The following is a 288,358-nucleotide window of genomic DNA, read 5'->3' as shown; positions in this document are numbered from 1 at the left end:
ATCTGGTTGGGCCAGCTCTTTCAAGGTCTTGCCCCGAGTGACGTCATCAGCCAGGTTGTTTGCGATATCCATATACCTGCAGTTGGCTACATCCTTAAGGTTCTGAATCTCTGCAACACAGATGCATAACAGAATATGTGGAGGTCTCTGGTCGACTTTGGATTGTCAGCATATTGTGGTGTATAAGTTCTGGGGAGTTCCATCTGGACAAGGTCAGGAATGTCTTGTTCCCAGACAAGCCATCTGTCCAGCAGGCTCTGAGGTTGAATGGGGTCATCCCAACCTATCCCTTCCTTCCACAGGTCCTGGATGAGTACCTTGCCTCAGGTTGTGAAAGGCCTAGTGGGTCGTATTGATGGGCGAGCATGCTTTTGATATTACTCATTGTAGGTTTGGAGCTCTCCACAGTGCAGTGCTTGTATCCCAAGGAGTCTCTGAGGCAGTTCCAACATAGCCCCAGGGTTGGTTCCTGGAGATCCGTGCTACTTTGGGAAAGCCACAGTTCGCTTCTTTCATATCTTGCCTCGGGCAGTAGGTGCTCGATGACAGCTGGTACATTGCTAGCCCACTGGTGTATCTCAAAGCCTCCAGTATGGAGCAACTGCCGCAGTCCATTAACAATGTTTCTTGCTTCATCGGCAGAGGGGATGCTTCAAAGGCAGTTGTCCACATAGAATGACTCCTCGGCGGACTTCACAAGCTCTTGGTTGACTCCTATGTTGTCCTGAATGTGTCGTTGCAGAGCGTAGATGGCGCAACAGGGACTACAAGTCGTGCCAAATGGCAAGACCTGCCACTCATAGATGCTTAGTTCTTCAGTTCTATTCATGTTCCGATGTGATCTGGGGGATGTCTTTCTCTCTGTGAATGGGGCCGCACGGATGGGTCAGGTGCGTTCGTATGTGTTGGATCCATATCTTCGGGTGGTTAACTCAATCCGGCTTGAAGGACCATGAACTAGAGCATGATGGCTCTGGAATTTTTACACTGATTGAGTAGTAAGTTATGGAGATTGTACTCTTATTAGAGAGACGGTGAGAGAGACAGTTCCTCAGTATATGGTTCTTTAATGTTGATTGGAGATTTACAATGTATGTTTTCTGATATGACCTTAAAAAATCTATGCTTGTTTTCTCATGCACCCAGGAAGATGTGCCCTAGTGGGTGTCAATCCCCTGGACATTCGTGTGGCAGAGTTAAAACACTATGTCCAGATAGAGACAGAGGTGGTGAAGGTGGCTAGGGATGTGGTGAAGGAGCTTGAGGAGCTGCCATCTCACGGCCAACTGGCCCTGGCTGAGGTGGGCTAGCTTGGTTATATCTAGAAACACTTCTATTAGAAAACAGTACAAAATTAGTATCAATTCACAGGCACTAAGGAACCGTTCGTAAAATTAGTTTAAGATTGGAAAAACAGCATCAGGTTCTTGGTTTTTACACTGGAACATTTGTTTTCGTTTTTATGCTATGTGTGTTTGAGGAATTGCATACAGGCTCCCTACAGGATCCCCTCCCCCGAGGGACAATGACAAAGTTGTTTACTCTTCTCCCTTTCCTCCTCAACCTCCTCATCCTTACTTAAGCCGGCCTCCCTAACAGGTAACCACTCTCTTCAAATCTTACAGATATTTTATGTATGTTTATGGATCTGAGGTAAAAGCAGAATGATAATATTTATTTTAAGGTCTGTTCCCCTGATAAATGTAACATTTTACAGGCACATTTGAGGTCAGGCTTCTGGGATGTGAGGACTTGGGATGTGAGGACTTGCCAGGACGAGGCCAAATAACCAGTGCATCTTCTGCTCCGGATAGCCCAACAGATTCCAAAGTTGACAGCCAACCTGATCACACTGAAGACCTCTTCTGTAAGTTCCTGTATAAAGGACCTTAGCCCTACTCATCCTTAGTCCTATATTGAACATCCACTACCTCCTCCTCTCCTGCGGGGAGTGTACTGTGTATGTATGTTATTAAGTGCCCAGAGGGCTTGTGACTTCTTTGTTGAAGCTGTAGTTGTCGTGTTTGAATATCCCAAGTACTGTACCTGTAGAACCAGCTCTTCTACATGTTATTGTAGTCAAGGAAATTTAGGACAGTAATATCTGACTTTGTGTCTGGCAGTGGAGATGAGTGCAGTGTTGAAACTGGATAACAGAGTGGTGGGTTGTACCCACTGCAAACGCCTGAACAAGCAGTCCTGGAGACAAGGCTTCAGCATCCAACTGGAGCGGGCAAGTAGTGTCAATAGAGTGGGCGATTGATATTCTCATTGAAGTGGAAAGGGTGACTAGTAGAGCTAGTTCTTTTACAGAACACCAGGAGGAGCCATTGTACTTCCCCTACCTGGTTGAATGGGAACTCAATGGAATGTGTTGTACATAGTCTGAACATGTCTATATTGGTAAAAGGTCATATTAATTCTCAGTTGGGAGATTATACATATATTTCATATTTGGACCCCCACAGTCTCGGGAGCTGGGGATTGGGGTCTTCTGGCAAGAATGGAGGGTGACGTGTGCAGTCAAGTACCTGCGCCTGGAAGAGTTCCTGGACAACCAACAACATTTTCTGTGTTTGTGCCTGGAGCCCCAGGGTACACTGTTCACTGAGGTGTGATTTGTTTATAGTTCCGAATATGAGATGGAATAGCCACAGTGCGGCCTATCAATCAGATATCCATATGTAACACACTACTTGTTATTTTTCTGGTGGCTTTGCAGATGAATTTAGTCAAACCTGTGATTGAGCGCCAACCCAATCAAAGGTGCATTTTCTCAAAAGAGAAAGTTACTCTATGTCACCTGCCTTGGCCCTTTAGTCACAGATCGAATAGGCCTACTCATGTTACTGTTGATGATAGGTACAGTATATTGGGTTGATGGATTGAACTCAGTGTTCTTTTCCCTCCACTCAGGGAAGAACTTCCTACGTGTTGCCCAGATGAACAGGAACTTTGCCACATGGGGCCATCTGATGATGAGTGTCCTGCCTCAATGCAGTTCCATCACCACTTTGAGTCTGCCTACTTCCTCTGATGTTGTGGTCAACCCGCCACTTTCCACCAATAAGGCCACTCTCAACCCCCTTACTGCCAGGGTGAGAGAAAGCACAGTGCTGCCCATGCAAACACAATACAGACGTGTGCATTAAGAACATCAACTCTAAAACAGGTATTGTGTGTTGTGTATTTATAAGAATATTTGGTTATGGGAGTATATGTAATATCACTATCACTGCATGATTTCCCTGACTATATACATGACCATCACTGTGTTTCTCTTGATCTGCAGTGACGTGCCGGTGATTAGGCTTAACATAAGTGAAGAGCAGTCATCTAAAACGTCTACCACTGACCAGGGAAGATGCATCCCCAACATGATCTCAACAGCACCGAAAACACCACATATTCCTACTCTGACAGAAAAAGTGGTGAACACCTCTACCAGCTCCACAGAACAAAAAACTGTGGTAGTCAAATGCCATTTTGGTAGAGTCATGCGCAAAGAGTTTTTTTTAGAAGACTTTGATGAAATATTATTCAAATGGATGACTGGTTTTGTGGAAATTCTTACATAGGGACACTCAGTCAATCTTAAACCAATTGTTTATTGATTTAAGATTGTTTATTGTCAGTGCGCTGGAGAGGTTCCAACAAACTTAATGCACCATAGTGAATGTCTGTCAGGAGTTCTGCTGGGGCAGACCCAGCAGTTGTCTTATATATGGCTATACACAGACAAGTCATATTTGCATAATTTAGCTTAATTAACTCATCATTACTGTTTTGTTTCATTCATGTGACCGACCAATACTGGTTCATAACATGTGACAGACCAATACCTCACGAGGCTTCTTCTCTCTAAGCTGAGACCTTGAAACTGAGATATCTTTCGTTCTGAAAACAAGGTCTGGGTGTACTGCCAAATTGCAGCTGCTGTAAGGATTTGTTCAGTCAGTCACTTGCATGAACACAAAAATTGGTTTATAGAAAAGCACAAACATAGAACTTAGAAAGAGCTAAATAGAAAAGCACAAGTATGACATTTCCATCGCACTGGCCTTGGTGTCCATGGTTCTAGCTTTGTAACATATCTGTCTGCCCCTTTTCAGTCCTCCATTGAAAACTACACAACAGAGAGAGCAAGGATGCAGATGGAAGATTTCAAATGTATCTCTGTCCTGGGAAGAGGACACTTTGGAAAGGTCCAGTGTTTTTTGCCAACACAACATGTTACAATATTATATGATTTTGCATAGCCCACTGCATCATGTACTCCAATATTCACCCTATCCAGGTACTTCTAGCTGACTTTAAGAAGACAGGAAAACTCTACGTCATCAAAGCCTTGAAGAAGAGGCACATTGTGACCCGTGATGAAGAAGACAGGTTAGTGTTCTTTAAGAATAGGAGACATAATGATATAGTATACCATACAATGGATAGGCTTGCTCACTTAACACACATACAGTAGTACTGTAGTGATACCCACAGATAATAACTTATTTACAGTAAGAAATTCTCTCTCTGATGGCTTGACAGCCTTATGTGTGAGAGGAGGATCTTCGAGATAATCAACGCGTCGAGGCACCCTTTTCTGGTCAACCTGCACGGCTGCTTCCAGACCAGTGAGCATGCGTGTTTTGTCATGGAGTAGTCACCAGGGGGCGACCTCCTGATCCATATCCACAATAACGCCTTCTCTGAGGTGCAGACCAGGTGAGTTGTACCTTACAAACACACACTTATCAGTGCAAATTTGGATTGCCCTGATTTCTCTTAGATTTTCTTGACTTTTCTTTAGGTTACAGGTTATACTTAGCGTGTGTTTTTCTGGGTCTAGAGTTCCTGCATCTGAATAAGATAGTTTATTGGTAAGTCGCGTCTGCGTCATTTGACTTACGGGTATTATAAACCAGCGCTAAATACAGCTATAGCTTGCATCTGCAGCTTATTTAAATTGGATGTGTTTTACACAGGAATTTGAAGTTGGACAACTTGCTGATAGACGCAGACGGATTTGTTAAAATCACAGACTTTGGACTTTGTAAAGAAGGTAAATTATGGTTTATCGTATCTCAGACAGAGTATGTGGGTATGTGTGGAAATTACATATTACAAACTGTGTGTGTGTGTGTGTGTGTGTGTGTGTGTGTGTGTGTGTGTGTGTGTGTGTGTGTGTGTGTGTGTGTGTGTAGTTAAACACTGCTCTATCTGCTGTTGACCTGGCAGGGATGGGGCATGGCGACCGGACGTCAACATTCTGTGGAATTCCAGAGTTCCTGGGCCCAGATTCACAAAACCTTCTTCAGAAGAAATGTCTTCTTAACTGCCATTTTAGACTTATGAAGAAAGTTAAGCAAAGTTGCTATTCCTCAAAAAGCTTGTTCTTGGAAATGTTCTTGCGCTATTTCTTATGTTTCTCCTTAAGCAAAAAGTTAAGAATAAATTAGATTATTGAAAATAAGGTTTTTGGATTTGTTCTTAGCTGAACCCTTGTCTTAAACTCAGGGTAGTGAGAGAATACACTCATGAAAGCAATTGAACATGTTTAATTCAGTCACAAACTTCATCTGAAAGTTTTAGTATTGATTATTTGAAACCCAATAACATGTTTTAGAACTGTAATCTCAGTAGGAAATATGCTAACATGATTGCCATTGATAGCTAGCTAAATCGGTTGCCTAGTAACACACATCTTAAGAAGATTCGGAATAAGATATTTGAGAACTTTGTAAGAAAATCATTGAATCTTAAGATATTGTTGAGGAGATGCACTTACGAACTATCTTATGAACTATTTCGTTTTTTCTTAAGAAGCTTCTTAACTAATTACGTAAGAAGTGTTTTGTGAATCTGGGCCCTGGCGCCTGAGGTGCTTAACTGAAGATAACTACACACAAGCTGTGGACTGGTGGGGAATGGATGTCCTTATCTTTGAGATGCTTGTGGGAGAGGTAAGTGATAAACACACCAAAAACGCACTCCCTAAAACACAGACAGACTAAACACTTTGTCACGAACAAGCAACACAAACAGACATATGCATACAAACACACAATAACACACACACTATACACACATGTACACATGGATTTTGTGTTATAGATATGTGGTAGTAGAGTAGAGGCATGAGGGCACACACTTAATATGTTGTGAAATCTGTTGTGAATGTATTGTAATGTTTTTAAAATGCATAACTACCTTAATTTTGCTGGACCCCAGGAAGAGCAGCTAATGGGGATCCATAATAAATACAAATACAAATACACAGATATGTAATGTTTTATAGTTTCTATGACTGGCCATAAAACAGAATAAAGCCTTCCCTCTATCAATCTTTTGCCAGTCTCCATTCCCAGGAGAAGATGAACTGGGAAGGCTGGGATTCTCTGCCTCTAACCCTATTACAGGGGCTGAGTCACTGGCTTACTGGTGTTCTTCCATGCCGTCCCTAGGAGGGGTGCATCACTTGAATGGGTTGAGTCACTGACGTGGTCTTCCTGTCTGGGTTGGCGCCCCCCCTTGGGTTGTGCCGTAGCGGAGATCTTTGTGGGCTATACTCGGCCTTGTCTCAGGATGGTAAGTTGGTGGTTGAAGATATCCCTCTAGTGAGGGGGGCTGTGCTTTGGCAAAGTGGGTGGGGTTATATCCTGCCTGTTTGGCCCTGTCCGGGGGTATCATCAGATGGGGCCACAGTGTCTCCTGACCCCTCCTGTCTCAGCCTCCAGTATTTACACTGCATTAGTTTATGTGTTGGGGGACTAGGGTCAGTCTGTTATATCTGGAGTATTTCTCCTGTCTTATCCGGTGTCCTGTGTGAATTTAAGTATGCTCTCTCTAATTCTCTCTTTCTTTCTTTCTCTCTCTCGGAGGACCTGAGCCCTAGGACCATGCCTCAGGACTACCTGGCATGATGACTCCTTTCTGTCCCCAGTCCACCTGGCCGTGCTGCTACTCCAGTTTCAACTGTTCTGCCTGCGGCTATGGAACCCTGACCTGTTCACCGGACGTGCTACCTGTCCCAGACCTGCTGTTTTCAACTCTCTAGAGACAGCAGGAGCGGTAGAGATACTCTCAATGATCGGCTATGAAAAGCCAACTGACATTTACTCTTGAGGTGCTGACTTGTTGCACCCTCGACAGCTACTGTGATTATTATTATTTGACCATGCTGGTCATTTATGAACATTTGAACATCTTGGCCATGTTCTGTTATAATCTCCACCCGGCACAGCCAGAAGAGGTCTGGCCACCCCTCATAGCCTGGTTCCTCTCTAGGTTTCTTCCTAGGTTTTGGCCTTTCTAGGGAGTTTTTCCTAGCCACTGTGCTTCTACACCTGCATTACTTGCTGTTTGGGGTTTTAGGCTGGGTTTCTGTACAGCACTTTGAGATATCAGCTGATGTAAGAAGGGCTATATAAGTACATTTGATTTGATGAAGAGGAGGTGCTTGACAGCATAGTTAATGATGATGTTCATTATCCTGGATGCCTCTCTCCAGACTCCATCTCCATCAATCAAAAGGTAACCACCCCTCTTTCTCTTCTCATTTTGTCTCTCATATTTGTATATATTTGGAAACCGTTCAGAAAGAGTTTTGTTATGAAGATACCAGTGTTTGTTTTGAACCCTCACCCTGTCTGTACATGCAGCTTCTTAAGAGGAATACAGAGAAAAGACTGGGAGCTGGAGAGGGGGACGGAAATGAAGTCAAGGGCGAGCAATTTTTCAAGCTAGTTTAGTTCAAGTCATTTTCAATCAATGCTTTTAGATATACATTACTGTTCAAAATGGTTTATCATATCTCAGACAGAGCATCCCGGAGTTGCCTCTTCACTGTTGAGGCTGGTGTTTTGCGGGTACTATTTAATGAAGTTGCCAGTTGAGGACTTGTGAGGCATCTGTTTCTCAAACTATACACTCTAATGTACTTGTCCTTTTGCTCAGTTGTGCACCGACGCCTCCCACTCCTCTTTCTATTCTGGTTAGAGCCAGTTTGTGCTGTTCTGTGAAGGGAGTAGTACACAGCGTTGTACGAGATCTTTAGTTTCTTGGCAATTTCTCGCATGGAATAGCCTTCATTTCTCAGAACAAGAACAGACTGACGAGTTTCAGAAGAAAGCTCTTTGTTTCTGGCCATTCTGTAATCAAACCCACAAATGCTGATGCTCCAAATACGCAACTAGTCTAAAGAAGGCCACTTTATTGCTTCTTTAATCAGGACAACAGTTTTCAGCTGTGCTAACATAATTGCAAAAGGGTTTTCTAATGATCAATTAGCCTTTTAAAATGATAAACTTGGATTAGCTAACACAACGTGCCATTGGAACACAGGAGTGATGGTTGCTGATAATGGGCCTCTGTACGCCAATGTAGATATTCCATTAAAAATCTGCCGTTTCCAGCTACAATAGTCATTTACAACATTAACAATGTCTACACTGTATTCCTGATCAATTTTATGTTATTTTAATGGACAGAAAATGTGCTTTTCTTTGAAAAACAAGGACATTTCTAAGTGACCCCAAACTTTTGAACGGTAGTGTAGATGCATCAACCGTATCTTTGAGATGCTTGTGGGAGAATAACTTATATTTTGTAACTTAACCCATATGTACTGTATCTATTTGACCAACAGACTATAGACTGGGATGCACTGCTAGCAAAAAAAATTAAACCTCCGTTCCTGCCAAAAATCAAGGAGTCTGTGGACGTCAGTAACTTTTGCAGCGAGTTCACGACTCTCCAGCCAACCCTGCCACTTCCTCCCGTGTCCTGCAGCCTCTCACCTGAGCAGCAGGATGCCTTCACAGACTGACTTCTCAGCTCTGCATGGATGAAGCAGTCAGAGACAGAGGGTTGCATCCAGGTCATGAAACGGTTGAATGAACAGTTCCCTAGCACAACCTTGACTGAATGTATGACACCCCAATGGTACATAGATGAGGCAGACTGTCATCAAAGTCAACATCAACAAACCCAAATAAGCAGGATAAATGAATGCAACCTTGGTATTGTTGTGCCATGAATGAGTCTGACGTCCTGGTTCTATGACTGTTTCATTGTTTATAGTACCCAGTGACATCCAAAAATGAACACTACTGTGTAATGCTCTCTTGAATGGATTTCACTCAAATGAAAATGGCTGCCATCTACAAAACATAAAGGAATTTGATGAGAGGTCTATGGGGACATAATTTGGCATGCTTTGTGGCCTTTGCTTATTTTGCTATTATCATGGGGACCACTCTGTCCCCATCAGAAAGATACACGCTGCTGTTTCTATGCTTCACTGTGAGAGTCTTTGCCCACTGCCTTGACTGAGCAAATGAAAAAGGCTGTTTATTCTTGTTACAATACGTCCTTTTCAAAAAAGAAATTGCGTCTTTAGATGAAAAATGCCATGTTCTCATACAGTGGCAAGAAAAAGTATGTGAACCCTTTGGAATTTTCTGGATTTCTGCATACATTTTACATACAATTTCATCTGATCTTCATCTAAGTCACAACAATAGACAAACACAGTCTGCTTAAACTAATAACACACAAACAATTATAATTTTTCATGTCTATATTGAATACACCATTTAAACATTCAGTGTAGGTTGGAAAAAGTATGTGAACTCCTAGGCTAATGACTTCTCCAAAAGATAATTGGAGTCAGGAGTCAACTAACCTTGAGTCGAATCAATGAGACGAGATTGGAGATTTTGGTTAGAGCTGCCCTGCCCCATAAAAAACACTCACAAAATTTGAGTTTGCTATTCACAAGAAGCATTGCCTGATGTGAACCATGCCTCGAACAAAAGAGATCTCAGAAGACCTAAGATTAAGAATTGTTGCCTTGCATAAAGCTGGAAAGGGTTTCAAAAGTATCTCTAAAAGTCAGTCCACTGTAAGACAAATTGCTATAAATGGAGAAATTTCAGCACTGTTGCTACTCTCCCTAGGACTGGCCGTCCTGCAAAGATGACTGCAAGAACACAGCGCAGAATGCTCAATGAGGCTAAGAAGGATCCTAGTGTCAGCTAAAGACTTACAGAAATCTCTGGAAGATGCTAACGTCTCTGTTGACGAGTCTACAATACGTAAAACACTAAATAAGAATGGTGTTCATGGGAAGACACCATTGAAGAAGCCCCTGTCCAAAAAACATTGCTGCACGTCTGAAGCACCTCGATGTTCCACTGCGCTGCTGGCAAAATATTCTGTGGACAGATGAAACTAAAGTTGTGTTGTTTGGAAGGAACACACAACACTATGTCTGGAGAAAAAAAGGCACAGCACACAACATCAAAACCTCATGCCAACTGTAAACTATGGTGGAGGGAGGGAGCATCATGGTTTGGGGCTGCTTTGCGGCCTTAGGGTCTGGACAGCTTGCTATCAGACGGGAAAATGAATTCCCAAGTTTATCAAGACATTTTGCAGGAGAATGTAAGGCTATCTGTCTGACAATTGAACCTCAACAGAAGTTAGGTGATGCAGCAGGACAACAACAAAGACAGATGTAAATCAACAACAGAATGCCTTAAATAGAAGAAAATACACTTTCTGGAGTGGCCCAGTCAGTCCTGACCTCCACCCAATTGAGATGCTGTGGCATGACCTCAACTGAGCGGTTCACACCAGACATCCCAAGAATATTGTGGAATTGAAACAGTTTTGTAAAGAGGAATAGTCCAAAATTCCTCCTGACCGTTGTGCAGGTCTGATACGCAACTACAGAAAACATTTGGTTGAGGTTACTGCTGCCAAAGGAGGGTCAACCTGTTATTAAATCCAAGGGTTCACATACTTTTCCCAACCTGCACTGTGAATGTTTACATAGTGTTCAATATAGACATGAAAAATGATAATTGTGTGTTATTAGTTTAAGCAGACGGTGTTTGTCTATTGTTGTGACTTAGATGAAGATCAGATAAAATGTTATGACCAATTTGTGCAGAAATCCAGGTAATTCTAAGGGTTCACATACTTTTTCTTCCCAATGTACCTGGGTCCAGTCATTCCCTATCAGCAAGGTGTGCTACTAACATATCTACCTACCAGCCAATGTATTTTTAGTGTGACTTAAATGTGCATGGCACCCTTGTTGTGAACTTAGTTTTATGTAAACATTTGAATTTTGAGAGAAGCCATTAAATAACGTAGCCATATGAATGAATAAACCAATACTGTGGGTTTGAGCACTTATAATGCAATGAGTGAGATTGAAAAGTGAAAGGCTGACAGTTGATTATGATGGTACAATATTTATTTTGCTATTAAAATGGTTCAATAGTTGCTGCTAATAATTATGCATTACCATATGAATGTCTGTGGATTACCACAGCAATTAATGTAAATGAGATAAAATTAATGCATATTCATGTGATCACTAGTGTTTCCAATTGAGTGTAAAACATTTTATCAAAGAATACAGGTACTAATTCATCAAGCGTTTCAACATAAAAAACTGAGTACATAATTTGTTCACTATGACACACTCAATGTCTCAGTTAAACAAAAGCAATTGCAGAGCCTTCAGAGGCATGCAGAGGCCAATTCGAGCTCCGTACCGCATCGCCATGTGCCTCCCACAATGTGTAACAATGCAGAGGGCTCTGTATAGCTCCACATTGACATGATTGGTTGGTGGTAGAAAACACAAACTCACTTCCTATGCAACAGCTCTGCACTGCTCCGGGAAGCGCAAGAAGTATGAATGCCCTGACTTCTGCTGAGGCCATATCACTGTGAATGCTGCATGGCCAATGCAGACGTCAGATAGACCATGCGCTCAGATGCACAATGCACTTCTCTCTCCAGAATGCGCTCTCTCCTGACAATTTGTGCACGTTCATTGTTTCATTACTTCATTGTGTGAGTTGTTTGGGTTTGATTGTTAGTGTATATCAATTCCCCATTACATATATCACCAGCAGTACATTTACCGTTAATTCCTAATCTACAATGTTTGTTACTTTGGTTATGGTAATTTCTGTTAATGCATTCAATATTATTATTCCAGGCTTCCAGTTATTGTCGGAATAGAAACATTGTTTGCAGAGTGCACAACCTATGCTACACTTGTGAGAAACAAGTTTTGTCAATTTAGTTGGTGTGCTCCTGTCAATGTTGAGTAAGGACACGCACACATAGAAGTAGGTTTATAGGCTACCTGGCCTGTGTGCAAATGTAGGCATATAAATGTGCTCATTTGGGGATCTGATAATATTTCTGATTGGCTTAACGCACACGACTCATAATGACCTGTGGAGCTTCCAAAGTAATGTTTTCTTCACCTCAAACAACAAGCAAACAAAGTCTGTTTTTACATCCATTGAGAATTACAATAGTTCCTCGTTAACCACTCAGCATGATTGGGAAAAATGTCATGCTCTGATTCAGTGAAAACGTCACAAAATAGGCCTACCTGATTACTTCTTATCAGTGCTTGACCTGGACTGAAATAGGTTCCGGTATTCATTTTGGGTGCTGGTACTGTTTATTTTTAGGTACAAAGGAGCACCACAATACTTTTGAGCTAATATTCTATAAGAGGAACAGGAGCTCAAGCAGTAGAACATTTTAGTTGCTGGTACTCAGCTCCAGTGAGCTCCTGCCCAAGTCAAGCAAATGCTTGTCCCTTGTGCAAATAGCCTACAGCTGTGTCTGTTCGAAGTTCACTGGTGCTGGAAACCCTGAGGGCCCAGAATATTTTATACAATGTTGCAAGTTCGCTAGTGCAAGCTTTACTGAAGCATATATCACTTGTTGGCCAATCATTCTGTGCTGGCACAGATCTACTACTCATGAGAATCCTCTCAGGATCCTTCCCCCTTGACCCATCTTCCTCTAATTTCTTCACTGTCTCAGCATATGACACCATATGCACTGCTCTAACCCTGGTAACCTCAAGCTGCCTCTCTCTCACCGGACACTTCTGACCCCCAGCCCCATGGGCACTCCTACAATGAACACATACCGCTTCTTTCCCAAATACTACACAATCTTTTGTCTCATGCCCCTTCTGCACACTTCTCACACCTAGGAACCTCTGTGCTCCTGTAACAGACGTTAATTGCACTCTCCTTGCATTGTGTTTAGTTCAAATAAATCACCCCAGCCAGTGGTTCTAGTTGAGCGTTATTTATTATGTGATTAAATAGGAAACAGCACGTTAGTTGTGCAGGGATTAATGATGTTGATGGCTGTCGATGGTAAAATCCTTTGCATCACATTTTCATACGTGACATTCACGATCTTCCCCATCTGCAAGCCGGTCCAATAACAACACGCCTTATTGTCATCAGAATTGAACCAATCAGTAAGAGTGCTTGAACATTAAATACACATTTCTTCAGAGGCAAGTGGAAACATAACGAACCCTGTTACATTCTCCCCTGCTGAATTCCACTTGCATACTATAAAGAAATAATAAAAATAAAATCAGGTATGCAATACACATATAACTCAGCAAAAAAAGAAACTTAATTAACATGTGTAAATATTTGTATGAACATAACAAGATTCAACAACTGAGACATAAACTGAACAAGTTCCACAGACATGTGACTAACAGAAATGGAATAATGTGTCCCTGAACAAAGGGGGGGTTAAAATCAAAAGTAACAGTCAGTATCTGGTGTGGCCACCAGCTGCATTAAGTACTGCAGTGCATCTCCTCCTCATGGACTGCACCAGATTTGCCAGTTCTTGCTGTGAGATGTTACCCCACTCTTCCACCAAAGCACCTGTAAGTTCCCGGACATTTCTGGAGAGAATGGCCCTAGCCCTCACCCTCCGATCCAAAAGGTCCCAGACATGCTCAATGGGATTGAGATCCGGGCTCTTCGCTGGCCATGGCAGAACACTAACATTCCTGTCTTGCAGGAAATCACGCACAGAACGAGCAGTATGGCTGGTGGCATTGTCATGCTGGAGGGTCATGTCAGGATGAGCCTGCAGGAAGGGTACCACATGAGGGTGGAGGATGTCTTCCCTGTAACGCACAGCGTTGAGAAGGCCTGCAATGACAACAAGCTCAGTCCGATGATGCTGTGACACACCGCCCTAGACCATGACGGACCCTCCACCTCCAAATCGATACCGCTCCAGAGTACAGGCCTCGGTGTAACGCTCATTCTTTCGACGATAAACGCGAATCCGACCATCACCCCTGGTGAGACAAAACCGCGACTCGTCAGTGAAGAGCAATTTTTGCCAGTCCTGTCTGGTCCAGCGACGGTGGGATTGTGCCCATAGGCGACGTTGTTGCCGGTGATGTCTGATGAGGACCTGCATTACAACGAGGTACAGGCCCTCAGTCCAGCCTCTCTCAGCCTATTGCGGACGGTCTGAGCACTGATGGGGGGATTGTGCGTTCCTGGTGTAACTCGGGCAGTTGTTTTTGCCATCCTGTACCTGTCCCGCGGGTGTGATGTTCGGATGTACCGATCCTGTGCAGGTGTTGTTACACGTGGTCTGCCACTGTGAGGACGATCACCTGTCCATCCTGTCTCCCTGTAGCGCTGTCTTAGGCTTCTCACAGTACGGACATTGCAATTTATTGCCCTGGCCACATCTGCAGTCCTCATGCCTCCTTGCAGCATGCCTAAGGCACATTCACACAGATGAGCAGGGACCCTGGGCATATTTCTTTTGGTATTTTTCAGTAGAAAGGCCTCTTTAGTGTCCTAAGTTTTCATAACTGTGACTTTAATTGCCTACCTTCTGTAAGCTGTTAGTGTCTTAACGACCGTTCCACAGGTGCATGTTCATTAATTGTTTATGGTTCAATGAAAAAGCATGGGAAACAGTGTTTAAACCCTTTACAATGAAGATCTGTGAAGTTATTTGGATTTTTACGAATTATCTTTGAAAGACAGGGTCCTGAAAAAGGGACGTTTCTTTTTTTGCTGAGATATATGTATAAAACCAAATATTCCAGTGCAAAGACTATTCTCTAAAGAGAATTAGGGGAATTTAAAGACCCTGTAGGAAAACATGCCTGTTACATGTTCAGTACACTCAGTGTCAATAAGAACTTCAGACAGAAAAACCTTGGCCTACTTGACCTCTGACCCATTACCTCCATGGGGCTTCTTGAAGGTAAAACAAAGAAAATGGGCTGAAGATCTGGAAATCTACAGGCCAACTTGGATTCTAATCCTACACCCACACAGGTATTCCAATGAACTCTGTATGAAAACCCTCTGTCAGCATAGTCTCTATGAGTCTCACTGGGTGATTCCTAACCCAACCAGCCCCTGACCTGACAGGCCTAACTGAGTTATCATTACGGTTAAGCTGTTTAACTACAACCCCCATTGGTGGGTCACTGTCCACAGTCAGTGGATAGTCAAGGTCAAAGGTTATGTGACTGTTGCTGGAGCTTGTGCTACCAGTGGCATCTTCAGAATGCCTTTCTTCTTCAGAGGGTTTGGACATTTCTTCTCTAAAGGTTAGCTCTGACACGCTTGTGCCACCAGTGGCACCCTCAGAATGTGGTGAATTCTGAGGGTCCCTCGCCAGTGGCCCATCTTCCAGCACATCTGGGGTCTCTTCTTCAGAGGGGTCTGACTGTGTTTCACCAGAGGTCTGCTCGGATACCCACACACTAGTTCTCTCACCAATGTCCATTTCTGGTATATCATTCATGGATGAGGCCTCCATCTCTTCACTCTGATCTTCACTGTCTCTCGTATTAGGTGTCTCCAAGGAAGTGTCAGGGAGAGGCAAGAGGTTTACAGGCATTATCAGATTACGGTGGACTGTTTTCTCCTGGCTAGTCGACATGTTCTGCATCTTGAACATGTGGATGTCATTATTCTTCTCCGTAACAATATAGAGGTTGTTCTCCCAATGATCAGCCAGCTTCCTCTTTCCAAGTTCAACCTTATTCGCCCGCAGCACCCGATCACCGACCTCCAAAGGAGCTCCTCTGATCTTCCTGTTGTTGAGGCCTGCATGCCTCTTCAGCCGTTTGGTTGCCGACACCTGTACCGTCTCCATGGCCTCCCTCAGGTCCCTCGTCAGGGACTTGACGTACTCGTCATAGTCTACAACCTCTGAGTCTTGCAGCATGGTACCAAACAGCATGTTGACAGGCAGACATGAGGTTCTCCCAAACATCAACTGGAATGGGGCGTGGCCCGTAGTTTCATGGACTGTACAGTTGTAGGCAAAGGTCAACGACTTCTGGGGTCACCTGTGCTTCGCTCTCGTAGGTAAGGCCCTGATCATTTTCCCAGCGTTCTGTTGAACCTTTCGACTCCCCCGTTCCCCATCGGATAGTAGGGAGTCATGTGTGACTTCTGGACTCCTGCAGCACTCACAAACTCAGCAATCAATTTGCTTTCAAAGTTGATCCCTTAGTTGGAGTGGATACAAGGAAAATCAAACACACAGAAGATGTTGTTCCATAGCTGAAGGGCCACTGCTTTAGCTGATCGGTTCGGACACAAGAAGGCATGGGCCATCTTAGTAAAATGTCAGTAACGGCCAGAACATCCAAGGACTTGATGTTGGAGTCTTCAACAGAACAGAAGTCCACACACACCAACTCGAGGGGCTCAGTCGTGATGATGTTCTACAATGGAGCTCTGGTCTCTTGCTTGGGGGCCTTACTGAACACACACCCCTTGCAGCTCTTGACGTACTCTCTCACGTCAGACTCCAGACCATGCCAGAAGAACCTCTGTCTCGTCAAGTACAACGTCCGCTGTTGCCCCTGATGACTGGCTTCATCGTGGAAACCCTTCAAGACTGTCGCCCTTATGGGGGTGGGTACTACATACTGGTACGTCTTCTTCTTTGACAGTGAACTTTTGGTAACACGATATAGTACACACATTTTCAGAGTGAGCTTCTCCCAGGTCTTCAGAATCTGCAAAGCCTCGATTGGTTCATGGCCATTTTCCCTCCTAGAAGGTCTCCAGCCCCGGTCCACGTAGAAGACAACTCTGGCTAGTGCGTCATCTTGACGCTGCTTTGATATCAGGTCATCACAGGATAGCACTCTCACATCTGACATCTCAGATGGCACCAGTGACTGAGTGAGCTGAGGCAGTAGCAGCGCACAGTCTTCCCTTGCGACTTCAGGACTGCTGACACCGCTTCCTTTGACAGAGAACCAGGAGAGGGATAGGAGGTAGTTTGGCAGTTCATTACAATTTCACAAGAATCTGCCTCAATTGACGGAGAGCAGCTCTCAAGGTCAAATGGGTAGCTCGACCAGTGGAACACATCTTGCACCTTCTCAGCATGTACTCCCGCAGCTTCTTCCAGCAACGCCTTGCATGGAACCCTTGTGATGCGGTGGAGAGCGCTCGGCTGCACAAATGGCTGTTTACTGAGTGCATCAGCAATGACATTCTTGGAACCAGGGATGTTCTTGATGTCCAACCCGAATGGAACGAGCTTAGCAACCCATCTCTGTTTAGACGTCCAATTTGGGCTGGGACAGGATGTACGTTAATGGGTTGTTGTCTGTCCATACAGTAAACGGCTTGCCCCTTAGCCAATGGCTAAACCTCTCACATACAGCCCAGCGTAAAGCAAAAAACTCTAACCTATGGGCAGGATACTTTGACTGTGCACAAGTAAGTGATTTGCTAGCGAATACTACCGGTCTGGCTGCAGACCCTTCCTCTGGCACCTGGGAGAGGACAGCCATGTAACGGCCGTCATCAGAATTAGACCAAGGTGCAGCAGAGGATGTGTTCATCATTAGAATTTTAATTAAAAAAGAGAACACTTTACAAAAACAAAACAAAAACAACCAGAAACAGTCCTGTCAGGAAACACACTGAACAGAAACAATTACCCACAAAACCCAAAGGAAAAACATGCCCCTTATGTGTGACTCCCAATCAGCAACAACGAACTTCAGCTGTGCCTGATTGGGAGCCACACACGGCCCATAACAAAGAAATACAAAAACATAGAAAAAGGAACATAGAACGCCCACCCAATGTAACACCCTGGCCTAACCAAAATGAAGAACAAAAACCCCTCTCTATGGCCAGGGCGTTACAAGCCATTACCAGATGCATCTACAGACAGCAAAGAAAGGTCTACTAAAGTCAGGGTGGGCTAGCATGACCTGATCGAGGAGAGCTTGTTTTAACTGACTGAAGGCCTGTTTGCACTCACCAGTCCAGTCTGCTGCGAGTTTCCTATGTATTCCTTGTTTTTTCTTGCCTTTTCCATAGTGTGGCGCCTTCGTTCCAGTTGTCAGCCCATGCAGCAGCTTAGCGATGGTGGAGCACCCCTCAATGAACTGCTGGAAATAGACTATCATTCCGAGAAAGGACCGAATCTTTCCCTGGGAGGGCACGTCTGTGTTGTCCTCAGTGAGATCCTCCTCTGTCATCCCTGGATTGGCTTCACCTTTTCTGGGTCTGTGGCGACACCTCCTTCACTGATGACATGCCCCAAGAACCGCACTGAGCTCTTCATGAAATGGAATTTCTTTGGAGCCAATTTCAGATCATGGGCTTTGAGACGCTCAAAAATGGACTCCAAGCGTTTCAATCAAAGTTCTTCAGTTGGGGCAAAAACCAGCACATCGTCCAGGTAACAGAGAAGGTTAGAAACATGTTGATCCCCAAAAGTGCTCAACATCATCATCACGAATGTAGCTGGACTATTGGAAGATGGCTATATTCATATAACCCAGAAGGAGAAGTGAAGGGTGTAAACTTCTTGTCATCTTCATGCACCTCCACATTGTAGTAGCCAAGAGGTCAAATCCATCGTAGAAAAGAAGGCATTGCCACCCAGGGCCGCCAGAGCATCAACTTGGTGAGGTCGAGGGTGAGCATCCTTTACGGTGCGAGCATTGAGCCATTGGAAATCTGTACACAGTCTCAGATCGCCAGACTTCTTCCAGACCAACACGAGCGGGGAGGCATACTCACTGCTGGATTTCCTGATTATCTCTCGCTCTTCTATCTCATCCAAGGCCTGCCTGAGCTTGTCATAATGGTTAGGGGAGAGCCTACGGTAAGGTAGGCTAAAAGGCTTGGTGTCACTGAGTCTGATGTGATGGACATAACCAGTAGCCATCCCACAATCTAGTTTGTGCCAGGACAAGATAGACTCGTAGCGGGCTAAAAGATGAACTAGCTTGGCCTTACACTATTGTGACACCTGAATGGACTCAATGTCACCTAGCCCTAACTCGCTTGTCACTCTGTGCGGTTTGAAGTCAGTCAACGGTCAAGCTATCTGCACTACCAGTGAGGGATTGAGGGATTGATAACTTTGACAGGAACCCAGCCATTGCTCCACAATGTCGCTACTGTTCTCCCCACTAGAATTTTTTTCGGTCTTCATCGTTCCCTCGTAGGCTCAGCAAACACAGGACTACCCGCGGATACATTTTGAGGCGTACACAGCCGGCCCCAGACCAAATGCTCCTGCATAGGCTACAATGTGACTGCCCCCTTCAGCCTTACTGTGCCCACTCTGGCACTTCGGTTCCTTTCCATCTCTCTACATTAGCCAGCAGACAGAACAGTTTGTCATCTCCATTGTGTTCAGATGATGACATCTTCTCCCAGAAGTCACTGGTTGTCTTCAGCTCCCTGATGAGGTGTTTTATGAAGTTGCTGCCTAGGATGAGCTCATCACATTGGCCATCTACTACTAGAACAGGGACAGAGACACTGCTGCCATACACAGACAGATTCAATTCGCCCACACCTACAGGGTTGGTCTTCAATCCCGCCGCAGCCAACCAACACCACTTCGGTCATACTGAGGGTGCAACTCTTAAGCACACCTGCCTTCTTAAGGTGTGGCACCACCGTTGAGCTCAAGGTGCATAGCACTCACCTCTATAACATCTTCCAGTAACACATTAGTATAGAAAAGTTCATTGTTGTGGAGCGCTCTGTGTATTCTGCATAATGTCTTTTTCGTTCAACTTAATTTCATCACAAACACATGAATATATTGACTAAATCTACACCACTATCTGATTGGGGCACCTCACAAGGCCCAGCACTTCCCCCCACCCCATGCGGGCCTGCTAGTTTTCCTGCCGCTGAGCAGTGTTGCCGTTTGATGGAACGACGGGAGTTACTGATGAAGCGCGTGGACATTCTTGACATGTGTGCCCAGCTGCATAACAGAGGAAGCAGAGGTGGTGTGAATAACAATGTATTGTGCTGTGATTTGCATCCCCACACACTTTTCATTGCAAAGATGGGTTCGCCCTTCTCTGGAAACAGTTATCATAGGTTGCTGTGGCCTCTGCTCCAAAACCCGTTCAAGCATGGCAATCAAACAATCCAATGCCTTGGATGAGCCATTTGTGGGCTGCGGCAAGGGCTTCGGACAGTTTGCAACAGCCGACACTGGCCTACTTACTTCCTGTGTCAGTGTGGTGACGAGTGGGGGCAGGTGCAAGGGACATGGAGCCTTGCACTTCCTCTGGTACTCTTCCAGCCTGCCATGGACCTCCGCAGCCGTCCACTCATGCAATGGTTTGCACATGAATATCAATGACAGCTCTGGGTTCAGACAGTGCTTGATGAACATGACACTCAGAACACGTGATGGATTGTCTAGCTCCTTGTTCTGCCTCTTCAAACAGTCCTCTGCCACCTCTCTGTCCTGTTCAGTCTAATCCAGTAGTCAAATGGAGTCTTCACTTCCATTGGCAACAAAGAATAAACATGAGCTGGGGGCATGTCAGAGTTATGATGCTTCAGAATGTCAAAAACCAGTCTAGGGCCCTGGCTTAAGTCAACTGGGTTACTGTGTAGGATTACTCTTACCACATCCCGTGGTCACCCTGTCAACTTGCACAAAACTTAATCTGACCTCTCCTGCCCAACATAGCCCTTCATCTGCATGTACAGTAATGTGATCTCCTCCCACTCATGTACTGTGCATTTCTCTGAACCATGCCCCCTAAAACACACTGGTTCCCTGATAATTTTTCACCACAACATTTAGGGTAGAGCTGGCCCAAACCTTGGTACCACCAACATTATCCTTCTGAAGTCCCACCCCATCTCCCATAGCCTTTGATTCCCAACAAGAGGTAATATTTTCACCTATGGAGTGACCTATCTGCTTAACAATGCCTGCAAAGAAATCCATAGACACATCCCCATTTCTAGGACTAGGTCAATTAGCTTGAATGCACTGAGTTGAGATAGCTCTAAATCATGTGGAAGGTGCACACTTGCCTGTGCAGTTGGCCTGGCCAGAGGTGTGGAAGTGGAGAAATAGCTGCCCCTCTACCCACTGACGGTGAAGGGTTAAACATGAGAACTCCCCTAGCTCTCCCAAAACCAAAACTCTGTTTTTGATGGAAATAAAAATCACAATCAATATCAACACAAAATAATGCAATCAAAATAAAAGTTAAATGGTAGTTGCACCCGTCTCTAACAAGACCAAGAATCGACACAAAAGTATAAAAAGAAACGCCCTCATAAACAGCTCTGTCGCCACCGTTTGAAAAAAAAAGTGGCGTCGCACTCACGTTCATTGGCGTGGGAAAGTTACTAGCATAACAGCGTCACTAAATAATCATACTATCACCACATACAAGTAATGAACATTATATATTTCCCCCACTCACTCATGCTACCAGGAGCCTCCGGAAAATTCGGCTCGTGCAGAATGGGAAACAGTTCATATGTACACGTATGTAGACCTCCGGTGTGCATCAGCAACCACCGTACTTCTTGAAGCCGGCTCGCGGATCCCTCCACGCAACGTCCAGCGAAGACAAGACGAGTCTCGGCACCAGTGTAGCAGATGTTAATGTGCTCTCCTTGCGTTGTGTTTAGTTCAAATAAATCACCCCCAGCAGTGGTCCCAGTTGAGCGTTATGTGATTAAATAGGAAACAGCACTTTATTTGTGCAGGGTTTAATGATGTTGATGGCTGTCGATCCCTTGCGTCACATGCCCATAAACTCAACACCTGTAAAATAATGGATTCGGCGCAAGCTCTTTTAGAATAACTGAAATATCCTATCACTTTAGTCAGGCCAAGACTCAACATCAAAACTCAGAACAGACAATGAATCTTGTTTCGCCACAGTACCAAACATCGGGAATCTCCCCCTTCAGGTGGTCCATTTTCAGCTACCCCGGTAATTATGCCTTGCAATGGCACCCTTTTCTTGATAAATCAATAACTATAGGCCAATACAATGCATGTTCACACAAAGAAACTCAAGGTTAATACATTGTTTTTTAAAACACTCTGAATCTTTGAAATATCCTTATTGAACAGCCACGTCCAAGTGAAGGGACACACTCCAGGAGTCAAGAAATACTTCCAAGTCGTGAATTACATATCCTTTTAATGCATTTGCTCAAAGAACACTGTACCAAATGGTCCATTAAAAAAAAGGTTTAACCAAAGTTTAAGTGGTTTCCAACTTTGTATCTAAAGTTAATGGGAAACCTTCAAATGTGTCTCCAGCATTAAAGTGCATTAGTGTTACTCAATCTACTCAAAGCTCTAAAATCAAGTTTTGGTTTTAGGTACAAAGACATTGATTAAGTGACCTGAGAACCAAAACAGAAGCAATTCATTCATTTCGATAATAAAACAACCAATGTAAACTAACAAACTATTAAAATATATATAGAGGACAAATATAGGCAAAATTGACTCAAGCAATAATTTAAAGCTCATGTGATCTTTTTTTGCAAACATACCCACTTCTTAATACATAATTGTAAATATGGCTCTCCAGTTAGTTTTCCATAACAAATCAAACGTATGAGCATAAAGCCAGTTACTGCCGTGTTCTGAACAAACACTTAATGCTGTCATCTTCAGACAAAAAAAAATAAAAAATATTAGATCGATATGGACATCAATAAATACTTCCCTCAATCAGAAATACAGCATAATTCAGTCAGAAAAGGCAGTGCGAATAAATTGTTCATCTGTAACGATTGAGAAGGGAAAATATTCACCACATGCGCTTTTGTCCAATTGCCTACATACAGGGAAGGGAAACAATAAATAATATAAATGTTCATATCAGGCAAAGACAAAAGCTGGTGTGGGGAAAGAACCAATAACTACTCAGAAAACCTGTTAACGCTAAGGAAAATGTCTGAATACATCATGTTAGATTGGGCATAACTGAAGTAGTTTGAACTGCTGCCTAACCTGATTTACTGAGTGAAGCCATAGAAACAGGAACATTTTCAGAGGCACTATACCACAAACTGGCAACAAGAATTGGTCCCCAATTATGGAGTTACTCACTCGGGTAGACATTTATTAACCAACATTCATTATAGAATTCTGGTCCTAACTCAACAATTGAGCTTCTAAATAAACAATTAAATAATAGCAGCAATGGCAATATTGAGAGAAGCTGCCCCTTCCCTCCGTTTCAGCTCACAGAGTTGATACCATTTCATTCTGTTATCCTTGTTCTCCTCCGTCTTCTGGCATTCACAGAATGAGATGGCGCCATAAACCTGAAGTACCAAGAGTCTCAGATTCCTTAGCCTCAACTGAGGGGTTGATGATCCATTCAGATGTTGTGAGTCACCTCATCGCGACTTAACTCCCAGCGACGTCTTCAGGTTCTCGTACACCACATAGCTGATGCTGACAGCTGGAATGACCTTCAGGAAGTTAGGGGCCAGGCCCCTGTAGAGGCCAGTGGCTCCTTCCGTCTGGATGATTTGTTTGAAGAGCCCTGACATTGTCATCTGTGGGCTGCCCTCCAGCATGGCTATAGGAGATAAATGACAGTCAGCATTAGAGCCAAGGAACAGCAAAACTTGTAGTTATTTATAACCTCATCTAAATTAAATGAGGAAAATAATAAATATATTCCAATAAGCAGTGTAAATTAGGTGTGCATTGTTGAAGGTCTCACCTTGTGCCTGCATGCGGGTCCTGACAAGGGCCAGGGGGTAGCTGGCCAGCTGACCACAGGTGCTGGAGACTGTGCCACATCCAAGCAGAACTAACACTCCCGGGTCAGTACTGTTGGTGCCATACTTCTCTAACCAAGAGTTCTTCAATGTCTGTGGAAAAAGGAACATATTCAGAGACTATGCCAAATGGAGCCTCCAATGCAGTGAAAACATGTAACTAGAGATTTGTAAAGCCTTCTCTGGGTCTCTTACCTCATACACAGCCAGGTCCATTCCAGCGTAGGGGATGATGCCCATCATGTTGGGGATGAAGCCCTTGTAAAAGGCACCTAGTCCCTCTCTCCTGAAGATGCTCTTTGCACAGTCAGAGATACCAGAGTACTGACCAGTCTTTCGCAGGGCAAGCCGTGTTTTCAGAACCTGGTGAGCAGAAATAAAAAGCTGAAAATCTAGCAGGTGGCATGTAATCGAAACGAAAACATTGGCATTACGAACTTTAAAATCATAAGTGTTTGTCCTCATCCTGATAACAATCACAGATGTAATCGTCCCAGATCTAATCGTAATGCTAGAGGGTGATGACTGACGGCTGCTCACCTCCATGGGGTAGATGGTGCTCTGAGCGATGACTCCAGCCATAGAGCCAGCTACAAAACGCTCCAGGATGCCAAGTGTCTCCTTATCACTGCCAATCAAACGCTTGATCTACACCAGAGTGTCCGTTGAAAGAAGAGTGAGGGGAGGAGATAAGACAGGACACACACTGTTAGAACATAAACTTGGTCGTCACATACAGAATTTAGATGGAGTTACAATAAACGGTATATGAGTCCAAACTTTCTCTAAATTAAGAAAAATGATATAGGAGTAAGTGTTGCACTGCATGTAGTACCTGCTCATAGGCCATGAACTTGATGGCGGATTCAGGGGCGATTTTGATAATGTTGATTCCATTCCCTCTCCACAGCGACCTCATCCCACCTTCTTTGATCATCTGGGTGAGCCCACTCATGATGCACATGTTGTTGCTACGGGAACCATGGACCTAACAAATCAAGAACATAAAATGTTTATCATACAGAAGTCAAATGACCAATTAGATAATTAGGGCCTTATTCCGACTTGATCTGTGCGCTTAACTGAAATGTTCAGCCAAGTCTCCAATTGACGTCAATTAATGATTTAGACGAATGTTAACGCTGTGCAAGCTTATTATAACTCTGAATCGGGCCCTTTCTTCTCAAAACATTTATTCAGTTATTTAAGTAATGAGGCATTAGCTCTGACAATGTGAGTACAATGTGGAACAAGTCAAAGTGTACTGGGGTCAGTTGCACCAACCCACAGATGACTCGTTCAAACAGACCCACTGACGTCAATCGGGTGTCCACACTTTGCTATCACGTAAAATCCTATCTACTCACTCCTGACTTATCTGCCACTGCAGCCAATCACATCTCAACAGAGAAGGTGTGCTGGCTCTCAGCCACAGTCATTGGTCGGCTGGATGAGCCAAGGGGGAACAAACAGCCCTTAGGACTCTTGACCCCATGATTTGGCACATTTACGTACACATTAACCCATGTATGACTCTTAGGTAATCGCTCTTGCAACAGTTCTGTTATTTGCCTATAAGTTATGCAAGATGCCCACTTTCACACAACAATGAATAGGTAATTGAGGGCAAGCTGTACCATTCCTAGGACTTCAAGTGTTGTTTGGAATACAGGGCTGTGGTGGTATCTAAGACAGTAGATCAAGGGCTTCTTACCTGCATGAGTACTTTGAGTCGGTCTAAGGGGGCGGTGAACGTTCGGGACACTGCTCCTGCACCTCCGCCTGCTACCAGATGCCTCCACCACATCCCGGTCAGTTTCTCCTCTGTTGTGAAGTCATCAGGCACCATCAGATTGTCGCCTACGTCAAACAGCTAGAGAGCAGACAGATTGAACATTAGTATAACTACCCATTTATTTTGTCCCAAAATACATTAGTTATCCAAGAGCAGCTGCAACGAGAAGTTTAGTCAAGCTATAAGGGGTGAGCTGACATTTTCAGTGTGTGGGATTTCTAAGGCCTCATGTTTACACAAACCATTCACCTAGAGGTGACTAGGGACAAACAGTACTGACAGCTAAATGTGCGTCAGAGAAGACTCTGCCCTCATCTCTTTAGAGAATAGGTCACAGGTTATGAGGCTTTAGGTCAGTTGACTTAATGTTCCGAGTTAGGAAGCAAGTTGGATTCTATACGTTTCCTGTTCTGTTATTTCTGGGACACTGCTGTGTAATCGGACATTAAACCAGTTAAAACACAAGGGTGCTTCTGCTTTAATGCCGTGGTTCGGACTTGACATGCACTCCTGATATTATAAGGGTACAGACTGATGGGAATGTTCCCTCCTTGTAACACTGTTTGTTGTACAATGACCATCTAGGTCAGCCAGGGAGACACCCCAGACATAGTTTAAGTCCCTAGAGAGGTGCCTTTGCAAAATCCATACCAGAGTACAGGCTCTATCCCTCTTTACCATGCCAGCACCAAATCACTAACGGAAAACTATTTAATGATATGCAAGAACCTAGAAAATCTGAAATTGGCAGCACCTGTTATGTAAGTGTAATTAATACTACTGCCACATGTTAGTCAGGCCAAAGTGACTCACGAGTGAATGCTGCTTGACATTTTGCCTGGCCTTTGTGTTAGGTGGTCATCTCATCTCCAAGGGAGTACTTCGGAATATTTTTAGCCCCAGCTCAACCTGTAAAGGCTGTTCTGTAGCTTTTGGCACATTGGAGGTAAGCAGGCTAAGATTTAGAAGCAGCTTCGCTCATTAAGGCGTACAGTATTTCAATACCCCACCCACATGCTGCCCAAGATCACACTGTCCCGTGAAGGTGGTTCGAAGAAGGCAGGGGATAACATTATTCTCCTCCTACCACTTTACAAACGTGATCTTACATAAGGGATAATTAAACCTGTATCGACATTTTATATAAGGGGGTAATTAATTCAACCCGTAAATCTTTTAATCATAATCTAGTATTCAGAGCTTTCCTGTCCTACACCAATTAGTCACGAATAAGATTCATTGGTGACACACGTCCAGTCGGTGTTGATCTACCGTATGTAATAGGATTAACATCCCCATTCACAATATTGAACTTTAAAGGCTTATGTCAGTGGATACAGAGTGTATGCAAATTCGTGTTAAATATAATAAAATTCTCTGCTTTGTGGATAGCTATTTCACACCCTCCCTCCCTCCTCACCGTGGAGTGTTTCCAGTAGAGGGTGATCTCAGGGATGTTGTTCTCTTTGGGCTGTAGCAGAGGGTAGTTGCTCCACTCATTCCTGTCGATGGTCATTGTTCCATTCTTATCCATGCTATTTAAAAAAAAAAAAAGATGAAATCAAAACCATAAACTCCTGAGAATATGAATCAAACTGGTAATAATAGCTATACAGACAACATTGACCAAAATCATAAGGAAACACTTTCATCCTAATATCTTACCTCTGTAGGACCTTCTCTGCATGCTGCTGGGATATGTGAACACCAAGGTCCTGGAGAGACTGCATGATCTCCTTAGAATCCATTTTATCTGAATCACAATGGAAGACAATTCATCACAATTCCACCTGAATCCAAACAAAAATGTGTAATTTACAGTAGCTTAGGCATGTTCTGAAACTAAGTTCAGATTTGTGCATAATAGCATACCAGCTCTCCTTCTGTCTAGGTTCTTGAAGACGAGTTTCAGATCTTTCTCCTGATCTTGCAAATAGTGAACAAACTCCTCAAAGACCATCTGCCCATCCAGGTCATTGTCTGCACTTTTCACCGCTTTCTGCAGAGGCAAAAAAAACTAAATGATCAACAAAATAGCTTTCTTATAACAGACAGCATGGAGGACAATAGAAAATAAATCAACAAAAGTAAACCCAAGACTGGGGCTTATCTGGAGGGGGACAATACTAATTAAATATATGTAAGCACCTGACAGGAGGGTGAGGTGACTGTTATGTGTGTATAATGTCAAACAGTGCATTTCTCAATGGTGTCACCACCTCAATATCCAGCCAAGACAAAGCATTTCAACAATGTTTCTGAAAGGGCCTTGGTGTTCTTTGCCTCCATGTTGAAAGCCATTGACTCAAATCTAGGCTAACCTGTCCTTCATTTAAAACTATTTTGTCCCATGTGAGAGAACAACGCATATTGACTTTCAAAATGTGACATTAGGCCAGTAACATGGACAGAAAGAATACACTCAATGGGAGCGTTGTCACACAGGGAACTGCCAAAATAAAGGGAACATTTGAGTAAATGAGGGACACAAAGCACATTGAAAGCAGGAGCTTCCATACAGGTGTGGTTCCTGAGTTAATTAATCCGTTAACATCCCATCATGAATTGGGTCATGTATAAAAATACTCAGTTGCCCATTTTTTGGCCACCATGGCTAAGAGATCTCAGTGACTTTGAAAGAGCGGTCTCAAAGGAGCATAGGGGGGTTAAAGGATGTGTGTGTCAGTCACCAGATCTCAACCCAATTGAACATTCATGGGAGATTCTGGAGCGGTGCCTGAGACAGCGTTTTCCACCACAATCAACAACTCTCCAATAGAGTTACAGACACTTCTATGCCAAGGCGCATTGAAGCTGTTCTGGCCCAGCGCCTTATTAAGACACTATGTCGGGGTTTCCTTTATTTTGGTAGATGCCTGTAGTTCAAGACAGTAGAGCAAATATCAACACTAGGCCAGCAACTCAACTGCTGATGCCTTAGTCTATTTTAGACCAGGTAGGTCGACGGGCTTAGCACAAGTTGGCAGGTCAACTTGTCATTAAGGATATAGATACATGTCCACGACACTAATACCACGCCTGAAGACACGAGGGCTCGAATCACGATGTCAACCTCTGCCAAGAACATCATGTCTTGCCTCTGAGGGTCACGCAGTCTTGAGGGTCAAGAAACTCTAGTCTTGCATGCATGGGGCGGCAGGTAGCCTAGTGGTTAGAGCGTTGGACTAGTAACCGAAAGGTTGCAAGATCAAATCTGTCGTTCTGTCCCTGAACAAGGCAGTTAACCCACTGTTCCTAGGCCATCATTGAAAATAAGATACAATAAAATAAGTGATTTAACAGCTCCAGTGATTTCTTAATGTGCCTAATTGACAACCCTGAATCTGCTGGTTTAGTGCTTAGGGTCACTGATATGCAATTAGACTAATAAGAGGCACATTTAAACTAAAACTAGAAGCAGTTGCAGGCCAATAGTTTGAATGTGCAAAAGCCCAATGCACCATCAATGTAGAGAACAATAATACATTGTCTATGCCTTCAGTGTGAGATTGTTTTATAATTCATAAACTGTAGAGTCATTCAAAGAATTCTAAGACTGATGAAGCAAAAGCAATTCATTTTTCAAATATATTAATGAATATCAGGGGCCACATTTATCCCTCGGGGAATTCCTTGAGTAGGGGCTTAGAGTTTTTAATAAAGCCTGTCTACATAATGTTATATGAAATGATGCGTTCTATCTTGATTTCCATGGGTCTGAATCATTGTTGCATTCAATTCCTGCTGAAACTTTTAAACATTATGGTCTGATGTGGTGGATTACATGCAACACTATGCAGTAGGTGAGATTTAGACAAAGCCTGACTACAGGAAGGATGGGGGGGTTGTATTTACAGGAAAGTACGATAGAATTGTTAATAAACGTGTAGTTCAGGAAAAGTCAAATTAAATACATATGTAAAAGAATAGAGTGCAAGTCTTACCTTTCGCCATTTCCGATAAATTGAACATTCTTGGGACGGTAGAAACACACTCAATTTGAAGAGCGATTTCAGCTCCGATGGTAGTCCATTGGACTCATAATACTCGAATTCAATAGCATCCGAATTCGGAACAGGCACATAAAGGCACAGGCCAAGCATGTTTAAATTTAAGATAAAGCCACTCCACAATAAATAAATAAATAGTACAGCAAAAATGGATCAATTCCCTAGGCGTGTTAATACTAAAACGCCGGTAAAGAAGTGCCTAGTGTTATAGAAATCTATGAAACCACACCCTTCTGAAAATAGACCAATTTTATTGGCTCCTATGATGATTTCTTTTGCCCCCTCTCCCAGTAACGTCATTTGCTATCGACCAATCACTGCATCATTAAATTGACAAGCCTTGATCTTGCGTAAAAGCTGCTCAATGACCCCCACCGCCTCCCTCAGACTATTGTGTTACGTTCATGTCCTAGTCAGGAACTAAGAAACTCGGAAATTTCAGACTTGCTAACTGGTTGAAGTTACACGCGTACTGCGTTCTACCAGTTAGCAAGTCGGATATTGCCGAGTTTCCTAGTTCTGACTAGTTGCTGAACGCAGCATTAACCCTCTCTTATCCCAAGCTACCGTTTGTTAGCCTACCCCTATGTGACTTACACCATATTATTGTGAGACTCGGTAGGCTATATTTTGGGAAAATAAACGTTTCCTGTTTGGAGATTCATCATGCCTTAATTGGAATTTGTGATATGTCAGTACTATAAGTTTTATAAGCAGAGTTTTACAAGATGAAGGCCTATATGCTGCTTTGCAGTCTACTTCTACAATACATCATATACATGAGGTTATTAGATTGAAATTCATTAAATTCTTTATTTTCATCAATGTTTGTCATTCTATATTGTCATTTTAAGCTGATTGATTCTACCAGCAAGATGGTCTGAGTTCAGCCAACACATCATAATAGCAACTTTCTGAGAATTTCCGGCTAAGACAGAACAAGCAGATCCTTAGATTGTTAATTAGATTGTTATTTAGCCTGGTAGTAACAATGTTAACAACTGCAGGAATTATGAGATAACAAACTGTGTCTTTTATCAAATCAAATTGTATATGTCACATGCACAGAATACAACCTTACAATGAAACGCTTACTTACAAGCTCTTAACCAACAATGCAGTTTTAAGAAAAATAAGTGTTAAGTAAAAAATGGATAAGTAAAAAATAAAGGTCCAATGCAGCTGTTTTTTTCTATCAACATAAAATCATTTCTGAGTAACAATGAAGTGCCTTACTCTGATTGTTCAAGAAAAAAAATTAATAATAATAAAAAAAAAATATATATATATATATATATATACTTTTTAACAAAGAGAAATTTCTCAAGCAAGAGTTTTGCTAGGACAGTCTGGGAGTGGTCTGAGTGGGGAGGGGAAAACTGAAAACTATCTGCTATTGGCAGAAAGGTTCAGAAATCTACTTCTTATTGGTCTATTAACTAATTTACCATCTGGTGATGTCATCAGGCAGGCCAAAGCTCCATCTCACCAAAACAGGCAGACATTTCAGGCAGTCTTTTCAAACAGCCTTTGCACTAAAATGGCATTATCATAATTTTCACAATTTCACAGTATTATTCAAGCTCATAGTGTGGAAATACAGTATATATAAAACACAGGACAATTTGATTACACTGGGGCATTTAATATCAAAATTCCAGAATGGCTCCATAGCAGAATTGATACAGTAGATGGGCTGTATTATAAAAGGCTTAATAGTGTGGGTGATCGATGGCTTTCTCCAGAGAATTAAAAGTAATCAGATTGAAACTTTTATATTAGTTTAAAAAAAAAATCTTTACATGGGGTTTGTATGTCCTGCATTTGTCCCACCAGACACTATAGAACACCATGAGGTTGTATGTAATGAAATGACAACATGCCTAGATTTAAATGCCAGGTGACGGTTATGCTGGAACAACATCAAGGTTTTGGGCTAAACCACGTGGTGGACAGACAGCTGAGTCCAGGGGCGGACTTGGGCAATAATTTGGCCCTGGCATTTTCTCCACACCAGCCCACATCACTGCTCACTCCCCCAACTCACTTTTGGGTTGACAATTAAACTATAGTTGCTATATTTTACTGTGAAAATAGGAATCAGAATTGTTTTTGGTTCAGTAGAGATTTCCAACGACAACCGTGACAGCATACTCGGACCAAAGCGCAGCGTGATCTGGGATCCACATGTTTATTAAATGAAACTCTCAAAAAAACAAAGAATAAACGAACACGTGAAGCTATGGAGTGCTCACAGGCAACTACACAAAAACTAAACAAGATCCCACAAAACACAGTGGGGAAATGGCTGCCTAAATATGATCCCCAATCAGAGACAAGGCTAAACAGCTGCCTCTGATTGGGAACCATACCAAGCACACCAACATAGAAATAATAAACCTAGAACACCCCCTAGTCACGCCCTGACCTACTATACCATAGAGAACCCAGGGCTCTCCATGGTCAGGGCGTGACAGAGATGAATTACATACATTTTTATGTGCACTAACTAATATCATAGGCTAATATTATTTGCGGTTCAACACATGAGGAAGTGGAAACTCAAAACACATTAACTATAATACCCACTGCTAGTAGCCATTTCTCATCCAACAGCAAATGTAATGTCCTAAAAAAACATTGCAGTTGTAGGCTACTACCCATGAGACATTTTGTGCGCCGCTCCATATCTCAAAGCCATATCAAATATCTTGGTTGTAAAATAGTTGCTACTGAGCTGTATATTGAAATAAAGAGTTGAAATATATAGAGTTGAGAAATAAAAAAAATCTACAGAAAGCTGATACCCTCCCCTCTTCGACTCTCTTCGACAGGGACAAGGGGACGAAGCTTCCTAAGCTGTGTGTTTCACATAACTGCATTTTGAAATGTTATACAATCAGAATGCATTTCTCTCGAGCAGGCCCCGGCAAGGGCACCAGCACAGGGGCAGACACATTCATTACAGGAATCATGAGGATAACATAATTTGCTGTTTGACCAAATAATGCTCTTAGCTACCCCCAAAAAATTGAAGTTTTGAGTTTGTTTTTTTAAAAGTATTTTATTAGGATCCCCATTAGCTGTTGCTGAAGCAGAAGCTATGTATCCTGAGATCCACACAAATCATAAAATGACATAATACAGAACATCAATAGACAAGAACACCTCAAGGACTGAACTACACAAATGTAAAACAAGAACAATAGAACCAAAAAAGGTCCTACGGACAGTTACACACATACACTAGTATATATATATATATATATATATATATATATATAAAGTACTAGTGTCCAAACTTTTGACACACCAACTCATTCAAGGGTTTTTCTTTATGTTTTACTATTTTCTAAATTGAAGAATAATAGTGAAGACGTAAAAACTATCAAATAACACATATGGAATCATGTAGTAACCAAAAAAGTGTTAAACAAATCAAAATATATGTTATATATTCTTCAAAGTAGCCACCCTTTGCCTTGATGACAGCTTTGCACACTCTTGGCATTCTCTCAACCAGCTTCATGAGGTAGTTGTTAAGTTCATGTTTTAAGTATCCCTATATTGTAACGACTGTCGTGGTGAATGGATGACCAAAACGCAGATGGGATGTGAATGCTCATCTTACTATTTAATTAGAATAAAATGAACACCAAAAACAAGAAACAATATACCGACAGGAACAGTTAGCAGGCTAACAAAGCAGTGCTAAAACAACAACCCACAAACCCCAGGTGAAAAACACACTCCTAATATATGACTCCCAATCAGGAACAACGATATCCAGCTGTTCCTGATCAGGAGTCACAAGACTAACATAGAAACAGACATACTAGAAAACACATACAGACTTCTTCTGCCACGTCCTGACCAAAATACTACACAACTACTCCCTCTGCTGGTCAGGACGTGACATATATTTCTGTTATTACGGGGCTATCACTCAATCAAGAGTGCATCTGCGCAGGGAGTCTTGTGGTTGATGGACCTAGCCTAGAGTGGCATGGCTACCTTGTAGTGTGTTCATACGGTATAGTAAACTTTGTTAAACTGGAACCTTGTCGTTGTGTCATTTTGAGTTAACATTGGTAGCAGAGGATGGCTAATAACTACAATATGCCACCTCGCTTTGACGAGAAGAGGTCGTACGAAAGTTGGAAAAATGAACTTGGAATCTGGACACGGGTTACTAATCTGGACGAGAAAAAGAAAGCACTTGCGGTGGTATTATCGCTCGAGGGAAGAGGGAGAGATACAGCACTAGAAATATCCGTTGAGGATTTGAACTAGGATGATGGTATGGGAACTTTGATCAGAGCACTGGATTCTGTATTTCTTAAAGAAGAGAAAGACCGCGCCTTCGAGGCATATTCAAACTTTGACAGTGTTACGAGAGATATTTCGGTTGCAATGACGGACTACATCATTGATTTCGAACAGAGGTACAATAGGATGTGCAAGTACGACATGGTTCTCCCGGATGCAGTATTAGCTTTCAAGTTGCTAGATACTGCCTGTCTAGATGGTAGGGAGAAACAGTTGGCTTTGACTGCTTGTACTGTGCTGACTTTTGCATCAATGAAGTCGGCACTAAAAATAAGTTTTGGTGAAAAGACGTCTGTCGCGCCAATAACAGATGGAATGCAAGTGAGTGACGCAGCATATTGCACTGAGCAGCAGAGAAAAGGCGCCAACAAGTCTTGCTCTCAAGACAACCAGAAGAGGGTGCCATTTCCCGGCACAAATCCACTGGACAAATATGGAAGGAGATCAAAATGTGCTATTTGTCAAAGCACTTACCATTGGGTTAAAGACTGTCCTCATAAAAATGAACAAGTTTAACTAACAGAGGAAAATGTAAACACAGAGATAGAGCAGTGTAAGATTACACTGTTTTCAAATGAATCTGCTTCTGATACTGATATTTTTATAGTTGAATCCTTAGGATCTGCTGTGATTGATACTGCATGTTCACGGACAGTGTGTGGTGCAAAATGGCTTGATAGCTATGTCAGTGAACTAAATATGAAAGAAGTACAAAATATGATTGACACACCAAGCAACAGAGCTTTCAAATTTGAAGATGGGAGAATTGTCCATTCTACCAAGAGAGTTAAGATACCAGCAAAAATTGGTCAGACTAAGTGTCACATTGAAACAGAGGTGGTCCCTGCAGATATCCCCTTACTATTAAGCAAAGCTTCCCTCAAGAAGGCAGGGGCTGTACTAGACATAACAAAATGACAAGGCAGTGATGTTTAAACAACCAGTGACTCTTGAACTTACTACCTCAGGCCACTATTGTGTAAACATTTTAGACAAAGACATCACACAGAGTCCATGCAAAAATGAGATTCTGACGGATACAGAGCACATGGAGATTCTGACAGTCACAGAGAACATGAACACAAAAGAAAAACACAAAGTATTGTTAAAGCTTCACAAACAGTTTGGACATGCTACAGTTGACAGATTTCAGAAGTTACTCAGCAGTTCAGGGAATAATGATGATGAGAAGTACGAAACAGGAAACAAAGTGTACTACAAACGAGTTGACTGTCAAGAGTGGAAAGGACCGGGAGTAGTCATTGGCCAAGAGGGTGTGGTGATATTTGTGAGGCACGGAGGCATCATTGTCAGGGTGCATCACTCAAGATTGTGGAAAGTAAATGATCAACAAGATAGAGGGGCTGTTGCTGAGAATCAGTCTCCTAATGAAAATGACAAAAAGGACACAGTAACAGACACAAACCTACCAGATGTCGCATCCAATGATATGGACACTGAAACTGACACAGGAAATGAAGCAGAGACCTTCAACCATGCCACAGATAATACTGTTGAGCTTTCAAATGAGGAAAACATTCAACAACAGCCACATGTGTTCAGAGAACATGGTTGTTCCCATCTGAAAACTGGACAAACTGTTAAATACATGGACCGAGAAAGTGGAAAGTTTTCCCAAGGAAAACACCAGAACTGGTACAACTTGCAGTACTCTGAACCAGCTACACTTTCTGGTACAACAGGGTCAGCTGACCTGTCACTTGTAGATAATCTCAGAATTGAACCAATGGAAAATCGAGAAAAACAGAATGACATTCAAAATGATGATGTACTTGAATCAAAGGACGTGTCATTTGACTCAGCTAAGCTAGATGAGCTCAGTAATTGGAGGAAAAATTGAGTGTTTGAGGAAGTCAAAGACATTGGCCAAAAATGTGTCTCAACAAGGTGGGTGTGTACCCTTAAAGAATCCTTAACTGGAATAGTGACTAAAGCATGTCTAGTGGCTAGAGGTTTTGAGGAGCTGGCTGCTAAAGAACTCCCAAAAGACTCACCGACATGCGCCTCAGTCACTCAGATTGCTGATGTCAGTGATCTGCCAGAAAAAATTGAAACTTAATTCCATAGACATCAAATCTGCATTTTTGCAGGGAACAGAGCTGTCAAGGGACATTCACATCTGACCTCCGCCTGAAGCTAAAAGCGAAGGAACACTGTGGAAACTAAAAAAGTGTGTGTATGGATTGGCAGATGCATCACTCCACTGGTACAACAAAGTCAAGGCATCAATGCTGAATACAGGTGGAAAAATGTCACAAGTGGATCCTGCAGTCTTCTATTGGCTTGATCAAGACTGCAATGTGACTGGAGTACTTGCCTGTCATGTTGATGACTTTATCTGGGGTGGCTCACAGACCTTTGCTACAACTGTGATTCCACACCTTAAAGCTGTTTTCCAGGTCGGCCGTGAGGAGCATGATAATTGTTATGTTGGCATAGAGTTTATTACAGTTGATGGAACAATACTGATGCAACAGGAGAGCTATATCAAGAATCTTCAACCCATTCACATGGATTCTTCAAGTACCGTACAAAGGAATTCCCCTCTATGTGGAATTGAAGCTGATCAATTGAGGTCCAAGATAGGACAAATTTTATGGGTTGCTAGACAGAGTAGACCTGATGTAATGTTTGATGGTTGCAACTTGGCATCTAACACAAAACACGCCGCTGTACAAACCATTCATGAGGCAAAGAAAGTTGATCGTAAACTGAAATCACAACAAGTGACTTTAAAGTTTCAGCATGTTGGAAAAGATGACTCTTTGAAAACAGTTGTCTTCAGTGATGCTTCGCTGAGGAACCTTACAGATGGAGGCACACAAGATGGACATCTAATCGTGTTAATGGGTGAAGGAGGAAGATTCTCACCTATCTGTTGGCAGACAAAAAGGATCAGAAGGGTTGTCCGAAGCACACTTGCTGGAGAAACACTTGCTCTTGTGGATGGAATTGACAATGCGACCTTTCTTGCAACTCTGTTCTCAGAGCTTACCACTGGTGAGACAAAACGGCACATTCTACCTGTAGTTTGTGTCACTGACAACTACTCATTAGTTGATGCTGTGAAGTCAACCAAGTCTGTCACAGAGAAAATACTTTGTCTTGAGATTAGCAGCATCAAGGAATTTATTCAAGAACAGAGAATCCAGTGGATTCTGTGGTCGACCACAAAGGAACAGCTTGCTGACTGTCTGACTGAAAAAGGAGCATCCGGTCTTGTGCTCCTACAGGCTCTCAGTAATGGAAAGTGGCAGCTTGAGTAATACAAATAAAAACTGTCACACAACCCATTTGCAATGGGGAACTTGAATAATACTTGGACATTTAATTATGTTGTTGATGTTTTATTTGTCTTTAAAGAAAAGGGGGAGATTGTTAAGTTCATGTTTTAAGTATCCCTATATTTCTGTTATTACGGGGCTATCACTCAGTCAAGAGTGCACCTGCGCAGGGAGTCTTGTGGTTGATGGACCTAGCCTAGAGTGGCATGGCTACCTTGTAGTGTGTTCATACGTTATAGTAAACTTTGTTAAACTAGAACCTTGTCGTTGTGTCATTTCGAGTTAACAGTAGTCACCTGGAATGTATTTCAATTAACAGGTGTGCCTTGTTAAAAGTTAATTTGTGGAATTGATTTCCTTCTTAATGTGTTAGAACCAATCTGTTGTGTTGTGACAAGGTAGAGGTGGTATATAGAAGATAGCCCTATTTGGTAAAATACCAAGTCCATATTCTGGCAAGAACAGCTCAAATAAACAAAAAGAATATGACAGTCCTTCAATACTTTAAGACATGAAGGTCAGTCAATACGGAAAATTTCAAGAACTTTGAACGTTTCTTCAAGTGCAGTTGCAAAAACCATCAAGCGCTATGATGGCTCTCATGAGGACTGCCACAGGAAAGAAAGATGCAGAGTTACCTCTGCTGCAGAGGATACGTTCATTAGAGTTAATTGCACCTCAGATTGCAGCCCAAATCAATGATTCACAGACTTCAAGTAACAGACACATCTCAACATCAACTGTTCAGAAGAGACTGCGTGAATCAGGCCTTCATGGTCGAATTGCTGCAAAGAGACTTGCTTGGGCCAAGAAACACGAGCAATGGACATTAGACCGGAGGACATCTGTCCTTTGGTCTGATGAGTCCAAATTTGAGATTTTTGGATCCAACCGCCGTGTCTTTGTGAGACACAGAGTAGGTGAACGGATGATTTCCGCATGTATGTTTCGCACCATGAAGCATGGAGGAGGAGGTGTGATGGTGTGGGGGTGCTTTGCTGGTGACACTGTCAGTGATTTATTTAGAATTCAAGGCACACTTAACAAGCATGGCTACCACAGCATTCTGCAGCGATACGCCATCCCATCTGGTTTGCGCTTAGTGGGACTATCATTTGTTTTTCAACAGGACAATGACCCAACACACTGTCAGGTTGTGTAAGGGCTATTTGACCAATAAGGAGCGTGATGGACAGCTGCATCAGATGACCTGGCCTGCACAATCACTCGACCTCAACCTACTTGAGATGGTTTGGGATGAGTTGGACCGCAGAGGGAAGAAAAAGCAGCCAACAATGCTCAGCATATGTGGGAACTCCTTCAAGACTGTTGGAAAAGCATTCCTGATGAAGCTGGTTGAGAGAATAACAAAGTGTGCAAAGCTGTCATCAAGGTAATGGGTAGCTACTTTGAAGAATATAAAATCTAAAATACACTTTAATTTGTTGAATACTTTTTTGGTTACTACATGATTCCATATGTGTTATTTCATGGTTTTGATGTTTTCACAATTTTTTCTACAATGTAGAAAATAGTAAAAGAAAGAAAAACCCTTGAATGAGTAGGTGAGTCCAAACTTTTGACTGGTATTGTACATACAGTGCATTTGAAAAATATTCAGACCCTTCACTTTTTCCACATTTTGTTACGTTACGGTCACGCTCTGACCCAGGAGAGCTGGTTTTTCTCTGTTTAGTTAGGTCAGGGTGTGATAGGGGGTGGGCATTCTAGGTTTTTGCTTTCTATGTTTTGGCCGGGTATGGTTTCCAATCAGAGGCAGCTGTCTATCGTTGTCTCTGATTGGAAGCCATACTTAGGCAGCCTTTTTCCCTTGGTTTGTGTGGGTAGTTGTTTTGTTAGATTAACCTGACAGAACTGTCGGCTGTCAGTTTTTGTTTATTTGTATTCAGTGTTCATTTTCATTAAAAATTATGATGAGCACTCAACACGCTGCGCCTTGGTCCCCTTCATATGACGCCCGTTACAGTTACAGCCTTATTCTAAAATGTATTCCATTGTTTTTTTTCTCCTTATCAACCTACACACAATACCCCATAATGACAAAGCAAAAACAGGTTTTTAGAAATGTAATTAAAATAAAAAACTGAAATATCACATTTACATAAGTATTCATACCCTTTACTCAGTACTTTGTTGAAGCACCTTTGGCAGCGATTACAGGCTTGGGTCTTCTTGGGTATGATGCTACAAGCTTGGCACACCTGTATTTGGAGAGTTTTTCCCATTCTTCTCTGCAGATCCTCTGAAGCTCTGTCAGGTTGGATGGGGAGCGTTGCTGCACAGCTATTTTCAGGTCTCTCCAGAGATGTTTGATCGGGTTCAAGTCCGGGCTCTGGCTGGGCCACTCAAGTACATTCAGAGACTTGTCCCGAAGCCACTCCTGTGTTGTCTTGGCTGTGTGCTTAAGGTTGTTGTCCGGTGGGAAGGTGAACCTTCATCCCAGTCTGAGGTCCTGAACGCTCTGGGGCAGGTTTTCATCAAGGATCTCTCTGTACTTTGTTCTGTTCATCTTTGCCTCGATCCTAACTAGTCTCCCAGTCCCTGCCGCTGAAAAACATCCCCACAGCATGATGCTGCCACCACCATGCTTCAAGGTAGGGATGGTGCCAGATTTCCTCTAGACGTGACGCTTGGTATTCAGGCCAACGAGGTCAATCTTGGTTTCATCAGCCCAGAGAATTATGTTTTTCATGGTCTGAGAGTCTTTAGGTGCCTTTAGGAAACTCCAAGTGGGCTGTCATGTGTCTTTTACTGAGGAGTGGCTTCGGTCTGGCCACTTCACCATAAAGGCCTGATTGGTGGAGTGCTGCAAAGATTGTTGTCCTTCTGGAAGGTTCTCCCATCTCCACAGAGGAACTCTAGAGCTCTGTCAGAGTGACCATTGGGTTCTTGGTCACCCACCTGACCAAGGCCCTTCTCCTCCGATTGCTCTGTTTGGCCGGGCGACCAGCTCTAGGAAGAGTCTTGGTGGTTCCAAACTTCTTCAATTTTAGAATGATGGAGGCCACTGTTCTTGGGGACCTTCAATGATGCAGACATTTTTTGGTACCCTTCCCCAGATCTGCGCCTCGACACAATCTTGTCTCTGAGCTCTACGGACAATTCCTTCAACCTCATGGCTTGGTTTTTGCTCTGACGTGCATTGTCAACTGTAGGACCTTATACTGAATACCATCCGAGGACCCTGTATATGTCATACATTACCATAACTGTTCCTGTATACTGCTGCATAAACTTACCTCAGTCTCCAGAGCAAATAAACTTTGTCTTGAAGACAAGTCTACATATTAGCTATATTGACAGACTAATCTACTTTCCTTGCCAACAATTCAAGTTTAAATGATACACCAACTCCCTGCATCATTTGTTTGAGCTAGTTTATCTAAATGTATTTCATGAAAATCACTATGAATTGATCCAGGAGTTGAAGTGAACACTATATTAGTTTCTGATGCAGCTGGAATCATTTAGTCACTTGTCAGTACACTTGTAAAAAACAAGATGATATAAAACACTACTATATGCATATGTACAACAGCTAGCAATATCTATACCACAATGCAGTTGTGAGCATACAAGGTATTATATATTATAGAAAATCATCTAACTGAACATGGATGTTGTGTTAGTGTAATGTTCCAGGCAGGTTCCAGTATGTTCTTCAGCTGGTGAACCTCTTCTTGTGTTGGGCAGCTGGTTTTGCAGCCTTTGGTGCTATGGCAACGTTGGCAGTGATGTTGGGTTTGGGGAGCTGTGACTCAGGCTCCTTGTAGACAACCGTCTGGTCTTTTCTGCCCTCCACAGCAAAATGAACAAGCGTCTCATATACTTTCTTCACTACCCACTGCTTCGACCTCTTGCAGAAGATTTGTCTGTACTGCAAGTCTCATAGAAAGACATGAAAACTGATCATGAGGATGTGTAAAACATAAAAACTGATCATGAGGATGTCTAACCATACAATAAACCATGTTCATCTGTAAACAAAAATGGTACAGTAGACTGGTATGTGTTTTGTTAGACTCAGTCAATTAAAATGGGCTGTTAGCAAAGATGTGAACAGTTTGACGGAGGCTTGACTTGTAGACAGTCTAGTTGTGTATGAAAAACACTGCCAACAATAGAGTGAAAAGGCTAGAACAGTATAGAAACAGCCCTTCTCCCCCATGCCAAAGAACTGATGCAAGGGCATGAAAAATGTGAGGAGAAAGTTTAGTGTATTGGTAATTCTGTTTTCTCAAGAGGGTATTGTGCTTTCATAAATACCTTTGGCTGTCCTGGCTTGTTTCAAAGTAAGATGAGGTTGAGCTTGAGCTTATTCCAGGCTGAAAGCTTTCATCCAATGGGTCTACAGGCTCTGTATTACTAAAGCTGGTGTCAAGATCACCGTCATCAGCAGCCGCAGCAGGATTAGTCTGTAGGACACACAGTAGTCAGTGATTAGCCAACATTTTACTACTTTGTCTCCATCAATACACACTCAAACAAGGTACTATACCCTCATATCAATAGATCATGCATTCTAACCTCCTCACACAATACCCACCCCCAAAAGATACCAGTCAGTCACCCACACCATCCTCTCCTTACTAATACCTCCTTGTAACTTACTTGTAAACACACCAACTATAACAACAAGATACGGACCATGTTTATGCCTAGCTCCAGTATATTTATTTGCTCATTGTGGAGTCATGGAAAGATTTAGTTGATTTTAGTTAGATTTTAGAAGGTGACTTACTCTAGTTCCTAAGGTTGATGTTGCTGTCTCTGGAGATGTTGATGGGTTGGACTCTTCATAAGAATAATGTATCTCATTATGCTAGTTATACCACTTTGAGGATAGAGAAATGTATGTCAAGTGATTCAAATATTAGTGCAACCATTCAGTGTACAGGGCACTTAAACGATGACGACACTGCCTGATAGACTCTGTGCAGAAGATATTTTATTTTATCTCAATATTTTGCTTCCCCACCAGAACTGTAGCAGAAAATCTTTGAAATGGAACCACTCAGTTTCTAACTTTGTAACATGCCAATAGGGGCTGGAGGAAACACAACCAAAGGTCTGTCACAAAAAGTAACTGTAGCCCTTTGATTATCATTGAATATTGTAATAGCTTTCATTGTTTGCTTATATGTCCCCTTTTTTATCCTACGGTTCTGATTTGGTGTACAGGAAGAACACTGTAAGAATGGCCCATGTTCTGAATTCTGTCAGGATCGGACCTTCTTTTCAAAATGGTTGACGAAGTCATCCGCAGAGAGGGAGGAGGGGGGGGGGAGGATTCAGGAGGGAGGAGAAGGTGGCAAAGAGCTTCCTAGGGTTAGAGGCAGATGCTTGGAATTTAGAGTGGTAGAAAGTGGCTTTAGCAGCAGAGACAGAAGAGGAAAATGTAGAGAGGACGGAGTGAAAGGATGCCAGGTCCGCAGGGAGGCGAGTTTTCCTCCATTTCCGCTCGGCTGCCCGGAGCCCTGTTCTGTGAGCTCGCAATGAGTCGTCGAGCCACGGAGCAGGAGGGGAGGACCGAGCCGGCCTGGAGGATAGGGGACATAGAGAGTCAAAGGATGCAGAAAGGGAGGAGAGGAGGGTTTAGGAGGCAGAATCAGGAGATACGTTGGAGAAGGTTTGAGCAGAGGGAAGAGATGATAGGATGGAAGAGGAGAGAGTAGCGGGAGAGAGAGAGCGAAGGTTGCAACGGCGCAATACCATTCGAGTAGGGGCAGAGTGAGAAGTGTTGGATGAGAGCGAGAGGGAAAAGGATACAAGGTAGTGGTCGGAGACTTGGAGGGGAGTTGCAATGAGATTAGTGGAAGAACAGCATCTAGTAAAGATGAGGTCAAGCGTATTGCCTGCCTTGTGAGTAGGGGGGGAAGGTGAGAGGGTGAGGTCAAAAGAGTAGAGGAGTGGTAAGAAGGAGGCAGAGAGGAATGAGTCAAAGGTAGACGTGGGGAGGTTAAAGTCACCCAGAACTGTGAGAGGTGAGCCATCCTCAGGAAAGGAACTTATCAAGGCGTCAAGCTCATTGATGAACTCTCCAAGGGAACCAGGAGGGCGATAAATGATAAGGATGTTAAGCTTGAAAGGGCTGGTAACTGTGACAGCATGGAATTCAAAGGAGGCGATAGACAGATGGGTCAGGGGAGAAAGAGAGAATGTTCACTTGGGAGAGATGAGGATTCCAGTGCCACCACCCCACTGGCCAGATGCTCTCGGGGTATGCGAGAACACGTGGGCAGACGAGGAGAGAGCAGTAGGAGTAGCAGTGTTATCTGTGGTAATCCATGTTTCCGTCAGCACCAAGAAGTCGAGGGACTGGAGGGTAGCATAGGCTGAGATGAACTCTGCCTTGTTGGCCGCAGACCGGCAGTTCCAGAGGCTGCCGGAGACCTGGAACTCCACGTGGGTCATGTTAGAGTGGCAGCGGCCACGCGATGTGAAGTGTTTGTATGGCCTGTGCAGAGGGGAGAGAACAGGGATAGACAGACACATAGTTGACAGGCTACAGAAGAGGCTACGCTAATGCAAAGGAGATTGGAATGACAAGTGGACTACACGTCTCAAATGTTCAGAAAGTTAAGCTTACGTTGCAAAAATCTTATTGACTAAAATGATTAAAATGATACAGTACTGCTGGCTGGTGAAGTAGGCTACCTAGCAGTGGCTGCGTTGTTGACTTTGTTTGAAAGTGTAGCTGGCTAGGTAACCTCGATAGTTTCAGTACTACACCTTATCATGATACAAAGGCAACTATGTAGCTAGCTAACATAACACTAATCAAGACGTTCCTTTGTAATGTATTTAGTTTCTACAATGCTGCTCGTCGGTAATAGTTGGCTAGGTTTGGAAATGGCGTCGCGGGGGACGAAAATAGCTGGCTAGCTAACCTCGATAATTACTCTAAACTACACAATTATCAAACTATGACAAAGACAACTTATTGACTAAAATGACTAAAATGATACAGTACTGCTGGCTGGTGAAGTAGGCTAGCTAGCAGTGGCTGCGTTGTTGACTTTGTTTGAAAGTGTAGCTGGCTAGGTAACCTCGATAGTTTCAGTGCTACACCTTATCATGATACAAAGGCAACTATGTAGCTAGCTAACACTAGCTAACCTGGCTAGCTAACCTCGATAATTACTCTAACCTACACAATTATTTTAGATACAAAGACAGCAAAGACAACTATGTAGCTAGCTAACACTACACTAATCAAATCATTCCGTTGTAATGTATTAGTTTCTACAGTGCTGCTAGTCGGTAGAAGTTGGCTAGCTAGCAGTGTTGACTAAGTAGGAGAACGGTGGTGCGGCGGACGAAAATAGCTGGCTAGCTAACCTCGATAATTACTCTAAACTACACAATGCAGCTTTATTAACTCAATGATATATGTATTTATATTTGACATTGTTTGCAAACTGATATGTGACATGTATTAATGCAAAAATAACATGCAAAACAGGCAAGCCTGTTTTTTGGGGAGTTAAAATGTGGGGCTCAAAACAGGTGGGGCTCAAAACAGGTGGGCTCTGCCCCACCTGCCCTGAAAGACTGGTCGCCACTGATTGCAACCATAGCACATATTTAGAATAAAGAAACATGTGAACCATAGAAGTTATATATCTAGAACCTGAGCATAATGTGGAAAATATGTGTTTTTAGTAACAAATGAAAAGCAGTACTGAAGTCATACCTCTATTGTGCTGGTATGGCCGCCCCAAGTTGTGACATTAGTTTTGATTCTGTACACGGTGTTATGGAAGCCTGAAAGGATTTTGGTCAAATCTAATTTTGGGTGAAAAGGTCATCATCACTTTTCGGGAACTTAGATACAGATAGCATAGAGTAGGATACTGAGCGGATGTGTCACGAGTGCTATCTTCGTATTCCCTGTCATAAATTAGCCAAGGCGCAGCGTGCCAGTAGTTCCACATATTTTATTTGTGAACTTGAACAAAACAATAAACAGGTGAAACTGAAACAAACGTGACATTCTGGGGCTGCTCACACACAGCTGCACAAAAACAAGATCCCACGAAAACACAGGAAAAAACAGGCTGCCTAAGTATGTCTTCCTATCAGAGACAACGATAGACAGCTGCCTCTGATTGGAAACCCTACCCGGCCAAAACATAGAAAACAAAACATAGAATGCCCACCCGCCTATCACACCCTGACCTAACTAAACAGAGAAAACACAGCTCTCCTAGGTCAGAGCGTGACAGGATGGTCCTGAGTCTTACATGAGTCCCCTCTCTTTGAGTTTTTCACCATTTGTTGCATTACAAAGTTGGATTGAAATAGATTTAATTGTGATTTCTTGTCATTGATCTATACAAAATACTCCAAAATGTCAAAGTGAAAAGAGAATTCTACAATTTCTTTCAAATTAATAAATACTGTTGCATAAGTATTCACCCCCTTTGTTTAGGTAAGCCTAAATTAGTTTGGGAGTCAAATTTGACTTAACCAATCACATAATCACATGTACTCACTGTGTGAAATAATAGGGGTTGACATTATTTTTTTAATGACTACCCCTTCCTCTGTTCCCATACATACAACATCTGTAGGGTCAAGTATTACATTTCAAGCACAGATTCAACTACAAAAACATAGATGGGTAACAATAACAAATCAGACATTGACTATCTCTTTAAGCATGGTCAAGTTAATAATTATGCTGTGGATGATGTATTAAACCACCCAGACACATCAAAGATACAGTCGTCCTTCTGGACTGAGCTGCAGGACAGGAAGGAAACTGTTTAGGCCATTGGTGATTTTAAGACAGCTACAATTGTTGTGATGGGATAAAACTGAGGATGGATCAACCTTGTAGTGACTCCGCAATAATGAACTAAATGACAGACTGAAAAGAAGAATACAATTATACAGAATTAAAATATTCCATCCTGTATGCAACAAGGCGCTAAAGCAATACTGCAACAAAAAAGGCAAAGGAATTCACTTTTTGGCCTAAATGCAGAACCTTATTCTTGGAGCAAATCCAACATCCATCCAACATCACTGAGTAACTGCCTCCTTATTTTCAAGCATGGTGGTGGCTGCATCATGGTATGCTTGACATCGGCAAAGACTGGAGAGTTTTTCAGGATAAAAAGAAACGGGATGGAACTAAACTCAAGCAAAATCCTAGAGGAAAACCTGCTTCAGTCTGCTTTACACCATACACTGGGAGAGGAATTTTACTTTCAGCAGGACAATAACCTACAACACAAGGCCAAATCTATCAAGAAGACAGTTCATGTTATTGAGCGGCAAAGTTACAGTTTTGAGTAAAATCTGCTTGAAAATCTATGCATGACTTGAAAATTGCTGTCTAGCCATGACCCCCCAACACCTTCACAGTGCTTAAAGAATTTTGAAAAGAATAATGGGCAGATATTGCACAATCCAGATGTGCAAAGTTCTTAGAGATTTACCTGATACGATTCACAACTGTAATCGCTGCTAAATATGTTTTTTAACATGTATTACCTGAGGGGGGTACACTGTTGATATACACTACCGGTCAAAAGTTGTATAAAACCTAGGGTTTTTCTTATAATTGTTATATTTTGTACATTGTAGAATAATAGTGAAGACACTAAAACTATGAAATAACACATATGGAATCATGTAGTAACCAAAAAAAGTGTTAAACAAATCAAAATATATTTTTATTACCACAGCATTCTGCAGCGATACGCCATCCCATCTGGTTTGGGCTTAGTGGGACTATCATTTCTTTTTCAACAGGACAATGACCCAACACACCTCCAGGCTGTGTAAGAAGGAGAGTGATGGAGTGCTACATCAGATGACCTGGCCTCCACAATCCCCCGACCTCAACCAAATTGAGATGGTTTGGGATGAGTCAGACCGCAGAGTGAAGGAAAAGCAGCCAACAAGTGCTCAGCATATGTGGGAACTCCTTCAAGACTGTTGGAAAAGCATTCCAGGTCAAATCAAATCAAATCAAATTTTATTGGTCACATACACGTGTTTAGCAGATGTTATTGCAGGTGTATCGAAATGCTTGTGATTCTAGCTCTGACAGTGCAGTAATATCTAACAAGTAATATCTAACAGTTTCACAACATATACCCAAAATACACGTACATCTAAGTAAGGAATGGATTAAGAATATATATACATATTTCTTTAGCCTCCTGAGGTTGAAAAGGCACTGTTGCGCCTTCTTCACCACACTGTCTGTGTGGGTGGACCATTTCAGTTTGTCAGTGAAATGTACGCCGAGGAACTTGATGCTTTCCACCTTCTCCACTGTTGTCCCAAAAATTTGGATAGGGGGGTGCTCCCTATGCTGTTTCCTGAAGTCCACGATTATCTCCTTAGTTTTGTTGATGTTGAGTGAGAGGTTATTTTCCTAGCACCACACTCTAGAGCCCTCACCTCCTCCCTGTAGGCTGTCTCATCGTTGTTGGTAGTTAAGCCTGCTACTGCGTCGTCTGCAAACTTGATGATTGAGTTGGAGACGTGCTTGGCCACGCAGTCATGGGTGAACAGGGAGTACAGGAGGGGACTGAGCACGCACCCTTGTGGGGCCCCAGTGTTGAGGATCAGCGAAGAGGAGGTGTTGTTTCCTACCTTCACCACCCGTCAAAAAGTCCAGGACCAAGTTGCACGGGGCGGGGTTCAGACCCAGGGCCTCAAGCTTGATGATGAGCTTGGAGGGTACTATGGTGTTGAATGCTGAGCTATGGTCGATGAACAGCATTCTTACATAGGTATGCCTCTTGTCCAGATGGGACAGGGCAGTGTGCAGTGTGGTGGCTATTGCATCGTCTGTGGATCTATTGAGCGGTAAGCAAGTGGGTCTAGGGTGGCAGCTAAGTTGGAGGTGATATGATCCTTGACTAGTCTCTCAAAGCACTTCATGATGACAGAGATAAGTGCTATGGGGTGATAGTAATTTACTTCAATTACCTTTGCTTTCTTAGGTACAGGGACAATGGTGGTCATCTTGAAGCATGTGGGGACAACAGACTGGGATAGGGAGAAATTGAATATATCTGTGAACACACCAGCCAGCTGGTCTGCGCTTTGCTCTGAGGACGTGGCTAGGGATACCATCTGGGCCGGCAGCCTTGTGTCAGGAATCTCGCTTCCTGAGTCAGTTTTCTGCCTGAGCTTTGTTTTGGAGTCTTTTGTCTGAGGTTCCTGAACGCACCCTGTCTGGTTGCCAGGTGCCGAAGCTAGGCAGGAGAACTTTTGATTACCCGCACCTGCATCTCATCAACCATCTGCACACCTGGTCCTGATCATCACCTCTTCATAAGCCCTGACCTGACATCCATTCCCTGCCGGATTGTTAGCAACGAACAGTATGTTGTGCCAGCGTATCAGCCTCATGTTTCCTGAGTTTGTTTTGTTATTCTGTACTTGTTGCCGGTTACTCACTCCTGTTTACTCTGTCTACAGTCATTCTCCCGGAACATTCAACTCCCTTACCTGGCCGTTGGTGGATTCAGTGACTTCATTGGATCAACCCATTCACTCATCAACTCACCTCCGCTGCCGTTCCGTCTCCTGGATTATTCAACTTACACATCAAGACTACCAATAAATATTCACCTTCACTTTACTCACCTTGTCCTGGTCTGCTTCTGGGTTCTGTCTTAGAAAATCGTGACACCTTGAGAGGGTTAACACACTTAAATGTCTTACTCACTTTGGCCACAGAGAAGGAGAGCCCACAGTCCTTGATAGCGAGCCACGTCGATGGCACTGTATTATCCTCAAAGTGGTATTCAGCCTGTCCGGAAGCAAGACGTCGGTGTCCGTGACGTGGCTGGTTTTCCTTTTATAATCCGTGATTGTCTGTAGACCCTGCCACATACGTCTCATGTCTGAGCCGTTGAACTGGGACTCAACTTTGTCCCTATACCGACGTTTAGCCTGCTTGATTGCTTTGTGGAGGGAATAACTACACTGTTTGTATTCTTCCATATTCCCAGTCTTCTTGCCCTCGTTAAATGCGGTGGTTCACACTTTCAATTTTGCGCGAATGCTCCCATCTATCCATGGTTTCTTGTTGGTAGGTTTTAATAGCCACAGTGGGTACAACATATCCTATGCACTTTCTGATAAACTCATTCACCGTATCGGTATGTGTTATTATTTTCTGAAGCTACTCTGAACATATATCCAGTCCTCGTGATCAAAACAAACATTGAGTGCCAAGAGTGTGCAAAGCTGTCATCAAGGAAAAGGGTGGTTATTTGAAGAATCTCAAATATAAAATATATTTTGATTTGTTTAACACTTTTTTGGTTACTACATGATTCCATATGTGTAATTTCATAGTTTGGATGTCTTCACCATTATTCTACAATGTAGAAAATAGTCAAAATAAAGAAACCCTTAGGTGTTCTAAAACTTTTGACTGGTAGTGTACAGAAGTATGTGGACTCCACTTCAAATTAGTCGATTCGTCTATTTCAGCCACACCCGTTGCTGACAGGTGTATAAAATCGAGCACACAGCAATGCAATCTCCATAGATACACATTGGCAGTAGACTGGCCTTACTGAAGAGCTTAGTGACTTTCAACGAGGCACCGTCATAGGATGCCACCCTTCCAGCAACTCAGTTAATCAATTTCCTGCACTGCTAGAGCTGCCCGGTCAACTGTAAGTGCTGTTATTGTGAACTGGAAAGTCTAGGAGCAACAAAGGCTCAACTGTGAAGTGGTAGGCCAAACAAGCTCACAGAATGGGACCGCCGAGTTGCAACACTCATTACTGAGTTCCAAAATGCCTCTGGAAGCACGTCAGCACAAGAACTGTTTGTCGGGAGCTTCATGAAATGGGTTTCCCTGGCCGATCAGCTGCACACAAGCCTAAGCTCACCATGCGCAATGCCAAGTGTTGGCTAGAGTGGTGTAAAGCTCACCGCCATTGGACTCTGGAGCAGTGGAAACGCGTTCTCCGAAGTGATGAATCATGCTTCACCATCTGGCAATCTGATTGACAAATCTGAGTTTGGCTGATGCCAAGAGAATGCTACCTGCCCGAATGCATAGTGCCAACTGTAAAGTTTGGTGGAGGAGGAATAATAGTCTGAGGCTGTTTTTCATGGTTCAGGCTAGGTCCCTTAGTTCCAGTGAAGGGAAATCTTAATGCTGCAGAATAGACGATTCTGTGCTTCCAACTTTGTGGCAACAGTTTGAGGAAGGCCCTTTCCTGTTTCAGCATGACAATGCCCCCGTGCACAAAGCAAGGTCCATACAGAAATGGTTTGTCGAGATCGGTGTGGAAGAACTTGACTGGCCTGCACAGAGCCCTGACCTCAACCCCATCGAACACCTTCTGGATGAATTGGAACACCGACTACGGGCCAGGCCTAATCGCTCAAAATCAGTGCCCGACTCACAAATGTTCTTGTTGCTGAAAGGAAGCAAATCCCTGCAGCAATGTTCCAACATGTAGTGGAAAGCCTTCCCAGAAGTGTGGAGGCTGTTATAGCAGCAAAGTGGGGACCAACTCCATATTAATGCCCATGATTTTGGAATGAGATGTTCGATGAGCAGGTGTCCACATACTTTTGGTCATGTAGTGTATATTAGTGATTTATTTTTCATTCATCTTAAAGAATTGTTAGAATGTTTCTTACACTTTGACTTTACAGAGTATTTTGTGTAGATCATTGACCATTTTTTGTTAATTATATGCATTTTAATCCCACTTTGTAACATAATAAAATATGAAGATATCCAAGGGGGTGAATACTTATGATAGGCAGTGTTCGTACTAATGACTGTATATATGAGGAACATACCCACCTCTGCATCGTGGTCTCAGAGCATTTCATATTATTTTGTACGTAAATCTGAGACACTTCATTTAGTATGATATGCTCATTTTCGTATGGTATGTATTAAATTGTTTATGTCTATCATCCATTTCATTTGTACAATATGTTTCAAATTTGCATAATGTACAATATGCTACAAATTTGCAAAACATATATGTTGCGAATTCCAATTTGATATGGCTAACACTAGCTAGGTGGCTAGGTAGCTAACGCTAATTTTAGCTATCACTAGCGGTTAGAGTTTTAGGTTTTAGGTTAAAGGGTTAAGGTTAGGGTTAGGGGAAGGTTTAGCTAACATGCTAAGTTGTTGCAAAGTAGCTAAAAAAGTAGTAAGTTGTTGCAAAGTTGCTAATAGCTAAAATGCTAAAGTTGTCTGTGATGAAATTCAAACATGCGACCTTTGGGTTGCTAGACGTTCGTGTTATACACCCACCACGCAACCTTTTGGTTGCTGACGTTTGCATTATACTCCCACCCATCCACCCCCTTAAGTAACCTTCTATCAAATCAAATCAAATTTTATTGGTCACATGCACATATTTAGCAGATGTTATTGCGGGTGTAGCAAAATGCTTGTGATCGTATGTAACCCAGTGGAGGCTGCTGAGGGGAGGACGGCTCATAATATTAACCTGGAAACCATGTGTTTGATGTATTTGATACCATTCCACTGATTCCACTCAAGCCACGAGCCTGTCCTCCCAAATTAGTGTGCCACCAACCTCCTGTGATGTAACCATACCAAACGTAACATATTATACTAATTTGCATGTCTCGGATTTACATTTACTAAATTAAGTCTAGTCTATGACACCAGTCCGACGTCTATGCATAGCCACAAGGGGTCGTATTCAGGTCGTTCGATGGGAGCACGAGCCAACACTCTCAATGACGCCTGACCATACAGGGGCGGAGCTAATTAAACAATAAAGGGATTCGATTATTGGGCTGGGTTATCCCAGTGAGAGGAGTTTGCTTCGGGTAAAAAGTGATCGCATTCGTTTTGGAACTGGGCAGCCAGATTCCCCGTTCAAAGCCCACGGCTAAATCTGTTCAAAACAAAAGTTATGTAGCCTAGGCACCTGGAGAAATGAGTAGGATTGTGTGTTTTCACTTGCAAAAGTGATTGTTTTTAAAAACGCGTAAATGCCTTGCCAATGAAAACTTGTTAGAAAATTCCAAAATATATTTTCTGGAAAAGAAATGTAGGTTTCTGTATGATGCACCGTATTGCCTTCTTGACAACATTGACGCAGATTACTGTTTGTTTTGAGAAGGGCGCTCCTCTCTCACCGTTTTTTCCCGTCACCGGCCATAGACCGGTACACCGTGGCTCAGGTATTAGAACTCCATCAACGGTATTGTTTCGGGGTAATAATACTATCCATTAGGGTTGTCTTTCTTTATGAGTGTGGGTCACCAATGGCATGTGAATTGTCTCTTTCCTAGCTTTAGCTGGCGATATGTGAAAAAGAGATTGTCCGAATATGTATTTCATATAGCATCAGAGACTGGTTTGAACAGAAAAGTTTCAGACAAATGTGTTGCTTGTTCTATTATGGTTTGTTCTCCAAGCTGGCGGCTCGTTAGCCCAACAGCATTTGAGCCAGCATTGCATCAAGCGCACAAGAAAAAGTTGTGAGGTGACAATCTAAACTGTGGTTCGGTCTCAAGGTATGTAATCAATGTTTTGGGATGATCATTTTTGTCTGTTTGCAAGTTTGTTTCAATGTGTTATATTCACCACATCGGTTTAGAATTTAATATGAATTAATATTTTATGTAGGCTGTCGAGTTTTTATCTATGAACGAGGCTTATCAGCACCTTAATCATGTGTTTTATCATTGTTTATAGGTTCATTAAAATATCCTTCATCAATGGCTTTTTTTGTGAAAAAGAAGAAATTCAAGTTTCAGACACATTTGACATTGGAGGAGCTGACCGCTGTGCCTTTTGTCAACGGAGTATTGTTCTGCAAGCTGAGATTGTTGGACGGTGGAGACTTTGTTGCAACTTCGTCAAGGTAAAATGTTATTTTGTGCTCGCTGTGGCATGAATTGTGCGCATGTCGCATGGGCAATACAGTAGCCGACATAATAACCAAACTTCTGTCATAATGTTATAACTTGTTAAATGCCTCAAACCACTCTTACTCTATCATAACCCAAAACGCAAGGTTGTTTTACTGCATTGTTTGTAAGCAATGTCTTCGTAAACAAATCATGTTTAGATTCAAAGTAGCCTAGGCCTGACTATCATTGGCATGTTGGTCTTATGCACTGTCAGTCTTTGCATCCATCGCTTCATCTATACATTTTAGTTGTTAACCAATCATCCTTCAGCTTTATATCAGTGATTCCTCACGAAACAGCAGAAAAGAATACCATGGTTTTGGGGATTTTCACGAAATGTAATCCATAGACTAGTGCTTTGGAGAAAGTATTTTTGACATAGACATTTGTATCTAAAAGCATAAATGAAAAATAATTAATAAAAGTTGGCATATGTATTACATTTTGGCCATACCTAGGCCTCCTTTAAGACGCCATAATGTTTCAACATAATATACTGTACTGGCATATCAACGTTCCAGAGTGCGATCTCTGCTAGTTTTAAAGTTATGGTCCATTTTATACAGAGCAATTGGCATAGTAGGCAATGTAACCAATCACAGCCCTCCTTTTAACTATATCATTGCACATCCTACAGAAGGCCATCATTTTGACTCAATTTAACCAATTGGTATTCAAAGTCGGGCTCGTGACCGGAACTGCAGTGGGGTTGCTAAAATGTAAACCAAACAATCTTCTTTTTTTTTTTTTGGAGTGGCGACTACAAATTAAGAGTACAGGTCATTGGACAATATGCACACGTTTTTGAGAAAGATAATTTGATAGATAAAATTTTTATTGAGTAAATATATTTATTGGTTTCTTTTCATTTTGATGAGATGAAAATGCAATGAATTGAAGGTTATTTGTTGATGTAAAAATCTAAATTGATTGATTTTTAAGGTTTTGTAATAAAATTTGGGGTGGGGTCGCAAGAAATCCGTAACAAAAAATGGGGTCCCCAGAAATTCTGGAAAAAATGGGCTCCCTGCTGAAAATGTTTAAATGCCACTGATTTAAACATTCACTCTGTTGGTAATGCTTACAAATTAGACAATAACTGTAAAAGTAACAGAGAATATACTCTGGAACTTTGATATGCCCGTAGAGTATATTATGTTCAACAATATATAGAAAAATTATCAAAATCCCAAATATTATATTTTCAATATTCATGTTTTATCTTTCTATATTCATAAATTAATGTAAAAAACACGTTTTTGAAATCAAAGTATTACTCATATTACAGAGCAAGCGGTACAGCTTCATATGACACCAATGTTTGCTTTGTAGCACAGATGAAACACTATGGAGTATTAAAGGAGGAGGCCAAAATGTCCAAAATTTGCCAACTTTGATAAATTATTTCTCAATTATGCTTTTGGATAAAAATGTCAAATATATGTCAACAATCCTTCCTCCAAATGACAATTCTATGGACAAAATGTTGTGAAAATCACCAAAATCATGGTCTCGTGTGCGTGTAGGGGGGTCGTGAGGAATCACTCAACAAACCAAATGTCTAAAAAAACAAATAAACCTCTACAGGATCGGTAGGTCCCCCGCGGGACGAGTGAGCTAACGTAGGCTAATGCGATTAGCATAAGGTTGTATGTAACAATAACATTTCCCAGAACATAGACATATCTGATGTTGGCACAAAGTGTAAATTCTTGTTAATCTAAATGCACTGTCCAATTTACAGTAGCTATTACAGTGAAAGAATACCATGCTATTGTTTGAGGAGAGTGCACAGTTATGAACTTAAAGTTATTAATAAACCAATTAGGCACATTTGGGAAGTCTTGATACATTTTCAACAGCTATGCAATGGCTCATTGGATCAGTCTAAAACTTTGCACATACACTGCTGCCATCTAGTGGCCAAAATCTAAATTGCGCTTGGGCTGGAATAGTACATTATGGCCTTTCTCTTGCATTTCAAAGATGATGGTACAAAAAACATGTGTTTTTTTTTGCAATTTTTGATCTTTTACCAGACCTAATGTGTTACATTCTGCTACATTCATTTCACATTTCCACAAACGTCAGTGTTTCCTTTGAAATGGTATCAAGAATATGCATATCCTTGCTTCAGGTTCTGAGCTACAGGCAGATAGATTTGGGTATGTCATTTTAGGCAAAAATTGAAAAAAGGGGGCAGATCCTTAAGATGAAGGGTTTGCGGCTTGAATATGGCAGGCCACTGATACAGCATTAACCTCCAAGCTCTGGTTTAGAACCAAGCCAAGTGGGTCAGACTGGTAACTGGGTCATAAGAAAGAATTGAGTTGGAGAAAAGCCCTCTGCAGACATTTGTCTAAGCTCTCTGTCCTCCAAGTTGTACATTTCCATTCAAGTCACATACAATCCTTCCCCTCCCCAACCTCAACACATCAACAGCTTTTGTGTCTTTTCCATGTTGCCCCAGACAGAGCGGAGTGTAGTGGTTGGAGTTAGAGGACATTTTACCAGGAGGAATTAGCTCACTTTGGGCAAACAGGGTGACTTGTAATGGTCTGTATCTGACACCCTTTGTGAGAACTGACACCGATACTGACTCCTTCCCTAAAGTACACACAATTAATTGTACAGAGATGGGAGAGCTTTTAGGAAAAATGATGGAAGTAGAGATTGTAGAATGTTGTTGCTGTTCCTCTCTTTCAGCTACACACCCAAACACTGGCATACTAACACCTGGTGAAATAAAACACATGTTTATGTGAGGGGGCATTGTTTACTTTAGTAATATAAATGGGAACACAAAAGGAGTCCGCTATTTGATCTGGGAGTGTTTGTTGAAAAGTAGGCTAGAGAAGAAAGTGATGCTTCTCTGGGGCTTTCACAGTGTTAGGTAGAGGGTTGTGTGACTTCAGATGAAGGGTAGCTGTGCAAAAACATGATTAAGTGAACCTGAGTTATGTCTCAAAGAACTGTTTGGATCTGAGTTCATTAGCATTTGTCATGCCACATTTTTACTTTTTGTCATGTGGACACCTGCTTGTCAAACATCTCATTCCAAAATCATGGGAATTAATATTCAGTTGGCCCACCTTTGCTGCTATAACAGCTGTCACTCTTCTGGGAAGGCTTTCCACTAGATGTTGAAACATTGCTGCAGGGACTTGCTTCTATTCAGCCACAAGAGCATTTAGTGAGGTTGGGCACTGATGTTGGGCGATTAGGCCTGGCTCGCAGTCGGCTTTCCAATTCATCCCAAAGGTGATCGATGGGGTTAAAATCAGGGCTCTGTGCAGGCCAGTCAAGTTCCTCCACACCGATCTTGACAAACTATGTATTTCTGTATGGACCTCGCTTTGTGCACAGGGGCATTGTCATGCTGAAACAAAAAAGGGCCTTCCCCAAACTGTTGCCAGAAAGTTGGAAGCACAGACTCATCTAGAATGTCATTGTATGCTGTAGCGTTAAGATTGCCCTTCACTGGAACTAAGGGACCTAGCCAGAACCATGAAAAACAGCCGCAGACCATTATTCTTCCTCCACAAAACTTTACAATTGGCACTATGCATTCAGCAGGTAGCGTTCTCTTGGCATCTGCCAAACCCCGATTCATCTGTCGGACTGCCAGATGGTGAAGCGTGATTCATCATTCCAGAGAACATGTTTCCACTGCTCCAGAGTCCAATGGCGGCACGCTTTACGCCACTCAAGCTGATGCTTGGCATTGCACATGGTGATCTTGGGCTTGTGTGCGGCTGCTCGGCCATGGAAACTCATTTCATGAAGCTCCCAACGAACAGTTCTTGTGCTGACATTGCTTCCAGAGGCAGTTTGGAACTCGGTAGTGAGTGTTGCAACTGAGGAGAGAATTATTTTTTTTACTCTGTGGTCCTGTTCTGTGAGCTTGTGCGGCCTATAACTTCGCAGCTGAGCCATTGCTGCTCCTAGACGTTTCCACTTCACAATAACAGCACTTAGAGTTTGCCGGGGCAGCTCTAGCAGGACAGAAGTTTGACGAAGGTTGCATCAGTAAGGCCATTCTACTGCCGATGTTTGTCTATGGAGATTGCATGGCGGTGTGCTCGAGTTTAAATCTATATCAGCAACGGTTGTGGCGGAAATAGCCGAATACACTAATTTGAAGGGGTGTCCACATACGTTTGTGTATATATAGGGAACATTAACTGTTCATGTCAGCCTCATTTCACACTACCAGCAGGACTGCACACAGTCTTCCAGGACATTTCCAAGATCTATATTTTATTAATATACAGCTGAGTTTCCTTTCAAACTTTGAATTTGTTATTGATTCCATATTACCAGTCAGGTTCTTCCACATCAGAATAGCTGGAGCATGTCCCGTCTGGTTGACCTGTGAGGAAACCATTTTTCTGGGCTTTCAGATAAGAGCTCGTCTTTCTCCCCACTATAGAGAACCTTATGATGCAGTATGTCCTAACTGAACTTCTGAACTGTGGCCACCCTGTGTCCCAGGACTGTGTATGGCTTTTGTTTCTCTCCTATGCCTGTCATCATTGATTAACACACTTTTTTAACTCTATGTTGCCCTCCACTTCCTTTACCATGCAATGATACAAGACCCTGGTGTGCTGTGCACCCATGAAACCTGTTTTTGAGCATTATATAACAGGTTGTCTCCATCCAATCTGCTTGAGTTATCTGGCAACTCTGTCTCTGATCATCTCTGTTACCCGAGTGCAGAAAACAAGGGCTTCTTAGAAAAATAGACTAATTTGGGGGGGGTCCCACTGTCTCTGCTAGAGATGTCGTGTTATGTCACAGGGCCTGGGGAGTGTAGTATACACAACTCCCTTTGTTCTGTTGTTGTGTCTGAAATAGTTCTGAAATCCATTGAGTTTGACCAATGGGCCATGCTCCTTAGTGTGAAAATGCTTCAGTCCTAATGGTTGTAACACAAGCCGTAAGCAAGGGGGATCACATGCTGTTAATGTGACTGTGGAAGCTCATTTTTGGGTCTTCTGATGTAGGTCTTGCTAAGAGCTACACTACATACTGTATATTGCTTTCTGTGCTGAATTACCACTGTTCTTCATGCAAAATGTAGAAGGGAAAACAGCCCAGTGGCTTCCAGCGAGCCATACATTCCCCTGTAGGGTTTTGGCAGAGGAAGAGCCATTTGTACTCCCTGCATGAGTTTGAGTTTTAGCACCCATATCTGTTTTGTTTGAGTCTAGCTTTAAGAGCCAGCAGTGAGCAGAGCGTGTTGTTTGATGTGGCAGTGGGGCCTGATTAGATCCATTTCCTGAACTGGATAAGATTTGGCCTGGGCTGCATGGTACAGACATGATGGGGAATGTTCAGGTTCTCTCTTCCCTGCCTGGATGCCTGCTGCACACAGACTGCTCTCCTTCCTGATTAACAGAGGACACATCTGATCATGGAGGGGGTTATAGGAACAACTGGATGGAAGTAGCAACACTCATGCCCCGCCCACACGAGTGGCATAGCGGTCTAAGGCACTGCATCTCAGTGCTAGAGGTGTCACTACAGACCCTGGTTCAATTCCAGGCTGTATCACAACTGGCCGTGATTGGGAGTCCCATAGGGCGTGGCACAATCGGCCCAGCGTCGTCTGGGTTAGGGTTTGGCCGGGTTAGGCCGTCATTGTAAATAAGAATTGGTTCCTAACTGACTTGCCTAGTTAAAAAAGGTTAAATAAATCAATAAAAATAAATAGCTGAAAAATATATCTATTTCCTGTGTTTTGAGGGGTGCAAAATCAACTTGTCACTTAAATCATGCTGGATTGATTACTTTCATTTTCCTCCTGCGACTCTTTCATACTCTTGCTTGTACCTATCGTTTTTTCCCATCAACGTTACGACAAGGGAAATGTTTGTAATAACGTGTCAAACACCCCCCAGTAATGCCTGAAATGGGCTCAATGGAATACTGTCTTTCCGTTGCATCTATAAGAACGCTAAGGCTTCGTCTGGGATTTAACGTATCATCTCAACAATTACATCACAAGAAAGATCACTTTATTTTGATGGGTGTTCATTTTTTGTGTAATTGGAAAAAGTAATTTATTACAGTTGAAATATTTGCAAATGCGCTGTAATGAAAGCAACTTCCGAAAATGGACACTTGGATTATAGTGATATTAGATCTCGCAAACAATGTAAATTATGCATACAGTAGGTGTAATCTAGAGCCAAGCCTGTTGATTTTTAATCAGAGGGTTTCCTGCAATTGACACACTTGTTGAATAATGCAACGGAACGTTACACCAACAGTAATTAACGAGGCAGTCTAGACAGGGCAGGGGAATGCAGGTAGGGTGGACGGGGCAGGGGAATGCAGGTAGGGTGGACGGGGCAGGGGAATGCAGGTAGGGTGGACGGGGCAGGGGAATGCAGGTAGGGTGGACGGGGCAGGGGAATGCAGCCCTGTTCCCCCCCTTTGTTAATTGTTTCATACATGCAAATATAACCAGTGCATTTATGCAAATGAGGCACATCAACATTTTCTCCCCCACAATATTAAATACCTGATACCATAAAAAAAATATATTAGTTCATTCTAAGAAAAATAAAGTAAATAATAAATTGAATACCTGAATTCCCACAAATCCCTGAACTCCATTCATTAGTTGTCTGTGCCAGTAAAATGTTTTATGTGCTATAATTCAGTCAGTATCTGATGGATTGACAGGTTTGGAGTATCTTCATACATTGTCCAACTGTTGCATTTATTACAAATGTTTTATAAACCTTTTTTTTTTAAATTTTGAATACCGTTGTTAATGGAAGAATGAGTGAAGTGGAGAGTGGGGGAATTGGAAGAAGAGTCAAATGAGCGGACGTGGAGGTTGACTCACTGGGACGGGCTGCTGTCCAGCTGTTTCCTGTTTTCCCATCACCTCTTTTACCCCATCCATAGAACAGAGACGAGGGTCTGCCACACCTCTTCTGGTCTTTGACCAGGTAATCAAGAGGAGCATCCTGTTTTAAAATGGCCCTCACTTTCAATGAATTTACAGTGTACATGCTAATGTAGGATTAGTGCAGGCTACTGACTGTATTGAAGTGCCACATTGCCTACATTTGATAACTGCATTAATGGCCTGGACTGGAGCCTCGTACACCTTGATTAGACAAGGGCATTTCTATGTAAAAGGACCCGTAAGCACCAACATGTAAAGTTCAAAGGAGCATGTCATCATATCAGCTAGGATTGTATTTATATATTTTTTTTTATACACAAGGTTTATACATTTTTCAAACATTTTCTATCCAAAATATTAAGAATAAGCAAAGGATTTGATTTCTCATCACACAGATGGAAAAGGGATATTGGAAAGCATTTACCAGAACACGTTTTAAAGGGTGTTTAATAAATGCATCGAAACACAATCCTGTTGAAGTAAAGGCCCCTGCCAACTGATATCAACACTTATACTTAGTTTTGGATAAATTATTTGCCTTGTTTAAGAATTGGTAACAGAATTTCCCGAAAAATCAGTAACTGATTTACTGCATTTGAATTGGCTACAATGGGAAATCATATTAGTCACTAACCACAGTTGTCACCTGCAAAGCAAGTGTTAAAACAGTCTGGACAACCCCTCCCTCCACCTTTCTGCTTCTCTCTCCAGATAATGTCATCTCTCCCAGCTCTTACTGACACCTACCCATGAGCCCCCTCTGTGCATTTACTGTAACCAGCATCCTTAACCACTGTGCACCGACCGATACCGGACTTCCATGGATGTTGAAAAGTAGTTGATATTTGGTCAGTCCGCCCTGCCTTGTTTTCAACATCCACAGATGTAGTTTTTGGTCTGGACTGGCCTTGATTTGGCCCAAACATAGACGTAGACGAGTACGGTTACATTCACACAATGTAATTTATTGTGGATAGATTAATATAATAGTTCCATTTAAAATGTTTACATGCTTTGCAAGAACGATTCCCCTAATAATCCTGTTTACATGGACACATCTGAAATCAGACTACCTGATGGCACTTATAAATGCAGAAAATTGCCAATCAAGATCGCGTTCTACCACAGCGAACATGTTATTTTTGGGGAGCATATTTGATTGAGTTCATGCATGTTAAGTTTGTATGTGAAAACTAATTCTACTACGCATACATTCATTTGTTCCGAACACACTTCACTCGCGCTAAAGAGGGAGGCTCGATCGGATGGTGCAAGCACATGCCCAGATCAAATACACCTATTTATTTATTTAAAAACAATGTTTTTAAGGTGTTTACATGTCATAATCATTTGAAAGATTGCTCAGAAAACCAGGTGTTTTAACTGGCTTATGATTTGATGTTGACCTTATGACAATAGAGTATTGCATAATCTGCCTACTGCCATAATCCATTTAATATCAAACTATTAGTGTGCTTGTAAACTTACTCAAAGATTGGTTGAGATTTGGACCGGACAAAATCTGAACCAATGACAGAATGTTTCACAAGTTTTTGAGTACACTAACTTATTGAACTGTACTGTACTGAACTCTACTCTGCTGAACTGTACTCTAGTTTGATGTCCAAACCTGTGTTAATTACACTGAACAAAAATATAAACGCAACATGTATAGTGTTAGTCCTATGTTTCATGAGTTGAAATAAAACAAATCCCAAAAATGTTCCATACGCACAAAATCATTTTTCTCTGTTTGTGCACAAATGTGTTTACATCCCTGTTAGTGAGCATTTCTCCTTTGCAAAGATAATCCATCCACCTGACAAGGGTGGCATATCAAGATGATTAAACATCTTAAGCTAAATTCATTACACAGGTGTACTTTGTGCTGGGGACAATAAGTATTTTTTTAATGTGCAGTTTTGTCACAACACTATCACAGATGCCTCAAGCTTTGAGGTAGCGTGCAATTGGCATGCTACCTGCAGGAATCTCCACCAGAGCTGTTGTCAGAGAATTTAATGTTAATTTCTCTACCATAAGCTGCCTCCATCATTATTTTTGAGAATTTGGCAGTACGTCTAACCGGCCTCCAACCGCAGACCACGTGTAACCACGCCAGCCCAGAACCTCCACGTCTGGCTTCTTCACCTGCGGTATGGTCTGAGACCAACCAACCAGACATCGGATGAAACTGAGGAGTATTTCTGTCTGTAATAAAGCCCTTTTGTGGGGAAAAACTAATTCTGATTGGCTGGGCCCCAGTGGCTGGGCCCAATGGGTGGGCCTATGTCTTCCCAGGGCTGCACCCCTGCCCAGTCAGGAAATCTGTAGGTTAGGGCCTAATGCATTTATTTCAATTGACTGATTTCCTTATATGAACTGTAATTCAGTAAAATTGTTGCATGTTGTGTTTATATTTTTGTTCAGTATATATATCGTATTTAGTCCGGACCAAACAATTTTTTTTTTTTTTTTTGTGGGGCGGAGTTCATTAAAATAATAACCAGTGTGTAGAATGATACCCTATATGCAACGGAGGATATTGCAAATTTCTAACTTTGTGTACATATTTAGAATACATCACCATGAAGAGAATGATATTCATATCAATAACACATTTCTGTGTAGTACCGATCAGGGACCCATGATGCAATTCTGTTACTGCGACTCTGTTACCGGGTGTAAATCCACTTCATTTACTGTAGTTCAATAACCAAAATAGATTTTTCAAAGTGAAGTGTAGGCTCAGTGTACTGTTCCTACCATCGTGCACGGCAGCTTCCTCAGCTGTCCAGACTGCTCTCACCCAGCTCTCCACACTGCTCTCTCCCAGGGCTAGGCTGTTTATCCGAGTCCTGTCAGGGGCCAGTGGCTGACACAGGCCTGCTGCTATTTTGTGTTGCTGCTGGAGAGGGCCTGAGGACAGCACCCAGCCTCTGGGACAGGATGGGAGATAAGAATCCCATAGTAAAGCATGCCTGACTGAGTGAGTCATCCTAAACTGGGGTACAGTAGGGGGTGACGGTGTATTGTAGCTCTCAAATAAACAAATCCCTTTTGATATAGCTACTAGTGGATATGACTGTGATTTCAATGTGGTGAACAACTTTTTGTTCCACTGACTTATTTCCTTTTGTGACAACATCTGCTCGTTGTGTAAACTTTCAATCCGTTTCAGTCAATAGTCATAGTTCTCACCCTTTTTTTCTTTTCCTGTGTGGTTTTATTGCCACAACTCCTGCATTTTCCTTTTTGAGTTTTGTGATCTGATGTTTGTGTTGTTTTGTGATCACTTTAACTCGCTCTGGGTCTGGATGTAACAGGTCATGCTGGTGTTGAGAACTGGGCTGGCCTCAATGAGGATTGTCTTTCAACATTGTTCAGATATTGTAGATCTCCCCTTGTTTTCTCAGTGCGGTGTGTTGCATTGCGTTTCCTTGGTGAGATCCCTGTTGATTACTCCCTGTGACATTGTGGCCTTGTGTATCTGTGAACTGACTCCGAGAATGTCTCAGATACCGCTGTTACAATGAGTTTGGTTGTTAAGTGTTGTCTCCAGACCCCTCCCCCCGTCTCTCTCCTCAGTGCTCTAGCTCTTTCCCTCTCGTTTTGAATGAACGCTGTAGTCGGGGATTTGAGGCGTGTGGTTGCCATGGTGGTTGAATAAAGCCATCTGGTATGTGGAATGTGGCTGAGAACGTTTTCAGAGACAGACCAAAGGGGGGCAGTGATTAGTGTGGCGCTCCTGATAAGAGCTAAACAAGTGTGTGTGGCACAGCATTATGAACCAAGGCAAAACATGAAGGGACGACTATATAAAGAACCTATTAGAGAAGAAAAATCGAAAATGGTAGTGAACAAGAATACTTGCATAAAAAGTGTTTTAAAACATTTATTGAATGTACAAGATGAATCATTGAGAGAGGAAATGGGGAACTCGTGTATGTTAGACATTTAAGTATGACCGAAGGTTTATAGTCAGTCATGCAATTTGTTGGAGTTTGTGTAGTCCTATTATTACTAAAGATTTGTAGCCAATCAAATAGCTGGAATCTGTTTGTAATACAAAGCAGCAGTAGGGGAGTTATGACTTGTTTTTTTTAATAGTTTCTCTAGGAAACAACTATTTTATTTGGCCAATTGGCTTAACACACCATAGCTGGGTTTCAATCATTCCTGACCTAAAGTGTGAGATGCATAAAAAGAGAGACTGGGAAGGGAGGAAAAAGTGTTACTGGACGTGCAGTGTTGGTGAGCGTTGCGAAAATATAATGGGTGAAGGGGAGGGGAGTGTTAGTAGCAGCTGCCACCAGTTTGCACTGATCCATAACTGGCCGTTAACGCTGTGCAAGTGGCACTCGCCTAGCAACGCTAGCCTCGCCATTGTCAGCCAATCCAGTAGGAGCTTCGATTGGTCACTCCCGTCGCAATATCGCAGATGATTTACAGTTGAAGTCGAAAGTTTACACACCTTAGCCAAATACATTTAAACTCAGTTTTTCACAATTCCTGACATTTTAATCCTAGGAAAAATTCCCTGTCTGAGGTCAGTTAGGATCACCACTTTATTTTAAGAATGTGAAATGTCAGAATAATAGTAGAGAATTATTTATTTCAGCTTTTATTTCTTTCATCACATTCCCAGTGGGTCAGAAGTTTACATGCACTCAATTAGTATTTGGTAGCATTGCCTTTTAATTTGTTTAACTTGGGTCAAACGTTTCGGGTAGCCTTCCACAAGCTTCCCACAACAAGTTGGGTGAATTTTGGCCCATTCCTCCTGACAGAGCTTGTGTAACTGAGTCAGGTTTGTAGGCCTCCTTGCTCGCACACGCTTTTTCATTTCTGCCCACATATTTTCTATAGGTTTGAGGTCAGCTCTTTGTGATGGCCACTCCAATACCTTGACTTTGTTGTCCTTAAGCCATTTTGCCTCAACTTTGGAAGTATGCTTGGGGTCATTGTCCATTTGGAAGATCCATTTACGACCAAGCTTTAACTTCCTGACTGATGTCTTGAGATGTTGCTTCAATATATCCACATACTTTTCCCATGATGCCATCTATTTTGTGAAGTGCACCAGTCCCTCCTGCAACAAAGCACCACCACAACATGATGCTGCCACCCCCGTGCTTCACAGGTGGGATGGTGTTCTTCGGCTTGCAAGCGTCCCCCTTTTTCCTCCAAACATAACGAAGGTCGTTATGGCCAAACAGTTCTTTTTTTGTTTCATCAGACCAGAGGACATTTCTCCAAAAAGTCAGATCTTAGTCCCCATGTGCAGTTGCAAACCGTAGTCTGGCTTTTTTTATGGCAGTTTTGGAGCAGTGGCTTCTTCCTTGCTGAGTGGCCTTTCAGGTTATGTCGATATAGGACTCTTTTTACGGTGGAAATAGATACTTTTGTACCTGTTTCCTCCAGCATTTGCACAAGGTCCTTTGCTGTTGTTCTGGGATTGATTTGCACTTTTCGCACCAAAGTACGTTCATCTCTAGGAGACAGAACGTGTCTCCTTCCTGAGCGGTATGACGGCTGCGTGGTCCCATGGTGTTTATACTTGCGTACTATTGTTTGTACAGATGAACGTGGTACCTTCAGGTGTTTGGAAATTGCTCCCAAGGATGAACCAGACTTGTGGAGGTCTACAATTTCTTTCTGATGTCTTGGCTGATTTTCTTTAGATTTTTCCCATGATGTCAAGCAAAGAGGCACTGAGTTTGAAGGTAGGCTGTGAAATACATACACAGGTACACCTCCATTTGACTCAAATTTGTCAATTAGCCTATCAGAAGCTTCTAATCCATGACATAATTTTCGGGAATATTCCAAGCTGTTTAAAGGCACAGTTAACTTAGTGTATGTAAACTTCTGACCCACTGGAATTGTGATACAGTGAGTTATATTTGAAATAATCTCTAACAATTGTTGGAAAAATTACTGCACAAAGTAGATGTCCTAACCGACTTGCCAAAACTATAGTTTATTAACAAGAAATTTGTGGAGTGGTTGAAAAATGAGTTTTAATGACTCCAACCTAAGTGTATGTAAACTTCCGACTTCAACTGTAAATAAAGTTCAGCTTTCTCCAACTTTTTAGTCCCGGCCTACTCAGCTCCCTTGCCCATGCTCGCATCACTTTTACCAGTCTCCCCGCCCCCCTATTCTCTCGCTTTCCTTCCATTGAAAATGTATGACTTCCGATGTTTCACCGCACGATGATGGTTCCAAGTGTAAATCTAAAATGCTTGCTGTGGTGGGGTTCAGTTTTTGTGGAACCGACACTCATACAAGAGAAGGGAAGAATTTTATAAACTTAAACAGTGCTATATATCCATTATGTGGAAGGCTGGATCACATCTCTTGCATTTTAGCCATGTGTCAATGCAGAGGGGACAGCCATGTACTAGTGAAGCAGTGTATAAAGTGTCACTGTCAGTCATGTGACTTCAGATAGTATGCCTCAAGTGTGGAATTGATACTTGGTCTGCATCGTAAAAGCCATGTGTGCAGTTGGGGACATGCTGTCCCTGATGTAGAGGTACTGCAGGGATCACATGTGGCTCACCTGGAACTTTTCTTTGGGCAGATGATCCTATGACGCCACTCCCTTGCATGGCATGGAGTAGGAACACGTGCCTTGGCCCTGTGCCCTGCAAGGAGCCAACGACTACCCACCACTATACTGAAGCCCCTCTGTAGCTCTACAGTTAATCAAATGTGTCAGCTGATTAGGGACCATGTGCTAACTGACCACTGTTCACAGGGCAAATTATTCCTCTTTGCACAACACCCAACCTGAATGGCAGTGAGTTTATTTTCTGTTGCTTGACAAAAGGGACTGTAGTACTCCCCTGTGCTTTTTTTCAGAACAGTGATGGTCAGCCTTAGGTACAGTGCCTTCAAAGTATTCATACCCCCTGACTTATTCCACATTTTGTTGTTGGTCTCAATTCAAAATTTATAAAAAAATTTCTCTTCTCACTGATCTACACGTAACACCCCATAAGTGAAAACGTTTTTAGAAATTTTAGCAAATGTTATTGAAAATGGAATGAAGAAATAACCCTGAGTCAATACTTTGTAGAAACACCTTTGGTGGCGATTACAGCTGTAAGTCTTTAAGAGCTTTGCACATCTGGATTGTACAATATTTGCCCATTATTCTTTTAAAAAAATCTTCAAGCTCTGTCGTTGATTGTTGCTCTTTGCTAGACAGCCTTGCCATAGATTCTTCAAGACGATTTTAAGTCAAAACTGTAACTAGGCCACTCAGGAACATTCAATGTCGTCTTGGTAAGCAATTCCGGTGTAGATTTGGCCCGTGTATTTTAGGTTATTGTCCTGCTGAACAGTGAATTCATCTCCCAGTGTCTGAAAACCTGGTTCAGTTGGTTTTCCTCTAGGATTTTGCCTGTGCTTATAGCTGTATTCTGTTTCTTTTTATCCTCAAAAACCTCCCTAGTCCTTGCCCATGACAAGCATACCCATAACATGATGCAGCCACCACCATGCTTGAAAATATAAACAGTGGTACTCCGTGATGTGTTTGGGGCAAATCCAACACAACGTAACACTTTGTATTCAGGACCAAACGTTTATTTCTTTGCATATCGCAACCACTCAACTCTGTAAATGTTTTACAATCAGCATTGGCTTCGTGGTGAAATCCCTGAGTAGTTTCCTTTCCGGCAACTAAGTTAGGGAGGACGCCTGGGTGTATTGACACACCATCCAAAGCGTAATGAATAACTTTTCCCCCATCATCTACCAATTGGTGCCTTTTTTTTTTTTTTATTTATTTTTTTTTTTTTTTTACGCTGCTGAGACTCGCTGTTTATTATCTATGCATAGTCACTTTACCCCAACCTACATGTACATATTACTTCGACTAACCTGTACCCTTGCACATTGACTCGATACCGGTAGCCCTGTATGTAGCCTTGTTATTTTATTGTAGCTCTCATTTTTTCCATTAGTTTATTTAGTAAATATTTGTAACTATTATTTTTCTTAACTGCATTGTTGGTTAAGGGCTTGTAAGTAAGCATTTCACGGAAATGTCTACACCTGTTCTTTGCTAGGCATTGGAAAAACCTCCCTGGTCTTTGTGGTTGAATCTGTGATTTGAAATTCACTGCTCGATTTGAGGGACCTTTACAATTATCTGTATGTGTGGTGTACAGAGATGGTGTAGTCATTTAAAAATCATGTTAACCACTATTATTGAACACAGAATGAGTTCATGCAACTTATGTGATTTGTTAAGCACATTTTTACTCCAGAACTTGAGGGTGCCAGGCTGCCCTTCATTACGCACACCTGTCACCATCATTACACACAGCTGCACAATATTGGTCTCACCTGGACTCCTTTTATTTTGTTCATTGCCTCGTCTATATCTCTGTTCCTCAGTTGGTTCCCCGTGTCAGCATTACTGTCGTTGATGTCGTTATTTTCCCCCTGTCCAGGCGCTGTTCCTGTTCTGTTTCATGTCTGTTGTTTATTATGTGTAAACTCCCTGTACCTGCTTCTCGTCTCCAGCGTTGATCCTTACAGAATGCTGACACCACTAATGGAAGCATCGGGGAGTTTTTGTTTTGATTGGAGATGTCGGGTCCGGGTGTAGTCGCCGATGGAACCGGGGGTGCCTCAGCTAGCACGTCGGGCTTCCACACCTTACCTGGCTTGAGAGGTCTTCTTGCCTCGGTGGGCTCTGCAGGCGCCCATCCCCCATCATGCTTCAGCTGGCCCTATTTTTCTTCTCCCCCTGTCAAGATGTTGTTCCTGTTCTGTTTCATGTCCATTGTTCATTAAATGTTCACTCCCTGTACCTGCTTCTCGTCTCCAGCGTCAAGCCTTACAAATTCCTCTGACGTTGTGGGGTATTGTGTGTAAATCAGTGACACAAAATCTCAATTTAACTATTTTAAATTCAGGCTGTAACACAACAAAAGGTGGAAAAGTAAAGGGAATACTTTCTGAAGGCACTTTACTTCTCTGTTGGATCAACTGCTCAGGAAGCCTGCTGCATTTACTGCCTTCTCACTTGTACAGGGTGTTTGGGTTTTGCCTGATTTTAAAGGATAGTTATGTTTCACTGGGTATCCTCTGGTGTAGTTGACTTCAGTCTGGTAATACCTGATTGTTTGAGCACTCCCAGAAGGTGGTACACACTACAGTAACCAGGCCGATCTGTCCACCATGGCTGTGTGTTTGCATTAAAGATGATGGGTCATGCATATCTAGCCCTATACATTTAGCTCCTCTTGTGCAAGTTATTTATTCTTTCCATAGTCCACATTAAGCACTGAATTCACTAGAGTTTCTTCTGTGCATTCTGAGTGGCTGGATACTGGGTCCGTGCCATGGCATGACTGTAGTACTGTCAAAGCTTGCACTCAGTCCATCTGTCCAGTTGGGAGAAGGAGGGTTTAAAGCATGTTAAAATGGGAAGTAGATTATCACCAGGAATGTTTTATGCCAACCACTCTGTATTCTCAGCCATTTTCCTCAACGTATGGATGGACAGGGTGACGTCAGGCACTGGCCTAATTATATCAACTTTCTTTTTACAGAAGCCTGCAGATTATTGTTCACCGTTTCTTCGACAACAAGTTTACTTTCTCTAAAACTGGAGCAAGACATTGAAGAGAGGCCAAATGCACAAGTGATGTCATATGCTACGTTGAATTAGTGACTTCTTTTTTTGAGATCACTCAAACAGTAATGACTGTCATTCACTCTCCACTTTAGATTTCTCTTGACACTAATAACAGATGTGTTAACCAATTCCTTTTTGATTGAGATTGATGCATCTGTGCTGTAGTGCCATCCCCTTGTTGATCCCTGTCCTCTTGTCACACAGAGTGGAGGTTCAGGAGAACTGTGTTCGATGGAAGAAGAGGTTCACCTTTTTGTGCAAAATGAGTGCCACCCCGACAACTGGAGTGCTGGATCCCTCGATCTGTCGGGTTTCTGTGCGGAAGGTCTGTGTTGACTGATTGGAGACCTCTCTCTTACCAACACACAGCTCTATGCTGTTATCTCTGAACATCCAGGGCTACAGTTTCCTGCATGTAATAATGGATTATGCATCTTTCCATGTACAATTAACACCCCCTAACTCTCTGTAGCCTCTATAATCTGATGGTAGAGCAGTGCTAAAGAAACACACTCCACTGCATGCCTGACTGTCAAAGTCCTTAGGAGTCATCTCCCTCTTCCTGTTTTCTCTACAGGAACTCAAAGGAGGAAAAACATATTCAAAGGTAAGAGCCCACTCCTCCTGAGCACTCCATCCTATATCCATAAACACATTTAAACAATTTACTGTAGCCTGATGTCAACAAACACTCCCGTTGCTCCATTTAAACAGGAACATTAGTCACCCCACTTCTACAAACACAAGCAACAACTTTGGCACTCCTGTATAAGCATATGTAAACTATACCATGTTAGATGGGGAAAGTTTACAGAGAATGCACACTCAGGTTGCCAGGGACCCTTCCTGTGTTTTCTCACATTCTGCTTCTGGATTTCCTTAAGCTAAATATAATCCCTTTCCTCCTTGGAAGTAGGCTTCCTTAAATACACACATCTGTAAACAGTAGCTTCGAGGAAATGAAACCTGGAGAAAGGGAAATGAGAGTCATCTCCTCTTGGATAACCTGAGATTAAAATGAGAAGCAGTAGGGCTAAGTGTCTGGAGCATATACAGTCTGTCTCTACATCCAGATGGCTACATGTATATCACAGTATATGAAGGTTTAAAACTACTGTACATAAAGGTAGACTCAGTGAAATGACGTTGCCACAAGCAGCACCGCAGATATTGAGATGAGCGAGATGCAAGACCTTGCTCTCACACAGTATCGGCTCATGTGCACGGGTTTTCTTCACGCTGTACACAGCGTAGTAGCCAGGGCAACAAAACAGCGGAGAAATTGAGCCTCCCTCTTCAACACTCTTAGTTTGACCCACAATGCTGTTTACTTTCTTTATCTACTTCATATCGCTGAGTCTACCTTTAATGTAACTGTTGCTCTCCCTCAGCTGGGTTTTACTGACCTAAACATGGCAGAGTTCGCTGGCTCAGGCTCTGCGGTCCGCTGTTGTCTACTGGAGGGATACGACACCAAGAACACCAGACAGGACAACTCCATACTGAAGGTAAGTGACTGAGCTTGGGTGGACAGGAGTCGACTGTTGACCTTGGGTCTTTTTCAGGGTCGGGTTTGGTTGAACAGAACAACTAATATATACTGAACAACAATATGTTGCATGTTGACTTTATATTGTTGTTCAGTATATATTAGTTGCATGTTGACTTTAAAGGCATAGGCCCAACCACTGGGGAGCCAGGCCCAGCCAATCATAATTCGTTTTTCCCCACAAAAGGTTTTCATTACAGACAGAAATACTCCTCAGTTTTATCAGCTATCCAGGTGGTTGGTCTCAGACCATCCCGCAGGTGAAGAAGCCGGATATGGAGGTCCTGGGCTGGCGTGGCTACATGTGGTCTGCGGTTGCAAAATTCTCTAAAATGACATTGGCTTATGGTAGAGAAATGAACATTACATTCTCTGGCAACAGCTCTGGTGGACATTCCTGCAGTCAGCAGGAGTAAACTAGCTAGTAATCGGTCTGCAATATTGTGACATTGCGTGCATCTGCCTGCCTATTATAAAGGGGCCTGGTTAACAATATGCAACGTTTATGACGCTATTCCCTCGCTGTTTCTATTGCACAGTTACAGTTCCATGTTTAAGCTAGCTAGCTTGAAGACGTGTTTAACAGTGCGTGGTAAAGAACTAGCTAGCTATGAAGTTGACACATCAGTCCAATCAAAGTTGGTGGGCATAAGACGTTGATTTATCTGTTGCTAATGACAAAGAGCCTTCTTGGTGAGCACAAGCAGCGACGAAAGCATCACGTTATCCAAAAACATGGCAGACATTGGATGAATATAAAATTGTAATTGTGAGTGATTAAAAAAAAATCTAATAAACGTCCTCAGCGACAATTATTTGAATAATTCAGTGGATGTTTTGTGCAAAGAGGTGATGACTATAGTGTCTCTTATTAAGAATTTTCAAATCTGACTTCCATCTATGGAAATGGTCTTTTGCCGGGCGTCAGTTAAACTGCAGTACCGAAGCAAAACTGTAGGAGTAGTTGAAACTGGGCTTCTAGACCAGAACCCTGGCCCCTGGGCACCGAAGAGGGGCTTTTGCTGGCTAGCTCTCCCAGCAGGTGATGTAGTGACCCCATGAGTGACAGCACCCTGTGCCAACGATACCTATGCTCTGTACTTTCTCTGTCTGCCTCTCCACCACACAAAGCACAGAGCAACGCTGAAACTGCTGCATTTTATTCAATACAAATTGACCAAAACAACAATGCAATCGGAAAGCAACCACGTATGCTTTATTAGATCAACCAATTTTTTAAAAATATAAACAATGTTTGCTAACTGATGATGTTTTGTTGTGACATGAAATACCAGAATTGCATGCAAATATCCTGGATATTGGTGGGGCTCTGGCCCACTTGTCCCACATGACACACGACAACTGATCACCCAGTGCTGTTGATGCCCTGCACCTCAGCGGAACTTTTGATAGCTACTGCAAACATGACTGTCTTTTTTACTTTTTATTTTGTAATAAAAGTCGTCTTTGTCTGGATCTCCTCTGAAGGTGACTATCGGGATGACCCTCCTCTCTGGAGATCCGTGCTTTAAAACGTGAGTGACCTGATAGCTGTTCAAATCTCTGATCTGTCATTCATCATCATACATTTAGTAAACGTGATGCTGTTGCCCCTTTTCCCACAGTATAACATGTGGACTGACCAGTCATGTTTTTTTGCAGTGCCCCCAGCACAGCCAAGTCCATCTCGATCTCAGGCCAGGACCATACCCTGCAGCTAGACTGTAAGGGTGAGGGCACTGGAACCCCTAACCGGCCCCCTTCTTTGGGCCGGTCCATAAAGCCCAGACCCTCTGTCATCAGCTCAGGTATGACATGGAAGAAGGATCCGATTAAACCTTGTAACTGTGGGTGTTTTTATGATTATCTCATCAACACTAAACAGTTAACCCAGGCCTCGGAGACATGGTGAGGGACTAACTAATTGACGTGTGGTTCTGGTTGATGTCAGGACTTCCAGAGGAGCCAGACCAGACCCAGGTGGCCAGCCCAGGAGAAGTGTTCCAGTCGGGCCACTCTCGCAACTCCAGCTATGCCAGCCAGCTGAGCAAGATCTCAGGTGTGTGTTCCTGTTCCCCATCTTCCCTCTCCAGAGGTCATATTTCTTTGTTACTGTATTTGCACCAATGGCAGTAATGTAAACTCTTGTTCCCCAGGCTACAGCACAGAGCACTCCTGCTCCTCCAGTCTGTCTGACCTCACACACCGGAGGAACACCTCCACAGGAAGTAGCACCTCTGGGGGCCTGAGTGTGACCGTAGACACCCCCCCAGAGAGGGATAGCGACATCTGCCGGCCAGAGAGACCCCCTCGCCCCCCACGGCCCATCCTGCCATCCAACAGACCCCCCAGGCAAGACCAATCTCCCACCCACCAGATGTGTTTAGCCCAATGTGTCTGTTTTCACAATCTATGAAACACTCCAATCCATCAGTGAAACACTACTGATATTGTTCTTTGTATGACTGCTGTTTGTCACCTTGCTGTTGAGTGACTGGGCCTTTCCCCTCCACCCTGTGACAGGAGGAAGCAGGATTCTGTGGAGAGCCATCCCTCCTGGGTGAATGACACCCGCATCGATGCTGACGATATAGTTGAAAAGATCGTCCAGAGCCAGAACTTTGGTGACATAAGTAACACTGAAGGTATGAAGCCTGCCCTTTCACTTGTCCAGCACATTTTTTGCAATCTCTTTTGTACATAACTGCCTCTATTGTGCTGTGTTTCATTTGGCTTTCTCTTGGTGTGATTGTTTCCTCTTCAGACAGTAACCTGCGACTGTTTGTCAGTAGAGACGGGACCACTTCCCTGAATGAGCTACAGCTTGGAAACAGGTGAGAACACACACACACACACACACACACACACACACACACACACACACACACACCTCTTACTCTCCTACTTTTCATTCTTTCAGGGTGTCCGCGGGTGTCTATGAGCCAGTTGTGATTGAGAGCCATTAGGACTGGTGAAGATGTGAGTTTAAGTTGAGGCCTCTGTGGTCAAGCTTGTGGACTAACTCTAGAAATATATGGTAGTCATCCTGGAGCACCAGCCGAGCTGGTTGCCATGAGAGGAGGACTGTACCGCACAGTTTTCATGTTTAGTTGTGGATCTGTTTACCCTATGGGGTCTGATTTGTAAACTGTTCAGTTTTTGTCTGGTCATTTTGCACTTTATTTCTAATGTGATGTACCCACAGAAGATGTGGCTTAAATCTAAACTCATTTCAGCTGTATGTTGTTACACTATCTTTGTTTCCATGGTAGATTTCTTGTCCTGTTGATCAGGAAGTGACATCATGCATTTCTCTATCCTCAGCCTTTCCACAAATATTGAGAAATAACGATCGGACAAATGTAATACTGTAAAGAAAATACCCAATACACATTGTATGCGCTACTTTAGAATGTATTTTTCTCATACATGACCCAAAGCACCAGATCATCTCTGTGATGACAGTGCTAGTCACTATTGGAGGAGAGCTGGTGATGGAGAAGTGGGAAGGTTCTCAGCACAGTCTGACTGGTTTCAATCCCATTTAGATTGTAGTACTCTGGCGCCCCCTTGTGAAGAAATGGCCTGCTGAGGGATGTCCCCAAAAAACTGGTAGCTCCTAGCCTGTTCTGTTTAGTGTTTACAGATCTCAAGGAACTGGGTAGGTGTAGTAATATGGGGAAAGTTTTATATGCTATAAGTTCTAAACCCATTTAGATGTATATTTGGTGCTGTCTGATTCTCTCAGATCTGCAAACACCAAAGGGGTAAGAAGCTAGGGGTCAGACTTGACAGTACATATTCAGAGGTCTTTTACACTGGCAGATGTCGTCAAACATTATCTTATGAAGGATCATTCATCATTTGTTTGTTTTTCCAACCAGCTTGCTGGTTTGTTAGATTTTTTTAAATGGAATTTATCAAGCACTACAGAGTTTTGGAAGGTTCCCTGTTTATTGATTTTATAGAATTACATTCTCAATGATGTTGAAAAATACAGAACAAATTGTTTTCCTCCATATCTGAATGTAAACTGTGATATACTTTTTCTATCATATGTGACTAATAGAGCTGTTGTTATGGACTGAATTCTTGGAGGTTTGATACACTTGTTCAGAGTTAACATTTTGCAATGTGCTGATAGATAATATCTATCAGTTGTCTGCCTATGAATGTGTTAAATGAGATTCTGTATTTATTGCTGTGCATTATGTACAAAATATCAGTTATCACATGGGCTAATATTGACCACAGCTGGGTTTACATTGGCTGGTCTCAGGTGATGTGTGACGTTCATTGCGACAGCACTTTAGATTGAATTTTTTTTATTTTTAATTTCCGTTCTTCTTTCCTGTGTTTGAAGGGGGGTTTAAGCTATACACACAACCCCAGTGTCCTACACATTGATTAGCATTTTGTCTAATCTGTAAAAAAAAAAATTAATCTTAGATTGTCATTTTAACAAATGCACATGTATACTAGATTCTAAAATGAACAATAATCTTGGTCTATTTTTGTGATCCTCCCTAAATGTTTCATGAACAATAATGTATTTGATATTTTTTCTTTTTTCAATCTTTAATAACCTAAATGAAGCAATGACTTTGTTTAAAATGTTAGTCTGGTTGTTAGTTATGCTGTTCAATGCTATCCAACTACTATTATTAACCCCATTCATTAACAAATAGAAAATCATGTCTCCTAAATGAATATCAGTCACATCACTGGAAATATAATCGATCTCAAGCCCAGGTTTCCCTCAGTGTCATTTCATATGCAGTAGCTTTGTGTCATCTTCCACTTTCTCCTTCCCCATGTATCCAATATCCCATGCTTCACAGGGTTTCCTCTTGCAGGGAGATGTATCTTCTCCTCCTACCCCCTCTGCGTTCAGTGAACATGTAACAGAGCATGCACCACAGACTTTCCTCTGGAGCGATCTGCACTCCACTGCCTGTCCTGAATGGCCGCAGAGCACAGGACCCTGTAGAAAGGAGCACAGAGGAGAGGGAAGGAGCACAGAGGAGAGGGAAGGAGCACAGAGGAGAGGGAAGGAGCACAGAGGAGAGGGAAGGAGCACAGAGGAGAGGGAAGGAGCACAGAGGAGAGGGAAGGAGCACAGAGGAGAGGGAAGGAGCACAGAGGAGAGGGAAGGAGCACAGAGGAGAGGGAAGGAGCACAGAGGAGAGGGAAGGAGCACAGAGGAGAGGGAAGGAGCACAGAGGAGAGGGAAGGAGCACAGAGGAGAGGGAAGGAGCACAGAGGAGAGGTTAGAAGGGGCTCAAAAGAGGGCACACGGTAATATAGTAAGGCACCTGCTGTCACCGGTCTGTATCTACATGTGGATACACTGTATTTACCCAGGATAAAGTAGGCAGTGGCGCTGAGGGAGAGGATGATGAGGAAGATGGTGCCAGGACCCACGTCCCCCAGGGCACAGGCGTTTGGACAGGCACAGGGACTCTCCACCCAGATTTGCAGGGGAATGTCTCCATCAAAGTGTAGGGCGAAGTAAGTGGATCTGTTGGGACTACAGCGGTAGTGTACTACTGTCAGGGGGTGGGTGTACTCTAGGACTAGAGAAATGGAAAGCTGATGTCAATGTTGAGCGCACGGACCATAATAATAATGACACTTCTGATTTACACTTCTGCTTACCAGAATATGAAACGGACAGTGTCTGCAAGCTGCTGTTGTAATGGAATTCGTTGCCCTCATGTCTCCCATAGTTTATGTAATGACTGATGTATCTGCTATTTCTGTAAAACCTGCTCAGTAAATGAATAATTGATTAATCTTTGGGGTCCTTTGTAAATATTTAAGCCTATATTGATGCTTCACAGAATCTAATATTGACCAACACAAAAGACTGCCACTACTTGTGTATTTGTTTAGCTATTAAGATTTCAACAAAAAAGTACATACCTGACTGTCAGACAGGCAGCCACATCTGTGCAGTCTGTCCCTGCGAGCTCCTCTGGCTCAGAGAACGGTTGACAGGGGCTGAAGGAGAGGAGGATTTCTGCATTTGGTGGTGCGTTCTCCGATGGCACAGGCTTTAGGGGTACCAAGAATCCATCTGACTCCGCCATGGCTACCAGGTTTATCACCCCTGAGCCGTCCTTCATGATGCATCTACAGTTACTTATTTTTAAACAGCCTGTCTTTCTCTTCTTCAAGTCCGAGGGCGGAGGCGGAGGGTTGGACATGGAGGGAGACGATGAAATGGCACCAAAGCAGATGGATAAAGTAAAGAGAACCGTTTGAAACCTCATCTTGACCATGTTGAAGCGTAGACCTCGAGCTAGTTGTCTGTTTAGGAAGGTTCATTAAGGAAACCATTTTGTAATGTAGCAGCACAATGCCACTGATAAACTCATTAGAGCCCGACTGCTGACACATTCCAGGCGGTTCACAAAGCTCACTCTGCTCCCAGACCACATAAATGACCAATGACACTACACACACAAACCCATGCACACAATTTGTTTTAGACTACTCCCCCCCCATAGAGTAGGCTAGTGTATGGGGGTATTGAAAACACAGCTGGGACAGGGACTGGATAGATTAAAACTATTCCACAAATTTCAAATGGATTGTGAAAATAATAGTGCAGAAGACAGACTTCCCGTTGAGCACACGTGTTTAAAAAATAAATAAATCTCATTTCAACCAGCGTTGTAAACATTGAAATTAGGGTAAAATCTCAATTTAAATACAATGAAAATCTGACTTAAAAGTTGTTACATCAAATTTCAACATAGTTCTAATGATTATGTATATGTTGAAATTGTGTTAAAAAGCATATTTTTCATCCTATATTCAATATACTGTATTTTGGATGGTTGAAATGATGTTGAATTTCATATTTGATTAGACATTTTATTTGACATTGTTTCAATGTTGATAGTAAAATGGTATGTTTGAATCAACGTCATTGTTTCAACATCATGCCATCAACTATTCAATATTATTTAGGTAGTCTACGCAAATGAGTTTGGAAGCTGATCAATATCTAATTGTGTTTACATTATAGCTCAGCTGAAACCAACACAGCTTATTTTCAAAGCTAGGCAGGGTACCCAGACATGCATCTGGATGGTAAACTTGTTCTCACTGAAGTGCATTACCCCTCATACAAGTAGGAGTCATTGTTCAGCGAGGAATCGTTGTTAGCTAGCAAGCTAATTTAGCAAGTGCTCTGTGATGCTAGCATAGCAAGCTAAAAACTAACTTTTCAAGTCTGCTAACTAGCCAGTCCATCTAGCTACCTAGACAATGAGCACACGGAGGCTGCGTGCAGCCCAAAAATGTCACGTGACAGACATGCCTTGAAAGAGTTCTAATCTACATTACGCGGCTACGAGACAGAGGAAGGGGTAGCCTACTCAGCTCATTGCTCCTTGTCTTCAATGAGAGAGACTTTTCAGTGTTAGCTCATTTGGAAAATGTGCTAGGCTACTGGAGGATAATGGCACAAGAAAGTTTAGTGTACGAAACTTTCTGAGCCAAGACCAGGATTTGTGGAATCTAGCTCCGACTACATCAATTCGCCCGAGGGTGAGTACAAATATATATTCGGTCACACGAGTGGCGTAGCGGTTTAAGGAATTGCATCGTCAATGTAAATTGTCTGGTGGCGATTTTTTATGAATTGTTCAGCAGTCTAATGGCTTGGGGGTAGAAGCTGTTGAGGAGCCTTTTGGTCCTAGACATGGCGCTCCGGTACCGCTTGCCGTGCGGTATCAGAGAAAACGGTCTATAACTTGGGTGACTAGAGTCTCTGACAATTTTATGGGCTTTCCTCTGACACCGCCTGTTATATAGGTCCTGGATGGCAGGAAGCTTGGCCCCAGTGATGTACTGGGGGCGTTCGCACTACCCGCTGTAGCGCCTTAAGGTCAGATGCCAAGCAATTGCCATACATGGTTGGTGATGCAACCAGTAGGGATGCTTTTGATGGTGCAGCTGTAGAAGCTTTTGAGGATCTGGGAAAAGGTTTTGTTGTGCCCTCTTCACGACTGTCTTGGTATATTTGGACCATGATAGTTCATTGGTGATGTGGACACCAAGGAACTTGAAACTCTCGACCCGCTCCACTACAACCCCGTCGATGTTAATGGGGGGCTGTTCGACCTGCCTTTTCCTGTAGTCCACGATCAGCTACTTTGTCTTGCTCACATTGAGGGAGAGGTTGTTATCCAGGCACTACACTGCCAGTTCTCTGACCTCCTCCCTATAGGCCGTCTCATTGTTGTCGGTGATCTGTTGGGGCGGTATGCGAATTGGAGTGGGTCTTGGGTGTCCGGGAGGATGCTGTTGATGTGAGCCATGACCAGTCTTTCAAAGCACTTCATTGCTACCGCGTGAGTGCCACGGGGCGGTAATCATTTGGGCATATTACCTTAGTCCCTGTGCCCAAGGAAGCTATGGTGGTCTGCTTGAAACATGTAGGTATTACAGACTCGGTAAGGGAGGTGTTGAAAATGTCAGTGAAGACACTTGACAGTTGGTCCACGTAGGCTTTGAGTACACGTCCTGGTAATCCGTCTGGCCCAGCGGCTTTGTGAATGTTGACCTGTTTTAAAGGTTTTGTTCACATCGACTACCGAGAGTGTTATCACAAAGTCATCCAGAACAGCTGGTGCTCTCGTGCATGCTTCAGTGTTGCTTGCCTCGAAGCGAGCATAAAAGGCATTTAGCTCGTCTGGTAGGCTCGCGTCACTGGGCAGCTCGCTTCTGGGTTTCCCTTTGTAGTCCGTAATAGTTTTCAAGCCCTGCCACATCCGACTAGCTTCAGAGCCGGTGTAGTAGGATTCAATCTTAATCCTGTATTGACGCAATGCTTGTTTGATGGTTCGTCTGAGGGCATAACGGGATATCTTATAAGCGTCCGGATTAGTCTCCTGCTCCTTGAAAGCGGCAGCTCTAGCCTTTAGCTCAATGCGATTGTTGCCTGTAATCCATGGCCTCTGGTTGGGATATGTACGTACAGTCACTGTGGGGATGACGTCATCGATGCACTTTGTCATCGGCTTCATCAATGAGGTGGTGTATTCCTCAATGCCATTGGATGAATCCCGGAACATATTCCAGTCTGTGCTAGTGTAACAGTCCTGTAGCGTAGCATCCGTGTCATCTGACCACTTCCGTATTGAGCGAGTCACTGGTACTTCCTGCTTTAGTTTTTGCTTGTAAGCAGGAATCAGGAGGATAGAATTGTGGTCAGATTTGCCATATGGAGAGAGGGGGAGAGCTTTATATGCATCTCTGTGTGTGGAGTAAAGGTGGTCTAGGATTTTTTTTCCCCCCCTGGATGCACATGTGACATGCTGGTAAAAATGTTGTAAAACTGATTGAAGTTTGACTGCATAAAACTTATAAGGTACTCTACCTAAGGCGAGCAATACCTCGGGACTTATTTTAATATTAGACATCGTGCACCAGCTGTTATTCACAAAAAGACACACACCCCCACCCCTCTTCTTACCAGACGTACAGTTGAAGTCGGAAGTTTACATACTTAGGTTGGAGTCATTAAAACTCGTTTTTCAACCACTTCACAAATTTCTTGTAACCAAACTATAGTTTTGGCAAGTCTGTTAGGACATATACTTTGCGCATGACACAAGTAATTTTTCCAACAATTGTTGACAGACAGATAATTCACTGTATCACAATTCCAGTGGGTCAGAAGTTTCCATACATTAAGTTGACTGTGCCTTTTAAACAGCTTGGAATATTCCAGAAAATGATGTCATTTAGAAGCTTCTGATAGGCGAATTGACATCATTTGAGTCAATTGGCGGTGTACCTGTGGAAGCATTTCAAGGCCTACCTTCAAACTCAGTGCAAGGAGGCCTACAAGCCTGAGTCAGTTACACCAGCTCTGTCAGGAGGAATGGGCCAAAATTCACCCAACTTATTGTGGGAAGTTTGTGGAAGGCTACCCGAAACGTTTGACTCAAGTTAAACAATTTAAAGGCAATGCTACCAAATACTAATGCAGTGTATGTGAACTTCTGACCCACTGGGAATGTGATGTAAGAAATAAAAGCAGAACAATTATTCTCTCTATTATTCTGACATTTCACATTCTTAAAATAAAGCGGTTATCCTAATTGACCTAAAAAGGAATTTTTACTGGGAATAAATGTCAGGAATTGTGAAACTGAATTTAAATGTATTTGGCTAAGGTGTATGTAAACTTCCAACTTCAACTGTAGCGTCTCTGTTTTGCCAGTGCATGGAAAATCCCACCAGCTCTATATTGTCCATTTCTTTGTTCAGCCACGTCTCTGGTGAAACACAAGATGTTAGTTTTTAATGTCCCGTTGGTAGGATAATATTAATAATAGGTCATACATTTTATTTTCTAAAGATTGCACTTTAGCAAGGAGAATGGAAGGCATTGGAAGTTTAGTCGCTCGTCTCTGGCTTCTCAGAAGGATCCCCGATGTGCGTTCCCTTTTCCGGCGTCTTTTCTTCACGCAAAAGGCGTGGATCTGGGCCTGTTCCAGTGAAGCAGGATATCCTTCTCGTCGGATGTGTTAAAGGAAAAGCTTTCTTCCAGTCTGATGTCCAGAAGTTATTTTCAGTAATAAGAGACGGTAGCAGCCACATTATGTACACAAGTTACACAAAATGCAAAAAATTTACAAAATTGCACAATTGGGAGAATGAAAAACGTCAGCCATGTTCTTCAGCGCCATGTCTTCCTCTGACACATTGGTGCTTCTGAGTTAAGCGAGCAGTGTGTCAAGAAGCAGTGCGGCTTGGCAGGGTCGCGTTTCGTAGGATGCATGGCTCTTGACCGTCGTCCGGCGACAGGAGTTGCAGCAATGGGACAAGACTGTAACTACCAATTGGACGTCACGAAATTGGGGAGAAAGTACAAAATATATATACACATACACACACTACCAGTAAAAAGTTTGGACACACCTACTCATTCAAGGGTTTTTCTTTATTTTCACTATTTTCTACATATTAGAATAATAGTGAAGACATCAAGACTATGAAATAACACATATGGAATCATGTAGTAACCAAAAAATAGTTAAACAAATCAAAATATATTTTATATTTGAGATTTTTCAAAGTAGTCACCCTTTGCCTTGACAGCTTTGCACACTCTTGGCATTCTCTCAACCAGCTTCATGAGGTAGTCACCTGGAATGCATTTCAATTAACAGGTGTGCCTTGTCAGAAGTTAATATGTGGAAGTTATTTCCTTTTTAATGCATTTGAGCCAATCAGTTGTGTTGTGACAAGGTAGGGTTGGTATACAGAAGAGAGCCCTATTTGGTATAAGACCAAGTCCATATTATGGCAAGAACAGCTCAAATAAGCAAAGAGAAACGACAGTGCATCATTACTTTAAGACATGAAGGACAGTCAATGCGGAACATTTCAAGAACTTTGAAAGTTTCTTCAAGTGCGGTCACAAAAACCATCAGGGGCTATGATGAAACTGGGTCTCATAGGAAAGGAAGACCCAGAGTTACCTCTGCTGCAGAGAATAAGTTAGAGTTACCAGCCTCAGAAATTGCAGTCCAAATAAATGCTTCAGAGAGTTCAAGTAACAGACACATCTCAACTGTTCAGAGGAGACTGCGTGAATCAGGCCTTCATGGTCGAATTGCTGCAAAGAAACCACTACTAAAGGACACCAATAATAAGAAGAGACCAAGAAACGCAAGCAATGGACATTAGACCAGAGGAAATCTGTCCTTTTTTTGTCTGATGAGTCCAAATTTGAAATGTATGGTTCCAACCGCTGTGTCTTTGTAAGACGCAGAGTAGGTGAACGGATGATTCCCACCATGGAGGAGGAGGTGTGATGGTGTGGGGGTGCTTTGCTGGTGACACTGTCAGTGATTTATTTAGAATTCAAGGCACACAACCAGCATGGCTACCACAGCATTCTGCAGCGATACGCCATCCCATCTGGTTTGCGTTTAGTGAGACTAATTTGTTTTTCATCACGACAATCACCCAACACACCTCCAGGCTGTCTAAGGGCTATTTTACCAAGAAGGAGAGTGATAGAGTGCTGGACTCACCTGGACTCAACAATTGAGATGGTTTGGCATTAGTTGGACTGCAGAGTGAAGGAAAAGCAGCCAACAAGTGCTCAGAATATGTGGGAACTCCTTCAAGATGGTTGGAAAAGCATTACAGGTGAAGCTGGTTGAGAGAATGTTAAGTGTGCAAAGCTGTCATCAAGGCAAAGGGTGGCTACTTTTAAGAATCTAAAATATATTTTAGATTTGTTTAACTTTTTTGGTTACTACATTTTGGTTACGACAACACTTTTTCCCCTGTAAAATGTTGGCATTGATCCCCAGATCCTCAAAACGTTCTCCAGCTGCACCATCGAGAGCATCCTGACCGGTTGCATCACCACCTGGTATGGGAACTGCTTGGCATCCGACCGTTATGGCGCTACAGAGGATAGTGCGTACAGCCCAGTACATCGCTTGGGCGAAGCTTCGCCGTGTGACAAATAAAATTTGATTTGAACTACTGATCATGACAATGGGGTGAAACTCCTGGACAACATTTGTAATTGACCATTTTACTTTGACCTGTCCTCTTTTTAGGATATGTTGTTTGTTAACATGACAGCTAATTTTTTTATTTGATTGAGCACCATCCAGGTTAGGCTATTTGATGGGAGAAACCTGCATGATGTAAAAAGTGTCTCATTACATTGTTATACATTTTATCTCCTGCTTGTAAGCTACAGAAAGGCCACCTACTCTTTCTACCATATCCTATATCTGCTACATGATTTATGTTACATTATTTGTTTGACAGAACATTGTTGGAACTCTACAGAGATGAGTCTCTCCAACACCATGCTGGAGAGGCGTGCTGGGAATGGACAAGCTAAATATTTTGCACCCCTGCCTTTGACAAAGTGGGCACTGCTTATCAAAGGGCGGCATCCTCCCCTAAAAAGCCCATATGCCCATGGATGAGAGAAATTTTCATAATTTTTTGGCAGAATTAGGTGAGGTTTTATGTGTTGTTGGATGTGTGTCTTGGGCAGTTTAGCTCAGAAAATGCCTCCCTCGTCAATCTGCTGCCATAGGTGGCCACCTAACCCAGCCTAATGAGTGGGCCACCATGATGGAATTAAGTAAAACTAGAAGTCCAAACCCCTATCTCCATCTATGGATAATTTATGAAAGGGCCAACTGAGGACAACAACACAACGAGATGCATCAACTCAACAATTTTACTGTCAAAAGCGTCTGGCTCGATGTGATGTGATTGGAGTGAAGCCAAATACACTGCTCAAAAAAATAAAGGGAACACTTAAACAACACAATGTAACTCCAAGTCAATCACACTTCTGTGAAATCAAACTGTCCACTTAGGAAGCAACACTGATTGACAATACATTTCACATGCTGTTGTGCAAATGGAATAGACAACAGGTGGAAATTATAGGCAATTAGCAAGACACCCCCAATAAAGGAGTGGTTCTGCAGGTGGGGACCACAGACCACTTCTCAGTTCCTATGCTTCCTGACTGATGTTTTGGTCACTTTTGAATGCTGGCGGTGCTTTCACTCTAGTGGTAGCATGAGACGGAGTCTACAACCCACACAAGTGGCTCAGGTAGTGCAGCTCATCCAGGATGGCACATCAATGCGAGCTGTGGCAAGAAGGTTTTCTGTGTCTGTCAGCGTAGTGTCCAGAGCATGGAGGCGCTACCAGGAGACAGGCCAGTACATCAGGAGACGTGGAGTAGGCCGTAGGAGGGCAACAACCCAGCAGCAGGACCGCTACCTCCGCCTTTGTGAAAGGAGGAGCAGGAGAAGCACTGCCAGAGCCCTGCAAAATGACCTCTAGCAGGCCACAAATGTGCATGTGTCTGCTCAAACGGTCAGAAACAGACTCCATGAGGGTGGTATGAGGGCCCGATGTCCACAGGTGGGGGTTGTGCTTACAGCCCAACACCGTGCAGGACGTTTGGCATTTGCCAGAGAACACCAAGATTGGCAAATTCGCCACTGGCGCCCTGTGCTCTTCACAGATGAAAGCAGGTTCACACTGAGCACGTGACGGACGTGACAGAGTCTGGAGACGCCGTGGAGAACATTCTGCTGCCTGCAACATCCTCCAGCATGACCGGTTTGGCGGTGGGTCAGTCATGGTGTGGGGTGGCATTTCTTTGGGGGGCTGCACAGCCCTCCATGTGCTCGCCAGAGGTAGCCTGACTGCCATTAGGTACCGAAATGAGATCCTCAGACCCCTTGTGAGACCATATGCTGGTGCGGTTGGCCCTGGGTTCCTCCTAATGCAAGACAATGCTAGACCTCATGTGGCTGGAGTGTGTCAGCAGTTCCTGCAAGAGGAAGGCATTGATGCTATGGACTGGCCCGCCCGTTCCCCAGACCTGAATCCAATTGAGCACATCTGGGACATCATGTCTCGCTCCATCCACCAACGTCACGTTGCACCACAGACTGTCCAGGAGTTGGCGGATGCTTTAGTCCAGGTCTGGGAGGAGATCCCTCAGGAGACCATCCGCCACCTCATCAGGAGCATGCCCAGGCGTTGTAGGGAGGTCATACAGGCACGTGGAGGCCACACACACTACTGAGCCTCATTTTGACTTGTTTTAAGGACATTACATCAAAGTTGGATCAGCCTGTAGTGTGGTTTTCCATTTTAATTTTGAGTGTGACTCCAAATCCAGACCTCCATGGGTTGATACATTGGATTTACATTGATTATTTTTGTGTGATTTTGTTGTCAGCACATTCAACTATGTAAAGAAAAAAGTATTTAATAAGATTATTTCTTTCATTCAGATCTAGGATGTGTTGTTTAAGTGTTCCCTTTATTTTTTTGAGCAGTATACAAACTGGCTTCCCTTGACACTTTTTTTTTGGTGAGCCAGGACCATTCACAGTTGAGCTCACTCAGTTTAGCTGAAGGCGGATTGGATTTTGTTGTAGTTTTTTTTATCAAAGGAGGCCAAATGCTTGCTGACTTCCCTTGCATTCAATAGTACGGGCGGCAACAATATTATACTCTTTTTGACCAGACAGCATCAGAAATCATCCATGTTTTGTGCTGCTACCATGTTGTGTTAATACCATGTTGTTGTCATGCTATGTTGCTACAGTACCATGCTGCATTTTCATGTGTTGCTGCCATGTTGTGTTGTTGTCTTAGGTCTCTCTTTATGTAGTGTTGTGGTGTCTCTCTTGTCCTGATATGTGTTTTGTCCTATTTTTATTTTATTTGGTATTTTTAATCCCTGCCCCCATCCCTGCAGGAGGCCTTTTGCCTTCTGGTAGGCCATCATTGGCAGTAAGAATTTGTTCTTAACTGACTTGCCTAGTTAAATAAAGGTAAGAAAAAGAAAGAAAGATGGGTTACATGTACAGAGACAGAGGGGTGCTGTTTCGCTCACTCGAATGCTTTCTCTGGTGAGATACATTCAGCCTCTTGTGAATTGAAGGAAAATGATGAAACACAGAGAGAGGAAGCATTATTTAGTATGTTTTTTGTTGTTGTTTTTTGTGTGTTTTTTTTCATGGTACATTTTTTGGGGGGCTTCCCTTGGCTCCATGAATATACGCCACTGTGCACCTTGTATATTCTACCAATCTAATTCTCAACAGTAAGGTGAGGCCCCGACTGAGTTCCTACATTTTTTTTTTTATAATTTCAAAGTCAAAGTCCAGACCTAAACATGATCGTGATGTTGTGGCAGAACCTGAAATGAGCAGTTCATGCTCGAAAACCCACAAATGTCCCTGAGTTAAAGCAGTTCTGCATGGAATAGTGAGCCAAAGTTTCTCCACAGCGATGTGAGAGACTGATCAACAACTCTAGGAAGCGTTTGGTTGCAGTCATTACAGCTAAAGGTGGCACAACCAGTTATTGAGTGTAAGGGGGCAATTACAGTGCTTTCAGAAAGTATTCATACCCCTTGACTTATTCCACATTTTGTTGTGTTACAGCCTGAATTCATAATGGTAAGCAACTCCAGCGTAGATTTGTCCTTTGGTTTTTTAGGTTATTTTCCTGCTGAAAGGTGAATTTATCTCCCAGTGTCTGTTGGAAAGCAGAATGAACCAGGTTTCCTCTAGGATTTTGCCTGTGCTTATAGCTGTATTCCGTTTTTTTTATCCTAAAAAACTCCCTTGCCGATGACAAGCATACCCATAACATGATGCAGCCACCACCATGCTTTCAGTGATATGTTGTGTTGGATATGCCCGAAACACATTAGGACAGAAAGTACATTTCTTTGCCACATTTTTTGCAGTGTTACTGAAGTGCCTTGTTGCAAACAAGATGCATGTTTTGGAATATATGTATTCTGTACAGGCTTCCTTCTTTTCACTTTGTCATTCAGGTTATTATTGTGGAGTAACTACAATGTTGTTGATCCATTCTCAGTTTTCTCCTATCACAGTCATTCAACTCTATAACTGGCCTCGTGGTGAAATCCCTGAGTGATTTCCTTCCTCTCATCCAAAGCCTAATGAATAACTTCACCATGCGAAAAGGGATATCCAGCTTCTGCTTTTTTTATTTTACACATCTACCAATCGGTGCCCTTCTTTGCGAGGCATTGAGAAACCTCTGTGGTTGAATCTGTGTTTGAAATTCACTGCACAATGGCGGGACCTTACAATTAATTATCTGTATGTGTGGTTTACAGAGATGGGTTGGTTAGTCAAACCATGTTAACCACTAATATTGAACACGGAATGAGTCCATGCAACTTATTATGTGATTTCTAAGCACATTTTTATTGCTGAACTTATTTTGGCTTGCCATAACAAAGGGGTTGAATACGTATTGCCATAACAAAGGGGTTGAATACTTATTGACTCAAGACATTTCAACTTTCAATATTGTATTTATTCCTAAAATTCTCTACAAACAAAATTCCACTTTGACATTATGGGGTATTGTGTTTAGATCCGTGGCACACAATCCAAATGTAATCCATTTTAAATTGGCTGTAAACACAACAAAATGTGGGGTGTGAGTACTTTCCGAAGGCACTGTACTTTTTCAAACAGGGGCTTTGGGTGTTGCATAACATTGTTTATTAAAAAAATGAAATAAGTATCAAAAAGGTGTTATTTGTTCACTCAAGTTCCCTTTATCTAACATTAATGTTTTGGTTGAAGATAACATCATTCTGTGTCCAATATATGCAAAAATAGTGAAAATCAGAAAGGGGGCAAATGCTTTTCCTCTGCAGTGTTTTTTGGGGAAATAATCTAAATAGCAAGTTGTGTTTATTTTCATACCAATACATGAAACCAACATTTCTCTGGCCTACTGGGCAAAAAGGAGGCTCCACCACCTCCCAATTCAATTAACCCCTGGCTATCAGACTACTACAAGGCTTACAATCAAATTCAAAGCTATTGGCGCACTTCCTAAACAAAGAAAATAGGCAATGTCTAAATATTTTTGTACCCCCATATTTTGTCTCATTGCTGCAACTCCCCAACGGGCTCGGGAGGCGAAGGTCAAGTCATGCGTCCTCCGAAACATGACCCGCCAAACCACGCTTCTCAACACCCGCCCGCTTAACCTGGAAGCCACCCGCACCAATGTATTGAAGAAAACAGTGTTCACCTGAAGACCGAGGTCAGCCTGCAGGCACACGACCCATCACTACATTTACATTTACATTTAAGTCATTTAGCAGACGCTCTTATCCAGAGCGACTTACAAATTGGTGGATTCACCTTATGATATCCAGTGGAACAACCACTTTACAATAGTGCATCTAAATCTTTTAAGGGGGGGGGGGTTAGAAGGATTACTTTATCCTATCCTAGGTATTCCTTAAAGAGGTGGGGTTTCAGGTGTCTCCGGAAGGTGGTGATTGACTCCGCTGTCCTGGCGTCGTGAGGGAGCTTGTTCCACCATTGGGGTGCCAGAGCAGCGAACAGTTTTGACTGGGCTGAGCGGGAACTGTGCTTCCTCAGAGGTAGGGAGGCGAGCAGGCCAGAGGTGAGCACGATGAGCCATGTAAAATCCCCCCGGCCAAACCCTTCCCTAACCCGGACAACGCGGGGCCAATTGTGCTCCGCCCTATGGGACTCCCGATCTTAGACTGCTCCGCCACTCGGGAGGCCCTTCCTCTGCTTTCTAAAAGTGAGAGAAAAGGCAACAGGCTGGCACCTGCTCTCCGAGCAATGCTGCGCAGGGTCCTAAAGCCTGCCAGCTAATACGCTAAACAACCGTTGCATTTTAAATCGGGATTGGAATGATTTTAGTGTACTTTTTTCTTGCCTACTTAAATGTTTTGGTTTTGAGCTAGTGTATGGTGATTGCCATACCCAACTGACGCCCCTAGAGGTGCACCCAACCCTAATGGTTTCATGGGAGAAGCAGATCCTCCGGAACCACATCCTGGACCTGAAAAGATGTCTGGACAGCATGTAGCAGCAGCTGGATGAGAGTGAGGAGTGCATCACGCCATCTATTCACCAGAGGGATTTCACCCTTGCTGGTAAGGTGCTCCAGGAGGGGGAGGGAAACCCCTCTGTGCCAACCTCCGTCAGACAGCAGCTCAGACTGCCATCGTCCAGACCACCGACGACCAGACTGCCATCGTCCAGACCGTTGCCAACCAGACTGCCCAGACTGCCACCGTCCAGACCACCGACGACCAGACTGCCACCGTCCAGACCACCGACGACCAGACTGCCACCGTCCAGACCGTTGCCAACCAGACTGCCATCGTCCAGACCACCAACGACCAGACTGCCACCGTCCAGACCGTTGCCAACCAGACTGCCATCGTCCAGACCACCAACGACCAGACTGCCATCGTCCAGACCACTGACGACCAGACCGTCCAGACCGCCACCGACCAGACCGCCTCTGATCAAGAACCGTCCAGACCGCCACTGACCAGAATGCCAACGACCACACCGCTGTCAACCAGAACGCTGATGACCCGGTCGACCACAACACCCTCAAACAGACCGCCATCGACCAGACCGCCCAGAACCTCGACCACATTGCTGACCACACCCCTGACCACTACAGCAACGACAACATCTGGCACTCCTCAGATGGCTGTAATGGGTCTGTGGCTGGAGAGCCTGTGTGATCAGAACCAGGCATGCTACACAGAGCCTGTGTGATCAGGTTCAGAACCAGGCATGCTAGGACTACTTTCTACTCTTATGGTGGCGAAGGGACTCAGCACAGCAAAGGGGGGTAGTGAGTGTAGCGATTGTACAATAATTGCGCCTCTGTGCTCACCCCTGTGTGTGTGTGTGTGTGTGTGTGTGTGTGTGTGTGTGTGTGTGTGTGTGTGTGTGTGTGTGTGTGTGTGTGTGTGTGTGTGTGTGTGTGTGTGTGTGTGTGTGTGTGTGTGTGTGTGTGTGTGTGTGTGTGTGCACGCATTTGTGTGTAATCTTATTGGCTACTGTTGGTCATGGGTATATCATATAGAGGGCATGCGCTCAGTGATTATCAGTAAACAGACAGATTGCTTGATGTTTTAACGACATGGACCAGGTGCCCTGCTCGTCTTGTGCCAAACCTAAAGCGTCCTAGCTAGCTAACTCATTGAAGTTTTACCCTAATTTGAATATTTACAACGCTGGTTGAAATGATATGAAAACAGTACTGATTGATAACTTTTTGCAAATCCAAATGTGTTTTCCATGTCGATTCCACGTCATAATAGGTTGACAAATGACGTTGAAACGATGAGTGTGTGTGCTCAGTGGGTTCTTTGTTAATTCAGCTTTGTTTTTGTAGAGGTTCATAAGATAGTGCGCTTGCCCTCATGCCCTGAAACAACAGGTTCAAACCAAGTTGGCAGTCCATTATATAAGTCACTACAATAGGAGGTAAGTTGACGCCCTCACTTCATTTTTTAATTAATTTTTTATTTAACCAGAACACATCACTGCACACACCTTTTGAGCCTCTGCACTGCAGGTGTGACACATCCGTAAAATCTTGCAGCACTTCTCTGGACTGGGAAAAATAGGTAAAAGAAGATCGACCATTGTCACGAAGATTTGCTTCTTTTCATTTATAGGAAAATTATGAATAGACTTCAAATATATCTCCAGGCATCAAAAGATAAAAGACAACATCAGGAAACTAGGTTAAGGTAAGAACTGCCGTGAACACTGCCCACTGGGCACAGACGTCAGTTCAACATCTATTTTTGATTTACATTTGCTTGAGTTGTCAATTAACGGGAATTCAAAGTGAAATCAACTAAAAATGTCACAATGACATTGGATTTAGGTTGAAAGATAGGTGAAAAAATATGTAATTCCATTGCGTTGATGACTTTTTGCAAATCCTATAAGTTTTCCTTGTTGATTCAATGTCATTAAGATATTTTTTGTTGAAATTATGTGGAAACAACGTTGATTCAACCAGTTTCTGCCTAGTGGGTGGCTATCAGCTTTTATGTCAGTTACAACAGTTAGCCATGTCTGAGTGTAATGAATACAATTGCTGGCCCATGTTGACTGCAATGCTTCCCACAGCTGTGTCAAGTTGGCTGGATGTCCTTTGTGTGGTGAACCATTCTTGATACACACAAGAAACTGTTGATCGTGAAAAACTCAGCAAACCGCTGCGTCTGTACACCGTTCAAAGGCACTTAAATATTTTGTCTTGCCCATTCACCCTCTGAACGGCACACATACACAATCCATGTCTCAATTGTCTCCACTTAAAAATCCTTCTCCCCCCTCTCCTCCCCATTATCTACACTGATTTGAAGTAGATTTAACAAGTGACATCAATAAGGGATCATAGCTTTCACCTGGTCAGTCTGTCATGGAAAGAGCAGGTGTTCATAATGTTTTGTGCACTGAGTGTAGATCCACCTGTGTTTGCTGTGTCTTGGTTTGTGTGTTTCCTTTGTGGTGACTGTGAGATGAGTTTGTGTGTGCGTCAGATGGAGAAGAGGAGGGGCCTGCCACACTCTGGGACAGCCAGGTGGAGGCATTGGTGGGGTCTGAGGAGGTACAGGAGGATGCTAGGACTGTTTGAGATCAACCAGGAACATGACTTCTACAGCCTCCCCTGTCTGATGAAAGAGGGCCTCCATGCTGCCCAACAGACCAGCAGCGACACACCAGCATCTGTAAGCAAAACTATAGACTACACACCTTAAACTGCCACTCAGAATACATTTAATTGCCATTGGAACTTACGGCATTGACCCACCTCCTGAGAAAAGTACACCTTACAGTACTTGCACTGTACATACCAGTAGTTTTTCCTTATTTGGTATGCCCTATATCTGCCAGCACCTGAGGGAATGGATACATTCATGTTTATTTGTATTGTGTTGTTTCCTTGTCTATTAGGACTTTGTTGTGGCAGAATTGGGGTGAGCTGTTGTAACTTCTCAAGAGTTATGCTCTGTTCTGTGTTGGCCTGTGATGTTATGTTTATAGACTCCTGTTATGCCTGCAACCTAACACAAGGCCATTGTGTTCTGGAACTGTTGTTTCTATAAAATAACTGTTGTGTAACAGTGATTGTTTTATTACCTCCCACTATATGAAACCATTTACTCTTCCAGCTCCTTCCCTGACTGAGATCAGAGAGGAATCTACCTGTCAGCTGCTTGTATTAAAGATGACCATTATATAATTAAATTAGTCTCTGCCTAATCTTTGAATGGAATTTTCCACTACATTTGGTGCCATAACCCGGATGAGAGCGCCCTGATTTTTTAAAATCCATTTCTCTTGGCTTGGAACCAGACAACCCTCTGGCCACAAAAAAAGGTAAGAGACCTTATTAAAAAATCTCTGTGAGCGACTGTTTTCTAGCCAAGCCTTAATGTTAAAAGATCTCTTCCATGAAATCCATGACATTTTGGGGTTCAATTTGGCAGAACTATTTCCCTATAATAATGAATCTGGCCAGTGAACAGTATAACCTAAGGAAATTGGTTAAGAGGATCCAAGGAAATGTATTCAGAGTAGAATCTAAGGAAATTGATCCAGAGTTAACACTGATCAATGGGAGCACTGTAAAACTGATTTAGATAACCTAAGGTAATAGGTTCAGAGGATCTAAGAAAATTGTTCCAGAGAGTAAATCTAACGAAACTGATTTACATTAAGTGTCTCCAATAGTCAAATCAAAGTGTATTTGTCACGTGCGCCAAATACAACAGGTGAAGACCTTACAGTGATATGCAGGCTCTAACCAATAGTGCAAAAAAGGTATTAGGTGAACAATAGGTAAGTAAAGAAATAAAAACAACCGTAAAAAGGCAGTGAAAAACAGTAGCGAGTCTATATACAGACACCGGTTAGTCAGGCTGAATGAGGTAGTATGTACATGTAAATATGGTTAAAGTGACTATGCATATATGATGAACAGAGAGTACCAGTAGCGTAAAGAGGGGTTGGCGGATGGTGGGTGGCGGGACACAATGCAGATAGCCCGGTTAGCCAATGTGCGGGAGCACTGGTTGGTCGGGCCAATTGAGGTAGTATGTACATGTGTATAGTTAAAGTGACTGTGCATATATGATAAACAGAGAGTAGCAGCAGTGTAAAAGAGGGGTTGGATGGGGGGGGGCACCCAATGCAAATAGTCCGGGTAGCCATTTGATTACCTGTTCAGGAGTCTTATGGCTTGGGGGTAAAACTGTTGAGAAGCCTTTTTGTCCTAGACTTGGCACTCCGGTACTGCTTGCCATGCGGTAGTAGAAAGAACAGTCTATGACTGGGATGGCTGGGGTTTTTGAACATTTTTAGGGCCTTCCTCTGACACTGCCTGGTGTAGAGGTCCTGGATGGCAGGCAGCTTAGCCCCAGTGATGTACTGGGCCGTATGCACTACCCTCTGAAGTGCCTTGCGGTCGGAGGCCGAGAAATTGCCGTACCAGGCAGTGATGCAACCAGTCAGGATGCTCTCGATGTTGCAGCTGTAGAACCTTTTGAGGATCTCAGGACCCATGCCAAATCTTTTTAGTTTCCTGAGGGGGAATGGGTGTTGTCGTGCCCTCTTCACAACTGTCTTGGTGTGTTTGGACCATTCTAGTTTGTTGGTGATGTGGACACCAAGGAACTTGAAGCTCTCAACCTGCTCCACTACAGCCCCGTCGATGAGAATGGGGGCGTACTCTGTCCTCCTTTTCCTGTAGTCCACAATCATCTCCTTAGTCTTGGTTACGTTGAGGGATAGGTTGTTATTCTGGCACCACCTGGCCAGGTCTCTGACCTACTCCCTATAGGCTGTCTCGTCGTTGTCGGTAATCAGGCCTACCACTGTTGTGTCGTCTGCAAACTTAATGATGGTGTTGGAGTCGTGCCTGGCCATGCAGTCGTGTGTGATTAGAGAGTACAGGAGGGGACTGAGCACGCACCCCTGCGGGGCTCCAGTGTTGAGGATCAGCGTGGCAGTTGTGTTGCTACCTACCCTCACCACCTGGGGGTGGCCCGTCAGGAAGTCCAGGATCCAGTTGCAGAGGGAGGTGTTTAGTCCCAGGATCCTTAGCTTAGTGATGAGCTTTGAGGGTACTATGGTGTTGAACGCTGAGCTGTAGTCAATTAATAGTATTCTCACATAAGGGTTCCTTTAGTCCAGGTGGGAAAGGGCAGTGTGGAGTGCAATAGAGTTTGCATCATCTGTGGATCTGTTTGGGCGGTATGCAAATTGGAGTGGGTCTAGGGTTTCTGGGATAATGGTGTTGATGTGAGCCATTACCAGCCTTTCAAAGCACTTCATGGCTATGGACGTGAGTGCTACGGTTCTGTAGTCATTTAGGCAGGTTGCCTTTGTGTTCTTGGGCACAGGGACTATGGTGGTCTGCCTGAAACATGTTAGTATTACAGACTCAATCAGGGACATGTTGAAAATGTCAGTGAAGACACCTGCCAGTTGGTAATCCGTCTGGCCCCGCAGCCTTGTGTATGTTGACCTGTTTAAAGGTCTTACTCACGTCGGCTACAGAGAGCGTGATCACACAGTCGTCCGGAACAGCTGATGCTCTCATGCATGCCTCAGCGTTGCTTGCCTCAAAGCGAGCATAGAAGTGATTTAGCTCATCTGGTAGGCTCATGTCACTGGGCAGCTCGCGGCTGTCCTTCCCTTTTGTAGTCTGTAATAGTTTGCAAGCCCTGCCACATAAGACGAGCGTCAGAGCCGGTGTAGTATGATTCAATCTTAGCCCTGTATTGACGCTTTGCCTGTTTGATGGTTCGTCGCAGGGCATAGCAGGATTTCTTGTAAGCTTCCGGGATAGTCCCGCACCTTGAAAGCGGCAGCTCTGCCCTTTAGCTCAGTGCGAATGTTGCCTGTAATCCATGGCTTCGGGTTGAGATATGTACGTACAGTCACTGTGGGGACGACGTCCTCGATGCACTTATTGATAAAGCCAGTGACTGATGTGGTGTACTCCTCAATGCCATCGGAAGAATCCCGGAACATGTTTCAGTCTGTGATAGCAAAACAGTCCTGTAGTTTAGCATCTGCTTCATCTGACCACTTTTTTATAGACAGAGTGCTTCCTGCTTTAATTTTTGCTTGTAAGCAGGAATCGGGAGGATAGAGTTGTGGTCGGATTCCCCAAATGGAGGGTGAGGGCTTTGTACGCGTCTCTGTGTGTGGAGAACAGGTGATCTAGAATTTGTTTCCCTCTGGTTGCACATTTAACATGTTGATAGAAATTTGGTAGAACTGATGGGTAGGGATGGGTTTACCTACAATGACTTGAAAAATACTATTGGAACAGCATATTATCAGACCTGCAAGTAGGAATTGGATTCCCTACAATTAAATACAAATATAATATATACAGTGCATTCAGAAAGTATTCAGACCCATTGACTTTTTGAACATTTTGTTAAGTTATAGCCTTATTATAAAATGGATTAAATAAAACTAATCTTCAGCAATCTACACACAATACCCATAGTGACAAAGAGAAAACAGGTTTTTATAATTTTTTGCTAATTTATACAAATTTTTTAAAACATACATTATTTACATAAGTATTCAGACCGTTTGCTATGAGACACAAAATTGAGCTCAGGTGTATCCTGTTGCCATTGATCATCCTTGAGATTTTTCTACAACTTGATTGGAGTCCACCTGTGGTAAATTCAATTGATTGGACATGATTGTGAAAGGTACACACCAGTCTACAGTTGAAGTCGGAAGTTTACATACACCTTAGCCAAATACATTTAAACTCAGTTTTTCACAATTGCTGACATTTAATCCAAGTAAAAATTCCCTGTCTTAGGTCAGTTAGGATGACCACTTTATTTTAAGATTGTGAAAGGTCAGAATAATAGTAGAGAGAATGATTTATTTCAATACTCCAATACCTTGAATTTGTTGTCCTTAAGCCGTTTTGCCACAACTTTGGAAGTATGCTTGGGGTCATTGTCCATTTGGAAGACCCATTTGTGACCAAGCTTTAACTTCCTGACTGATGTCTTGAGATGTCGCTTCAATATATCCACATAATTTTGCTCCCTCCCTCGTGAAGTGCACCAGTCCCTCCTGCAGCAAAGCACCCCACAACATGATGCTGCTACCCCCGTGCTTCACGGTTGGGATGGTGTTCTTCGGCTTGCAAGCCTCCCCCTTTTCCCTCCAAACATAACGATGGTCATTATGGCCAAACAGTTCTATTTTTGTTTCATCAGACCAGATTACATTTCTCCATAAAGTACGATCTTTGTCCCCATGTGCAGTTGCAAACCATAGTCTGACTTTTTTTATGGCAGTTTTGGAGCAGTGGCTTCTTCCTTGCTGAGCGGCCTTTCAGGTTATGTCGATATAGGACTCGTTTTACTGTGGATATAGATACTTTTGTACCCGTTTCCTCCTGCATCTTCACAAGGTCCTTTGCTGTTGTTCTGGGATTGATTTGCATCCCTGACTCTTCCATCCTTGCCTCTGGTCCTGAGAGCTACCTTAAAAAACAAGCTCCCTCCAAAGTGTATCTATTCCCTTCTGAATTGGCTGATGAATTTTATAATTTGGGCACATTGAATATTACTCTCAAAATAAAGTGAATATCCAACGGAAATTGATAATAAATATAATATTGTTAGGGTAGACTAAAATACAAACAATGCCTTCCAATAAGGAGAAAGTTAAAGGGGAAAGTGGCATCCCGGTGAACAGAAGAAATCATATCTGTTTTGCAGAACATTGTTTGAGAGTGATCCGTATGTATTAGTAGTAGTGATTGAGAGGATTTTCCTATTGGAAAGAGTAGAAGGGTCCTAGTTGAAGGAAACAGACATGGAGACTAGTGAGGGTAAAGACAATGATAATGGAAAGATTCATGGTACTCATGGTCTATCAAATGTAATGAGTGTTGACAGTATGGTGAATGGTAATATGTTATTAGTTGCTTTCAGATAGCACTCTATTAATGCAATATTTTAGTAATTTGAAGAGCTAAGGTTTCACTACAAGGTCACATGAAAAATACGAGTGTGAACAGCATTTGGTTGACATTGCGAACAGAGGGATTGAGCCTTGGGACTGATATTGAATTAGAGGCTGCCATCTGGTGTTTGGGTTAAACATAAGCTTCCTGTGGCCGGATAGATAAGCAGCCAGTAAGTGAACTCAAACAGGCTGTAAGGGACACAGTGGAAAAAATTTGGAACAGAGGTATAAATAATAGAATAGGATACGTTTTCGACAATTTCCAATTATTTCTCAATTCGATAGTTTGAATAACACCAGTGATTTAAGTAAGAAGGTAACGTCATCTAAAAACAATCTGTATTACGTGGAACACCAAAATTGAAGTGAGTAGATACAAATACATTTTTAAGATAAATAAATAAATACAGTATGGGGATGAGGTAGGTAAATGGGCTGTTTACAGATGGGCTATGTACAGGTGCAGTGATCTGTGAGCTGCTCTGACAGCTGGTGCTTAAAGCTAGTGAGGGAGATATGAGTCTCCAGCTTCAGAGATTTTTGCAGTTCGTTCCAGTCATTGGCAGCGGAGAACTGGAAGGAAAGACGACCAAAGGAGGAATTGGCTTTGGGGGTGACCAGTGAGATATACCTGCTGGAGCGCGTGCTACGAGTGGGTGCTGCTATGGTGACCAGTGAGCTGAGATAAGGCGGGGCTTTACCTAGCAGAGACTTGTAGATAACATGTAGCCAGTGGGTTTGGCGACGAGTATGAAGCGAGGGCCAACCAACGAGAGCGTACAGGTCGTAATGGTGGGTAGTGTATGGGGCTTTGGTGACAAAATGGATGTCACTGTGATAGACTGCATCCAGTTTGTTGAGTAGAGAGTTGGAGGCTATTTTATAGATGACATCATCAAAGTCGAGGATCGGTAGGATGGTCAGTTTTACGAGGATATGTTTGGCAGCATGAGTGAAGGATGCTTTGTTGCGATATAGGAAGCCGATTCTTCTAGATTTAATTTTGGATTGGAGATGCTTAATGTGAGTCTGGAAGTAGAGTTTACAGTCTAACCAGACACCCAGGTATTTGTAGTTGTCCACGTATTCTAAGTCAGAGTCGTCCAGAGTAGTGATGCTGGACGGGCGAGCAGGTGCGGGCAGTGATCGATTGAATAGCATACATTTAGTTTTACTTGCATTTAAGAGCAGTTGGAGGCCACAGAAGGAGAGTTGTATGGCATTGAAGCTCGTCTGGAGGTTAGTTAACACAGTGTCCAAAGAGGGGCCAGAAGTATACAGAATTGTGTCGTCTGCGTAGAGGTGGATCAGAGAATCACCAGCAGCAAGAGCAACATCATTGATGTATACAGAGAAGAGAGTCGCAGCCGTTGTGGCTGTGGGCATCCTCTGGGTGGTAGCAGATTTCGAGCCAGAGGTGGGTTAACTTCCTTTAGCCTCTCCTGACCTCTCCGCTCCAAAGAGGCCCGGCTTCCACAGGGTTAAACCCAGAAGTAGATGACCCCGCTGACTTGGACCTGGACTCTGATGACCCTGCAGACCTGAAGAGAAGAAGAGGACATGAACGTTATGGGGTTTCCCCTGGGTCAAACACTTTCTTACAATTAGCTAGTAATGTCTCTGTACTACAGAATGTATCAGATTGTTGGGGTTGTGGATGGTTACCAGACAGTGGTGAGACTATGCCATTACTAGCTATACCCCTCGGTGTTTATGAAATATTAATGTGGACCAAAGCAGTTACCTTACATACCGAGAGCTTAATTGGGTGAAGGATAAGGTGTTTTATATGAGAAGGTTTTAATAATCCCACCTCTGCCCAAGCAACCCATCACCCTGGCCTACTCTTCCCCAGGTTATTTGTGTTATATAGCAAATGGAACCGGTCTCCAGTTAGGGGAATGTCATTGTAAGTATAACCTTTGTCTACAATAACATAATACTGCCCTTACTGTTGAGAAATGGATCGGAACCCTAACATGTCATTGGGAATGCTAAACCTACTTCCTCAGTAAGCACAACTACTGTATGTATGTGTGTGGGGGGAAAGCCTACTATTATCTGCCTACAAAATGGTCAGGATCCTGCTATGCCGCTTATGTTGTTCCTGTTGTGTATGTGCTATCCCAGTATCCCCAAATCACCCTTTTCTCTGCATTAATTCCCAATTATGGCATGACAACTGTGCTTGATTCCTTTAGAAAACTAGCAAATGTAGAAAGAATGGGTAATGCTACTGCTATTGAATAATTAACTGCTGAACTTGTATAAGGGAGGGGTTTGTGCATTGGTGGGTCAGGAATGCTGAGTCAGTTGCCACTATCAGACAGGTGGTTTCTATTGCAAACAAGCAAGATAAGTTGGGTTGGGATGTGTTTGCTCGGGTGAAAACTAGCCTGTGGAACTTTTGCTGCAATGTCTCCTGGTACTAGTTGGAGTCCTTTTGCTATCTTTTCTCAAGCTGGGCGACCTTGGTGAGGAGATTGTGTGAAACAGCAGTATCTCCTCCCCACCAGATCGTCATGACCACAGACGTTAACTTAAATGACCTGACAGACCTCGTCACCGTTTCAACCTTCATTGGGTGTCCAGATGGCCCTATTGGGGACGATAAAGTCTACTGTCATCGAAATGACCCCGAACCCTATGAACCTCCCTTTCCCCCAGATTATTATTATTTAGTTACCTTTCAGGAGTTCCATTCAGACCACCCCTTTCTGTGTAAAATACCAATTTCCCAGAAACCAGAAGGTTTTAAATAATGTCTGACTACAGCTCAAGTATATAATGTAGGGTGATGCTAATGTTTCCCGTAGCATCAAAGGGGGAATTGTGGTGTTCAGAATTGGGGTGAGCTCTGTTCTGTGTTGGCCTGTGATGTTATGTTTATAGACTCCTGTTATGCCTGCAACCTAACACAAGGCCATTGTGTTCTGGAACTGTTGTTTCTATAAAATAACTGTTGTGTAACAGTGATTGTTTTATTACCTCCCACTATATGAAACCATTTACTCTTCCAGCTCCTTCCCTGACTGAGATCAGAGAGGAATCTACCTATCAGCTGCTTGTATTAAAGATTCACCATTATATAATTAAATTAGTCTCTGCCTAATCTTTGAATCGAATTAACCGCAACAATTTGAACAGAAAGTGAAATTAAGTGGCATTCACGTATTAACAGATCAGCAGCAGTCCTGGCTTGTAGCTTACATTGAACTGGACTGTGCCTCCCTCCGCAGCCTCAATGTGCTTGACTACAGTATCCTGCAGGCCCATCAACCCTTGCACCAAGACAAGCTGGACAGGAAGCACTCAGAGACTGTCAAATGAATAATCAAACGGCATTTTGTTCTGTTTGTGTCAGTGAACATACTGTCTGTATAACTACTTTATAACACGTCTACATTCTCTGTAAAACAAGATTGATTAAGAACAGTAGGTAGCATCACATATAGCTTCTGCTGCAGTGGTAGGCTATAGATATTTACTGTACATACACTTTTTGTCATTTAACTAATGTTATTCCATTTGTTAACAATATGGTATTTTGTGTGTTTTTATGATTTAATAAATATTCTCAGGAATTTGACTGAAGAGACATTTCACCTGGCATAGTTCTCATAAAAGAAATCATGCATGAATGCTTTTTTTGGGGGGGGGGGAATAAGTTGTTAATAGAGAATCAATAATCAAACAAATCACAGAGCGAGTGTAATGGGTATTGAAAACACAGCTGGGACAGGGACTGGGTAGAGTAAAACTATTCAACACACTTAAAATAGATTCAGAAAATAATAGTGCAGAAGACAGACTTCTATGTTCAGCTTTAGTTGTGTAGCTTAGGTTCATAAATCCTGTAAGAGATCAATGGCAAACAGTATAATTTTAGTCTGTATACAGAGGTTATTGTCACGCTCGTAGAAAAGGTCGGACCAAGGCGCAGCGTGATTTGAGTTCCACATCTTTTATTATTGTGAAACTTAAACAAAACAATAAACAAACTACTACAAACGTGAAAGCCTTAGTGCACAAAATACTAACACAAACAATATCCCACAAATGCAGGTGGGAGAAGGGGCTTCCTAAATATGATCCCCAATTAGAGGCAACGATTACCAGATGCCTCTAATTGGGAACCATACAAACCACCAACATAGAAAAATAATGACTAGAACACCCCCCTAGTCACGCTCTGACCTAAAAACCATAGAGAACCAAGGGCTCTCTATGGTCAGGGCTTGACAGTTATGCACGGATCAAATCAATGTGTCAGTGTCGAAGGAGGAACCTTCTATTGATGTTTATATTGCCAGAAAGATTCAATTCTCAGCTTTCAGCTAAAAATATGTATTTATGTCTGTGTATGTAAAACTTTTCAGTGTATTCTGACACACACATACAAAAAAACAACCCTGATTGGCAGGGATGTTAACATATCTGCATAGGGAGTGTTAGCTAGCTGAGAGTCTGACGGGGTTTGGAGCCGCTCTGATTGTTCCCTCAGTAATCTATGGAAGAGTATTAGGGCCAAGTGAAGAGAAAAAACAGCAACAGGTGGTGGTACTTTGACAGTTGAGCATGTTTGAGATGCTCTGGATAAACATGTACAACAGAATGTTCCAGTTTCTGCCAATATCCAGCAACTTCGCACCGCCATTGATGAGGAGTGGGACAACATTCCACAGGCCACAATCAACAACCTGATCAACTGAAAAGGAGAAGTCAAGTTGCATGAGGCAAATAGAGGTCACACCAGATACTGACTGGTTTTCTGATCCAAGGCCCTACCTTATTTTTTTTTTTAAGGTATCTGTGACCAACAGTCATGTGAAATTGGTTCCCCTTTGAGAATATAACAGCCTCCACTCTTCTGGGAAGGCTTTCCACTAGATGTTGGAACATTGCTGCGGGGACTTGCTTCAATTCAGCCACAAAAGCATTAGTGAGGTCGGGCACTGATGTTGGGCGATTAGGCCTGGCTCGCAGTCGGCATTCCAATTCATCCCAAAGGTGATCGATGGGGTTAAAATCAGGGCTCTGTGCAGGCCAGTCAAGTTCCTCCACACCGATCTTGACAAACTATACTGCTCAAAAAAATAAAGGGAACACTTAAACAACACATCCTAGATCTGAATGAAAGAAATAATCTTATTAAATACTTTTTTCTTTACATAGTTGAATGTGCTGACAACAAAATCACACAAAAATAATCAATGGAAAATACAATTTATCAACCCATGGAGGTCTGGATTTGGAGTCACACTCAAAATTAAAGTGGAAAACCACACTACAGGCTGATCCAACCTTGATGTAATGTCCTTAAAACAAGTCAAAATGAGGCTCAGTAGTGTGTGTGGCCTCCACGTGCCTGTATGACCTCCCTACAACGCCTGGGCATGCTCCTGATGAGGTGGCGGATGGTCTCCTGAGGGATCTCCTCCCAGACCTGGACTAAAGCATCCGCCAACTCCTAGGCAGTCTGTGGTGCAACGTGGCGTTGGTGGATGGAGCGAGACATGATGTCCCAGATGTGCTCAATTGGATTCAGGTCTGGGGAACGGGCGGGCCAGTCCATAGCATCAATGCCTTCCTCTTGCAGGAACTGCTGACACACTCCAGCCACATGAGGTCTAGCATTGTCTTGCATTAGGAGGAACCCAGGGCCAACCGCACCAGCATATGGTCTCACAAGGGGTCTGAGGATCTCATCTCGGTACCTAATGGCAGTCAGGCTACCTCTGGCGAGCACATTGAGGGCTGTGCGGCCCCCCAAAGAAATGCCACACCACACCATGACTGACCCACCGCCAAACCGGTCATGCTGGAGGATGTTGCAGGCAGCAGAACGTTCTCCACGGCGTCTCCAGACTCTGTCACGTCTGTCACGTGCTCAGTGTGAACCTGCTTTCATCTGTGAACAGCACAGGGCGCCAGTGGCAAATTTGCCAATTTTGGTGTTCTCTGGCAAATGCCAAACGTCCTGCACGGTGTTGGGCTGTAAGCACAACCCCCACCTGTGGACGTCGGGCCCTCATACCACCCTCATGGAGTCTGTTTCTGACCGTTTGAGCAGACACATGCACATTTGTGGCCTGCTGGAGGTCATTTTGCAGGGCTCTGGCAGTGCTTCTCCTGCTCCTCCTTGCACAAAGGCGGAGGTAGCGGTCCTGCTGCTGGGTTGTTGCCCTCCTACGGTCTCCTCCACGTCTCCTGATGTACTGGCCTGTCTCCTGGTAGCGCCTCCATGCTCTGGACACTACGCTGACAGACACAGAAAACCTTCTTGCCACAGCTCGCATTGATGTGCCATCCTGGATGAGCTGCACTACCTGAGCCACTTGTGTGGGTTGTAGACTCCGTCTCATGCTACCACTAGAGTGAAAGCACCGCCAGCATTCAAAAGTGACCAAAACATCAGCCAGGAAGCATAGGAACTGAGAAGTGGTCTGTGGTCCCCACCTGCAGAACCACTCCTTTATTGGGGGTGTCTTGCTAATTGTCATGCTGAAACAAAAAAGGGCCTTCCCCAAACTGTTGCCAGAAAGTTGGAAGCACAGACTCATCTAGAATGTCATTGTATGCTGTAGCGTTAAGATTTCCCTTCACTGGAACTAAGGGACCTAGCCCGAACCATGAAAAACAGCCCCACACCATTATTCCTCCTCCACCAAACTTTACAGTTCGCACTATGCATTCAGGCAGGTAGCATTCTCCTGGCATCCGCCAAACCCAGATTAGTCCGTCGGACTGCCAGGTGGTGAAGCGTGATTCATCACTCTAGAGAACACGTTTCCACTGCTCCAGAGTCCAATGGCGGCAAGCTTTACACCTCTCCAGCCGACGCTTGGCATTGCTCATGGTGATCTTAGGCTTGTGGGCGGCTGCTCAGCCATGGAAACCCATTTCATGAAACTCCAGACTAACAGTTAGTGTGCTGACATTGTTTCCAGAGGCAGTTTGGAACTTGGTACTCAGTGTTGCCACCGATGCTTCAGCCCTTGGCGGTCCCGTTCTGTGAGCTTCTGTGGTCTACCACTTCGCAGCTGAGCCATTGTTGCTCCTAGAGGTTTCCACTTTACAATAACAGCACTTACAGTTGACCAGGGTAGCTCCCACAGGGCAGAAATTTGATGAATTGACTTGTTGGAAAAGTAGCATTTTATGAAGGTGCCACGTTGAAAGTCACTGAGCTCTTCTACTGCCAATGTTTGTCTATGGAGATTGTATGGCTGTGTGCTCGATTTTATACACCTATCAGCAACGGGGGTGGCTGAAATAGCCGAATTCACTCATTTTAAGGGGTGTTGACATACGTTTGTATATATAGTGTATATTGACTATTGGTTGAGACGCAGGGTCCGTTCTAGCTTTGTTGGGTGGGAAATTGGAAATGTGAACTGGGCCAAGTTGGAGGTTATAGTTTATTGAGATGCATGAATATACCACACAAAAATCTTGATTTTATGGCTATTTTAAAACAAATTCCCTGCAATTCTACATAGTAATGATTTATGTTCACTACTTGGTCAATTGATTTGATGATTAAATCTATGCAAATAAATGTGGCTATATAAATTGATAGTTCACCCCTCAGTTTTATTTTATTCTATTGGGTATATTGTAACCATGTGTTCAAGCCAATCAAATCAAAGTTTATTCAGGGCTGTCCTTTTAGAACCACGAAAGGTGCTCAAATTGTTTAAAAGAACACATCAAGATCTGTCGCCCAGTGGCAACCCGTCATTCAGGGCAGTTCAGAGCCCCACCTGTTTAGCAAAAAAAAGAGAAAAACATTAGTTTTTTGTTGCCTGTTTTGCATGTTATTTTGGCATTAATACGTGTCACAAATCAGTTTGCAAACAATGTAAAAAAACATGTTTTATTGAGTTAATAAAGCTGCATACAAACATGGTCTCTTTTTTGCTTTCTTGAGTAAGGCAGCTCCAAAATGCTGGTGTTTCAGCCTTTCTGTGGTGGTGGGGCAGCCAATGGAAAATACGGAGCACAGGGGTTGGTGTTCTGTCAGTCATGGGGACACTACTACACCACAAAATATACAGGGAGAGCTCAAAAATTCAAGCCCCTTGGGTGCTGCCATAGAGTTACATTAGAAGTGCCAATCCAAGAAGGTTCAAGGTCATTGGCCACAGATAAAATTACATCAAATCACATTATGTCTACTGTAGCTTTGATTGGACTAAGCATATCAACATCATACTTTCAAAATCTTAGCTAGCAAGCTAGCAGTCATCATCATGAATCATGTCGACAATCTAACATCAAATCATTTTCCATCCTTGTCATATGAAGAGAAATGACAGATAAAACGTATCGGTGCTCATCGGCCATTGGACATAAACATTACACAACAAGTTGGAAGTCGCAAATTGACCAATGAGGGGTTTGGAAGGAATCAGTGGCTAACTGCAAGCTTTGCAAAGCAATCACTAGCCTGCTATTCAGTGGATGTGGGTGTGTGGTCCAAGTCTGGGTTTAAGGGTCTCTTTTCACAGCTTAAAAGGATAAACATTCAACACCATGGGCCAGAAAAGGTTGAATACATTGGCCATGCTGTCAATCCAGCATAACTTCTGCTGCGTTCAAAACAACTGGAAATCTCCAACTTCAGTCAGTTCAAGACAACTGGGAACTCTGAAGAAAACGAGCTCCGACTGGAAAAATACATTTTGACTGGTCATCCAACTCGGAATTCCAACTCGGGAACTCAGGCCTCTTTTTAGAGCTCCGACCTGAAGATCACTGATGTCATGATTCAACCTTGTTTTTCCAAGTTCCCAGTTGTCTTGAAAGCACCATAAATCCATAGAATGACAGACTTTGATGACAAAGTTTGATGAAATAATTTGTCCACAAAGACCGCCATGCTACCTTCCTGTTCAAGTGAGCACAGCACAACAAAATGTCTTGTATGCTGCTGCATAAATGATGTAGTATGCCAGGGAGATATGTATACTGTAGTTAAAAAAGTAATACTAAGTGTATGTTGTGTAGTAAGCTGTTAGTAGCCCATGTGCCTCACCCTAATAATTTGGTAACTTTCCCACTCATAACTTAGCCTACTGTTCGGATTTAGTGGTGCACACGTAGCCTATAGCCTGTTTCAGAGAAATGTAATCATCAAATATTGTAAGAGCTTTTATTGTCTGTATACCACATCAGTCACCGGCTTCATCATCAAGTGCATCAATGATGTCATCCCCACAATGACCGTACGTACATACCCCAACCAGAAGCCATGGATTACAGGCAACATCCGCACTTAGCTAAAGGATAGAGCTGCCGCTTTCAAAGAGCAGGACTCTAACCTGTACGCTTATAAAAAATCCCGCTATGCCTTCCGACGAACCATCAAACAGGCAAAGCGTCAATACAGGACTAAGACTGAATCCTATTATACCAGCTATGACGCTCATCGGATGTGTCAGGGCTTGCAAACTATTACGGACTACAAAAAGGAAGCCCAGCCATGAGCTGCCCAGAGGCACGAGCATATCAGACGAGCTAAATTACTTATATGCGTGCCTAAGAGGCAAGCAACACTGAAGCATGCATGAGAGCACCAGCAGTTCCAGACGACTGTGTGATCACGCTCGCCATAGCCAATGTGAGTAAGACCTTTAAACAGGTCAATATTCACAAGACCGCAGGACGTATTCTCTAAGAATGCACTTACCAACTAGCAAGTGTCTTCAATGACATTTTCAACCTGTCCCTGGCCGAGTCTGTAATACCTGCATGTTTCAAGCAGACCACCATAGTCCCTGTGCCCAAGAACATCAAAATAATCTGCCTAAATGACTACCGACCGTAGTATTCACGTCTGTAGCCATGAAGTGCTTGAAAGGCTGGTAATGGCTCACATCAACACCATCATCCCAGAAACCCTAGACCCACTCCAATATGCATACTGCCCCAACAGATCCACATACGGCGCAATCTCTATTGCACTCCACACTGCCCTTTCACACCTGGACAAAAGGAACACCTACGTGAGAATGCTGTTCATTGACTACAGCTCAGCGTTCAACACCATAGTGCCCTCAAAGCCCATCACTAAGCTAAGGACCCTGGGACTAAACACCTCCCTCTGCAACTGGATGGAGGACTTCCTGACGGGCCGCCCCCAGGTGGTAAGGGTAGGCAACAACACATCTGCCACACTGATCCTCAACACAGGGGCCCCTCAGGGGGGCATGCTTAGTCCCCTCCTGTTCTCCCTGTTTACCCATGACTGCGTGGCCAAGCACGACTCCAACAGCATCATTAAGTTTGCCGACGACACAACAGTGGTAGGCCTGATTGCCAACAATGATGAGACAGCCTATAGGGAGGAGGTCAGAGACCTGGCCACGTGGTGCCAGGACAACAACCTCTCCCTCAATGTGATCAAGACAAAGGAGATTATTGTGGACTACAGGAAAAGCAGGGCCAAGCACGCCCCCATTCGCATCAACGGGGCTGCAGTGGAGCAGTTTGAGAGCTTCAAGTTCCTTGGTGTCCACATCACCAACAAACTATCATGGTCCAAACACACCAAGACTTTCGTGAAGAGGGCATGACAACGCCTATTCCCCCTCAGGAGACTAAAAATATTTGGCATGGGTTCTCAGATCCTCAAAAAGCTCTACAGCTGCACCATCGAGAGCATCCTGACTGGTTGCATCACCACCTGGTATGGAAACTGCTCAGCCTCCGACCGCAAGGCGCTACAGAGGATAGTGCGTATGTCCCAAAACATCACTGGGGTCAAGCTTCCTGCCAACCAGGACCTATACACCAGGCAGTGTCAGAGGAAGGCCCTAAAAATTGGTATAGACTCCAGCCACCCTAGTCATAGACTGTTTTCTCTGCTACTGCACGGCAAGCAGAACCGGAGTGCCAAGTCTAGGTCCAAAAATCTTGTTAACAGCTACCCTCAAGCCATAAGACTGCTGAATAGCTAATTCAAAAGGGCTACCCAGACTATTTGCATTGACCCCCCCCCCGCACTACTCGCGGTTTATTAACTGTGCATTGTCACTTGACCCCTACCCAGATGTACATATTACATCAGTTACCTCTACTAACCTGTACCCCCGCACATTGACTTGGTACCGGTACCCCCTGTATATAGCCTTGTTATTGTTATTTTATTGTTGCTCTTTTATTTTTTTTACTTTAGTTTATTTAGTAAATATTTTCATAACTCTTATTTTTCTTAAAACTGCATTGTTGGTTAAGGGCTTGGAAGTAAGCATTTCACGGTAAGGTGAAACCTGTTGTATTCAGCGCAAGTGACATACATTTTTATTTTATTTGATATGCCCCCTTTATTTATCCTACGATTCTGACTTGGTGTACAGCGGTGTTGGCTCCTCAGAGGAGGAAGGGGAGGACTATCCTCCCCAGTGGATTTCAGTATTTATTTTTATTGTAAAACATTTAGAAAGTTATACTTTTAAATAAAACTATACTAAATATAATCATGTCACCAAATAAACTGATTAAAACTCACTATTATGCAAAGAAGGTCTACAGTAGCCTCAACAGCACTGTAGGGTAGAATTATGGTGTAGCCTATCAGAGCTCTTGCAGCATGAACTGACATGTCCACCCAATCAAAGGATCAGAGAATTAATCTAGTACTGAAAGCATAAGATACAGCTATCTTCTAGCACTGCAGTGTATAAAATGTGGTCAGTAGTTGACTCAGAGAGAGAAAGAATAGTTTAACAGTTTTGAACAAATTAATTTCTTCCAAAATTAAGGAGAAGGAAGAGACAAATAGAGAGTATTTTTTTTTTCACTTTCAGTTTCACTTACTTAGCTAGCAAATGCAACTAGCTAGTTTAGCCTCCTGAAACACCCTGCTCAAACAGAGGGATGCTATTTTAGCTAGCTGGCTATGACTTTCCAACACAACACTGGAACTCTTCCAAGTCAAGGTAAGCTTTTGGTATTACTAATGTATTGACGGTGTAACTGCTTACTGACTACAATGCTGTAGGCTGTGTGTAGCGGTTTGGTTTGGAAAGGTTATTTCGCCACATACAGCTGATGTGTTGTGCATTGAAGTCCACAATCGAAGGGAAGAGGTGAGAGGAGGAGAGTTAATGGATGCGAGAAGGAATACAACGTGGCTGCTATGAAAGTGAACTGTGTTTACGCGGTATCAGGGGTGCGATTCTGTTGAAAAAGTTTCTTAAAAGGAAGCAAACGGAACAACACGTGGATAAACATACCTGAATTTGTCCAATAGAAACTCCTGTTTGCAACTGTTGGACTAATGACCCCCCCCCCATATCAGCTAGATGCAGGCAAGAGTGCAAAACCGAACTGAATGTCGTTGTCTTTCACCTCAAATTTGTCTCTCGACCTGTGTGCACCGATGTTGTAAACTTTTATTCAGAGGCTAGGTTGTAGCAACCTCATGATGGATAAAAGGAACATTTGAGTATCATGTAGTAGCCTAAACCTATCGCTGTTACATTGAACTGGGTGAATGGAATAATAATAAGTCATCCAATATGCTGTAATTGAAATAAGGCCATGCTCATGAAAACGAATCATCCTCCCTCACCAGTATACCGTATTTTATTATATACCGGTATTGACGCAGGGACCGGTTTGGGTTTTTTACTTTACCATCTATATCGGTATTTGAATGTTTGGTTTGTTAAATGTGATACGACATGTGTAATGTCAATTGTTTAAGTTTACTTCGCTACTTGATTCATCTATCTCCGCGCCACTTTCCACGCAGACCTAGCCACGCCCCCTGTCACTCAAAGACCGCATTTGATGTTCCTCAACTGAGACCCTTTCGTTCGGTTTGCATGGTCAATACAGCACATGCAACAATGTTGATAACAATGCTGTTTTCACTTTGCTTCTTAATATAAATCCACTAACGTTCTATAATGACACTATTAGTTTGTGTTTCTTACATCAGCAAACAGCTAGTTTGTTTTTTCTTAGCAAGTTGCCCTAAATCTTGAGAGATGCTAATTGTTAGCCGCTAATGCTAAAGCTAGCTAGCTAATAAATGTACTGGGTAAGCGCAAACGTAGCTAGCTAATGCAGCCTGATAATACCAGTGATGGTGTAGACCTAAATCAGCATCTTGTTTGTGCAACAGTATCTTCTAAATCAAAGGAAAATGCAAAGCAAGAATATGTTAGCTACATGAAGTAGCCAAAGCTTATAGGGTCCCCTAGGAAACACCTAACAATACTTTAGTTCCTACCCTGTCACAATAACTCCCTGGCATTTTAATTCGTTGTCATCTCAAACAACACTGTATTCAAAGTGCTCACTATTATATTCTAACTATAGAATTAGAATAGTCATTATATTTCCATCATTACAACAGTTTTGCTCTAATTCACAGGTCAAATCATTAGTTAAAAATAAGATAGATTATTTGCCCATATCGTGCAGCCCTACGTGGTAGTGTAGAAATGTTCTCAATTGATCAGTGGTGTAAAGTATTTAAGTAAAAATACTTTAAAGTACTACTTTAGTCGTTTTTTTGGTAATTGTACTTTACTATTTTTATTTTTGACAACTTTTACTTCACTACATTCCTAAAGAAAATACTGTACTTTTTACTCCATACATTATCCCTGACACCTAAAAGTACTTGTTACATTTTGAAAGCTTAGCAGGACAGGAAAATGGTCCAATTCACGCACTTGTCGAGAACATCCCTGGTCATCTACTGCCTCTGATCTGGAGGACTCTCTAAACACAAATGCTTTGTTTGTAAATTGTGTCTGAGTGTTTGAGTGTGCCCCTGGCTATCTGTAAATAAAAAATAAACAAGAAAATGGTGCCATCTGGTTTGCTTAATATACAGAATTTGAAATTATTTATACTTTTACTTTTGATACTTAAGTACATTTTATCAATTACATTTACTTTGATACTTAAGTATATTTAAAACCAAATACTTTTAGACTTTTACTCAAGTAGTATTTTACTGGGTGACATATAAAGTCCAAAGAAGAATTCTGAAGGAGGAGAGATTACTAGAAACAAACTCAGTTTAACCTTTTATCTGTGGATTAATTGTTGGAGTAGAGGACCTTGTGCAATTCAGGTAAAATAATAACCTGAAGTTTATAACCCAGGACAAATTAGCTTGCAATAGCAAACCAGCTAGCTAAATATATATATATATATATATATATATATATATATATATATATACACAGTGGGGGGGGGGGGAAGTATTTGATCCCCTGCTGATTTTGTACGTTTGCCCACTGAAAAAGAAATGATCAGTCTATAATTTTAATGGTAGGTTTATTTGAACAGTGAGAGACAGAATAACAACAAAAAAATCCTGAAAAACGCATGTCAAAAATGTTATAAAATGATTTGTATTTTAATGAGGGAAATAAGTATTTGACCCCTCTGCAAAACATGACTTAGTACTTGGTGGCAAAACCCTTGTTGGCAATCACAGAGGTCAGACGTTTCTTGTAGTTGGCCAGCAGGTTTGCACACATCTCAGGAGGGATTTTGTCCCACTCCTCTTTGCAGATCTTCTCCAAGTCATTAAGGTTTCGAGGCTGACATTTGACAACTCGAACCTTCAGCTCCCTCCACAGATTTTCTATGGGATTAAGGTCTGGATACTGGCTAGGCCACTCCTGGACCTTAATGTGCTTCTTCTTGAGCCACTCCTTTGTTGCCTTGGCCGTGTGTTTTGGGTCATTGTCATGCTGGAATACTCATCCACGACCCATTTTCAATGCCCTGGCTGAGGGAAGAAGGTTCTCACCCAAGATTTGACGGTACATGACCCCATCCATCGTCCCTTTGATGCGGTGAAGTCCTGTCCCCTTAGCAGAAAAACACCCCTAAAGCATAATGTTTCCACCTCCATGTTTGACGGTGGAGATGGTGTTCTTGGGGTCATAGGCAGCATTCCTCCTCCTCCAAACACGACGAGTTGAGTTGATCTCAAAGAGCTCCATTTTGGTCTCATCTGACCACAACACTTTCACCAGTTGTCCTCTGAGTCATTCAGATGTTCATTGGCAAACTTCAGACGGGCATGTATATGTATTCTTGAGCAGGGGGACCTTGCGGGCGCTGCAGGATTTCAGTCCTTCATGGCGTAGTGTGTAACCAATTGTTTTCTTGGTGACTATGGTCCCAGCTGCCTTGAGATCCTTGACAAGATCCTCCCGTGTAGTTCTGGGCTGATTCCTCACCGTTCTCATGATCATTGCAACTCCACGAGGTGAGATCTTGCATGGAGCCCCAGGCCGAGGGATATTGACAGTTCTTTTGTGTTTCTTCCATTTGCGAATAATCGCACCAAATGTTGTCACCTTTTCACCAAGCTGCTTGGCGATGGTCTTGTAGCCCATTCCAGCCTTGTGTAGGTCTACAATCTTGTCCCTGACATACTTGGAGAGCTCTTTGGTCTTGGCCATGGTGGAGTGTTTGGAATCTGATTGATTGATTGCTTCTGTGGACAGGTGTCTTTTTTACAGGTAACAAGCTGCGGTTAGCAGCACTCCCTTTAAGAGTGTGCTCCTAATCTCAGCTCGTTACCTGTATAAAAGACACCTGGGAGCCAGAAATCTTTCTGATTGAGAGGGGGTCAAATACTTATTTCCCTCATTAAAATGCAAAGCAATTTATAACATTTTTGACATGCGTTTTTCTGGATATTTTTGTTGTTATTCTGTCTCTCACTGTTCAAATAAACCTGCCATTAAAATTATAGACTGATCCTTTCTTTGTCAGTGGGAAAACGTACAAAATCAGCAGGGGATCAAATACTTTTTTCCCCCACTGTATATTCTGGTTTTCGCCATCAAAATCACACTTTCTTAACATCAAAATGGGATGTTCTAAGTCCACAACAATACTTAAACACATCAAGAGACCACTTTTGAGATCTGGGAAAAATCTAAGAAATGTAGATTTTGAGTGTAGTTACCCTTTAATTCAACTGTGCAGGCACTGTTGTTTGGTTAGTTGTGTTTCTGCAGTGCACATGAGGTGGAGTTTGCAAAACAATTGGCCACTGGATTGATGCAAATAATCATGATATCCGTCTTCCAGGTAGGCATAGGCTACTTTGTAGCATTACCATTTAATTGACAAGAAAAGGCTTTCTCAAAAAGAACTACCAGAAGATGGTTAGGGCTATTAGTATCGCTATATTTTTCCTGTTACTTAATTGTTTGAAACCATATTATGAAGCATGTCTAAGCTTGCTTCAAAGTACCCTATAGCCAAAATCCCACCATAGAAATGTGGAGGCAATTATTTTATAAAGACTGCCTCATATTGCCCTCCTGTTCTATTGGTTTTCAAATCAACTTTATTTCATTGTCTAGCAGCCAAAGGTATTATTGTAGTCATATTAGCAACCCATGATAGCTGTGATAGCCACAGGAAGTAGGGATGCTGGCAGTGCTACAGGACCATCTGGTAGTTTTTATTTAAATTCTCATTTACAATGATAGCCTACCCCAGTCAAACGCTAATCCGGACGACGCTAGGCCAATTGTGCACCGCCCTATGGGCCAATCCCGGCCGGTTGTGATACAGCCTGGAATTGAACCAGGGTCTGTAGTGACACCTCTAGCACTGAGATGCAGTGCCTTTGACCGCTGCGCCACTCGGGGTGGTGAGACGTTAAAACTGCAAATAATGTGTAGTAGCAATAAACAAACGATTAAACCATTTTTTCCATTGCATTATTGATATAAATGATAATGGGATTGGGGTAGGTGAGAGAAAAAACATGGGGTATTTATATACAGTGCCTTCGGAAATTATGCAGACCCCTTGACTTTTTACACATTTTGTTAGGTTACAGCCTTATTCTAAAATTGATAAAACAGTTTTTTTCCCCCCTCATCAATATACACACACTACCCCATAATGACAAAGCAAAAACTTGATTTGACATTTTTGCTAATTTATAAAAAATTAATTAATTAAATATAATATTTACATAAGTATTCAGACCCTTTACTCAGTACTTTGAAGCACCTTTGGCAGCAATTACAACCTCGAGTCTTCTTGGGTATGACGCTACAAGCTTGGCACACCTGTATTTGGGGAGTTTCTCCTATTCTTCTCTGCAGATCCTCTCAAGCTCTGTCAGGTTGGATGGGGAGCGTAGCTACACAGCTATTTTCAGGTCTCTTCAGAGATGTTCGATTGGGTTCAAGTCTGGGCCCTGGATGGTGTGGCATTCAGAAACTTGTCCTGAAGCCACTCCTGTGTTGTCTTGGCTGTCTGCTTAGGGTCATTGTCCTGTTAGAAGTCCGAGGTCCTAAGTGCTCTGGAGCAAGTTTTCATCAAGGATCTCTCTGTACTTTGCTCTGTTCATCTTTGCCTTGATCCTGACTAGTCTCCCAGTCCCTGCCACTGAAAAACATCCCCACAGCATGATGCTGCCACCACCATGCTTCACCGTAGGGATGGTGCCAGGTTTCCTCCAGATGTGACGCTTGGCATTCAGGCCAAAGAGTTCAATCTTGGTTTCATCAGACCAGAGAATCTTGTTTCTCATGGTCTGAGTGTCATGTCCTGATCATTGCGTGCTCTTATTTTCTATGGTAGAGTAGGTCAGGGCGTGACTGGGGAGTTTATCTAGTTTCTTTTTTCTATGTTGGGGTTTTTGTATGATTCCCAATTAGAGGCAGCTGGTCATTGTTGTCTCTAATTGGGGATCATATTTAAGGTGTTGTTTTTCCCACCTGTGTTTGTGGGAGATTATTTTGAGTTAGTGCATGTTGCACCTCTGTCGTCACGGTTTGTTGTTTGTTTATAGTTTATTGTTTGTTTGGCTAAGTTTCACAATATAATAAAGATGTGGAACGATACGCACGCTGCGCCTTGGTCTGTTCCTACACACACGCGTGACACTGAGAATCTTTAGGTGCCTTTTGGCAAACTCCAAGCGGGCTGTCATGTGCCTTTTACTGAGGAGTGGCTTCGGTCTGGCCATTCTACCATAAAGGCCTGATTGGTGGAGTGCTGAAGAGATGGTTGTCCTTCTGGAAGGTTCTCCCATCTCCACAGAGGAACTCTAGAGCTATGTCAGAGTGACCATCGGGTTCTTGGTCACCTCCCTGACCAAGGTTCTTCTCCCCCGATTGCTCAGTTTGGCCCGGATGGCCAGCTCTAGGAAGAGTATTGGTGGTTCCAAACATCTTCCATTTAAAAATGATGGAAGCCAGATCTGTGCCTTGACACAATCCTGTCTCAGAGCTCTACAGACAATTCCTTCGACCTCATGGCTTGGTTTTTGCTCTGACATGTACTATCACTTGTGGGACCTTATATAGACAGGTGTGTGCCTTTCCAAATCATGTCCAATTAATTGAATTGACCACAGGTGGACTCCAAGTTGATCAAGGATGATCAATAGAAACAGTAAAGTGTCAGCAAAGGGTCTGAATACTTATGTAAATAAGGTATTTCTGTTTTTTGGTTTTTAATACATTTGCAAAAATGTCTAAACCTGTTTTTTTTGCTTTGTCATTATGGGGTATTGTGTGTAGATTGCTGAGGAAATTGTTTTATTTAATCAATTTTAGAATAAGGCTAACGTAGCAAAATGTGGAAAAAGTCAAGGTTTGAATACTTTCCGAAGGCACTGTATTGTCCCAATTCTGCATGGAGAGCTCTCCCGTACACTCTGCTGTATGATAGACAGTTTAGTTTGAGTTAAGTCGGGTCTCTCTCTCTCTCTCTCTCTCTCTCTCTCTCTCTGCCTCGTCTATTCTCTCCCCCTTGTGGTGGAGATCAAGTGATCTGGAGCAATAATCTTCTACTTCTATTTTCTATTAGTTTACCATTCTAAACTTGGCGAAAAGAGAATGGGAACAATATCAAATAAAGGAACATGGCATTCTCTCGCCCTTGGTTCGAAGGCCTGCTCCTGCCCATGTCAAACACGTATGCGTACCGAACTACTAGTCTACCAAGCGACACAGTTCTGGCCGCGGCCCAGTGAGTGGCGCTTTCCACCCACTGGTGAATGATGGCTCGCATAGCTGTCCATTTGTGCTCAGTTTTAATAGATACAATCTTAGTTACAACCAGGGGCGGAAATCCCGGGGGGGGCCGGTGGGGACACGACCCCCCCATCCTGGGAAAAATATGATTTGTCCCCCCCAATATATCACTGAAACATAACTATGTAATTTAAATAATATTAATAATACGCAATGAAAGCAATTGTGCTGATTATAGACACTTAATAGCGCGTTTTTAAGTTTCAAAAGATTGCAACCCCCCCACTCTTTGCCTCACAATGGTTTGATCCACTGCCAGTTCCTTAGCTTGCTAGGTAACAGAGAGGTCGTATCTACTGTCTGAAAGGCACTCAATGCAAGTAACTGGCGTGAGGTTAATCCAGTCAATCGCGCACACACACTAGCTGAATATGCAGAGCTAGCGCGCAAATATTAACTATTAAGCTAGCTAGTACCTATTCCATTTATGTGGCGTCGTCAAAGATGGAATCAGCATGCAGATGATGTAAGTTAGTGCTTCAAAGTCCCTGTGATAAGGTTAGCGATAAACTGGAGTCCAAACTAAACAGAACTACACTCTCTTCTACCATTGTCTTAAATATATTTAATGGTCTCGTTGCAAAAGCTAAATTGTCGCAAGTGAACTTTTATTTATTTAATTTCACCTTTATTTAACCCGGGTAGCAAAGATTATAGCAAACACCACTGAAACTGAATTGGTGCTCGCTAGCTTTGCAAATTCAGCTATTGTTGGAAGCCAGCCAATATGAAACAAACTATTAAAATTACAAAAGGTTGCAGCATATGTTGTGTAAATGGTGAACTCATACAGCTGTCAACTCTTGTCATTTTAATCCGTTTCACATTTGCTAGCTACCTTTTAGATCGAAGCCCAAATAGAATGATAAAAGATAAGATGATAGAAGCCCATCTCCTACTGTAAATAACCTACACACTGTGTGTGTGTGTGTGTGTGTGTGTAGCCAGCCAGCCAGGTAGAAAAATGGCAGAAAAATAAAAGACAGACATCAGAGTATTTTTCAGTACACCAAAACGCATAGTAAGAACCCTAGTAGCCTAATATCTCAAAGACTAGTTGATAAAATGTTCATAAGAAAGAAATAAAATTCTAATGGAAATGTTTCACAATGATGTCATTAGGCAGAGCAGGCAACAGATGGCACACAGACAGCAGAGTTGGGGACAGATATGCAGGGACAGACTGGCAGAGACAGGGAGTCTCAGGTAAGTTTGTTGAGTCTTTGTTTGGCAACATTATGAAAGGTTCTAAATTTTTTTGACTTGTAAAATAGGAACATAATTGGAAAATGCCATGGATACCCCCACTCTCAACTTAAACTGGTGACTGAACTAAGATTTGTTAAAGGCAATGGTATTGCTGTTGTGTAGTTTTGGGTACCGGTAGTTAGGAGTACGGCAAACACCTTATTTCTTTGGTTCCTGAATATACATTTACCATATTACAATGTAGGCTATGCGTTACAGCACTACTTTTGGTGTCCCCCTCAGGAATTGCTCTTGAGAAAATGTCATGTAATTGTCCCCTCCAAAGTTGATATCAGATTTTCGCCCCTGGTTACAACACCACTTTCTTTATCTCTCTCTCTCTCACACACACACAGACACACCCTTTGTAATTATGTAGTACAAATAAATGTGCACTCTGTTCACAACTCTGTTCACAACGCGTGAGTTTCAAGTGAGTTTCAAGTTTGAGTTTGAAGTTTGGGGAAGCTTACAATTTATCCAACCATTTAACTACCGATCTGCGTGCCAGTTTTGATTTTCATATGCACATTTTCGTGGAACAGTTTAATTTCAATAATAACAATTATTGTCATGTGGTTAATAACACAAATTGGATGTTAAAATGATAAAAATCTAAAAGTAAAAATTCCATGGACACATTGATTCACTGTAAGCCATTGTCGGCTAAATAAATTAGTGCATGGAACTAAGAGATACCCTATATAGGCCAATGTAGCAGTAGGCCTATAACTTCCATTGTCAACTAAGTAAAAATACATCAAGCCGACAAAAATATATATATATATCCTGATGAAAATGCTGATTCTTTCAATTGCATTCATCTCTCTACTCCATCTGCCCGCCTCCCTTTCTATTTGTCATGATTTGAGCTATCGCTAGTGAAGTGCAACATTGTATCAAATCAATCAACCGTGTCCACCCAATGACTGTATATATGAAGGTCTGGCCGGAAGCTGTCACTAGCAAACTTACCACATTGTATCAACTAGCCTATTCCGGGCCCCCAGAGTTTCCTGCACCTGTGAGCTCGGGACAGACACAGCTGTTTTTGTGCAAAGGGAAATGTGTTCAGGTATTTTATGACGTTTCCACTGGATATATAGTATCCCAAGAGCATGACATTTTGCTCTTTCACAACGAGGCCTGGTGATAATCAGGATTGTTCAGATAATGTGAGGAACTATTATCATTCACAAAGGATGTAATAAAAAAAGACTTGACTTACTGTGTGAGGTATAAACAAATAATGAGAAGCTCCGCTGATTAGTGGTGGTGAGTTAAGACAATCTTAAATCAGACATCCCCAAATGGGCACTTTCCTACTTTTGCGCACAGCAGGCAAGTTAGCCTACTTCTATGCCTGCTCAGGTGCGCGAGCTCCCGTCACATTTCGAGGACAGAGAAACCAGACACATGCTCATTGCTCACGTGGAGCGCTCCAAACAAAATACAATGACAAAATTGAAAAAGCTCGTAAATGATGGTATGAAATAAATCACAAATTGTTTCCCACAAGAAAGAGTAGCAGGTTGTGAACTCTGCAAACAATGTTTCCACTCTGAGAATTAGAACGGTAAATGACCTAATTAATCCATGCATTAACAGAAATGAATGTAACCAAATTAATGGTAAATGTTTTACTAGTGACATATGCAATAGGGAAATGATCAAAATAAACAAAGGGCAAACATTTATCACAATAAAACAATGCATGCGCAAGAATTGGTGTGAGACACCTCAGCGCATTCTGGAGAGAGACACGGCAATATCTTCGCCACTGTCTTGCCCGACTCAAGCCTCTCCTTGAGATGAAACTCTACTTCAGATTTATTACCTACGGGTGTTGCCGTTCCAGCCCAGTCCCGACCCTAGAGACCTGCTGATACCAACCGCGGCACCGGCTTCCAACTCGGCTGCCGACTGCTGGGGTGGTAGTAACCTTTATTAAAAACCACTCAGCCAGACGTCTAGATCAGGGGTTGGGTGACCCATAGTTCATCAGGCTCTCCTGTGAATTATAAGACAAGGAGAATTCGAGTGGTGAGTATACTTTCTCAGCTCGGCAATTTACATTAAATAAATATTCGTTTCACACCCACGCGTGCGCGTCACAAACCCTTCAGTTGTGGACCTGGAGTTACTCACCGTAATGGGACCTAGTGTCCCACAAGACAAAGAGGTATAGTCACCATTACGAAGAGGTATAGACATTTCTATACACACACAAGGCATGGACCCCATCGGTAGCAAGAAAGAGGAGACTCGGCTCTATTTCGGGTCAGTGGCCCCAGTCGGGAAAATCCATTAAAGGAAAGCCCTTTCCAATGACTCTAATTATCCCCAAAAATATCCTGTCTCTCATTTTTTTATATATGAACTAAAACATGAACCTATTAAAAACAGTACTGTAGTAATGATGTTTGTGTAGTAGGCTATAGGCCCAAAACATTATCACAGCATATTGACTTTGCTTGAATTCCCCTCCCAATGCATTGTTGTTCTTCTCAGACCATAAAAAAATGATCAACATTTGAGGTAGGCTATATGATCACACCGGTAATAGATCAGTTGTTGTATTACTTGTGAGGCACAGCTGAGTGAGGATATATTTGAATAATTCGCTTTTTACATTTTAATTTTACTGGGCTGATGGAGCCTGCATCTGATGGTCAGTCTCAGTGGAGGGAGAGAGCAGCAGACTGGTTCCACCTCTCAATGTCCCTCTGCTCTCCCTTTCCTCCGCTGACACTGACCAAAAACGGACACTGGCTTCCAGCTGCTGGCGAAACTCGAGTCACACTGCATTATTTCTACCTCATGCACAAATTCATGTTGTTACGCCTATGACCAGAGAAAGTGAAATATTCCTAGATATAAAAAAATACCCAAGCCGTTAATAATACCAACGCAAGCCTATGGATCCACTTTCCTACTCATTCATTGAAGCTGCAGTGCTGATTGTAGCGTGAGTGGAAGTAAGGAGAACGCACATTTTATGGCTTATAAAAGTATTGAATAGAAAGTGTTGACAGTGCTGAGTAAAAACTTAAACATGAACTCACTCATAAAAACAGCAGCTCTTTGCTGTTTTCGTTGACAGTTTCTCTAGTCATGGTTTTAAAACCTCACAGTGTCAACTTTGCTGAAGCTTTCTTTTATGCCTGCTGCGTTACTGCAGACACGGTAATATGAGTCATCTGATTGGCCAGTGGTAGGCCTATAGTGCACTTGATTTCCTCCCCCCGGCCCTGCTGGGAAGGCAGTTGTACCTTCAGACATATGAAATGGTTGAAAATGGGAACACGGCCCCTATCCCATGCGCAAGGCATTTGAATCGGGTGCACCTACCGGCAACACAAGGCTTATCGTTGTTTTTTTACAGAAATGTTTGGCAATCGACTAGGAATGCCTTGGCTATCGACCGGTTGGTGACCACTGCCTTAAACCATGACTTACATACTGTCATATTCTCCCTACACAACTCCTCCTTCAAAACTGGTTACATCAGATTCATACAATACTATAATTTCCCCTTATTCATTTACTCCCTTAAAACCGGTTACATCTGATCCATACTGGACTCCCCCTCCCCAAACTCCCAGCCCTTGTTGCTTGTCATCTACCAGAAGGACGTCAAAGAAGGGGTTTGTGGAAGTTCATGTTTCATCACACTTCCCTCTGCCTCCCATTCTGGTAATTCCCCCGGCTCTACCTTTGGCTCGGCTGATGCTGGTCTCGTTGGCAAAGTTGCTGACGACAACAGTAAGCCTTGTCCTTCCTGTTTTTCTTCTTTTCACAACAAGTTCAAGTCTTTTTAGCCTCATGTTCCCTTCGACACAGAATTAGCTGTATCGAAGGCAGGAGGGAGACCTACATCCAACCCCCAGGTCCCGACACCCGCTCCATGGATTAACTCTCTCTCCTGGTAGAAAACCTTTCCATCCGCCAAGTGAATGGTACGGATTCTGCCCGACCTGGACTTCCCCATGACTGCACGATCCCCTCATGAATATATCCCAACCTTACCCCTCGAGCTCCCTCAGGCCAGGGGCGAAAATCTGATATCAACTTTGGAGGGGACAATTACATGACATTTTCTCAAGAGCAATTCCTGAGGGGGACACCAAAAGTAGTGCTGTAACACATAGCCTACATTGTAATATGGTAAATGTATATTGAGGAACCAAAGAAATAAGGTGTTTGCCGTACTCCTAACTACCGGTACCCAAAACTACACAACTAATCACAACAGCAATACCATTGCCTTTAACAAATCTTAGTTCAGTCACCAGTTTAAATTGAGAGTGGGGGTATCCATGGCATTTCCCAATTATGTTCCTATTTTACAAGTAAAAAAAATTGAGAACCTTTCGTAATGTTGCCAAACAAAGACTCAACAAACTTACCTGAGACTCCCTGTCTCTGCCAGTCTGTCCCTGCATATCTGTCCCCAACTCTGCTGTCTGTGTGCCATCTGTTGCCTGCTCTGCCTAATGACATCATTGTGAAACATTACCATTAGAATTTCATTTCTTTCTTATGAACATTTTATCAACTAGTCTTTGAGATATTAGGCTACTAGGGTTCTTACTATGCGTTTTGGTGTATTGAAAAATACTCTGATGTCCGTCTTTTATTTTTCTGCCATTTTTCTACCTGGCTGGCTGGCTGGCTACACACACAGTGTGTAGGTTATTTACAGTAGGAGATGGGCTTCTATCATCTTCAATCATTCTATTTGGGCTTCGATCTAAAAGGTAGCTAGCAAATGTGAAACGGATTAAAATGACAAGAGTTGACAGCTGTATGAGTTCACCATTTACACAACATATGCTGCAACCTTTTGTAATTTTAATAGTTTGTTTCATATTGGCTGGCTTCCAACAATTGCTGAATTTGCAAAGCTAGCGAGCACCAATTCAGTTTCATTGGTGTTTGCTATAATCTTTGCTACCCGGCTTAAATAAAGGTGAAATAAAATAAATAAATAAAAGTTCCCTTGCGACAATTTAGCTTTTGCAACGAGACCATTAAATATATTTAAGACAATGGTAGAAGAGAGTGCAGTTCTGTTCAGTTTGGATTTCAGTTTATCGCTAACCTTATCACAGGGACTTTGAAGCACTAACTTACATCATCTGCATGCTGATTCCATCTTTGACGACGCCACATAAATGGAATAGGTACTAGCTAGCTTAATAGTTAATATTTGCGCGCTAGCTCTGCATATTCAGCTAGTGTGTGTGCGCGATTGACTGGATTAACCTCACGTCAGTTACGTGCATTGAGTGCCTTTCAGACAGTAGATACGACCTCTCTGTTACCTAGCAAGCTAAGGAACTGGCAGTGGATCAAACCATTGTGAGGCAAAGGGTGGGTCGCAATCTTTTGAAACTTAAAAACGAGCTATTAAGTGTCTATAATCAGCACAATTGCTTTCATTGTGTATTATTAATATTATTTAAATTACATAGTTATGTTTCAGTGATATATTGGGGGGGACAAATCATATTTTTCCCAGGATGGGGGGGTCGTGTCCCCCCCGTCCCTCCGGGATTTCCGCCCCTGCCTCAGGCACCGGGAGGTAGGCTCCTCTCCACAGCATATTCCATCCTTGCGTGACGTTCCTATTATGCCCTGTTGCTGCACATTCTTGTTGCTCATATTCACACACACACACCACCAGGTATAGTCCTAAGTGCACCCCTACCCCCGCAGGAGGTCTTTTGCCTTTTGGTAGGCTGTCATTGTAAATATGAATATGTTCTTAACTGACTTGCCTAGTTAAATAAAGGTTAAATAAAAACATCTAAATGCCTCTAGTACCCACAATACTGGCCTCAGGGCACCATACAACTCCACCCCAGCATCCATAGCTTGCCAAGCAATTAAGGCCCCCCATTTATAGTACTTGTCCCTACCTGGTTTCAATGGGATTCTCTCCAATAGGTAAACCATAAACCAACCACAGGGGTACCTCCAGGACGCTCCCAACCAAATCTGCCAACCTAGTAAAATAGGTCATCCTAGTAAAACCCTCTACTACGACGTGCCCCCATATCTCTAACGATACAGTGCAGGCCCTCGCTTCTTCACAGGTGGCATTAGTATAAATCCTGTTAGAACCAACCCAGTCCAGCCTTTCCAACACCCTACCGTCACATAGTTCCTGTCTCCACTGGTGAACTCGGTGGCCATAGAGCAGGGGGTTTGCAACGTGTAAAGCCGGGTGCTTATATCTCAATTTTCGCCTAACCTCCCAGCCCCAGCTATTCAGCCACTCATTCATCCATTCCTGTGTGAACGTCTGACCAATCAGACCTCCACTCACATAGCCGCGGCTTGAAAGTTTCCTTATTACAATTCAAACCCTACCTCCACCGGCTAACCTCTTCCACCTGGTTTCCTCGGGTGCCCTTTTTTTTCTCCCTCTAACGTCCTTTAGTCTGAAACAATCCAGCTTGACCCTGGCTCATGCTATAACGGTCACATCCTTCTCCTTAGTTAACACTCAGGGGGATGGTCCTACACTCAGAGCATAGGGTACCTTAATCACTTGGGTGTCCTATGTGTCTCCTGCTGAATAAACCATGGCCAGATACTGGTATCTATCTATTCAGTAATTGTTTCTCCAATCCAGTTTATTCAGGCATGGTTTCACATAGTTCAGCACCTCCCTGGTTTGCAGACCACACCATACACAAGCCTTATCAATGGCAAACACCTGGGTATACGATTTCAGCGCACCGTGCCCGATCCTCGTAGCCTTGTGCAATTATACCCTTCTCCCAGGCTCCACCTGGTGCAAAGAGCACCTAGAAGTTCCCCAGGAATTCCTGTCTACATCCAAGGTGAAGTCCTTGCCTTACTCACACACTTATCCAGTTCCGCAAAGTGAGTTCAATTCACCCACTCCAAATCCCCGGGGGTTGGTTGGGACTGTACCCACATTTCTATTCCCACCTCTCCAGGGGGTCGTTCACACCTAATATGTACAGTGTAACAGGCCTCTTCCATAACCAAGGCAAGGTTTCATTAATCTCTCTATCGACCCCCACCTCTGTTATAGTGCCGCAGGGCCATTTTACACATGAGCCACTACCCGAGTCATAACTTTGGACATGACCTCCCATCCACACATGAGCCTGGGTCCATTTCCAGTATGTTCGTCACACACTGTTCATGGTATCTATAGAGCCTGAGGTATTTACTAACCTGCCTATGGGCCTGTGACCTTGGGTCTCCCTCAGGCCTTACAGCTGAGGTGGCCTCTCTTGACCCGGGGCATGTCAACTCGGCTGACATTAGCAGGCCTGCCCTTTTTAGATCACTGCATTCCTCACATCTCCCCAGCTGGGCCTCATCCCACTGACAGGAGCAGTCCTGGGGTCCTTTCTCCAGTCCCTCATTGCCACCCCGTCCTACCCACTGGGTATACAACCTAAGCTGTAGAAGAAACTGGAGGCGGCAATAATGACAATATATGATCCATCACCTTTACTGGGCCTCATAAATTCCCGTCTAGATCATCATATCAAATCAAATGTTATTTGTCACATGGGCCGAATACAACAGGTGTAGACCTTAACGTCAAATGCTTACTTACAAGCCCTTAACCAACAATGCAGTTTTAAGAAAATAGAGTTAAGAAAATATTTACTAAATAAACTAAAGTGATGACCGCTTTGCACACTCTTGGCATTCTCTCAACCAGCTTCATGATGTAGTCACCTGGAATGCATTTAAATTAAGTTGTGTGCCTTGTTAAAAGTTAATTTGTAGAATTTCTTTCCTTAATGCGTTTGAGCCAGTCAGATGTGTTGTGACAAGGTAGGGGTGGTATACAGAAATGGACCTATTTGGTAAAAGACCAAGTCCATATTATGGCAAGAACAGCACAAATAAGCAAAGAGAAACAACAGTCCATCATTACTTTAATCCATGAAGGTCAGTCAATCCGGAAAATTCCAAGAACTTTGAAAGTTTCTTCAAGTGCAGTCGCAAAAACCATCAAGTGCTATGATGAAACTGGCTCTCATGAGGACCGCCACAGGAAAGGAAGACCCAGAGTGACCGCTGCTGCAGAGGATAAGTTCATTAGAGTTAACTGCACCTCAGATTGCAGCCCAAATAAATGCTTCATAGAGTTCAAGTAACAGACACATCTCAAAATCAACTGTTCAGAGGAGACTGCGTGAATCAGGCCTTCATGGTCGAATTGCTGCAAAGAAACCACTACTAAAGGACACCAATAAGAAGAAGAGACTTGCTTGGGCCAAGAAACACAAGCAATGGACATTAGACCGGTGGAAATCGGTCCTTTGGTCTGATGAGTCCAAATTTCAGATTTTTGGTTCCAACCGCTGTGGCTTTGTGAGACGCAGAGTAGGTGAACAGATGATCTACGCATGTGTGGTTCCCACCGTGAAGCATGGAGGACGAGGTGTGATGGTGCTTGGCTGGTGACACTGTCAGTTATTTATTTAGAATTCGAGGCACACTTAACCAGCATGGCTACCATAGCATTCTGCAGCGATACGCCAACCCATTATGTTTGCGCTTAGTGGGACTATCATTTGTTTTTCAACAGGACAAGGACCCAACACACCTCCAGGCTGTGTAAGGGCTATTTCACCAAGAAGGTGAGTGAGGCTATATACAGGGGGTACCGGTACCGAGTCAATGTGCGGGGGTACAGGTGAGTTGAGGTAATTTGTACATGTAGGCAAGGTTAAAGTGACTATGCATAGATAATAAACAGTGAGTAGCAGCAGTGTAAAAACCAAGGGGGAGGTAAAAGCAAATAGTCTGGGTGGCCATTTGATTAATTGTTCAGCAGTCTATGTCTTGGGTGACTGGAGTCTTTGACAAGGTTTTGGGCCTTCCTCTGACACCGCCTAGTATATAGGTCCTGGATGGCAGGAAGCTTGGCCCCAGTGATGCGGACTTTACGCACTACCCTCTGTAGCGCCTTGCGGTCGGATGCCCGAGCAGTTGCCATACCAGGCAGGGATAGAACCGGTCAGGATACTCTCGACGGTGCAGCTGTAGAACTTTTTAGAATCTTGGGACCCATCCCAATTTTTTTCAGTCTCCTGAGGGTTGAAAAGGTGTTGTCGTGCCCTCTTCATGACTTTCTTGGTGTGTTTTGACCATGATAGTTTGTTGATGATGTGGACACCAAGGAACTTGAAACTCTCGAACTGCTCCACTACAGCCCCATCGATGTGAATGGGGACGTGTTCGGCCCTCCTTTCCTGTAGTCCACGATCATCTCCTTTGTCTTGATCACGTTGAGGAAGAGGTTGTTGTCCTGGCACCACACTGCCAGGTCTCTGACCTCCCTATAGGCTGTCTCATCATTGTCGGTGATCAGGCCTAACACTGTTGTGTCATCAGAAACGTAATGATGGTGTTGGAGTTGTGCTTGGCCACTCAGTCGTGGGTGAACAGGGAGTACAAGAGGGGACTAAGCACGCACCCCTGAGGGGCACCCGTGTTGAGGATCAGTATGGTAGATGTGTTGTTTCCTACCCTTACCACCTGGGGGCGGCCCGTCACAAAGTCCAGGATCCAGTTGCAGAGAGAGGTGTTTAGTCCCAGGGTCCTTAGCTTAGTGATGAGCTTTGTAGGCACTATGGTGTTGAACATTGAGCTGTAGTCAATGAACAGCATTCTCACAACCTAAGCCCTAGAAAAAACTGGAGGCGGCAATAATGACAGAATATGTGATCCATCACCTTTATTGGGCCTCATAAATTCCTGTCTATCCCATAGGCCACGTCCCTTTCTACACCAGGCATGACTGCAGGCCTTTTATTTCCTGGTGCTTCACATACCTTGGGCAGGGCATATCCCAGGCAAACTGAGCATACTCCCCCAGCCAAAGGACCCCACCTAATTACTTCCTTCTCCCTGGATATCAATCCATTATTTGCCCTGTTCAGAAACCCCAACCCTCTACCGATCTATGCTTGGGTATACCCTCATCTCAACACTATGATCCCCTGTACAGTGGCCGCCCCGGCCCAGAGGGGGTAGTGCTACAGTTTTCGCTGCCATATGCAGGGCCGTTGCCAGAACAAATCCGTTAGACGCCCATTTGATTTCCATAGAGCGGCAAAAAAATAAAATAATTACGGGACCTCCTATGTGGATATATATTAGTAACCTATATATTAAAGGGTTCAGTGCAGTGCCTTTGCTACCACTATGAAACAGAAAGGATTGGTGTTTGAACCCGGTATAAGCTTATTTTTATCACGACAAAATAAAAATAAATACCCCAACCACCAAGACACACGGTCAGCAAGATGCATGGTTGAATTGCAAAAACATCAGTAGCCTAATCATCACTACAAGCGCCAAGTGTGCTTCATAATAGTGAAAATCATCACAAAAGCAATAATGGCATTATAAATGTAAGTGTTGATATGACAGCAGTCAAAAAGTCAATGATCAGTTGGAGCATGTCCATATCACATAGCCTAAACAAGGACAGCTGTTGAGTGCGTTGCTGATTTAGTTTCTTACTTGAGATGTAGGGCCTGCTCCCTCAGTGATGACATTTTCTACTGATAATAGCCTGTAGAATTCTCACCGGCTTGTTCTATTCCAAATGGTGCCTTCTTTTTCCGGTCTTACGGTTACATTTGATGGTGGTGTGAGCACTTGCTCAGTGTGCACAGTTCTGGCTTTTTTGCGGTTAGGCCATGGAGGTTTAGGTTCAGGTTGAGGCTCAGAATCAGAAGAATACTCGTCAGAGATGCCATCATGATTCATGTCTTCCTCACCATTGGAGTCATTTTCATTCATATTTTGTAGCAAAGCTAACAAATATAATATATATATATATATATATATATATATATATATATATATATATTATATATATATATTATATATATATATATTTAGGCTTAATCACTATCGGAAACGGGGCACTGCAAAATTAGCAAGCAAGCATTTTACTGTTGGCCTACAGTGTACTTGATCAATAAACTTTGGTTTGATTAGAAAACTAATAAGTTAGATCTCAATGGGGACATACCATAGAGATAGATAGAGGACTCATCATGGATATAACTTGTTTTAGCATGGACATTGCCATTCAGGGCTTCCACCATTTTAAAGTAGTCAACTGGGTGGGGAATCCTATTGGTTGGAAGCAATCAGCTAATGATCAGAGCATTGTCTTCTTCTTCAAATTGGGTGTTATGGTTTGTAAATGGCTTTAACCTATATAACCGCCATCGAGTGGCCACAATATTGAATGACACAAGATTTGGTTCAGGACTCCAGCACTGCAGGTGGCAGCAAATAACCAATATTAGCTTTACTCTTTTTTAATACACAAAAGAAGAAAACTGACTACTTTAAAATGGAGATAGCCAAAATACCTATGACTGTATATATGAATAGACAAAGCCATCGATCACGTGACACCATTAATTCCTATGTGAATACTCAATAGCATATTGAAGCCAAATTAAGTCGGTTGAGATGGCATCTGGAGACATAGTAACCGAAAGGTTGCAAGATCGAATCCCCGAGCTGACAAGGTAAACATCTGTCGTTCTGCCCCTGAACAAGGCAGTTAACCCACTGTTCCTAGGCCTTCATTGAAAATAAGAATTTGTTCTTAACTGACTTGCCTAGTTAAATAAAGGTAAAATAAAAATAAACATAACATACACAGTTTGAGCTACTCCAAGAAGTCATGTTGCAGTCTTGGTCAGTGCGGCCCCATCTCATTGAGTAACTCAAATTGAAGGGAACCCGGGGTACTACAGGCTGCAATTAGTAACTAAATTATCCTTAACTTCTTCTGTGTGCGATTTTAAAATAATCTGTTCAAGGACATAAATCTGGTGTATTAGAAGCAATTATTGCTAACATGACTGTCTTCTAAAAACATTTTTATTTACACAAAGATTCACCACAAAGATTTTTCCATTCACTATAGTGGGGGATGCTGTTTTACGCTAACAATGCCTGCAGTATCGCGGTAGGCCTTGAATATTCATTGCTTCAATGAGAGGAGGCACTCATTCCGCCTGGGCGCTGCCCAAGCGGTCACAGACGCTAGTAGTCTATAGTTGCACAGATACAGATACAAGTCCTCTATCTATATCTATGGGACAAGCACCGAAGAATGGACAGCGTTCCTGAGATTCCAATCTTTACGGAGCAAATTTTAACAGAAATCAGACATTCATAAGTCAGATAAATAACATAGTAAAATCACAACCAGTACAGTTTAGTTCCCGAATTCGGGCCTTTGTCATGATGACGATAACGTAGCAGTCTACTAGCCTGCAGTGGCAGATTCAAAAACCATAAGTCATTACGACACACGTTTTACGCCTGCATGGGTGTAATCATTAGTGCACACCTGAGTAAACAGTTGCCAATACAAAACGTTTTCCATAGAAAACAAGAGTTTCTATTGGGCAAATTCAGGTAGGTCACTACCAATGATGTGCGTCATTGTTCAGTTCCGTTCGCTTTTGTTGGCTGTTTGGTTTCCAGCTAGTAAATACAGCCCAGGTGTAACACACCCTGAAGATTTTGCCCAACCCGCTTTACCATGGTATGCGGCACTAGGCCCGCTCATGTCTGAAAAAGGAAGCCGATCGCTGTCATGAAAATGTGTATGTTTTTATCTTTACGGTCCAAAATGCTATCCACACGCATATGAAAATGGTAAAAGCATAGGCTTCAAATATCTCCAATGATTTTCACTGAATTCAGATACTTCCCTTGTACAGCAAGGCATCAAAGCATAAAGGACAACACGAGGAAAGTAGGCTGGTAAGGTAAGAACGACGTGGTTGTCAGCTTTCATGACAGTTACAACAAATAACAATGTCTGAGTAGCGTCTCACATTCGATCAATGGATGTAATTATGTTGGTCAACTGTTGTTTTAATGTTATGTTGTCTACGACATGAGACGTAATTCCCATTTCTTAAAAAAAAAAAATGTTAAGGGGAAATCTGCAGTTGCTACATCCATTTTTGGACTTGACTGTCACAACTCTATCAGAACCCAAAATATATAAGCTTGTTTTACTCCAATGTTTGTAAACAAAGTACATGTAAACAAACACTGCATAGTCCCAAAACATGGTTAAAACTATCATTTAGAAATCATGGAAGGTTTATCCTTGCATCTATAGCTCTGTCTATGAATTTGAGTGGTTACATTTCTCCAACCCCATCTGTCAGCTTCTTATGGAAACAGTGGCAGGTGTGTTCTTTGTTATTGTTTTAACTGCACATTTTTAGCTATACAATGTAGATCCAGAGGGTGTGTGTGTGTGTGTGTGTGTGTGTGTGTGTGTGTGTGTGTGTGTGTACAGTCTATGTGTGTGGTACCCTCCTGGTGAGCCTCTGGTGACTGTGAGTTGTTTGTGGTGTGTGTGATTGTCAGATGGATAAGAGGAGCGATCTGCGCCTGTGTCACTTTGGGACAGCCAGGCGAAGGCGATGGTGGGGTCTGAGGAGAAGATGGATTTACATTTACATCACATTTACATTTACATGGAGGATGCTAGGGGTGTTTAAGACCAACCAGGAACATGACTTATGCAGCCTCACCTGTCTTATGAAAGAGGGCCTGCATGCTGTCCTACAGACCAGCAACAACACAACAGTACCTGTGAGCAAACCTATAGACTACACAACAATATACACACTATTTCAACTGTCACATAGAATACAGTTTTATACCATTGGAACTTACGGCATTGACCCAGCTCTGAGAAAATGACTCTACATACAGTACCTGCATTGTACATAGCTTTCCCTTAGTTACTTCTATGACAAGAAACCTTTAATTGTGGTTTTATAATGAGTTGATCTTGTTTCAATCAGGATAAACTTTCTGCTGAACATTACAAATCGGCGGAGACTCAAGTCCACAAGGTGCTATTTAATCACTATTCAAACAAATATGTTAAACCAATCCCAACAGCTTACTGCCTATTTAAGTACATGTTTTTTGGGACACGTTTCAGTTTCGAACCACGGTCCTCTGTTACCTCCCCCTGCAGGACTTGGAGATGCAGACGTTTGCAGGGCCTGTGTTTGCCAGCCTGCGGCGGTCCCTGGATATAACAGAGGAGGAGTACCAGAGGTCCCTCTCTTCACATGGCTGCTATCTACAGTTCATCAGCAACTCCAAGAGCAAGGCTGACTTCTTCCTCACGTGAGTCCTGCTGGAGGACATCATAAACCTCATAAATGTACACACAACACACCTAATCTATGTCAACTCTACATAGTAGCACATGTAGTAAATGTCTTTTTTTTTCCTCCTTAGGAATGACAAGAGGTTCTTCCTAAAGACACAGAATACGCGGGAGGTTACATTTTTTCTATCCAACCTGAAGGCGTATATGGATCATTTGGAGAAATACCCCCACTCACTGATGGTCAGGTTCCTGGGTGAGAGAGAAGTCCAACAGCTTAAGATCAAAATATCAAATGACAGGGCCTCCCGAGTGGTGCCGCTAGAGGCGTCACCACAGACCCAGGTTCGATCTCGGGCTGTATCGCAACCGGCTGTGATCTGAAGTCCCATAGGGAGGCGCACAATTGGCCCAGCGTCGTCCGGGTAAGGGGAGGGTTTGGCTGGGGGGGCTTTATTTGGCTCATTGCGCTCTAGCGACTCCTTGTGGCGGGCCTGGGTGCCTGCAGGTGGACCTCAGTCATCAGTTGAACAGTGTTTCCTCAGACACATTGGTGCGGCTGGCTTCCGGGTTAAGCAGGTGGGTGTTAAGAAGCACGGTTTGGCGGGTCATGTTTCGGAGGACGCATGACTCAAACTTTGCCTCCCAGGCCCATTGGGGAGTTGCAGCGATGAGACAAAATCAAAATTAGGGAGAAAAAGGGGTTAAAATAAAAAAAGTACTAAATATCACGACAGATGGACTGTCACCTTTGTCAGATGTTCATATTCTTATTTTCTTATTCCAGGTCTCTATAGCATCCAAATTCCAAATAAAACAAAGGTAATTTTAATGAAACACAAAATTTCACAAAGTCATTTTTTTACTCTGTAAGTAACTTTTCTCTCACTCTCCCCCAGAAGTATTTCATTGTGATGCAGAATGTGTTTTACCCGGACGAGAGGATTAATACCAGGTAAACATTGTTTGTATTGTAGTTATGAAAGATGATTACAGATTACATTTTTTTTAAATCTCTTTCTGGATTGTTTGTTGCCAATTTTGGCTTTGTCTCTTAGATATGACATCAAGGGCTGTGAGGTGGGTAGGTGGACTGACCCTGCATCTACGGAAAACCCAGTTACTAAGATTCTGAAGGATAACAACTTTGAAGGAAAGCACATCATTCTGGGTAAGAGTCTCGTATGTCCTATATCTGTCAGTACTTGAGGGGATGTTCTTTCTTTGTGTCTATTATCAATTGAAAGGTAAAACCACATACGTTCCCCTAAGAAGTCAACATTTATCATGTGTTGACAGATAAGCAGCGCTCCTGGCTTGTGGATCAGGTTGAAATAGACTCAGCCTTCCTCCGTAGCCTCAATGTGCTTGACTACAGTATCCTGCTGGCCCATCAACCCTTGCACCAAGATGAGCTGGACAGGAAGCACTCCTTTAGCAACCTGAGCATGCGTACTGTAAAGTAAGTGTTCAGTGGAGAACAATGATCTACTGTATGAAAAACAAGTAACACACTAGTTTTCTTTTGTGGACCTTCCAGACATGCAGCTAATGTAAAGTAACACAGTGAGAAGATAATTGGAAATAAATCAGGTATTTTACTCTTAAGCTGATTGTTCTCTCTTTGTTATTCAGTTCTTGAATGGTCTTTCCTCTGCAGGCCCATGGACCAAGACAGTCCCGCAGAGGAAGATCCCCCCACTATTCCATTGTTGGAGGGGTACTCTGCTCGACTGGCATCAGATACAATAGACAGTGGGTTAGACCACGTCCAGAATACAGGGGAACACTCTGGCCATGGAATCCCCCTCCAGGAGGTAAACCGTACAGATGCAGAACTCCTGGAGTTCCAAGCTCATCACCGTAGGCTGCTGCCTAATTTAAAAAACTCAGTGCATGTCATAGACGGACCAAAGCTGCGCTACTTTGTGGGTATTGTAGACTTTTTCACTGTGTACGGTGTGAAGAAAAGGCAGGAGAACCTGTGGAAGAGTCTGCGCTTCCCTGGCAGAGCCTTCTCCACTGTCAGCCCAGCTACCTACTCCCAGAGGTTCTGCCAGTGGGTAAAGGACCACACCAAGTAAAACAGGGACACTGAAGCCCATTGAAAGACACAGAAGAGACTGTCAAGTGAATAATCAAACTTGGTTTGTGAACAGCATGAACAGTAGGTGGCACCAAATAGCTTCTGTTGCAGTGGTAGCCTATTATGTAAAAAAAAATATCTAGAGGAATTTTACATTAGTTATATTTCCCCCCAAACAACTGTGACAGGTTTTTCAAAAATCATGTATGAATGTGTATAAAAATGTATTGGAATAAGTCGTGAATAGAGAATCAATAATAAAACCTGTCACTGCATAAGAAACCATGAACTCCATAAATTGGAAAATGGGTAGACGATCACTGATAGAATAATGATTCCAGGATGATGTGTAGATACCAGAGACAGTGACAGATACCGCTGACTGAATAACGTCTCCCTGGACATAGCTAGATGTGTGTTTAGCCAGATACTTCCTACATAATGGATTTCAACGTGAAGAAATTAGCTTCGGATGCTGGAGTGTTTTTCACACGAGCTGTACAGGTAGGGTAATTTATGTCGTGTCTCCTAAAAATTGACTAACGTTAAATGCTAGCTAGCTAATGTTCGCGAAATGGCTAGTAGCGTTTGGCTTCAATAAAAACGAAACGGCATGAGTTGGCATCATTGCCAAATCCTTTAGCTTACGTTACTGACAGAATACCCTCTATATCCTACACAAAACATTGGTTCAGCTGACGTTATCCTCCCTTCTTCATAGTAGCCTTCGTACAGTACTGCTAGCTAGTTTTCTTGGCTTGTAACATAGACAGATATATTGAAGGAAGGGTTCTATGCCGTCTGTGATAGCCACTGCTAGCTTGATGCTATAGCTGACGTTCGTTAGTTGTGTTTTCGCAGAGGTCTTTCTTTGCTTTTCAGGTACGGTGTAGCTGTGGGCTCAGAGGTGACCTTTCGTGCCCCCTTTGCCCAACTCCCAAGCATTCCAACGCAAGATACATTTTTCATTATTGTGACAGTGTAACAGGTCATGATGAAAATGTCACGAGGGAATGACAGTGTGACTGATTTCCCAATGACTGTCTGACAATGGATGTCTGTTCAGCCCATAGAAATTCCATTCAGTTTGATTTCTCAGATTTTGTATCTAAACCCCTTGGCAGAGGATACTGGCAATGGGAAAAGACTGGTGAAACATTTATTAGACAGGGACTGGGAGACGAGCAGGTGTAGTGTTTCATGGCTTATGAGGGCGTGGTATTTAGTAAGCTGGTTTCCAGTAGCCTATGAGGAGACACATGACGTGAAGAGCATCCCAAAACCAGTGATAATGTTGAAGCTTCAAGTGACATGGCATAAGGCAGCTCCATGGACACTATTTTTACATTTTACATTTTAGTCATTTAGCAGACGCTCTTATCCAGAGCGACTTACAGTAGTGAATGCATACATTTCATTTCATACTTTTTTTTCCCTGTACTGCCCCCCCGTGGGAATCGAACCCACAACCCTGGCGTTGCAAACACCATGCGTTGCAAACACCATGCTCTACCAACTGAGCTACAGGGAAGACTATAGAAAAGTAACATGATACACAGAAACAGTGGAAATGCACTATTGATGTTGAGTCACTGCAATAGGCCTTGTTCACAGAGAAGTGAAAGTGATTATTTCATTGTGTATTTTGCCAAAGTTCACAGGAGAAAAGTTCGGACAGGTAGAGAAGACTGAGCTGGATGCCCATTTTGAGAATCTGCTCAGCCGTGCCGATTCCACAAAAAACTGGACAGAGAAAATCTTCAGGCAGACAGAGGTTCTGCTGCAGCCCAACCCAAGTAAGGCCCGGCATACACACTGAACTGATCAGCACAGAGGCCTCCACAACTCCCAACCCTACTTAATGCAGACACACACAGGACAGAAGGACCAAAAACACATTAGATGAAAACCAATGAGTTTTTTTTATGTGAAACATGGCGGTAGCATGGTGATAGAGAGCATTGTGCTCTAACCTGTGACTCTCTGATTCTCCATGCTACAGTTGACCACACTGGTGAGTATCCCTCCCTCCCATAGTGCCCTGTTGTGGAATCTTTTCATCTGTCTGGTCTGTAGTGCAGCAGACAAATGCTCTATGCAGTATTGGCTGTTTTCAAGCACCAGTCTGTTCTAGCGCTTGTTCTGCGGGTATGAATACCTGTTGATTATCCTCTATTGCAAGCGGTAGCCTACTTATCAGTGAGCAGCTCAACAGCTCTGTGTGTTATGCACACCCGACACTGACTCAGGCTTGTGGGTAACATGCAGCAATTCATTCCTCAGAAACATGCATTTACCGTGTGTGGGATAAATATGTTAGTCTCTCTACAGAGGCATTATCTGAGCGAAATAACATTTATCTCCACGACAACTTCATTCTACAACTCATTCCCACCATGTTGAATTACAATACTCTACATTGTCATTGGGCATTTTCTTTCTTTTCTTTGGCATTCTTCTCTCCCACGAATTTCCATTCTCAGACTAGTTTTCATAGTGTCCATCTGTGACAACTGTTTTTGGCAAGTCCTCTCTTGAAGCAGGACATCCCCCCCCCCTTTGTATCGACAGGTGCCAGGATTGAGGAGTTCCTGTATGAGAAGCTTGACAGAACGGTTCCATCCAGACCAAATAATGGAGAACTACTGGGTCATTACATGCAGGATGCGGCTAAAGACTTTGGACCTGGAACTCCATATGGTGTGTACTCAGGCTTTGTGTATACTTATTCTTCCCAGGTGGTCAAAATCTAGTTTGTTTGAGAGGATTGGCCAGTGATCATTTCACTTATTGAGAGAGGAAACCGAGACCGTGCCTTGAGCCCCAGTCAAATCCATGAACAACATTTTCTGGAAAATGCATTTTCACACTTACCCAATACATCTTCACCCTGTGCCCTCAACCTTGTGCTATAAGAAGGGCTCAAACCATTTGTGGTATATCCCTGTGAGGACAGGTCTCCATAGTTGATACAGGATATTGATTTTAAATGACATTAGATGTTTAATGTACAGGGTTGCAGGTGTAATTACAGGGTACAGTGAACATCTTAACTTCTGCGCTTCAACATATGATCATCTTCCAATAGTTTATAGTGTAGAACTCTTCCCAAAGCCTTTGTTTCTACTGATGATTTCACCCTAAGGTGAGTGAGCAGTGAGATTGGTGACGATAGCTGTTGTGAGCGTTAGTGAATTGGTTTCGTCCCGCCCCTGCCCTCCGGCTGTCTCATGTCTGTCAGGCCAATAAACCGGCCTCTCTCCTTCACTGGCAGTCCTGAGGATCAATAGTTCGCATTCGCTCTCTCTCTCCTATGTGAATGTTGTTGAGAGCTGCAGGCTTGGCTCTGATACGCAGAATGTTTATGCAGAAATGAGTTTATTAGGCTGCCTGTCTGGTGCTTTTCTCCTTCAGTTGAAATGGAGCTCAGTCCCAGAGACCTGAGTGCTGGGCCATGTACAGCTTAATGTAGAGCTCTGCAGTACTGCTGCTTAGCAAGGATTTGTTTTATACATTCATTCCATTATTTTAGAATGGCAAGCTGATGCCAATAAGTCACTTTTTTCTTTTCTTTTTTTTTTTCTTCAAAGAATAAAATTGCACACACTGTAACCTATACTAAGCAAGAACAGGCATGTTTTAGTGATTTAAAATAATTTTATTTCTAATTAATTCATTTGTACACCATGTCACAAAGCAGACAGCTGTGTGGAGCAGTAGAAACCCATGTGGAAACCCCTTATTGGCATACAGATCGATACATCAATCATCAATCCCATTATTTCCTCTCCTGCAATAGTAACTAGATGGGCACTCAGCTGCTCTAATCAGGTCATTAGTGGCCTGTTTCTCAGTTGTGGGTTTTAGTGATGTAACCTGTGTGTGGGGGTAGAAACTCTGCTGTAGTAGTGTGTCCTCACAGCAATGACGTGTCGAGAAACATCATTTCCTCAGTATACCAATGCGGTCTGTCCATGCCTTTCAACAAGTATCCTACACAGATATGCATACTTCAAATTCCGCAAGTAGTAGGCCTGTTTAGTGATATAATCCTTGCTGTGTGGTGTTATTCATCAGGTGTTCCTGTACTCCTTTTGTCTGTTTCACATCTGGAGAAACCCCTACATTCAAAGGAGAAATTTGAGTTTCTGCCATGTCAAGAATGTTGCTACTCTAGAGGTTCCCTCTCTGTTTCTCTTCGCAGGTATAAAGTAGTTGGGCACGTAAAAAAAGGCGCAAAAATTTAATTTAAGAATGGGAAGCATAGAAATATTGCACATAGAACAGATCTACCGCTTCTTAGACTTGCTTTCAATGAGAATGACAGACTAATAACTCACATGTCTATGTGAATTTGGTTGGGTCACCCAAAAAGTTACATATTGCAGCTTTAATGTTTGAGATCCTAAACCGGTTGTGTTGCACTACCAAGTCCTATTGGTCTCGACTTTGTCTGTGTTCTTATGATAAGCATTAAGTCATTCCTAAGTAATAAGTTAGACTCTACAATGAGTTCCAAAATTACTGCCACCCCTGACTGGCAATGCACAAACAATACTTAAAAAAATATAAACAATATAATTATAGAGAGAAACTCAAAATACCAACATGTGAGAAATGCTGTACTTTATACATTTTTCAATGGAACTCAACAAAATCATTTATTGATTTAATTAAAAATCAATGTCCCCAAAAATCAAGGTTTCACAATTAATGGCACTCTTAAAGATTATTGAAAATATCATCAACCAGAATTAAATTCCACTTAATTAAGTTTATCTATGTCTTAAGGAACTATATTGAGCCGTTACATCACTTCCTGTTTCACTAGGGTGTAAAAATGAGGTAACACACGTGCAATATCCCTTTGTCATCCAACACCATGAAGAAAACAAAAGTAGTGGCAGTTCAAACGAGACAGATGGTCGTAGACCTTCATAAATCTGGTAATGGCTACAAGAAGATCCACAAACGATTGAATATACCACTGAGCACTGTCAGGGCAATTATTTAAAAATTCAGAAGATATGTAACAGTTGAAAACCTCAGGTTGACGACGCAAATGCATTCCCCCCCAGGAATGGGAGGAGGATGGTGAGAGAAGCAATAAAATCCCCAAGAATCACTGTGAAAGAATTGCAGGCCTTGGTGGTGTCTTTGGGTCACCAGGTTTCAAAAAGCACCATCAGACGCTACAACCATAGGCTCTTTGGAAGGGTTGCCAGAATAATGCCCTGTTTGACCCCAGGTCACGCAAGCGCTTGGAGTTTGTCAAACGTCATTTACATTATGACTGGGTGAAGGTGTTCTGGTCAGATGAGACCAAAATGAACATTTTGGTCAGATACAGCATCTGCACATTTGGTGTCGAAACAGAGATGCATACAAGGAGAGGCACTTCATACCCACAGTGAAATATGGTGGTGGGTCAGTGATGTTTTGGGGCTGTTTTAATTCCAGAGGTCCAGGGGCACTGGTTAAGATTGATGGCATAATGAATTCTACCAAGTATCAGGCAATTTTGGCTGACAATCTGGTTGCCTCTGCCAGAAGGCTGGGACTTGGCCGTAGGTGGACTTTCCAACAATACAATGACCCAAACATACCTCAAGATCCACACAGAAATGATTCTGTGACAAAATCAATGTTCTGCCGTGGCTATCTATCGCCAGACCTCAATCCATTCAAAAACCTGTGGGCTGAGTTGAAGAGGGCAGTTGATAAGTGCAAACCCAAGAATGTGAAGGATCTTGAAAGGATCTGCATAGAGGAATGGTCCAAAATCCCTCCAAATGTGTTCCTTAACCTTGTCAAACATTACAGGAAAAGACTCCATGCTGTTATCCTTGCCAGAGGTGGTTGCACTAAGTACTAAATGAGGAGTGCCAATAATTATGAAACCTTGATTTTGGTGAACTTTATTTTGTATGAAATAATTGCATGATTTTGGTTGGTTCCATTGAAACGTTAATAAAGTACAGTATTTCTCACATGTTGGTATTTTGAGTTTATCTCTTATTATATTGTTATTTTTTTTAAGTATTGTTTGTGCATTGCCAGTCAGGGGTGCCAGTAATTTTGGAGCCCACTGTATATTTCACATATTGTCAGTGGGTTCATCATATGCTCTGTGTGTGTGTGTGTGTGTGTGTGTGTGTTCTGTAGGTAGCACCCTGATCAAGGTAGGTGACTGTGAGAGGAGACTAGGCGGTGCACAGAGAGAGTTCCTACAGACCTCTGCTATCAGCTTCCTTGCCCCACTCAGGAACTTTCTGGAAGGAGACTGGAGGACCATCTCAGTGAGTCTGGCTTTCTGGCCTCAGAGGGACATTGTGAGATTGCATGCAGACCAGTGTATAGACCAGGATTTAATACAATGCTAATCATCACCTTGGGTTTTACTCTACTTCTTATGTGTGGATGTAGCAGGGCATTAGGGCCTAGCAAAGTTAAACGTAGCCTGTATGTGTGGGGTCATGCCGTGCAGAGAGGTGCTGATCTTCTCCTCTCTGTCTCAGAAAGAGAGGCGTCTCCTGGAGAACCGCAGACTGGACCTGGACTCCAGTAAAGCACGGCTGAAGAAAGCCAAACTAGCGGAGTCCAAGGCCGCGGTGAGTCCCCCTTCTACCCTCTGCCCTCCACCACCTCTCCCTGTGCACCTTCAGCTGCATCATGTAACCAGGCTCCAGCTCAGAGTGAACTGCTACTGCTAACTAACATCTTTCTCTGTTCTAATTATGTTCACAGTGTGAGGGAGAAGTGAGTATTAGTGTAAAATATTGTCCACTTTTAGTTCTTTTATTTTCCCTTTTTCTTTCTGACATGCTCATTGCCACCATGAAATCCAGTTGAGTGCATGTTTGTCTTCCAAGCTCAATAAGAAGCCAAGAGAGAAAGAGAAAAAACAGACTAGAGTTCTCTTGAAAGTGAGTGAAATGAACTTGTGGCATGGTAAGAATTTTAAGCTTGTAAGTAAGCATTTAACGGTAAGGTCTACCTACACCTGTTGTATTCGGCACATGTGACAAAAAAACTTTTATTTGATTTACACTGGAGCAAACCCGTATATGACTCTAGAGTCAACAAAACTGAGTAGTACACAAAAGTATTTGGAAAATGGTGAAACAAAAGTGTCTTTTAAATTACTCATTTGAGTCCAATGTGACAAACTGTCCAATTACCAAATGTATCCCCTCATTAAATCACAAAGGCCTATTTGACAGCAGTAGTGAGAGGAGAGGCCCTGTCCCATGTGAGTGCAGATGATTGGAGTTGAGTCCTGATTGCTAACCTGCTTGCCCTGTTATACCATGACCAACGTCTAGCTTCACTTCACATTCTCTGCTCCCATTCTGTCAGAGCATTTCAAATGTTTAGATTTTTGGCGGAGTTTTTCCTTCAGGGCAAAGATCTGATTTGATAAGCCATTGTATTAGCCATTTGATTATATATTTTTTGTTGTTGTAATAACATGAGTAAATAAACAGATGTACGGAGAAAATGTATGTTCTTTCAGTTGTAGACTAATATCAAATCAGATATTTGAAACCTGTATGCATGGTGATTGCCACATGAAGGCATGCTAATTTTGAAATATTTATGTATTTGTTTAGCCTACTTACACTATATATACTAAAGTATGTGGACACTCCTTCAAATTAGTAGATTTGGCTATATCAGCTACACCCGTTGCCTACACGTGTATAAAATTGAGCACACAGCCATGCAATCTCCATTGAAACATTGTCAGTAGAATGGCCTTACTGAAGAGCTCAGTGACATATAACGTGGCACCGTTATAGGATGCCACCTTAACAAGTCAGTTCGTCAAATATCTGCCCTGCTAGAGCTGCCCCGGTCAACTATAAGTCCTGTTATTGTGAAGTGAGAACGTCTAGGAGCAGCAACGGCTGATCCGCAAAGTGGTCGGCCACACAAACTCACAGAACGGGACCACCGAGTGCTGAAGCGCGTAGCATGTAAAAATCGTCTCTCCTTAGTTGCAACAATCACTACCAAGTTCCAAACTGCCTCTGGAGTAACGTCGGCACAATAACTGTTCGTTGGGAGCTTCATGAAATGGGTTTCCGTGGCCGAGCAGCTGCACACAAGCCTAAGATCACCATGCACAATGGCAAGTGTCGGCTGGAGTGATGTAAAGCTCGCCGCCATTGGACTCTGGAGCAGTGGGAAAGCGTTCTCTGGAGTGATAAATCGCGCTTCACCATCTGGCAGTCCGATGGCCGAATCTGTGTTTGGCGGATGTCAGGAGAACGCTACCTGCCCAAATGCTAGTGCCAACAGTAAAGTTTGGTGGAGGGGGAATAATGGTCTGGGGCTGATTTTCATTGTTCGGGCTAGGCCCCTTAGTTCCAGTGTAGGGAAATCTTAACGATGCAGCATACAATGACATTCTAGATGATTCTGTTCTTCAAACTTTGTGGCAACAGTTTGGGTAAGGCCCTTTCTTGTTTCAGCATAACACTGCCTCTGTGCACAAAGCGAGTTCTATACAGAAATGGTTTGTTGAGATCAGTGTGGAAGAACTTGACTGGCCTGCACAGAGTCTTGACCTCAACCCCATCAAATACCTTTAGGATGAATTGGAACGCTGACTGCGAGCTAGGCCTAATCACCCAACCTCACTAACTGGGCGGCAACTCCATATTAATGCACATGATTTTGGAATGAGATGTTTGACTACCAGGTGTCCACATACTTTTGGTCATGTAGTGTATTTCCTAAAGTACAGCAATTTAATTACTTTGGGATTTGGCCAGTCCAATGTAAAGATTAAGAAGTCAATTGCAAGTAATTTTATTATATTAGATCAGTGTGTCCCGAACTCAGTCCTGGGGACCCCAAGTGGTGCAAGTTGAGTTTTTTTCCCCCTAGCACTACACAACTGTTTCCATTAATCAATTCATCTTTGAATATTAGAATTAGCTGAATTAGCAAAACAAGTTCGGGAAACACTTTATTCGATTTATTGTCCTCAGAATAATAAATAATTTTCCACGTGCTCATACATTTACATAAAATATACATTAAAGATCAAACCAACAACAACTCATCACCCAGTATATAACATTCCAGTTACTCCATTATATTATAGCTTAGCCTCTGACAGGAACTATTGTTTAGGTATACTTTGCAGGCTACACATAAGCTAGTTTGAGGCTAGAATGGGGTAATGGTTGAAGGTTGGCTTTTTTATATTTTTTATGGGCAATGACGCATGACAGGCTGTGATCTCACATCCTGCTGTGTTGATATACACATGCTGTATAGTCATTAACCTTCTAGTCTAACGCGGCTTGGGAATCACCAGGAGATATGCAGCTGTAGAAAGATATTTGGACCGGTCTCAGATTTGTCTGTACATCAGCGAACAAAGGGTTTCGTTTTTCCTGTGTTATTTTGTTTCTTTGGTTTGGTGCACGCCATACTGTATGTGTAAACTGCTCTGCCATGTCTGTAGGCTGTGCCTGATTTTCAGGAGACCAGACCCAGGAATTATGTCCTCTCTGCCAGTGCATCTGCGGTAAGAAGCTTAAACAGCCAGTCCACGCTACACTAACACTACTTGTAGCCTACTCTCGCTGACCCTCAGTGTGCTCATAACCTCGATCGGCCTCTCCATACACAGTGTCCACATGCGTCATGTTGCAGGCAGGTAGAGACTACAGCCAAGTGTTGAGAGCTCCGCACCCCCTAGAGGACCTAGAGCAGTGTTTCCTGGTCCTGCGGTTGCCTCGTGAGCCACCCTGATCTCACGAGCCTTTCACGTAAACTTGTGAGAGATTCTCTACACAGATATTTGTGTAGCGAACAATTTATGTAAGCTGGCTGAGATCAGGGTGGCTGGCGAGGCTAGTCCTGGGGGGTCCAAAGGGGTGCACATTGTTGTTTTTGCCCTAGCACTAACACACTTGATTCAGCTGATCAACTCATCAAGACTTTGATTATTTGAGTCTGGTGTGTTAGTGCTAGGGCAAAGGCAACAATATGCACTGTCCCAGAGAGACTATTAAGAATTAACTTCATAGCCATTGAATATTTCTGTGTATTATAGGGAAATAATGCCTGCTCTAGAATGCGCTTCTAGCCAATCAGAATTGAGTATTCAACAATTCCATGGTATAATCCCAGTTTTAATTAAATAGAACGTTGTGGCCCCACCAACACAAATGGACTATACCGCTGCAACTAGTGGGTGGCATTACAAATTGACTATACTAAACAAGTTAAATGTTTTCCACACACATCGCTACGTTTAGCCTACTTGGACACCGGGACCCATATTTCGCATGATGAATAGCCTGAAGCCACAGGGCTCTTCTTGCAGGTTCTATTTCCCTACTTGGGAGCATTGCGAACTGTAGGTCAGGATTTTTGACCTGGTTACATGTACATTTGAACAATACAGCAGCTTTTCGGTAAGTTTTGTTATTTTTGTATAACAAAAAAATCTATTACAAAGTTGGCTCTTTTACAATGGGAAAGAATGTTTGTTTTGCCCAATTTGTGGGCGTGGTCCTTATGACGTGAATATCGACTTGGAGTATAAATCACTATAATGTTAATCATGTCTATCTTTGTGTTGTCACCCATGACAACCAGGGTTGGTATACAAGACACCCTATGAGACGTATTTTTTTTATTCTAGACAATTCTGTGCTTCGGCATTTGTAGCAACATTTTATTTATTTAACTATACAAGTCAGTTAAGAACAAATTCTTATTTACAATGACGGCCTATTGGGGAACAGTGTGTTAACTGCCTTGTTCAGGGGCAGAACAACAGATTTTTACCTTGACGGGGTTTCGATCCAGCAACCTTTTGGTTACTGGCCCAACGCTCTAACCACTTTATCACCAGATTGCGTGATAAAGTCCATTATCTATCTATGTGACACTTTTCGGACACACCCACAAAAGTAGTGTGAAGATCTTCACAGGTGTTTCACTTCAAATGATCCAGATCAAATTTACTCTGAGCACAATACCAGAATATTTGTCAAATCTGCTGTCTTGAATGCACCCCTGGGTTGAAAATGTATGTTTGTTAAATGTCATGTCATCAGTCTCAATCTAAGAATGTGCGTCTCCCCTGTGATGTCATCAGAATGTGTGTCTCTCTCCCCCTCTCTTGTTGTCCTGCGGCTTTTCAGCTCTGGAGTGAGGAAGTGGACAAAGTGAGTACGACATGTTTGGATACCGTTCTCACATACTGTCTAAATAAATTATATCTTTACTCTTTATCTTTTGTTTCTAGATAGTGTCTCTTTCCGCAAGTTATATCCCCCAGAGTACACACTGGTGGACACAAACAAAACAGCTGATAAAGGAGACAATGCGGTGAAGTAATATTACATGTAGGTATTACCGCCACACCAGCGGTCACGAGTCATGAATGCAGCCAAATTCCACGTGACTGTTTTAGTCATGGTAACTAGGCTTCTCCAAGCCTACCAACCTAACTGCCTGGTACTCTGCACTCTATTGTCCTTCTAATCACTCTGACTTCAATGCAAATGTAATCGAAGATCTAATCAAGTACTTCATGAGAGCTCATGTTGCACAACATTTCTATAGGCTATGCAATTATGTGAGAAAACAGAGTGATGGCCTCTATTTAAAAGAGGAGGTTCCCATCAGCTTTCTATAGGCTAGGGCTACTATATTTATTTCTCAACTTTCCTAATATTAAGCACATTACTTATCTTTACAGAAGGATTATAGCCTACCTGGGTTGCATGAAAATGAACCTTAGGAAAAGTGTCCTCCAATCGCTATTTAAGTGCATAGATGACATGTCTTTTTTTCTCCCTGCCCCTTTTTCGAGACAGGTGCATGATAATGGTTCATTCTAATTCAAAGCAAATTTCACTCACACACTATTTAAGATATAGTACCAGTCAAAAGTTTGGACACACCTACTCTATTAAGGGTTTTTCTTTATTTTTAAATTATTGTAATTATAAATAATATTTGTGAAGACATCAAAACGATGAAATAACACATATGGAATCATGTAGTAAGCGGAAAAGTGTTAAACAAATCAAAATATATTTTATATATTCTTCAAAGTAGCCACCATTTGACTTGATGACAGCTTTGCACACACTTGGCATTCTCTCAACCAGCTTCATGATGTAGTCACCTGGAATGCATTTCAATTAATTTGTGTGCCTTGTTAAAAGTTGTAGAATTTCTTTCCTTAATGCGTTTGAGCCAGTCAGATGTGTTGTGACAAGGTAGGTGGTATACAGAAATGGACCTATTTGGTAAAAGACCAAGTCCATATTATGGCAAGAACAGCTCAAATAAGCAAAGAGAAACGACAGGCCATCATTACTTCGAGACATGAAGATCAGTCAATCAGCAACATTTCAAGAACTTTGAACGTTTCTTCAAGTGCAGTCGCAAAAACCACCAAGCGCTATGATGAAACTGGCTCTCATGAGGACCGCCACAGGAAAGGAAGACCCAGAGTGACCGCTGCTGCAGAGGATAAGTTCATTAGAGTTAACTGCACCTCAGATTGCAGCCCAAATAAATGCTTCACACAGTTCAAGTAACAGACACATCTCAACATCAACTGTTCAGAGGAGACTGGGTGAATGGTCAAATTGCTGCAAAGAAACTACTTCGAAAGGACACCAATAATAAGAGACTTGCTTGGGCCAAGAAACGCAAGCAATGGACATTAGACCGGTGGAAATCGGTCCTTTGGTCTGATGAGTCCAAATTTCAGATTTTTGGTTCCAATCACCGTGGCTTTGTGAGACGCAGAGTAGGTGAACAGATGATCTACGCATGTGTGGTTCCCACCGTGAAGCATGGAGGACGAGGTGTGATGGTGCTTGGCTGGTGACACTGTCAGTTATTTATTTAGAATTCGAGGCACGCTTAACCAGCATGGCTACCATAGCATTCTGCGGCGATACGCCAAACCATTATGTTTGCGCTTAGTGGGACTATCATTTGTTTTTCAACAGGACAAGGACCCAACACACCTCCAGGCTGTGTAAGGGCTATTTGACCAAGAAGGAGAGTGACGGAGTGCTGCATCAGATGACCTGGCCTCCACAATCACCCAACCTCAACCCAATTGAGATGGTTTGGGATAAGTTGGACCACAGAGTGAAGGAAAAGCAGCCAACAAGCGCTCAGCAGATTGAGAGAGTGCAAATCTGTCATCAAGGCAAAGGGTGGCTATTTGAAGATTCTAAAATATACCTTTTTGATATACATGATTCCATATGTGTTATTTCATAGTTTTGATGTCTTCTGTTATTCTACAATGTAGAAAATAGTAACAACAAAGGAAAACCCTTGAATGAGTAGGTATGTCCAAACTTTTGATAGTACTGTATGTAAAGACAATATTAAATCAAGAATAGTCTGATGGGTGACAATATTAGACTATCACTAATTAATTATAGATAATCACTTGTGAATGATGCCCAGCATAAGGCAAAATGTTTTATTATTTCTTGCCGCCTTTTTCTAATCATAGTCACACACCTCATGTAGCCTGGCCTGTATGTTTTGATAAGGTTTGTATCACAACTAAAGTGGCCAAATAACTTCTGAAAATGAAGCACATTAATCTGCTTTACAAGGGGTGTAGAGCCTAACTGGCATACATAATCAGTGTGTGAGTTTCAAGTTTGGGGAAGATCATTTTCACCATAAAATGCACCTTTTTATAGAAGCATTACATGCATAATCACATTTGTGGTCACTTTTGACAAGGGTGTTTTCCCGCTCATGGAACATTTTGTGCTTTTAGCCTACTGCCGTGTGCGCATTGGTGCACTTATAATATGAAGAAATAGCCTAATAGTCTATCAACATTTCAAGCTAAACGTTCTGATCTGTTACGTCAGCCACATTGCGTAAAAATGTTTTTTACGCAACATCCCACAACTGTTCCAGACTATGTTTGGAATATTTATTTCTCGCACAGAATAGAATAGGTCAACTTTTATACTATGGGGGTAGTAGATTGACGTAGGCTAGTGCTTTTGCTGTTCGTTAGACCTACTCATCTTGTTGGCTGACAAAGTACATGTGGACAGTTCTTCCAGTATCTTCAATATGCACCTTGGAATTGGATAAGGACACGCGAGTTGCGTCCCCGATGTGTCTGTCTTCACTTGTAGCCTATGAGAAAGACCCGATCAAGTGATGGAGAGCCATGTGAGTGAGAGGTTCATCGGCGCGCGCCGCACTCGGGGAGAAGGGCACAATGGCCGCTGGCCACAAAAGGCATGGATTTTTTTTTTTGGGTGCGTTAAGGCCACACAAAGGGGATGCCACCATGAAATTCGAGGCATTATCAAGTGCTGTCAAATTATGAAAATCGAGACTGATCGTGTGTACAGCCTGTCCAAAAAAAACAGCAGAGTTCAGGCTCTTCAAGCAAATTTTTTTCCAATCATTAGTCGCATCATGCAGCCTTACAATGCATTCAAAATCAAAACATATAGCCCAACGTTTGTAGAACTACATTTACATTAATAACTCTAAGCATATAGGTGAACCTATTTCTTTGTTAACCGCTCAACACAGAATACCAGCACTCCCTCAAATAATTTGGAGAAAATATCCTTTCCATTTTATTCAACTTTGTTCAATTGTATTCTTCAAACTATAAAGTAATGCCACGGAATTCTAAGCAAATCTTGTCTGCTAAATTAGTGTAGCTCACAGCCATATGGCATAGTCAGATCAGGACCTAACAAGGACAATGCATAGTATGCTATTTTGATCTTCTGAAAGACTACATTTTCTTCATAGCTTGCTTCTTTAGACCTTCAATAAATAATGGATTTATTGTGAAGGTGTAGGCTATATTACATGGATTTATTGTGAAGGTGTAGGCTATATTACATGGATTTATTAGACTTTAAAATGTAGATGTTCCAAAAGTTCTGCATCTGTGGCTTGTAGATGATGTGTGGAAACCAGGAGATGCTAAATATGTTTGTTAATTAACGTCAATTACCGTGAGACCGACAGTTATTTGCTTGACAGTCACCGGCTGACCTAATTTCGTGACCGCCACAGTCCTAATTACATGTTATCTCATTCTGTGTTGTTGTTCTGTAGGCAGCGCATGAACTTCGAGTGGCCCAGACAGAGTTTGACAGACAGGCAGAGGTCACACGACTCCTGCTGGAGGGCATCAGCAGTACACACGTGAGTCATGAGGTCACACATGTATAGAGAGGACAAACATGACCACTACACATAACCGTTCTCTTTAGCATATGTACTGTTTACCATGTATTGTGCTGTTTTAACATGGTGGTAACAGGGTATGTTGAGGAGGAACAAGTATTTCTAACGGGGTTGTCTTGTCTGTGTTTTGGATATGTTGTCTGTAGGTGAACCACCTGCGATGCCTGCATGAGTTTGTGGAGGCACAGACAGCCTACTACAAGCAGTGTTACCTGCACATGCAAGACCTGCAGAAAGAGCTGGGCAGGTAAGGACTGGCTCTGGGTAGATGCACACATGTATATTAGGCATACTTAGCTGGGGTGTCTATGCCTGGCTTTCATTTGCTGCAATGTTTTGCTCTATTCAAATGGGTGTATGCTGTTTATCAATGACCATCTCCACTGTTATCTCTTATGCTCTGTTCCAATGGAGATGTGTACGTAACATTTGATGACGATTACAGTTGGAAGTCACCTTTACTCAACATATTTATGTTAACCGCTTTTCTAAGTCAAACATGGTGGAGTCTTATTAATCCTTAGGGAATGTGCTGTGTACCTTATGACTGTCTTCTCCCCCTAAACCTCTGCAGGTTTCCTAACGCGTTTGCTGGTAACCCGGGTCTCTCCATGGCCTCCGGTGGCTCCTCTCCCCAGGGGAATGCCACCCTACCCCAGGACGCTGCCAGCGCTGTGGAGACAGACACACTGAAAATCGAAGAGGTACAGGCCCCCGCCACGGGCACACGCAAGGCCAAGGTCCTGTACGACTATGACGCTGCCGACACCAGTGAGCTCTCCCTACTGGCTGACGAGGTGAGCACACGCACACAATCCTTTCTTTGTGCACGCCAGTGATTAGTTTAATCAGGCTAGAATATGTGGACTGATTGCTGGCTCATGTACAGTTTAATTGTATTAACACTGCTAAATAACTATTTATACACTACTGTATGTTGTTTTGTCTTTTCCCAGCTAATCACAGTTTACACAGTGCCAGGCATGGACTCTGACTGGCTCGTTGGCGAGAGAGGGAACCAGAAAGGGAGAGTGCCTGTCACATACCTGGAGCTGCTCAGCTAAAGAAACTACACTCAAAGAAATACATGGACACACACAATTGCACTCACATGCCTTCAAACATGCAGACGTTGACGAATTCAAACAAGCAAATGCACCCACTGTACATTCTGTACGCACCAGGACTGCATGAAATCATTGGTAATTATGAAGGCAAATGCGCTACATTGAATATGGAGGAATGGTTACCATGACAACTTGGCTGAAAATTCTGAATTGTGAAATGTTTATAGATTTTAATTTCACCCTGCTTCTCACAGCAGGACAATAATCATGCAGCTACAAGACATGTAAATGATTATGTGGATTATAATTAAGGGACATGTTTGTAAGGACTGATACATTTTTTCAATAGGGCAAATCAAGTCTGACTTTTTTTTTAAAGTGGAAATTAAAAACTTTAGAAGCCTTTTTAAACCTTGAATACACTATAATTTGCATTTCCTGCTGCGCTGGATAATTCTCTGCGACAACGGAGTGGCCAAATTAAGATAGCAGATCTGTACATACTGAAATCCCCTGTATTATTCAGGCTTTTGGGTTTTATTTTACGTGAACTTTCACAGCAGGTGTGAAGCTTCATACAGCCTGCCCACTCACTATCACCTGTTTTAAACTCAATGCACCAATCTTTTCCATTCCATACACCCTGTGGTTAGTCCACATTCCTTTAATGTAATTTTCCTCTACCACTACCTGGAACTGAAACATTTCATGGCCGTATGGCCTGCTTGACGAACTGGGAATGTAATCACTCTTACAGCAAATATTTGAAGCACTCCTAGTTGTTTACTAGCTGCCTTACAATGATGCGAGAGAGCTGTTTCCATCTGCTATAACTAATAGAATGTATTGTACACACCACAATGTCCACACACTCCTGTTTGCTTGGACACTTCCTTTGAAGAAGACAAGCCAGATCTAACACAGAACATACATTTTGGCATGCAAGACCATAACTTGTTATCATTTAAGTATCTGTGATTAGCTATATTCCCATTTGTCCCTTTTTTTTGTTTGCTCTTTTGCTATTTTGTTTCTTAAACATGTTACTGTTCATTCAGTTGTCTTTGTTTCTTTTTAGTAAGATGTTTGTTTGATCTGATGTATTTTCTGTGATCAAGTCTGTGTCTTCAGACAGGACCTAGGCTGCTGCATGTGATACTGGCAGGAGTTGGTCACAGTATTCTGTCCACTGAAAAGCCTCTTTAAAAAAAAAATTGTAATCCAAAGTTTTAATGGCTGTATGTATATTTTATTTATTTTAGTACCAAAGCACACAAGTATATGCATGCAATTCTGAATTGAGCCCAACCCTGGTTTGTACCATTGCTGCTGTGGCATGTCTTGTTTTGACCCTTTTCTGCCTTTTACTGTCGATGTATTTATTGCCTGTTTACAAGCCATGCTGAAAGAATGAAAATATGTAGGATGTAATAAAAAAAATGAAAAAGTATGCTTTATTTGGACACAATCTGGTCATGTGGTTGTCAGCTCAAGTTGTTCTTAAGCTAATATTCTGGTGTAGCAGTCAGATTGAAAGTAATCATTCTCTTCTAAATACATTTCATTTCAAATTTGAACTTTATGTCCAACATCCTGTAACACATCAAATCAAAGTTTATTGGTCTATTTGCAGGTGTTCCTGCAGGTGCAGTGAAATGCATATGTTACTAGCTCCTACAGTGCAGTAGAATGTCTAGCAAATACACAAATAAGCAGAAGATCTAAACAAGAATCAAATGTCAGAATGAGTCCAATTAACTATCCAAAGTATATTAGTGAACAGTGTCAGAATCCAGAATATAAATATGTGGTGTATGTATAGACAGTATAATATGGTATGTACAGTATGCGTATTAGGATGAGCTATGTTGAGGATACAGTATACATACACAGTAAGTAAACAATATAATATATGCCACGCAGTCATGGGTGTATAGGGAGTACAGGAGGGGACTGAACACACCCCTGGAGGGCCCCTGTGTTGAGGATCAGTGTGGCAGAGGTGTTGTTGCCTACCCTCATCACCGAGGGTCAGCCCATCAGGAAGTCTAGTACCCAGTTGCAGAGGGAGGAGTTCAGACCCAGGGTCCTTAGCTTAGTGCCCTCCAAGCTCATCACTATGGTGTTGAAATCTGAGCTGTAGTCAATGAACAGCATTCTCACATAGGTATTCCTCTTGTCCAGGTGGGATAGGGCAGTGTGCAGTGCGACAGCGATTGTGTCGTCCGTGGATCTGTTGGGGCGGTATGCAAATTGAAGTGGGTCTCAGGAGTCCGGTAGGTTGGAGGTGATATGATCCTTAACTAGCCTCTCAAAGCACTTAATGATGACAGAGGTGAGTACTACGGGGTGATAGTCATTTGGTTCAGTTAGCTTTCCTGGGTACAGGAACAATGGTGGACATCTTGAAGCAAGTGGGGAAAACAGACTGGGACAGGGATGACGTTGAATGTGTCTTTAAACACTGCTCTGAGGATGCTGCTTGGGATGCCATCTAGGCCGGCATACTGGTAATTCACTGTTTGACACAACATACTCTCCTATTTCTAATCGTTTTATGAGTACGGCATCAACATGTTCATGTGTATAAAGTATTGCAAAATCATTTTAATGCTTGGCATTAAAATTATGATTTCATTTCAAATAAAGAAAGAAAAATAGCTTCAATCCACATTTCAAATAAGTGCTGTAGGTAATTTCGGGGAATATACAGTATATACATGTTTATATTTTAAATGTCATTATAGTTATGTTTATCTATAGTGCTTGTACATTCTAGAGGGTCCACCATGTTCTCTCCCTACTGGTGTCCCCCAGGGCTCGGTTCTAGGCCCTCTCCTCTTCTCTCTATACAACAAGTCACTTGGCTCCGTCATATCCTTACATGGTCTCTCCTATCATTGCAATGCGGATAACCTTCAACTACTTTTCTCCTTCCTCCCTTCTGACACCCATTTAGCGACATGCATCTCTGTAAGGCTGGCAGATACCTCAGCTTTAATGCTAGCCTAACACCTCAAGCTCAATTTTGACAAGACGGAGCTGCTCTTTCTCCCGGGGAAGGCATGCCTGCTCCAAGACCTCTCCATCATGGTTGACAACTCCATGGTGTCCCCCTCCCAGAGTGCAAAGAATCTTGGCGTGACCCTGGACAACACCCTGTCGTTCTCTGCAAACATCAGAGCAGTGACTCGCTCATGCAGGTTCATGCTCTACAACATCCGTAGAGTAGGACCCTACCTCACACAGGAAGCGACGCAGGTCCTAATCCAGGCACTTGTCATCTCCCGTCTGGAATACTGCAGCTCGCTGTTGGCTGGGCTCCCCGCTTGTACCATCAATCCTCTGCAACTTATCCAGAACGCTGCAGCCCGCCTGGTGTTCAACCTTCCCAAGTTCTCCCATGTAACCCCGGTCCTCCGCACGCTCCACTGGCTTCCAGTCAAAGCTCATATACACTACAACACCATGCAACACACATGCAAGAGGAACTGCCCTTCCCTACCTTCAGGCTATGCTCAAACTCTACACCGCAACCTGAGTACTCTGTTCTGCCACCTCTGGTATCTTGGCCCTCCCATCCCAGCTCCCGCTCAGCCCAGTCCAAGCTATTCTCTGTCATGGCACCCCAATGGTGGAACCAGCTTTTGCATGAAGCTAGGACAACAGAGTCCCTGCCCATCTTCCAAAAACATCTGAATATCCTACCCCTTCCTGAATATCCTACCCCTTCCATGAATATTGTACCCCTTCCCTGAATAACCTACCCCTTCCCTGAATATCCTACCCCCCCCCCCCCCCGCTAGCACTGAATTTGCGGATAGCAACTTTATTGAGGAAAAATATATTTATTATGACTGAGATACACTATACATACAAAAGTATGTGGACAGCCCTTCAAAATAGTGGATATGGCTATTTCAGCCTCACCCGTTGTTGACAGGTGTATAAAATCGAACTCCCAGACATGCAATCTCCATAGATAACCAGTGGAAGTAGAATGGCCTTAATGAAGAGCTCAGAGACTTTCAATGTGGCACCGCCATAGGATGCCACCTTTCCAACAAGTCAGTTCATCAGATTTCTGCCCTGCTAGAGCTCCCCTCAGCGGGGGGGGGGGCACTCTAGCAAAAATCATCTGTCCTCAGTTGCAACACTCACTACCGAGTTCCAAACTGCCTCTGGAAGCAACGTCAGCACAATAACTATTCGTCAGGCGCCAAGCAGCTGCACACAAGCCTCAGATCGCCCTGCTTGATGACAAGCTTCGGCTGGATTGGTGTTAAGCTTGCCGCCATTGGACTCCGAAGCAGTGAAAATGTGTTCTCTGGAGTGACGAACCCCGCTTCACCATCTGGCAGTTTGACGGATGAATCTGGGTTTGGCACCTCAATGCATAGTGCCAACTGTAAAGTTTGGTGGATGAGGGATAATGGGAGTATCTAGTTGGGACAACCACATACACTCCCCCCTTTGTTGGGCACTGGCTGTTTTTCATGTTTCGGGCTAGGCCCCTTAGTTCCAGTGAAGGAAAATCTTAACGCTACAGCATACAATTTACATTTAAGTCATTTAGCAGACGCTCTTATCCAGAGCGACTTACAAATTGGTGCATTCACCTTATGATATCCAGTGGAACAACCACTTTACAATAGTGCATCTAAATCTTTTAAGGGGGGGGGGGGGGGGGTTAGAAGGATTACTTATCCTATCCTAGGTATTCCTTAAAGAGGTGGGGTTTCAGGTGTCTCCGGAAGGTGGTGATTGACTCCGCTGTCCTGGCGTCGTGAGGGAGCTTGTTCCACCATTGGGGTGCCAGAGCAGCGAACAGTTTTGACTGGGCTGACAATTGATACAATGACATTCTAAGACGATTCTGTGCTTCAAAATTTGTAGCAACAGTTTATTTATTTAACTAGGCAAGTCAGTTAAGAACAAATTCTTATTTACAATGATGGCCTACTGGGGAACAGTGGGTTAACTGCCTTGTTCAGGGGCAGAACGGCAGATTTTTACCTTGTCAGCTTGGAGATTTGATCCAGCAACCTTTCAGTTACTGGCCCAACGCTCTAACCATCGCCGTGCACAAAGAAAGGTCCATACAGAGATGGTTTGTTGAGATTGGTGTGGAAGCACTTGACCGGCCTGAACAAAGCCTTGACCTCAACTCCATCGAACACTTTTGGGATGAATTGGAACGCCAACTGTGTGCCAGGCCTAATCGCCCAACATCAGTGCCCAACCTCACTAATGCTCTTGTGGCTGAATGGAAGCAAATCCCAGCAGCAATGTTCCAACATCTAGTGGAAAGCCTTCCCAGAACAGTGGAGGCTGTTATAGCAACAAAGGGGGGAGTGTATGTGGTTGTCCCAACTAGCTATCTTAAGATGAATGCAATAACTGTAAGTCACTCTGGATAAGAGCATATGCTAAATTACTAAAATGTAGATGAGTAGACGTGTATCAGGTGCAAATCACTATGCACAGAGAGATATCACTACATATATGATCCAGCCCACACAAACAAACACCCCAAACATTAGGCTGAACAGCACCAGCAAACGGGCCTTCTGGGAAGCCCTCTCTGCATCCCTCATGTCCCCTCTGGCCAGAGCAGCACGGGTCTAGAGCAGAGTGGAGAGACAACCAGCTCAGTCAGGACTTGGTCTGTAGCCAACAAGCATATGTATTGTTTGAAGATGTTTGATAGAGTACAATAAAAGTCAAATGAATTGAACTTTCTGTAACTTTTCTTCTACTGTATCAGACATCTTGTTATGTCATCATTACCGAAAGGAAGGCCTCGGTAGTGTCACTGCATTCTTAGGATTCTACTACACCTACACTGAAACTCATGCCCACTCTCTGCCCTAATTCAATTCAGAGCCTGGCCTTTGTTAGTGCACTAAGGATGTAGTGCCTCATATGAGTGGGGAATTTACCTCATATGAGTACAAAAGGGCAATGAGGCCACTCATAAGGCAGCAGAAGATGGTGACCAGCAGGGACTCCACCATGTAGTCCTTGGGCAGGGGAGGCCGCTCGTCCCCCAGTGGAGGGCTGCTCATGTACTGAAACACAACAGAGGCAAACATGCAGGGACACAATAACCTATTAAAACAGTGGACATTCTTGATTTTGAATAGAGATTTCAAATAGAAATGACACACTGTCGTTACGTCACAGGACAATAGTTAGATCTATTAAATCCGGAAGTAGTCTCGCGTGGCCATAAGGGAATAGATTTTTGAACCGTACGGGAATCATGTTGTGTGATTCAATAAAGCTATGAGGAGTAATTGAATGTACAAATCCGTTGTAAACTTACTGTGTGTCTAATAAATCTCCCCCTGTCCACCACCACCACATGAGAAAGTATGTGCGTTTGGCAGCTCATTTACACTAGTTTTTTTTGCTCTATACTGATATTCTGATACTCTCTTACTATGGTGTAGGGAGGGTAGCTGGGTGAAGGCATGAACTGGGCCTGGTAGAAGGCTGGCTGGTTGGGTCCTGGCTGGCAGGCTATGACAGGGGGTCCTGGGTAGTGAGGTGGTTGTGGAGGATAGATAATATAGGCCATCTTGGGGTCAGGTGGGCTGTAGGGTGGGGGCTCTTCTGATGGGGTGGATGCTGTCATGTCTGGTTGGACCGAGGAGATCTGTGGTTGACACACAGTCGAGGGTGTCCCTCCTGCCAGGTCAGTCTGGCTTAGCAGCTCCTCCCTGGTTAACCTCCCATCACTGTCACTGTGAGCTCTTAATGGTCGACAGGCAGCAAAAGTACTGTCTGTCTTAGTCACTGGAGGACAGACAGTGTGGACATTGTCACTGTTGGATGACAGATGAATGGTTTGGACAGGTAAGCTTGTACGTCCAACAAGGTCTTGGGTTCTTGAGTTTCCCTCCTGCACTGCTGTCCTCCCACTGGACAGGGCCTGGCTCTCAGGGCCGGGTGGTTGAATGACTAATGAGTGAAAGAGGAAGGATAGATATTATAATGGTTAGACTGCGACTCTTGGTCAACTGGCATTGAAAAAACAAGTCTAAAAGCTGTTTATCTACAGCAATGATGTAGCCATGACTACATGACTAATATTATTAATGAATGGCATATTTTAGAGGAAGTGAAAGGCCCCTGTGACCTCTATTAAGTTACCAGAGAAACCCTCAAGTTTCTCCAGGGCAGTTGACTGACCCACTTTGGTTTCTACAGTGGAAAACAGTGCATCTGATTAATGGAAGGCTCAGGCAAAATGAGCGTGTTTATTCGGTGTCATTCTCCAGCTGCCGGTGTGGTTTTTCAAGGCTTATTGTGTTTCTGCTCTGGAGTGGGTGGAGCTTGCTGACTGACTGAGATCACAGCACAAACAGCAGGGCAGAGCCCGAGCCAAGGCATTCAGGCTGAAGCATGTAGATTTAAAACCAACTGTGATCCTGTAGAATACATTTTTACTTGTAGATTGGTCCAATAATGTATAATGGGCCTGTGCATCACTGAAAATTCTGCAGGATAAATAGAGCAATAATAGCAACCTAATGTATCTTCATAACACTGTCATGGCCCATATATTTACACCTGTTGTGACATACATTGCATTATTTTATGGCTGGTTGTGACACCTACATAAGAGTATCAAAACCCACATTTATTCTAATTCGTTTTTTCCCTGTATACGTGATTTTTTTTTTTTTTTCTTCTTATGATTTAATAAAGAAGATGAGTACACACGTTCCCGCTGCACCTTGGTCTAATCCTTACGACACGCGTTACAGACACTCTTATGTAGGTGTCATAACCAGCCATAAAATAACTACCGTGGTATATTTTGGGGGGTTTTACAGTCGTATGTAGGTGTCATAACCAGCCATAAAATAATGCTATATATGTCACAACAGATCTAAATATATGTGTCATGACAGTGATGTGTTATGTGTTGTGGCGCTTGGTGTCAAGTAAATTGTTGCCGAATATTGATTGTTTTACAACCCCATCTTCTTTGGTTTTACATCAACTCAATGCACACAGCTTATCTAATATTGTAATGTTTGTTTTTGTGTAATCCTAATCATTCAATTTAAATTCCCATTTCTCCCAAAGTCCACTGTTTCACACATTTTAGACAATAATAAATTACCATTTTGGTTTGTAGTACTAAACATGCATTAGGGCATGAACAGAGACTAACCTGGGTCCATTTTGGCAGGCAGCGTACAGTACAGGGCACTATCCAGTTGGAGAACGGTAGAAAGGAGGATTCAGGTGGTCATCTGTAGAAAACATCTGATCCAGACAACAGAGACAGAACATGGGACAGTTTACAGCAGATATCCCATGGGCTCCCACAAATGGCTGCAGATCTTGTGCCTCCCCTCCACAGGGTTGAAATAGTATCGTGTTTGTTTAATAATTGACAGGTGTGTGTGTGTGTGTGTGTGTGTGTGTGTGTGTGTGTGTGTGTGTGTGTGTGTGTGTGTGTGTGTGTGTGTGTGTGTGTGTGTGTGTGTGTGTGTGTGTGTGTGTGTGTGTGTGTGTGTGTGTGTGTGTGTGTTGGAGGTGTGTTGGAGGTGTCTGTGTGGGTGTGTGTGTTTTAGGATGTGACAGTGAACTCTAAAGGGGGGTTTACTGATGAAGGTGGAACTTGAAACCTGGAGTGTAAATATAACATCGAACCAAGAACATCACAGTCTCTTTGATCCCACCGAAACGAATGTGAAAATAAACAGCCATGTTTTAGAAATGGATGAGCTCATCATCATTAATGGGAACAGTGATAACATTTGATAAGAAATAATTCTAATGTATTGTTCAGACAAAAAACAAATAACGTCAAAAACACTGGAAACCTGAGGGTGACTCAGTCGTCAGATATCTAGAGAACTGTACTTCCTCTTCTCATCCTCAACAAAGGTGTACTCCTTTCTTGTGTTCCTCAGGGTGATTCAACTAGCTGGTGACCCTTTCTTTTTGCCAATCATTCTGCTCACAGTGCACCTTGCTTTCTTCAATGGCAGAATGCTAGGTTTGATATTTGATATCAGATGCTATGTCACTTTTATGGTATTGTATATCCCGTTGTTTTAACAGGGTATGATGAGTCTCTGTTTCCATCGGTTCAACATGTCAGGTCTACTTATTGATTTCATGTATGTGTAGTGAAGTGTGTATGATATTATAGTCACGTCTATATTACGTTTTGAGCCAGCAATGTATAAGATACAGATTTGGAAACCTTTGTACTGTAACTAGGTAGGAATCTAAAATGGTTATTTCAAGACCCACAGTAAATTGCAATATATTGGAGGGATGCATCATTTTATCATAGCATGAAGCATATGGTGCTACCTGTGATAGTGTATAGTGAAACCTTAATTAACATATGTTGCTGGGAAAGATTGCTCCAAACAAAAGATTGTCAGTATTCTTTCCGGTGTTAAAATCTTTAATCCCTCTGTGTTTGGCACCTAATTATAGGCTGTCATTGTAAATAACAATTTGTTCTTAATTTTAACTGAATTGCCTAGTTAAATAAAGTTTAATAAAAAATAAATAAAAATTGTACCCTAGGCTCAATTGCACTCTCTTGCACAGTCAGACTGTGGGGAAGGAAACAATCCAGTGCTTAACCCATGTACATCTCATTCACACCCATCAGGGGATAGATGTTTGCTATCACACAATTATATTACTAAACTGTCCAATTAAAACGTTTCTCCACAAACTGTCACTAAAGATATTTGAAAAGATGGGCAGTGGGAGATGGGGCTTTAAAGAGCTACATGCTGTAATACATGCTGTAATACATGCTGTAATACATGCTGTAATACCTTGGATTAAACTTTGACAATAGCTACAACATTACACGACACAACGCCTCTGACATAAACCCTAAAACTTGTATGTGTATGCAGTATATTAATATGTTGTATGTGTATGCAGTATATTAATATGTTGTATGTGTATGCTGTATATCAATATGTTGTATGTATTTGCAGTATATTAATATGTTGTATGTATTTGCAGTATATCAATATGTTGTATGTATTTGCAGTATATTAATATGTTGTATGTGTATGCAGTATATTAATATGTTGTATGTGTATGCAGTATATTAATATGTTGTATGTGTATGCAGTATATTAATATGTTGTATGTGTATGCAGTATATTAATATGTTGTATGTGTATGCAGTATATTAATATGTTGTATGTGTATGCAGTATATTAATATGTTGTATGTGTATGCAGTATATGAATATGTTGTATGTGTATGCAGTATATGAATATGTTGTATGTGTATGCAGTATATTAATATGTTGTATGTTTATGCTGTATATTAATATGTTGTATGTATTTGCAGTATATTAATATGTTGTATGTGTATGCAGTATATGAATATGTTGTATGTGTATGCAGTATATTAATATGTTGTATGTTTATGCTGTATATTAATATGTTGTATGTATTTGCAGTATATTAATATGTTGTATGTGTATGCAGTACAGAACCTTTTTTATTTATTGATTTTTTTTATTGTATTGATCTTATTTTACATTTGTGTGGCTGTTCTTGTCCAAGTGTTCTGTATGTTGTCGTGTTTTATGTTTCGTATGGAGCCCAGGAAGAGTAGCTGCTGCTTCTGTAACAGCTAATGGGGATCCTAATAAAATACCAACACAAAGCTGAGTAAAAAAGGCCAAGAATCAACAACACGAATCAAAGGCTTTCCTTGGAGTAATGTCAGTCCAATGTCAAATGTGATATAGCGAAGCACCTGAGTGAGTTGGTTGCGTAATTACGCAGGTACTTTCCTGAAACGGATGACACAAACAACTGGATTCGTTATCCCTTTCATCCCCTGCAGTCCAGTTAACGATATCTGAACAAAAGAGCCCCATCAAAATTGCAACAAGCGGTTCTGTGAAAATTCAAATCAAATCAAAATCAAATTTATTTATATAGCCCTTCTTACATCAGTTGATATCTCAAAGTGCTGTACAGAAACCCAGCCTAAAACCCCAAACAGCAAGCAATGCAGGTGTAGAAGCACGGTGGCTAGGAAAAACTCCCTAGAAAGGCCAAAACCTAGGAAGAAACCTAGAGAGGAACCAGGCTATGAGGGGTGGCCAGTCCTCTTCTGGCTGTGCCGGGTGGAGATTATAATAGCACATGGCCTAGATCTTCAAATGTTCATAAATGACCAGCATTGTCAAATAATAATAATCATAGTAGTTGTCGAGGGTGCAACAAGTCAGTAACACAAGAGTAAGTGTCAGTTGGCTTTTTCATAGCCGATCTTTGAGAGTATCTCTACCGCTCCTGCTGTCTCTAGAGAGTTGAAAAAAGCAGGTCTGGGACAGGTAGCACGTCCGGTGAATAGGTCAGGGTTCCAGCAGGTCTGGGACAACAGGTCTGGGACAGGTAGCACGTCCGGTGAACAGGTCAGGGTTCCATAGCTGCAGGCAGAACAGTTGGAACTGGAGCAGCAGCACGGCCAGGTGAACTGGGGACAGCAAGGAGTCATCAAGCCAGGTAGTCCTGAGGCATGGTCCTAGGGCTCAGGTCCTCCGAGAGAGAGAAAGAAAGAGAAAGAGAGAATTAGAGAGAGCATATTTAAATTCACACAGGACACCGGAAAAGACAAGAGAAATACTCCAGATGTGACAGACTGACCCTAGCCCCCCGACACATAAACTACTGCAGCATAAATACTGGAGGCTGAGACAGGAGGGGTCAGGAGACACTGTTGAAATTGAATTTAATCAGAAGCCACTGACAGATTTCTGCAATGGGCTGCGCCCAGAGTATCCTGCCTTGACAAATCGCGCTGTTAAGACACTGATGACCTTCACAACCACGCACCTATGTGAGAGTGGATTCTCGGCCCTCTATAGCATGAAAACTAAATACAGGCACAGACTGTGTGTGGGAAATGATTTAAGACCAAGACTACAATTCAACCCAACATTGCAGAGTTTTGTGCATCCTTTCAAGCACACCTTTCTCATTAATCTGTGGTAAATTATTCACAATTTTCGATGAACAAATAAAGTTTTATATGTGAGATGGTTAAATAAAGAGCAAAATTATTGATTATTATTATTATTTGTGCCCTGGTCCTATAAGAGCTCTTTGTCACCTCCCACGACCCGGCTTGTGACAAAAACTCACACTCATTCTTATGTTTAATAAATGTATCGTATAGTGTGTGTGTGGCAGGCTTACAATGATGGCAACAACAACAAAAAAAAACATTTGAGAGACTCTGGTGCTATATAGGGGGTATGCAGCTGGAGGTTGAATGTTTGAAAGGGTATGGGACAATAAAAAGTTTGATAACCACTACTCTAAAATAACTGTCAGGATTCACAGAAAATGGCAGGTGCAGTTTCATCCCTTAGAAGTGATATTTATCGTACCATTCACACCTTGTTCAAATCCAACCCACATGTTTATTGTTTTATTGTTTTATTGTTTGTGTAGTCCGTACAGGCTTCAGGTGTCTTACTACAGCTTCATTACGCATTTTGTCATTCCTTTTAGGGTCACCATGCAAACCTATAATGTGATGAGTATCTTCTTTCAGAAGAGTGATGGATTATATCCAGAAGTTTCAAAGTAATTTATTCAAAGATGAATTGAAGAGTGACATAATGGTCGGTGGAAATGTTACACATTTTTTTCACACTAAATAACAAAAAAACTCTGATCTGTGTTTCTGTTTTACCACCTGGATTATTCATTATTGTTCAATGTCATAAAAGGTCGATCTTTTTTTTCATGAAGGTGAAGACAATAGGCTAATAAGGTGAATGTGAAAAGGTTGTGAAAATTACAACTTTAGTTTGTCAGTTTTTCTTTTATTACCTTGATTAGCATCAATATAAACTCTTAGTCCTACAGACAGGTGCAGAACTCGAACTCCATGGGATTACAGTGCCTTCAGAAAGTATTCATACTCCTTGACTTATTCCACATTTTGTTGTGTTACAGACTGAATTCAAAAGGGATAAAAAAAAAAAATTCTTGTCATTCATCCACACACAATACCCCACGATGAAAAAGTGTTTGCAAATGTATTGAAAATGAAATACAGAAATATCTCATTTACATAACTATTCACACCCCTGAGTCAATACACATTAGAATAACCTTTGGCATCGATTACAGCTGTGAGTCTTTCTGGATAAGTCTCTAAGAGCATTTCACACCTGGATTGTACAACATTTTCCATTATTCGTTTCAAAATTCTTCAAGCTCTGTAAAATTGGTTTTTGACCATGGCTAGACAAACATTTTTAAGTCTTGCTAAACATTTTCAAGCAGATTTAAGTCAAAACTGTAACTCGGCCACTCAGGAACGTTCACTGTCTTGGTATGCAACTCTAGTGTAGATTTGGCGTTGTGTTTAAGGTTATTGTCCTGCTGAAAGGTAAATTCATCTCCCAGTGTCTGCTGGAAACCAGACTGAACCAGGTTTTCCTCTAGAATTTTGCCTGTGCTTGGCTCCATTCCGTTTTTTTTTATCCTGAAAAACTCCCCAGTTCTTAACGATTACAAGCAAACCCAAAACATGATGCAACCACCACTGTGCTTGAAAATATGTAGAGTGGTACTCAGTAATGTGTTGTGTTGGATTTGCCTCAAACATAACACTTTGTATTAGGAACAAAAGTTAATTGCTTTGCTACATTTTTCAATATATTACTTTAGTGCCCTGTTGCAAACAGGATGCATGTTTTGGAATATGTTTTATTCTGTACAGGCTTCTTTTTTCCACTCTTTCAATTAGGTTAGTATTGTGGAGTAACTTCAATGTTGTTGATCCATCCTCAGTTTTCTACTATCACAGCTATTAAACTCTGTAACTGTTTTAAAGTCACCATTGGCCTCATGGTGAAATCCCTGAGCAGTTTCCTTCATCTTCGGCAACTGACTTAGGAAGGACACCTGTATCTTTGTAGTGACTGGGTGTATTGATACACCGTCCAATGTGTTGTTAGTAACTTCACCATGCTCAAAGGGATATTGAATGTCTGCTTTTTTATTTGAACACATCTACCAATAGGTGTCCTTCTTCGGAGACATTGGAAAACCTCCCTGGTCATTGTAGTTGAATCTGTGTTTGAAATTCACTGCTCGACTGAGGGACTTTGCAGATAATTGTATGTGTGGGGTACAGAGATGAGGTAGTAATAAAACAATTATGTTAAACACTATTATTGCACACAGAGTCCATGCAACTTATTATGTGACTTGTTAAGCACGTTTACTCGTGAACTTAAGTAAGCTTGTCATAACAAAGGGGTTGAATACTTATTGACACAAGACATTTGAGCTTTTCATTTTTTATTAATTTGTAAAAATGTTGAAAAACATAATTCCACTTTGACATTACGTGGTATTGCGTGTAGGCCAGTGACAAACAAATCTCAATTTAATACATTTTAAATTCAGGCTGTAACACAACAAAATGTGGAAAAGTCAAGGGGTGTGAATACTTTCTGTAGCCACTAGTCAGCCTGTGTAAACAGGAAGCCTTGCATCATTGTATCAACATTTACAACAATGGGTGTTGTCTGTCACACGATGGTGCAATAGCGTGCATGCCATGCATTCTTAAGTAAGGTTAGGTTGAGGTGGTAAACACAGTGTACGCCCATACTGTTGTTTATCTGCTGGAAACACACCTCAAATGTCACTTTTACTTTTTTTATACAGTAGAAAAACTGAATGAGCTTTAGGGACATTTGTAGCTGACACAGTACCCAAACCCACGTGACAGGCTGGGAACACCACAGGGTCAGCCGTAGAGAGGCATGGAGCAGTTAAGATTAAATGTGTTGCTCAAGGGCACAACTCAGATATTCCTCATCAGCCCTGGGGGTTTCAACCAGCAGCCCTCTAGTAACTAGTCCAATTCTCTTACTACGTAGGAACTGTCACCCCACAAACACTTTCAACGGTCCAGGTCGGACTCTACTTATTTCTAACATAAATGAAGTTGAATACCACATACCGTATTTGGGTAGGATCATCAATCTAATCTAAAGTTCCCTATTTGTCTGTGTGACTAACGTCACCGTGCTTAACTGTACTTCTTCCTAACCCATCAGACCACACTGAGACTGGAACTCGGGACCTCTGTTCTGCAAACACGTGACCCCCCTCGTGTCCTCCCCACTAATGCAACTCGCTGACTCGGCATACATTTCCCAGACTGTATTTGTCATAGTCTGCATTTACACAGAAAGCCCAATTCTGATCTTGTGCCAAATTACTGGCAAAAGAGCTGATTGGTCAAATGCAAATTTGTGGATAAAGATCAGAATTGGGCTAACCCTATAGTAACATCACTGTTTCACTGAATAACAAGTTATTTATGGCCACACTTGAGATCATAATAACATTGCAATGTTGTACTTCAAGTGCTCTTTCACCCACATTCTCAAATCATTCTCAAATCAAAACTCTCCAGAAATAAATAAAGTATATAGTGAACAGATATTACATTTGTCTGATAAGTGATAGTGGTTACAATAATTTCAACAAAGCTATGCTCTCATTATGTAGCAGTTGACACAAGTCATGACGTAGTCAATAAAAAACAGAAACCTAAAGCAGACATATATACAGCCCTAAAGTCCATTATTATACCTGTACCTCAAACGAGATGTGCCCCAAAAAACGTCTTATCTTCTTGAAGGAGCATCAACTCATGGTACCTGTCCTCGTTACTCACTCTAAGCCTGTCCCCAGCTTTTAGTTTAAACACTCCGGACGTGCGTGGAGACTTTTGCCAGTAAGGAATCACTGAGTCCTCCTCCATGCAGTCCTCTGAGCCAGGAGGCTGACTGCAGTACACTGTGTCAGATGCTGTTAGGAGTGCACTGTCATTCGGGTAGTTCATTGCAAACAGGATCACCCTCTGGAAGAGGATGAAAACAGGGCCCTCTTTGCTACACACAAAGTGACTCGGCCTTCGGAAGGTGATCTGCAGGTAAACCTCGTACACGCCATCTTTCGGCACGATGAGGTCGCCGTCATCATACTCAAAGTCGTTGAGGTGAGCAAGTCCACGTTTGTCCTCCCATTCAAGGTATTCCCTTTTCGAATGACTAAATGAGTCTGGAGCTGGAAGAGTGACAAGGAGCACATAACCTTTTAGCTTAGTCTTATTGATTGGTCTTTCAGGCAGTAATATCATGAATAGTGTGGGTATCATAATTGTACCTGTCAGATGGGCACTTGGATTGGTTCTAACTTGCTGCTGCTGAAGACCGCCTGGAGGGATAAAACAGACAGTGTGAGGATGATGATGACGATGATTATAATAATATCATGACAACCATAATAATAATAATAATAATAATAATCAGAATCAGAATTTACCTATAGAATAGCTTCCCGCTGAAGTGAGCTACAAATAAAAACACAAGATTCATTCAGATTTACTGTGTATAACAGTCTGCAAGATACACCACAGCCATCTACAATTAGAATAACAAGCCTTTTCTGATCTCTCTAATAATTATATACATTTACTTTAGGCTACTGGGCCTAACAGTGTTGATTCTTACCACACACACACAAATAAGCTTACCTGGTTGTACGCTGCTTTATGTTGATATGCGTGTAGCAGGAGTGCAGCACACGATAGAAGTATAGAGACAAACGCAGCGAACCGAGTGAGGCACACTGACAGCACTTTATCTCTGCGGCTCACCCGGGAATAAAGAATCCTGTCACTCTTCGCACAATGACACCGGATCTCACAGCGAACCTCTTCATTGGCAGCGGCTGTCATGATCAGCAGCGAGTGAGTACTACTCAATGGATTTTGCCGTTCAAGTCCGACGTTTATAAATCTTGTCGCCCACGTTCCACCTACAGTCAGGGTATCGTGTAAACGTGTTGTCTCAATCTGTGAGTTTCAGTGTAGGGCCTGCAGTGGCCAATTTTTCATGTAACACTTAACTTCCTGTTCAGACATTGAACTTGATACGACTGAATAGGAACCTAGCCATACAATACAACAAACCAAAATATTGTTGTAAATATCGTGACTCAACAACAATGGATTTAAGATAATTTAATTTGTATTTCTCAAGTTGTTACAGGATTCAAATTTCAATCAAGTTTAAAGTATAATCTTTCGAAATGTTCAATAAATAATAGACCATTAAATAAATCCTTACGAAAAAAGAGTGCAGTCAGAGTGCAGTATAACTGCAGTACACTATGCTGGAAATACTGCCTCCAAAATAACCCTCAAAATGTACTGCAGTAATTTTGCAGTAAAACTGTAGTTACAGTGCAGTATAACTGCAGTACACTATGCTGGAAATACTGCCTCCAAAATAACCCTCAAAATGTACTGCAGTAATTTTGCAGTACAACTGTAGTTACAGTGCAGTATAACTGAACTGCAATACACGGCAGTTATGCTGCAATTATTGCATCCAAAATACCACAGTGCACTGCAGTTACAGCACTTTTACTGCAGTTTTAAAACAGCAATATATTTTGTAAGAGGATAAGTCATCCAATCAAAGCAAAAAATAGACAAAATTAAAATGGTCTTTTCATGGTTTGTTTAAGTTACAGCTCTTTATTGACCATAACTGGCAGTAGACATGCTCAGTCTTCATTGTCACAACACCAGTGGTGGCTGGTGCCCCTTAAAATGGGGAGGACGGGCTCATAGTAATGGCTGGAACGGAACGAATGGAAGGGTCTCAGACTCAAAAAACACCTGGTTTCCATATGTTTTATACTATTCCATTGACTCCATTCATTATTATGAGTTGCCCTCCCATCACTAGCCTCCTCTGAACAGAACACATAGGTCACGTTCCCCTGTTCAGACCTTGCATCCTTTGCACCCCATTATTTCTACTTTGCACTTTCTTCTACTTCAAATCTACTATTCCAGTGTTTTACTTGCTATATTGTATTTACTTTGCCACCATGGCCTTTTTGCCTTTACCTCCCTTATCTCACCTCATTTGCTCACATTGTATATAGACTTATTTTTCTACTGTATTATTGACTGTATGTTTGTTTTACTCCATGTGTAACTCTGTGTTGTTGTATGTTGTCGAACTGCTTTGTTTTATCTTGGCCAGGTCGCAATTGTAAATGAGAACTTGTTCTCAACTTGCCTACCTGGTTAAATAAAGGTGAAATAAAATAAAAAACAATGATTGCGTGTGCCGTTGAGCACCAGATTGCAATAACATATGATGTGATTAGCTGATACTTTAAATATCTATCTAGACGTTGTAAGCTCTGGCATGCATCAGCAATGCCTGGGGCAGAGGAATGTTCCCTATACACTGACTGACACTCTCATGGTTGCAAAAATCAAACTATGTACAAACAACACCTCCAACTATTCTAATGAGCCATCAATCTAGACCACCTTGCCAGGCTGGAACGACCGGTGTAAGGGTACTAATGGTTTCTACAGTTGTGGCTAGAGGAATACAGGTCCATCCAGATGCCAGAACCGTAGAAGCCATCAGTTCCCAAGAAAATGGTAGTATCACCACAGCGGCCTTGATCACGATTGCCAGTCACTCTCCTCTGCTTGATTTTCACCTTCAACACACAGCCACTGAGTGTAGATGGGACGACAGCAAACCCAATAGAACTTCTCTCAGGCGTTGGAGGGTCTCGGTCTTCTGGGAGTGACCCTCCCCCACTGCCTCACGAACAGTTCGAAGGACATGGGCTTGAAGGGAACTTGGTACAAGGAACTGCCAGACCTTCACATCACACGTAATCAATCTCCTTCCGTACCTGAAACACAACCCCATTGTGAGTAGTGGCCTAGGCAGATTCTGGCCTACCTCCAGTCAGCCCCACACAACTGCCAACACTAGGTGAGTTTCCTTGTTTTCTCTGAAAATCCTGCTCATCCAAAACCTCCAAGGGGATATTCACCCTGTCTGCCACATGGATGATGACCCTGCCCATCTGCTGGGACACACTCAATTCGTGGGGGTCTAGCTGCATGGTCCTCTCCTAGCCGGCTGCTGCCCAGTGGGGCTGGCAGCTCCCACTGACGGTGCACCAGCTGAGGTGGAGCTACTGCTACACATGAAAACATTTTGCTGTGTTGCCGCTTATGCCCACAAAAAGGACGCAAAATGAATTAAGTTATGCAACTTAAAGCTAGAATTCTTAATTGAAACAATAACGAAGAACTCCCCACCACCTGTTTTGCAAAGAAAACTAAGGGATGGGGCTGGAGAAATTTTGCCACTCTCAAATTCATAGACCGAGCTATGGATGCAAGGACTGACCATCCATGATACACTAAATGACCAAAAGTATGTGGACACCTGCTCGTCGAACATCTGATTCCAAAATCGTGGGCATTTATATGGAGTTGGTTCCCCCTTTGCTGCTATAACAGCCTTCACTCTTCTGGGAAGGCTTTCCACTAGATGTTGGAACATTGCTGCGGGGACTTGCTTCCATTCAGCCACAAGAGCATTAGTGAGGTCGGGCACTGATGTTGGGCGATTAGGCCTAGCTTGTAGTCGGCGTTCCAATTCATCCCAAAGGTGTTCGATGGGGTTGAGGTCAGGACTCTGTGCAGGCCAGTCAATTTCTTCCACACCGATCTCGACAAACCATTTCTGTATGGACCTCACTTTGTGCACGGGGGCATTGTCATGCTGAAACAGGAAAGGGCCTTCCCCAAACTGTTGCCACAAAGTTGGAAGCACAGAATTGTCTAGAATGTCATTGTATGTGCTGTAACATTAAGATATCCCTTCACTGGAACTAAGGGACCTAGCCCGAACCATGAAAAACTGCCCCAGACCATTATTATTCTTCTTGCGTCTGCCAAACCCAGATTTGTCCGTCAGACTACCAGATGGTGAAGTGTGATTCATCACTCCAGAGAACGCATTTCCACTGCTCCGGAGTCCAATGATGGTGAGCTTTACACCCCTCCAGCTGACGCTTGGCATTGCGTCTGGTGATCTTAGGCTTGTGTGTGGCTGCTCAGCCGTGGAAACCCATTTCATGAAGCTTCCGATGAACAGTTCTTGCGTTGACGTTGCTTATACACCTGTCAGCAATGGGTGTGGCTGAAATAGCTGAATCCACTCATTTGAATGGGTGTCTGCATACTTTTGTAGATATATATAGTGTATCAAATGTATAGTTTTAACCATGTTGAGGCTACACAGTGTTTGTTTACATTTACGTTGTTTACAAACATTGGAGTAAAACAAGCTTATATTTTGGGTTCTGATGATGTACAAAAGCTCAACTAAGGTGATGAGAGATTTATAATCTTCTTCAAGCATCAATGGATATTTATATACATCTCATTCATTTATAAGTCCAAAAATGGATGTAGCAATTACGGATTCTAGCTTTAATAAGAAAGAAAACATTCAGAGCAGTCTTCTCTGTTGAACTTAGGCTCGTGAGTGGCGCAGCGGTCTAAGGCACTGCATCTCAGCACTTGAGGCGTCACTACAAACACCCTGGTTCAAATCCAGGCTGTATCACAACCGGCTGTGATTGGGAGTCCCATAGGGCGGTGCACGATTGGCCCGGGTTTGGCCGGTGTAGGCTGTCATTGTAAATAAGAATTAGTTCTTAACTGACTTGCCTAGTTAAATAAAAGTTAAAATAAAAATAATACAAAAATACACTTCATTAGCACTGAGATGACTCAAACACAGAAACACAGCCGCTGTGAAACAATAACAAAATAAAACTCCAGGTAGGGTAAACATGCAAATATAAAGGAGATAAACACAGTTACAGACTAACCAAGAAACCCAATTTTATTTAGCATTGTATGTGACATTTTTTGTTTGTGGTATTTACACAATTTATCATGAATAATTTAATTGAAATCAGTAGTTAGGGATGATGACGTGTATCCTGCAAGACAATACAGAAGGTAGGTCTATTTATAATTAATTTCCTGTGGACTGTGCCCAGACCATATTGGAACCTTTAAGTGTAACCGTACCGACTGTTCTGAGTGTACACTGCACTCCACCTGTACAATAATAATGATCCTATTCACAGTCAACTGTACAATGTCTTACTCTTATTTACAGTGATCACACTGGGGAAAGAGGCAGTACCTGAGGAGTCCGTTCCCTTAATAACTTAACCCATTAATTCCTTTTTACAGAAACAAATCCTAGATATCATTGTAGATAGATATCATTAAACAACATAAAAGCACGAGCAGGATTAATTGTGTTGCTGCCAGCAACACATTACCAAGATTGGTCTATTTTGTACTGATATAAGACTATATAAGAAATTAAGGCTAGAATCATTTTGTCCTAGATTTGGATTACTTAATAATGAAACCAGCTTAAATGGACTAGAGCTACGTTTTGAGCAAGAATGTGTTCAACACCTTCCGTAGAGGTAGGCCTTTCTCAAACCAGCTGATTAGCACTCCATCAGTACAAACAAGCACCGGGACCTACTGCCCTGCACACTACTGAGTAGAGAGAGGATACAAGGTATGTCTGTTTCATCATCTAAAACACTCCTTGTTAATACTCAAGGTAAGGACCTGGCAATTGTTCATACAGGATACAACCGAAAACAAAAGACAAGGTCATTTAAGCCAGCAGCCCTCACTTTTCCCAATATCTAACAAAAAAGACATACATAGGAACAAATGTTGCACTTTTCAATTTGCATTCAATATAGCACACAGTTTTAAACACCATGAAAAACATCTTACATGTGGAACATTTATCCCAAGGAAAAAAACTTGAAACAATAAATACAATTCATTAAAATAACAATCATTGTCTGGACCAGATCTCCGTTCAAGTTGTAACTTAAACTGTTAGTCCGTTTTAAAAGGTTCTGAAATGCTCGGTCTCCTGATGAGTGGACGGATGGCCACTGAGCTTCACAAGAAACAGTGTCCATACAACAGAGACAAGGTCCTATACTCTTGCATGGGCAAACACCCCATTACCACAACCATCCACATCTTTAACAGTGCCCCCTGCAGGCACAACTGAAGTAAAACAGTCTACTCTTTGGACCCTTCATTGACTTCTTATTTTACGTGAATCACTTCAATCTGAAATGGAGCCCAAAATCTTGTAATCTTTTGCCAGGACAAAAGCAATAGAAACACACCATCCCTTTTTCCTTTGTCTGTCAGTCTGTTGGTGCCAATGGCCTTTTGCAGAATCTCCTTCTGTTCCACAGAGGGAGAGAGGAGCTGGGTAGAGGGAGTCGAGTTACACATGGAGCTTTGGGTTTGGTGTCCAGCAGCTTTGAAAGTCTTTATCCATTTCATGTCTCTGTCCTGTGAGGCTGGCAGCCAGGCCGGAAGCCTCTGTGTGTGTGTGTCCAGTCTGTTAGCAGTGTGCAGTCTGTCTGTCTGCCCTGTGGGCTAGGCCTTGTAGCAGTTGCCCTGGGTGGTGAGAGCCAGCTGGCCGTTGGGCGCCACCTCGTTGGCCTCGTCCTCCAGCAAGCCCGATACGTCAGCGTTGGGAATGCTGTCATGGTAACTGCTGCAGCTGATGTTGTCCTCCTTCAGCTCGATGGTCCAGAAGGGAGCATTGAGCTTGCGATTCTGGTACTCTCGGTAGGTGTACACCCCTCCCACGAAGCCCAGCAGCACCACCACCACCAGGATGATGACGGCCAGGACGATGACGTTGAACTGGGTCCAGGACACCTCTGTGAGGGCGGCTGTAGTGTTGTCTGAGGGGCTGCCCAGGCTGGTGAGCAGCGCCTGGGTGGTGGCTACGCTCAGTAGGGTGCTGAAGTTAGTGGTGGAGGGGGGAGCACCGGTGGGCACCGTGGAGGACAGGCCCTTGCTGCTGAGGGTTGGAGCAGGGGTGGGGGTTTTAGAGGCCTCGGTCGTCGTCACGAGCTCTGGCGTAGGAATTATCCGTGCTGCTAAAAAACAAATGATTTACAATGTGAATGGGCATGCATTCAGCTACTCATGGCACATGCAATATACTAATACTCCACTGCACCAAATGATTGGATGACCCTTACCTGGACGGGTGCAGTTGTGGGCGCGGGCGTCCCCTGTGAAGCCGGCGGCACAGAGCTGGCATTGAGGCCCCGTGGTGTTGTTGGTGCAGCTCAGGCAGTGGCCAGTGTCAGGTTGGCAGAGCTGGGCAGGGCGCGTCGGGTCTGCGTTACCACTGCAGTCACAGGGGACACACCCACTGTTGGCACTGTAGAATCCAGCCTTGCACTGGTCACACTGCTGACCGCTGTATTCAGACAGGCACTGGTCACACACTGGGAACCCATCAGAGTCTAGGGAAACAAAAGAAAACACACAAATACAGTTGAAGTGGGAAGTTTACATACACCTTAGCCAAATACATTTAAACTCAGTTTTTCACAATTCCTGACATTTAATCCTAGTTACAATTCCCTGTCTTAGGTCAGTTAGGATCACCACTTTATTTTGTCATTTAGCAGACGCTCTTATCCAGAGCGACTTACAAATTGGTGCATTCACCTTATGATATCCAGTAGAACAACCACTTTACAATAGTACATCTATATCTTTTTTTGGGGGGGGTTAGAAGGATTACTTTATCCTATCCCAGGTATTCCTTAAAGAGGTGGGGTTTCAGGTGTCTACGGAAGGTGGTGATTGACTCCGCTGTCCTGGCGTCGTGAGGGAGCTTGTTCCACCATTGGGGTGCCAGAGCAGCGAACAGTTTTGACTGGGCTGAGCGGGAACTGTGCTTCCGCAGCGGTAGGGGGGCCAGCAGGCCAGAGGTGGATGAACGCAGTGCCCTTGTTTGGGTGTAGGGCCTGATGAGAGCCTGAAGGTACGGAGGTGCCGTTCCCCTCACAGCTCCGTAGGCAAGCACCATGGTCTTGTAGCAGATGCGAATGTGAAATTAAGAATGTGAAATGTCAGAATAATAGTAGAGAATTATTTATTTCAGCTTTTATTTCTTTCATCACATTCCCAGTGGGTCAGAAGTTTACATACACTCAATTAGTATTTGGTAGCATTGCCTTTAAATTGTTTAATTTGGGTCAAACGTTTTGGGTAGCCTTCCACAAGCTTCCCACAATAAGTTGCGTGAATTCTGGCCCATTCTTCCTGACAGAGCTGGTGTAACTGAGTCAGGTTTGTAGGCCACCTTGCTCGCACACGCTTTTTCAGTTCTGCATACACATTTTCTGTAGGATTGAAGTCAGGGCTTTGTGATGGCCACTCCAATACCTTGACTTTGTTGTCCTTAAGCCATTTTGCCACAACTTTGGAAGTATGCTTGGGGTATTTGTCCATTTGGAAGACCCATTTGCGACCAAGCTTTAACTTCCTGACTGATGTCTTGAGATGTTGCTTCAATATATCCACATAATTTTCCTCCCTCATGATGCCATCTATTTTGTATAGTGCACCAGTCCCTCCTGCAGCAAAGCACCCGCACAACATGATGCTGCCACCCCGTGCTTCACGGTTGGGATGGTGTTCTTCGGCTTGCAAGCCTCCCCCCTTTTCCTCCAAACATAATGATGGTCGTTATGGCCAAACAGTTCTAGTTTTGTTTCATCAGACCAGAAGACATTTCTCCAAAAAGTACAATCTTTGTCCCATGTGCAGTTGCAAACCGTAGTCTTGCTTTTTTTATGGCGGTTTTGGAGCAGTGGCTTCTTCCTTGCTGAGCGCCTTTCAGGTTATGTCGATATAGGACTCGTTTTACTGTGGATATAGATACTTTTGTAGCTGTTTCCTCCAGCATCTTCACAAGGTCCTTTTATGTTGTTCTGGGATTGATTTACACTTTTCGCACCAAAGTACATTCACCACTAGGAGACAGACGCGCCCCGGCGGTATGACGGCTGCGTGGTCCCATGGTGTTTATTCTTGCGTACTATTATTTGTACAGATGAACGTGGTATCTTCAGGCGTTTGGAAATTGCTCCCAAGGATGAACCAGACTTGTGGAGGTCTATAATTTTTTCCTGAGGTATTGGCTGATTTCTTTTGATTTTCCCATGATGTCAAGCAAAGAGGCACTGAGTTTGAAGGTAGGCCTTGAAATACATCCACAGGTACACCTCCAATTGACTCAAATTATGTCAATTAGCCCATCAGAAGCTTCTAAAGCCATGACATCATTTTCTGGAATTTTCCAAGCTGTTAAAGGCACGGTCAACTTAGTGTATGTAAACTTCTGACCCACTGGAATTGTGATACAGTGAGTTATAAGTGAAATAATCTGTCTGTAAACAATTGTTGGAAATATTACTTGTGTCATGTACAAAGTAGACGTCCTAACTGACTTGCCAAAACTATAGTTTGTTAACAAGAAATTTGTTGAGTGGTTGAAAAACAAGTTTTAATGACTCCAACCTAATATGCTGACCAGACCGGACACGTCGCGTGCGCGAGCTTTGCAAAATCAATTTTGAAATCCATGTTATTCAATTATTGCACCCACACTGCTCATGCGCGTCAATGAGCGTCTGCGATGCCAAGGGCTAAAATAGAAGTCATTCCTATTTCTGATGCAGATCGCGCTGCAAGTCCTGCCTCTCCCATCTCCTCATTGGTTTATAGAAGCAGGTACCCACATGCCATCTCCTCATTGGTTTATAGAAGCAGGTACCCACATGCCATCTCCTCATTGGTTATACCCACGTGCGTGATTGAAAGACGAACTGTTTGCCGGTCGTCGTGGTAATACTATGAACGTTTAGATGCCAATCACCATATAAGTTCAAAGATGAAAAAGCCTGGAAGGAGGAGAGATGACTAGAAACGATTCAGTTGACCGTTTATGTGTGGATTAATTGTAGGAGTAGAGGATCTTGTGCATTTCAGGTAAAATAACGACTCAATGTTTATATCCCAGGACAAATTAGCTAGCAACAGCAAGCTAGCTAAATTGGACAATTTAGCTAGCATGTCCAAGCTAGCTAGCTAAATTGCCATACATGTTTAATGCTTTTCGACCTGTCCCCAAATTAATGTAATTGGTTCAGAGTTTGTTTTGATATTTTAACCTGCGTGTCGTGATCGCGTTTGGTGTGGAGGGACAAAATACATTTATGCACGATGGCGCACAGCCGGTTTGGGTTCCGTGTAAGTAAACTTCCGACTTCAACTGTACAGGTCAATCATAAATCATAAGAGACTTGGCTGATGTACCACCACTAGGTGGCACCAGAATGCCAAACACAGATTGGTTTGTAATACTGCACAACGCAAAACGTAAGCCCTATGGCAGTGTCTATAGTCTATTTTAGGCTACTTAAGGGCTATAAGAATACCCTAGCTAATAATATAATTGTTTTTGTTGCTCAGATACATTTTAAAGCTACCCCAAAAGTTTCAGAGAAAAGATTAAACGATAATAATAATAATAATAACAATAATAATAAGCCATTTAGCAGAAACGTGTACCCAAAGCGACTTAAGTTTTTATGTGGGTGGCTCCAGTGGGAATTGAACCCACAACACTTGTCGTAGCAAGCACCATGCTCTGAGCCACACACGACCACCGATGTAATCAGAGAAAGATATGGCTAAAGCGTGGAACAAACACTGTTCCACAAACACACGTCTTTACAGCCCGGAATCAAATTCACTTGAATCGTTTCTAAAGACTGATCCCTTGTGTTAGAGCATCATCATCACTTCTCATTATCATGAGATGTTGGTCTCCTCCAGGGTCAGCTTTCTCCTCCAGCCTCTGGTCCTTAGTAATATGATGCTGCTAGACAGTGCCCTTCCTTCTCTCCTAATGGCTTCACTAACTGTTATATATCCCCTTCTGCTGTAAGCACATCCATTAAGTACCAGGAGGTCTGACACCAAATATTATTGAGCACAGTAATCAGGCTTTCTACATGTCATTAGTGTTAGTGTGGATCCCCTCCTAAGCAAGGTAAATGAGAAAATAGCCACATACTTATTGGTACCCTAAATGTGTGCTGGCTTAAGTCTGCTCAAGATCATCCATATCTAACTCTTTCCCGACTTATGGATCAATATGGGTCCACAACAGGCACACTTTCCAAAGCGACAATTCAAATCCTAGATGAGAGCTAGACCAATAAAGTCGAGGAGTGATAACACCTCTTATCTATAGGCAGTGTCTGATTGGTCGGGTTTAACCCTGGGTCGTTGTCAGTGGAAACACTGTTGTCAGAGGGAAACGTGTTATATCACCAGGAGAGGCAAAGGACCTTCACACATTCCACTGACTCAACAACCTGACCTGGATATTTATCTAGTACCATCCTCCCTCGCTACTGCTACAGCCAGCTCAGCCACGGACAGGCCTGCACTTCCTTTTCATGCGCACACACAAATAAGTCAATGTTTTATTAGCCTTAGGATGAATGAGTCAAGCCGTTATGTACCTTTGAGAAAAGAGAGGCTACACACAGATCATTTAATCACATGGTACTGCATTGTGGATTAGTCACTGTTGCCAGGGCAACCTCTGAGGCTTTTGTTGATTCCTCACACACAACATTATCACCCTACTGCTGCCTGGTTAATTTTTTATTTAACTAGGCAAGTCAGTTAAGAACAATTTCTTATTTACAATTGACGGCCTAGGAACGGTGGGTTAACTGCCTTGTTCAGTGAGGAACGACAGATTTCTACCTTGTCAGCTCGGGGATTCGATCTAGCAACCTTTCGGTTATTGGCCCAACGCTCTAACCACTAGGCTACCTGCCACCCCTAATTCAAGGAGCAGTGTTGTGGTGCCACCCACCCCCTCTGTTCTGACTAGCTTGCTGTGAGTTGGCCAGCTGTGCCCAGGATGTTCAGTGTGATCTATGTTCAGCTCAACCTCGGCCTGGTGTGTGTCCTCCTTCCACTCCCTGTCTCCACATGGCTGTTGCCAGGCTGCTGGGACCCAATGGGAGACCGTCAGCAGTCACATGGCTGCGGCTGATTGGTCAGATCAGAGGTTGGGAGGACGGTGAGAGGAGTGAGAGGTGAGAGACAGTGACAGACAGACAGGGACTCTACGTATGTCTGTGTCTCCAAGGCTCAGGCCTCATCTGCTGAGGTATCAGTTTAGTACGGGTACAAACCGATACTGGCTTGCTTGGTTAAAACATGCTTAATATCGAACGCGTCTACCTGAGACATTTGGGATTTTGCTGATGTGAGGAGACCCATCCACTGTCAAGAAGCCTAACTGTTAGGCCCTAACAGACCAACACCAGCAGGGACAATAAAGATAGGTGGGATTAAACATCGGGCAACCAGAGGGTCCAGATATTGATGCTTTGGCAAACCATCACAAGTAAATTGCAATTATCTGTGAAAGACAAGCAGTATGCTTGCGAATGGGGTTATAGTAATGGGGACAAAGCCTTCATCCCTGGCAGTGACTGTCGATGGTGTTTCGCTGTTGGAGAGTTAAGAATAGTGGGGGTAACGCTGTACCGGTTGAACATTAACCTGTCACAATAATTAAAACAAAGATGCCATGATAAATAATAGTATAATAGCCTAAAAGTTATCGTTACCGCATGTCACCCGCATTAAAAATTAACGAATGGACTTGAAAATGTGTGGAATGCTCTCCAAAATGCGCTATGGTTCGACATTTTGTGAAGGCAGAGATGAGTGGCCGAGACGCATCAATTCAGTGGACGCGTCGAGTCAGGTTACAAGTGTAGGCCTAATGAATGAAAATCAGCAAGTGTTTTGTTACAGATGTCTTTTTCCATTCCCCAAATGGCGTGTGCACAGTGCACTGAAGCCTACGGATGCGGGGATTATTTTAGAGCGGACGAACGTGCGCAGGAAGCCAGGCTTACAGGAGCATTTTGAGGTGATTGACAATCAGATGAAAACATCATGACTGGTTATGTTAATATACCCTGATGAAGACAGCTTGTCTGTGGAAACGTTGGTTATTAAAATTGCATCTGAGCTCCTAGAGTGTGCGGCTCTCCGTTGATTTTTGAAGTGTTCTACTCCGCTAGCCAGCGCCTCGCCTAAATAGGTGTGCGTTTCTTTCCCCTCTTGGTTATGTTAGTACCACATTAAAAGGTAATACATTTTGAAAGTTGAACAACAAATCTTTATTATTAGGCCCACAGAGATGGTATTAGATTAATAGGGACTCTACACTGGGTGTACAAAACATTAGGAACACCTGCTCTTTCCATGACATTTTACTGATCAGGTGAATCCAGGTGAAAGCTATGATCCCTGTTAAATCCACTTCAAATCAGTGTAGATGAAGGGAAGGAGACAGGTTAAAGTAGGATTTTTAAGCCGGGAGACAATTGAGACATGGATTGTGTGTGTGCCATTCAGAGGGTGAATGGGCAAGACAAAAGATTGAAGTGCCTTTGAACGGGGTATGGTAGTAGGTGCCAGGCGCTCCGGTTTGAGTGTGTAAAAAACTGCAACGCTGCTGGGTTTTTCCACGCTCAACAGTTTCCCATTTTGTATCAAGAAAGGGCATCCAGCCAACCTGAGTCAACATGGGCCAGCATGTACACTTTGGAATGCTTTTGACACCTTGTAGAGTCCATACCCCGACGAATTGACTGGAGAAGGGTACTAATATGGTGACCTAAGAAGGGCACTACTGAGGCAGGGGATAGTGGCTACTCACCAATGTGACAGGTGCCAGTGGAGGTGGTGTTGGAACAGGGGCAGGGGACACAGGCATCGGTGGTGGCAGCACCAGAGCTGCAGTAGAACCTAGGCTTGCATTCCTCACTGTTGGGTCCTTGAGTGTTGGCCTGGCAGTTCAGACAGATGCCTGTGGAAAAGGAGGGAAGTTATGGTTCAAAGTTAACATCCATTTCCTATGCTAACATGTTTTGAAAACGGGTCTGTAAGGGACTATGACATATGGTATTTATTGACCACACCTGAACACTGGTGGTTTTGTTTGTATAGTGTAGAAACCGTTAATCCAGCAAATACTACTATCCTGCTGATTTGAGCCCCAGACTGTTTAGTTGCCTGTTACATAGTAATGGAGTTGAGAGGTTTTTATGGAATAGGAACCAATGCTTCTATATGGGATATGAAATGATTCTGTATAGTGGGGCATTGCAGATGTTCTCTAAATGAAGGAATACAGTAAACACTATTGTTGTTTCTGTCCTTCTCGATAGAGGACACCTCACGATAGAGGACACCTCACAATAGAGGACACCTCACAATAGAGCACACCTCACAATAGAGGACACCTCACTATCACTTATCTAAAAAACAATGACCCTATAGAAGTAGGAACAAATCAGCTTGATTTTCCAGTATTCAGATTGAAATGGAACACTGTCATGTTTATCTGGAAGAGACAGTCTAATGTGTTTTGCATACCCTCATGTTTCTTATGTAACGCTCCCTGGCTGGCAGAGGGTCATTGTTGATGACATCAGACCTGAGCTAAGGAAGTACATCCACAGCATTTACCATTCTTCTGCATCACAATGGTAGACAGATGGGTTCTACAATCCCATCCACCTTGACCCTCTCCAAGCCTCTCAATAAGTGTCCACTCACACAACGATACACAGGATGGGACACGGACACACACACACACACACACACACACACACACACACACCCACACACACACACACACACACACCACACACACACACACACACACACACACACACACACACACACACACACAGGATTAGTGTGTAACAGGTAATCAAATGGCTACCCGGACTATTTGCATTGTGTGCCCCCCAACCCCTCTTTTTACGCTACTGCTTTCTCTGTTTATCATATATGCATAGTCACTTTAACTATACATATGTACATACTACCTCAATTGGCCCGACCAACCAGTGCTCCCGCACATTGGCTAACCGGGCTATCTGCATTGTGTCCCGCCACCCCCTCTTTTACACTACTTCTACTCTCTGTTCATCATATATGCATAGTCACTTTAACCATATCTACATGTATATACTACCTCATTCAGCCTGACTAACCGGTGTCTGTATATAGACTCGCTACTGTTTTTTCACTGTCTTTTTACTGTTGTTTTTATTTCTTTACTTACCTATTGTTCACCTAATACCTTTTTTGCACTATTGGTTAGAGTCTGTAAGTAAGCATTTCACTGTAAGGTCTACACCTGTTGTAGTCGGCGCACGTGACAAATAACCTTTTTGATTTGATTTGAAAGGGTGATTGTTGTGGTTTGTAGATAGGTGTGGTGTGGTGTAGTGATTACTCACCCGATTGCGGGTGGCAGTAGTTAGTAAGGCTGTTGCACTGACAGGGTTGGCACCCAGTGCTGCTGAAACGGAAGAAGCCTGGGTGGCACTCGTCACACTTGGGCCCGTACACTCCCGTCTTACACACACACATTCCTGAGCTGAAAGAACAGGAGAGCACAGTCAGCATACAGTCACATCACATACTTTGATCCTTCTCTATTTGATTGTCCAGCCTTTAGGTTGTGTAACAGCCTAACTGTACTGCTGTAATGGTGGGTTTGAGAGCTCTCTACAGTCTGACAGTGAAACTGCACTATTTGGTTAGGATTGCATTAGCCATGACATTCTGTGTCCAGATTATTCTAATGGTTTCACACATGACATCCTGAGTGGTTTCTCCCATCAATACATCTGCTATCCATAACACGCCCTGGCCGTTTTGATTAAATTAAGAGATTGTTGTCGTTGAAATGTGTAACTTGTAGTTTTGCTTTAAAAAATGAAAACCAGATCCTTCCCTCCTTGGTGAACAGAGCACAGCTACTCCAGATGGGTTCAATGGCATGGGTTAGCCGCCCCCCATCCTCCACAGTTCAAAGCTGTCTACTTAATTCCACTAACATGGTTGGCATGTTCTGGGGGCAGGGCAGCATGGTAGAGTCTGGACCAGACTGGAGCACTCTAGGAACATCTGGTCCAAGGCTGGAGACTGAGAGCCTGCCTGGATCCCACAGCCTACAGGTCAGGCATGATAATACTCAGCCTCACAGGGCCTCTTCTGCCAGGTTTTCCCCTCATATACTCTATTAGAGAGTGACCTTGAGGAGTGAATGGGTCAGGGTACCTGTGGGACCCTCTTCAAGCATTCAGCACCTCTCAAGGGCTCTCAGCAAGACACAAAAGCACAAACCCCCTCCTGCGTAGCCCTCTCTCTTGCTGGGTAGAAAGACCAGCTATGACAGAAAGATCTGTCTCGAGCAATAACTCATTTACACCCAGTTGTCTCTGGTCATCGTGGACTGACATGCAGCTCATAACTAACTCTGAATGGTACCGTGAGGTTCTGTAGGGTTGGCCTATAATCAACAACAAAAACAGGCAAGTCATTCATTACAGAGAATTCCCTTTGGTTTTTATTTAAAGTACAATCATTACAGTGAATTCTCTGTAGTTTTTATTTAAAGTACAATCATTACAGTGAATCTCTGTAGTTTTTATTTAAAGTACAATCATTACAGTGAATTCTCTGTAGTTTTGATTACAGTACAACGCCTTTTGGAAGGAGATGAAAGTAATCAATGATTACAAATGAAAGAGAAGAATAAATAGAGTTTGTCATCTGTTATTGTCTATGTAAATCTCTGAGGTAATAAAATGGCGGGCTAAAACTAAACAGTGAGTTAGTGTGCTGCTGCTGCTGATGATGATGTGTATGATTGCAGACAGCTGGATCTAGAGGGTGCTTTCTATTTGATTATCCAGTCTTGCTGGAGCCCACTTAAATCCAATTCAACTTGAGCTCTTTAGCACACCGTCGAGCTTTGACCATCACTTATTTCATTCGCTAATGCGTTCTGTCCTAATGCCAACATACTCCACGGCATTTCACCTGCACATTCCACATACTGCTGTGTGGCCAGCCTGCAAAACATTCAGCTGAAGCTTATATTGAATTATACAGCACATGAGACACTGGGGGGTCTACACTATAGGCTACACACGCGCTCTCCGATTCCAAATCGTCCTGTGTGCTGATCCCCGAGTCTCAAAGGAAAAACACGACGCGATGAGTCACGCCTGATCACTCTCTTTCACCCAAAAGATCAACCGAATAGATCTGTGGACTACAACAAGCAAATAACAACCAAGCCCAAGAAGTGACAGAGCAGTTGCCTTAATGCCTTCCCATGAGTGCGTGGGCCTTATTCAAATGAAGCAGTATTCAAACACTGCTATTGATGCAAATGTTATGTTGATGGTAATGCTCAGTGGACTGTGTGTAACCTGATGGGAAGAACAAGGCTTTAAGCAGCTCGGAAGAAACACAGACAGACACACATTCATTAAAAAAAACATGGAACCCCCCCCCCCCAAAAGACAAAAATACACCATCATATAACTCCATGGGATTGGAGGTGGAGAGGAGAAAGCTACGGTAGAAGTAGACTTGGAGAGGGAGCCATAGGAATGTGACACAGTAGAGAAGTAAGAGCTCTTTTCTGTTCCTATAGTTGCAAAAGTCCTGTCACTTTGTCAGGTTTTTCAGAAATCACATTTGAAAGATTCCCGGAATCAGGAGGGAATAAGCAGGAAATCTGGAATTCTCCAACCATGATTTCTGGAAAACCTGTGGATTTTGGGAAAGTTGCCAGAATGGTAGCTTATTTGGTAAAAAAACAGACAAGAAATTTGGAGGCAGGTTCCCAGTGTCACTGTCAGTGATTCAGTCTCTCTGATGTAAGAAGCTTTTCTTTTCTGGCCAAAGGGAGCAGATGGTGAGAAAATCTCATAGTTGAATGTGTTTAGGGCGAGACGTAAACAGTGTTGTATGACAGCACTGATCTCCTCCTTGGTGGCCCAATTCCCCGACTGGTATCACCACCCAAAACCAACCTGTGATGACACCCTAGAAGCCCCCATCTGTGATGGTATCTACTGAGCCACAATGAAATGTTCAAACTGCCACCCACTAGGGGGAGGAGGGGGTTGTTTTGGTGTGTTTTCATTGGGCTTCAGGCTGCGTCGCCCAGCCACTCTGTTCCGTGTTACAGACGCATATTAACTAGGTCAGTATTACATGGCAACTAGGCTTAGCTTAACCCTGTTCTGCTGCTGCCATGGCGATGCCGGCCATACGTTGCTTGCGCATGACTGGGGAATCACAATAGACTGAGCACATGTCTGTGCTGCAGCGCTGACCGCATCCTCTTTAACCACAGGGAAACAGCAGAAGTCAGAAATGCAGTCTATGGTCTCATACACACAATGCGGTGGGAGAATTAGAGTCAGGGCACACTGTCAGATCTTCAGAGAGAGAATGTTTAACAACATTAAGGGCCAAGAGTTGTGATCCATTCCAGAGCACCACTGGCTCAGGATCATACATTGGGCCAGTTATGTAACTCAGCTCAGAGTAAAGCCTGGCACAATGTGCTGGCAGTCATGGCCACTGCACTCCAGCCATAAGAGCAACAAAGCCTCCCCATTGAGTCCTTGCCTCTAAAACAGCATGGGATTCTGCCACCTGCTAATGTGAGTGTTGGGTTGGTCGCCTGCAGTGGCCTGTCACTAGGCCTCATACTACACAGCACTATCCTCTTCGTTCTTCCTCCACGTCAGAGAAGGCACCCAGCTGTGCCGGTGTAGCATATACCAGGAGTGTCCTGTGACGTTTGGATTCCGATGCACCAACCTACTTCCTGCACTCTGGAGCCAACTGCATGGACCACTAGATCAAGAGGCTAACATGTCGCTTTGGAGAAAACAGTAACAGTTCATTTCAGGTGTGAGATAAGGACATCAATGCACTACGGCTCCCCCCACAGTGCTCTGCTAAACTGGTTCATGATGACATGACCCCATCAAAGGGAAGGGAGGATATTGAGAGGGATCTCCCCGGGTTCCCATTGATTGCCCTAGTAATTCTAACATGTCCAATCAAACTCACATGAAAAGGGAGAGGTGTGCGCCGGAATCCTTGAAAAGAGAGTGCTTTTTCAACTAAATATCCCAACATAAAGAAATGAAAGCACCCAAAACACATTTACACCAATGCGTGTTTTCATATTCATACAAAATGGCTCGCAATCTCTCAATTCCTTCCTGACAAGAAATATGCAAACATAAAAAAGTATTATTGAAATTGGTTTCGGCTACTGTATTAGAGAGTGAGACTAAAGAAATGGGCGGAAACAACTGCCCCAAATCAATATTTCATTACAGACTGTGTTTCCGTTCCATAGAGGACGAGGGTGAAAGATAAATGTGCAACTTTAAAAACAGTGCCCCTAAGGATTGGCCCAAATAAACTATTGATATAACATTTATGGCGAAAGGAAGTAATTTGAGCTAGAACATGATTGTTTTTGGTAGTATATTGACATAACTGTGGAGCTAAATCAGGGTAGTGGTTTACAGAGCAGTACCACGTCATATCAGAATACAATCATTCATTTAGTTGCTAAGATACAGTAACACGAAGCCTCCTATGTCATGCTACTGTCTCTTAGCAACAGCTTGTTTTTCCCACAGGCTTGAGATTTGTCCCATTTCTATCAGACTGTGCCTGTACAGCGGTATCTGTTCGTCAAGCCCCCCCAGCCTACACAGAGAGACAGAAAGTGCAGTCGGCACTGTTTCTAATGCTCCACTCCTTATTATTTAGTATTGAGGCCCTGGAGGAATCAGACGACAGGAGGGTGTCAGGAGTACGAACTGGTGCAAAACCCCATCCTGTTAGGAGGCTTCATGTTACTGATAAGACATAGCTTCTTACAGATGAGTGAATGAAAAAGTAGCAACTTCCTACCAACGTGGTCTAGTAGGCTAGGAGCCAAGCATATTCTCATTGCGATGTAGAGCTGCTACCAAAAGGAGCACATCCTTCCTATGCAAGATAAAAGCGACGACAACTGAAACTGAACATCTCATATTGGGCTTCAACCACAACAAATACCTCATCAACTTTCAATGGATTTACCATGTTCGTCTGAAGAGAACTGTGGCTATAGTTTAAGATTTATACATACATACATACATATTAACCTTTATTTAACTTGGTAAGTCAGTTAAGAACAAATTCTTATTTTCAATGATGGTCTAGGAACAGTGGGTTAACTGCCTTGTTCAGGGGCAGAACGACAGATTTTTACCTTGTCAGCTCAGGGATTTGATCTTGCAACCTTTCAGTTACTAGTTAAACGCTATAACCACTAAGCTACCTGCCACCTTCATTATGGCACTATACAGATCAGATATATGCTCATGCTAAACCTAGATCCGGTCAGTTCATGTCCTTGAGGAAATGTGAAGAACAAAGAGCTCAAGTTGAAATCCCAGGCATGCAGCTCTGATCCAGACGTCTGCAAGCCAATGACATCCTGGTCCTCTCCCAGGTTCCAGGCTAGAACAGATCAGTATTATGCTGTGATCTGGAACCAGTAGGTGATTAGTTTAATGCAAGCTCTCTGTTCCTGGCCATGCAATTAAATAGACCTAAGCGAAAACACACAGACACACTTACAGAGTTCCAATAGCAAATGTGATAGAATGCCAAATGGCAAAGTAAAAGATGAATATGACTGTAATACAAAAGGCTGGTGTGTCCATCAGTAAATGAGAGGCATCCTCTAAAGCAGGGCTGCCCAACCCTCTTCCTGGAGATCTACCATCCTGTGGGTTTTCAGTCCAACCCTAATTTAACACACCTGATTCTACTAATTAGCTGCTGAACAGGACCTTAACTAGCTGAAACAGATACGCTAAATTAGGGTTGGACTGAAAACCTACAGGAAAGTAGATCTCCAGGAAGAGGGTTGGGCAGCCCTGCTCTAAAGCATGAGGGAAGCTGGGGGGGGGGGTCTGGGAGCCAGCTAATCTGTATAAATCACAGTGCTTACCCGCTGGGTGAGAGCTGGCCTCGCTTGGGTTAGACCACTGCTACGCTAGCTGGGTTAGCACTGGGTAGGCTCAGACTGTCTGAGCAGGATCATATTATGTGGGCTAGTGTTACTGCGTGAGGGCAGGGCTACGCCATACGCTCCTGCCCTCAGAATAACCCCCTGGCCTAGCTGCCCCTTCACCTGCTCCTCAATGGATCTATACTCTACTCATTCAGTTTTTGTGGTAAATGAGGGAATGAGGTTTTCTCCCTGAATTTGAATCCTACAGCTTGAGCCCCATGTACATTCCTACATGAATGTACAAAATGTTTGTCATAAACTTAATTTGGCACAATAAAACAAACTGTTATCTACCTGCTTGCTGTATGTTGACAGTTGATTCACTGCCACTGGGCATTAGAAACATCACAAGGATGTTCACTCAGCATTCTGACCAGACACATTCCTTTCAACGGTTCAGAAACCAAAACACGACAGCTATTTTTAGCGTGTTCCTAAGCCAAACAAGCTGCCTCTCTCCAAGTCACACTCTTTCTGACACTGTACGGCTGTATCTGGGGCAGTGCGTTGTTTAGCTCAGGATATGAGAACCAACCGAGGTCTGGCGAACCAACTGTCTCTCGTTACAAAGGCCAGGGGGATGGTGGCCTGGTCGGCCAGGCTGCTGAACAAGACCAGGAAGAGAATGACTCCACAAGATGGCTCCAGTATATCATAAACACTAGAGATGTGAAGCTGCTCTAACTCTACAACATCCTGTGTGACAAGTTCATGTATATTTCAGAGCAGTATCTTTTATGCACAACAGTGTCTGCTAAAATCAGTCATTCAAACAGTTTTTATACATTGCGATTTCTAAAACGACATCTCCCTGAGCTTTCGCCAAAAGATGCAGTAGATATGGACATTGATTCTGGTTTGGTAGGTAGTACGCTCTGCTGAATGTATGGTGTTTAATTCCCAGTGCCATTAGTGCACAGAGGAAGCCAGTGCTCTTACCTGTCGCATAGGTGGTTGACAGCGCCGTAGGAGTCACAGCCGCAGGGCATGCAGCCGGTGGTGCCATTGGTGAAGTGTCCTTCCTCACAGTACTCACACAGCAGCCCAGCGTACCCTGGCATGCAGACACACTGGCCTGTTTTCTTGTCACAGTCATCCACGTCTAGAACACCCTCGCTGCTGCAGTTACACAGAGACTCTGCAGGGACAGAGAGGAAGAGAGAGGGGGAGATTGTTATGATACGGCACCACTAGGATATTCTGTACACACACACATATACTATGAGAAGTGTCAGATTTGGATGACCGTGTAGACACTGCTGTGTGGGCATGTATTATTTATTTGAGCTCAGGTATGATGAGCATGGAGTCTGAGTGTTCCTTCCACCTTTCTCCAGTCTGTTTCCAAGAGAGAGATGGCAGGGGGGGGGGGCGCAGAAAATGAGGAGGTAGGATAGAGACCGACTGTTGACGCATGAGACTATTGCGTTTCTCCCCGGGAGACAAATGTGAAATAGTAAAAACTGCCTCATGACATGCATAGGAAATACCAGGCTGCTATTGGTGTGCTGTTGAGCACATGTGGGCTGTTCTTACAGGAGAGGAGACCGGTTGCTGCTACTCACACAGCCTAATTTACAAGAATGATGTGGGAGGCAGGGCGGCTGCACTCTTTCATACCGTAAACCATTATACAATACTGTAGATTGAAAGCTGAGAACAAAAAATAAAAAAGGTTTGAGGAATAATGTTAATTGCCGAATATGTGTCATATTATGCACATGACTAGAGCAAACGAACAGTTGAAAAGCCATAGTGTGTTGACAAGGTTGCTTGTCCTTACAAGTCCACATAGGAGGTTGAAATTGAAACAAATGGGTGTTGAAGTAAAACAGTGTGTCCTATGAGCCAATATGGTATTGTGCTGTGTTTTGCTATTAGCACAGTACTGTATGTTTCAGTGCAGTGAGATAGGAAGGGTTTGACCTTAACATAGTAACTTTTGTCCAACATTACTGCTCTAAACATTCAGAACACATCGTTGTGCGTTTGTTGTGCTGTCTTCTCAGACGTCGGCATGGCCATTAGAGGGGATTTAATGTCATTTTCTGCAACAGTAGCGTCCTCAGATCAGCGCTCTCCATCTCTGGCCATTGTTCCAGCTTTATGTAACAGTGAAAGGGCATGGTTATGCAAGCCTGGAGAGCACTGTCAGCTTTCTATTTGTTCAATGAAGCCATCTTCCCTGCACAACCCCTCAGACTGTGTGAGATCCTGGGCCGTGTAGCTGCCTATCTTGCTCGATTGGGCGTACGAACGCACAAGGTTTCACTCTGTTGTATTAGATTTGACCCAAACCTGTAGTTTTTAACTTAGGCCAATAAGTGTCTTTGCCATATTGTCTTGCTGTATTAAGGCTACTACAAGCTTCACTCCACTGATCTACGTGCGTGCACATGGGTGGAGTGGGATTTTGGGAAGGCAAGGAAGAGTTGCCTTCCATTGCTAAGTAGTTGCACAGATCGAACAATGAGCCAGATGTTTCACCAGCTGTATAAACTTGAAGCATCCAGTTGGCACTTTTAGAGGGGTGGCAGGTAGCCTAGTGGTTAATGCGTTGGACTAGTAACCGAAAGGTTGCAAGATTGAATCCCCGAGCTGACAAGGTAAAAATCTGTCGTTCTGCCCCTGAACACGGCAGTTAACCCACTGTTCCTAGGTCGTCATTGAAAATAAGAATTTGTTCTTAACTGACTTGCCTAGTTAAATAAAGGTAAAATAAAAAATACAAATTTCCACTTACCAACAAATATGGTGATGAGAGGAAGCCCTGTGAGAGAAGGATGGATTTTGGCATACATTTCTTTCGCAGTTGAAACATTAGAACTCAATACAAATGAATTAAAAATGAAAAGATGACTTGTCTTGAGTCAATAAGTATTAATGCCCTTTGCAAGCCTAAATAAGTCCAGGACTAAAAATGTGCTTAACAACTTACATAATAAGTTGCATGGACTCACTCTGTGTGCAATAGTGTTTCAAAATGATTTTTGAATGACTACCTCATCTCTGTACAAAACAGATACAAATAATTGTAAGGTCCCTCAGTTGAGCAGTGAATTTCAAACACAGATTCAACCACAAAGACCAGGGAGGTTTTCCAATACCTTGCAAAGAAGGGCACCTATTGGTAGATGTGTTTAAAAAAAACATTGAATATCCCTCAGAGCATGATTACATTATTAATTACACTTTGGATGGATTATTGTTGTATTTGTATTTATTATGGATCCCCATTAGCTGCTGCCAAATCAGCAGCTACTCTTCCTGGGGTCCATCAAAATTAAAGCAGTTTATACAATTTTAAAAACATTACAATACATTCACAGATTTCACAACACACTGTGTGCCCTCAGGCCCCTACTCCACCACTACCACATATCTACAGTACTAAATCCATGTGTATGTATAGTGCATATGATATTGTGTGTGTATACATGTGTGTGTGCCAATGTTTGTGTTGCTTCACAGTCCCCGCTGTTCCATAAGGTGTTTTTAATCTGTTTTTTAAATCAAATTTTACTGCTTGTGTCAGTTACTTGATGTGGAATAGAGTTCCATGTAGTCATGGCTCTATGTAGTACTTTGTGCCTCCCATAGTCTGTTCTGGACTTGGGGACTGTGAAGAGACCTCTTGTGGCACGTCTTGTGGGGTATGCATGGGTGTCCGGGCAGTGTGCCAGTAGTTTAGAGAGACAGCTCGGTGCATTCAACATGTCAATACCTCTCGTAAATAAAAGTAGTGATGAAGTCAATCTTTCCTTCACTTTCAGCCAGGAGAAATTGACCTACATATTATTAATATTAGCTCTCTGTGTGCATCCAAGGGATGCCCTGTTCTGAACCAATTGCAATTTCCCTAAGTCCTTTTTTGTGGCACCTGACCACATGACTGAACAGTAGTCAAGGTGCGACAAAACTAGGGCCTGTAGGACCTGCCTTGTTGATAGTGTTGTTAAGAAGGCAGATCACCGCTTTATTATAGACAGACTTCTCCCCATCTTAGCTACTACTGCATCAATATGTTTTGACCATGACAGTTTACAATCTAGGGTTACTCCAAGCAGTTTAGTCTTCTCAACTTGCTCGCTCAATTTCCACATGATTTATTACAAGATTTATTTGAGGTTTAGTGAGTGTTTTGTTCCAAATACAATACTTTTAGTTTTATAAATATTTAGGGCTAACTTATTACTTGCCACCCACTCTGAAACTAACTGCAGCTCTTTGTTGAGTGTTGCAGTCATTTCAGTCGCTGTAGTAGCTGACGTGTATAGTGTTGAGTCATCCTCATACATAGACACTCTGGCTTTACTCAAAGTCAGTGGCATGTCGTTAGTAAAAATTAAAAAAAGCAATGGCCCTAAAACGCTACCTGATTCTAACTAGATTATATTTGAGAGGCTTCCATTAACTTTAAGGTATAGGGGGCAGTATTTTTATTTTCGGATGAAAAGCGTGCCCAGAGTAAACTGCCTAATACTCGGGCCCAGAGTCAAATATTTGCATATTATTAGTAGATTTAGATAGAAAACACTCTGAAGTTTCTAAAACTGTTTGAATGATGTCTGAGTATAACAGAACTCATATGGCAGGCAAAAACCTGAGAAAAATCCAACCAGGAAGTGGGAAATCTGAGAATTGTAGTTCTTCTTTTGAATCCCTATCGAAACTACAGTGTCTGTGGGGTCACGTTGCACTTCCTAAGGCTTCCATTGGCTGTCAACAGCCTTTAGAAACGTGTTTCATCCTTTTCCTGTTACTGGGCAGAAAATAGGAGCGCAGTCAATGAGTGGACTGCCTGGGACCAGTGAGTTGTTTACTGCGCGGGCACGTTTGGCGCGCCGCTCCTTCTTTTTCCTCTGTAATGAATACGCTATTGTCCGGTTGGAATATTATCGACGTTTTATGTTAAAAAGACCCTAAGGATTGATTGTAAACAACGTTTGACATGTTTCTACGAACGGTAATGGAACTATTTGACTTTGTGTCTGGATTTACGCTCGCGCATTATGCCTTTGGATAGTGATCTGAACGCACGAACAAAACGGAGGTATTTGGACATAAATATGGAGTATTTCAAACAAAAAGAACATTTATTGTGGAAGTAGGAGTCCTGGGAGTGCATTCTGACAAAGATCAGCAAAGGTAAGAGCATATTTATAATACTAATTCTGAGTTTAGTTGACCCCAGAACTTGGCAGGTATCTGTATAGCTTGCTTTGATGGTTGAGCTATGTACTCAGAATAGTGAAAAATGTGCTTTCTCCGTAAAGCTATTTTAAAATCTGACACAGCGGTTGCATTAAGGACAAGTATATCTATAAAATTCTTTCAATAACTGTTGTAAATTTTATCAACATTTATGATGAGTATTTTTGTAAATTGATGTGCTCATTCACCAGGAGTTTTGGTGGGAATACATTTTCTGAACAACACGCGCCAATGTAAAATGGGGTTTTTGGATATAAATATGAACTTTACCGAGCAAAACATACATGTATTGTGTAACATGAAGTCCTATGAGTGCCATCTGATGAAGATCATCAAAGGTTAGTGAATATTTTAGCTGTATTTTTGGTTTTTGTGATGCATGTCCTTGCTTGGAAAATGGCTGTGTAGTTTTTCTTGTGAAGTTTATGTCCTAACATAATCTAATTTTATGCTTTCGCTGTAAAGCCTTTTTGAAATCGGACAATGTGGTTAGATTAACGAGAAGTTTATCTTTAAAATGGTGTAAAATAGTTGATTGTTTGAGAAAATGAAATTGAGATTTTTGCTGTTTTGTATTTCGCGCCATGCTATTTCACTGGCTGTTGATAGTGTGTACCGCAGCCCATAGAAGTTAAAGAACACCCTCTGTGTTCTGTTAGACAAGTAACTCTTTATCCACATTATAGCAGGGGGTGTAAAGCCATAACACAAGTTTTCCCAGCAGCAGACTATGATCAATAATGTCAAAAGCTTCACTGAAGTCTAACAAGACAGCTCCCACAATCATTTTATCATCAATATCTCTCAGCCAATCATCAGTCATTTGTGTAAGTGCTGTGCTTGCTGAGTGTCCTTCCCTATAAGCATGCTGAAATTCTGTTGTCAATTTGTTTACTGTAAAATAGCATTGTATCTGGTCAAACACAATTTTTTTCAGACGTTTACTAAGGGTTGGTAACAGGCTGATTAGTCGGCTATTTAGCCAGTAAAGGGGGCTTTACTATTCTTGTGTAGCGGAATGACTTTAGGTTCCCTCCAGGCCTGAGGGCACACGCTCTCTAGTAGGCTTAAATTGAAGATGTGGCAAATAGGAGTGGCAATATCGTCTGCTATTATCCTCAGTAATTTTCCATCCAGATTGTCAGACCCCAGTGGCTTATTGTTGATAGACAACAATAATTGTTTCACCTCTTCCACACTGACTTTATGGAATTCAAAAGTACAATTCTTGTCTTTCATAATTTGGTCCGATATACTTGGATGTGTGGTGTCAGCGTTTGTTGCTGGCATGTCATCCCTAAGTTTGCTTATCGTGCCAATGAAAAAGTCATTAAAGTAGTTTGCAATATCAGTGGGATTTGTAATGAATGAGCCATCTGATTCAATGAATGAAGGAGCCGAGTTGGCTTTTTCCCCAAAAATGTCATTTAAGGTGCCCCAAAGATTTTTACTATCATTTCTTTGTTTCATAGGTGTAGTATTTTTATTTAGTTTAGTCACATGATTTCTTAATTTGCAGTATGTTTGCCAATCAGTTGGGCTGCCAGACTTAATTGCCATACCTTTTGCCTCATCCCTCTCAACCATACAATTTTTCAATTCTTCATCAATCCAAGGGGATTTAACCAGTTTTTACAGTAATTTTCTTAATGGGTGCGTGCTTATTAGTAACTGGAATAAGTAGTTTCATAAATGTGTCAAGTGCATCATCTGGTTGCTCCTCATTACACACCACAGACCAGCAAATATTCTTTACATCATCAACATATGCATCACTACAAAATCACCACATTATACACTATATTAGGCCCAGCATTTAGAACTTTGGTTTTCCTAGATATGGCTATTATATTGTGATCACTACATCCTATGGATTTGGATACTGCTTTAAAGCAAATATCTGCAGCGTTAGTAAAGATGTGATCGATAGATTGCTGATTTAATTCCTGTGCTGTTTGTAACTACCCTGGTAGGTTGACTGACAACATGATCCAGGTTGCAGGCACTGGTTACAGTTTGAAGTTTCTTCCTGTGTGGGCAGCTTGATATTTTAAATCACCCAGAAAATATACGTCTCTGTTGATATCACATACATTATCAAGCATTTCACACATATTATACAGATACTGACTGTTAGAACTTGGTGGTCTATAGCAGCTTCCCACAAGAATGGGCTTTAGGTGAGGCAGATGAACCTGTAGCCATATTACTTCAACAGTATTTAACATTAGATCGTAAGCTTTACAGGAATGTGGTTCTGAATATACAGTCGTGGCCAACAGTTTTGAGAATGACACAAATATTAATTTCCACAAAGTTTGCTGCTTCAGTGTCTTTAGATATTTTTGTCAGATGTTACTATGGAATACTGAAGTATAATTACAAGCATTTCTTAAGTGTCAAAGGCTTTTATTGACAATTACATGAAGTTGATGCAAAGAGTCAATATTTGCAGTGCTGACCCTTCTTTTTCAAGACCTCTCTAATCCGCCCTGGTATGCTGTCACACCCTGACCTTAGAGATCCTTTTTATTCAATATTTTGGTTAGGTCAGGGTGTGAATAGCGTGGGTACTCTAGTTTTGTATTTCTATGTTGGCCTGGTATGGTTCCCAATCACAGGCAGCTGTATCTCGTTGTCTCTGATTGGGGATCATATTTAGGCAGCCTTTTCCCACCTGTTGTTTGTGGGATCTTATTTTGAGTCAGTGCATGTTGCACCTCTGTCGTCACGGTTTGTTGGTTGTTTCTTTTTTCCTTGTTGTTAGTTGTAAAGTTTCACTAAAATAAAATGTGGAACTCAGAGCACGCTGCGCCTTGGTCCTTCTCTACACACAATCATGACACATGCTGTCAATTAACTTCTGGGCCACATCCCGACTGATGGCAGCCCATTCTTGCATAATCAATGATTGGAATTTGTGGGGATTTTGTTTGTCCACCCGCCTCTTGAGGATGGACCACAAGTTCTCAATGGGATTAAGGTCTGGGGGGTTTCCTGGCCATGGACCCAAAACATTGATGTTTTGTTTCCCAAGCCACTTAGTTATCACTTTTGCCTTATGGGAAGGTGCTCCATCATGCTGGAAAAGGCATTGTTCGTCACCAAACTGTTCCTGGATGGTTGGGAGAAGTTGCTCTCGGAGGATGTGTTGGTACCATTCTTTATTCATGGCTGTGTTCTTAGGCAAAATTGTGATTGAGCCCACTCCCTTGGCTGAGAAGCAACCCCACACATGAATGGTCTCAGGATGCTTTACTGTTGGCATGACACAGGACTGATGGTAGCGCTCACCTTGTCTTTTCCGGACAAGCTTTTTTTCCGGATGCCACAAACAATCGGAAAGGGGATTCATCAGAGAAAATGACTTTACCCCAGTCCTCAGCAGTCCAATCCCTGTACCTTTTGCAGAATATCAGTCTGTCCCTGATGTTTTTCCTGGAGAGAAGTGGCTTCTTTACTGCCCTTCTTGACACCAGGCCATCCTCCAAAAGTCTTCGCCTCACTGTGCGTGCAGATGAACTCACACCTGCCTGCTGCCATTCCTGAGCAAGCTCTGTACTGGTGGTGCCCCGATCCCGCAGCTGAATCAACTTTAGGAGACGTCCTGGCGCTTGCTGGACTTTCTTGGGCGCCCTGAAGCCTTCTTCACAACAATTGAACCTCTCTCCTTGAAGTTCTTGATGATCCAATAAATGGATGATTTAGGTGCAATCTTACTGGCAGCAATATTCTTGCCTGTGAAGCCCTTTTTGTGCAAAGCAATGATTGCAGGTAACCATGGTTGACAGAGGAAGAACAATGATTCCAAGCACCACCTTAATTTTGAAGCTTCCAGTCTGTTATTCAAACTCAATCAGCATGACAGAGTGATGTCCAGCCTTGTCCTCGTCAACACTCACACCTGTGTTAGCGAGAGAATCACTGACATGATGTCAGCTGGTCCTTTTGTGGCAGGGCTGAAATGCAGTGGAAATATTTTTTGGGGATTCAGTTCATTTGCATGGCTAAGAGGGACTTTGCAGTTAATTGCAATTAATCTGATCACTCTTCATAACATTCTGGAGTGTATGCAAATTGCCATCATACAAACTGAGGCAGCAGACTTTGAAAATGTATATTTGTGTTTTTCTCAACTTTTGGCCACGACTGTAGACCGCAACACCGCCTCCGTTGGCATTTCTGTCTTTTTGGTAGATGTTATAACCATGTATTGCTACCACTATCATCCAAGGTATAATCTAAGTGAGTTTCAGAGATAATCGGAATATGAATGTCATCTGTTACAAGCAAGTTATTGACTTCATGGACCTTGTTTCTTAGGCTACATATGTTAATATGGGCTATTTTTAGCACTTTTCTGGGTTGCTTTACTGGGAAGCTTATCAGAGGTAGACTTACTCATGTTATTTACATTGGAGCTGATAGTGCAGGGTGAGCTGCATAAAGTGGTCTTCCTAATATTGCACACCGCCTCAGTGCTAACAGTGTAACTCTGGTTTATAGGCTCATGATTACTGCTTACAATAGCTGTAGGATAAACAGATGTATTCGGTGAAATTAAGGGTACATAAATTAAATTACCTACATTTGTGTTCGCCAATGCCCCTAAGATCATGTACATTTGATGCAGCATTATGATGACTCATTGTCACAATGGTAGGGATTAACTGAGCTGGTCTTGGATCATTTACCAGTCATTGTTTCAACGTAGCCTTGAAATGCATGGACAGAGTCCAGGAGCCAAGATGATTTGGATGGACTCCGTCATTCCTGTAGAGCATCTTCCGTTTCCAGAAAGTGTCAATAAAAGTGACTCCAGCAGAGCTACAGTAGTCTTTTAGCAAGATGTGTAATCCAGCAGTCTACTGAATCTTTCACACCCGCGGCCCAACGATAGTACTGGACCTGAAATTATTGGCCGTTTTTTTTTAGTATTTTAATGCTAAAATCATTTTTTTAAATTCAATTTTCAAATGTTCTGAGCTAGCCCTCCTGATGTCGTTTGACCCCACATGGTCTACGACAGTGTCAGCTCCCGGCATCTGTGGTAGAACAGTCGGAAGCAGCCTTGTTATGTCCTGTTCTCGTGCTCCTGTGTAGAACAGGGTTTTTGCCTTGGGGACCGAGATGTTTTTCACCATAGAGCTGCCTATGATGACAGTTGGTGATGTTGAATGGGCCGGTCTCTCAGGTAGCCTCACGGTCTGGTGAGACTGGGAGCTCTGAGGATCTGAACCCGAGATAGAAGCCACCGGAGAGGGAGATAGAGCCGAGGACAAAGACGCAGGTACCTCTGGATCCAGGGCGGCAAAGCTGGTTCTGGTCTGTGTCAGTTCCAGGCTCAACATCTCCATGGAGACCCCCATTGCCAGAGGTCGCCTTCTTCGACTTCCACGGCGAGTGATGTTCCTACATGGCTGGTTGGTTGGGTCAAGATCAGCTCCATTCTCCAGGGAAGGGGGAGACCCCTTCGGGGATGGAACCCTGCTTTGCAACGGCCAGTCGGCTATGGAAAGCCGACACAGCGGCGAAACTTCCACCAGACCAGAGCGGCATCCAGCTACTGGGGTGGAAGAAAAATTTAAAAGTAGGTGGGCGTGGGTTCCCCAGTAGCTTATGTAGGTTTGCTACTTGCTTGCTAAAAGTAGCTACTTCACTCCTGTAGTCCTCCGCAAGCAAGCAGTTGCTACATTGAAAGTCAGCGTGGTCCACATTCTCCCGGAACAAAGCAAAGTAAACGCAGCTCCTGCAATGCTGGAAATGTTCAATAGCGGCCTCCATTTGAGACCGCCGAGCCAGCTAGGCTAGCTGGGCTTTTGCGTCTCTCCCCCTATACAGAATCTGGCAGGACCCCGGGACAGATAGCAGCACTCACAGCAATTTATCCCAACACAGCCGCGGGATTCAAAATAAAATAACAGTATATAAAAACACTGTCAGCTTTTAAACCGAGGTCTTTAGTTCCGGTTTCAGTTTCGGCGTTCGACAGCATTCAACAACAACAAACATAGGTGTGTTGAACCTGCCTGTGGTTGCGGTGGGGATATGTATGAATACACCCAGTCACTACAAAAATACAGGTGTCCTCCCTAACTCAGTTGCCGGAGAGGAAGGAAACCGCTCAGGAATTACACCATGAGGCCAATAGTGACTTTAAAATTGAATAGCTGTGAAAGGATAAAACTGAGAATGGATCAACAACATTGTAGTTCTCCGCAATACTAACCTAGTTGGCAGAGTGAAAAGGAAGCCTGTACAGAATAAAAAAAATACTCCAAACCATGCATCCTGTTTGCAACAAGGCACTAAAGTAATACTGAAAAAAATGTAGCAAAGCAATTAACTTTTTGTCCTGAATACAAAGTATTATGTTTGGGGCAAATCCAATACAACACATTACTGAGTACCACTCTTCACTTTCAAGCATAGTGGTGGCTGCATTAAGTTATGGGTATGCTTGTAATCTTTAAGGAGTTTTTCAGGATAAAAAAGAAACCGAATGGTGCTAAGTACAGGCAAAATCCTAGAGGAAAACCTGGTTCAGTCTGCTTTCCACCAGACACTGGGAGCTGAATTCTCCTTTCAGCAAGACAATAACCCAAAACACAAGGCCAAATAGACACTACAGTTCAGTGGAGGCTGGTGGGAGGAGCTATAAGAGGACGTGCTCATTGTAATGACTGAAATGGAATAAATGGAATGGAGTCAAAAGTGTTTTCCATGTGTTTGATACCGTTCGATTTATTCCATTCCAGCCATTACTATGAGCTCGTCCTCCTATAGCTCCTCCCACCAGCCTCTACTGCTGGAGTTGCTTACCAAGACCACATTAAAATGTTCCTGAGTGGCCTAGTTACAGTTTTGACTTAAATCGGTTTAAAAATCTATGGCAAGACTTGAAAATGACCGTCTAGCCCTGGTATCCTGGAAGGATATTGACCTCATCCCATCAGTAGAGGATGCCTGGTTATTTTTTTTAAAATGCCTTCCTCTCCATCTTAAATAAGCATGCCCCTTTCAAGAAATTTAGAACCAGGAACAGATATAGCCCTTGGTTCTCCCCAGACCTGACTGCCCTTAACCAACACAAAAATATCCTGTGGCGTTCTGCATTAGCATCGAACTGCCCCCGCGATATGCAACTTTTTAGGGAAGTTAGAAACCAATACACACAGGCAGTTAGAAACGCCAAGGCTAGCTTTTTCAAACAGAAATTCGCTTCGTGCAACTCCAACTCTAAAAAGTTCATGGACTTTACAATGTCCCAGGAGAATAAGAACACCTCCTCCCAACTGCCCACTGCACTGAGGATAGGAAACTCTGTCACCACCGATAAGCCCACTATAATTGAGAATTTCAACAAGCATTTTTCTACGGCTGGCCATGCTTTCCACCTAACTACCCCTACTGCATTCAACAGCACTGCACCCCCCACAGCTACTCGCCCAAGCCTCCCCCATTTCTCCTTCTCCCAAATCCATTCAGCTGATGTTCTGAAAGAGCTGCAAAATCTGGACCCCTACAAATCAGCTGGGCTTGACAATCTGGACCCTTTCTTTCTAAAATTATCTGCCGAAATTATTGCAACCCCTATTACTAGCCTGTTCAACCTCTCTTTCGTGTCGTCTGAGATTCCCATAGATTGGAAAGCAGCTGCTGTCATCCCCCTCTTCAAAGGAGGTGACACTCTTGACCCAAATTGCTACAGACCTATATCCATCCTACCCTGCCTTTCTAAGGTCTTCGAAAGCCAAGTTAACAAACAGATTACCGACCATTTCGAATCCCACCGCACCCTCTCCGCTATGCAATCTGGTTTCAGAGCTGGTCATGGGTGCACCTCAGCCACGCTCAAGGTCCTAAACGACATCGTAACCGCCATCGATAAGAAACAATACTGTGCTGCCGTATTCATTGACCTGGCCAAAGCTTTTGACTCTGTTAATCACCACATCCTCATCGGCAGACTCAGTAGCCTTGGTTTCTCAAACGATTGCGTCGCCTGGTTCACCAACTACTTCTCTGACAGAGTTCAGTGTGTCAAATCGGAGGGCCTACTGTCTGGACCTCTGGCAGTCTCTATGGGGGTACCACAGGGTTCAATTCTTGGGCCAACTCTTTTCTCTGTATACATAAATGATGTCGCTCTTGCTGCTGGTGAATCTCTGATCCACCTCTACGCAGACGACACCATTCTGTACACTTCTGGCCCTTCTTTGGACACTGTGTTAACAACCCTCCAGACGAGCTTCAATGCCATTCAACTCTCCTTCCGTGGTCTCCAACTGCTCCTAAACACAAGTAAAACTAAATGCATGCTCTTCAACCGATCGCTGCCTGCACCTGCCCGCCTGTCCAGCATCACTTCTCTGGACGGTTCTAACTTAGAATTTGTGGACAACTACAAATACCTAGGTGTCTGGTTAGACTAAACTCTCCTTCCAGACTCACATCAATCATCTCTAATCCAAAGTGAAATCTCGAATTGGCTTCCTATTTCGCAACAAAGCATCCTTCACTCATGCTGCCAAACATACCCTCGTAAAACTGACCATCCTACCAATCCTCGACTTCGGCGATGTCATTTACAAAATAGCTTCCAATACCCTACTCAACATGCTGGATGCAGTCTATCACAGTGCCATCCGTTTTGTCACCAAAGCCCCATATACTACCCACCACTGCGACCTGTACGCTCTCGTTGGCTGGCCTTCGCTTCATAATCGTCGCCAAACACATTGGCTCCAGGTCCCGCCCTGCTAGGTGCCCCCTCCCGCTCACTGGTCACCATAGCAGCACCCACCTGTAGCACGCGCTCCAGCAGGTATATCTCTCTGGTCACCCCTAAAGCCAACTCCTCCTTTGGTCGTCTCTCCTTCCAGTTCTCTGCTGCCATGACTGGAACGAACTACAAAAATCTCTGAAACTGGAAACACTTATCTCCCTCACTAGCTTTAAGCACCAGCTGTCAGAGCAGCTCACAGATCACTGCACCTGTACATAGCCCATCTATAATTTAGCCCAAACTACTACCTCTTCCCCTACTGTATTTATTTATTTTATTTATTTTGCTCCTTTGCACCATATTATTTATATTTTATCTCTGAACTTTCTTCAAACTACAAATCTACCATTCCAGTGTTTTTCTTGCTATACTTTATTTACTTTGCCACCATGGCATTTTTTTGCCTTTACCTCCCTTATCTCACATCATTTGCTCACATTGTATATAATCTTATTTTATTTTTTTATTTTTTTCTACTGCATCATTGATTGTATGTTGTTTTACTCCATGTGTAACTCTGTGTTTTTGTATGTTGTCGAACTGCTTTGCTTTATCTTGGCCAGGTCGCAATTGTAAATGAGAACTTGTTCTCAACTTGCCTACCTGGTTAAATAAAGGTGAAAGAAATAAATAAATAAAACAGCAACCAACTTGACAAATTTTTTTAAGAATGTGCAAATCACAGGAGGTTGGTGGCACCTTAATTGGAGAGTGTGTGCTTGTGTTAATGACTGGAGTGGAATCAGTGGAATGGTATCAAATACATCAAACACATGGTTTCCAGGTGTTTGATTCCATTCCATTTGCTCCATTCCGGCCATTATTATGAGCCTTCCTCCCCTCAGCAGCCTCCTGTGGTTCACCCTGACCACCTCCTGAAGTGGTCAGACTGTTCTGAACACACAGACCACAAGCGACTTTGTTACTTATGCAAATGATATATTTCGGTATATCATTTTCAATAAATTTGCAAAAATGTCTAAAAACATGTTTTCACTTTGTCATTAAGGGGTATCGTGTGTAGATGGATGAGAAAAAATATTTTATACATTTTGAATTCAGACTAACACAACAAATGTGGAATAACTCAAGGGGTATGAATACTTTCTGAAGGCACTGTACATGCTAGAAGGTTCCAATGGTCGTGTCTACACTTGACACTTACATGCGACTTCTGCTATCAGAATATGAATCTCGCATTGAAAAGACAAAAGTCGCTTTGTGGTCTGATTGTGTTCAGATCTGTCTGTGGTCAGGGTGCATTGTGTGCGGATTTCTCCTCAGTCTGGGTGCAATCAGGCTACTGAAAGCGCATACAGTGGGCGACGTTGCTTGCTATATTAGCTTGCTGGCTAGCTACAGAGGTTAGCTGGCTACTTAGCTACAGTAGGTAGCTACTGCCATAAGCTGTTTTGTTATTATCATAGTTTGGCTTATTCCACCATTGTAGAACGCATACTGGCATTTGAATATTGTGCGGGAATGGACACAATGTGGACATAGTGGACACATTTAAATGTAAATGTAGATCCACGACGTGTTCAGAAATGGATATTTAATACATTTTGAATTAAGGCTGTAACACAACATAATGTGGAATAAGTCAATTGATATGAATATTTTCTGAAGGCACTGTACATGCTAGAACACGCCAATACCATCTCGCTAGCTCATGCTTGGCTCTGCCCACCTCCCTTCTTCTGCGCATTATGATTCATTTGGAAACAATAGGCTGTGGTCTATCTTGGGTTAGTTATAAAAATATTTGGTAGTAGTTAGCTCGCAGCCTGGCTAGCTGGCTTTAGCCTGGCTAAAAACATAGCAAGCTAGATAGCCTTTTCCCACATCTGCATGTGAAATAGTCAGATTTATAATAGAAAAATATGCACTGGCCTCCCGAGTGGTGCAGCGGTCTAAGGCACTGTATTGCAGTGCTAGAGGAATTATTACAGACCCGGGTTCATTCCCCGGGGAGGGTTTGGCCTGGGGGGCTTTACTTGGCTCATCGCACCCTAGCGTTGAGGTCATCATGTTTTGGTCATGGAGAAAAAAAAAAACACATGGCTAGCTAGTTAGCTACAGCAGGTTCTACCATTTCACAATAGGTGATGCGTATTACAAGAAGCTGCCCCTTTTGTGACAAAAAAAGACATTGCAACACTGCGAATCTCCCGTCTGCGTAGAGCATGTAATAAGCTTTACTTAACGGCCTTGTTGCAAACAGAATGGATGATTTGGAGGGGATTTTTTAAACACAAGTTCCTTCCTTTCACTTTCATACAGGTCAGTAATGTGGAATGAATACAATGTTCAAACCAAATACAACAGGTGTTTACCGTGAAATGCTTACTTACAAGCCCTTAACCAACAATGCAGTTCAAGAAATAGATAAGAAAATATTTACTAAATAAACTAAAGTGAAAAATAATTATAAAACAAATCAAAAACGAAGGAGGCCTACAAACCTGACTCCGTTACACCAGCTCTGTCAGGAGGAATGGGCCAAAATTCACCCAACGTATTGTGGGAAGCTTGTGGAAGGCTACCCGAAATGTTTGACCCAAATTAAACAATTTAAACAATGCTACCAAATACTAATTGAGTGCATGTACTTCTGACCCACTTGGTATGTGATGAAATAAATAAAAGCTGAAATAAATCATTCTGTTTACTATAATTCTGACATTTCACATTATTAAAATAAAGTGGTGATCCTAACTGACCTAAGTAAGGGGATTTTTACTAGGATTAAATGTCAGGAATTGTAAAAAACTGAGTTTAAATGTATTTGGCTAAGGTGTATGTAAACTTCCCACTTCAACTGTAGGTCCTGGATGTCAGGAAGCTTGGCCCCAGTGATGTACTGGGCCGTACGCGCCTTACAGTCAGATACCGAGCAGTTGCCATACCAGGAGGTGATGCAACCGGTCAGGATGCTCTCGATGGTGTAGCTGTAGATGTGGACACCAAGGAACTTGAAACTCTCGACCCGCTCCACTTCAGCCCCGTCAATGTTAATGGGGCCTGTTCAGCCCTCCTTTTCCTGTAGTCCACGATCAGCTCCTTTGTGTTGCTCACATTGAGGGAGAGGTTGTTGTCCTGGCACCACACAGCCAGGTCTCTGACCATCTCCCTATAGGCGGTCTCATCGTTGTCGGTGATCAGGCCTACCACTGTTGTTTCGTCAGCAAACTTAATGATGGTGTTTGAGTTGTGCTTGGCCACGGAGTGATGGGTGAACAGGGAGTGCAGGATGGGACTAAGCACGCACCCCTGAGGGGCCCCAGTGTTGAGGATCAGTGTGGCAGATGTTTTGTTGCCAACCCTTACCACCTGGGGGCGGTCCGTCAGGAAGTCCAGGATCCAGTTGCAGAGGGAGGTGTTTGGTCCCAGGGTCCTTAGCTTAGTGGGCACAGGGACTATGGTGGTTTGTTTAAAACATGCAGGTATTACAGACTCAGTCAGGGAGAAGTTTAAAATGTCAGTGAAGACACTTGCCAGTTGGTCAGGGCATGCTTTGAGTACACGTCCTGGTAATCCGTCTGGACCCGCGGCTTTGTGAATGTTGACCTGTTTAAAGGTCTTGCTCATATGGGCTACAGAGAGCGTGATCACACAGTCGTCCAGAACAGCTGGTGCTCTCATGCATGCTTCAGTGTTTCTTGCCTCGAAAGCGAGCATAAAAGGCATTTAGCTCGTCTGGTAGGCTCGCGTCACTGGGCATTTCACGGCTGGGTTTCCCTTTGTAGTCCGTAGTATTTTCCAAGCCCTGCCACATCTGACGAGTGTCACAGCCAGTGTAGTAGGATTCAATCTAAGTCCTGTATTGATGCTTTGCCTGTTTAATGGTTAATCTGTGGGCATTCTTATAAGCATCTGGATTAGTGTCCTGCGCCTTGAAAGCGTCAGCTCTAGCCTTTAGCTCGATGCGGATGTTGCCTGTAATCCATGTTGTTGATGTCTTTGTATTTTCAAGTATTGTGGTGCCAGCATCATGTTATGGGTAGGCTTGTCACCGGAAAGGACTGGGGAGTTTGTTAGGATCAAAATAAATATGAAAGGAGCATAAGAAAATCCACCCAGTCTTCTGAAAACCTAACCCAAGGATAGAGTTTGGGCAATTCCAGAATGGATTTCCAAGAGGTGTTGAGTGTTCCTGAATGGTCACGTCTCCATCCTGATTTTAAATCTGCTTAAAAAAATAAATTCCCTAAGAGTTGTCCTAGGTTGGTAGAATCTTATTCAAAATGATTCACAGCTGCAATCAATATATTCTAATTTGGTATTTCTTAGTAATTAGGACATTTTTATATAATTGTTCTTTCTTTTTGAAAATGTGGATTAGGAAGTGTACATCTGGGGGGGGGGGGGGGGGGGGGGAAATCACATTTAATCCCTTTTTACATTCAATTTTAAGGCAGCAAAATGTGAAGAATGTGGAAGGGGTGTGTAGACTTTCGAGTGTTGCTCACCCCAAACTCTACATTGGAAGGGACTGTGGGAACGTTTATCGTCATGCAGTACTTGAACCGCAGAACAGCGGGGCCAGAGACGAGGGAGGTGGGAGACAACATAAACCGCTAAGGTTGTAACAGTGCTGGCTCATTCATGTCTTGGTCTGCTCGTTTTGATTGGATGTGGGGTAACATTCCCGTCCCCCATCGGTCTAAGGATGTTAAATAGACAAAGGCCACGGGGATCAAACCACTGTCCAAACGGACACGTGTTGTCTGCTTGTAGGAAAAATAAACCATATCATGGTGGCAATTATATGCAGACGTGGAGAAGTCTGTGTGGATGGATGAATAAAAACAAGGGATAAACACCCTCCCCCCTCCCATGCAATCACCATAATATCTGACACACTTATGCATGTCACATACATAGCCTACCTAATAAAGGCCCCACCATCTCTGGGAGCGCCAAACGTAGCCTATAGTAATACTACTCTGGAACCAGTATGTCCTAATTCATATGGATCATTTAGTTACGTCTGATCATTTTGCAAGGAGAAAGCCGTCCATGGTTTGAGGTCCACGATCTATTGTTTCTACAATCTCAGTTTCTTCGCCTGCCTGCGCTCTGCGTCAAAAGACATACTGCGGACGTTTTGGTTGTGCCTTTGGTTACATGTTAGATTTTTTATTTATTTTTTGCATGAAAAGGGACATTTCTGCAAACATACGTGAATGTGTGAGGTGATTAAAGGTCAGAGAGTAAAATTCCATATAGGCTATCAGTCTAATGAGGTGTATCCATTGTGGAGGTGTGGCAGAGGGTATTCTATACACAACACAATATAACATAACAATTGATGCGCCTTGGAACATTACATATTTTATTCTTATCACATCTAAGCGCCAACATAGGCTCACCTTGACTATTGTCGGAGGTAATCTTTGCATCGATGTTATCTGAAGACCACGCATCATTTGTCGTCCGCTGAGAAACCATGGAGACCATGGTCTGCAGCGTTTTTTCTGGAGGAAAAACTGATCGCGCATCAGTGGATCTTTTGCTTGAATTTGATGTTCTGGAGCTCAACGCCATTATTTGTTGTCTAGGGGTTGAAATTATTTCTATGCTTGGCTTTGGGGTTATAGGGTCCGTTGTCGGTGGCTGAATTGTGGTTGCGGTTGGCGAGACCGGAATCGTGGAGACCTGTATCGTTTTGCTGGTCGCTCTGGCGGAGACAATTGTGGGGGACGGCGTGAGCCCAGTTACTAGGCCGAGCACAAACCTGTCCTCAGGTAAACGATTGGGCAAGGTGGTGTGGAGCTGCTCCAAGCTCTCGGATCCTGAGCGAGGCTTCCTGGAGATAGGCGACGCATTGTAGGAGTTGATGCGAGGTGCAGCATCAGAAAATCCAATATACAAAATAAATAGCAAAGCCGGGGATATGTACATCATTAAGGCCGTTAACCTCATATTCAATTTCAGCTCTCCATGTAAAGCCTTAGTAATGGTCTGTCTCAGACCTTTCCCTGAATGGACTAGCCTATGCTGTTCGCAATTGCTACCCAGTGATTGCGAACCGAACTACCCGCAGCTTCTGACTTCACTTTCAGTTCAACCTAGCCCAGCGCAATGAAAGGAAACGCCGTGGATTGTCATACCCTTCAGCCAATGAGGGCATTGAGGGGAGGTCTCGTGGTATGGTTAGGTGCGTTTGTTTTCCCATCGCAAAGGCATTTGATTGGTTCAATGCGTAATCGTGAGCCAGTGCGCGATGAGTGCAATGAGTAATATGTTTGATTTTTCATTTGACACACTTTAAAACAAATATAAATCATCTAAAATTACGTTATTTTATAATTATAGCCTAGACTAAACATTACATCCATTCGATTATGGGACATTAGGCCTTGGCTATTCATGAAATAACATATGACCCTCTTTAATCGATGTAGTCCCTATAAGCTGCAACATGATGAAAAAGTAAGCTATCCAGGACTTTAGGCCTAGACTCGAGAAAAAAAGATGGGGATGTTTATTATGCCTACGCTGTAGGATATGTGCGCGCTGTAGCCTAATCACCCATTGTTTCTACTGTGTGCGAGCTCCACTATGTGGCTATTGGTCTAAACACCTGTCGTCTACAGTCATTCATCAGCAGTGACATGACCTGCCCAACAAGATCAAGATCAAAGAAACAGAGCTGTTACACTCAATAATTAAGCATTTGATTATATGATTAGATCGTCCTTAAAGAGCCCACAATATACATTGTCCGGGGATCTGGGGCCCAAAAGTAGTACATAACCCACACAGCAGATGGCAGCACAACGCAAACTATTCAGTATATCCGCTAGACGGAATCAAACATGTAGGCTAAGTCGGCTAGAAACATTTTAGCGAACAGCTGATACAATGGCGCCACTGGACCTGGATAAATACGAGGAGATTGCCAAGCAGTGTAAATATTTACCTGAAAACGACCTCAAGGTGAGAATCACTGCCTTCGCAATGGCGATCACTGAAATAAGGCCGATGAGCAGCACGTATAGTAAGTAGCCTACTTATCAGACCTAAACAATGGCAAAATGGCTATCACTTCTAAATCATAGACTATCTAAGCTGACCTAAAATCACACATACAGACTGTGATGTCATTATAACCAAGAATATGAATTCAATAAATGCCATCATCATGCTTGACAAAATTATTGGTATGATATAAAATGTGCCATTTACAGTAGCTTGTATTTATTTGATGTAACCTTTATTTAACTAGGCAAGTCAGTTAAGAATATTAAGAACAAATTCTTATTTACAATGACGGCCTACCCCAAATGACGGCCTATCCCTGCCAAACCCTAACGACGCTGGGCCAATTGTGCGCTGCCCTATGGGACTCCCAATCACAGCCGTTGTGATACAGTCTGGAATCGAACCAGGGTCTGTAGTGACTCCTCTAGCACTGAGATGCAATGTCCTAGAGCACTGCACCACTCAGGAGCTTAGTTGTCACTAGTTTATGGAAGTTGCTATTATGACGTTCATTCATTAAATCATTGCTTGGGCATTACATCACATCAGACTCCTCCTTATTCTAAGAGTGTGTGTGTTTTTTTTTTTCCTCAGAGGTTATGTGACTATGTATGTGACCTATTGCTAGAGGAATCCAATGTCCAACCTGTGTCCACCCCAGTGACAGTGTGTGGGGATATACACGGGCAGGTAGGCTACTTCATTGACCCACAGCCATACAGCATCATTGCGAAATATTTGTTTTGTTATATTCTATTTCTTTCCCTTCTTTAATTTCCAGTAATTCTGAAGTTAACTTGGTTGTTTCTTCTTCATTCAATTAGTTTTATGATCTATGTGAACTCTTCAGAACCGGAGGACAGGTCCCAGACACAAGCTATATTTTCATGGTGGGTATAAACTCAACTATTGTCCCCTCGTCTTCTCCCATTTATGTTATGGTTGTCCCCGACTGGATCTGTCTCCGTCCGTCTGTTCATAAGTTAAAGGCGCTACATGGACAATCTGACGTCTGCATTGGCCATGCAGCATTTACGTGATACAGCCTCTGCAGAAGTCAGGGCATTCATATTTGTTGCGCTTTGCGGAGCAGTGCAGAGCTGTTGTGAAGGATGTTGCATTTACATTTACATTTACATTTAAGTCATTTAGCAGACGCTCTTATCCAGAGCGACTTACAAATTGGTGCATTCACCTTAAGATATCCAGTGGAACAACCACTTTACAATAGTGCATCTAAATCTTTTAAGGGGGGGGGGGGGTTAGAAGGATTACTTTATCCTATCCTAGGTATTCCTTAAAGAGGTGGGGTTTCAGGTGTCTCCGGAAGGTGGTGATTGACTCCGCTGTCCTGGCGTCGTGAGGGAGCTTGTTCCACCATTGGGGTGCCAGAGCAGCGAACAGTTTTGACTGGGCTGAGCGGGAACTGTGCTTCCTCAGAGGTAGGGGGGCCAGCAGGCCAGAGGTGGATGAACGCAGTGCCCTTGTTTGGGTGTAGGGCCTGATCAGAGCCTGAAGGTATGGAGGTGCCGTTCCCTTCACAGCTCCGTAGGCAATCACCATGGTCTTGTAGCGGATGCGAGCTTCAACTGGAAGCCAGTGGAGAGAGCGGAGGAGCGGGGTGACGTGAGAGAACTTGGGAAGGTTGAACACCAGACGGGCTGCGGCGTTCTGGATGAGTTGTAGGGGTTTAATGGCACAGGCAGGGAGCCCAGCCAACAGCGAGTTGCAGTAATCCAGACGGGAGATGACAAGTGCCTGGATTAGGACCTGCGCCGCTTCCTGTGTGAGGCAGGGTCGTACTCTGCGAATGTTGTAGCGCATGAACCTACAGGATCGGGTCACCGTCTTGATGTTAGTGGAGAACGACAATCGAGCAAACGCCACTTCTTCCTTCCTAAACTGACCTTTGAATCTTGGTCCACAACCTTTCTTTGGAGGGCATATAAATGCCGGCCCTTGGGCTCAGAGTCCCATCTCTTCTGCCACACATCTATCAAAATGGCTCTGATCCTACATTTGGCCTCACCTTTACCCAGTGGAACATTAATATCAATTATATCTTGTTTCAAAGCTCTTTTGTTTAACTGGTCTACAATTTCATTCCCTTCCACACCTGAATGTGCTGTGACCCAAAAGAAGTTGTAAAGGAAGTGACTTTGTGTTTATACAGGGCCTCACCTACGGTCAACCAATCATGTCAATGCGGAGCTATTCAGAGCACTCCGTATTGTTACAACATTTTCGAGGCGCATGGCGATACAGTACGAAACTCATTTTTGCTTCTGCATGCCTCTGGAGGTTCCACAATTGTGTCATACGACGCCTCTGACCATATTTTGGGATCAAGCATAAATTGGCTTTAAATCACATGCGATATCTCAGACAACTGGGCCAATTTTGACGAAATGTGGGTGAATGATGTGTCTTGCCATAAAGATCCGGCCTTTACGAAATTACTGATCGGCCCAAGCTGTAGTAATTAACTGAAATGTGTTAGTCAGAAGCTGCATCATTCGTGGGGGACAACATGTTTGCTGTTACATTTTAGTCATTTAGTGACTTACAGTAGTGAAACGGTTGCCTTGTTTTTCATATTGTTTACAACGTCCATCAATAATGTACCCATCAGGATTGTGTATTTGTTTCTCTGCAGGGTGATTTTGTTGACCGGGGTTTTTACAGCTTGGAGACGCTCACATACCTGCTGGTGTTAAAAGCGAAATGGCCTGACCGCATCACACTTTTAAGAGGAAACCACGAAAGCAGGCAGATAACCCAAGTGTATGGATTTTATGGTGAGATTTTCTTCATCATTAATTCACCATATCCAACCCAACCAAATATTGTATTAACACATTTGTAATTGATGTACATTGCAAACCCTTGACTCCAGGTGCTCTGGTTATAAATGGGATGTTCCTGGTCTATGTTGCCTTTCAGATGAATGCCAAACCAAATATGGAAATGCAAATGCCTGGCGCTACTGTACCAAAGTGTTTGATATGTTAACAGTTGCAGCGGTGAGTATAACTCTATTGCTTTGTATTTCTGATTTCCTGCAGTAACAGACCCCATGGCACAATTTTAGCATATCAAGCCAACATGAAGATATTTTCTACTGTCTCAGTTACTCAGCATTCTAATGCTGTGCTTTGGTTGTTTTGTTGTGCCAGCTGATGGATGAGCAGATTCTGTGTGTTCATGGGGGCCTCTCCCCGGACATAAAGACCCTGGACCAGATCAGAACCATTGAGCGTAACCAGGAGATCCCCCACAAGGGAGCATTCTGTGACCTTGTGTGGTCAGACCCTGAGGATGTGGACACCTGGGCCATCAGCCCCAGGGGAGCTGGGTGGCTGTTTGGTGCAAAGGTCACCAATGAGGTGAGTACATTGTCAAATTCACACGGTAATAGACATACAGTACCAGTAAAAAGTTTGAAGGAGTTGGTGTATCCAAAGGTTTTTCTTTATTTTTACTACCAGCTTCATCTGGAATGCTTTTCCAACAGTCTTGAAGGAGTTCCCACATATGCTGAGCACTTGTTGGCTGCTTTTCCTTCACCCTGCAGTCCAACTCATCCCAAACCATCTCAATTGGGTTGAGGTCGGGTGATTGTGGAGGCCAGGTCATCTGATGCAGCACTCCATCACTCTCCTTCTTTGTCAAATAGCCCTTACACAGCCTGGATGTGTGTTGGGACATTGTCCTGTTGAAAAACAAATGATAGTCCCACTAAGCGCAAACCAGATGGGATGGTGTATCGCTGCAGAATGCTGTGGTAGCCATGCTGGTTAAGTGTGCCTTGAATTCTAAATAAATCACTGACAGTGTCACCAGCAAAGCACCCCCACACCATCACACCTCCTCCTCCATGCTTCACGGTGGGAACCACACATGCAGAGATCATCCTTCACCTACTCTGTATCTCACAAATCCATGGCTGTTGGAACCAAAAATCTTAAATTGGACTCATCAGACCAAAGGACAGATTTCCACCGGTCTAATGTCCATTGCTCGTGTTTCTTGGCTCAAGCAAGTCTCTTCTTCTTATTGGTGTCCTTTAGCGGTTTTCCTTGCAGTAATTTGACCATGAAGGCCTGACTCATGCAGTCTTCTCTGAACAGTTGATGTTGAGATGTGTCTGTTACTTGAACCCTGTGAAACATTTATTTGGGCTGCAGTTAGAGGTGCAGTTAACTCTAATGAACTTATCCTCTGCAGCAGAGGTAACTCTGGGTCTTCCTTTCCTGTGACGGTCCCCATTATAGCCAGTTTCATCATAGTGCTTGATGGTTTTTGCGACTGCACTTGAAGAAACATTCAAAGTTCTTGAAATTTTCCAGATTGACACATTCATGTCTTAAAGTAATGATGGACTGTCATTTCTCTTTGCTTATTTGAGCTATTTTACCAAATAGGGCTATCTTCTGTATACCACCCCTACCTTGTCACAACACAATTGATTGACTCAAACGCATTAAGAAGGAAAGAAATTCCACAAATTATTTTAACAAGGCACAGCTGTTAATTGAAATGCATTCAGGTGATTACCTCATGAAGCTGGTTGAGAGAATGCCAAGAGTGTGCAAAGCTGTCATCCAGGCAAAGGGTGGCTACTTTGAAGAATCTCAAATATAAAATATATTTTGATTTGTTTAACACTTTTTTTTGGTTACTACATGATTCCATATATGTTATTTCATAGTTTTGATGTCTTCACTATTATTCTGCAATGTAGAAAATAGTAAAAATTAAGAAAAACCCTTGAATGAGTAGGTGTGTCCAAACTTTTGACTGGTACTGTATATGAAATGGGTAATAGTCAATGTCACGTCACGCACCACAGGTCAGCGGGTAGACAGCCTGAACTACAATGTTATCCTTTGGAACCGGAAGCCTTCGTTATCACTTGGCCCTTCTTCCTGGTCAAAGGAGGTTGTTTATGGTAATAAGCTGCCAAAGGCTTTCCGTGAATAGCCTGAGTTAGGTTTATAGTAGATATTTAGGTTAAATATTCCTGGGTTTGTCCGGGTGTATAAGGGGTCTTCGTTATTCGAACTATAAGTTTACCTGTTTAGTTACTAGCATATTTCTCGGTTACTCCGGTCTATCCTCCTTAACTATACTTATGTGCACTTACCGGCTACATACCTCGTCAGGAAAGGCCTATACTTTTTTATAGGAGATTCTTCAGTATTGTCAAGTTTCCTTTTTATGATATTTAATTCCCTTTGTATTGCTTCATCCAATAAACGTTCTTTTTATCTTTTAAGATTTTAAGAGTTTTTAATTATTTATCGTTGTCACACAAGCAATGGTTTACATGAATACATTTTCCCAGAGGTACAGCATTTATCCTTGGTTATACATCATCAGCACATCATTTTTAAGCCAGTTATCTGCAACAGTTTTTAAATCACAAAATATGTACTTACTCTAACAAGGAAGTTTTCCCGTAGTTGCTTTAAGCGGCTATATGTCCCTTTTCTCTTATGTCACTCCCTCAATGTTTATCAATTGGTTTCTCTGTATATTGTTCCTGAGACGTTGGTCCCTTTCCGGAGATATTCCACCTGTTCACTTCCTCACCTAGGGTGATGCCAAAGTAGGGTGAACAGGGCTGAAGTCTCGGGTCCGGCCAAGTGTTCTTAACTCAGTTGCATGAACAATCTCTAGAGTACCGTTTTCAATGTTCTTTAGATCGTACTGGACAGCAGTCAAAGAGGGATTCTTTGTCTTCTGTGTAGTAGTTTACTAAAGTAGTCAAGTTATTACCAAGTACAACTCAACCCTGAACCTTAGTTCACGGGCTCCTTTTATACAATCATTTCCATACTTCTTATGACATATGTTACTTGCGTTACTGCGTAATCTTATCTCTAAATCAATACATCATTATATCAGCAAGCCTACGACGCTAAACATTTTATATATTCAAGCATACGACATCAGCTTTCCAATAGTTACTCATTCATCCAGTTGTAGGTGTTGCAATAGTCCATATATGGACTCATCTGAGGTGGCTGGTACATATGGTGTGGGGGTGGCTCCCTCTCCTGGTTGACCTGGAGAATATCCTTCTTTTGTAATTTCTTTCAGCCAACGGTCCCAGTCAAAGTCTGTTTGTTTTCCTTGGTCCTGAGGGTCGGCGTATTCTGGTATGGGGTGAGGGATAGAGGGGGGAGGGAAAGAGGTGTAGGATACGGGAGGGGTTGGGTTGCCCCCTCCTAATCCCGAGTCCATGCGTGCAGAGGGGCGTTTCATTTCAGTTTCTTCTTCATCATGTTTTTTTTTCTCACATTCACATTTATCTCACTGTCTTTCTTTTTTCATTATATATCCCTCGATGTGCAGTTTGCTCACATCAACAACTTGAAGTTGATCTGTCGGGCACACCAGTTAGTCCATGAGGGTTACAAGTTCATGTTTGATGAGAAGCTGGTCACGGTCTGGTCGGCTCCTAACTACTGCTATCGCTGCGGCAACATTGCCTCCATCATGGTCTTCAAAGACGCCAATACGAGGGAGCCCAAGCTGTTCCGGGCAGTGCCTGACTCAGAGAGAGTCATTCCACCCAGAACAACGACACCATATTTCCTGTAAACACTGCACTAACGATCATCAGCTTCCACCACACTGTTATCAACCACCACATTTGTAATGCATCACATGCAGAGGAGCGACAACAACTCTTGTTGAAGTGACACCACTGATTTTGTCATTCCTATTTTATTATAGTGTGTACGTTATACGTACTGCATGTTTTTGTGTCTGCTGTAGCTCTGTGTACCAACACACATGCATTGACACAGAAGTACCATATCAAGTAATACCACTATGTTTTAGGTGATAGCCGTGTCAATATTTTATGTTTTTATCTAACGCATGGCATGTTAGATTAAATTCATTTTGGTAGTTCACAATAAGAATACATGAAGTGAAACAGGATCACTTCTTTTAGCCACTTTACAGGAAGAAGTCAGTTTGTTTGACTTGTTTCAGCTTGTTTTAGTTTCAGTTTGACTTGGGTCTATTTGCAACATATTAGGCCTATAATGTTAATTCTCAGATGTTTGATTTTATTTTTGTAATTTCTATTTATTGAATTTCGTTTATTGTGTGTGTGTGTGTGTATATATATATATATATACTGCTCAAAAAAATAAAGGGAACACTTAAACAACACAATGTAACTCCAAGTCAATCATACTTCTGTGAAATCAAACTGTCCACTTAGGAAGCAACACTGATTGACAAATTTCACATGCTGTTGTGCAAATGGAATAGACAACAGGTGGAAATTATAGGCAATTAGCAAGACACCCCCAATAAAGGAGTGGTTCTGCAGGTGGTGACAACAGACCACTTCTCAGTTCCTATGCTTCCTGGCTGATGTTTTGGTCACTTTTGAATGCTGGCGGTGTTTTCACTCTAGTGGTAGCATGAGACGGAGTCTACAACCCACACAAGTGGCTCAGGTAGTGCAGCTCATCCAGGATGGCACATCAATGCGAGCTGTGGCAAGAAGGTTTTCTGTGTCTGTCAGCGTAGTGTCCAGAGCATGGAGGCGCTACCAGGAGACAGGCCAGTACATCAGGAGACGTGGAGGAGGCCGTAGGAGGGCAACAACCCAGCAGCAGGACCGCTACCTCTGCCTTTGTGCAAGGAGGAGCAGGAGGAGCACTGCCAGAGCCCTGCAAAATGACCTCCAGCAAGCCACAAATGTGCATGTGTCTGCTCAAACGGTCAGAAACAGACTCCATGAGGGTGGTATGAGGGCCCGACGTCCACAGGTGGGGGTTGTGCTTACAGCCCAACACCGTGCAGGACGTTTGGCATTTGCCAGAGAACACCAAGATTGGCAAATTCGCCACTGGCGCCCTGTGCTCTTCACAGATGAAAGCAGGTTCACACTGAGCACGTGACAGACGTGACAGAGTCTGGAGACGCCATGGAGAACGTTCTGCTGCCTGCAACATCCTTCAGCATGACCGGTTTGGCGGTGGGTCAGTCATGGTGTGGGGTGGCATTTCTTTGGGGGGCCGCACAGCCCTCCATGTGCTCGCCAGAGGTAGCCTGACTGCCATTAGGTACCGAGATGAGATCCTCAAACCCCTTGTGAGACCATATGCTGGTGCGGTTGGCCCTGGGTTCCTCCTAATGCAAGACAATGCTAGACCTCATGTGGCTGAAGTGTGTCAGCAGTTCCTGCAAGAAGGCATTGATGCTATGGACTGGCCCGCCCGTTCCCCAGACCTGAATCCAATTGAGCACATCTGGGACATCATGTCTCGTTCCATCCACCAACGCCACATTGCACCACAGACTGTCCAGGAGTTGGCGGATGCTTTAGTCCAGGTCTGGGAGGAGATCCCTCAGGAGACCATCCGCCACCTCATCAGGAGCATGCCCAGGCGTTGTAGGGAGGTCATACAGGCACGTGAAGGCCACACACACTACTGAGCCTCATTTTGACTTGTTTTAAGGACATTACATCAAAGTTGGATTAGCCTGTAGTGTGGTTATCCACTTCAATTTTGAGTGTGACTCCAAATCCAGACATCCATGGGTTGAAAAATTGGATTTCCATTGATTATTTTTGTGTGATTTTGTTGTCAGCACATTCAACTATGTAAAGAAAAAAGTATTTAATAAGATTATTTCATTCATTCAGATCTAGGATGTGTTATTTTAGTGTTCCCTTTATATATATAAAGCACTCAAATCAGGAACAGCATATATGAGCAATATTATTTTTGTTCAGAAATATGTTTAAAGAGAATTTATTCATGCACTTAGTTCTCTTGTAATGTAGCATTATAATAAAGCCGTAAGCCTGACAATTGAGGGAAGCACATCTTAAGATGAAGACCACTGATCTAAAGATGGGCAGGCCTATGAGAGCAGTAAGCCTAGCTGTGGTTATTTGTGTGAGATTCTGCTATTACTGTTAATCAGTAAATACAAGGAAATACACCACATGGCCAAAAGTATGTGGACACGTGCTTGTCAAACATCTCATTCCAAAATCATGGACATTAATATGGAGTTGGTCCCCCCCTTTGCTGCTATAACAGCCTCCACTCTTCTGGTAAGGCTTTCCACTAGATGTTGGAACATTGCTGTGTCCATTCAGCCACAAGAGCATTAGTGGGGTCGGGCACTGATGTTGGGAGATTAGGCCTGGCTCGCAGTCTGCGTTCCAATTCATCCCATTGATGAAAAAAGTTCCCCATTGTCATATTTAAGTAAAAGTAAAGATACCTTAATAGAAAATGACTCAAGTTAAAGTAAAAACACCCAGTAAACTTCTACTTGAATAAAAGTATACAAGCTTCAGCACTTGCCGGACCCGTTCTATGAGCTTGTGTGACCTACCACTTCGCGGCTGAGTAATTGTTGCTCCTAGACGTTTACACTCCACAATAACAGCACTTGACCAGGGCAGCTCTACCAAGGCAGAAATGTGATGAACTGACTTGTTGGAAAGGTGGCATCCTATGATGGTACCACGTTGAAAGACACTGAGCTCTTCAGTACGGGCCATTCTACTCCAATGTTTTGTCTATGGAGAATGCATGGTTGTGTGCTCGATTGTATAGACCTGTCAGCAACGGGTGTGGCTGAAATAGCTGAATCCACTAATTTGAAGATGTGTCCACATACATTTGGCCACGTTGTGTACAATCAATGCATTTTATGACCTCCAGGTTCCAGCATACTGTTTTTGTTGACTGACATGAAGTAGAGCGAATCCCTTTCCACACCCTTTTAGATTTGTCCAATGAACACGAACGCAGTGTACTGGCATATTACGTGTTGATGTTAGAGAGCTAGCCAAAATACAGTCCAGACATAATAACATATTTGTCGCAAAGCAGTATATTTGTAGATGTATTATATTGGGGAACGGTAGAGTTGTTATTCGTCGCAGAGAATACGTTAAACACAATGGACTTCTCTAGGAATGTGTTACTTTTTCTGAGTTCAAACGGTAAGAGATTCCCTTGATCAGCTGGCTAAGTTCGCTAGCAAGGCTAACAATAACTAGTTAGCTAGCTAGCTGATAGCCATCATTTGTTGAAATCATTTATCTTTTCCTGGAATTCATGATCAAACAGCCCTGAACAGTTAGCTGGGACCGACGGATTTCTTAAATCTCGAAATGTTGGGCTTTCTACAGAATGGTAACGAATTATTCGGAAACTGCTAACGAAAGCTAACTAGCAAGCAAGCAGCTATCATTGCCAATACTGAGTAGCTAGCTAGCTAATTTACATCGTTTTGTCATCCAGCTGAAATATCGTTAGCCTCTTCATATGTATGTCTTAGCAAACCTGCTGTCACCAATCTGTCAACTAATCTGGTGACATGACAAATCATAAGGCCAAAACAACGTATAAGGTAGCTACAGACAGTAGCATATCCTCATTCTGCATCTCTAATAGTTTTCGTGCTGATTGCCATGACTTACTCTCTGTTGTCTATTTCAGATTGAAAGAGGAATGACAATGACAGTACCCGTGCCTGTGAGAGGAGGCTACACTGGAATACAGCTGTTCTGGGACCCTGAACGACCACAGCCTGAGTGACCGAGCACTTGCATTGTGGAGCTTTTGGGGAGAGAACTAGTAGCAGGCAGTAAACTTGGGTAAAGACACACTAAGGCAAGGTGGAGATGTTTGCCAAATTGAAAAAGAAGATTGCTGAGGAGGCTGCCACAGCTCCCCGGACCGGTGTTCGCATGCCTCGCTCCTGCAGCAAAGAGTCCATTACGTCAGTGGGGGCAGACTCCGGGGATGATTTTGTAAGTACCAGTATTGTTACCTCACTGTCACACAGTCCATGCCAGTCATCTTCTGAACCCACTAAGAGTAGTTGGTCGTATGACACGAAACAAGGTTACCCAGGCTATTCTACAAGGAAGACATCAAGGGAGAAAAGATGACTTATGGCCTCTACTTTGAATAGGCTTAAGTTTTGCACATATGAAATGTAACTAAAGGTAATTTATATCCTTTACACTCTTTCAATTCAACATAACTGATCTATAACATGATAGGCTTTCTCAGTGTTTTTAGAGATTGTGGCCCATACTTGACAGTAATGGCCCAGGCCCTCCATTAATGTTTCCCTCTGTGGCCAGATAAGAGCCCCAGGGACTGTCATGATGATGTAATTCACTACCATTTACATGTAGCATATCAAAATGCCCCTGCACCGCGATGTCAACAGTGCTGCATTCACACTTTGAGATGGATATCTACTATTGGCTTCATGAATATCAGCAAAAAAGTAGGCCTAATGTATAGGCAGTATGCAGAGCCAGGGAAAGAGCAGTGAAGCGATTTGCTGCATTTTGAAGTTTGGTGTAATTGTCTTTTTATATATGAGTCGACATTCTCTTGGATTATGATTTGGGTCAGTGAGTCAGCTAACCTGTTGTTATATGGTTAGGTGTGTCTGGAGATTGGCATCCAGAAGCCAGTGGATTCCATGGTCAAGTGTGTAAATGTACGATACCACCACTGTTTTGTCAATGATGACATGAATTCAGAAATATTCCCCATTTGTAGAGCAGATTAAAGGGATAGTTCAGGATTCGGCAATGAGGCCCGTTCTTTACTTACCCAGAGTCAGATGAAGTCTTGGACATCATTTTTATGTCTCTGCATGCAATTTTATGTCTCTGCATGCAGTTTGAAGGAAGTTGCTAACTAGCGTTAGCGCAATTGCTAACTAGTTTTAGCGCAATGACTGGAAGTCTATGGAAACAGCAAGCATTCTAGCTGTTCCTGTAGACTTTGTCATTGCGCTAACATTAGTTAGCATTAGCTAGCAAAACTCAACTTTCTTCATACCGGAAGCAGATACATAAAAAGTAATTGCCAAAATCCCAAACTATCCCTTTAAGGCAAACCTGTGTAACATGAAGCCTGTTCACTTGACCACACATGACAAGTAGACACTAGAACAAACACACACAATGGTCCTTTTCTCTTTTTAAAGGAAGGTTGCTTAACATACTGAATGCTGAGACAATTCCGCTTAAATCTTTGAGGCTAATTAGTAGCCAATGTGATGGTGTTATTCCACATTGCACTGTTGTTTCAGACATGATATAACTTTCAGAATATCATTAGATACTGAATTGTGTTGATGTTATTGGAAAAGCATCAGAAGTGTTAATCAGTTCAGTTGGTTTTTTCTGTCCCCCCCTTCCACGTTTGACACTATGAATGGAGTGGCTGATCTTACACTGTCAGCCAGATCCAGTGTCTTGGGGCTGATGTCTTTCCTTTCTCGTTTGCACCGTTTTGAATTATTTAAGTCATTGACTGACAGTAAGATCAAATCAACTGGTAGGCTATCCCTCATCAAATTTGTAGTGAAGTAAAATAAGGATGACATCAAATTTAGGTATAGGGCAATTTCCACAGAAAATTGAACAAAAACACATTTACACGAAGAGCAGTGCAAATGCAAAGTTTGGTAACAATGACGGTTTGCATCTGCACTGTTCTTCGAGTAAAATGTGATTTTGTAAAATGTTCACTGGAAATTGTTAAAAGTAGTCCTTGTGCATAGAGTTGCATGGTTTGTTTAACTTTTGAAGTAATTGTTTTTTAATTGTAATTGAGTCTCAGCATCATTCTGTTCCCATGGAATTGCCCTAAATACACTCATAGACATGAGTTGGGTACCTCTGATATGAAATATTATTTTGATATATCTTGTCAGTGGGATATTTCATAGACTCTACAACATCCACAATATATGTTTCTAGTACCTGCTGCCACATAACCATGGAAGCTCCAGTGTGACCTGCTGTGCTGATGAGGATCCTGTTCTCTGTGTTTGTGTTGACCTCCAGGCCTCTGATGGCAGTAGCTCCAGGGACGACCTCTCTTCCCAGATCCTCAGAAGGAATGATCAGATTCGCAAGCTGGAGGCCAAACTATCAGGTAAGACATGTCTGCATGGAACCAGTTTAATCAGAGTAGGATGAGGTGGTTGCACCCAGGCCTAGACACTCATCTAAGGTTAGTTTTGCGTTTACCCCAACAATAATTAAGGTTAGGTTTGGTGGTGGGTAAGCTGATTCTAGATCTGTGTCTAGTGTGCTTAGAGACAGCTTTTACCAAGAACACTACGCTCAGGTGAAAGGTCACATAACCAACGGGTGTCTGGCTTCAGTCTCGACCTCTTGGCTTTTGTTCTTAACACCGCCCCTCACAAGTGGTATGATATGGTATCTTTTACAATGTTTCTTTATTCTTTACCACATTCCCATCTGGTGAACATTAAGAGCAAATGCCATGGCATTTAGTCTACCTTTTAGGTTCTGTGTTTTTTCTCCCAGATTAGTCTGATAGCTACTCCTCCCTTAGAGGTGGTGTGTGTGACCCCTTAGAAAAGGTTAAAGGTTGCACATCTTCACGCAGCCTCTTAACCAGGATGGTTTTCTCATCTAAGAAAATCATTGTTTTTTTTCCCCCTTCCATTTTTTTCTCAATCATGTTTTTATTTTATTCCTCCTCCTCCCCATGGCTTTTACCCTCATCCACCTGTCCCCCTTTCCTGTGTGTGTGTGTGTGTGTGTGTGTGTGTGTGTGTGTGTGTGTGTGTACGTGTTTGTTTTATGTGCTGTTGGTATTCCATCACCACACCTCCTGCCTCTAGACTACGCTGAGCAGCTCCGACTTATGCAGAAGACCAAGGACAAGCTTGAAATTGCATTAGAAAAACATCAGGATTGTACGTACCTTTATTCTCCAATCTCCTCCCATTTTGCGTTCTTTCTTTCTCTCATTTGTTTGTCTGCTGGCTGGGGTAATGGTCACCCAAAGCACTGTCAATCGATCAAGGAGGGGTTCAGAATCATATGCTGTCACTTCTATAGGTTTCCATATTAAAAAAAATATATATATATTGTTGAAACAAGGGACTTACATGCTTGTTGACATATAATTGTTTTTAAATGTTTGTGGCACTGTTTGGAAGTAGGTAAGTATTTCTGCTATGACAATTATGTGAGACAATATAAAACAGTGGACGGTTCATCAGTATGTAAATGTCTATTACTTCCCCTTTTTTGTAATAGTCAATGTTATAACAAACACCAATGTACTAACGTAACCTATAACAATAAAACATCTATACAAATAAGTCAATTTGGGAAGTCTGTGTTGGCCATGGTTAGATGCACTGCTTGCCTGCTTCTGGGAAACACCTAACTTGGCTTACTGGACACATTATATGGTCAATATTACTCTCACCCTTTCAAAGCTAGCAGCTACTAACCACTGACAAATCTACAACCTGCTGTTTCAATTGAGCCATCTTTGGCTCGCCAGTTCTATTGCTCATTCTTTCTCTCTCTCACTCTCTCGCTTTCTTTTACCATGCAGCCTCCATGAGGAAACTGCAGGACCAGAATGAGACTCACCAGACCAATAGAGCCAAAATGGCCGAAGGCATGGCTTTGGCCCTGGACAAGAAAGATCAGGTGAGCATCATATCCTTTGCACCACGAGGCATACGTCTGTGTGTGTTTATAGTTAGATTAATTCCTGTCTTTGTCTGTAGGAATGGATGGAAAGGATGTCTACGCTGGAGCAGGTACGCTAACATCTAACTAATATTCTAGGTTCGCATTCAGCCAGTCAGTCATTGCCTGTGTAGATGAGAGATCTCTTCTGTCTGGGGCCCCTCAGGAGAAGGCATCTCTGTCTGTGCGGCTAGAGGAGATGATGGAGCAGAGCCTTACTCTGTTCCAGAAGAGGGATGACCTGGACGAGCTGGATGGCTTCCAGCAGCAGGAGCTCGCCAAAGTCAAACACATGGTACGCACTACGGACAACAAGGTCCTACTGTCTAACTCTAACCCTAGTTTTATGCTTTATGTCTGTTTATTCTGATCCAAGCGGTAGCTATGTCGGCTAGCGATCCACCTTGGTTAAACACCACTTTGGTGGGAGCAAACGTGTTCCTATTACCCTAGACAATAATAGTAGTTAAACATTTGTTTTAGTGATGTCCTTTCTGTGGTGTCTCCTGTTTCGTTCTGGTAGTTACTGAGGAAGGAGGAGCAGCTGGGCCAGCGAGAGCTAGAGCTCCAGCAGAAGGAGACCCAGCTGCAGACGGCCAAGAAGGGTTTGGCCGAAGCCCAGGAGAAGCTGCGGGCTCTGGGAGAGGAGCATCAGGAAAGTTGCAGGCTCAACACCGAGCTGGAGATCGAAAGGTTAGGACAGGACACAGTGATTGCAAGATCTTTCTCCCCTAACCTCTTTAAAAAAAAATATATATATATATATATTAAAAAAATTGTATAAGGGAGAGTTTGTGTGCGAATTATCTTGAAGTTTGCCTGTTTTCTTCTGGGTTGCCTGAGGATTTGGTTGTTGTCTAACAGTACAGGTTTGTGTGTGTGTGGTCTCATTTAAGAAAGGAGCTGCTGGAGGTCAAGGAGGAGGCGGAGAAGAAGATTGCTGAGCTGGAGGGCAGAGGCCAGAACCTGCAGAAGGTCATCCAACAGGTGTCTGAGGACTTCCAGAAGGTTAGCCCTCTAACCCATAGATTCTTCCTTGAAAAATCATTTCACTCTATTGAAGTGGTACATATCTGTAATGACAGAATATGAATACAGTTAGATAAATGTGATAACAGTTTATGAAATGTTTCACATTGTAGCAATCTCTCTGTGTGTGTCTGTCCTCAGTCGCGGAGCACTGAAGCAGCTGTAGAGAAGTCTCTCCATACCTTACAAACTGATTACAATGCCCTGAAGCTGCAGCAACACAAGGTAAGACCAGATCACAATGTAACTCCTTATATGGGCAATCCCATATTTCTGGTTTCCAATTCTGCACAGTTTTTCCAGTAAATGTTTTTGTTTGGCATACATTTTAAAGTGAAAAATCGGAGTGTCAGCGTATTTCCGTTACCATGGAATTGCCCATATCTCACCCAGTAAGCGCTGTAATTGACCCATCCCTCTCTCTCCCTGTTGTGGTCCCCAGGCGGCAGTGACTGGTGAGGACAAGGACCGTGTGCTGCTGGACCTGCAGGAGAAGGTCTCCTCTCTGGAGAGACGTCTGCAGGGCAACCTGAGTGAAGACGAGCTCCTCCAGGAGCTGCTCAAAGAGGTAACTACAACAGTCAGCTAATCCTAAAGACAGAGGGACTCCTGTGGAATTGGTATAAGGAAAAGACCATAGAGAACCGTAAGTAAGCATTTCACTGTTAGTCCACATCTGTTGTTTTTTAAGAAGTAGGTGACGAATAAAATTAGATTTGAATGGTGATGCATTTCAAGTCAAGTTTATTTGTCATGTGGACAGAAACACATGGTGTACACGGTACAATGAAATGCTTACTCAACAGTACGACAACCATAAGAACCGAACCAATAATGAATACAAATAGAAGCTTAACCCTTGGCCTATATGGATAGGGCTAAATTGAAATGTTTCTTACAGAAGAAATATGAAATGCATAAGCACGGTAGCAATTGAAAGAGAGCAGTTAGAAGATTATGGGGAAATTATTAGACCAAAGTTCAGGACACAGCAGTTCACCTGACACAGCACATTGCACTGTTGATTTTATGTGCATTTTACATTTACTGTACTTTTTTGCCACATTTGTTGATAAGTAAATCTTAAAATATTCTGGATAAATTTAGTAACATAAGAATGTTCCTGGAAAATGTGGGGTAGGTGCAACATAAGACAAAATAATAACAAGGGTTTGAGTGAGAGGACTAACTGCTGTCTCCAAAGTGTGCACAGTTCCTAAGTCATTTCAATGTACTTTGATGACTCAAAGATGAGTCTTCACCTAGAAAGGTGTTTTTAGAGCTCTCCTAGCTGTGGCGTTGAGGAACTAGAGCGAACACACTTGTTTTGTTTGGAACACAGACCTGCAGCCCCGCCTCACACAATTACTGTTGTTTACGAAATCCCAAAACGGTCCATTTATAAATCGCATTCTTTGTCAGGTGGGCATCATTTGAAAGGTTGTTCTATTGCCAACATGCCTAGCAAAGTTATAAAAAACGAACTTACAGTTAGGCTTTCACAAGGCAATTCAGAGAAACCGATCATAATTTTGGTGATCATAGAAAGGAATTGTGAGTGCATTCAGGTGCGTGTTCTGCGGCCAATTTCTTCCAGTTGCCCAATTAGCGTGAGGGATGGAGGCAACTACTGGTCCCATTCAGTGCTCAAGTTCAGAACAGCTGTCAGTCAAAACCCATAAAGCGCTTTGAAGCACAGAGCCTGAGCTCTGACGTCATTTATAGCATGTTACTGTTCAGCCACTTCCTTCCAATTTAGGCACTTACCAGTGTCCAAATCTGCCATTTTCAACCTGTATACGGGTACGAGTGTGAAGGGTTAATGGAGTAACAATAGAATAAACATTTAGCAGAAGTATAAATACAAGGAAGGCACTCAAACAAATGTAAAGTATAATATTTACACATGTGCCGGGGAAGTGGGATATGGAGATAGTTTTAGCAATAATAAATAAAGTCCAATAGGAACAGTCGTGGTGTGTATGCAGCGTGAGCGTGTATGCAGCGTGAGCGTGTATGCGTTTGTGCATATGGGTGTGTGAGTGAGTGCATGTGTGTGCTAAGGTGCAGAGAGTCAGTGCAGATGGTCAGTTCAAGTGTTGAGCAATCCTCGTCCGTCTCCCCCCCCCCCCCCCCCCCCTGTGTGTTAATGTGTAGAAGTCCACTCTGGAGCAGATGCTGGAGGACACGAGAGTGGAGCTGCTGCAGGCACGCACCAACCATGCGGACACGGTTAGCTCACTGGAGACTCAGGTAAACAGCCCTCTACCTCTTCATCACAATGATATACTTCTTCACATGCAACTGGCTTAGATGCTTCATTGTTTAACAGCAACAAATGAACAATTGTATGAACACACATCTGGTAAGCATATTGTATCTGTACTCTCCCAGATATCCAGAATCAACCACAATGTAACTGAACTACAGAACCTGCTACGGCACAAAGACGACTCTTCTAAGAACTACAGAGAGAGAACGGACGAACAGGTAAGAGAACGGCACTGGTGGGAGAGAAGGATGTAAGCATTTGGGACCTGTGCTCTCTCTTCAGTCTTTCTTCTTGTGCTCTCACACACAGCCCCATGTTGCTCTCTGTCTTACAGATAGCAGGTCTGGAACAGCAGGTGCAGGAGAGCAACGAGAGGCTCAAGAACACTGAGCAGCAGATCACTGACAAGCAAGCACGTCTGGACAAACTGGTAAATATTTGTCCGATTGCGGTGAAAGATGCTCTACCACCACTGTAAATAAAGCTGAGGCTGGAGCAAATGCAGTTGAACCTCTTATTTATTTAGACTGATTAGACTTCTTTGTGTATCCTATGGGAGCCAGGGACACAGTTAATGTAAGCATGTGTGATGCTGAGACTGCCCTTTCCCCCTGTGGTCACCCCCAGCAGGCAGAGTGGAGTGTGGAGAGGGTCAGTCTGCAGCAGCAGGGCCAGGAGAGGGCAGGCCGGCTGGAGGAGCAGCTCACTGCACTGCAGACAGAGAAGGACACAGAGCACACCTCTGCCCAAGCTAGGATTGTGAGTTACTGTTGTCAGCTCTCACTTGATATGTAGATGTTGACATTTTAGTTCACTGAACTGTTCTCAGTGACATGTGCTGCATAGTTTTGTTGCCTGACTGTTAAGGTGCATTTTCACTTTGGTATTTGAACGTTTCGATGCAGATTTTGATCAGTTTATCCACTGGTCTCGGTGGATTGGTAATCTGTTGCCGTGTAATTTGATCTCGGCTACAGGGCTGGCATGGAACGGGACTCAAACAAGGCCATCAAATATGTATCTGTCGTTATTAGACTGTTCCTACACCCTCTTTCTGTTTTTCTTTCTTTAACATCCCTTTATCTGTGTTTCTCTGTCCCTATCGCACATTTCTCTCTCACCCACCCATCTCTGTTTCGTGTTTCCCAGCGTGAGTTGGAGGAGGCGAGAGGATGTCTGCTGAGAGGGAGGGATGAAGCTGACGTGGCTCTGAGGAGACGGGAAGAGGAGCTGGAGCAGGCTAGGGTCAGATACACTTCCTGCTTTATATTAGGCAGTCAGTTGAAAACAGGAAGTCACGGATTTCCTGATAAACAAACAAGAGTTTTAAGAAAAACATTTATTCAATTGCATTCCTGGGTCACTCCAGATTTGTTTTGCGTGCTGTGCCACTCCTTTCTATGAGAATAGCTACTGCATTACAACTTCAAACCATGGTCCTGTTGCCCGTACACACGGGGTAATGATGTCCCTGTATGTCACCCCAGTCAGAGCTGAGCAGCAGGCAGACGGTGAGTGTGGAGATAGCCATGGCTCTGGAGGACACCAGGAGACAGAAGGAGGAGCTCCAACTACAGGTCTGGAGAGACATCACACTTACATCATACATTTCTGTACTCTTTTAAATAACAAACAATATTCTCTACACTCTGTTGGAATGAGGTTTCCAAAACTTGCCAATGCTATTGGCTTAATCATACTCGGTCAGTTTGAGTGATCTGTTTTCAAATTCATGAATTCAGCTTGTCGATTGTGCTCATAAATAAATTGGACGTTCACTGTCTCCTTTTCCAGGTAGGACAGATGACGGTGTCACATCAAACAACATCGCAGGAACTGGCCCACGTCACTGAGCAGCTGAAGCAGAGAGAGGAGGAACTCCAAACACTTCGCAATGGTAAACACTTGATTTCTCTGTTGTCAGGTGCAATTTTCCTCTGTCTCCCATGCTATGTGAATTTAGAAGTTGTAGTGTTGACTTCATACCGTGTGGTGTCTGATGCTCCCTTCCACTGTGTTTGTGTTGCAGAGCTGCAGAGGGCCCAGAGCTCCCTGTCCCAGCTGCAGGAGGAGGGGGAGAGGCTGCGGGCATGGGCCCAGGAGAGGGAGGAGGAGAAGGACAGCCAGCTGGTCAGCCTGAGGCAGGAGCTCCTCACCCAGAACAAGCATCTGGACTCCTGCCAGTCACGGGTCAGAACACACAGCGGGCACAGCCATTAAGACACTTTAAACCTGTTCTTAATGTCCTCCTTAGCTTCCATACTGCACATAACTCAAGTCTGTCATTACAGATTGGACTTTTTGTATGTGTTTTCTGACTGTGCCTCTGTGTGTTTGTCTCAGGTGTCTGAGCTGGAGGTGGAGGTGGAGACCCTGACGTTGCAGCTGCAGACTCCAGAGGTGTGTGAACCGGACCAGAATGGGACCGTGACCGTGGACGACCTGGACCACATGCAGGAGGCCAACAGAGACCTGGAGCAGCAGCTTAGTGACAAGAACAAGGTCAGTACTGGACCAAACAAAAACCATGATCACCACACAGGCATGTTTGGATAATTACTCCTTGTCTGAAATATCTGGAGCAGGTCCATTTCAGTGTGTGTGCTGTTATTGATTGGATGGATGCCTGTTGCTTTACAGACCATTAAGCAGCTGCAGCAGAGGCTAGCCGAGCTGAAGAGGACCTTGCAGAAGGAGCTGGTGAGACATTCAGATACCTTTTAGTATGAGTATCCAATCTAAATCTAAATCCATTTTTTTGAATATGGTCCATGTGCTGAGCTTCGTGTGTGATGGTTTGTGCCTGTGTGTTCCTGTTGCAGAAGCTGAAACCTGAAACTGAGTTAGAGGAGAAGGAAAGGGCCCAGGAAGGGAGAGGAGAGAGGCAGGAGAGGCTAGACAGAACCTTTACAGAGCCTGCTGCATCCCCAGCCCCTGGCCCAAACACCACTGTCACCAACACTTCTGACCTCAATGACTCACGAGAGATCAACTTTGAGTACCTCAAACACGTGGTGCTAAAATTTATGTCGTCCAGAGAGGCTGAGGTGAGAGCAATCTACCTGGTCCCTGTTATCGTAGCTAGACCATCACACATATTGGACGTCTATGGTCTTGGCTGAAGTCTAAATCTCTCTCTTTCCCCCTCTCCTTCTGTCTCAGGCCTATCAGCTGATCAGAGCGGTGTCTGTGTTGCTGAACTTCACTGGTGAGGAAGAGGACATGTTAAAAGAGACGCTGGAGTACAAGGTGACTTCCTCCTTTCAGACATCTGTTCCCTGAAACTTCTGTGTCAAATGAATGGGCGTTATGGCCATACCACAGCCAGCGTGTATCAAATGAAATAGGCCATGACGCTATTTTTGTCCTCAATTGGCCACATTTCTTAAATGCACTTGCTATCTGTTGTTGATTTTTGAATACCTAAGCTGCATCCGGAGGAAAATTGTTATTTTTAGAGACTACAAAGCCAGTATGAGGGTTTGCGCACAGGCTAGAATAAAAGGCGGCCGGTGCGTGGGAGAGAAAATATCTGTAGAGTTCCAAAAGTACTCACACTCAAACCATGAAAAGGGAAAAACCCAAAGAGGCCGAGATGGAAAAATGGAATAATTAATTGAATCCATGCACCGAAGAATACAGAAGGTGGAAGTACTAATATGTTTCGGCCTTATGCCTTCATCGGTGCTGTACAAACACATGAAGAAGACACGGACTTAAGGCACCTGCTGTGTGTAACAGGTGCAAGCATATAGTTCATTAGAGACTGGCGAATAGGGAATCGATGCATGTTAACAAGGAATATATAGAAGAGTATCAAACATGGACAATTCATGTGTCATATAAAATTGGAAAGACAACAGTCTGGGCTACCATAGCTTTCAAGCACACATCACATATACAGTTGAGACAAGCACAGGGTGAAGCTGTAGTGCAGCACCCCTGGATGGAGAGCTAATTGTGGGGTTAAGGGCCTTGCTCAAGGGCCCAACGATAGGGGAATGTCTTCAGGATGTGAACCCAGCAGCCCTCCAGTTGCCAGATGAATACCCTCCTATTTTTCCAGCGCCCGGGCCCTTCCCCAGTTGTAACTATAGTAATAGTCCAGTGATACATGTATTTCATTTGATATAATCGGAAAACATCGCTGTGTTTTTCAGATGTCCTGGTTTGGATCCAAGCCTTCTCCAAAGGGTATTGTTCGGCCGTCAGTTTCAGGGGCGCCTGCTCACTGGAGCTGAGGGGACAGAGAGAGGAAGAATTGTGGAGAGGACAGAGACACACACATTACTTTTATCATGTCCTTGCATGATGTCTCCCATCACTGTGGTAACCAACTGAACATTGTGAAGAGGACACTATATAAGCTTTAAAACGGTTTCTGATGTGACAGATTCCTATGTAGCTCTTCAATCTCTCCTTAGAAGGACATTGTTCTTGCTCTTCAAGAGGACAGAGAAGGGCACCACAATGACTTGGAAAGTCAGTCTTGTTTTATGGTCTGTAAAAAAAGAAATGTAATGTTGGGGGTGATTTAATTTATAAGTAAAATGGTTAAAGCAGACATGGTATTGATAAATGTTAACCTTAAAGGGATACTTCGGGATTTTGGCATTTATCTACTTCCCCAGAGTCAGATTAACTCATGGATACCATTTTTATGTCTCTGCATCCAGTATGAAGGAAGTTAGAGGTACTGTAGTTTTGCGAGCCAATGCTAACCACCATTAGCACAATGACTGGAAGTATGTGGTATTTACTAGCATGCTAGCAGTTACCGTAAGCTTCCAGTCATTGCGCAAACGCTAGTTAGCAACTGCGCTAACGCTAAGTACTCCTTTAAGAGTAACCCTTCTCCCTCTTGGAATTAAGTTAACATGAGATCTTTGATGCACACAGTACAAGTATGTCTTACGGAATTCTCTAGGTGTTAAGAGTGGGGTCAGCACTACCAGACTGTCACGACTCTGTTTGACTAAGAAGATTATTTATGTCTCTATGTGCTCAAATGTCTCTGTTGGGAGTACATGATAATAATAACCTTAAGATTTAATAACCGCCAAGATTTCTGAAGGACCCTTCACAACAGTCTTTCATTTGGTTCTTTCCTATAACAATATTAATTACGGGGGGCTTATGTAGAAAAGTATCATGTTAGAATGAGGTTTGATGTGAGAGCCATACATCAATGGAAAAAGTTATGTAAAGAGGAGAGGAGTGACTCTTAATATAATGTTGATTAAGTAAATAATTATTGAACGATAAGAATTATCGGAGGATGTGCTCTACCTTTACCTGCCTTGTGTTTGTGTAAATGACATTCCATATGTCCTATTTATATATGAAAACTGTACATATTCATTGACAACTTTATAAATCACTGGATGTAAATTATTTTTGTTTGACCTCTTGCAGTATTTTACACCATGTATCTGTCTGTCCATGTTGCCAGTCTTGGCTTGACTCTCTGTCTCACTGTTCATTGGCATCCTGCAAGAAGTGACCCTTGTTTATGAGCTTACAATGTGAGGGCATTAATGTTGTACTGGAGGAAAGACCAATGAATACAGTATGCATGCCTTATACCAGAATGTGAACCAGGTGCAAGGCAGGAATACACCAGTCTGCACTCTTAATTCTACTCCCATATCATGCAGTGAGAAATCTCCATGTGTCTGGTGATGTTACAATACTGTAGCATTTTTTTGTCACATTCATCAGGTTTGTATAGTCAGTCAACCCTAGGGCTTTAAACTTTCTTAAAATGGACATGATCTACATTCAATGATAAAACACCACACTTCATTAACAGTGACCTGTTATCGAATAGTACCTGATATCACACAAGTTGAGAATTCTGTAAGGACTCCAGTGAGGGCTGCTTGAAAGCAATCTGCCTGAAGTAGTTTCATAGAACTACAATATCACAGCACAGGTGACTATGACTCCACTGATCAATGTAATGCAAGGTCAATATCAAAAACCTGATGCTCTTTTGAACCTTCTGTTTGATTCCGCTATGTGTTCAACTCTGGTTTTTAACAAAAATAAATACATAAATTACCACAGATTCTCTTCATTTGCATTTTAACAAGTGCTACCACTTAACTAAACAATTTTTGGTCTCAATTTATATTGTGAACATAAAGGTTTGTTTTCATAATTTTTCTCCAGGACAGTGTGAAATCTTCATGATTCTAAGTAAAGCAGCAATGCAGCAGAACAAAGTCATTCCCAGCTGAATCCACTCAGTGGTGCTGTGGGCATTTCACCCATGCGCAACACAAAGAACGCCTTCGACCGGAAGATAGCTTTTGCGCGAACACGTTTTCGTTCTTTCTTTTCCTGTGGCAACATCGACGGACATGGTGAGAGGCTCGTGGCTTTCGTTCAATTCAGGAAAATTGTCCTGCCTATTCCACATAAAACGACCACAGTTGATAACATCCATGAGGATGAGAATCTTATCTTGCCATATGTTTGTGATATTTCGAGAAAGGCCCTTCATTTGTCACCATAAAAACCGAACGCGAGCTAGCTGAACGCTATTAAGCTAACGTTGACAAGCTTGTTAGCTACTAGCAAATGCATGGATGGCTAATGTTAACTAGTTACGCGTTGGCGAGCTGTCAAACATGTCTCCTAACTACTTCCAAATGGAATGGTTGTTAGCTTGCTAACTAGCTACGGCAGTTAGCTATCAATTATTACACTACTTATCAAATTAATTATTTCGATATGTGTTGCCAATTAGAATATCTAGCGAGATTCATTAACTATCAGCCCACGTTGACAGTACGTTAATTTCGCGAAACAACGTTACATGGGTAAGTTAACTAGTTCGTTAACTGTTAGCCAAATCGATTTTCAAAGCTTGTATCCCCGTTCTTTGTAAATCTTACAGGGCAAGATCAAGGCTAGAGACCTGCGGGGCAAGAAAAAGGAGGAGCTGCTCAAGCAGCTGGATGACCTGAAGGTTGAGTTGTCCCAGCTCCGCGTAGCCAAGGTTACTGGTGGAGCTGCCTCCAAGCTCTCCAAGATGTGAGTATTATTTGGACTGCAGAGATTATGCAGTGTCAGCTTGTCCTGAGTTGGCTGTTTATGGTGAAAGAATAAGTGGCTTCTCAGTTGTAATCTCTGAGTGAGGTGATGGTTATATAATTTTTATGTTATGCAGGGTTTAGATGCAATAGGGTTGTCAAAATGTCTCTTTCTGCTAAAATGTTGCGTTTTACTAAACCCATATTTTGATCTGTTTCCTCTAGTTGTGTCGTCCGCAAATCCATCGCCCGTGTTCTGACTGTCATCAACCAGACTCAGAAGGAGAACCTGAGGAAGTTCTACAAGGTAAGAGCAACCGCCCTCCATACCCACATATATTCAACAATTTAGTTTAACATATCTGATGACTGGTTAAAAGCAGCGGGCGGCTCTGACCACAGAGTATCTGCCAGCATTTTAGGTTTATTTCCCGATTTTACGTGTTGACTTGCCACCGTTTGTCGACACCCAAAAGGTGATCTGCTGTACATGGTGTGGGTTATGGCATATTTTCTTAAATGTCAATCTTGACCGCAGTTAACCTCTATGGGCTAGGTGGGACGCTAGCGTGCCACCCGTGGTGCACTCCATCAACAGCAGGTGCATTTCAAGAGCGGCAAATTTGAATCCAAATAAATGTCAAAATTCAAATTTTTCAAACATACAACTATTTTACACCCTTTGAAAGATAAACATCTCCTTAATCTAACCACGTTTTACGATTTCAAAAAGGTTTTACGGCGAAAGCCTAAATTTAGAGTATGTTAGGACAGTACATTTACAAGAGTTGTGTGTAATGTTTTGTCGATTCAAAGACAGGGTCACCAAAACCATAAAACCAGCTAAAATGATGCACTAACCTTTTACAATCTCCATCAGATGACACTCCTAGGACATTATGTTAGACAATGCATGCATTTTTAGTTCTATCAAGTTCATATTTATATCCAAAAACAGCGTTTTACTATGGCATTGATGTTGAGGAAATCGTTTCCCTCCAATAACCGGCAGTCAAGTCAGCGTCACAAATTAAATAATTAAAATTAGAAAACATTGGTAAAATATTATATTGTCATTTAAAGAATTATAGATTTACATCTTTTGAACGCAATCAACTTGCCAGATTTAAAAATAACCTTACTGGGAAATCACACTTTGCAATAATCTGAGCACTGCGCCCAGAAAAATACGCGTTGCGATACAGACTAGACGTCATGTTGGGGAGATCTAAAATCGAAAATACTATGTAAATAATCCATTACCTTTGATTCTCTTCATCAGATGTCACTTCCAGGTATCACAGGTCCATAACGAATGTAGTTTTGTTCAAAAAAGCTCATCATTTATGTCCAAAAATCTCCGTCTTGTTAGCACATGATCTAAGCCAGCCGGACTTCTCGTCATGAACGAGGGGAAAAAATATATTTACGTTCGTTCAAACATGTCAAACGTTGTATAGCATAAATCATTAGGGCCTTTTTTAACCAGAACATGAATAATATTCAAGGTGGACGAATGCATACTCTTTTATAACGTATTGGAACGAGGGTACCCAACATGAACTCGCGCGCCAGGTGTCTAATGGGCCATCATCGTTCCATGGCTCTTGTTCGGTCAGATCTCCCTCCAGAAGACTCAAAACACTTTGTAAAGGCTGGTGACATCTAGTGGAAGCAATAGGAAGTGCCAAAATATTCCTCAGCCCCTGTGTTTTTCAATGGGATAGGTTTAAAGGTAATACAACACATCAGGTATCCACTTCCTGTCAGAAAATGTCTCAGGGTTTTGCCTGCCAAATGAGTTCTGTTATACTCACAGACACCATTCAAACAGTTTTAGAAAATTTAGGGTGTTTTCTATCCATATGTAATAAGTATATGCATATTCTAGTTACTGGGTAGGAGTGGTAACCAGATTAAATCGGGTATGTTTTTTTATCCAGCCGTGTCAATACTGCCCCCTAGCCCTAACAGGTTAAACATGCTGCAGATTAGTTTGTAAAGTGACCCATGTAAGCTCAATATTTCAGAACTAGGTTGAGTGCTAACCCTGACTATCAGACCTTGAATTTCCCGGCGGCGTGTGGCCGTCGATGTCCCCTTGTGTGGCCGTAATGCCCCCTAAAAAAATCCATGCCGTTGTGAACTTGAGCTGAAAATAATAATTCCCTTCTCCCGGCTGCCTATCACCGTGCTCCGAAGCACCTCTCACTCGCATGGCGCTCTCAGATCTCAATTCTTATTAACCAATACCCGTCACGTGATCAAGTCCTTCACACAGGCATTGCAGCTCCAAAGTACTCTATAAGTGAAAACCGACATCAGGGATGCAACAGCACGTGTCCTTATCAAATTCTGATGGGCATATTTACTTTGTCAGCCAACAATATGATTAACCAACCAAAGGCACTAGCCTATGTCAATCTCCTATCCCCCATAGTACAACAGTTTACCTATTCTATTGGTCAGCTTGTTCTTCTGTGAGAAATATTTCAAATATACTCTGGGACAGTTGATGGATTCGAAAGATGGGGCGGCAGGCAGCCTAGTGGGTAGAGCGTTGGGCCAGTAACCGAAAAGTTTCTAATTCGAATCCCTGAGCTGACAAGGTAAATAAATATCTGTTGTTCTGCCCCTGAACAAGGCAGTTAACCCACTGTTCCTAGGCTGTCAATGTAAATAAGAATTTGTTCTTAACTGACTTGCCTTGTTAAATAAAGGTACAAATAAAAAGATCCCAAATGAATACAACCACTGTACATCAAACTTTTAAAGTAATGAGGCTGATTCAACAGGTCAGAACGTTTAGCTTAAAGTGTTGATAAACTATTAGGCTATTTCTTCACATAAGAGTGAGCAGTTTCATATAACAGATGAAAATATACTTAACTGTAGAAAGAGGGAAGCTCTAAAGATGCAAAAACAAGCAAAAGTTGTTAATGACTAGGATTGTGTCTTTGGCTGCTGGAGAAAGTAGGGGGAAAAAATTGAAATACTGGTTTCAATGGCATATGAGGAAGTGTTTATAAAAGAGTCCCCTTAACATTCCTATGGTCGGAACACATTAAGATATGCCTCATAAAATGACATGTCCAGGTTTTAAACTATGGTAAAATAGTTACAAAATGTTGGCTGCCTCCTATTGCAAGGAGTTACTAGCTGAACGAACAGTGCCTCAATTATGTGGACAGAATCAAGCCTTTAGATATTAATAATGATCCTACATATGTCAAATATTTTCAGGGGCGTCCATGCCTGCGCTGGTCTGGACATAACCTATGCACATTGGCTACAGCCTGTTATCACCTACACTGACATGTAGGCTATTTATGTACATTTACACACACTTGTTTTTCTTAACAGAATAACTATTGTTTTTCAAATCAATTTAATTGCATATTTTGGTTAATTGCCTTGGTGCCCTGTCAGATTGGTCACCTCTTGAGGGCCAAATGGCTCTGTCCCTAAAATCACAAAATTCCAGGCCTCCTGACTATACAGCCCAGCTAAATGCTGAAGGCCAGTTTATAAGACCAGAATTGAAGAACAATGCAATAGCAACAGTCCTAATCTTGAGTTTTGTTCTGGTTATTTTTCTTACACATAACATGTAGTGACCATGTAGTGTTTATTGTAATTTGACTGTGAATGTCATGTTTCAGGGTAAGAAATATAAGCCCTTGGACCTGAGACCCAGGAAGACTCGTGCAATCCGCAGGAGACTCAACAAGCATGAGGAGACTCTCCGAACCAAGAAGATGCAGAGAAAGGATCGCCTGTATTCCATTCGCAAATTTGCTGTCAAGGCTTAAGGTCGTTTGTCTTGTACAAATAAATTGACTAAAAAGAGAAAGTATGTTGTCTTCTGTAAAGGGATGTCACTTAAAATGGTCTATGTGAGTGGGTGGAGTGTTAATTGCAAACATCTTCAGGGTAATTATTTGGTGAGACATTTTGCATCCGTAATATGCACTGATATTAGATATGGTATGCTGAGGATTCTGCTGTGGTTAGAAAAAAGGCTCTTAGTTGGAATTGGGACAACCTCAATGCCTTTGCTAAAATACTGATCTGAAGAATGTAGTATTTCATAGCAGGAATGTAATAACCAGTAAAGACCTGTGGGGTGTACGAGTACTGAATGTTTTGACTAGGTATAAAGTGATGATTAAATGAACAAAATCATAAGGCTATATAAACAAGCATTGTACTTCCTATCATATGCCTCATTTATCTGTATTGTATGTGTGCAATATCCTCATAATACTCAGGAATGGTAGGAAAAACACCTGGAAACTCACTAATGTAAAATGGAAAGGTCAAACAATGTCAAAATTAGTAATGGGAACTAAATTTCCTTGAGGTCCCTCTCAAATCCGCCCATGCTCAATTTTGTGGTGTGCAGGCTTCAGAGAATACTATAGGGTTGATTAATATGTGATTGTGTGAAAGTTAATTAGCATCAGCAGCACAACACCCCATAACAAACTATAGGGATGTACTTGTTGGATTTTCATTTATTTAACCTTTAACAAGGCAAGTCAGTTAAGAACAAATTGTTATTACAATGACGGCCTACCCCAGCCAAACCCGGACGACACTGGGCCAATTGTGCGCTGCCCTATGGGACTCCCAATCACGGCCGGATGTGACGCAGCCTTCATTGGGCTTGTTTGTCATTGGTTAAAACACTGCCTATGGTGTTTTCAAGTGTTTAATTGAAATCTGGCTGCAACAACCAATGAAGTCATACGATGTATTTGGCAAATACCATTGATCAACAGCAGTACTGAAATGGTATGGCTCCAATGGAGCATGCACTATGACTAGGATGCATTTTGTCACCACAAGGGGGCAAAATGAAATGTTTATTTGTCATATGCTTTGTAAACAACCGGTGTAGACTAACACTGAAATGCTTACTTACAGACCATTCCCAACAATGCAGAATGATTACAAAATATCCCGTAAGGTATTAACTGAAGTAAGGTAATGTTATTTGTGCCAGTTTAACATTTGGATTTTGGTCATGTAGCCAAATGAGTTGGTCAGAAAGGTTTTGATTTTATAAAGTAATGGGACTAAAGGAAAGCTGAAGTATGGGGTCCTGGGGATAGGCATCACTCAGGCAGTAGTCTATATAGAATTCTCCACTGCTCTGCTTATGACTGGGAAATGTCTCAGCAGCTGACCATCGCACACATAAACCGAACACAATACAATGTAATTCCCCATCCACTTGCTGTTTTCCATGGCATGCATTTGTATTTTCTTATGTCTCTCGTTTCAGTTCTGTATTCACTGCACCATTAGTGTAATGTTATTGCTATTATGTCTAAAATGATCTGGACAATTGAAGAACCCAGTCTTGACATGAACACAAATCCTATCTGTGTACTTTGATATCTCATATGAGGTATTTTTAGCCCAGAGTTAAATGTGTAATATACATGCATGTTTTTCATTAGGAAACCACATTCTCTTTCACCCAAAGAGACCAACACACATATTTGCCTTTTCTGAACTGGAAGTAAGATCACAATATCATCTTTGCTTCTGGCATTTCCTTGGATCAGGTTATGTGAGATTGTGTTTTTACTTTGTGTTTCTTATGTTTGGATATTAATCGGGTCTCACTGGCAAGTAAGATAACCCAAGATATGGATTGACATGGGATTCAATGTGAATGGCAGTATGAATGTTCTCATGTCTGATTTGTGTATCTGCCAATATGCCTCTGCAGAACAAACACACTCTTAATCTCCTGGGGTCCAGAAAGGCCCCACACAAAGGTCTTGGTGGTTTTTATTTTGGGGAGTCTGTTCACATGCTGCCTAACAGATGTAGGGGCCCTCCCTTGAACAGCTGCTGGCATTATCTGGAGAGGGATGCATTCCTGTTGCTGTTCCATGTCATATCCATGAGCTCTCTGCTTTGGGACCACAAGGCCAGTTGTTCTGTAATGTGTTATCCCCTGAAACCTGGGATTGTCAGTGGGCTCCATTGAGTTGATGTCTTCTGTAGGGACCTGTGGCCTGATGATGTCCTCTGAGGGGCCCTGTAGACTGGGGTTTAATGTAGGGGCCTCCTGTATTTGGACGGTTTCTTTATGATCCTGTTGTAGACTGGTATTATTGTTAGGGTTCAGCATTGTGACATTTTCTGAAGGGGTCGGTGTTCTGATCATTTCTGTGGTGTCTTGTAGGCCGTTGTTTTCTATTGTTGGCCTGTGATAAATAGATGTATATGATTAGAAAGGAAATAGATGACAAATTTGGCCTCACTACGTTAAAATGTACTTCTAAACTTCACACCATATGTGTTTCTCTGCCATAATTTGATCAGTGGCTATCGTATTTCTACACCAGATTTTTTTAAATTACATTAATTAAAAAATATATATATCAGTATTCAGACCCTTTACTTAGTACTTTGTTGAAGCACCTGTGGCAGCGATTACAGCTTCAAGTCTTGGGTATGATGCTACAGGCTTGGCACAACTGTATTTGGGGAGTTTCTCCCTTTCTTCTCTGTAGATCCTCTCAAGCTCTGTCAGGTTGGATGGGGAGCGTCGCTGCAGAGCTAATTTTCAGGTCTCTCCAGAGATGTTCGATCGGCTTCAAGTCCGGGCTCTGGCTGGGCCACTCAAGGATATTCAGAGACTTGTCCCGAAGCCACTCCTGCGTTGCGTTGTCTTGGCTGTGCTTAGGATAGTTGTCCTGTTGGAAGGTGAACCTTCGCCCCAGTCTGAGGTTCTGAGCAGGTTTTCATCAAGGATTTCTGTACTTTGTTCCGTTCATCTTTGCCTCGATCCTGACTAGTCTCCCAGTCCCTGCTGCTGAAAAACATCCCTACGGCATGGTACCAGATGTCCTCCAGACGTGACTTGGCATTCAGGCATTCAGTTACATCTTGGTTTCATCAGACCAGAGAATCTTGTTTCTCATGGTCTGAGAGTCCTTTCAGGTGCCTTTTGGCAAACTCCAAGCGGGCTGTCATCTGCCCTTTAGTGAGGATTGGCTTCCGTCTGTCCACTTTACCATAAAGGCCTGATTGGTAGAGTGCTGCAGAGATGGTTGTCCTTCTGGAAGGTTCTCCCATCTCCACAGAGGAACTCTGGAGCACTGTAAGAGTGACCATCGGGTTCTTGGCCACCTCCCTGACCAAGGCCCTTCTCCCCTGATTGCTCAGTTTGGCCAGGCGGCCAGCTCTAGGAAGATTCTTGGTGGTTCCAAACGTCTTCCATTTTAAGAATGATGGAGGCCACTGTTCTTGGGGACCTTCAATGCTGCAGAAATGTTTCTAAAAACCTGTTCTCGCTTTGTCATTATGAGTTATTGTGTGTAAAATGATGAAGAAAAAAATCTATTTTACCCATTTTAGAGTACGGCTGTAATGTAACAAAATGTGAAAAAAGTCAAGGGGCCTGAATACTTTCCGAATGCACTATATGTATGACATTATAACACCCGTATAACACCCATAAATAAACCCATACCTCACATCCTCCTTCTCTATATACGTCTCCTCCTCTTCATCCTCATAGTATGATGAAGAGGGCAGATAAAGATGCAGTGTGGATGATGTTGAGAAAGGCCTCCTCCCCCTCCATGTGTCCTGCTGCTGTCTATGTGTGTTGTCATGTTTGGCATTGCAGGGCACTCTGGGACATTCTTACAAGAAATGTATAATAAAGTCAGTCAGTCAATGTGAGAGATGTGGTTTTGGAGTGTGAACAGCTACCTTCTGAAACTACAGCTGCAGATGTTTCATATTCATTCTTGGCTAGTGTCCAAATACAATGTCTTGAAATTAACATGGTCAGTGTATGAGAGATTGAGCACAACTTCATTTAAAGCAGTGTTAAGATTGTGTGTGTGTGTGTGTGTGTGTGTGTGTGTGTGTGTGTGTGTGTGTGTGTGTGTGTGTGTGTGTGTGTGTGTGTGTGTGTGTGAGACCAATATCGATAGAGGATTTCAAAGGTAATTAATAAAAGCTGCAGCTAACACACAGAGGAAATTTCATGCGAACGGGTAATAAAATTGGTTGATTATTTGTTTGGGCAACCAAAGATAAACCACAGCTGTTTAGCCTGAAGTCAGAAAGGGAAAAGATTAGTTTATCCATGTTATTTGGTTATGTTTATGGGAATTTGTGAGGCAGATGGAAGCTTGTGTGTATAGCTCTACTGTTGGCTCATAAGAGAGAACTCTGATCAAAGGGCTTTTTCAATGGTTAGCACTAAGAGTAAACAGCAGCCTCAGTCACCCATTATAACAGTGATGAGTACACTTTAGCTCCATATGCTGCAACACAGGTCAGGTTAGCCAGTTAAGCAGTAGTAATTGGGATTTTTATTTGTGTTTGGTTTGTTACATGCAAAGCTAGTGTTCCTTCCAAGTTAGCTTTGTGGATTAAGGGACTGTGTAAGCAAGCGAAAACATAAACAGGATATGAAAAATTAGGAGATCAAGAAAGAAAGAATTTGACAGTTGGAATATATTAGATATTTTCCACTAAGAGAAGGGTGTTTACCTGTCCTGTCCCTGATTTGAGCTCCAGGTCTCTGGCCCGGGTCTCTGCGCCTTCCTCCTCCCCCGGGTGCAGTAACTGGTCTGCTCATGGCTCTGGTCCCCCTCCCTGGGCTGTTCTCCAGTCTACCCAGAGCACTGCTCACTGGCCTCCCTCCCGTTCCTCTGGCATTGCTCTTGGGAGTCAACCTGGCACTGCTGCAGCTGGGCCTCTGCTGCAGAGTGCAGCGGAAGCCCTGGGCTGAGAGAACACAGGTAGAGTTAGAACAGGATCTTCTAATGAAAGTAACAGCAATAGAGTTTTGATATTGCTTTAAAGCACCATAGTCATTTCCAACCCAGCACTGCATGAGTATTGAGTCAGAATGAATGGCGTCTTCTGATTCTGTTGCTGTGGATATTTATGTATTGCTAGAGTATCACCGTAAAGGCAACTGGTGTAGACATCATCTGAAGAGGTGGGGTCTGCGGATGCTCTGAGGGATCGCCTCTGGAAACAGGATGTTGGTCTTTGTAACCAGGATCTTGGCCTTGGAAACCATGCAGAGTGCCCTCGATCCATGCGGAGGCCTCTGGACTTAAACGTCCCTATTGATTTATAGAAACAGGCTTTGGTCTCTGAAGTAAATGCAAATTTTCTCTTGGGCTCTTTTAATGAAAAATCCTAATTAAAATGAAAAGCATACAGTTAGAGTGCAGCTGGCTGTGACTTACGGGACAGTAGGTAAAGCAGCACAATTCTTAAATCACCAAAACATCTGCAAAAGAAGAGGAAACATCCTTATGGAGCATTAGACAGAAGCATGTTCGCATACAAAATGTAGATGATTGAGTGCAGTGATGTTTGAACATGTCTGTCAGGACACTATCAACACATACAGAGATTGAATATTAAAGCTACAATATGTAACTTTTTGGGCGACCAGAACAAATTCACATAGAAATGTGTGTTATAGATCTATCAAGCGAGTCTAAGAAGTGGTAGATCTATTCTATGTGCACTATTTCTATGCTTCCCATTCTTAAGTTTCATTTTTGAATCTTTCACTTTCAGTTTTGTACACCAGCTTCAAACAGCTGAAAATACAATACTTTTGGTTATGGAAAATATTTTTCCCAGCGATTTAGATGGTACAATGATTCTCTACACGACACTTGCTTGTTTTGTCATATAAACAAAAATTAGGCAAACTATTAGAATTTTAGCAACCAGGAAATGGCGGAGTGATTTCTGTTAATACTGTGTATCAGTGGCCTCCCAGGTGGCGCAGTGGTCTAAGGCACTGTATCGCAGTGCTAGCTGTGCCGCCAGCGATTCTGGGTTCGCGACCGGGAGGCCCATGGGGCGGTGCTTGACCTTCGCCTCTCCCGAGTCCGTACGGCAGTTGCAGAAATGAGACAAGACTGTAACTACTACCAATTGGATACCACGAAATTGGGGAGAAAAAGGGGGGTAAAAAAAAAAAAAAATACTGTGTATTGGACAATGTCACAAAAACAATCTGTGTGCTTCTATGGGGCAGAAGTCAGCATGTTGTTGGATAGCCAGATTGCTAGCAAGAGTGACAAGAAACTGCAATGTGGGGAATCGTTTCAGATCGTTTTATCTTGTTCTTGATACCATGTCTTGTTTTGAGGTGTTTTGACTGATTTCATGTCAACGCTAATATGGCTAAAGTGCGCTAGCGAGCTAACCAACAACTGTATTGATGTATTTGAGAGGGAACAAGTGTTCATTGTGCAAATGTATTTATGTTTTCAATAAACTTTGGAGACAAAATATAGCTTAAGCAACTTAAGCCAGTGTTTCCCAAACTCCGCCAAGGGGTGCACATTTTGGTTTTTGCCCTAGCACTACACAATTGATTCAAATAATGAACTAATCATCAAGCTTTGATTATTTGAAATCAGCTGTGTAGTGCTGGAGCAAAAACCAAAACGTGTTCCCCTTGAGGTCCCCAGGACCAAGTTTTGGAAATGCTGATCTAAGCCAACCCAGTCTGTTTTGCCCCATAGTTGTGCAGGCATCGGTTGTTGCTAAACAACCAACACCTCTATACCAGGGGAGAAAGACTGCCCCCTCTCATTGAAGCCGGAGATGTTCAAGGCCGACCACAGTATTGCGGGCATTGTTTGCACAAAACAGGATCCATTATAGGAATGGAAAAATTACAATATTCGTGGTCAATCTTCATATATATAAAAAAAATAATACACCAGATGTATGTCCTTGAACAGATTATTTTAAAATCGCACACAGAAGAAGTTAGAAGGATAATTGAATTGCTAATGGAAGCCTGCAGTACCCCTGTCGGCCTTCAAACTTAGTTGTTCAATGAGATGGGGCTAGCCTGCAACGTCACCAGTGATGCCAACTTAGCAATTTTGTTGCTAGATTTAGCAACTTTTTAGACTACCCTGGCAACTTTTTTTTCAAACAGCACTTAGCAACAAATTTAGCTGCTTTTAAAAATGTATTTGGAACTTTTAGCAACTTTTTAAAAGTGACTCAAACACTAAACTGCACGCATTTTCCCTCTAAATGACACAAAAACGATTTTCTCTGTCACACACTCAGTCACAACACACGTGCCTGGCTGCAAAAGTGCATTGTGAGTGACGTCAGCAGCAGGCCAGCAGCAATTTCAGCAAATTGAAAATCATTGTTGGTTGACTGCAGCAGCAGTTGTACGGGTTCGACGAGCCAAACCCAATGAATATAGTTGGTCATGAATGTTTGATCTTGAACAAAATTACAACATCAATCAACATGTCTCAATCAAATTTGTACAGCTAGAAGTACAGAAAAGAGTGAGAGTCTGTACCTGAACAAATGTCAAATCATATTTTTTGCCGAGCTGGCCAGTCAATTTAAGTAACGTTATTGTGTATTCTACGTAATGACGCAGATTTACGTTATCACGCAATCACGCACAACGTCATTTAGCAACTTTTAGCAACAAATCAACCTGCCTCTGGCAACTTACCCTGAAAATTAGTTGGCAACACTGAACGTCACTTTCTTGACTAGCTCAAACTATGCACACAGACAGAATTGGTAATTGGTTATAAATATCTTTGCTATGTATGTGAGAGAAATAGTAATGGCGTCTTTTTGTAGGCACTAACTCTGCCATGGTTCGTTGAACAAAACTTACGTGGAAATGAATCGCGTATTTGGAGGGTTTTTGGTAAACACAGGCTTAGGAGATCTTATACGTTTTGTTCTATGATATAATCATCATCAGCTAACATCACTTTTTGAAGCGTTTATTTAATTTTAAAAAGCACATAAAGGTTGCTTAATTCATAAAGGTCATGTTAACTGACTGATATTATCTCATAGAACAAAAAAGTGTCAGATCTAAGCTTGTGTTAACCTCAGATTTTATTTTTGGTGTTTATCCCAAAACGCTATTCTTTCCCCATTAATTTTCACCATATGAATGGCTGAACGAACAAGAGGTAACTAATTTCCGGGATTTAGGACTACAAGCTGGCGAGCTCTAGTGCTTCCAAGACAACTAGTAACTCCAAAAAAGTTGGTCAAATCATGATGTCAGAGATCTTCGGGTCAGAAAGTCGGGGGCGCTTGGATGAGCGTTCAAAGCGTTTTTTTCCCCAGTCGGAGTTCCCAGTTGTCTTGAACGCACTGAAGTCGGATTTTGGGATTTCCGAACTCGGCATATGTCTTCATGAGACCCCATAACAGCATTTCTGTTAGCCAGTAGTAGCCTGCTTTTCTCAGATCAGAAAATAGAAAAGCCGATAAATAAAATTGGCCCTGGACAATTGTCCAGGAGGAGATTAAAATAAAATCCCATTGCAAAATAATCCTTTTTAGCATATTCATTGATGGAAATACATTTGACTGGGCATGCTTATCGCTATATAGGATCATTTACATAATTTAGTGGAATTAATTTGGAGCATGTGTACAGAATATTTGTTATGTACAGTTGAAGTCAGAAGTTTACATACACCTTAGCCAAATACATTTAAACTCAGTTTTTCACAATTCCTGACATTTAATCCTAGCCATCTATTTTGTGTAGTGCACCAGTCCCTCCTGCAGCAAAGCACCCCCACAACATGATGCTGCCACCCTCGTGCTTCACGGTTGGGATGGTGTTCTTCGGCTTGCAAGCCTCCCCCTTTTTCCTCCAAACATAACGATGGTCATTATGGCCAAACGTTCTATTTTTGTTTCATCAGACCAGAGGATATTTTTCCAAACGGTATGATCTTTGTCCCCATGTGCAGTTGCAAACCATAGTCTGTTTTTTTTATGGCGGTTTGGAGCAGTGGCTTCTTCCTTGCTGAGCGGCAATTCAGGTTATGTCGAAATAGGTCTCGTTTTGACTGTAGATATAGATATTTTTGTATCCGTTTCCTCCAGCATCTTCACAAGGTCCTTTGCTGTTGTTCTGGGATTGATTTGCACTTTTCGCACCAAAGTACGTTAATCTCTAGGAGACTCCTTCCTGAGCGGTATGACGGCTGAGTGGTCCCATGGTGTTTATACTTGCATACTACTGTTTGTACTGATGGATGTGGTACCTTCAGGCATTTGGAAATTGTTCCCAAGGATGAACCAGACTTGTGGAGGTCTACAGTTTTTTTTCTGAGGTCTTGACTGATTTCTTTTGATTTTCCCATGATGTCAAGCAAAGACGCACTGAGTTTGAAGGTAGGCCTTGAAATACATCCACAGGTACACCTCCAATTGACTCAAATTATGTCAATTAGCCTATCAGAAGTATCTAAAGCCATTACATAATTTTCTGGAATTTTCCAAGCTGTTTAAAGGCACAGTCAACTTAGTGTATGTAAACTTCTGACACACTGGAATTGTGATACAGTGAATGATAAGTGAAATAATCTGTCTGTAAACAATTATTGGAAAAATTACTTGTGTCATGCACAAAGTAGATGTCCTAACCGGCTTGTCAAAACTATAATTTGTTAACAAGAAATGTGTGGAGTGGTTGAAAAATGAGTTTTAATGACTCCAACCTAAGTGTATGTAAACTTTCGACTTCAACTGTATTTCATTTATCACACATTTACAGATACAGAGCCTTTGAGTGGAAAATCTGTCAGACAGTGCAAGAGCTGCTGCTGCCTCATATTGTGGTGCTTTCAGGACATCTGGGAACTCCAAAAAATAGGCCGATGAGTTTCAGGTCGGAAAAGTTGGAGCCAGAGTTCCCGAGTTGGAATTCCGAATTGGATGACCTGTCAAAACGATTTTTCTCATTCGGAGCTCGTTTTTTTCCCTAGTTCCCAGTTGTGTCGAACACACTGAAGTCGGAAGTCAGAGATTTCCGAGCTCCCAGTTGCTTTGAACGCGGCATCCAACGGCAACGGAAGGCAGGCTTCAGCGCACCACACAGGCATGTCTTACGTTGCTTCAAAGTAGCCTATCAGATCTCCTCTCTTTCTAAATTGCCAAAGGATATTTTCATCTCTGTCACATGAAACCACTCACATGTGCAGTGCTCTTTTGACAACATTATTTTCCCGCTAACTGCATTATGGAACGAACATTCGCGCGTAGCCTACTGCCTTGTGCGCATTGCTGGCTGTATAATGTGAAGAAATAATAGTTTATCAACATTTTAAGCTAAACGTTGTGATCTGTTGCATCAGACTCATTGCTTTTAATTGTAGTCTTGGCCTACTGTTTGTATGAATTTGGGATCTACCGTCCCACAACTGTCCCAGTCTGTTTGGAATAGGCTATTTCTCGACAAGCTGACCAAAATAATAGGTAGCCTAAACTTTTCTACTATAGTAGATGGACATAGGCTAGTAATTTTGCTGTTATTTTCTGGTATTGTCGGCTGAGGAAAAGCACATGTGGACAGTTATTCTAATGGACAGATCGCAATTTATTGGGGCGGAGGAGTGATCCAAAATAGGGGAGGGTTGATAAACTTTTTTTTTTATTGGGCACAGGGGAGGGTAGTGTATTTTTTTCCCTGGTTTACATTTGCTCTTTTGCAGGTTTTACTTAAAAATGTCTTCCCCCCAAGCCAAATTTCCTCATGTGCTTAAATGCGCCTCCCCTATATCAAGGTGTATTAGTACTTCCCATATGTTCTTTGCTTTTTCATGTGCTAACTTTTACTGTACCACCAACCTGGTCTCAGAGCATTTTGTATTGTTCTGTACGTAAATCCGAGACACCCTTTTAGCATGATATGTTCTGTTTGTTTTTGGTTGCTTGAGATATATGGTTACTTAAAACCTCTTAAGGATCCGACACTTAAAAAAAAAAAAATCACCTAAAATGACATACCCAAATGTAACTGCCTGTAGCTCAGGACCTGAAGCAAGGATATGCATATTCTTGATACCATTTGAAAGAAAACACTTTGAAGTTTGTGGAAATGTGAAATTAATGTATGAGAATATAACGCATTAGATCTGGTAAAAGATAACACAAAGAAAAAAACATGCGTTTTCTTGTATTCTTTTGTACCATCATCTTTGAAATGCAAGAGAAAGGCCATAATGTATTATTCCAGCCCAGGCACTATTTCGATTTTGGACACTAGATTGCAGCAGTGTATGTGCAAAGTTTTATACTGTTCAAAATGTTGTATCAAGACTGCCCAAATGTGCCAAATTGGTTTATTAATACATTTTCAAGTTCATAATTGTGCACTCTCCACAAACAATAGCATGGTATTATTTCACTGTAATCGCTACTTTAAATTGCACAGTTAGTTTTAACAGTTAGTTTTAAATTGCACAATTGCACAGTTAGTTTTAGAAGAATTTAAGCTTTTTGCCCATATCAGATATGTCTATGTCCTGTGATTTTCTTTTTGTTACTTACAACCTCATGCTAATCACATTAGCCTACGTTAGCTCAACCATCCGGGGGGGGGGGGGGGGGGATCCTGTAGAGGTTACCCTTTAACCTAACTCCTAAAATTAACCCTAGCCCCTAATCCCTAGCTTTACTAACATTAGGCACCTAGCAAGAATTTGTAACATACCATACGTTTTGCAAATTCGTAACATTGTACGTTTTGCAAATTCTTAACATATTGTACATTTGCAAATTCGTAACATATAATACAAATTGTAATTCGTAACATCAAATCAAAATCAAATTACATTTTTCACATGTGCCAAATACAACAGGTGTAGACCTTACAGTGAAATGCTTACTTACAAGCCCTTAACCAACAATGCAGTTAAGAAAAATAAGAGTTAAAAAAATATTTACTAAATAAACTAAGGTTTAAAAAGTAACACAATAAGAGAACAATAACGAGGCTATAGGGTACCAGTACCATGTCAATGTGTGGGGGTACAGGTTAATTGAGGTACTTTGTACATGTAGGTAGGGGTAAAGTGACTGTGCATAGATAATAAACAGCGAGTAGCAGCAGCATAAAAAAATGCAGGGTCAATGCAAATTGTCCGGGTAGCCATTTGATTAGCTGTTCAGAGGTCTTATGGCTTGGGATAGAAGCTGTTAAGGAGCCTTTTGGACATAGACTTGGAAGTTGGCACAGTTTATGACAATTTTTAGGGCCTTCCTCTGACACCGCCCGGTATAGAGGTCCTGGATGGCAGGAAGCTTGGCCCTAGTGATGTACTGGGCCGTACGCGCTACCCTCTGTAGCACCTTGCGGCCGGATGCCGAGCAGTTGCCATACCAGGTGGTGAAGCAACCAGTCAGGATGCTCTCGATGGTGCAGCTGTAGAACTTTGAGGATCTAAGGACCCATGCCAAATCTTTTGAGTCTCCTGAGGGGGAATAGACATTGTCATGCCCTCTTGACGACAGTCTTGGTGTGGTTGCACCATGATAGTTTGTTGGCGATGTGGACACCAAGGACCTTGAAGCTCTCAACCTGCTCGACTACAGCCCCGTTGATGAGAATGGGGACGTGCTCGGCCCTCCTTTTCCTGTAGTCCACAATATCATATCCTACGAAATGGGTGATGGACATCCACAAATTAATACACGTTTCGAATGATTGACAGCATGTCCAATGTTAAATGTTTATTATTTTAAGCTTGGAAAAGAGAACCTTAAACCCAGACTTGGACCGCACACCCGCCACACTGAATAGCAGGCTAGTGATCGCTTTGCAATGCTTGCAATTAGCCACCGATTCCTTCCAAACCACTCATTGTTGAATTTGCGATTTCCAACTTGTTGTGTAATGTTTATGTCCAATGGCCGATGAGTACCGATACGTTTTATCTATAATTTCTCTTCATTATTTCTCTTCATATGACAAGGGTTGAAAAAGATTTGCCAGTAGATTGTCGACTTGATTCATGATGACTGCTAGCTTGCTAGCTAAGATTGCTAGCTAAGCTTGCTAGCTAAGATACTGTAGATATAACGTCATTTGACATCATTACCTTCAAACTCAGTGCCTCTTTGCTTGACATCAAGGGAAAATCAGACCTCCAGAATGAACCAGACCTCCACAAGTCTGGTTCATTCTTGGGAGCAATTTCCAAATGCCTGAAGGTACCACGCTCATCTGTACAAACAATAGTATGCAAGTATAAACACCATCGGACCACGCAGCCATCAAAGCGCTCAGGAAGGAGACACGTTCTGTCTCCTAGAGATAAACGTACTTTGGTGCGAAAAGTGCAAATCAATCCCAGAACAACAGCAAAGGACCTTGTGAAGATGCTGGAGGAAACAGGTACAAAAGTATCTATATCCACAGTAAAACGTGTCCTATATCGACATAACCTGAAAGGCCACTCAGCAAGGAAGAAGCCACTACTCCAAAACCGCCATAAAAAAGTCAGACTACGGTTTGCAACTGCACATGGGGACAAAGGTTGTACTTTTTGGAGAAATGTCCTCTGGTCTGATGAAACAAAAATAGAACTGTTTGGCCATAATGACCATCGTTAAGTTTGGAGGAAAAAGGGGGAGGCTTGCAAACCGAAGAACACCATCCCAACGGTGAAGCACGGGGTGGCAGCATCATGTTGTGGGGGTGCTTTGCTGAAGGAGGGACTGGTGTACTTCACAAAATAGATGGCATCATGAGGAAGAAAAATATGTGGATATATTGAAGCAACATCTCAAGACATCAGTCAGGAAGTTAAAGCTTGGTTGCAAACGGACAATGACCCCAAGCATACTTCCAAAGTTGTGGCAAAATGGCTTAAGGACAACAAAGTCAAGGTATTGGAGTGGCCATCACAAAGCCCTAAACTCAATCCTTGACCCAAGTTAAACATTTTAAAGGCAATGCTACCAAATACTAATTGAGTGTATGCAAACTTCTGACCCACTGGGAATGTGATGAAAGAAATAAAAGCTGAAATAAATCACTCTCTCTACTATTATTCTGACATTTCACATTCTTAAAATAAAGTGATCCTAACTGACCTAAGACAGGGAATTTTTACTAGGATTAAATGTCAGGAATTGTGAAAAACTGAGTTTAAATGTAGTTGGCTAAGGTGTATGTAAACTTCTGACTTCAACTGTATATGGATGTTACATTTTACTTCCTGGGTTGGTTATGAAGGCTTCTTCTAACCCATCGCTCTCTACTACATATAATAATACGATTAAAATATATCTTTACATTAAAAACCAAAGTCTATCAGAATTCCAGTCATTCCAATACATGTTATACCCCTTGATATTCAAGAATAGGACTTGGAGATATGGAAGTATAGATTAGCCAAATTGTTTTCCCTGAGCATAACCCCAAAACTAAGGATTTATTAGCCAGCCCTACTCTGTTGTTTGTGATTTTGTTGTCATGGAGGAGTGATTGGGGTCATTGATTTGAGTTGGGGAAAAAATGCTGCCCTCATGGAATGGCATGCTTTGAGCACGACTGAAACGTGCTATTTACATGTGAAAAATTAATACCATATGCTGCATTTTCTATAGGCCTATTGTTAAACTTTTTGTTGGTGTCACTTTGATATCTTGATAATATGCAGCTGTTTAAAGGGCAAATCCACAGATGAAACAATAACAAAATGGACACCCCGCCTCTGTTTTGGTAAAAAGCTGAGGGACGGGCCTGGAGAAATGTAACCACTCTCAGATTAATAGACAGAGCTATGGATGCAAGGACTAACCATCCATGATATCAAATGTATTGGTTTAACCATGTTATGAGGCTATACAGTGTTTGTTTACGTTTACAAACATTGGAGAAAACAAGCTTATATTTTGGGTTGTAATGAAGTGTGACAGTTGAACTAAGCTCATGAGGCATTTATAAGTTATATTCTTCAAGAATCAATGGATATAATTTACAAGTCCAAAAATGGATGTAGCAACTACAGATTGCCGCTTTAAGTCTATTAGATTGAGCAATAAAAGCCCCAGTTTTATTCCATAGGCTTGGATCTGTGCAGCTGTGTGCAGCTGTTGCAAGAGCGCATTTTTCACTGGCTGTCCACTGGTTCCAAAAACAATAATTGATAGGCAGCTTAAACTTCTTGAATTCAACCATTATTGGGTTCAAATACACATTTAGATTTGTGAACAGCCACCCACAACAACCACAATCTGTAAGGTGCAAATAGCTAAATGAGAGAGCAGCAGTGTGATTCACATCAATGCGCCATGTAGATAACAATATTAAGTGATATCCGTATCGCCGTAGACTACACCACTGCTGTCGTCCTTACCTCCAAGCGTTTATTCAAGTTGGATAATCTTTGGATTTCAACAGAAGTCGTACCATTGGAAGACATAGCTTGGACTGTATCCTAGAAAAGCCTATTCCTGCTCTTTTCCCGCTATCCATAAAACCCATTTGGTGTGTCATCATAGTGGTCTCTGACTTGTGGTCAGACTCGCTCAGGTGGAACAAATTTAAACTTGCGCCTTTTTTCAATGCTGATTTGAATGTCATTGAGAAAACAGAGAAGTGTCAAAGATTTTTTCTCAGCAAACCTCCTTTCCGAATTTAAAAGTAATCACCAAAGTAATCATCTAGTTTTTCAAAAGTATATGTAATCGGATTACAATATTTTTGCAGGTAACGTTACGGATTGCAGCTACCGTTTTTTTGTAATCCGTTACATGTAACGGATGATATGTAATCCATTACTCCCTCATCTACTCAACCAACACCACAACCAGCTGGCGCAATTGGGTACGGCTATGGAGAAGGTCCTTCGTATTCTCCACCGCCTTGACAACACCAGAGAAAATCTTCATACCGTTATTAGAGGGCCTTCTACCACACGTCTTCACAGTGAGCCAGTCCCCCAGCCTACCTAGCAGTCCGCCCAGGTCAGCTATGCCCGACTGTCCCTTCCGGAGAAGTATGACGGTACTCCATCTAAATATTGTGGTTTCCTAGTCCAGTGCTCCCTCCATTTTGTAAATCAGACTGGAGCCCCCACCACTGAGAGGTCCAAGGTTGCCACGGTCATTTCCCTCTGACCGGGCGGGCGTTGGAATTGGCTACGGCAGTCTGGAAGAGAGGAGAGTACAAGCTGGGTTCCTACAAGAGGTTCAAGGCTCTGTTCAGGGCGGTCTTCGACCATCCTCCAGAGGGCAGAAAGGGAGGTGAGTGACTTCTCCAACTCCATCAGGGTGCTCAGACCACTGTAGAGTACGCCTTCACCTTTCAGACTGTGGCAGCCTCCAGTGGATGGAATGAGCTGGCGCTCCGCACCCTATTGCGGGGGAGGACGGCGCCAAGAGGTACAAATGGAGTTGGCATATCGGGATGACAACCTTTCCTTGGACACACTCATCGCAATGGCCATTCGTCTGGATAACCATTTTCGGGGTGCCGGTGCCACCTTGCCACTCTTCTCCCTCCTTTGGCCATCCTGAACCCATGAAGATGGGGTCCACGCAGCAGAGCGGCATCGCCGGAGTCATTGTGGTCAGGAGGGGCTTCAGTGATGTCCGGTGTGTCCCAACCCCGGATCCATGAGAGCAGAGGGGCGGCCCTTTGATCATCCATTTCCTGGGAAAGGCGTGAGTGCTCCATCGTTTTCCGCCAAACTGTTCCTGGTTTTCATTTCGCTGGTTGGCTGTCCCTCATGGGGTGTTTCTACCGCTGTTTCTATCTAGTGGATTCCAGTGCCGTGGGGAATTTCTTTAACCAGGCCCTCATCTATATGAATATTTCCTTGTACCCACTCTCCTGTTTCGGTCCACGCCCTGGATAATCGACAAGTGGGATCCGGCATTATCACACACGTCACAGCACCACTCATCTTCACCGTGGGATCCATGCACCAGGAGAGCCTTCCATTCCCCATTATCACTGCACCAGTGCACAAAGTCATCCTCGGCCTCCCATGGCTCCAATGTAATGACCCCACCATCTCCTCGTCGAGGATGGGCACCCGGATGCCGGAGGACCTGCTTTCCTTTGCCTTGTGGTTTCACATCGGTTGAGAGTCCTGTGGTTTCCCTCCAGCCTGACATCCCAGAGGTTTACCAGGATCTCCGGGTGGTGTTCTCCAAGACCCAAGCCACCTGTCTCCCTCATCGTGCCTGGGACTATGCCATCTACCTACTAGAAGGCTCTGCGCAGCCGCGTCTTCCCTCTGTTGGTGCTCTCCAACAGTGTTTTGTCTGCTCATCCACCTCTCCTGCGTCGGCAGACTTCTTCTTTGTGAAGGATGGGGATCTCTGTCCCTGTATTGATTGCAAAGGTCTCAATTCCATCACCACTAAATACCGCTACCCTCTACCGTTTGTACTAGCCACCATCGAACAGCTCCGTGGGGCTCGTTCTTTTACGACGCTGGACCTGCAGAGCACCTACAATCTTATCCGCATCTGAGAGGGGGATGAGTGGAAAACGACCTTCAGCACGGCGTCTGGGCACTACAAGTACTTAGTGATGCCTTATGGACTAGCCAATGCTCCATCAGTGTTTCAGACCTTCGTGAACGAGGTGTTCCGGGACATGATGGGTGCAAGGTGGTCGTGTATACCAATGACATCCTGGTCTACTCGGCCACCTTGGAGGATCACATCTCTCACGTCTGAGTAGTCCTGAGATGCCTCCTGGATAACTACCTTTATGTTAAAGCAGAGAAGTGCCAGTTCCATCAGGTCAATGTCTCCTTAAGGTACCGGATCAGCCCACAGGGGTTGAGTATGAATGAAAGGAAGGTTGAAGCAGTTAGGTCATGGCCAGTCCCAACCACCATAAAGGGGCTCCAACGGTTTCTGGAGGTTTGCCAACTTCTACCGCCACTTCATTACGAACTTTAGCTCCATCGCCTCTCCTCAAGGGTGGTCCTCGTAAGTTGGTGTGAAGTCCTGCAGCCGATGAGGCCTTCTGCCTACTGAAGGGGCTTTTCACCTCCGCCCGCTTGCTGAAACACAGATCATACGCTGCCCTTCGTGGACACCTCAGAAGTGTGTGTGTGGGAGCCATCCTGTTCCAACGCTAAGGTAACCCACAGAAATTGTATACATGTGCATACATCTCAAAGAAACTGCCTCCTGCAGAGAGGAACTAGGATGTTGGCGACCGGGAGCTCCTGGCGGTGAATTTGGAATTAGAAGAGTGGGAAACACTGGCTGTAGGGCACCAAGGAGCCATTCCTCATCCTCACCGACCATCGGAACCTGGAGTACATACGAACGGTGAGTCGGCTGAACCCGCTGCAATCAAGATGGGCCCTTTACTTCACTAGATTCAACTTCACCCTGTCATATCGCCCAGGTTCTAAGAATATCAAAGCCGATGGCGTCTCCACCACTCGGGAGAGGTTCCGATCCTGAGTGCACCCATCATTCCACCCTCTGAAATTGTTCCTCCCGTGCTTTGGGACATAGATGTGGACATCCGCCAGTCTCTGGAGAGGGAACCGCTCCTGCTACCTGCCCTCCAGAGCGCACCTACGTCCCTACGGGGTAAGGGATCGGCTGCTGACCTGGGCACACAACCCTTGCCGCTGGATGCCCAGGTATCACCTGCACCATTCAATATCTCTCTGCTAAGTATTGGTGGCCCACCTTGGCACGGGAGGTTGCCCGCTATGTCAACTCCTGCTCCGTATGTGCCCAAACCAACACTCCCTCGGCACGCTCCAGCAGGGAAACTCCGTCCCCCTTCCCATGCCTCAGTTGCCTTGGCCCAATCTGTCGATAGACTTCGTCACTGATCTCCCCCTTTCTGATGGATTTACCACTATGGTTGTTGTTGACAGATTCTTTATGTCCTGCCATTCTCTATATCCCTCTCTCTGGTCTACCCATCGCTCTCCAGGTCACTGAGGTACTATTCCAGCAGGTCTTCTGGCACTATGGCCTTCCGGAGGACATCGTTTCCGACCGTGGTCCCCAAATCATGTTGCGGGTCTGAAAAGCCTTTATGAAGAAGCACGCGGCCACAGTCAGCCTCGCATCCGGGTACCAGCCTCAGTCCAATGGCGCAGGTGGAGAGGATCAACCAGGAAATGGGGAGGTTCCTTAGGAGTCACTGTCAGAACCGACAGGGGGAGTAGGCTCGGTTCATTCCCTGGGCGGAGTACGCCCAGAACTCACTTTGTCACTCCTCCACCGGGCTGACTCCCTTCCAGGAGCCCTGGCTCCATGGACTTCGAGCCATACCGAGGCCCCTGCAGGGGTCTGCCATCAGAAGGATCAGGTGGACCACCACCGCAGTGAGGCTCCCATGTTCCATCCTGGTGATCGCTTCTGACCTTCCACCAGGAACTTCCCACTACGTCTCCCCTGCCGGAAGCTGAGCCCCCGGGTTTTGTGGCCCTTCAAGGTCCTCCGGAGGGTCAATGAGGTAATTTATCGTCTACAACTCCACACCAACTACCGGTGGCCGGTGGTTCCTGGTCCCCTGGCTGATGCTGTCCCCCGCGACACCTCACCACCTCCCCTGGACCTCGAGGGGACCCCCGCCTATGCTGTTAGGTCCCTCCTGGACTCCCGATGTCATGGGGGTCAGCTCCAGTACCTGGTGAACTGGAAGGTGTATGGTCCTGAGGAGTGCTGTTGGGTCCCGGTGGCGGACATCCTGGACCCCAACATCGTCCAGGATTTCAATCTCCGCCGTCTGGATCGACTCGCTCCTTGCCCTTGGGGCCATCCTGCGGCTGGAGCCGCGTGTTGGGGGGTACTGTCATGCCTACTCCCGCTCTTGCCGTCGCCGGTCTACTATCCACCGGCCCTGGCAACCATCATTACGCACACCTGCTCCCCATCATTATGCTCACCTGGACATCATTATTTCCTTGATTACTCTCCCTTTATTTAGTTACTAGGTAGTAGGGTTTTCATTCACGTTCTTTTATCTGCATTTATCATTATTAAACTCACCATCTGCACCTGCTTCCTGACTCCCGGCGTATATGTAACTATAATAGCCACTTATATTTTGTCTATCAACAATGGCTTGACTTAATTTTGATGTTTTGAAGGTGTGGATTTTATTAAGCTTCAGCTACTGCAAGCCTATTATATGAAGGCAGTGTGCACTGGCGCTCCAATTGACTCTGACAGTTGAATTTAAGGTGAAGAATATTTCAGGCCTATCAGTTACTCCTATATTATAATGCAACTTTAAACAAAATATTTGGATCAAATGTACAAATTAGCCTCCTTCTGTATAGGAAGCAGTAGTCATCTGACAAAGAAATGCATGGTGGTGTCGTAGCATGCCAGGCCTCTCCAGAGATGTTTGGTCGGGTTCAAGTCCAGGCTCTGGCTGGGCCACTCACAGACATTCAGAGACTTGTCCTGAAGCCACTCCTGCTTTGTCTTGGCTGTGTGCTTAGGGTCGTTGTCCTGTTGGAAGGTGAACCTTCGTCCCAGTCTGAGGTCCTGAGCACTCTGGAGCAGGTTTTCATCAAGGTTCTCTCCTTGTACTTTGCTCCGTTAATCTTTCCCTCGATCCTGAGCTCTATGGACAATTCCTTTGACCTCATGACTTGGTTTTTGCTCTGACGCACTGTCAACTGTGGCATCTTATATAGACAGGTGTGCCTTTCCAAATCATGCCCAATCAATTGAATTTACTACAGGTGGACTCCAATCAAGTTGTAGAAACATCTCAAGGATGATCAATGGAAACAGGATGCACCTGAGCTCAATTTCAAGTCTCATAGCAAAGGGTCTGAATACTTATGTAAATAAGGAATATGTTTTTCATTTTTAATACATTAGCAAAAAATCTAAAAACCTGTTTTTGCTTTATCATTATGGGGTATTGTGTGTAGATTGAGGACATGTTTTTATTTAATCCATTTTATAATAAGGCTGTAATGTAACAAAATGAAAAAGTGAAGGGGTCTGAGTACTTTCCGAATGCACTGTAAATGTGGCTTATTTGGCCAATATCCCTCATTTATTGATGGAGCTGACTGCACCAACCCGGATCTGAATGCATATGGATGTTTGGAAAATTAAAATCTTCCATGTCATGTTGTCCAGTGCCAATTTTTCATAACGGAAACCCTGAAATGCGCATATTGTTTTTTCCCAGATTTTTTAATATTCGCATGAAAATCTGTAGCCAATGGGATGGAAACCTAAAGACACCGTAAAGACTCTGGCAAGTGTGCTAGTCCAGTGTCACTGTGATTATACCTGCACATCATGGTTCACCAGCAGCCCCAAACATCTAAAGAATAAGCTACAGACTAGGTTTGAATATTTCCCAATAACCCAGTATTTCCTGCCCAAACCGGAAGTGTCATTCTAAAGCATATAATGCATATTAATATGTCTGGATTTGATTAGAGATTTGATTGGCATGAAAATTCAAGTCTGATGCTACTGAAGCTTGATGAGCCATACATTAAATACATTTTATGAGCCCTACATTAAAGGCATTTTATGAACCCAAGCCCCAAAAAGCCCAAATGAGTCTGCCTTTATCCAATACATAGCCTATGATATAGTCTACCGCACATTACGCATGAAAGAAAAACACAAAAGCCCATAGATGTAGCTATGTTAAAAAACAAGGTGACACCCAAAAGCCAGATGGAGATGTGTAAACTGGATGCACATTCAGTCCTTAAATTACTGTAGCATACTGTATTCTGCAGCAAATGTAGGAACCACAATGGAAATTGGTCTCCGACTTTATTGTGCATTCTTTGTCACTTAAAAAATTGGTCGACAAACCCTCAACCTTCTGGCCCGTAGGCCTGCGTGTCATCAACTGTGCCATAACAGAAAAGTAGTCTAAACATTATTTTGAGTTAATTCTATGAGGGCAGAGTGTTCAATTTATTTTACAATACAAGGGGAGGGTCGTGTGAAAATAGTTTTGACTTTGGAGATGGGGGGTGCATTGTTTTTTATGACGCCTTGAAACGGAATAGAGCTAAGCACAGGCAAAATCTTAAAATTGTCTGTCTAGCAATGATCAACAACCAAATTGACAGAGCTTGAAGAATTAAAAAAATAATAATGTGCAAATATTGTACAATACAGGTGTGCAAAGCTCTTAGAGACTTACCCAGAAAGACTCACAGCTGTAATTGTTGCCAAAGGTGATTCTAACATGTATTGACTCAGCGGTTGTGAATACTTATATAAATGAGATATTTCTGTATTTCATTTTCTATACATTTATTAAAATATCTACAAACATGTTTTCAATTTGTCATTATGGGGTATTGTGTTTAGATGGGTGAGAACCCCCCCATGTAATCAATTTAGCATTCAGGCTGTAACACAACAAAATATGGAACAAGTCAAGGGGTAGGAATAATTTTCGCAGTCTTCGGAAATAAAGGTGTTATCTAGAACCTAAAAGGGTTCTTCCACTGTCCCCATAGGAGAACCCTTTCTTGTTCCAGGTAAAACAAACGTTTTGGTTGCAGGTAGAACTCTTTTGGGTTCCATGTAGAAACCTCTATGTAAAGGGTTCTACATGGAACCCAAAATAGTTCTACCTGCAACCAAAAAGGGTTTTACCTGGAACAAGAAAGGGTTCTCCTATGGGGACAGTGGAAGAACCCTTTTGGAACCCTTTTTTCTAAGAGTGTGAAGGCACTGTAGCTCTATCATCAGAGTTATATAGCAAGTAACTGTATGCTTGATCATGTTTTTTCAGATAGGCCTACATGAAGGTAGCCTATTCATTTGGCATGTAGCTAGCTAGCTAGCTAAGCAAACAACATGTGCCATGTAGCTTGCTTCATCAGAGATAGGGCTTTAGCAAAGAGCCTGACATCGGCAAGACTTCCTCCTGGTAAAGTTGTCAGTCGGACTAACTATCATCATTAGGGCTGCTATGGTGACCGTATTACCACCACACCGGCAGTCACGGGTCATGGCCGCAGTCAAATTCCACGTGATCGTTGAGTCACGGTAACTAGGCTTCTCTGTTTTCTCAGTGACATTCAAATCAGCATTGAAAAAAGGAGCAAGTTTAAGTTTGTTCCACCTGAGCGAGTCTGACCAGATGTCAGAGGACACTATGATGTCACACCAAATGGGTTTGATGGATCGCTGGAAAAGAGCAGGAATAGGCTTTTGTAGGCTACAGTCCAAGTTGTCTTCCAATGGTAGGACTGCTGTCGGCATCCAAAGATTATCCAACTTGAATAAATGCGTGGAGGTAAGGATGACAGCAGTGTTGTAGTCTACGGTGATACGGATATCACTTATTATTGTTATCTACGTAGCGCATTGATGTGAATCACACTGCTGCTCTCTCATTTAGGTATTTGCACCTTACAGATTGTGGTTGTTGTAGATGGCTGTTCACAAATCTAAATGTGTATTTAAACCCAATAATGGTTGATTTCAAGAAGTTTAAGCTGCCTATCAATCATTGCTTTTGAAACCAGTGGACAGCCAGTGAAAAATGTGATCTTGCAACAGCTGCACAGAGCGGATCTCAGCCTATGGAATAAAACTGGGGCTTTTATTGGTCAATCTAATTCATGCTGATAATGTTTTGTTATCCATAGGCCTAATAGACACATGTTCAAACTCGCACACTTTTAATAGACTTAAAGGGGCAATCTGTAGTTGCTACATCAATTTTTGGACTTGTAAATTATATATATAGTACAAGTCAAAAGATTGGACACACCTACTCATTCAAGGGTTTTTCTTTATTTTTACTATTTTCTACATTGTAGAATAATAGTGAAGACATCAAAACTAATGAAGTAACACATATGGAATCATGTAGTAACCAAAAAAGTGTAAAACAAATTAAAACATATTTTAGATTTTAGATTCTTCAAAGTAGTCACCCTTTGCCTTGATGACAGCTTTGCACACTCTTGGCATTCTCTTAACCAGCTTCGCCTGGAATGCCTATCCAACAGTCTTGAAGGAGTTCCCACATGCTAAGCACTTGTTGGCTGCTTTTCCTTCACTCTGCGGTACAACTCATCCCAAACCATCTCAATTGGGTTGAGGTCAGGTGATTGTGGAGGCCAAGGCATCTGATGCAGCACTCCATAACTCTCTTTCTTGGTCAAATATACTTACACAGCCTGGAGGTATGTTGTCCTGTTGAAAAACAAATGATAGTCCCACTAAGCACAAACCAGATGGGATGGTGTATTGCTGCAGAATGCTGTGATAGCCATGCTGGTTAAGTGTGCCTTGAATTCTAAATAAATCACTGACAGTGTCACCAGCAAAGCACCCCCACACCATCACATCTCCTGCTCCATGTTGGAACCACACATTCAGAGATCATCTGTTCACCTACTCTGCGTCTCACAAAGACATACCGGTTGGAACCATAAATCTCACATTTGGACTCATCAGACCAACGGACAGATTTCCTCTGGTCTAATGTTCATTGCTCATGTTTCTTGGCCCAAGCAAGTGTCTTCCTCTTATTGGTGTCCATTTTGTAGTGGTTTCTTTGTAGCAATTCGACCATGAAGGCCTGATTCACACAGTCTCCTCTGAACAGTTGATGTTGAGATGCGTCTGCTACTTGAACTCTGTGAAGCATTTATTTGTGCTGCAATCTGAGGTGCAGTTAACTCTAATGAACTTATCCTCTGCAGCAGAGGTAACTCTGGGTCTTCCTTTCCTGTGGTGGTCCTGATGAGAGCCAGTTTCATCATACTGCACTTGAAAAAAAAGTAAAAGTTCTTGGAATTTTCCGGATTGACTGACCTTCATTTCTTAGAGTAATGATGGACTGTCGTTTCTCTTTGCCTTTTTAAGCTGTTCTTGCCATATTATGGACTTGGTCTTTTACCAAATAGGGCTACATTCTGTATACCACCCCTACATTTTTATTTTAGTAATTTAGCAGACGCTCTTATCCAGAGCGACTTACAGTAGTGAATGCATAAAATGTTTTCTCCGTACTGGTCCCCCGTGGGAATCAAACCCACAATCCTGGCGTTGCAAACACCATGCTCTACCAACTGAGCCACACGGGACCCTACCTTGTCATAACACAACTAATTGGCTCAAACACATTAGGAAGGAAAGAAATTCCACAAATACATTTTTAGGCACACTTGTTAATTGAAATGTATTCCAGGTGACTACCTCATGAAGCTGGTTGAGAGAATGTCAAGAGTGTGCAAAGCTGTCATTAAGGCAAAGGGTGGCTACTTTCAAGAATCACAAATATAAAAAAAGTGTAAAATACTTTTTTGGTTACTACATGATTCCATATGTGTTATTTCATAGTTTTTATGTCTTCATTAGTAGAAAATAGTAAAAATAAAGAAAAACCCTTGAATGAGTAGGTGTGTCCAAACTTTTGACTGGTACTTCATATATATATATATATATATATATATATATATATATATATATATATATATATATATATATATATATATATATAGTTGAAGTCAGAAGTTTACATACTCCTTAGCCAAACACATTTAAAACCTGTTGGGGCTCGGGGGCAGTATTGAGACATTTTGAAAAAAATATGTGCCCATTTTTAACTGCCTCCTACACCAACTCAGAAGCTAGGATATGCATATTATTAACACATTCGGATAGAAAACACTCTGAATTTTCTAAAACAGTTTGAATGGTGTCTGTAAGTATAACAAAACTCATATTGCAGGCAAAAACCTGTGAAAAATAGATCCAAAAAAATGTGAATTTTGTGACTGTACTATTTAGTGTCATTGTTTTATAGATACCATAGTGAGAAAGGATTCATTTCGCAACACCTACGGCTTCCACTAGATGTCAACGATCTTTATAAAGTTGTTTGAAGCGTCTATGATAAACAGAGAGCAAATTAGAATCCAAGGAAGTTGACATGTCATCACTTCATTTTTTTGCGCCTGCGCATAAATCTGAGAAACGTGAGTTTTGTCTTCATTGTTTATCTAGACATAGGATAGGTTGTGTGAAAATATTACTGATGTTTAACGTTAAAAATGGACCAAAAGATTAATGCTAAACAACATTTGACATGTTTGAACGAACATAAATAGATTATTTACTAGGTTTTTTTAGCTTTTCGGCGTGATTTTACAGTCCCCCCACCACGTTTTGTGGGAGCATAATGAACGCTAAGTACTTGGTGTTATTTGGACATAAATTATGAACTTTGTCAAAAGAAACCACATTTGTTCCGGACCTGGGATGCCTTCCGGACCTGGGATGCCTGCCTTCTGATGGAGATAATCAAAGGTAAGGGGATATTTACAATGTTATTATCGATTTTAGATGATGCTAACTGTATAGCATAGCCTGTTGTTCTTAGCATAGCACCCCGTTTATTGCAAAATGTGATTTCCCAGTAAAGTTATTTTGAGATCTGGCCATTCGGTAGCAATTACGAGATGATAATATATTATTCTTTGAATGACAATATTATAATTTACCAATGTTTTCGAATAGGAATTTTGTTATGTTCACCGGAAGCATTTCAGAGAAGAAAAAAATCTGAATTTCACGCTACTGTAAAATGCTGTTTTTGGATATAAATATGAACTTGATGGAACAAAAAATGCATGTATTGTATAACATAATGTCCTAGGAGTGTCATCTGATGGAGATTGACAAAAGTTAGTGCATAATTCAAGCTGGTTTCTGCTTTTGGTGACGCCTGACCTTGAATTGAAAATGGATGTTTGTACTTTTGTGGCTATGTACTGTCCTAACATAATCTAACTTTATGCTTTTGCCGTAAAGCCTCTTTGAAAATCGAACAATGTGGTTAGATTAAGGAGATGTTTATCATTTAAATTGTGTAAAATAGTTGATTGTTTGAGAAATTGAAATTATTAGATTTTTGATGTTTTGAATTTCCAGCCTTGTTAGCAATCCCGGCTCGGGGTTCATTGCTAACCTGTAGCCCCAACAGGTTAAACTCAGTTTTTCACAAATCCTGACATTTAATCCTAGTAAAAATTCCTGTTTTAGGTCAGTTAGAATCACCACTTTATTTTAAGAATGTGAAATGTCAGAATAATAGTAGAGAGAATTATTTATTTCAGATTTATTTCTTTCATCACATTCCCAGTGGGTCAGAAGTTTACATACACTCAATTATTATTTGGTAGCATTGCCTTTAAATTGTTGAACTTGTTTCGGTTAGCCTTCCACAAGCGTCCCACAATAAGTTGGGTGAATTTTGTCCCATTCCTCCTGATAGAGCTGGTGTAACTGAGTCAGGTTTGCCCACAAATTTCTATAGGATTGAGGTCAGGGCTTTGTGATGGCCACTCCAATACCTTGACTTTGTTGTCCTTAAGCCATTTTGCCACAACTTTGGAAGTATGCTTGGGGTCATTGTCCATTTGGAAGATCCATTTACGACCAAGCTTTAACTTCCTGACTGATGTCTTGAGATGTTGCTTCAAAATATCCACATAATCTTCCCTCCTCATGATGCCATCTATTTTGTGAAGTGCACCAGTCCCTCCTGCAGCAAAGCACCCCCACAACATGATGCTGCCACCCCGTGCTTCACAGTTGGGATGGTGTTCTTCGGCTTGCAAGCCTCCCCCTTTTTCCTCCAAACATGACGATGGTCGTTATGGCCAAACAGTTCTCTTTTTGTTTCATCAGACCAGAGGACATTTCTCCAAAAAGTACGATCTTTGTCCCGATGTGCAGTTGCAAACCATAGTCTGGCTTTTTTATGCCAGTTTTGGAGCAGTGGCTTCTTCCTTGCTGAGTGGCCTTTCAGGTTATGTCGATATAGGACTCGTTTTACTGTGGATATAGATACTTTTGTACCTGTTTCCTCCAGCATCTTCACAAGGTCCTTTGCTGTTGTTCTGGGATTGATTTGCACTTTTCGCACCAAAGTACGTTCATCTCTAGGAGACAGAACGTGTCTTCTTCCTGAGCGGTATGACGGCTTTGTGGTCCCATGGTGTTTATACTTGCGTACTATTGTTTGTACAGGTGAACGTGGTACCTTCAGGCATTTGGAAATTGCTCCCAAGGATGAACCAGAATTGTGGAGGTCTACAAGGATTTTTCTGAGGTCTTTGCTGATTTCTTTTGATTTTCCCATGATGTCAAGCAAAGAGGCATTGAGTTTGAAGGTAGGCCTTGAAATACCCAAATAATTGACTCAAATGATGTCAATTAGCCTATCAGAAGCTTCTAAAGCCATGACATCATTTTCAGAAATTTTCCAAGCCGTTTAAAGGCACAGTCAACTTAGTGTATGTAAACTTCTGACCCACTGGAATTGTGATACAGTGAATTTATGTGAAATAATCTGTCTGTAAACAATTGTTGGAAAAGTTACTTGTGTCATGCACAAAGTAGATGTCCTAACCGACTTGCCAAAACTATACTTTGTTAACAATAAATTTGTGGAGTGGTTGAAAACGAGTTTTAATGACTCCAACCTGTGTATGTAAACTTCTGACTTCAACTGTGTATATCCATTGATTCTTGAAGAATATAACTTATAAATGCCTCATGAGCTTAGTTGAACTGTCACACTCCATGAGAACCCAAATTATACGCTTGTTTTTCTCCAATGTTTGTAAACAAACACTGTATAGCCTCATAACATAGTTAAAACAATAATTGTTATATCATGGATGGTCAGTCCTTGCATCCATAGCTCCGTCTATTAATCTGAGAGTGGTTACATTTCTCCAGGCCCATCCCTCAGCTTTTTACTAAAACAGGCGGGGCGTCCATTTTGTTATTGTTTCATCTGTGGATTTGTCCTTTAAACAGCTGCATATTATCAAGATATCAAAGCTTCACCAACAAAAAGTTAAACAATACGCCTATAGCAAATGCAGCATATGGAATTCATTTTTCACATGAAAATAGGACTTTCCACTAGTGCTCAAAGCATGCCATTCCATGAGCGCAGCATTTTTCCCCCAATTCGAATCCTCCATGACAACAAAATCATAAACAACAGAGTAGGGCTGGCTAATAGTTTTGGGGTTATGCTCAGGTAAACCAATTTGGCTAATCTATACTTCCATATTTCCAAGTCCTTTTCTTGAAGATCAAGGTGTAACATTTATTGGAATGACTGGAATTCTGATAGACTTTGGTTTTTAATGTAAATATATAATTTAATCGTATTATTATATGTAGTAGAAAGTGATGGGTTAGAAGAAGCCTACATAACCAACCCATAAGGTAAAATGTAACATCCATATATGGCCAGCTATATAAACTTTAACATTGATTTATCCTGCAATAGATGTGGTTCAATTGGTAACATACATTTTTGTCTTCTTCGAATTCCTTCTAAGGGGAAAATCATCTAAAGGTAACTGAATGTAATCAGATTACGTTGCTGAGTTTGGGGACTCCAAAAGTTATTTTACTGATTACAATTGTGGACATGTAACTTGTAACTGTAACGGATTACATTTAGAAAGTAACCCACCCAACCCTGCTGACATTAATGCAATTGAAAATGAAATCAAACATCTCATAAGAGCCCTGGCATTAAGCAATTTTTTGCATGGAATAATCGAAATGTGTAGTTCTGACTATAATTTTCAAGAAGTGATGATTGTATGCCCCATTCACATTCTAGTCGGAACTAGGAAACTCAGAAACGTCCGACTTGCTGACTCGTTGAACGTGGCACCTGTATAACTACAACCAGTTAGCAAGTCGGAAATGTCCATGTTCCGACTAGCACATGAACAAGGCATCACAACCAAATAGTTAACTTTTATTTAACAATGCCTTATTGTGATGTTTATTGATAGTGACATAGAGATCCTATTAAATTACTGGAGGGGCTGTGTCATAAACCCTCAAAGTTCCGTAATGGGGCCAAAATGGAAGCCATCTTGGTCAGGGAGAAATCCAAAACCAGCCTAATTGGAATGAATGGCAGTAGAGGCATAGGTGATACATTTCCTACTGTTACTTATGCAGGAAAATAAAAGTAAGGCATGTGATGTCAGAAATTTTGTAATGGAATTATAGTCACCCCAAAATATTGTCAGATAATTATAAATACAGTTTATATGGGTTTTATACAAATGTTCTGTATAAATAGCCTCTAAAATATATGTTAACAGACCATAAATGTCCTATCATCAAATGATTTCATCTGGTGTATGGCTGTGGATTGACTGCATTGTTTGAATGGATATTGCCAGTTAATTAAAACAATTATTCGAATCATTCCTCTTAAATGGGCTGGCTAGCTAGCTAACACATATACAGTGCAGATCAATTCTTCACATTCATTATTTTACACGTTAGCTGTGTTTGAACACTCATACTAACTGCACTAACCATACTATTTGTGAAGTAAATTGAGTATGTAGCATGCTTATTGGTCATAGTATGGATATAGTTATTATGCCAAAAGTTCCCAGATGTCATACTAAATTCACGAAAATACAAAGTATACAAGCAGTGAACACTATTTCCGTACTTTTAGGGCCCATAATGCAATTTTTCAGAAAATGGGCGTGACTTCACAATGTTTTCAGATTTGAAGAAAATGGCAGAAAATATGCAGACGGAGTCCAATGAGAGCAGATACAAATTCATTGCTTTAACTAATTATGACAAATGTTAAGAAAATGTTGAGCAATGTAATTGGGTAATGACTTTTCAAATAAGTTACGTTACACATTATGTTGGCTGACAATGTGTTAGCTACGCTATCCTTACAAACCGCATAGCATTACAGCAGTATGTACCGGTATGTTAGCTAGCTACCTAATGTTAGTTGGCTACTAATACATTGAACTTGCCAGGCAGTATATTAACTATATGCTATTTAACTAACTACTCAACATTTATTGACTTGATTATTCACGTCATTCTTAGCTATGTAGTATAGTCGTGCGTTCTCAATGGACATCGTTAATCCTGGCTATCTACTCTGATTTCAAAGCACTCTAGTCTGAGTGTGCCAGAGTGCAAAATAACTGATGAATTTACAAACGCTCAACGGCCGGTGTCAGTAAACGTCGGCAAAAAAGCAGTGGCAAAGCAGTTACAGTCACAAATGCTCTAGATACCATGTAAACAGCCTAACCAGCTCTGCTAGGGCGAGTAAAATGGTCAGAGTGAGGTGTTCTCTCATTTGTGTCTGGGAGTAGCTAGCAAGTTAGCCAGTTAGCTTGGGTGTTTGACTGCCATTGTGAAGTCAGAACGCTCGGATCAACCCTACACCTTGGCCAGAGCATCCAATGTGTGCTCTGGACACTACGAGCGCGAACGCTCTGGATTTATGAACGCACTCTGGCATTCCAGATTGAATTTACAAACACCCGAAATCGTAAAATGTCTAGCTAGTCATTTGTTATGCTAACAAGCTAGCAAGAGGTTGCATAACAACAGCATCAACTTCCAGTAGACAGGCGAAGCGCTAGTACACTCAACTGAAAGGATACCGTTCGTTTACAGTATACTAAAATTAACTAATAGTATGTAGTATATACTCATTAAGTATGTAGTATACAGTATGTTAGTATGGGTATTCGAACACCGCTAATATGTTATCACAGCACTGGCAAATCATGGTTGACAAACATCGCTGACCTTTAGACCATAATAAGAAGGTTCATGATCATTCTAGTAGTCTAATTCCTAATTATATGGATAACGACCTATATATCCCCTTCTGTGTTTGCAAACATTGTCACACAAGGGCGATGTGCGCAAGTTGGTAGCAGAACAAGGGGGAGTTATAGAACGCCAGCAAAAAAATAACAATATTTAAATTTTGCTTATGAGTTCATTTCACACTACTTTCGGATTATAATTGGATTTTAAGGCTCGTATGAATGTCCTGCCCAACATAATGCTTGTGTCATCATTGCAAATCAACTGCATTATACTTTTTAAAAAACAGTTAAACTTCAACCAGTAAAATGGCTCTTTGGCTAGCTTTTGCTACAGCCTATATCAATGAGCTTTTAGCATTCTAGCTAACAGCTGCTGCATCCAAAATAGATATTTTGCAAAAATCACAACCAAACATAATCTTATCTCAAGCAAGAATCAAAACATCAATGTAAGCGTATGTTCAAGCAACAATCAAAACATCATTGTAAACGTATGAGAACCCCAAAAGGTTATTTTGTTTAGAAGTAATAAAAACTTAAATCTAGGCTATGTTGAATGGGCGCTGATGGCGATGGCTTTTTACTGCTGCCAATAGTTGCGCGCATCTGTGTTTGGCGTCAGTGTGTCGTGTACTGGAAAAGCGTCTATTAGGTAGGTCGCAGCCCTGCCCACCTATGGCGTAAACTACCTGTGGCTACTTAGGTTATCCCATTGGCTCACTGCAAAAAACGTCACCTTTTTCTAACGCTATTTTCTTGTTGTCTGCTAGTTTTAGTCAATTACATTTAAGAGAAGTACAACGTCTAAAGATTACTTTTCATCATTGCCTGTTCCAGAGCGTTTTCGCTACATAGAAAAACGTAATATTGTACGGCTTCCCTCATGCCCTTGTTCATGATGGTGCTAACAGCCATGTGAGTGAGTGCTAGATAACTACCTACCGGAACATTAAGCTAGCCAAGACCAACAACAAACAGACGGACTATACAGCTACAACTAGTGGGTGGCGTTACAAATTGACTATACTAAACAAGTTAAATGTTTTCCACACACATCGCTACGTTTAGCCTACTTGGACACCGGGACCCATATTTCGCATGATGAATAGCCTGGAGCCACAGGGCTCTTCTTGCAGGCTCTATTTCCCTACATGGGAGCATTGCGAACCGCAGGTTGGGACTTTTGACCTGGTTACATGTACATTGAACAACACAGCAGCTTTTCTGCATGTTTTGTGATTTCTGTATAACTCAACATTGACGACGAAGTTGGCACTTTTTCAATGGGTGATCGAGGGGAATTCCTTATGTGTATATTGACTCGGAGTATCTTAACCAACTTCATTTGGCTTCAATGTGTTATTGAGTCTTCGCATATGAATGAATGTGATGGCTTTGCATTGGTATATACTACTTGGGTTTGATGCCGATGATGATTGCAGATGCATAGCTACTTCGTGATTTATTTTTTTATGGGCTAGTGGAACATTGAGTTTAGGAAACAGCAGCAGGAGCGCGGGCAATCAGGGGAATTGAGTGAATCATCATTAGTCTTTCGTTAGGGTATCATGCCATGAAAGTAATGTTCATTTTCTGCACACATTTCCCCTCACACCCTCACCATTTCGTCCTGTCAGGCACCAATGAATTCCATATGATTGAATAATGGTTATGAAACTTCAATAAACAGTAAATGTAAAAATGTATCAAAAACATCAGGAAAATGTTTGCCTTTTTGAGTTTTGCAGAGGCAATAAAGTAGATTTACACAACAATGTCTTAAACAGTACCCATTTTACGAAACATACTTGGTCCTCATGTTAGCAGGTCAGTGAGATTGACATCACTTTTAGAAGTGAGCTCAGGCCAAGAAAGCATAATAAAAGTTACCCCACCCCCACAGACACATACAGTACACCCAACATAACAAACACACACATCAATGTAATATCACAATAGATACAATCCAACACTTACATATCACAGATCAATTTACACATTTATATGCATATACATTTAAGTATACAATGATCCTGTCACTGGAAGCAGTACTATAAACAGTGGTCTACTATGTCTATCGTCTTTCTTTTTTGTTTGTGAGAATGACAGTGGGCAGTAATCAGGCCTATTACAGCTGAAGAGTAAATGTTTGGCTGCGGTTTCAGTGATGATAATAAGCAGTTGTGAGTTGAGTTTACAGAGCAGGCCCTGATTAGAGGATCACGGTGGATGGAACTGGATTGTCATTTTGATTAGAGGACTGGTGTCAATCTAACTAGATGGGAATATCTCAATGCAGTAGGTACAGTTTGACCCGTGACCAATTCTTCTCCCAAATCCTTTGAACTTCTGCTTTTTTGTAACCATATTTCCCACCCAAGACATTATTACCAAAAAAGAAGGCTTGTCATTCTGGAATGGATTCAGTACTTATATATTGTTTTAGTGCATTGGGAAAGAAGCGTCTCTGTCAACAATCTAAGAGAAACCATATGTGGGTGTTTCTCACACAAGCCTTTAGGGACAATTTCTAACACAGAGCCTTCCAACATTCCCACCACAACAATAACGTTTTCCAAACCATTCTTACCTGCTCTCCGAAGATGTCCAAGATTTTGACCACCATCATAGACTTTGAGGGAATGTTTCTGTGGTGTTCTGATCGTCAGCCCATTTTCTAATGTGTTTCTCTTAGTCTTTATCCACACCCAGGGATTTACAGGGCTGACACAACCCACTTTACTGTTGCCACGGGCACAATGAGCTAAGTCACAGGATTTGTTTGTGGTTGGTGAGGGGGTAAGTTTCAGTATTGTCATAGTAACAAAAAAAACTTTACCAACAGGTGTACAGTATATGATTCAGAGACATTCTGGATAATACTCTATGGAAAGTTTTTCAGTTGTTGGGCAGCAAAACTTAACCATTGTATCTATATGCATTGGTCTTGCAGCCTATGGTAGTAATTCAATAATCCTCCAAGATAATGCTTTAAAGGTCACATGCGTGTGAGTGAGAAGGAAGCTTAGCATTATCGAGTGCATTTGGGGCTCCTTGGTGATGCTTTTATCACTGCTCCATACCTCATTTGAGGACTTTTTAAGGAGAACAGCTGAAGAAGGAATTCATATATCTAGATTTTGTCTGTCTCCACCTTGTACCCGGTGAGCTGCATGTTGGACTGATTCCAGGAGAGGAGGCTTCATGTGGTAGAGCTCCTGTTGTCTGGTTCCACTTACAAACCTGTCGCCATCCATGTCTTTGACGTTGGCCAGGTGAAACGGCTGTTGAACAGAAGCAGCTAGAACCTGACAGTATAGTACAGTACAGCCACCACTGTCTTTCTACTGACAGCTACACTGCCCTAGACCTTAGTCCATGATGTGTTCTCCAACTGTGAAATCAAATCACCATATAGGTTGTCATGTGAGAGGGGAGACATTGGTAATTTATAGGAATAAATGTTTTTCAGTGTCATTGCAGCAGGAGGTCAGACTCAGGCGCTTCCATTTCCATATCCCCAGTGTGTCCTGACTGCGGAAATAGAAGTTCCTGGCAGATGAGTCCAGTGTCTCTTCAGTCTAATATTTTGATTGTGTATCCACCCATTGTAAAACTAAAAGTGGATACTAGGCTTAGCTCATATGGAGAAAATGTTAAAGGGACATTTCAAAAACGTGATATTCATCATCTCAAGCAAAAAAATAAGATTTGTCTTTTTGTTGCTTTAGTTCCCAGTCCCAAGAAGTGTACTGTAGTTGTTTCTCCCCATGTATGATTGGAAAGCCTGTGAAAGTTCTGAGGGCATCATTCCTAGTTAATAAGTGGAAGAACATCAAAACTGGGTATTCCCCACAGTCTATTTAGACACTAGCCATGTCTGTTTGACCTCTGTGTCCAAGACAAGCTAGCTCATCTCCACAGGGACCAGTTACCAGTGACATTGGAATACTTTTCTATGTGACTTACAATAGGAGTCTCTTATGCAATGCCCTTGGTGACTTTTCTGTCAACTACACTCAATGAGATATTTTCACATGCACCATTTCCCCAGACAGGGTAGCCCTATCAAAACTGGTAACTGAGTATGTTTGATGAGTCAAAAGACAATTTCCTGTGGAGGGGAGAGAATATTTTCAAAGTTATAAGCAGCTGAGTTTCTTTTCGGGTCACATAAACCTTGTTTTGCTAACGCGGACCTAAACTAGGCTCTTCAAGCACAAGGGGAGTGGTGTTTTGACATATCCCGGAAACCCAGTTATTGAGTTTATTGCTTAGGACATTAAACATATTAAACCATTGATTCTTTAATAGTTCTCATAATTATTCATACTTGGGTTTGCGGTTCCGTTCTTTATTGCGACAACAATGTCAGTAGAGGAACAGATTAAGTCACGGAATCTCAATAAACCCCCAATTACCTCATCTCAGTTTTTGGCCTCCTTGTTCCAGTTCTTCCCTAGTTACCCACGCTGAAGAGTTCCCCCAGTCCCCAAACCCATGGCCATGCTAAAGTAGGAGATGAGATGTGTTAATGTGCAAATGAACCATTAGACATAGGGGCAGTGTGCTCTTATCCCCAACACTGCCTGTCCTTGTCTGTAGGCCCATTAACTCCACACCATTTAGAAAGAGGTCTTGCCCCTCTCAGTAGTCCCACTATGGGGGTTTCCTGGCCATCGCCATGATGTCATCCCCATAGTTTAAGGCCTCAGGGTTGGGCCCTTTTATACTGTCAATGGTTGGGGCCTAAATGTGGGGGGGTGGAGGGATGAGCTGCACTCACTCTCTGGGCCAGAATTCTAATCCATCTAATCCATCTCTCCTGGATATCAATACTGATATCCAGAGACATTACTGTGCAGCCGTATTCATCGACCTGGCCAAGGCTTTCGACTTTGTCAATCACCACATTCTTATGGGCAGACTCAACAGCCTTGGTTTCTCAAATGATTGCCTCACCTGGTTCACCAACTACTTCTCTGAGAGAGTTCAGTGTGTCAACTCGGAGGGCCTGTTGTCTGGACCTCTGGCAATCTCTATGGAGGTGCCACAGGGTTCAAATCTCGGGCCGACTCTCTTCTCTGTATACATCAATGATGTCGCTCTTGCTGCTGGTGATTCTCTGATCCACCTCTACGCAGACAACACGATTCTGTATACCTCTGGCCCTTCTTTGGACACTGTGTTAACTAACCTCCAGATGAGCTTCAATGCCATACAACTCTCCTTCTGTGGCCTCCAACTGCTCTTAAATGCAAGTAAAACTAAATGCATGCTCTTCAACCGATCGCTGCCCGCACCTGCCCGCCCGTCCAGCATCACTACTCTGGACGGTTCTGACTTAGAATATGTGGACAACTACAAATACCTAGGTGTCTGGTTAGACTGTAAACTCTCCTTCCAGACTCACATTAAGCATGTCCAATCGAAAATTAAATCTAGAATCGGCTTCCTATTTTGCAACAAAGCATCCAACACTCATGCTGCCAAACATGCCCTCGTAAAACTGACCATCCTACCGATCCTCGACTTCGGCAATGTGATTTACAAAATAGCCTCCAACACTCTACTCAACAAATTGGATGCAGTCTGTCACAGTGCCATCCGTTTTGTCACCAAAGCCCCATATACTACCCACCACTGCGACCTGTACGCTCTCGTTGGCTTTCCCTCGCTTCATACTCGTCGCCAAACCCACTGGCTCCACGTCATCTACAAGTCTCTGCTAGGTAAAGCCCTGCCTTATCTCAGCTCACTGGTCACCATAGCAGCATCCACCCGTAGCACGCACTCCAGCAGGTATATCTCACTGGTCACCCCCAAAGCCAATTCTTCCTTCGGCCGCCTCTCCTTCCAGTTCTCTGCTGCCAATGACTGGAACGAACTGCAAAAATCACTGAACCTGGAGACCCATATCTCCCTCACGAGCTTTAAGCACCAGCTGTCAGAGCAGCTCACAGATCACTGCACCTGTACATAGCACATCTGTAAATAGCCCATCAACTACCTCATCCCCTACTGTATTTATTTATTTATCTTGCTCCTTTGCACCCCAGTATCTCTACTTGCACATTCATCTTCTGCACATCTACCATTCCAGTGTTTAATTGCTATATTATAATTACTTCGCCACCATGGCCTATTTATTGCCTTACCTCCCTTATCCTACCTCATTTGCACACACTGTATGTAGACTTTTATACTGTATTATTGACTGTATGTTTGTTTATTCCATGTGTAACTCTGTGTTGTTTTATGTGTCAAACTGCTTTGCTTTATCTTGGCCAGGTCGCAGTTGTAAATGAGAACTTGTTCTCAACTTGCCTACCTGGTTAAATAAAGGTGAAATAAAAAAATAAAAAAACTGAAGATGTGTTTCATTACGCTTAAACACATTGGGAGAGATCTGTAGTGTCATTCACATCAGTTTACAATTACACCCAAAGAGTCTGTCTGGGTTAGGTGAATGTATGAACAGCACACAGCCCACGGGATCCTAGGAGGCCAGGTGGTACTGTAGCCTACAGTGAGGGAAAAAAAGTATTTGATCCCCTGCTGATTTTGTACGTTTGCCCACTGACAAAGAAATGATCAGTCTATAATTTTAATGGTAGTTTTATTTGAACAGTGAGAGACAGAATAACAACAAAAAAATCCTGAAAAACACGTTAGAGATGTTATAAATTGATTTGCATTTTAATGAGGGAAATAAGTATTTGACCCCCTCTCAATCAGAAAGATTTCTGGCTCCCAGGTGTCTTTTATACAGGTAACGAGCTGAGATTAGGAGCACACTCTTAAAGGGAGTGCTCCTAATCTCAGATTGTTACCTGTATTAAAGACACCTGTCCACAGAAGCAATCAATCAATCAGATTCCAAACTCTCCACCATGGCCAAGACCAAAGAGCTCTCCAAGGATGTCAGGGACACGATTGTAGACCTACACAAGGCTGAAATGGGCTACAAGACCATCGTCAAGCAGCTTGGTGAGAAGGTGACAACAGTTGGTGCTTCGCAAATGGAAGAAACACAAAAGAACTGTCAATCTCCCTCGGCCTGGGGCTCCATGCAAGATCTCACATCGTGGAGTTGCAATGATCATGAGAACGGTGAGGAATCAGCCCAGAACTACACGGGAGGATCTTGTCAATGATCTCAAGGCAGCTGGGACCATTGTCACCAAGAAAACAATTGGTAACACACTACGCTGTGAAGGACTGAAATCCTGCAGCGCCCGCAAGGTCCCCCTGCTCAAGAAAGCACATATACATGCCCGTCTGAAGTTTGCCAATGAACATCTGAATGATTCAGAGGACAACTGGGTGAAAGTGTTGTGGTCAGATGAGACCAAAATGGAGCTCTTTGGCATCAACTCAACTCGCCATGTTTAGTGGAGGAGGAATGCTGCCAATGACCCCAAGAACACCATCCCCACCGTCAAACATGGAGGTGGAAACATTATGCTTTGGCGGTGTTTTTGTGTGAAGGGGTGTCATGACATTGGCCCGTGGGTAAGGTTTATGACCCCCCCCCCCATAAATACCTTTCCCCCTTCCCCTCTCTTACTGACCCTACTGAAGGACTGCTGTCCTGTTAAATATAGAGAGTCTGGGAACATCAAACAAATGTGGAAAGGTACCACATATTTTGTTAATAAAACCAGTTGGAAATATGCTTGGGAACGTAATGAGTATGTATGTCAGTTCGGTTGTCATCTGAGACATTATGACTGATGACAGGACGACATAAACTGTATCTGAGAAAGTATACACCCTCTAGTTATCAGAGTCACATGGAATTGTTATGCAATTGAAATGTTTGATATTGAAAATGTTTGTTAGGAGATGAAATGTAATTTTAGCTTCCGAATGAGAGATTTGGGTTTTCATAAGGAAAGTGCCCTGCTCGATCAGTAACCCAACCCTGTGAAGAGACAGGGGTTATAAACGATGAAACACCTCCCTCCCCCTCTCCACTATATAATCCTTTGACGAAAAGATAACCAGTGAGTTCCAGTATGGGAGGGCTGCAGCCTCCACGTTAGAAGGAGACACACATATCAAGGACAGAACTATGCCAACCTCGGCGTGAGCTTTGATGGCGAATGGTATGAACTTTGAGCTTATTCACTACAGAAGTGATACTTCCTAGCCGTTGAGTTAGCAGCTGCCGCTGTCGACATGGGCTAGGAAAGGACGGACGACGGATCCAGTCTAACAGACGGACGAAGATACCACCACGTATCCAATTTACCACCAGAGACATTGTTCCGAGTACAGGAAGATCTGTTGGCCAACCCGGCCAGCATCTACGACCAATCTACCGAAGCGCAGCTCAGAGTAAATATTTATTGCATTTTCCTTTTCCAAATGGGCGGTAATTTAGAATGCATAAGATAATGTATTTACGATAGCATAGCTGCTGTTTCTTTGTTCCTAAATCTTCCCCCTCTTTCATTCAAGCCCAACCACCTTTCCTTTGTGTAACCAGCCATGATACAGGTTCCGTCCATCAGGACGTTTTCTGTATGACGTCATTGTATTCTGTGTATTTGTAATTCTGTGTGATTAGTTAGGTATTTAGTAAATAAATAATTAAACCCAATTTTGTATTGCTGATTCAACTTGTTATCCAGGGTTCGTGAAGATAGCCAAGCATTTACAACTTTCATTATGAGACTGAAAATAAGGTGAGGATTGAGATGACGGCTATCGATGTAAAATATTACTAAGTATTTTAAGAGTTTATTCGGAAGATAACAGCTCTATAAACGTTCTTCCGTGGTGCCCCGACTTTCTAGTTAATTACATTTACATGATTAGCTTAATCAGGTAATATTAATTACAGAGAAATCATTTTATAAATTAGCCTGTCATATCACTTAATCCGGCATAGCCAAAGACACGACAGGGGACAGGACAACTTCACCGCATCAAAGGGATGATGGACGGGGCCATGTACTGTCAAATCTTGGGTGAGAACCTCCTTCCCTCAGCCAGGGCATTGAAATTGGGTCGTGGATGGGTATTCCAGCATGACAATGACCCAAAACACACGGCCAAGGCAACAAAGGCTCAAGAAGAAGCACATTAAGGTCCTGGAGTGGCCTAGCCAGTCTCCAGACCTTAATCCCATAGAAAATCTGTGGAGGGAGCTGAAGGTTCGAGTTGCCAAACGTCAGCCTCGAAACCTTAATGACTTGGAGAAGATCTGCAAAGAGGAGTGGGACAAAATCCCTCCTGAGATGTGTGCAAACCTGGTGGCCAACTACAAGAAACGTTTGACCTCTGTGATTGCCAACAAGGGTTTTGCCACCAAGTACTAAGTCATGTTTTGCAGAGGGGTCAAATACTTATTTCCCTCATTAAAATGCAAATCAATTTATAACATTTTTGACATGCGTTTTTCTGGATTTTTTTGTTGTTATTCTGTCTCTCACTGTTCAAATAAACCTACCATTAAAATTATAGACTGATCATTTCTTTGTCAGTGGGCAAACGTACAAAATCAGCAGGGGATCAAATACTTTTTTCCCCCCACTGTACGTGATGAAAGATAGTTAAGGCATGGTTCATGTGGAGCAGTCTGAGCACATGTCAGATGAGGGGCAGATGCTCTAGAGTGGGGGGGGGGGGGGGGGGGGGGGGTGTTGAGGGAAGGTTGTGTGGGAATGTGAGGAGTTGATCAAGCCTTATGTTATCTGTTCTCATCACTCGGGACTGATCCAGGACTGAGAGATGACGGGAGAAGATTTTATCGGCATGCTGATCTATAATCCTGAGGAGAAGAACATAGCAGGTGGGCAGTTCAACTCATGGTCTGTGTAAATTCCCAATAAAGAGAGATATAAAATGCACAGTGTGTTGTAATTGCAGTTCACGATTGTCATCCAGATAGCTTTAGGTGGAACATTTTATTTCCAGGTGATGTACATAAAAATAAAGACATTTATAAGTACTGTAGTTTGTGGCCTGAGAAAATAACCTTTAACTCAGTCGAATACCATGACCAAAACCAGATTGTTTTTAGCCTTGTTTATTTCACATTTTAAGGTCACTTATAATGGGAGACAAGAGGCCGTGTTGTTTGACTGGAAGCCAGACGTTAGTGGTGAGGACGCCAGTGGAATTTATTTTGACGAGGAGCTCTTCGTGAAGCCTCAACAAAATCCAATATAAACAAATAAATTATCCTCTACTGAACCATGGCAACCATGGCAGCTAAACAAATGTAACAGTTTCTGCACAGAATTGAATGCAATAAAACATAAATACACACACACACACACACACACACACACACACACACACACAGTTGTCGTTTTCCCTTTTTCACACCCACGCTGGACATGCGTCTGGTTTACCTCCCAGGGTGCCACCCACCAAATGTGTTACAATTCTGGGCATAATTACAGCAGAGCTCTCACTGTTTCCCTGGCTGATTCCTAGAAAAACGTATTCGGAGTTACATCTGTGTTTGAATAACAAATCATAACAATATTGTTCCCATTGAATGAATCATATTCCCCTCCATATTCCTCTCCTACCGTAAATATAGAGCAGGGGGTTGGGGAATTAGGGGACTGACAGTGAGTCCTAGAACAACAGTTGGGCGGTACAAGCACAGCCATAACAGGGCATAATGTAGTAGACCACCCTGGTAGTCAACAGCCTACAGTGAACCCACCCATATTATACCTTGGCAGTCTTGCCAAACAGCTTCTATCCACAGGCATCTCATTTCGGACACAAGCCCTGTTTTATCTCCCTACGCCTGCAACCACACAGACCTTTTCCATACATGTACCCCTTTGCTTACATAAGCAGTAAGCAACAAAAAAAATCACCATTAAATGTGTGCCACAAGTCAAAACTATGCAATATATATATATATATATATATATAGATGCGGTACATGTATGATTGCTCTCTCACATACAATTCCTTTTTTGACAAGAAAAAGGGGGAGAGGTGACCGGCAACACTCATCCTCCCCTCTACCCTCCCGTCCTCTCTAAAGGAACAAGTCTATCAAAATACTCCCACCAAAATGTCACAGTTGACTGCTATGTCAGTGTTGTGTTTAGTTGGAGGGCCACAGCGGGTGTCAGAGAGAGTTGGGGATGTTTACTGTGAAATAGGCCCCATTTAAACCTTTATGGAAGCCATCTGGTCCTTTTTCACCTATTTGTTGACTCATTGGTTGGCTAATTAAAAGAGTTAGTTATTACTGGAGTACATTTCAAACATACACACACATTCTAATGTGGCCACAGCAGTAATCATTTATTCATTGCACTTGAAAGTCTGGGATGATCTACTCAGGGTCTCCTGACACTTGACATTTTAAGATAGGTCAAGTAATCAAACATGGGATAATTTTCCGCACCAAGGAAATGTTTTATGCATGATCATTTACATTACCAATAAACATTGTCTCTCTCCGCCTCGCCTTGTCTGCAGGTCCCCAGGTCTGTACCATATTTATTCCAATCATGACAGGTGACAGAGAGTGAGAGAGAGAGAGAGAGAGAAACAGACAGAGGCGAGAGAGGGAGACAGAGACAGAGAGAGGGGAAAAAGAAAACAAAGAGAGAGAGGCATTTACACTGAATCTGAATCCACATGGGCATAGAGAGAGCAGTTAGCAGCAGCTGGTTTGTGTTAGAGTTCAAATCAAATTTGTATTTGTCACATGCTTTGTACACAAGAGGTGGAGACTAACAGTGAAATCCAGAGAGAAAAAAGAGAAATAATATAAAAATATGAACACAAGGAATAGATACACAATGAGTAACGATAACTTGGCTATATACACAGGGTACCAGTACCGAGTCAATGTGCAGGGGTACGAGGTAATTGAGGTAGATATGTACATATAGGTAAGGATAAAGTGACTAGGCAACAGGATAGATAATAAACAGTAACAGCAGCATATGTGATGAGTCAAAAAAGTTAGTGCAAAAAGGGTCAATGCAGATAGTCCGGGTAGCTATTGGTTAATTAACTACACTGAACAAAATTATAAACGCAACAATTTCAAAGATTTTACTGAGTTACAGTTCATATAAGGAAATCATTCAATTGAAAAAATGATTAGTCCCTAATCTATGGTTTTCACATGACTGGGAATGCAAAAAAACAGTCGGTGTCTGGTGTGACCACCATTTGCCTCATGCAGCGCGACATATCTCCTTCGCGAAGAGTTGATCAGGCTGTTGATTGTGGCCTGGGGAATGTTGTCCCACTCCTCTTCAGTGGCTGTGCAAAGTTGCTGGATATTGGAGGGAACTGGAACATGCTGTAGTATATGTCGATCCAGAGCATCCTAAACATGCTCAATGGGGATCCCAAACATGCTCAATGTCTGGTGAGTATGCAGGCCATGGAAGAACTGGGACATTTTTAGCTTCTTGCAACATGGGGCTGCGCATTATCATGCTGAAACATGAGGTGATGGCGGTGGATGAATGGCACGACAATGGGCCTTAGGATCTCATCACTGTATCTCTGTGCATTCAAATTGACATCAATAAAATGCAATTGTGTTCGTTGTCCATAGCGTATGCCTGCCCATAACATAACTCCTCTGCCACCATGGGGCACTCTGTTCACGAAGTTGATGTCAGCAAACCGCTCGCCCACACGACGCCATACACGCTGTCGGCCATCTGCCCAGTACAGTTGAAACCACGATTCATCCGTGAAGAGCACACTTCTCCAACGTGCCAGTGGCCATCGAAGGTGAGCATTTGCCCACTGAAGTCGGTTACGACGCCGAACTGCAGTCAGATCAAGACCCTGGTGAGAATGACAAGCATGGAGATGAGCTTCCCTGAGACGGTTTCTGACAGTTTGTGCAGAAATCCTTTGGTTGTGCAAACCCACAGTTTCATCAGCTGTCTGGGTAGCTGGTCTCAGACGATCCTGCAGGTCAAGAAGCCGGATATGGAGGTCCTGGGCTGGCGTGGTTACACTTGGTCTGCAATTGTTCGCCGGTTGGACGTACTGCCAAATTCTCTAAAACAATGTTGGAGGCGGCTTATGGTAAAGAAATGTATATAAAATTCTTTGGCAACAGCTATGGTGGCCATTCCTGCAGTCAGTATGCCAATTGCACACTCCCTCAAAACTTGAGACATCTGTGGCATTGTGTTGTGTGACAAAACTTCACATTTTAGAGTGGCCTTTTATTGTCCCCAGCACAAGGTGCACCTGGGTAATGATCATGCTGTTTAATAAACTTCTTGATATGCCACACCTGTCAGGTAGATGGATTATCTTGGCAAAGGAGAAATGCTCGCTAACAAAATTGGAGAGAAATTATATTTTTGTGAGTGATTCATTGGGATATTTTGTTTCAGCTCATGAAACATGGGACCAACACTTTACATGTTGTGTTGATATTTTTGTTCAGTATATTTAAATAACTGTTGAGCAGTCTTATGGCTTGAGGGTAGAAGATGTTCAGTATGCTGTTGGTTCCAGACTTGGTGCATTGGTACCGCTTGCCGTGCAGGAGCAGAGAAAACAGTCTATGACTTGGGTGGCTGGAGTCTTTGACAATTCCTCTGACACTGCCTGGTATAGAGGTCCTGGGTGGCAGGGAGCTCGGCCCCAGTGATTTACTGGGCCATACGCACTACCCTCTGTAGCGCCTTGCTGTCGGATGCCAAGCAGTTGTCATACCAAGCGGTGATGCTGCCAGTCAAGATGCTCTCAATAGTGCAGCTGTAGAACCTTTTGAGGATCTGAGGGCCCATGCCAAATTTGTTCAGCCTCCTGACGGGGGAAGAGGCGTTGTCATGCCCTCTTCACGACTGTGTTGGTGTGTGTGGGCCATGATAATTCCTTAGTGATGTGGACACCGAGGAATTTAAAGCTCTCAACCTGCTCCACTACAGCCCTGTCGATATGGATGGGGGTGTGCTCGGACTTCCGTTTCCTGTAGTCCAAATCACATCCTTTGTCTTGCTGACGTTAAGGGAGAGGTTGTACAACACTGCCAGGTCTCTGACCTCCTCCCTGTCCTGGTGGAGGAAGATTGTGTAGGCTGTCTCCTCATTGACACAACCCTAGGATAGAGAAAAGGAGAAGGGGGTCTGGACCAGATGATCATTTGGTCCTAATTACGCCAGGTGTCATTGAGAGAGAATACAGATGTCTCTGTTAAATTAGTCTCCCTTGTTGAACGGCGAAAAGTGTCTGGTCTCTCTCAGTCAGTGAACCTCCAGTGTTAAAAAGAGCAGTGACTTCATCTGGATCCCCAAAGCTTGTCTTCAAAAATAACATGTTTTACGGTTTCCCTAGAAGCTTTCATTTTCATGAGAAAAAGTCCCCTTGCTGATCAGTGAGAAGTATCTGGTGTCATGTGGTGATGGTGTGCTGGATGCTGTTCTGTTCTGTTCTCCCAGCTGTCCAGACTGTCTGGCTCACTGGGACATTCCCCTCAGTAAGTCTGTCTGTCAGTCTATCCCGTCAAACCCCCCACTCACTCAGCCCCTAGCATATTGCCCACTGTCATAGGACAGCTAGCTCTCCCAGTGAACACCTGTGATTACTTTATGCCTCGCTGTATGTCTCTCTCAAATGTCAATATGCCTTGTATACTGTTGTTTAGGTTAGTTATCATTGTTTTAGTTTACAATGGAGCCCCTAGTTTCACTCATCATACCTCTGATACGTCCTTTGTCCCACCTCCCACACATGCGGTGACCTCACCCATTATAACCAGCATGTCCAGAGATACAACCTCTCTTATCATCACTCAGTGCCTGTGCTTACCTCCGCTGTACCCGCACCCCACCATACCCCTGTCTGCACATTATGCCCTGAATCTATTCTACCACGCCCAGAAATCTGCTCCTTTTATTCTTTGTCCCCAACGCTCTAGGTGACCAGTTTTGATAGCCTTTAGCCGTACCCTCATCCTACTCCACCTCTGTTCCTCGGGTGATGTGGAGGTAAACCTAGGCCCTGCGTGTCCCCAGGCACCCTCATTTGTTGACTTCTGTGATCGAAAAAGCCTTGGTTTCATGCATGTCAACATCAGAAGCCTCCTCCCTAAGTTTGTTTTACTCACTGCTTTAGCACACTCCGCCAACCCTGATGTCCTTGCCGTGTCTGAATCCTGGCTTAGGAAGGCCACCAAAAATTCGGAGATTTCTATACCCAACTACAACTTTTTCCATCAAGATAGAACTGCCAAAGGGGGAGGAGTTGCAATCTACTGCAGAGATAGCCTGCAAAGTTCTGTCATACTTTCCAGGTCTATACCCAAACAGTTCGAACTTCTAATTTTAAAAATTAATCTCTCCAGAAATAAGTCTCTCACTGTTGCCGCCTGCTATCGACCCCCCTCCGCTCCCAGCTGTACCATGGACACCATTTTTGAATTGATCGCCCCCCCATCTAGCCTCAGAGTTCGTTCTGTTAGGTGACCTAAACTGGGATATGCTTAACACCCCGGCAGTCCTACAATCTAAGCTAGATGCCCTCAATCTCACACAAATCATCAAGGAACCCACCAGGTACAACCCTAAATCCGTAAACATGGGCACCCTCATAGACATTATCCTGACCAACTTGCCCTCCAAATACACCTCCGCTGTTTTCAATCAGGATCTCAGCGATCACTGCCTCATTGCCTGTATCTGCTATGGGTTTGCGGTCAAATGATCACCCCTCATCACTGTCAAACGCTCCCTAAAACACTTCTGCGAGCAGGCCTTTCTTATCGACCTGGCCCGGGTATCCTGGAAGGATATTGACCTCATGCCGTCAGTCGAGGATGCCTGGTCCTTCTTTAAAAGTAATTTCCTCACCATCTTAGATAAGCATGCCCCGTTCAAAACACAAAAACATCCTGTGGCGGACTGCATAGCATCGAAAGTCTCCGCGATATGCAACTGTTCAGGGAAGTCAGGAACAAATACACACAGTCAGTCAGGAAAGCAAACGATAGCTTTTTCAAGCAGACATTTGCATCCTGTAGCTCTAACTCCAAAAGGTTTTGGGACACTGTAAAGTCCATGGAGAACAAGAGCACCTCCTCCCAGCTGCCCACTGCACTGAGGCTAGGTAATACGATCACCACCGATAAATCCATGATAATCGAAAATTTCAATAAGCATTTCTCAACGGCTGTCCATGCCTTCCTCCTGGCTACTCCAACCCCGGCCAACAGCTTCCCCCCACAGCTACTCGCCCAAGCCTCCCCAGCTTCTCCTTCACCCAAATCCAGATAGCAGATGTTCTGAAAGAGCTGCAAAACCTGGGCCCGTACAAATCAGCTGGGCTAGACAATCTGGACCCTCTCTTTCTAAAACTATTACCCCTATTACCAGCCTGTTCAACCTCTCTTTCGTATCGTCCGAGATCCCTAAAGATTGGAAAGCTGCCGCGGTCATCCCCCTCTTCAAAGGGGGTGACAGCCTAGACCCAAACTGTTACAGACCTATTTCCATCCTGCCCTGCCTATCTAAAGTCTTTGAAAGCCAAGTTAATAAACAGATCACTGACCATTTCAAATCCCACCGTACCTTCTCCGCTGTGCAATCCGGTTTCTGAGCCGGTCACAGGTGCACCTCAGCCAAGCTCAAGGTTCTAACCGATATCATAACTGCCATTGATAAAAGACAGTACTGTGCAGCCATCTTCATCGACCTGGCCAAGGCTTTCAACTCTGTCAATCACCGTATTCTTATCGGCAGACTCAATAGCCTTGGTTTTTCTAATGACTGCCTCGCCTGGTTCACCAACTACTTTGCAGACAGAGTTCAGTGTGTCAAATCGGAGGGCATGTTGTCCGGACCTCTGGCAGTCTCTATGGGGGTACCACAGGGTTCAATTCTCGGGCTGACTATTTTCTCTGTGTATATCAATGATGTCGCTCTTGCTGCGTGCGATTCCCTGATACACCTCTACGCAGACGACACCATTCTGTATACTTCTGGCCCGTCCTTGGAAACTGTGCTAACAAATCTCCAAACGAGCTTCAATGCCATACAACACTCCTTCCGTGGCCTCCAACTGCTCTGAAACGCTAGTAAAACCAAATGCATGCTTTTCAACCGTTCGCTGCCCGCACCAGCCCGCCTGACTAGCATCACCACCCTGGACGGCTCCGACCTAGAATATGTGGACAACTACAAATACCTAGGTGTCTGGTTAGACTGTAAACTCTCCTTCCAGACTCATATTAAGCATGTCCAATCCAAAATCAAATCTAGAATCGTCTTTCTATTTTGCAACAAAGCCTCCTTCACTCACGCCGCCAAACTTACGCTAGTAAAACTGACTATCCTACCGATCCTCGACTTCGGCGATGTCATCTACAAAATAGCTTCTATTTCTCTACTCAGCAAACTGGATGCAGTCTATCACAGTGCCATCCGTTTTGTTACCAAATCACCTTATACCACCCACCACTGCGACCTGTATGCTCTAGTCGCCAGACCCACTGGCTCCAGGTCATCTATAAGTCTATGCTAAGCTCCGCCTTATCTCAGTTCACTGGTCACGATAACAACACCCACCCATAGCACATGTTCCAGCAGGTATATCTCACTGATCATCCCCAAAGCCAACACCTCATTTGGCCACCTTTCCTTCCAGTTCTCTGCTGCCAGTGACTGGAACGAATTGCAAAAATCGCTGAAGTTGGAGACTTTTATTTCCCTCACCAACTTTAAACATCAGCTACCTGAGCTGCTAACTGATCGCTGCAGCTGTACATAGTCCATCTGTAAATTGCCCACCCAATCTAACGACCTCATCCCCATACTGTTTTTATTTTATTAACTTTTCTGCTCTTTTGCACACCAGTATTTCTACTTGCACATCATCATATGCTCATTTATCACTCCAGTGTTAATCTGCTAAATAGTAATTATTCACTCCTATGGCCTATTTATTGCCTACCTCCTCATGCCTTTTGCACACACTGTATATAAACTTTCTTTTTTTTCTACTGTGCCATTGACTTGTTTATTGTGTTATTGGCTTGTTTATTGTTTACTCCATGTGTAACTCTGTGTTGTTGTCTGTGTCACACTGCTTTGCTTTATCTTGGCCAGGTCGCAGTTGTAAATGAGAACTTGTTCTCAACTTGCCTACCTGGTTAAATAAAGGTGAAATATATATATATTTTTTTTTAAGTCCCTTGTCCTGGAACATGTACACTATGGGTATCACTATCAACATCACCCCTGGATACACTGGCTTTCCCAAAAGTACCAAATAAAATACATTAGGTCTCCCTGTATGTATATGGGGATGTAAAGCAATACAATGTGTTTATCCCACTTGTCCTTCCCCCAATGTCTTTTAAATCATTTTGCAAGATACAAACAAACGATTAGGATGTAAAGTCAATATTTGTCTAATGATTTTTCCCCTTTGCCAAATGATTTACGTCCATGCAGCGCAGTGAATTTATCTTCAGAGAGCTCCAGAACTGGGTGGAAGAAGTCCTCAGAGATTTGATAGTCCATCTATAGCTTTATCAGTTGGATTCCATCTTCAGCAAAGCGCTCTCTATATTCACAGATACTGCCATTTCTTTCATAAGACAGCTCAGACAATTCCTCAGAAAGAATGCCCTGGAATTATTCATGCTTTTCATGCTCACTTGCTTCCCTCTCTGTTTTACAAGTGAAATGAAGAGAAGGTCTGCCAACATCTGGCCAGAGCAAGAATCCAGTAAATCCACTTTTATATTTGACGTTTTATCATTGAGAGTGCTGGCCTGCGCCACATGCGCCCCGTCTCTCAGGACAACAGGATACAGACATTGGATTCTTTGGGTTGATATCCTTGGCGTGTCAACCCTCAAGGATGAAATCACCATTACACTGGAAGTCTGAGGCTTCACTATTCCCGTCCCACTTTTCCTTTCCTGGTAGAATTACTGTTTTACACTTTTATCCCCTGCATTATGAAAGGAGTCATTTGAACTGTGCTCAGCATTGTGGGTAAATGTGAGATAGTTAAAGGAATATGTGGTGTTAATGGTCTCTTTAGAGGATATGAGACCTCGCAACATGTCTGACCTATTAGCCTGGTCATTCTGGGTGCTTGTTCCCTTAGATCATCATCATTTAAGCCCCCTCTAGGTGGGAGAGAGAGCCCAGGATTGTGTTTTTCTATCAAACTTTTACAAATGGGCTTCCTGTAAGAATGGGAAACATATGTGCCGTGTAGGTTATCTGGATGATCAAACTGTCTGCAGATCATTGGTGTGTAAAGAGCATTTACTTTTCGGGATAGATATGATCATTCTAAAAACAAGACAAAAACACTGTTACACAAGTTATACTAGTACGTTTCAAAGGCAAATTCAA

The 288,358-nt window shown here is 42.8% G+C and overlaps 12 protein-coding genes and 1 pseudogene across 32 annotated transcripts; 7 read left to right on the top strand and 6 right to left on the bottom strand.

Annotated features, from left to right (window-relative positions):
* The first annotated feature begins 3,900 nt into the window (after nt 1-3,900).
* Nucleotides 3,901-11,380, top strand: LOC106580256 (serine/threonine-protein kinase N2-like; annotated as a pseudogene). Its single transcript, XR_014381818.1, has 11 exons — nt 3,901-4,205; nt 4,298-4,389; nt 4,543-4,719; nt 4,812-4,874; nt 4,980-5,056; nt 5,233-5,293; nt 5,876-5,957; nt 6,350-6,366; nt 7,437-7,527; nt 7,656-7,739; nt 8,642-11,380. The product of XR_014381818.1 is annotated as a serine/threonine-protein kinase N2-like (transcript).
* Nucleotides 11,381-22,945: 11,565 nt separating this feature from the next.
* On the bottom strand, nt 22,946-29,945 carry slc25a25a (solute carrier family 25 member 25a). Its single transcript, XM_014160442.3, has 10 exons — nt 29,670-29,945; nt 27,598-27,724; nt 27,391-27,478; nt 27,146-27,260; nt 25,645-25,803; nt 24,766-24,918; nt 24,471-24,578; nt 24,126-24,293; nt 23,873-24,023; nt 22,946-23,725 (listed from the first exon to the last, which is right to left on the bottom strand). Exons 1-10 carry the CDS (start codon nt 29,826-29,828, stop codon nt 23,541-23,543), a joined length of 1,413 nt encoding a protein of 470 aa, XP_014015917.2. The 5' UTR covers nt 29,829-29,945; the 3' UTR covers nt 22,946-23,540.
* Nucleotides 29,946-52,185: 22,240 nt separating this feature from the next.
* On the top strand, nt 52,186-77,244 carry eeig1a (estrogen-induced osteoclastogenesis regulator 1a). Its single transcript, XM_014160443.3, has 13 exons — nt 52,186-52,573; nt 52,811-52,909; nt 53,091-53,259; nt 70,105-70,225; nt 70,478-70,507; nt 71,292-71,408; nt 72,938-72,984; nt 73,112-73,257; nt 73,401-73,508; nt 73,606-73,801; nt 73,973-74,094; nt 74,214-74,283; nt 74,370-77,244. Exons 3-13 carry the CDS (start codon nt 53,114-53,116, stop codon nt 74,413-74,415), a joined length of 1,149 nt encoding a protein of 382 aa, XP_014015918.1. The 5' UTR covers nt 52,186-52,573; nt 52,811-52,909; nt 53,091-53,113; the 3' UTR covers nt 74,416-77,244.
* Nucleotides 76,032-77,878, bottom strand: LOC106579974 (uncharacterized). Its single transcript, XM_014160446.3, has 4 exons — nt 77,375-77,878; nt 77,108-77,217; nt 76,810-77,025; nt 76,032-76,433 (listed from the first exon to the last, which is right to left on the bottom strand). Exons 1-4 carry the CDS (start codon nt 77,731-77,733, stop codon nt 76,285-76,287), a joined length of 834 nt encoding a protein of 277 aa, XP_014015921.1. The 5' UTR covers nt 77,734-77,878; the 3' UTR covers nt 76,032-76,284.
* Nucleotides 77,879-93,121: 15,243 nt separating this feature from the next.
* Nucleotides 93,122-134,752, top strand: LOC106579975 (phosphatidylinositol 4-phosphate 5-kinase-like protein 1). 15 transcript variants are annotated; one of them, XM_082966258.1, is made up of 11 exons: nt 109,526-109,823; nt 130,961-131,003; nt 131,625-131,852; nt 132,068-132,118; nt 132,247-132,401; nt 132,516-132,640; nt 133,172-133,206; nt 133,284-133,339; nt 133,443-133,555; nt 133,684-133,846; nt 134,045-134,752. In XM_082966258.1, the coding sequence occupies exons 3-11, from the start codon at nt 131,625-131,627 to the stop codon at nt 134,466-134,468; spliced, it is 1,350 nt and encodes a 449-aa protein (XP_082822384.1). In that variant the 5' UTR covers nt 109,526-109,823; nt 130,961-131,003; the 3' UTR covers nt 134,469-134,752. The 15 variants fall into 15 exon arrangements, with proteins under 15 accessions (XP_045558989.1, XP_082822387.1, XP_014015927.1 ...); XM_082966256.1 differs by having other exon boundaries at nt 130,961-131,008; XM_082966259.1 differs by lacking the exon at nt 130,961-131,003 and adding an exon at nt 126,781-126,832.
* Nucleotides 134,753-134,775: 23 nt separating this feature from the next.
* sh3glb2a (SH3-domain GRB2-like endophilin B2a) lies at nt 134,776-152,260 on the top strand. Of its 2 annotated transcripts, XM_014160456.3 has the most exons (12): nt 134,776-134,974; nt 136,125-136,266; nt 136,473-136,484; nt 137,042-137,170; nt 140,636-140,769; nt 140,989-141,081; nt 143,952-144,014; nt 145,645-145,668; nt 149,594-149,683; nt 149,872-149,972; nt 150,300-150,522; nt 150,682-152,260. In XM_014160456.3, exons 1-12 carry the CDS (start codon nt 134,912-134,914, stop codon nt 150,787-150,789), a joined length of 1,182 nt encoding a protein of 393 aa, XP_014015931.1. In that variant the 5' UTR covers nt 134,776-134,911; the 3' UTR covers nt 150,790-152,260. The 2 variants fall into 2 exon arrangements, with proteins under 2 accessions (XP_014015931.1, XP_014015933.1); XM_014160458.3 differs by lacking the exon at nt 136,473-136,484.
* Nucleotides 152,261-155,480: 3,220 nt separating this feature from the next.
* prrt1b (proline rich transmembrane protein 1B) lies at nt 155,481-159,159 on the bottom strand. The gene is made up of 4 exons (XM_014161077.3): nt 158,981-159,159; nt 157,238-157,758; nt 156,735-156,863; nt 155,481-156,416 (listed from the first exon to the last, which is right to left on the bottom strand). The coding sequence occupies exons 1-4, from the start codon at nt 158,988-158,990 to the stop codon at nt 156,270-156,272; spliced, it is 807 nt and encodes a 268-aa protein (XP_014016552.1). The 5' UTR covers nt 158,991-159,159; the 3' UTR covers nt 155,481-156,269.
* A 6,976-nt stretch (nt 159,160-166,135) lies between these two features.
* Nucleotides 166,136-167,785, bottom strand: LOC106579980 (lymphotoxin-alpha). Its single transcript, XM_014160466.3, has 4 exons — nt 167,395-167,785; nt 167,184-167,211; nt 167,025-167,075; nt 166,136-166,925 (listed from the first exon to the last, which is right to left on the bottom strand). The coding sequence occupies exons 1-4, from the start codon at nt 167,596-167,598 to the stop codon at nt 166,456-166,458; spliced, it is 753 nt and encodes a 250-aa protein (XP_014015941.1). The 5' UTR covers nt 167,599-167,785; the 3' UTR covers nt 166,136-166,455.
* A 3,799-nt stretch (nt 167,786-171,584) lies between these two features.
* On the bottom strand, nt 171,585-207,744 carry LOC106579978 (multiple epidermal growth factor-like domains protein 9). Of its 2 annotated transcripts, none has more exons than XM_082966254.1 (6): nt 207,044-207,744; nt 188,606-188,804; nt 182,004-182,143; nt 180,410-180,559; nt 173,826-174,095; nt 171,585-173,717 (listed from the first exon to the last, which is right to left on the bottom strand). In XM_082966254.1, the coding sequence occupies exons 1-6, from the start codon at nt 207,594-207,596 to the stop codon at nt 173,209-173,211; spliced, it is 1,821 nt and encodes a 606-aa protein (XP_082822380.1). In that variant the 5' UTR covers nt 207,597-207,744; the 3' UTR covers nt 171,585-173,208. The 2 variants fall into 2 exon arrangements, with proteins under 2 accessions (XP_082822380.1, XP_014015934.1); XM_014160459.3 differs by having other exon boundaries at nt 171,585-173,720; nt 207,044-207,742.
* Nucleotides 207,745-208,207: 463 nt separating this feature from the next.
* On the top strand, nt 208,208-215,901 carry LOC106579979 (serine/threonine-protein phosphatase 6 catalytic subunit). 2 transcript variants are annotated; one of them, XM_014160461.3, is made up of 7 exons: nt 208,208-208,613; nt 209,253-209,348; nt 209,483-209,548; nt 211,315-211,456; nt 211,602-211,681; nt 211,835-212,044; nt 215,019-215,901. In XM_014160461.3, exons 1-7 carry the CDS (start codon nt 208,539-208,541, stop codon nt 215,265-215,267), a joined length of 918 nt encoding a protein of 305 aa, XP_014015936.1. In that variant the 5' UTR covers nt 208,208-208,538; the 3' UTR covers nt 215,268-215,901. The 2 variants fall into 2 exon arrangements, with proteins under 2 accessions (XP_014015936.1, XP_082822381.1); XM_082966255.1 differs by lacking the exon at nt 215,019-215,901 and adding an exon at nt 212,147-213,936 and having other exon boundaries at nt 208,211-208,613.
* Nucleotides 215,902-218,421: 2,520 nt separating this feature from the next.
* On the top strand, nt 218,422-232,582 carry LOC106579981 (golgin subfamily A member 1). 3 transcript variants are annotated; one of them, XM_014160468.3, is made up of 24 exons: nt 218,422-218,658; nt 219,158-219,471; nt 221,539-221,629; nt 222,348-222,422; nt 223,076-223,173; nt 223,254-223,286; nt 223,382-223,510; nt 223,739-223,908; nt 224,112-224,223; nt 224,386-224,469; nt 224,687-224,812; nt 226,420-226,497; nt 226,639-226,734; nt 226,851-226,946; nt 227,144-227,275; nt 227,666-227,761; nt 228,004-228,093; nt 228,311-228,413; nt 228,546-228,706; nt 228,860-229,018; nt 229,157-229,216; nt 229,339-229,563; nt 229,679-229,765; nt 230,677-232,582. In XM_014160468.3, exons 2-24 carry the CDS (start codon nt 219,343-219,345, stop codon nt 230,755-230,757), a joined length of 2,511 nt encoding a protein of 836 aa, XP_014015943.2. In that variant the 5' UTR covers nt 218,422-218,658; nt 219,158-219,342; the 3' UTR covers nt 230,758-232,582. The 3 variants fall into 3 exon arrangements, with proteins under 3 accessions (XP_014015943.2, XP_014015942.2, XP_014015944.2); XM_014160467.3 differs by having other exon boundaries at nt 226,402-226,497; XM_014160469.3 differs by lacking the exon at nt 222,348-222,422 and having other exon boundaries at nt 226,402-226,497.
* A 190-nt stretch (nt 232,583-232,772) lies between these two features.
* LOC106579982 (large ribosomal subunit protein uL29) lies at nt 232,773-237,409 on the top strand. Its single transcript, XM_014160470.3, has 4 exons — nt 232,773-232,884; nt 233,421-233,557; nt 233,782-233,863; nt 237,219-237,409. Exons 1-4 carry the CDS (start codon nt 232,882-232,884, stop codon nt 237,366-237,368), a joined length of 372 nt encoding a protein of 123 aa, XP_014015945.1. The 5' UTR covers nt 232,773-232,881; the 3' UTR covers nt 237,369-237,409.
* Nucleotides 237,410-239,260: 1,851 nt separating this feature from the next.
* LOC106579983 (uncharacterized) lies at nt 239,261-271,754 on the bottom strand. Its single transcript, XM_014160471.3, has 6 exons — nt 271,603-271,754; nt 242,802-242,845; nt 242,511-242,675; nt 242,092-242,328; nt 241,055-241,229; nt 239,261-239,783 (listed from the first exon to the last, which is right to left on the bottom strand). The coding sequence occupies exons 3-6, from the start codon at nt 242,647-242,649 to the stop codon at nt 239,261-239,263; spliced, it is 1,074 nt and encodes a 357-aa protein (XP_014015946.1). The 5' UTR covers nt 242,650-242,675; nt 242,802-242,845; nt 271,603-271,754.
* Between the last annotated feature and the right edge of the window lie 16,604 nt (nt 271,755-288,358).

This window comes from Salmo salar, chromosome 20, assembly GCF_965601325.2.
Source record: "Salmo salar chromosome 20, fSalSal1, whole genome shotgun sequence".
Classification (NCBI taxonomy): domain Eukaryota; kingdom Metazoa; phylum Chordata; class Actinopteri; order Salmoniformes; family Salmonidae; genus Salmo; species Salmo salar.
Note: the sequence above shows the minus strand (reverse complement) of the source record. Positions and strands in the feature narration are given on the sequence as shown.

What these genes read in the sequence shown, in the direction of transcription:
- slc25a25a (XM_014160442.3), bottom strand. Translation starts at nt 29,828, where the DNA reads ATGCTTGGCCTGTGCCTTTATGTGCCTGTTCCGAATTCGGATGCTATT. An exon ending in TTTATCGGAAATGGCGAAAG is followed by an intron (nt 27,725 to 29,669) that starts GTAAGACTTGCA and finishes TTGCCTCTGCAG; the next exon opens with AAAGCGGTGAAAAGTGCAGA. An exon ending in AGTTCATGGCCTATGAGCAG is followed by an intron (nt 24,579 to 24,765) that starts GTACTACATGCA and finishes ACTCTGGTGTAG; the next exon opens with ATCAAGCGTTTGATTGGCAG.
- eeig1a (XM_014160443.3), top strand. Translation starts at nt 53,114, where the DNA reads ATGGCTTTTTTTGTGAAAAAGAAGAAATTCAAGTTTCAGACACATTTG. An exon ending in CCAGCTGAGCAAGATCTCAG is followed by an intron (nt 73,509 to 73,605) that starts GTGTGTGTTCCT and finishes CTTGTTCCCCAG; the next exon opens with GCTACAGCACAGAGCACTCC. An exon ending in TGACATAAGTAACACTGAAG is followed by an intron (nt 74,095 to 74,213) that starts GTATGAAGCCTG and finishes TTTCCTCTTCAG; the next exon opens with ACAGTAACCTGCGACTGTTT.
- LOC106579974 (XM_014160446.3), bottom strand. Translation starts at nt 77,733, where the DNA reads ATGGTCAAGATGAGGTTTCAAACGGTTCTCTTTACTTTATCCATCTGC. An exon ending in ACTGTCCGTTTCATATTCTG is followed by an intron (nt 77,026 to 77,107) that starts GTAAGCAGAAGT and finishes CCATTTCTCTAG; the next exon opens with TCCTAGAGTACACCCACCCC. An exon ending in CACTGCCTACTTTATCCTGG is followed by an intron (nt 76,434 to 76,809) that starts GTAAATACAGTG and finishes TCCTTTCTACAG; the next exon opens with GGTCCTGTGCTCTGCGGCCA.
- LOC106579975 (XM_045703033.2), top strand. Translation starts at nt 131,625, where the DNA reads ATGGATAAGAGGAGCGATCTGCGCCTGTGTCACTTTGGGACAGCCAGG. An exon ending in GCAACAACACAACAGTACCT is followed by an intron (nt 131,853 to 132,067) that starts GTGAGCAAACCT and finishes TGTTTCAATCAG; the next exon opens with GATAAACTTTCTGCTGAACA. An exon ending in AAGGCTGACTTCTTCCTCAC is followed by an intron (nt 132,402 to 132,515) that starts GTGAGTCCTGCT and finishes TTTCCTCCTTAG; the next exon opens with GAATGACAAGAGGTTCTTCC.
- sh3glb2a (XM_014160456.3), top strand. Translation starts at nt 134,912, where the DNA reads ATGGATTTCAACGTGAAGAAATTAGCTTCGGATGCTGGAGTGTTTTTC. An exon ending in TGGACCTGGAACTCCATATG is followed by an intron (nt 137,171 to 140,635) that starts GTGTGTACTCAG and finishes TGTGTTCTGTAG; the next exon opens with GTAGCACCCTGATCAAGGTA. An exon ending in TAGCGGAGTCCAAGGCCGCG is followed by an intron (nt 141,082 to 143,951) that starts GTGAGTCCCCCT and finishes CCATGTCTGTAG; the next exon opens with GCTGTGCCTGATTTTCAGGA.
- prrt1b (XM_014161077.3), bottom strand. An exon ending in GCTACCCTCCCTACACCATA is followed by an intron (nt 156,864 to 157,237) that starts GTAAGAGAGTAT and finishes GTTGTGTTTCAG; the next exon opens with TACATGAGCAGCCCTCCACT. An exon ending in CCCTTTTGTACTCATATGAG is followed by an intron (nt 156,417 to 156,734) that starts GTAAATTCCCCA and finishes ACTCTGCTCTAG; the next exon opens with ACCCGTGCTGCTCTGGCCAG.
- LOC106579980 (XM_014160466.3), bottom strand. Translation starts at nt 167,598, where the DNA reads ATGACAGCCGCTGCCAATGAAGAGGTTCGCTGTGAGATCCGGTGTCAT. An exon ending in ATAAAGCAGCGTACAACCAG is followed by an intron (nt 167,212 to 167,394) that starts GTAAGCTTATTT and finishes TTTTATTTGTAG; the next exon opens with CTCACTTCAGCGGGAAGCTA. An exon ending in AGCGGGAAGCTATTCTATAG is followed by an intron (nt 167,076 to 167,183) that starts GTAAATTCTGAT and finishes TTATCCCTCCAG; the next exon opens with GCGGTCTTCAGCAGCAGCAA.
- LOC106579978 (XM_014160459.3), bottom strand. Translation starts at nt 207,596, where the DNA reads ATGAGGTTAACGGCCTTAATGATGTACATATCCCCGGCTTTGCTATTT. An exon ending in GTCAACCACCTATGCGACAG is followed by an intron (nt 182,144 to 188,605) that starts GTAAGAGCACTG and finishes CTGTTCTTTCAG; the next exon opens with CTCAGGAATGTGTGTGTGTA. An exon ending in CACTGGCACCTGTCACATTG is followed by an intron (nt 174,096 to 180,409) that starts GTGAGTAGCCAC and finishes TTGTTTCCCTAG; the next exon opens with ACTCTGATGGGTTCCCAGTG.
- LOC106579979 (XM_014160461.3), top strand. Translation starts at nt 208,539, where the DNA reads ATGGCGCCACTGGACCTGGATAAATACGAGGAGATTGCCAAGCAGTGT. An exon ending in TACCTGAAAACGACCTCAAG is followed by an intron (nt 208,614 to 209,252) that starts GTGAGAATCACT and finishes TTTTTTCCTCAG; the next exon opens with AGGTTATGTGACTATGTATG. An exon ending in ATATGTTAACAGTTGCAGCG is followed by an intron (nt 211,682 to 211,834) that starts GTGAGTATAACT and finishes TTGTTGTGCCAG; the next exon opens with CTGATGGATGAGCAGATTCT.
- LOC106579981 (XM_014160467.3), top strand. Translation starts at nt 219,343, where the DNA reads ATGTTTGCCAAATTGAAAAAGAAGATTGCTGAGGAGGCTGCCACAGCT. An exon ending in GCTGGAGGCCAAACTATCAG is followed by an intron (nt 221,630 to 222,347) that starts GTAAGACATGTC and finishes TCCTGCCTCTAG; the next exon opens with ACTACGCTGAGCAGCTCCGA. An exon ending in AGCTTAGTGACAAGAACAAG is followed by an intron (nt 229,019 to 229,156) that starts GTCAGTACTGGA and finishes GTTGCTTTACAG; the next exon opens with ACCATTAAGCAGCTGCAGCA.
- LOC106579982 (XM_014160470.3), top strand. An exon ending in GCCTCCAAGCTCTCCAAGAT is followed by an intron (nt 233,558 to 233,781) that starts GTGAGTATTATT and finishes TGTTTCCTCTAG; the next exon opens with TTGTGTCGTCCGCAAATCCA. An exon ending in ACCTGAGGAAGTTCTACAAG is followed by an intron (nt 233,864 to 237,218) that starts GTAAGAGCAACC and finishes GTCATGTTTCAG; the next exon opens with GGTAAGAAATATAAGCCCTT.
- LOC106579983 (XM_014160471.3), bottom strand. Translation starts at nt 242,649, where the DNA reads ATGGATCGAGGGCACTCTGCATGGTTTCCAAGGCCAAGATCCTGGTTA. An exon ending in CTACACCAGTTGCCTTTACG is followed by an intron (nt 242,329 to 242,510) that starts GTGATACTCTAG and finishes GTGTTCTCTCAG; the next exon opens with CCCAGGGCTTCCGCTGCACT. An exon ending in TCAAATCAGGGACAGGACAG is followed by an intron (nt 241,230 to 242,091) that starts GTAAACACCCTT and finishes ATTTCTTGTAAG; the next exon opens with AATGTCCCAGAGTGCCCTGC.